The 279,463-nt window shown below is 40.7% G+C and overlaps 3 protein-coding genes and 1 long non-coding RNA gene across 8 annotated transcripts; 2 read left to right on the top strand and 2 right to left on the bottom strand.

Moving 5' to 3' along the window:
• Positions 1-49,075: 49,075 nt before the first annotated feature.
• Positions 49,076-213,336, top strand: SLC35F3 (solute carrier family 35 member F3). 2 transcript variants are annotated; one of them, XM_054629624.2, is made up of 8 exons: positions 49,076-49,210; positions 49,472-49,701; positions 167,301-167,625; positions 200,530-200,749; positions 206,365-206,490; positions 208,837-209,029; positions 210,534-210,623; positions 211,669-213,336. In XM_054629624.2, exons 1-8 carry the CDS (start codon positions 49,158-49,160, stop codon positions 211,911-211,913), a joined length of 1,482 nt encoding a protein of 493 aa, XP_054485599.1. In that variant the 5' UTR covers positions 49,076-49,157; the 3' UTR covers positions 211,914-213,336. The 2 variants fall into 2 exon arrangements, with proteins under 2 accessions (XP_054485599.1, XP_077031708.1); XM_077175593.1 differs by lacking the exons at positions 49,076-49,210; positions 49,472-49,701 and adding an exon at positions 151,642-152,172.
• Positions 213,337-223,920: 10,584 nt separating this feature from the next.
• COA6 (cytochrome c oxidase assembly factor 6) lies at positions 223,921-225,762 on the top strand. The gene is made up of 2 exons (XM_054630042.2): positions 223,921-224,207; positions 225,243-225,762. Exons 1-2 carry the CDS (start codon positions 224,064-224,066, stop codon positions 225,336-225,338), a joined length of 240 nt encoding a protein of 79 aa, XP_054486017.1. The 5' UTR covers positions 223,921-224,063; the 3' UTR covers positions 225,339-225,762.
• A 554-nt stretch (positions 225,763-226,316) lies between these two features.
• Positions 226,317-258,309, bottom strand: TARBP1 (tRNA guanosine 2 -O-methyltransferase TARBP1). Of its 4 annotated transcripts, XM_077175590.1 has the most exons (31): positions 257,444-258,308; positions 257,256-257,353; positions 256,361-256,430; positions 255,390-255,538; positions 254,589-254,641; positions 254,075-254,176; positions 253,550-253,647; positions 252,422-252,557; positions 251,308-251,404; positions 250,370-250,459; positions 249,532-249,670; positions 247,913-248,009; positions 247,446-247,621; positions 244,297-244,394; positions 243,468-243,629; positions 241,658-241,851; positions 240,738-240,993; positions 240,461-240,649; positions 237,016-237,215; positions 236,794-236,865; positions 235,799-235,919; positions 234,868-234,978; positions 234,151-234,300; positions 232,923-233,009; positions 232,163-232,359; positions 231,574-231,655; positions 230,067-230,238; positions 229,633-229,824; positions 228,541-228,665; positions 227,922-228,058; positions 226,317-226,693 (listed from the first exon to the last, which is right to left on the bottom strand). In XM_077175590.1, exons 1-31 carry the CDS (start codon positions 258,282-258,284, stop codon positions 226,528-226,530), a joined length of 4,857 nt encoding a protein of 1,618 aa, XP_077031705.1. In that variant the 5' UTR covers positions 258,285-258,308; the 3' UTR covers positions 226,317-226,527. The 4 variants fall into 4 exon arrangements, with proteins under 4 accessions (XP_077031705.1, XP_077031706.1, XP_054485345.2 ...); XM_077175591.1 differs by lacking the exon at positions 255,390-255,538 and having other exon boundaries at positions 252,422-252,553; positions 257,444-258,309; XM_054629370.2 differs by lacking the exon at positions 254,075-254,176.
• Positions 258,310-260,770: 2,461 nt separating this feature from the next.
• LOC129119037 (uncharacterized) lies at positions 260,771-278,816 on the bottom strand. Its single transcript, XR_008534052.2, has 3 exons — positions 278,681-278,816; positions 276,716-276,800; positions 260,771-261,921 (listed from the first exon to the last, which is right to left on the bottom strand). It is a non-coding gene; the product is annotated as an uncharacterized LOC129119037 (long non-coding RNA).
• Between the last annotated feature and the right edge of the window lie 647 nt (positions 278,817-279,463).

Genomic DNA, 279,463 nt, shown 5'->3' with positions numbered 1-279,463 from the left:
TGGAAAGCACACAGCCCTGGTTCAGCAAGACCCCCAGTAAGATAATTTCATTGAATTCCAAGATACAAGATGATGTGTTTGCACCAAACTAATCTAGCAGACAGCTAAGAGAACAATTTGCTTCTGCTGTATTTCTGCCTTTATGTCACTGTCACTCTTTGCACCATCCTGTAATCCAGAAAGTGTCACCCTTCTTGAATGCAATACAGGCTTGGTTTAAAATGTTTTCAGGGATGTTACATCAGCAGCACCACAGTGTGCTAATGCTGTCATGTTGGCAGCTCCATGAGGCATTCCCTGAGGTCATGTGGTGAGTCTGGCAATTTTAATTGCATCTCATCATTTAACCTCACCTCTTGTTAGATGTGAGATATAAAATCAGTGGAAAAACTATGTGTCAAGTATTGCAAGGAATTACCATTCCAATTTCAGCCTGTATTTTTGCACCTCTCTCGGAAAGAACCCGGTTTATCTTGTTTAATGATTTTATACACCCTTCTGCTTGGTAGACCATGGCTCTATCACACTTTAAAAATGCAACCAGATTTTGGCAATGCAACAAATACAACCTTTGTATTTGTGCTGCTATTTTACCAGAGATTAAAGCTTTGACACGTTTATCCAAGAATCAGAAGCATGTATGAGACCTGGAGCTTCTCCCTCAATCTCAAGAGTCCAAATTCGTCTCTGTATTGACAAAATGGTCTCTAAAGGACTATGAGGAAGCAAGAACAGACAGTGAGATCAGAGCTGATTTTCAGTTCCTGTCTTGCTTGGATTCAATTCATATCCTTGCCCTGATGCAGCAGCCACAGTGCACATTCCCATGGAATTTAGCAAACTTTACATAAATTTGGCCTATTTTGCATCCAAACTTCAAGGCTGTGCACAAATCAGAACATTAACTTCTATTCTTCTGTGTGGTATTGTTTAGCCTCAAACCCAGCTAAGTGGATTACAGGAAGTTAATTGTGACAATTCAATTTGAGGGACAAATTCAAAACAAACAGAGAGTTGGGCTTCATACCAGCTGCAGGTATGCATTTAAGCTATGGCAGAAAATATGTTTTTAACAGGTTTAAGTCTTACTCAGTTATCAGTCCTCTGAAAGATGCTGCTGTCAAATGGTTTAGGCTAAGCACATCCAGCATGTTTAATGGCTGCCAAGACTGGTTCTGAAGGAGATTTTCACTAAATAGTGCTCCTGCTGAGGAAAGAAGATTTCATGCTTATTTAGATTATAGACTAGCAGCTGGGAAATATTCCTGGGTTAAAAATGTGCACTTTAAATACCAGCTCTGTTGGTTATGTGTAAATGGGTTGTACCTTTTCAGGTGTTTATATGCAACATTTTCAATTTGTTGTCACTTAATAGAATTTGGTTCTCTTGTTCTAATAAAACAAGAAAACCTGGATGAGTGTTCATCTTGGGAAGGGTACAGACTGAAAGCTGTACTTTACAAATAGTCATGGTTTCTGTAGGCAAACTTTCCCCAAAATGAGAGGATCTCTCCCAGCCCAGGTCTACTGATGTGCAGAAATCTTTGCAGGACTGGGCTCTCTTCAGATCAGAGGGAAAAGCCCCTCAGTTGCAAAGACGTCTCAATTGCAAATGGCAGTGCCTTTTTTCATCATATTCTGTTTCAGTTTCATGCTCTGCCAGCTGCCAGACATGAAAGCCTTCCCCCATTTTATCTAATGCCACTTAAAATTTCATGGAAAAGAGCAGGCAAAATTGCTTGCTGCACTGCTTTGAGGCCAGTGGGAATGCAAATTGGTGCACTGCTGAAAAGTTGTCCCTGTGCCACTGAGGCATCCACACACCTGGACCAACATCCTGGTGCTGGCTGAAAAAGCTGTAGTACCCTAAAGAAAGTTCAAACAAACCCAAAGCAAACAGAATCAAGCACAGAAGAGAAAATTTGTCCTGGCACCAGGGGATAACCAGGAACCTGGCCTAGGATGAGATTCAGCAGCCAAATCTTGTGTCACAAACACATGGGACTAAGTCTCCTTCAAAGGGAATTCTGAATTCAAATGGAATTCTAAAGCAATTGAAACCCCATCTATTACACCATCATTTCTAAACCCAAGAACCATCCCAGTGTTCACACAATCTCTTCTGTAAATTAATCCAAGGTTATCTTGTAACAGTCAAATACCTTCTCACAGCATCCCTGTTCAAAGGCTGCTCTGGCACTTTATTTCTGAAAGTTAAATATCTCCTTCTTTCTAAGCCAAATTCTTTCAGGGTCAGTGTACAGCTGCTTAATCTTGTAGCAGCTTTTATCTAAATGGAAATAATTCCTCTCTTCCTGTATTTATTGTTCAAATGTAATCCAACCTTCTCTCAGTCTTCTGTTACACAAGACAGGCTATTTGATCTACCCTTCAGAAACAGAGGGACTCAACTCGTGAGCGCCCTTTTCCCATTTGTCTGTTTAAAATCCTCTTTTTGAAAGGCAGCTGATGAGAAGTGCACACTGACAGCTCAATGAGGCTGTTGTGGTGACTTAGCCAGTGCCAGGACCTTCCATGACACCGTGGACAGCTTCCCACGTGACCCTTCCTGGATCCACTATCACATCTTTCCTGGCTGGGGCACTTAGCCTAAGCAGCAGTGTAGGGTTTTGCAGTGTAACCAGATCCTCCTCCTCTTCAGCATCCCTTGAAAACATCTCAGCACAAGGCAACACACCTTGTTCTTTGATCCCAGCTGAATTATGCCACACTTTTTTCCCATCACATTCCATACTTTTACTAGCTCCAGGAGTACCTAGTTCTTCCTATGACAGAATCCAGTCATCCATTATAAATACATGCATTGTCTTGCACCATAGGTATGAAGGGAGATGGGCTAATTTGTGATTTGAGACACCTCTGTGCCTGGTAATTGATCTTTTTATACTGTCCTGTTTGCCCAAGTCCTTAGGTTGTTTGTAATTCTTGAAGTACATCCCAACTTTGCAAACAAACTCTTGTGAGTCACAGTACTAAACTCTCCTGTAGAGACAAGGCCAACCAATCTGTGTTTTCTTCACAGCCCTTCCCATCTGTCTGTATTTGTATGTAACAGCCAGATATTTCTATGATCAGGTATTCTTTTCAGCGAGCATGATGGGTTTTGCTATCTCCCAGCTTTACCCCTGCTCATTGATAAAATGTCACAAAGGAGATGAAAAATACTTGCCATGTGTGCTTGAAAGAAAAAAGGAAGTGCCTTGTGTCTTGATGGATACCAAAATATACTGGCTGGACATGTGAAATACAAGACGTGAAAAGGTTTAATCCATTGGGTGTTTCTGCTGGCTATCCTTCCCTTTGCCCCAGGAAGAGGTGGTCACAGAGAGCCCAGATCTGCCTCTGCTCAAGTGAGCAGTGCCTTTTGTTTGTGCAATTTCCAACAGGTCCCCAGGTGCTCAAGAGTTAAATGAGATTCCCTGCACATGAGAAGTGGGGAGAAGCCCCTGTCTCACCTTCCCTTGCCTGTGAGGAGGAATGCTGGCCAGGGCCTGGGCTGGCTGATGCCTTCCTCTTGCTTGGCAGGCGGGATCGCAGATGGTCCGGAAATCAAGCCTCCTTCCAGGCCACTCTTCTCCCTGCCATGGTCATTAGTGAAGGTGCTTATGCCACTTTTCTCAGAAAGGTCAAACATATGCTGGCTAGCAGTTCTCACCAATCCATTTTTCCCCAGTAATGCAGAGTTGCCATTTGTGGCCTTTCCCAGTCTGCAGGCTCTCTGCAGAATTTGCTTCCCACAGAAGACGGCTGCAGCTCCACGTTCATGCTGCTTTAATAATTTCCTCCTTGGGGTGAGGGCTTGTTTGTTTGTTTGTTTGTTTGTTTAATCATCTCCTGCTCTGTTGTGCTGAGCTCTTTCTCAGTGCCTCACACTCCCCCACTCTGTTGCAGTGCCTGCTGTTATTCTTGGCACAGGAATCAATGCTAACTGGTATATAATCAGCCTGTGTTTCACCGACCAACATTTGTTCCACTGTCAGCTTTCATTTCAGCTTCTGCTCTCATGCCAGTTACTGTTTTCTGCTCTCTGGTGTGGAGCTCTGATTGCTCTGTGGGGTGCTCTACACCACTCTTTCGGCCTCTTCTCATCAAGTTCTTGTCAGTACCAGGGAAGCTTGTAGCCAAGTGTCCCACTCTCACTTCTTCCTCGTCTGTATACTTGGTCCACTTCTACTCTAGCTCCATGTCCCATCCTCTTGTATTTGCAGGTTCATGTGATCCTGTGCAATTCTGCACAGAATATTTCTTAATTTTAAGCCTAATATGGTAAAATATTAAATAAATGGCTCTTGAGAGGCACATGTAGATTATAAGATGACTCTTTGGGTGTCGTGGTATAGAACTACTTTATTACATTCTGTCTGTGGTAATGAAAATGCTAAAAACCTATTTTACTTGACCCCCACTTTCCCAAATTTGTGTTCTGTTGATCACTGGATGCATGTGTTGTGCTGAATCAATAGAAATGTAGCTACCTAGACATTTATCTATATATATGTGTATACATATATATATATATATATTTATCTATATATTGCCCATCCTGTGTGGATTAGATTGTGTAAATCAGTCTTTGATTTTTGTGAGTAAGAGGCTGCAATAAAAATAAAGGAAATTGGTGTATACAGGAAAGGGCCATGGTGTTTGGGCTGGTGAGAAAGGGCATAGGGACCAGGACATTAGATCTGTGGTTGATGAAGCAGGAGAAATGGAATAATGCAGACAGAACAGCTGGGCTTGTGCATCACCTGTTCTAGACTCCAGGAGTCTTTCTTCTCCAGCATCACTGAGCTGATAAGTTCCAGGCAAACTGGAAGGAGAACACAGCATTTGATCATCCAGAATGTGAGAAAGGTCTGCTGGGAAGAGCTGAGCAGCCAGGAAGGGCACTCACACTAGAGAGCCAGAATATAAAAGGAAGCTGAATATATATTTTTTTAAAGTTTCCTCAATTTAAGAAGCAATGAAGCAAAACACCAATAATCAAGTAAAATGAATTACAATTCTTTGCTTTTATGAATAAGGAAGAGATAGAAGAGTGACCAGGGGATAAAATATTCTGATAAAGATGTGGCAGTTCATTTTAAAATAATTAAAGATGACAGCCTGGATCCCAAGATAAGGAAAACGATGATACAAAAAGGAATCATCAGCTCAGTAAGAGCCTGGCAGCTCTTTTGTGTGGCCTGATGTGTTTTCAAAACTAGACAATACTGTCTGTTGGGCAAATACCAACAGAGGGTAAACAAAGCTGTATTTTTTTTTCAATAGATAAAGCAGATATTACCTCAAAGGGTGAGTTAATATTCCTCAGTAGACCAAATCCTGCCCCCAAATCATACTCAATGCTATCTTTAAGACGTTATCATTTTCTTTTAGCTGAACATATTTGCTAACTTTGCTGCATTAACATGAGTGTACAGGCACAGAGTGATCTGTGGAGCTCCTTAAAGAAAAAAAGTGTCCTCTGGGGTTCAGGCAGCTCCACCTGTAAGTGGCCTCAATGAAGCCAGGCAGCTGATGTAGGTGATGGCAATCAGTGGCTGGGTGGGGAGAGGCTGGTTTGAAGGGCAAGAGTTTCTCCTCTGTGGAGAGATTAAAAGGAATATCATGAAAATGTAAGGAAAAAAAATCCAGCTGGTAAAACAAATCCTGACAGCCTTAGCTGTGGAGTGAGGGCTTGCAGCAGAGAGTGATGGTGGCTCTTGTCAGTGCTGGCAGGGGCAGGGGGTGTGAGCAGCTTTGCAGGCAGACTATCCAGGTCAGTGCATCCATGGATGTTCAACGGCTCTGGCCTCACTCCTGGAAAAAGGTAAGACCCAAATGTGCATCTCTTGCTCACTTGTACCTTTCTCCAGTCCAGGGTCAGAGCTGAGGAGCATCCTGGCCTGATCCAGGGGTGCCAGGGCTGGTTGCAACTGGTGCCTGGGGTGGGTGCAGCTGTGAAGGACTGAGGGTGATGCTGGGGAGTGAGGACAGAGACTAGAAAGGAATCAGAGGACTGTGCTGGAGCAAGTGTAAGGTAGAAGATCAATTTTCTTTTTAGATTCTCACAAGTACTGTTTGGAGACCTAGACAAAAAGGCTAAACTGCCCTGGGACTAAAGGATGAGTTTCCTATCTGAGGGAAATAGCAAGGCAAGGATAAAGCCCTTGTTTTGAGAATAGCCAAATATATTCTTTTGATCTAGCTGGGTTTAAACCTCATTCATATGTTTATTAGCTCCCTCTTATCTGAGCCACATGCCTTCTTGCAGCTGCATTTCCCTTATCACACAGTAGTGGAAAAGACTCAAAATGCCTAAAAACCATGTCTCTCTTTCAAATGCTTCATAAAATCCCAGCTGTCACCCATATCACTGTCATAAGTGATCCCTCATCAATGTCTGTAACTGCCTTAAGTCCTCCTTGCTTTCCCCTTGACTGCCCATTCCTTTCTTCTCCCAGTCTTCCCTTCACCCCTGTCACCATTCTCCTCTGACCACCTCCTGCTGAACCGTCCTGTTCTGGGGAGCCCTGGGGCTCTTCTTTCCTCTGTCACTGCCCAATTCACAAAAAAAAAAACCAAAAACCCAAAAAAAACCAAAAAAAAACCCCAAACAAAAACCAACCAAACAAACAAACAAAAAATCCAAAACAAAAAAACCAAACCAAAAAAAAACCCCAAAAAACAACAAAAAAAACCACCCAAAAAACCAAAAACCAACCAAAAAACCACTATTTAAAACCTATTGGGATGCAAAAGTGCCTCCATGGTGAGTCTCTGGTACTGTTACAAGCCCAGCTGCTCCGGACACTTCCCAGGAGAAAAAATGTCTCCATTGTGATGCCAAGTGAATACCAAAGAGCTGACTGCCATGGGGTGTCAGGCATTAGGGTTAAATGCTCATGAAGTTCCAAAAAATGAAACAACCTTCAGCAAAATGTAAGCTGTCAGAGACTGGAAATCTGATGTGTCTCTACTATGTGTATTTGTGAGAGATTTTTGCATGGGGCATCCCCTTGTGGGAAGGTGGCAGTATATATTTCCCTAAAGCACACCTGTGATGCTATGACCTCTGCCCAATCTCCTCCTAAGGCCAGCACTTGGCTGTGTTTAGGTTGAGTGAAATTTCCCACAGAAAATGTCTTTCCCACATGCACCAGCTCAGGTGCATTTCCTGCTTGGTGCTAACCTGTAGGATATGGGACAGCAGGATACTTGTGCTGAGCCTGTGAGAAGAAGATGATCCCCTAGGGCTGAGGCACAGCAGTGTACACAGGAGCTGGACAGCCAGGTTGAGGCTGGGCTGGTATGAAAACCTCACCCACACTGTGGCTTGTGGAGCATATGGACATGTCCTGAGGCTCTGCTTGACCCCACAGCAGAGGAGGCAGGACCTATAGCTGTGGAGGGGACACAGCACCTGAGCACCCCAGGAAGCAGGAGCTGAGGACAGGACCCCCCTCTTCTTTCCTGCATAAATTGCATGTCTCTTGGCCCAAGGTGCTTGTCACTACCTTCAGACTGAGGGTGTCCTCTCAAGACAAAGCACCAAGCCCAGACCCTGGTGCTGCTCCTGGAGGACCAACACAGGGCACTATGAAAAAGCCCACGTGGAATGGGGGTTTGAGCCTTTTTGAAGGTACCCTGCAGGGAAGTAATTTGAGCTCCTGCAGCTGCAATCACAGGCCTCCATGTGCCTGTATCCCTTCTCCTTGGTTTGTTTTCCTTAAGGGAGGTTCATGCTCTGCCTGCATCTCACACAGCCCCAGCTGAGGGAGCTGTGGCCTGCAGGAAGCCGTGATGTTGGCAGGGCTCTTCTCTGCCCACAAGGCCAGGATGTCCCAGTGGCATCCCACACCAAACAACATGGCAGAGGAGGCAGGGGGTTTCAGTTTTGTTTTGTTTGGCTTTTTTTATTGTTGTGCCAAGCTTTACTGATGGAATTGCCTGAGATGTGCAGAATTACAGCTTTTGTATGACTAGATTGTGAAAAACCACCCTGCATGGCTGCAGCCTGCCAGAGCTCTTGCTTCTGAGTTTATCTTTAGCTGACTGTCAGCTACAAACACATCTATTTTATCGGGGGTTTTTCCCACTAAAGGATTTTTTTCTCTCCCTAACTTTCTTTGTGGGATAATTAGCAAAGTCAGCCACTGGCTCAAAAGAGACTGCACCCCCAGGATTTTTCTGTGCTGCTAAAGTTTCATTTCTGCTCTGCTGACCAGGGAAGATACCTGACAGGGAATGAAGGAGGAAGAGGACAAGGGGACACATACAAGACAGACTGACACAAGCTCCCATGTACTTCTTTACTGAGGCAGCTCCAGAAACTGCCCAGCTTTGCTGAGCAGTGTATTAATAAAGGAAAACAAGTGTGACAGGGTAAAGGCAGAGCACCAAGGTATGGTTGGAGCACAGACATCATTCTCATAGCCATGCTAAGCCAAGGGCTGCTATAAAGAACAGTGTGGCAGGAGAGTGTACACAGGCTTGGAGCAGTGTTCTGCCTCAACAGAGCTACTTCTAAACACTTCTTGTGCCAAATCTTCATTAAAACAAAAGTAAGTAACAAAGTTGGGTTGGTTAGGAAGATTGCTTAGGACCCTTGATGTTAAGGGGGTGTTTTTTCCATCCTCCAAACCCATCCAGCCTGACATCTGAGTTCACCCTCTTGCCCCCTCTGACAGGGGAAGGAAGCCAGATGCACAGAGCATGGTTACAACAGCAGGTTTATTATCCTGCTCCAGGCTGTGTTGAGATGTTGCTGCATGGATGTTTGATAAGTAATCCACAGAGCCCACTCACATGGGTTGTTTCACCTAGCAATCCCTTTTAACACCTTCCCTTTCCCAAATAACCAACCTGCCTCTATTTAATTTTCACCTACAGGGCTCGGTTTTGTTGATTTGACCTCAGTGACAGCGTCTCCCTATCTCTTGGGGTTTCACCTAAAGGGAGTTTCTAATGCTCCTGTTTCACTTGCTGAAATGCCTGCTAGTTTTTTCCAGTTCTTGTTGGATTACTGAGTCCCAGGTGTGGCTGACCAGTTGTTTTCTCTCTTCTCTTCTGGCAATATTTGGTGCTTTTCTACACTGTTCTCCTGTTAGTTCAGCCTAAGGTCTGGTCACCTGTGCACAAACCTTAACAGCTGATGCTTCCTTCTAAAGACTGCAGAGTATAACGCCTTTTTGGCTGTATTTAAGTTTGTTTCTTTCAAAAAATGATGGTTTCAATTCTCTATTCTACCAAAACACTAAGGCTGAGTGAAAGGAAAAAAGGAAAAATACTGAATCCTGTGAACCCTGTGTGTGGAATGCCAGTGTCTCCCAAGCTGTTCAGCTGGCATTAACAGTACACCCAGATTCAAGGTTTCACACATTTGCAAATTATTTTAGTTAAAAAATACTGCCTTCAAACCCAGACCAGACTTCATAATAAATATCTGGTGTTCACTGGAAGAAGTAATGCTTTTTCAGACACTGTCAGCTCTAAGCTTTCATCAACTCAGCAGCTGGGCAATTTGCTTTTTATACTCTCTGTGGCCTCACTTGCTCTCTGTGCTCTGTGTTTGCTGTGGGACCAACTGAACATCATTTGACAGAGAGATGGCCAGGGCTCTTGGGCAGAAGAATCCATTGCTCTGGTTGTTGGTCTTGAAGACAGCAAAAGAGAAACCACTCTCTTTGGACTTTCTGCCCATGTCTGTAGCAGCCTGGAATGCTGATTTACTTTCTGACATGTTTGGGAAAAAGCACTGCACCAAGATTTGGCAGAGCTGGGTGAGGTCCTGTGGGAGCAGATGGTGGAGCAGGAGTTTTGAAAGCTGAGCTTACAAGCTGAGGGAAGCAGGAGAGGAGAAGTGCAACACAGGATGGGACCCCAAGGGAAGGAAGAAAGACCAGAAATAGGGACCATGCTAAAAGGGACCACAAAGAAGCAAGACACAGAGAGAAGGGGCAATAATTTGAACTTTTGTAGAGCACATGGACAGAAAGACTTTAATTCTCTACAATTTACTTTTGCCAGTGACAGCTTCTGGAAGAAAAGTGCATTGTTGGTTTTCTTCATAGGAAGATGCAGTTTTGAGGGTCAAACCTTGCAAAACCCGTGTTCTAAGCCTCTATGAGAGGGAGTTCTCTGGCAATTAAATGCTGACATCAGGCAAAACTGCCTTCAGGCACTGAGCTCCCACCTGAATCACTGCTTAGACACTGTGACAGCTCTTGGGAACAGACAAAGAGTGGCCTCATTTTAGAATTACCTTGTATAACCACCTAGGAAGTGTGGTGCATTTGCTTCTAAAAGCCACCAACAGAACAAGAAATAAAAAGTTTTGCCTGAGTACATGGGCCATGAGCAGCAAACATGCACCACCACCTGGGTCCTTCCCTGTGTGACACAGCCTGCTTGAGTCTCCTTCTCCCACAGCATGAGCTGCACTCAGCTGTTTGTGCGGAAGCCAAAACACCTCATTTTGCTGTGCGGACAAATCCTGTAATTTATTCCCCCTATTTTCTGATTTAAGACTTCCAAAGGCACTCAACACCCCAACATACCACTACTAAGTAGCCAGGAACTGGGCTTCAGGGCTGGAGGTGGTGCCTAGGTGAGGTGGCACCGGGCTATGAGCGGGCTGGTGCTCCCAATGCAGATCCTGCAATCCTTTGCTGCTCTCACTGCTGGTTCACCTACAATGCCTGAACTAGTCCAAGTGTCACCATGCCCACAGCACATCTGCTGTTACAGAACTCTCTCATTATCATGTGTTACAAGTTTGTATAATGTTAGTGCTCTGTAAGGAGAAATCTCACCCATCTGATGCTGACCATGCCATGAATGGATGCTCTGACATTTCAAATTTTCTTTATTCTCCACCTAGAAAGGAGGAGAAAGCAAAATTCCCTTGACACCAGATTTCTGTGGCAGTAAATGTACACCCAGCCATTAGTGTGAGTGTGCAGAAAAACACAAAAGAAGCAACAGATTTCCTTTCTTTAAAAAAAAATATCAGAAATAGTGTGGTCAGACAAAACAATGAAGGTGAGATAAAATACTGAATAGCTGTATCAAGCAAGTTCCTACTTTGTTCAGTGTACAAATGGGTCCCACAGGAAAAGCAAAACAAAAGCAAGTGGAAACCTGTAATTCAATACACTGTTTGAAAAAATGACCTCAGCTGTAGTGTTTCCTAGCATCCAGATAGTTCAACCAATATTACAAGACCATTAATGTCACAGGCTGTGTTTTATTTTACTCATAATCCAAGAAAAGGAAAGGAGAGAAGAGATTTGTTGCAGGTGTGTTGAGTAGAAATTCTCTACGAAGGTAAATGGCTGATATGCCAGGAGATGGTCAGACTTTAATTTATAACGCTCCCCCTAGAGCTGTAGGGCTGGATAATGCCTGCACTGCCAATGCCATGCAGTTTGCTGCACATTTGGCACAATGGGTAAAAGAAAGAAAGATTGTATGTAGAAGTGATGCAGCTGAAGCAACAGCTAAACAGCATTTTGGAAACTACTTTCAGTGTGGGAAATCACAGGGTTTGAGTGACAGGACTGGGTCAGCAGAAGGGCTAGGGGAAGAGGCATGGAGAGGTTCCATGTGGGTCTGGTTTGTCTGTTCATGCCTTGCCTGCTCTGTACAGTCAGCATCACACAAGGCAGTCTCTCACACAGCAGATTATTCTCTGCTGCCTACCCTTGGGGTGGTATTGCTAATGGAATGGAGTTCTTTCTCCTGGTTTGGTGACTGAGCAGAAAAGAAAAGAAAGAAGTACTTTAATCTGAAAGGAAAAGTTCAGCTTTGTGAGTTTTTGACAAGACAGTTTGGTATGAAAAGTAATTCTGTTGGGAGGGAAAACTTTTAATCACCTCTTTCTTTATTAAATATTAACAACAGATTAGTACAACTATCAATTGGATATTTTAAAATTAATTAAAGGAATTTGAAAGTATACACAATTCAAAGAAACCGTTTCTGATTAAACCGTTTCTGATTTAAAAAATGATATTTCAGTGTGTTCAAAACTAACCACCTAATTTGACCAAAACTCATTGATGAAGTTCTCCTGAGGCATCTTTGAACACTGGAAGGGCTATGTGAGGTATCAAATAGCAGTGGCCACCTTCATTCCTGGCCCACCTGACTAAAAAAATGAGTATGAGTGCCTCTTCTCTGGATACAAATACTTCTTTTTCCTTCTTTTTGCAGTAAGACCAAGGAAGGACATTAACTGAGCATGGCCACACTTGTGAGGGAGGGTGTTGTCACCAGTCTCATGTCTTCTGCCACCTTTCCATTGCACCAGTGTTAGCAGGTATTACCCAAGTCTTACCTGATCTGTTTCAAGACTTTGCTGTTCCCTGCCCTTGTCCTCAAAAGGTGACACCTGCAGAGGATGGAGGTTTGGTTCTGCATCTTACCTGAGTGCTTTCATCCTCCAGCAGGTCCTCAGTTCCAGTCTGGGACCAGGGCCTTCACACCCTGACTTCTCTCAATTAGTTGAGCATAAATGACGCCACAACTTGCTTTCCAGGTAGATGGTTTTACTTACTTATGAAAAAAATAGTTGTGCTGTCCTCATCACTTTGGAGGGAAGGTGTGCATTCACCTTCACTAAGCCCAAGTGTTGTACACATTTTCTTATATAAATGGGTTTTTATCTTCAAGTAATTGATAGGCTGAAGTTTTCAGGTTCTCTTATCCTATTGACCTTCCCCAGACACATAAGTTACCTTTTAGTTTGAATATTGGAAGGATGATTCTTGTCAAAATGTTGCTGGACTGCTCATTGACCGCTCAAGCCAGCACTATCCTGGTTTCACTTTCAGAGGCCCTCTGTCCCTCCAATGCTTGGGTCATGTACCTCAGTGCTCTTCTTCAATCTTAGCATGGATTTTTGCATTCTGTTTGACCTGCCAGCAGGTGTTTCCATCCTTTAATAGCAGCTAAGACACTCTTCTTCTCAGGCTCACACACAAGCCCCAGTTCCCACACCTGTTTCTCACAGGCAGACTGAGCAGCCACCTTAATTTTCTGTTTCCAGAAGAGCATGGCTCAAAGTCTATGGGATATGCAAGTAACCTGGAGATCAGTGGAAGTCATATATTATCTCTACTTGTTTTCTGTGTTACTTAATATTCATAGATGATTTGCATCTACCTAATAATCATGAAGAAGTTCTGCTGGGGTAAAAAAGGAGATCAAAGCATGCAGCTGATGTAGAAGTCTGGAAATAAATAGTCAGAAACTGGGCTTATGTGTTTATGGTGTATAAAAGTGGCATGTGAAAATAGGATTTATAAATCCCATTAGCTCTTGAGAAGTAGACCTTCTGGGATTGCACTTTCCATTGCAAATTTCATTTTTTTATGTCTACATATCACAAAAAGATATTTTCAAGTGCCTCAAGTGAGAAAGCAGCCTTGGGTTCAGAAGCTGCAGACCACTTGTGGTTTTTCAGAAGTCTAAATTATCTGTTTTGTGTCTAATGAAGATTTGGAATAAAAAACTCTGACAATTTGATCTATGTAATATGTGGAAACTCTTTCACAAACGCCCTTTCCACTGATATTAAAAAAAAAAAAAGTCATAACACGCTGGGATATCATTTTTAGTTTGCCATAAATCTGGATCTCTTCATGTGTTGAGATTTCTTTTTTTTTTTTTCTTTAATTGACACTCTTGAAATTAAAAGGAAAAAGGTGGGCCTTGACTGAGCCACCAGCTGGTGAAAGGCAGACCAGATCAGCACTTTGCACAGGTGTGATGTTATCTGCTGTAATTACTGACAAACAGAAGGGGGAGGATGGTGTGTGCCTGGTTCAGTGATGGGACTTCCTGCAGGGTGTCTGCAATCCTGCCCAAATCAAGGGAAGGATGGAGATAAGCAGCTCCTTTGTGTACAGAAAGGATCTGCATTGTCACAGGGAATTTCAGGTCACATACCATAGGGCTGTCCCTGCCTACGGCAAAACTCCTGTCAAATCTCTAAATATTACTTTTCCAAACAAGGTGTTGCCACTGGCTCAGGATTATTCTGTGTCTGCTAGACAGAATTATCTCTAAAAACATGTTTCTGCTTTAAAAATTAATTTCTACAGGTGCCTAGGAGCAAAGCATGATCACACTATGGTTTTGTGGAGGAGGAGAATGTGATTCTGGAAAAGAACAAAAAGAGCACAGGGGTAACACTCAAAAGGCAAATGTGCTACAGGAAACTGAGTGAGGGGGGATTATGTCACAAAACCCCCTGTATTCATAAGTATTTTTAAAATAATTCCTTTGACATTTAAATACGTGTTTTAGAATGGTTATGCCTACAAATACTTATTTAACATATTGATATCCCTATTAACACACATATATTACATATATGTATAAATATATATGTCATTGTTATTTTTTACTTTCTATTTTTAGTACACTTTACTTATTTAGAATCTAAAGACATTTGCATAATAGAAGTATGAACAGAGTATTTAGTCAAGATACTAAACTGGCTGTTACAGTTATGGACCTGTTTCATATTCTGTAAATAATATTTAATTTTTAAAAAACGAGAACAACAGTCCATGATCAATGAATATTAAAGACAAAGAGAGACATCTGATTCATTAATGAATTTGTATTTTTTCTCCTGAGGGAAGAGGAATAACACAGTACTTTGCTCTGATGTGCATTATAGCATTCTTCAAATACCTGTTTGTGACAGTAAAGAAACCGCCTAGTCCTGGACCAAAGGATCTATAAGCAGAGAAATATCACATGAGCAGAAAGGACATGCTCTTTCTGTACATAATAATACCACCACTGGTATAATAAAACAACCTGCTCTAGAGCTAATCCTCTTTTGTACCATGCTTTGCTCAAAATAGTTTAAGAAAAAAAATTAAATGGTGGGAAAAAGATATAAAATTTAATCTATTTACTTATTGCAGTTGAAGGTTGAGAGGTAACTTGATCATGGTCCACAGGTATGTGAAAAAGAAAGGGATTTGAATACTTAGGGAGAAAAGCTCACACAAAAAAAAGAGAAATCTTTGGTGGTTTAGTGATAAACTATCACATCTCTATTTCCTTACAAACTGGAAGTCAGAGAACTTGTGCAACTTAGCCTGTAATCTACTAATATAGATGTGAAGCAATTCTGAAATTCTCTTCTTATCTCATGATTGTTCAAAGAAATATTAAGTTGTTAAACTAATGACACCAGGTATAATGTAAACAGGAGCATCCAAGTATAAAAATCATTTATCTCTCCAGCTTAAAGCAGAGTCTCCAAAGACAGTCCTTTAATTCTTGCTCTTGTTCAACCATAAATCAGGGTAATTTCTGGACTAAGCTAAGCTGTCATTCTTCTGGCTGAGGTGTTTCCCTATACTTCCAAAACCTGCATTTCAGGGATTCATGAGAAGCACTGGAGGCCAGGAGAAATCTTAGTATAGAAAGGCACAAGAACATTTGTGAGCTTCATCAAGTAGCATTTTCAGAAATCTGTTTGGGTCATAAAGAGCTCTTGTTCACAGTCTCTTTTGGAGCTGTGTACTCAAACAAACAACATACAGATGAAAATCTGAGTTTATTTATTCTCCTGCAGGCTGGTGGCTGAGGAGAAGTCCCTAGATGCTAGTAGATTCCTTCTATGCTAGTAGATTCTGTAACAACTGGATAAAGAAGAAATGTGTGTTCCCTAACTGGTGTCTCATTTGTATGGAAATGGGATTACTTATATACATTTAACTCTCCCTGGCACCAGCATCTTTCCCATGATCAACCCATCACTGTCTTTTCTCTCTTCTTGGCACAAGAAGCCAAGCAGCTTTAAAACCTATAGCTGTTAATACAGCTCTACAAAATTGTTCCCCAAATGTACTAGTAAAGATCTGAAACATGACATGTCTTCATCTTAGTCAGATGGGTGGGAAATAAATCCAAGCAACTCAAAAACATACTGTAGGTTGTTTTCATCAAATGTAAATTGCACATGGGCAAGGTCTGGCAGAAAGATTTTTTCCTATCATATACAAACTACAGCCTCACTGAATGTGTACTTTAAGATGTTTTATGCCCAAAGTCATCCTCTATGCAGGTTTGCAGCAGTCAGTTTGTAATTATTTGTGGCCAGGATGATTTCTCTACATATTTTCTGAAAGTACAGATTATCAGCCTAGTCTTCTGTAGAAGTGCTACCTATGCATGACACATTTTCAGTCAGATACATACGATCTGAGGCTAATTAAACACCTGCTATCTGTACTTCTGTTAAAAGTGACTCCCTGATGTTTCTTGCTGCCTTTCACTTGCAATCATGTGAACTCAAAAGGAATTGGCTTTTTCTCTTTCTTTGATATCATACAATTTATATTCGAATCTTGCAGAACGATTATCTGCAGAATTGACATGATTGCTCTGAAAATTGCACCTAACTCATGAAAGCTGCAATTGATTTTAAAATGGTGACTATTCTCACTGTGATCTCTGATCAGGCTTGAATACACTGAATTTTGTCTAAATTTTCTGGGCATCTCTGTAAAAGTGTTTCACCAATGGGAAGCTACAGTTACCATTTCCAAATTTTAATGAGCCCATGACCTCCCATGATACCACTTTGGATCACCTCTGGAAACTAATGGGAATTGCTTTGAGAGAATGAGATACTTCCTAAGAGTCTCTGCAGAGACTTTCATGCAGCTTGTTAAGATGGCTCTGAGTTGTATTAACACCCACAGTGCACAAATAAATACTGTTCAGATAGAGTGTTTCTGCACAAATTGGCTATAATCTCCACCAGAGGCAGTCATTGCCTGCTGTATTTCAGATCTTCAGCCTCCTTTGTCCTACTCTTGCCTCTAGCATCAGCAGCTACATACACCTGTGAGAGAGCAAAATGTATTAATCTAAGCCCACCTGAATCTTGAGTCTTGAACAATCTTGAAGAGTTTTTCAGAAGAGCTGAAGCCAACAGAAACCAGTTCAACATAACTGTGTGATGTCTTGCAGAGAACCTAACCAGCAGAGTGAAGTCTGCCTGCCTGGAAGCCCTGTGAAATCTTCTTATTTTGTTATCTTGTGCTTCAGGACCCTGAACTGCGGGTGAGGGAGCAATTAAAAAGGGCCTTACTACTTACTGGCCTTACTACTCAGCACAGGCTTGACCAAAACCTCCTGGCAAGCCTGGCTTCCCTATCAGTGTGTGGCAAATGACTCCTCAGTGCTTTAGCTTTGCCTCAGGCCTAGGGTTCCTCTGGTGAATGTTATGCTGCAGTTGTTGTGAGCTGAAAATGCAGTGAGTGCTCTGGCTGGTATGGCTGGCATCTCTACTCCAGTGAGTTGCAGTGATATTTCACAGTGCAAATGTGCAGTGTTATGTTGGTTGTTGCCTTCTTGCTGGTTGTATGTTTTCTGGGTTGTTCTGGGTTTTTCTTTTGGCCAGCACCTCCACATAAGTCACCATAGCTTTTCTCACACTCCTTTCAGAGCTTGCCATGGCTTTGTGGCAGTAGCCATCCATGTGAATACTCTCTTTGCAGTGACTGTGATCCTATTGCTAGCCCTAAACTGCTACAAACTGTTGGCTATGGGCATTCTGTGTTTGGCACAATCAAATCCCGGGTGTGCTTGTAATGGAATGGATGCATCTGGAAAATTCTCTCTCCTTTAGTGATAATTCGAGTTGCGGTGTCGACTCTTGTGCATAAATTTGCTGCAGTAGGGCCCAAACATTATAATGTTACCTTCTCTTGCAATGTAGGTAACATGGGAGGTCACCCTCCAGAAATGTGGGGTAATCCAGAGAGGCTGGTGATACCTGGACACTCAGAGATGTAAAACTATTGCTGCAGTGAGAACTTTGGTTGTTCTGCAGATCTTTTCTCTTAAGGTTATCAAACATACAGTGAATGGACAACCAAGGTACTGCATGGACTTGAAATAAAAAACAAAAAAACAACCACAACTTATATAATACATTAATTACCAGGAACACTAATTGTTAGCAACACAAAGGAACTGTTTGCCTGGTGAATTTGCACCTTCCAAAACAAAAAAATATTGACATTTAGCCAAAGTCTGTAAAGATTTCTGCTAATATTATACATTAAATATTCTTCAAGAATCATTTAGCTATAGGAGAAACAATATTTTTAAAGTGTTTATTGAATTACAGTGTTTGAATTTAAAACTTACTTTAAAATTGTAACATAATTCCTAGCTTTTATGAACAGACTGAAGTGAAACCAATACTGTATCTCAGATTTCTGCTCTTCCCATTAATGAATATTACTGATAAGCATTTCACAAGTGGTAGACTGCAATGTGTGGGTTTTAGAGCTCTGTCCCTTTGCTAGAGCATTCTTCAGCAGCACAGACTTTGGACAGTTAACTTAGTTTCATCAGCAGTAAACTAATTAAGTGAGTCTTGCCTGAAATTGTTCAGTGATTTGAAACAGAGGACAAAAATATTCCATAAATCTATTGTGATTATTACAAAAGTAATGTAGTCAGTATCATAATATTGGACTCAATATTTTTGTGTTTACAGTTTTGGGGTTTTTTTTGTTTAAATGAACATTGTTTTCTGAATTAAAGCAGAATGAGAATGCTCACATCAGATACTTAGGTCCAAAGAGATAAGTAAGGAACTGTGGACTCCATTTGCTTAACCAGGTTTTTAGACAGCTTTTATATCTTCCTCTCTTTACTTGTCTTTAAAATAAGATCATTGCCTCCCATTGTCTTAAAAGGCCTGTTGGTCTTGGAAATGTGAAGGATTGCATTCAGGAGAGCTGGAGAATGTGCAGTCTCAAAAAGACTTAGGAGAGAGCAGTACTAGAAATAGAGGCATAATCTTTCTTTGGTATTCAGGTTAAAGCTGGCCAAAAAGCTGCAAATGCAGTTTATTTTTACCCAGATGCCAGTTTGATTTACAGTTTATACAAACATACCTTACCCACTGAAGGCAGTGGAGATTGGCACGGAGCTTTGTGTGGATCAGGGGATCATGGAATAAAAGTTCTTATCTGACATGAGTTTGCCAGGTGAGCACTAAAGATCTTCTAGCCTGCAAAATCTGTATGCAATTTGTTGTTGTACAGTCTTTCTATTTCCAGCCAAAGTCCCATTTAAATGAAGGCTATGTTAAGGCATCCATAGACAACACAATATTGCAATTTCATGGTCTGTCACAGTGTCCAGGCTTCCTATATGATGGTGTTTGGTTTGCAAAAGTAATACTGTCTGAATGCATTTTTTTTAGCAGCACAGAGGCTACTGATGCTGCAAAACATCATTATTAGGGTGGTTTTCATTCTACTGCTGGCTCCAGGCTAGATTAGAGTTTGGAGTGTTTTGGGGCAAAGCAAAATGGTTAGCAACTCTTGCAGCTCCTCCATACTGCACACACCAGTGCCTCCAAAGTGGAAATTCATATTTCTGTGGCATTAGAGAGCTCTAAACCATTAAGTTTTTCATGTTCACAGTATTAGCCAGATGAACCATGTGGGAGGGCAATCCTGAATACAGAGGACCTGTGCTCACTGTTACCTGCTGTCCACTGTTCCAGTGGGAAGGAGCAGCTGGGTCACAAGGACTAGCCTGGGTTTTTGAGAGCAGTCATTTCTGTGTGTGCAAACACCCACTGCTTGGACAAATCCAACCCTGGATCTCATCAAATGCAGCTTATTAGTGCATTACAGTAGGTGACTTGCAGCATTTGACAGTCATCTGAGACTGAGGCAGTGACAGGAAAACTGTGTCCTCTGCAGCGTTAATCTGCTTGAGCCATGAGCTCATCCTTTCTGACTCATCTGTTGAGTACTTTCCAGTTCCTACAACAGGCACAGGAGTTGGTTTAGCAACTTGCACAGCCTTGGCTCACTCTGCAAGCAGGTTCATCCCATGATCTGAAGGAGGAAGGTCCTGAGCAGAGCGCAGCCTATAAGCACCCACGAGAGAGTGTGCAGTAAGCACAGCATGGTAAAGCTGCAAGAGGAATAATAGCTCTCTCCCTTCTTGATTTCCAAACACTTTTCTTTCCAACCCCCTATTGTACTCTGGTATATAATAATTTTAAGTGCAACATCTCCCCTCACCATACTGAACAGCCACTGCTACACAAGTAACCCAAAAGTTAATTAAATTGTGCTTAATCAAAAAGTAAAACCTCACTGTCGAAGATAAACCAGTCATCTGCTCCATCTATTCCATTTATTGCTTGGAAGACTGCAGTGTCTCCAAATTCCTGCTCCAGAGTACCATGAAGAAAGGCAATAAAATTCATCCAGGTATCATATTCTGTGCTATAGGCAGATGATTACCATTATACTTTTAAATATCTTTTTGTCTTTATACAGAACACATTAAACCCAAAATTAAGCATTATTTTTATATGATGAAAATCAATAAAAACATGGTGAAAATATGGGCTTATACTGGCATGAAATAACTGAATGAGTCACACAAGACTCCTTTTGATAATACAAGTTTTTAAATTCTTTACTTCACTCCATCACAGCTCTTTAACTTCATCCTCCCTCAGATAATGCTATTTGAGTAAAGGGCTGTTTTCATGAAAGATCTTGTGACAAGGAAGAGTTGTATTAAAATGACACCACTGACAGAAAGGCAGCATAGTCCTTTCTTTTGCATGGGATGTTTGCAGTTCAAAACCTATGAGCTGGTTATATACTTTGGAACTGGTTTCTTTCATGGCTTAAAAATCACAGTGTTTTGCTTTCTAATACCTTATAATAGTCAGAATATTAGACAGAATAATAGAATATTTAGCTTAATGATCCCTCAGAGGCTGATGAGTATTCAGTTAGACTCAAAGCTATATCCCAACAAATTTTAGGGGAAAGTGGGCTGGCATGTTCACTATTCAGAGAGAAGCTGGCATACCCTTCCAAGGAATTTGCATGACCCAACACTCAACTGGGATAGCCTTGAGGAAAAAAACCCTTTCTTGAAGTTGCAAATAGACCTGTAGAAGAGAAGTGCTGAAAAGCAGGACTCTCCTGAAAAAAGTAACCAGGATTCAGTCTAGGCAGAAGGGGGAACACTGCATAAAAAGATGCTTACTGCACCCATCAATTCTGATTCATCCCACAGAAATGTGGAGAGACATTTTAACAGGTATTATTAGGATTTGTCTTGGTTTGCAGACCTAACCACAGTCCAACCACTAGGAGGGCACTGGTTTTATTTCAGGCAGTAAGGAGAACTTGACAGGTATGATAGAGATCATGTATATTGAAAAATATTTTCATGAATCCTAGTATGAGCAAGTAAGAGTCATCAAATGAAAATAAGCTATTTTCTCAGAAATAAATCTTATCTCTATTTCCCAGGATTTCTATGCATATCAGTGTGAACATCATATTATGAATGGTCATTGAGAACCTATCCATCCATTTTATTATTGTAAGTGAATTACAAGTATAGTGATGTTTCTTATATACAGCAAACATACACACCTTCTGCAGTGTCTTTTTTTTTTAGGAGATGAAAAATTTTCACATGTATTCCAGTTTAAAAAATTCCAAGAAAATATAATTCTTTAGCTTATTTTATGGAGTCCAACACAAAAGATGTTGAAGCTGGAAAATCTAAAGTCTTAGGACATAGAAAACTGTGTGAAAAAACAAATGGACACTGTAGGCTTCAGTCTTCATACCAGTTTTCCACTGGTTTCAGTTTTCATGGGTTTTTATGTTGTTATGTACCTGGGTTCAAATACCAAAAAGGAGCATTGGAATAGACTAAAACCTTGCACATTGCCAGCTTAGAAACAAGTAGCATGCGGGGGATTTGGCATATTTGGAAGTAATAAGCAAAATCATGACAGAAATTATAGTTTCTGTGAGGTGATGTAAATGTGATTGTCAGTTTCTGAGCATTATCTTGAAAACTCTGAGGAGAAAAATACCTAAAGCAAGGACAAATAGTTACAAATTATCTTAAAGTTATTCCCAATACTTTAGGGCTGCAAAATCACCTCTCTCTGCAGAGCTATTTGGCTCCATGTGTAGGAGCCATGACATAGACATCTGTCATATCCACAGGTGTTCCTCCCATGAATAGAACTACTTTTTTTGTTTTGCTTCCCAGTTTACTAAACACTGATTATGACACGTTTTGCTTGCCCAGATTAATAGTACTGTCAGAGCACAAGTGAAAGTATTATTTACAGAATACAAACCACAAAAAATCATGGAGTACATTGTACTTGTAACTGCTTCTTTGCCACAGTTCAGGTTCTCTCTGTGTTCAAGGATTATAAGTTTAAAACAAGGGATTAGCAATAGTGAAAGGGTTAATATTCCATTACTAATGCTTATTCACAGGTTTTATGCAACGTTTTTCAAGTTGGTAAAAATCTGTAAGTTTATCTATGTGTGTATCTGTTCAGATAAGTCAACCAACAACTATGGATACTGAAAACTTGAGCCTAACAGAAGCTTATCAGTGTTTGAGGAGGAGATGGGATATCAGAGGATTCTGTATCCTATTGACAGATCTCCTAAACCCTCCTGATAAGCCACATCAGCTTTTGCTCTCTCTGTTTCAGATCCCTGTTGGAGCAGAAAGAGGCACAACAGCCCTGGGGCCACTGGAGTGCAGCCATGAGGTCCCACAGCAGCACAGAGCACATCTGCCAGAGCTCTGCTGCTCACTTTGCAGCCTGCTGGGTGTTTGTTACCTCTTCCCAGGTAATGAGGAGCGTTGTGTTTTCCCTAGTGACTTCTGCACATCCTGTGTAATATCTCTGTGTGTCTCTTCTTGCCTCCCACTCTCTGACAAGCTTCTGTCCCTGTGGCCAGCACTGCATAAAATGAGCATGTCTAAAAAGAACCCTTGGCCTGGTCTTACAGCTTTGAGATGCATGGGAATACTTCTGCAGAAAGTTACAGGCAAGGCAAAACATAACCCCCTCCAGTCACAGGATGGTTGAGGTTGGAAGGCGTGGATGAAACAGCCTGGTCAGAGAGCAAGAAAACGGGCTTTGTTTTCTCACAGTCAAACTTGTGAGACTTTTTAGGGAGTTGTAGAGAAATTATGATAACTTGTTAGTATAAACAACCTGCAGGTGGTGTTTTCCTACTCTGTTTTTCTGTTTTTCTCAAGGACTGTTTGTGAGAATGATGTTTTTGTTAATCAGCCAATCAAGTAGAATGTGTCGAATCTGTCTATAAAAGAGAGGATGTTCGTATTAAAATCTCCTTCTCCTGCAAACCAGCCTTTGAGTGAATTTGTGTCATTTCTGGTTCAATGGTGACAGGAAGGCACCTCTGGGGATTATCCAGTCTAGTTGAACCTCCAGCTCAACAAGGCTTTCGCTAGAGCAGGTTGCCCAGGACCATGTCCAGATTTGGGACAGTTTTTAAAATAAACAAATAAAGGCCAGAATAGTAGTCTCCACCACCTTTTAGAATGGAAGGGACAGTCTACAGAACCCTAAGAGTGTACCAGAACATGCTCTGCAAGGACACAGAGTGTCACATAAATCAAACTCCTATATTCTGGGTAGTTAACCTGTACTGACCTATAAACTCACCTGAAAATAAGACGGTCCAGTATGGATTCTGCCCTAAAGATCTCTTTAGACGTGGAGAAAAAACATGGAGCTCATATTTAGAAAAAATAATGGGAAGAATTAAAGACTCTGTTCTCAACAAGCTAATTTCAGCACAATGCAAAGAGATACTGAAACACACTGATCCTTCTGAAAGTGTAGAGGACCCCTTGCAAAGAGCCAGCATGAAGGAATTGCATTGTGTCATTTTTCTGTTGTCAGGCAAATACAAAACAAAAAGTCCAAGCGTTTCTGGAAATTCAAACAGTTTTTCTATCACATTGTCATAAAAATACATGTTCCGAAGTGTTTGTACAAAGACACCTGCAAAAAAGACAAGTGTGTCTCAAAACCTGCATCCTATGAAAAGATACTGCATGGTATTCTGGAGTGCATAGGATGGTTTAATTTTGAACTGAAAGGATTGTGTTTTAGAAAAAAACACCTTTACCTTCTTTCTCGTCATGAGACGTTGCCCTGCTCTACAAAATGAAAAGACCACTTCATTCATCCTTTTCAGCATATTTCACAGATATTCCTCCCATGCTTAGTTATTTTGGGGTGGGGAAGGGCTGGTTTGGGGTGTTTGTTTGCATTATAAAATTGTAAAAATATCCTATTTTAGTAATATTAAATGTCAGTCAGTGTGTTCTTTAATTTTGGTTGTTCTTTATAAATGAAGAAACAATCTGCTTTCTGTGGAGAAGATGCTTTAAATTCCAAACATTGTAAAGCTCCAAAGAATTATTACCAGGAGATAAACCAACAAATTCTTCTGAGGACATTATTGTTACTATAGAAACATGCCTACATCCAGAACTTCACTGTGAGGTAAGAAGGGAGAATTTGCTTCATTAATCAATTTTACTCTCCTGTCACAGCTTGGTTGATGGGGACGATGGTAACCACAGGGCAGAGAAGCACAGAGGTAAAAGCATTTCCCGCCCTGTTCAGTAAAAACAGACTGAGCAAGATGCAAGTTTTTGTTCAGAGCTGGCACTGAGGGGTCTTTTCCTTCAGCCACTCGGTTGTGTGTTACAGAACCCGACGCCAAAACTGTCTCAGTCATCCCCTGCTAAAAGACATCTACAGTTGTGTAGTTATAGCTTCAAGACCAAAAGTGTCATCCTGTAGCCCTTGTGAACCTGCAGTGTTCACAAGACCTGTCATGTCTCTGCCTTCTGGCATCCTCATTCCAAAAATATTTTTTTAGAATTTGATGTTTCTTTAAGCAGACTTTCATTAGCTGGTGGGTTGTGCTGCTGCAGGAAGCCACTGGGACAAGTACTGCAGCATGAATTTTTGAAGCGAATGGACAACATTATTACTGAAGTTTTATCTAATATAGGAACACAAAGATGTAACAAAATCCCAGGCTTCAGAGAGTATGGATGTTTTCCTCTGGCATCCCACCACTGTTCTCTTTTAGGTTTTAATAACATTGCACATATGCTTCCACCTTCCCTGTTGTAATTTTCTCAAGAGCCATTGAAGGCCACCCTCTACGTAGGCAAACAGCCCCCATGAGCCAGAGCTGGGCTGTTATTTCCCTTAGCTACCAGTTCAGTGATTTAGTTCCAAAACAACAGGTTATGAGGCAGGTTGTTGGCCAAACAGAACACAGAAAGGCAGGACGTGCCTGGGGTGGCATGGAGACTTCAGTGGTTTTACTTCTGTCTCTCTATGGCAGTTCCCAGAAGCACACCATGCCAACGTGAATATCGATGGAGTTGGTACCCATGGCATTCCTTCCTGGGAGAAAAGCTGTCTTGCTGAGATGACAGTCATGCTCTCTGGCCACAACATCCATAGATTGTTGGATTTAGAAGTCAGGGAGAAGCTAAACACCCAAAAACCTGCTAGTTGAACTTTCCATTAAGTTTCTCATGCTCCCTGCAAAGTACCACAGAAAATCTCACAGGAAGGTAGGGAAGGACCTTTATGTACAGATCCTTCAGGCTAAGTAAGAAAGGAGAGGGCACTTGCAGTAGCCATTTCTGACCCAGGGCTCTCCCAGAAGTAGCCAGGCCACATCCATACACTCATGACTTCATTCCAAAGACAGACACACAGCAGCAGTGCTGTGGAAGAGATGTGCACTGCGCTCCATCCAGCGTGTCCCCAGCCTGGCGGGGCAGGAGGCCAGTATGGTAACATTCAGGGCTCACCAAATGTGATGGTGCTCACAGGGGTCCCAGAATGAGGGAAGAGATGAGAATCTTGAGTCCATGTTTCAGAAGGCTGATTTGTTATTTTATGATATATTATATTAAAAGAAAATTATCTATTAAAACTATACTAAAGGAATAGAAAAAAGGATTTCATCAGAAGGCTAGCAAGGAATAGAAAGGAATGGAATGATAATAAAATCTTGTGACTGACCAGAGAGTCCAAGACAGCTGGACTGTGATTGGCCATCAATTAAAAACAACCACATGAGACCAATTCAGATGCATCCCTGGACATCTGTTGCATTCCACAGCAGCAGATAATTATTGTTTACATTTTGTTTCTGAGGCCTCAGCTTCTCAGGAGAAAAATCCTACCAAAAGGATTTTTCATAAAATATGTCTGTGACAGGCCAGGGTTCCCCTTGGACCTGCTCAGCCAAGGCACATCTCCAGCCCAGTGTCACCTCTACCACCAAGGGCAGCACAATGCTCCAGAGGGAGGCAAGCTAAGCTGCTGGCTCTTCTCCACACATCATGAAGAAGGTAAAATTATATAAAATTATTCAAAAGCTAACACAATTTCAACCACAGTTAAACTTTCTTGGAAGGCTCTTTACAGGGTTTAATAAAGATTAAAGCAGAAGATTGCTTGAAAAACTATTGTCACAACTACAGAAGTTAATACAGAATACGTTCTCTACTGAGATATTTCAAGAACATCAATTTAAAATGCAATTGGAAGGATGATTTAAGTTCCCTGTGGATATTCAGGAAACTTTCTGAGGAGATCTGCTACGGAGAAAACCCATTAACTTTTATATCAGACTCTCTAGGAATCTCCCATAAATTGATTAATATCCAAACCAGAAAGTACATGACTTTGCCTCTATTTCCTCTGAGGAGTTTATTTCTAGCCCTCCCCTGCCTCTCAGTCCTAAAATGCCTTTAGAAACTTATGATCCTTCCAAAAAAAGATACTGAAAGTTGGGTTTCTGCCAAAGTCATAATTAATAGTCAAGCAACCAGACTCACGTACTTGCCTCATTTTTTCTGTGTTAAATAAATATATATTCTAATCTGGATAACAATTTTTATTGATGACACAGAGGTATAATGGTTTTTAAATTATAAAGAAAAAAAAAGTAATACCAAATTATAACCTCTGAAAAAAATGAAGATAAAAAACAAAAAGAGGAATACATTCATTTGCTCCATGGGTGGCTTCCTGAAAGTTAAATTGCATGCAAAGCTAAAACATGGGCTTTCTCATTTGAAATTTTTTATAGTTTTGGATTACATAGATAATTACTACAGGGGTTTGTTTCCTTTTTCTATGCAGACAGCTGTGTACTGTAGGCAAAACTCTTAGGCTCACTGTTGAAAAAATAAATGAACTACATTTTAAAATCTTTCCCTGTGAGGAATTTGCTTCAGCCCTTTAATCACTTCACAACAATTCTTTGCACTCATTTGATTTTGTAACAGCCTTAAAAAAATGGAGTAGGTAAGCACAATGCTTTACTGCAATATCAGCCTCACCAGCCCACAAAGGGTTCCCCTGGCTTCTGCACCTTTACCCCTGGACATCAGATCCTCCCACTTTCCAATACAATTACTTTAACACCCACGTGGAGGTACAAGCACCCATTTCTTTCCACTGTTCTTTCCAGCAGCCTGGAAAGAGTTAAAAGAAGCCTGCTTCTTCCTCTTGCCCAAATTGCCTATTAGGCAGGATTACTCTAGAAGGAAGCTCCTCAAGACAGTCCTGGAAAGGGTGAAAAACGAGAAAGGTTTATAAGAGATCTACATGTAGGAAATGAATAAGAGAACCCTTTGCAGGATCACATGGGAAGGGTGAGGGATCTTATATGAAACAAAACTCCCCATGTCCCTTGTACCAACAAAAATGAGGTTCAGAGTCCATCTGCTGGTATGAAATCCCCCCCCACTATCGCTGTAGGATCAATGGTGCTAATTTGTGGTCTCTTATTTGGGGCTAGGTGGGGTAAGTGTCTGTGCCCCAGGCACCGTGGGTCAGAGGGAGCCCTCAAAAGCCCTTACCTGGGGCTTCTGCAGGTGGCTGTGGGAAGAGGGAGATGCTTGTGCTGGGTAGCCCAGCAGGTGAAGGCTACTGGAGGAGGTGCAGTGTGACCTCAGCTGGGAGATGTCAGCTCAAAGTCCCTCTTCAGAATCAGTGTAATTGGCACAACTGTGCTTCAGGGAGCTGCCAGCTGCTGACAACTGGTGAGCATGGAATGAACAATTACTGGTGTGGGTCCTTCAGCCTGCCCCTGCATGCAATCTCTTCCTCTGGTTTGGTCTAGTAGCCCAGAACAGCTCCCTGCTTCCTCTCCTCCCAAAACTTGGTCGTTGGCACTTTGCGGTTTAGCGTGTGGGGGACTGTGACTGACTTTTCCCCTGTATATAATATATAATATAAACTTTGCTTCTTGGGGTTTTGGATATCAGGAACACACTGGTGGAAGGTTGGATGGGAAAAGAAATGACTCACAGCAATTGTCAGTTGAAACTTATACTTCATTATGAATCCCTGTTTCCTACACAATCTTATTATTGCAAAGTTCCTACAATAATTGGAATCACAACTTGAAAGCAGCAAATTTTAAAATAATCAGAATAAACAATTTCTCAAGCTGTCTTTTAAATAAATATTACATTACTTGTTTAATAGATTTTTTTTTTCAATAATGAGGTTTAGGTTTTTTTAAAATACCATTAAGTGCAATCTTGCTTTCACCAGGGAGACTGTGTTTTGTCAGAAAGACAATTGTTCTTCTGGAAGTGTTACGCTGTGAAATTTGTAGAAAGTGTTTGCATGGATCCTTGAGATCTAAACTCATCACACAGAACTTATACTACATAAAGCATTAGGGTTTGCTTTTTTGTTTTGTCCTTCATAAAGCTCTAAAATGGTCCATGTTACAAATAATGGCACAGATCTAGGAAAAAAGACAAAATTGATTTTTATGACAAAGAGATAATTGTATTAAGCTAACTGATATCTTTCTTACTTTCCTACACTTTCCACCTAATATTTTATGGGCATTGTGTGAATAGATTTATGCAAAGTATGTTCCCATAGGCTTACTTTAAGACTGCCAACTGCTCATGCTAAGTTTGTTTGGACTCTTATCATTTTATGTCATTCATAGCAGAAATAAAAAGGAGATGTGTTTGCTACTGAAGAACACACCTATAAATTCACACAAGGAAACAAGGAAAAAACTGTGAAGGAACAGGAAAGGGAAGAACTAGATTTTACCTGACTGGACTGTATAAGACAGCAGGTCAGGCCCCTCTCATAGTAGTTACTCCTCCATTGCACAGCAGGAAGCAATGAAGTGGGATTTTGAAATAGTGTGAATAAAAGAATTGCTCTCACAAGGTTTGAGTGAGGCAACTTCAGATATTTGGGCATCAAGGAATAAATATTCTTGCCTGAGTATATGTTTTGCTTCTGTTAAATTGTTTTGCTAATTTATTTTTTTTAACAGCCTGACAGACCACAGGCAGCACATTTGTCTTTTGAAATTAGTCTAGAGGTGGCTAGTCTTTCTTGGCCTTATGTTGCACAGTCCATAGACCCAGAATGCCTGCAGATGAAGGTTTGGGCGCACAGAATACATTGGTCAGTGTCTGCTCTTCTGGGCAAAATGAAGACAAAGCCATCCTTGGAACTACACCCAAGTGACACCATGGAGAAAGGGTTTTTTTCTGCCTCCCCAGCCACCCGCTCCACCTGCCACACATTTAATGAGGTGCATGCAAAACATTATTTATCAGGTGCACAACTCTGTTAGAAGCTGTTGTTAGTATAGGTAAATTGGTACATGCTCCCTCTCCTACCCAAAGAGGCAATAAGGAGCTGCAAAATAGGGTACATAGTAGATATTTGTATTATAATTTGCCTTTGATGTTTGTGTCAAATATTTCAGCATTGGTTTTAAGCTTGATTTAATTCCCTAAATGTGTTAACAGCTAACAACCATCAAGTTTTTTTCTAATGCAACTTTGTAAATGCAGAGTATAAAATACAGTGAGGATTGAATTACACGGGTATGTGATTATGCTCACAAAAATGAGCAATGAGCTTTTCCATTTATAGGCAGGAAATGAAGCTCTGTAATTATATGACAACATAACATCAGAGCAGTGAAACTGGAATCTAGTTCTTTCTATTTCTTGGTCTACTGTCAGCAGATCCATGAGCTTGATCCATTCTCCCTTCCATGTGGCTCAAAAGAGATTCCTGGTGAGAATCCAGTGCAAAACTGGTAATTTAGATACTTGAGAAGTGAGACATTGCCCAAAGCATGCAGGGGTATCTTGCTCCAGTGCTGGTAAGCAACAGGGCAATGCCCCACAGTCCCTCAGCTCCCTCACTCAAACGTAAGGTCTTTTAGAATTTAACACATATTTTAATCACAATGAAGTACCCCTCAACACAGAACAATTAAAACTGGTTTTGGAATATGCTCTGTTCTGAGGTTCAATCGTGCCATAAGATATACTTGTTTGAGGGAAAAGGAGAACCTCCACAACCCTCCCTCTCCCACAGAGAACAAGACTTCACATTTAAGTCACAGAGGATGAACATGTTGAACCTCTGATGCTGCTTAATTGTGAAAATATGATTTACAAAATACAGTACTGATACCAAGATGACATGATAATGCCAGTTCATATAATGCTTTGTATAAAATATTTGACAGAAAGGCTACAAGAAAACCAAATTGATACTTTCTGAGTAAGGGATTCATTCTTATTTTGGAAAAAACATATTGAATAAGTATTGCACACACAGTATAATGAGCTCTTCATAACAGTGATACTTTCTGAAGTAAACTTGAAATTAAATAATTACAATTAGCCCTATGTTTCCACAAATACAGTGTGGACGTGGACCTACTGCATCTGTATGAATGCTTACTACTGAAGTGTATGACCCTCAACATAGGAAGAGCTGTGTCTGAATACTCTCATTAGGAATTCTGCTTCAGCTGAAGTAATCTGTGGTTACTTTTGTGATCATCTAACTGCAGAGACTGGAAGACAGAAGGAAACAAATGGAATAAGGTCTTTGCTGGTAAGGGTTGAGACAGGCTGGAGCTTCAGCCTGAAAAGGGCTGCTGAAGGACAGGCTGAGCTGCCAGAGGAGCTATTCCTTGAAAAACTTGCTTCTGGGCAATGGCTGGGCATTTTATGCCAAAGATCAGGTAGGCATGTGCTGAGAAATAGGGATAATGAATCTAGGACTGGGATTTCTCAAGGAAAGAAGAGAAACATTTGTTAATTGCTAGGAAATCCACAACACTCAGGTCTTCATTTTAAAGTAGCTCTCCTTAAAGTACTTCTAGTGACCTCCCCCCTCAGAAGCTGATGCACTTCAGGCACACTTCCATCTCTACAGATGATGTTTTATGTGATCACTGAATATTAATTGACTTTTTTACAGAACTGCAGAACTTAAACATAATGTAGATCAATGCTGATTCCTACTTTCAGTTACATAGTTCTTATATGAAATTTCTTTGTACTTGTATAATTGTTTTCAGTACTGTGAGAATAGAGAGTATTTGTGATCTAAGCAGTTAATCTTGATTAAGCTGGAAGGGGAAGCCACTTATTGCATACATAATGCATTAACTGTGTTAGAAAAGCTTTTGAATTAGTGATCTCTAGTAGGTACATTCTGTGTTAGGCTGCTGCTATGGTATGCTGCTGTGTTATGGTTTACTTGACTTAATTGGAGGAATATGTTATAACAATTTTTTAACAATCTTAACAAGAAATATAAATACTCTACCTGTTTTTTCTCTTCATGATCATAGGACCTATCACAAGTTGCTAGTGGAATACAAATATTCATTGTGTTAACAAGAAGTAAGATATGTATCTTTGTAATACAGAATACTGAACATTGAAGTATAGATTTTTTTTTTTAGTGTGGGAAAATAGATATTGCATAATCTGTGTTAGTAAAGACAAACTTCCCAGGTGTTTCACACTGTATTGCATAGGAGAGTACAGTACAGGTCTCTTGCTTACTCTAATGTCTTTGTTTCCTCTTTGCTTGAGAGGATTGATATTCATGGAGGAAAAGTGGGACTGAGGAAGTGATGTATATCTCACTAACACCATCAGGTGATTGTCTGAGTTTTTACTCCTATCCAGAGTGAAAGGGAAGACTAACATAAAGCTGGCATTAATGCCTGCTCTGGCACGCGATCTATGTGCTCAGCAGGTTTCTATTATCACTGTTGAAGGACCCATTTAAACCCGTCCTCACTCTGTTTCAAAGTGTCTGTTTGGGTAAGCTGGGTTTGATCTTCAGTTTGGTTGGAAAATAAATATTATTGCTGCATCTTACAGACTGAAGTATAAAGTCAACAAGATTCTGCAATAGTTAATGCTGATCTGATGGAACTGCAAAATTAAGATATTGGTCTTGTGGAGCTATGAAAACCATAATTAAAGCTCAGTAAAGGGAACCTCTATAAACATCTTCATGTATTTTGCTGTGCACACTGGTTTTTCAGATTGCCCTCTCTTCCCATGCTTCAAGAAAAGCAGGAAGTGAAATTTCCCATCTCCTTGATATTGATTTAATAGTTCTTTTTTTTCTTGCTCCTAAAGACAGATAATCTATAAGAAATTATCCTGAAAACCCTCTGAATCCTGTTGAATGAGTTGGAGCTGAATTATCTTCTCAATGATCTCAGAGAAGATGCCTGACTTCACATCACAGTAATGGTATCTGGCACTGAGGATGCTTACAGGGGGTGGTGACACCCTCAATCAGCTTGGGACTTCAGATAGCATTAAAAACATGATGATGAAGTACTGAGCTCTTCCCTACATGCCTTCCCTACCTGCCTCCTGAAACTATTGTATTCAGACTACTGCTGAATACAATAGTTCATCTTCTAAGGTAGTCCTAAATAGGCAGTAGTAGAGGTACACACAAAAAGGACTTCCCTGACTTTATGCTTTCTGAATATCCTGTCTTGGGAAAAGGTGTATTAGATATCTACAAATACGTAATTTCTAAAAGATTTGGGTGAACACCCCATGTTCTAAATGATCAAACTTTTCCAAAAACTAAAGACCTAAACAAACTCAACTATTAATATTTGCATAACCACAGCACCTGCCCAAATTCTTCTCCAGATTTTTAGATCTCCTATTTCATATGAAGAGTAGACAAACACTTTAATACTAGAACAGAGTTTGATTCTACTGTACTCTAAAAGGGCTCTTTGATTAAAAATAACAATTGAGCTGTTAAGATAAAACAAAGGTTTGTTGGTTTGGGGTTTTCTAATAAAAAAAACCCAATGAGGTGGGAAAAGACCTCTGAGATCATTGAGTCCAACTTATGACCAAACACCACTTGCAAACTAGACCATGGCACTATCACGTCCAGGCTTTCATTAAACACCTGCAGGGATGCTGGCTCCACCACTGCCCTGGGCAGCCCATTCCAATATTTAATTACCCTTTCTGTGAGGAATTTTTTTTTATGTCCAACCTAAACCTCCCCTAGCACAACTTAAGACTGAGTCCTCTCATCCTATCACTGGTTGCCTGGGAGAGCAGCCCCCACCTGGGTAAAACCTTCTTTCAAGAAGTTGTGCCCCTGAGCTCCTTTTCTCCAGGCTAAACATCTCTCCCTCAGCTGCTCCTCACAGGAGTTATGCTCCAGACCCTTTACAAGCTCCATTGCCCTTCTCTGGACACACTCCAGCACCTCAATGTCCTTCCTGAACAGAGGAGCTCAGAACAGGACACTGTTAACTTGTTAGGCTAATATGCTTTAAAAATCAAAACCTGGATGCAATCTTTCTACCTGCAGATTAATGATATTTAAATTTCCAATTCAGGCCAGGCCAGTGAAAAGTTATGTGGTCCTGTTAGGAAAAAGAATTCTCTACAGGTTGAGTTTTGAAAATTAGAACAATTTTTCTACTTAATATCTCTGACATTTACTGATATTACTAAATGCCAACTGAAAAAAGTTTACATGGAGAAAGATGATGTTCTGGACTGCTTGAATGGTCAAGCAAATGTTTTCAGAGGTGTTAATTGCAACATTCATCTCAATAGGATTCTGGTGCTAAGGCCGAATAGTGACAGCCTTTTTAATTTCCTCACAACTGATCAAAGCAGGCAAGAGGAGAAAAATGCTGTTAAATTTTTTTTATAAGATCTTGATAAAAGCTTATCTAGTCGAGGCAAATGGATGGTATTTTGGAAAGTATTGCAAAGTCTGATCTGCTTTCCCTTCTGTTCAAATGCATTTTCTCCCTGTAAATGAAGAGTATGCATGTGTCAGTGTCAGCCTTGACATTCTAGCAAGCAAAACAGTTCTTAAAATTCAAGTAGCTCAATAGTTTTCAGTAACAAAACTCTTTTGTGTTGATAGCTAAGTAGAGAAATGTGGTGGGTTGGTACTGGCAGGACACCAGGTGCCCACCACCACAGCTGCTCTGTCACTCGCCTCACAGCTGGGAAGGGGGAGAAGAAGCATAATGAAAGGCTCCTGGGTTGCAATCAGGACAGGGAGGAATCACTCAACAATTACTGCAAGAGGCAAAGTAGACTTGATTTGGGGAAATCAGTTTTCATTTACTACAGCCCCCATCAGAGTACAATCCTGAGAAAAAAACCTTCAGTCTTAAGACACCTTCCCCTCACCCCTCCCTTCTTCCTGGGCTTAATTTTTACCTAATTTTCTCTACCTCCTTCCTCATGAGCAGCACCAAGGGACAGGGAATGGGGGCTGTGGAAGACTTCATCATGTTTTCTCTGCTGCACTTTCCTCAGGGGAAGGAGTCCTCACACTCTTCTCCTGATCCAGCATGGGTTGCCTCCCATGGAGGAAAGTTCTCTGTGAATTTCTTTAGTGGGAGTCTTTCCAATGGGCTGCATCTTTTTACACACTTCTCCAGCACGAGTCCCTGTTGGGGACTGCCAACAAACCTGCTCAATGAAAAGCACCTCCTCCCCTTCCTTCTCTGACCTTGGTGTCTGCAGGGCTGTTATTCCCACATATTCTCATACCTCTCTCCAGCTGTAATTGCTCCTGCACAGCAACTTTCCCCTTTTTAACTAATTATGTTATCCCAGAGGTGTTAACATGACAGAGTTTTCATATGTCTGCCCATAGCAATCCTCAAGGGAAACTGGTGCATCTTCACTGGCCACAGAAAATAGATTTTCTCTGACTTTGACTTTAGCTCTATAATCTGACCAAGGGTCAGTTCTGAAGCTCTTATTGAATTTCTGTGATGGATAAAGATCATGATTAAAGTCTTGAATATGCACGAAAAAGAGACACTGAAGTATTCTAGAAGCTGCCATTATTAAGCTGGTGAGTGTTCCTTTGGTCAGAAATCTCAGCTGTATGACTCAGAACCTCCTTGGAATCCAGAAGAAATACTGGTCTTCTAAACAAGGCCAATAGTAACATTTTAAGAACTTTGCCAGCAGACTTTAGTCCCTCTAGAAAATACAAATCTGGCCACTGACTTAAAAATGTCAGGATGGAGATGATGCCAGTATAAAACCAGTGCAAGTTGAAGACTTATTTCCACATCAAATGAGTGCTGGAGGATGTTCAATTTCACTTTTTTCCCCAGGTCAGTGCTATAGCCATGTCTCAGATATTTAGGAAGACCAAAGCTCATTCAATCAAGAGGTCATTATTAGGTTTTTTATTCAGGCAGGGTCAGTGAGCCATTAAGGGAGAGAAGTGAAAGGAGAAGAACACGTAATCCTGAAGTTCTACACTGTCTCATTAGTGATTAGGCTAATCACATATAAATGATTTCATTAGGATTTCTTCAGGAAACAGGACAGGTGGACACGCACCTGTGTCCTGTTCTTGTTAAGAGAAAAATGTTGAAAGAGTCCTGGTAAAAGCTGCAGACAGGATCATCAGAAAAGTGGCTGGATATAAGTGACCGAGATAATAAATAAATGTGAAGTGTTGATGAAAGGCACATTCATTCATGTTTTAAAAGCATTGTCTTCATGTCAGAATGAAGGCGTGAGGTATTCTGCTGTTTTATGGTGTTTTTGTTGTTCCTAGTGTGGAGTGTTAACATAAAACTTCAGTATTTCCACAAGTGCTCAAGAGCTCAAGAAGCCAATCTAATTTTTTACACCATCATGTCAGTAAAAAAGCTCTGGTGGCCTTCTATCTAGCAGTGCTGGAGGTACTAGATGAACACCACCACCAGCATGGAAAAAGACATGTGACAGTCCAGCCAGCCTGGGAATCCTAGGATTTAATTCATCTTCCGCAATCTTTGTCTTCCTTTCTTAGAGCTTTTTTTAATCCATAATTTTTGGTTTCGTTTTTTAGTTTTCTGTTTAGAATTTACCTTTGCCTGTCCTCTTTGAACTGTTTTGCTCTAAGATATTGCAGCCTATAATGAACTCTGCAATTAATAATCAATATGCACTGCATTCAACTTTCATGCTCACCAAATCAAAGGCCAGCAAGCACTATTATTTTCTATCAAATATTTCCAAAATGTGTGGTAGAATGTTATTTTAAAAAAGCTCCAATGAAAGCAGATGATGTCCATGTGATTAAAGTTACAAACAGCTGTCCTATTTAGGGGCAGTAGTGCTTATGCTACTGCACTTTGTAAGCCACTGGGCCAAAGCATTGGCTGTTTTAGGAGATTACTCAGATAAAATGTTGGGTACTGAGATGCACAAGTACACTGTTTTTTGGTTCTGCTCCAAAGTTCTTGCTCTTTGATTCCTGCAAGTTTTCATAGTACTAGAGGTAAAAATTGCTCAATTAGTAAGCTCAGAGTTTGCTTTGGCATAAGCATGGAATGCTGGCTTTTAGAATTGTTGGAGTTATTTGATCTGTATCTTCATAGACTCTGTCATGTTTCTAATTTACTCTAAAAAGAAGGCTGAGTTTCTTTTACCTTGAAGTATAGAGATCAGTGCCCACAAGCAGCTCCCTTGACACATCAGCTAGGTTATTAGTATGCAGGGCTTTTCCACGGCAGAGCTATATTGTAGTTTTGTATGTGTAGACATGAGAAAATCAATACACTCATTGTAATCTTCAAGGCAGTGGAAAACTACAAATGCATGAACAATGGAAAACAAAGCTACTGTTATTCTAACAAGCATGCACCTGGTGGAATGAAGAGGTTTGTGTTAGTGCGGTCTTGTTGATTTTCACTCTAACGCTGAACGTTGTAGATATGTTTTATTAAGCTAATATTATCACATCTTAAACAAATTAATACATTACATTGCATGGACAAGAAGTGCTAGTAATAGAGTGTGGCAAAATTTGGCAGCAGCAGAACTTTCTGCATGGAGCTTTGCACTGAATTCACCCATTTGAAGCCTTGCTTTTGCACCACCTGGAGGCTGTAGGCTTCTCTGAAATTAACCTCTCCAAACTCAAAAGAAATCCCATTTTTCACTTATGTCTACTGAGACAGCTTTGTGTCTTGATGCTATGTAGCACCAAAACTTATTCCACTGGGAATTCCCTTATGGTGCTTGTGCCTGTTGTCACCACAAATAATGCTTTACAGAAACTCACCATAAATTTGCCGATACTATACCTAAAATAAGGCTCTTGTCTATTTTCCCCCACCCCATTCTTCCTGACAGCAAACTCTTGTGCTCTTGTTTGACATTTAAGAATGTCAAACTATTCTTATCTCCAAGGTGAACTCACCTGACTTGACTGTTACTTATGGATTTTTGGGTGGGTTTTTTCCGTTGGGAAAAGTCATGCCAGGTGACTCTATAGTGAAGTGTATTACAGGGTTTCTGTCAGCTCCTGTAAAAAGTGTATGCTTGAAGCTTCATTATCATTTACTGGGTGTTGTGGGTTAGATGATAGAACTAGGAACTGGGTTTTCATTTCCATGTCAACCATAAGGTTTTGGTGATACTAACTAAATCTCTGTCTTAAGCTCTACTGTCATAATTGAAAAGAAAGTTGAAGCCACCTACAGCGCTGAAAATGCTATTTTGATAGAAGTGATTCTTGGCTAGACACTGCTGTAGAAGAACTGGTGACAAGCAGGTTGAGGTCAATTCCACCACCTTCTGCCATTAACAATCCAGTGTTGCACCTCAGGGATCTCTTTATCTCCAAGTGGGATAGAAATTTAAGAATCACTTCAGTTCAACTTGAAATACATATTGCTAAAAATTGTTTTTCAGTTTTAACCAGGTCCTTGATTACCCATTTGTATTGCTTGACAGTCTAGAACCAAGCAATCAATATGAAGGATTATTGCACGTCACAGTCATGGAGCTGTCACTGGAAAGGATTTATGACTTTGAGTGCCACAAGTTGTTATCTTGTTGCAGATAAGCTGAGACTATTAATTCATCTTGATAATGTTTATAATTGCCTAGAAATTATTAAACACAGTTGAAACATCTAGGAGAAATAGAAAACTTTTCTTATATGACTCCTCAACCACCACTTTCCACCAATAATATGTTTAGAAAAGGAAGATCTAACTTAAGTGCTTATGCATAAATGACTCTCAAATTTTGAACCAAGCTCATTACAGTTGCATCTAATCATGGTCCATAGAGTTGGGGTGGCAGAGGGAAGAGAGGAAAGAAGACAATCATTTACAGAAGCTTTTCTAGCTTGACAATTAGAGCAGAAGATGCAGACTAGCCAGAACTAGAAGCTGCACAATTAATTACCAAAGCCTGCAAAACTTCATCTCTTCCCAGGAGACAAGCAGAGCTGAAAGTGTCCAGTTGTTCTGTCAAGCACAGAGTGCCCTCACTTGTTTGGTCCTTTTCCATGTTCCTGGCTCACTGCTGCAGAGAACAGCCTCCAAACAAAGGCTGTGTCACCTGCCCACCACTCTGCAGCACTTGTCAGTCTCATTTTAAGTGATGGTACAGCTTAGCATCCCTACTTAATGTTGTTATGGTGACTGTGGGAACCTAACGCTGAGCGCTGCATCTGTCTGCTTCTCTACTGCTAATGATCCTGCTGTGTACAACTTCAAAAGGAACAGAACCAATGGGTTGTTTTTTTAAAGCCTCAATGATCAAAGAGGCCAGCGACTACAAAACTGCTCTTCTATTAAAAAATTTATGCTTGAGTTGGATCCCAGGTAGAGGAAGGGAGGGTAGATAAATCTCTTGGTACACCTCTACAGCTAGATCCTTTGTTCATTTAGGGCCTGACCATGCTCCTGCAGAAGATGGCAAAAATGCCCCATGTGAGCTGCATCCAGTGGGGCCCACAACTGGTACAGCAGCTTGGAGAATGAGCTGGTCAATGCCGTGGTCTGGAGCTAAGTGTGTGTCTGTGTGTGTGTGTGTGTGTGTGTGTGTGCAGACTTTATTGGGAAGGCACTAACAGAGGATAAAAACATGTTTATGCTGGCACATATGTGGCAGTTTCATATTACAGATTTGCACAGTTCTCAGGGGATATTTTCCTGTCATCCCCTCAGCTCTTTGTTAAGCCTTTTGCTTAACATTGGCAATTGAATCCATGTAGGTACATAACTTAAAACCAAATAAAATCAACAGGTGCTCAGGAAAAGTATAGAAATGAAGTGTGGGTTTTAAAAAGTTTTTAAACTCAAGTAAAAAATACAATTGATCAGTGAACAGCATAATGGTTACCTTTTTATCCTCAGCCACAGCCATATGAGAGGTCTTACTAACCTCCTTTATATCCCAGGAACTTTCTGTAAATCAGATTAGATTGCCTCTCCCTGACCTTCCCACTACATATTTGCTTGTCTTGTTGGTCTGTGTCAAGAAATACCACAACACAGACAGCAAAAGGTGCAAACTCCTGCAGTAAGATGGACCTCAGGTGATAAGCAGGTGCTCCACAGCCTTCCTGTCTATTCTAGAACAAGGTAAGAAAAGGTATTCTGAACTTCAGAAGAAAATGGCATGCTGATAATTGTTATCACTGGTGGACAACTATGGGCCCTCTTGTATGATGCTCAGCTATTTAGATTCCATCTTAATGAGTTCTCAAGGATGTTCACAATTTTTTCATCCCTAAATTTCCTTTTTCTGCTTCTGAGTAGTGGGAAGAGATTCTGGGTTTTTTTCCTTGGTGCCGTTTACTCTTCCCTTGTGATTTGGCTGTTTCTGTTTTGTCATTTTGGTGACTGCCCCACTCATGTGCCTGCCTGAGTTCAAGAAGCATTGGGACAACACTCTCAGGCAAATGGTGTGATTCCTGAGGATGGTGCTGTGTAGGGCCAGGAGTGAGACTTTGATGATCCTTGTGGGTCCCTTCCAACTCCATTTATTCTATGATTCCATGTGGTGAAATTGGAACCATGGAAGCAGGCAAGCAGTGCTCCTCCTAACACCCCTCTGCATGGCAGGCTGCATGGAAATCTCTTTTTTGCTTCATTTTTATCTTTACAAAATGTGACCAAAGAACCTTTCTGAAAGTTAGTGCTACAAACTGCATTTCTGAAAGGTATGACACAGATAACACTCTGCAGCTCTGAGCTGGCTCATAGGCCAGAGAGCTGATGAGTATTCATGAGTAAAGCATAAGAATCAAGAATAATTAAATTTCATCAGATAAAATGATAACTCTGGAGGGGGGTGAAAAAAGCCTTCATACTTCACCAGAGAATGGGCATTCAGAAATGGGAAAACAAGTCATTACACAAGCCCCAGGATTTATTTCCTTTCAATCTTGTTTGACAACTAAAATGTAATAAAATGGAAAAAACAAGGAGGCTGCAAATAAAGAGGTAGCTATTGACTAATGCAATACAAAACATTAAATGGTATAATAGCAGCAGCAGCAGCAACACTTCCCTCAAAATCTAATATTGAGTCTGTGTTTTTACTGGTGTGATTTTTGCCTGGCACATGAAATAGCTGCTGCCAGTGAGCAATGGAGATTGATGTCTCTGCTGAGGAGATGGACAAGACTGAATCCATGCTCTGACGTGTGTGTCCTGCTACTTCCGTAATGCTCATGGAGGCTGCAGCAAACACGCTTAAGCAAAGCGCTTTATTGTTTTGGGATGGAAAACTGCTGTTGCTAAAGCGCATGTGTGTTGTATATCTCTTCAAAGTCATGAGCAGAGCTGCACATTACTGCTGAGTTTTTGTAAAATTTGGCTGTTAAAATTAGGCTTTAAAAATGGCTTCTGAATACTGCAGTATCTCTGTTTGTGTATGATATTGGAGAATATCACACCAGGTTGAGCAAAGAGCATCCACAGCTACTGGAGGAGGGAGGGAAGGGAGCATGACTTGGCTTTGCAAGGACCAGGTTGTTTTTTATGGACTAATGCAGCCTAAGTGAATTAGAGGCATAGAACAGCCACCTTTGTAATTGCATTGTGTGGGTGGGCTTTTGTCTTGAATGGTATCATAGTAACTCACAATTCAGCAGGTGGGAGGAGAAGCCACAAAAAAGGGCTCTTTTATTTATGACAACAAAAGGAATAAATAAAATTTTCTCCCTAAGAGATGTCAAAAGCCAGGCTAAAATATGTTGTGATGAGAATTTGTTTTGGTTTAGTAGAGAAATACATTTGAGGTTACAAGACAATAATTTTAGTAGTAGCTGAGGGTTAAAACCCTTGTCACAAATGTGTATCAGTACTGAAAGGATTGCAAAACACTAGCTCAGTGTTCAGGAAGTAACAGTGGTTGTGTTTTATTTGGGCTCCTTTATTTCTTTTTTAATGTTTATGAAAGTGCATCCAAGGCAATAGTAAAATCCCATGTGAGATACAGAAGGTGCAAATTACATCTTCATTGCACTGTAAAGCATAAAAAGTTGCTGGTTTTCAACGTTTAATGTGTGAAATCTCAACTGCAGGAGAACAATAAAAGAAAAATCATTTATTCTATTTATTTCTCTTTTTAGCTATTTGATACGACTAAAATTTTTATTTCTGACAGGCAATAAAAAATCCAGTTAGGGAGGTTTGGAATATCCTTGTTTTCTCTATTTATTACAGATTCTAAATTCAAGGCTAACATTTTTACTTATTTCTAAAGCCAAATACTCAATTAAAAAAAACCAAAAAAACCAAAAACTCAAAGTGACCTGAAGAAGTCTGTGGGGGAGATACATTCTTACAGATCCTCTGTTTCACACAGCACTGTCATTTCCTGAAGTGCATGGAGTTCTTTGTCTTAGGAATTGTAATTTTTGTCTTTGGATTACTCTTTCAAGGACAATATTTGTATTGCAAGACAGATAAGGGGAGTGTCCCTTTTCTAATGAAGATACGTAAGTATAATGTCATCTCTTCCTTACCTACATGTATGGTTTTAGTTTGCCTTCCTCATATTTATCATGTTGTTAATAGGGTTTCATTTTTCTTTTAATTTTCTCACATTTCTCATTTTTACTTTAACAGGAATTTTGCAAGGGCCAGAAAAGGAAAACCTTTATACAAGGAAAACCTTTAGCTCAAAACCAATAAAGGTAGCCTAGAAAAAGGAATATAAAAATGCACTTTAGAAGAAACATTACCGAGAGAGGAGCACAAGGTTCTATGAACTTTTAAGACACTCTTATGTGTTTAGCTTAAGCAAAAATAGAAGTTAAGATATTTGCAATAAAATTTTCTTGTGGTCACATTTCTTTTGAAAATACATTAAAGTGATTGATCACAAAAATCACGTCACCCTTCACAATGAGAGTCTACCTGTTGGTTCAAAGACTAGACATTGGAAGCAACTCTACTAAGTTTGACGTTTCACTGGTATGAAGTAGGTTAATTAAGCTTAGAGAATAACTTTGCCATAAATTTTAATGTCTTGAAACTAGTGTGCTAGTGTTGAGAAATGCAGTTGCTTGTGTCTATATAGAAAAAAACTATTTCCACCTAGGTGACCAAATATAAAGAATGTTTTAACTACCTGGGACATTCACTTTACATATTTAAGTAAATAATCTAAACACTGTTTCAAAACAGAAAGTTGAGATCTGTTTTATAAGCTGTTGTGTATTAGGATTATAATGCAATCTACTTGACAATAAATTTTTCTATAGTTATTGTGCCACAGATGAATGATTTTAAACAACAGTGATGTCAGTAATCTTGATCTTTGTGATGTTTTGATAGGCATGATTATGTACCCATGCTTTTCATCCCCTTTGTCCATGTCTTTCTGAGCTCTATTTGCTTATACAGATTGTGAGGCAATAGTTACAGTGGTGTGGTACATCTGTATCAATTCTTGTAAATTAAAATGTACCTTTAGACCATCAAGTGATGCTAACATAATTCCAGCTACCAAAAAAGAGAAATAGAACAGCTAAAACACAAACACCCTGCTAGAGGACATTGGCATATGTGGCTTTTTCAAAACTAAGCTTTTGTATCTAGTTTTCCAATCAGCGTGCACAGCAAAATAAAGTCTGATGCATTGAATTGCATATGGAGAAAGCATACTATTTAACATATTGTTCTGTGCAGTAAGCAGCTCTAGCATGAATGGGCAGAAGGGAAGTCTGCACAGTTAGGACTACAGCTTTTGCAAGGTCATCTTCTCCTGACTCAACCTTTAAGAATATGATTTAAAAGCTTTTTGACTTTCTTCAGCAAATGGCCTTTGGCAGGATTAAGCTGTGCTGCTGCCAATCCAGCTCAATACCAAGCATGTTAATGAGGTGTCTTGGCCTTTTTATTAATTCTACAAGCAGGGTAGTCCATTCAGCAGTGACTGAGAAAGTTTAATCAAATAATCTCATTGTTCCAAATTTATCACCACAATAAAAGAATCTACTAAGGAAATACAAGATGAAAGAACTCATTTTTAATGCTATATCATTTTCCACTAAGAAGCAGTGCAGCCTTGAAGCTCACAGCAGTGCTAATGTCTGCCTCTGTGGATATGCACTGTATAGGGGTGTAGGAACCTGCAGGAACGACCTGCATAGCAAACTCTGCCCCTGGTTCTTACTGTTGCTCTCAGTAAAAAATTATACTCTTAAGAGATTTACTTTTTCCAATGAAGTCTTTTGATTTCAAAGAACATACAGGAAAAAGTGTAGTGAGATACAGTCTTTATTCATGACAGGATGAAATCTATCCATTGTAGGAGACAAAAGGTGAAGAAAGGACACTTTTTTGTATATTGAGGGGAGAAGTGAGGTCTGAGTTGGTGCAACAGAATAGTTACAGTAGCTTGCAAAATTAATTCCAAGTCTGGAAAAATAAGTATGGTTAACTTACAAATAGGACTTAAAATGCATACATAGAAGTAAGCAGCTTTGCCCCACACTTTGGAACCATTTGGCAAAAGGGTAATGCTTTTTTGATCTTCTATGCTTCCAGATCAAAAATTTAGCTGTGGGTTTTTTAATGTTTCAGACACATGTGCAGCTTCAAACAGCTACCATTAATTTTATACAGTAAAAATTGCCTGTCAAATCAGTTTCCAAGTGTTTCTTTCTCTTCAGAAATCTCTCCTGCTGAGAAATCTGTGCAGTCCAAGGCTAGTGGTGCATTTTTTTGCATTAAAAAAATCCAACTTTAAAAACACCTTCAAAACTAGAAAACAGCCCATAAGTTTATCTGAAGGGTGTGAATTATTAGGTTTTTCTTGGGGCTAGCACAACTTCCAGATAAGCAACTTTAAACATAACATGAATATTGTGCTCTAGTTTGCTAAACCAACTTCCTTCCCTGAGCACAAATCCAATAAAAGTTTTCTTTCATGTTCTTTCTGGAGTCCTTAATTCTCTTTCCTATATCTTTCCCCCTCATTCCCTGGTTGTTTGGCTCACCTTTCAGCAAACCTGTGGGACAAGGGGGAACTAGGAGTCATGCACAGCTAAATACAGAAAACTTGCAGTACCAGTATCCAGCCTTTCCTTAACCTGGGTTTTGTAGCCTGCTATTTCTAGCACAAACAAATAATGTGAAATGGCAGAACATGAAGGGATATCAAGGCTACATAGTATATACCAATGGACTTTGAGCTTCACGCTTCTGGCATTTCTCAAGATACGGGATATTGAAGAAGTCTGTTCTGCATTCTCTCATTAACACCTCCTTTTGGGGCTCTTGCTGGAGGAAGGAAATGTTACTATTTTTCTCTCTTTTCAATTCAGTTTTTGATCGGAACTTGGAAGAGAGGCACTGGCAGGGCTCGTACGCCACTAAGACATGATGAGTTGTCCTAATTTTTTTATGCACTTCTCATCTAACAATGGATATCAAAACAAAAAATAGGTCTATTTTCCATCCCAAATATAAAGAACTTCTATTTTCCACTGTGTCTGTCAAAGAAAGAAAGTGAACAGTTTATATTCAACCACTTCAAAGTAGCAGATTAAAATCAGCTTTCTATAAAGCAGCGTACTTCCCAGGAACTGGGACACTAACTGTGTATGGCCCTTCCTAACTATAACAGGCAGCTAGATTGTCATTTCCAGAGCTTTCCAGTTGCTTTCAGCAAGGTGTCATGACAAAAATTCTGATGCTTATTTGGTTTTGCCATGCATTGCATGGGGATCAGAGCAATGCGAGAGCTCATGTGAAAAATTTGCTCTCACTTGTCTTAAATTCATCTGACTGCTCTCTCAAGCACAGTGTTGGTTTCTCTGCTTGAGAGAGCAAGGGTGATTCTGTTGGAGGTGGTCAGGCTGACTTTTGCTTCTCATTCAGTCTTCATTTGGCCATTCTCTGACTGCTGTATCAGTTTTTCTTGGTTCTCTGGGTTTATTTCAACCACTTCAAGATGGTATTAAGTATTTTAAAAACATGAATGTAAGCAAATAACTAGGATGGACTAGACAGTTTCTGCTTTTTTTGTTGTTGTTGCTGATTCAAAATATTTTGTACGTGAAAAGCATTATGCTCAAAGTTGCATTCCTGTTCAATCTGAACATGCTACAATTAGTCCCATGGATAGAGCTGGAGTCATTTGGGTTATGCAGCAGCATTATATTCATGTGGATGTCAAATTTGACCCCAGCTGGAGAAAATGAATAGCTTTGCCATACAGCATTTCCATATATTATATAGGACTTTTATCACATATATTGTATTTCTGTCCAACACCCAAATACCCTGGGACAGGAACAAGTTATTAATAGCTTGGGCTTATACCTTCAGTACTAAATATAAAAATACTAAGAAGCAGGACTATGCATCAAATGCAGAATAATTGGTGAGAAGGGCAATTAAGTCTTTCCTTGCTTAAGAAGGGAACTAATTTGTCTTCTAAAGACTCAGGTTCTAAGGCTGACTTTTATGAACTGGGAAAGAAGGACCACATCAACTTCATGCTGGCTGGTGTTTATACAGTAGTGATTGGTTTGTCGCCTGATGAAATATTGTTGCTATCTTAGTCTAGTATGTCAGAGAATCTTTTAAATGTAAAATTCTTATCTTGGGGTGGGGGTTGGGAGAAATAAAAAAATGCACTTACCTTTCTCATGAAAAGAGTAGTATTTTGATAAATGTAAACTTCCATCCCAGAGAATCTTCTGGCAAGCTAGTATTGATGAGAGGTGAAAATAAATACAGTTTAAGTTATATTTTCCTTTGATATGGCATCACACTGTAGACAACAATGCTAATATATCTTAATGGCTGTGCCTTTTAAGAGCTGAATATCAGTCAAGCATATAATTTCATGTTGTCTGGAAAAACATAAAAAGGAGTATCTAACAGGACAGGATAAGGCACCACACTCTAGAATAATTAGATATTGTTCCCTTGCTATAGCATTCTTCCTTTTAGAAAAATACAGTTTCCTAACCCTTCTGTGTTTGAATGATTGCAGGTGTTTTACTAAAGTAATAAACTCTCACCAGTAAGAGGTTCAGAAAGCTGTTCTTAGTGGCTCCAGCTTGGTGCTGCATACCATTTTGCCCACTATTCCTAGAGTAGGTATATTCTGCTTAGCTAATTTTTTTCCTTACACTTTGTGGAATTGCTAGAATACCACAAGATTTTCTTCTCCTTTTATTAAAAATCTTAAACAGCTCCATAAATCTACAAATTCCAAGTCATGGGGAATCCAATACTTTATGCTTTATTGTCCAATGCCATATAGCCATAGTTTTAGCTACAATGCTTGAACATAATTAAAATAATATACATAAGAATTTTTACTTGCATGTCTCCAGCAGCTGCTATTTTTAAAAAAGAAACATCCCTTACAGCAAGGTTTGGTAAGATCCTAAGAGGTAGCTGTTGGTAGATGTTGCTGTTGCAACTTATAAAATTTTGAAATGTCATCTTTATTAAATGTTTTAGTGAACTTTAAGATGTTCACTCCCATGCATTTTTTCCTCTCTTGCAAGAGGCATGCTCACTTCAAGTTTGTCAGTGCTGCCACCCAAGCTGTTCAAAGTCACTTGTGTGTGTGCGAAGAAACCCATCCGTCATTTCATTTGCACCCTGGAATGACAGCAGCTGGGGAGGAACAAAACAGCTGAAAAAATTTTACTGGACAGAACAACAAGATGGTTCTGGCATATCAAAGTGCATATGTGTGTAATAGGGTCTCTGACTTCCACAACTACTCTCTGGTGCTATAGAAGATGAGCAGCTAAACACATCAGTGATGAAGGCACAATTTCTAGCAGGGCTGAAGCAGCCTGTGCTAGTTTGCAGCAGCCTATGCCAAGAGGCAGGTGAGTGCTCAGCAGGTGTCAGTCACTATTGGCTGGTCAACAATGTTTGGCTTCCTTCGGTATTGGAGCCTTTGCTGGCTCTGAGACTATGTTTTATTTCGGGACGTATAATCATAGAGGAATTTTACACTAGATACATGCAGTATTATGGGAAATTCTCAGAATAAATCCTATCCTTGTCCACGACATAGAGCCAGAGAGAGCATGGACTGTGCATACCGAGTGATGATGGTCCAGTGACGGCCTTGGGAGGCCTGACTGAAATGATTAATCCTGTTCATGCCTTTCATCACCATTCCTGCCCTAAATGCCCTAAAGAGACTTAAATCATGACAGTGATCAGTATCCTTAGATTTAGTGAGCATGGTGTTTTTATCCCCTCATCTTAACCAAAATCATCCTTCTGCATTGATTTGTGCACCCTGCAAGAGTTTCTTCTACTGGCAGGCAGCATCAAGCACATGCACAATTACCCTCTGTTTGCACTGTTGGACCACTGCTGTTCATCTGTAGTGGATTTTGGAACCGGCTTCCTCAACAGCAAACATTTTCCCCCTTCACAGGCTCAAAATAAGGGTTGTAGAGGAAATAAAATAAAGTTAGTGCTTTATTCAATACATGTGCATTTAGGATGATAATTAGTTTGATTTTCATTTGCTGGCTATTTTTTATACTTTCCCTTTCTGACAATGGTGCAGTGATGCTGTAATGTTCCCTTCAGTGACAGTGAAAGGTTGCATTTCACTGATCCAGCTCACATCCACATTTGATATCTTGGTGGTTTAATGTTCCAAGTAAACTGAGCTAGTGAAGTGGTGAAAGGTAACAACCTTTTCTCCTTGGACTTGATTTTTACCCGCTTCCAAATATATATGGATACATCTATACAAAACACTCTTTGGCTTCAACTGTCTATACTTCTAGGTGACCAAGTTTTGCCCAAGAATCTATTATCAGATTTTAATCTTATTTGTCTGTGAATTAATGCTTTGTATAAGGTAACATCTATGCTCACATGTTCATTTAAGCTTAACTGCATGCTTTCCACTTAAACTTGGAGGTGTATTTAAAAAAATAATAAAAGTAAAGGTGAGTTGGTAGAAGGCTGCGTGACTCCGGAGCTGGTTCGGCGGCCTTACGGGGGTAGCCAGGTGGGGCCCCTCGTCAGATGGGCTCCTCGGTCACTTCAGAGCCGGCCCTGCCCGGGCTGTCCGGGCGCCCCGCGCCGTTCCGAACTTGTTGCCACCGAGCAGAGGTGGGAATGGCTTGGCTGCTCAGCCAGGCGGGCACACCTAGGGGAGCTGAAGCCGCCCAGGGCTGTCAGGCGGCCCCTGGAGGGCGAGGCCGCCCCGCCCCGCCCCGCCCGAGGGCCGCTAGTGGCGGCGGCGGCGGGCCCGGGGGCTCCCCCTGCCGGCGGCCGGCGGGAGCGCGCGGGGTGGGGGGCGCGGAGCGCGCCCTGCCCTGCCCGGCCCCCGCCGCCGGCGCTCGGCGCTCCGCAGGCGGCAGCGGCTTGCAGGCGGCAGCGCTGGCCCGCCCGTCTCCGTCCCTCCATCCCTGCCCGCCTCTCTCCCTGCCTGCCTCTCCCGCCGGGGCCAGCGCCAGCCCGGGGACCCTCTGCCACGGGGGCGCCGCCTTCCCCCGCTCGCTCCTTTCCTTCCTTTCCGCCTGTTACCCGGCCGGTGAGAGCCGCCGGCTCGCCCCGCCGGGAAGCCTGGGCGCCCCCCAGCCATCGCTGCTGCTCCCCATGGGGATCCGGGAGTTCCCCAACGGCTCCGCGCGGGGCAAAGCCGCCACGCTGTGAGTACCCGCGGGGCCGGGCGGGCGGGCCGGGGGGACGGGGACACCGCACACCTCACCTCACCTTACCTCAGCCTGGCCGGCGGCGCCGCCCGCTCCCGGGGGTCGCTCCGGTGGAGGGCGGCGAGGAAAGTTGTGGGTGCCGCGGGCCCGGGCCGGCTCCCCTGCCGGCGGGGGTCCCGCCGCACGCCGCCAACTTCGCCCGAGGGCGGCGGCGCTGGCGGCGCGGCCCCGGGCTGACGCCCCTCTCCCGACCCGCAGCGGCATGCGGCGCTCCCCCGATGTCAGCCCCCGGCGGCTGTCCGACATCAGCCCGCAGCTGCGGCAGCTCAAGTACCTGGTGGTGGACGAGGCCATTAAAGAGGACTTGAAGTGGTCCCGCTCCGTGGAAGACCTCACCAGCGCGTCCGTGGGGCTCACCTCCATCGAGGAGCGCATCCTCCGCATCACCGGCTACTACGGCTACCAGCCCTGGGCAGCCAGCTACAAACGTGAGTCCCCGGCACGGACGGGCGCGGGGGGTTTGCCAGGACCAGGGAGAGCGGGCGCAGCCTGAAACCGGCAGAGGGATGGGGGTTCGAGGGGCCGAGCGCTTTAGCGCTGGAACAAACCTCGCTCCGTGGAAGGAAGCGCTCTCACTCTCGGCGAAGAATTCTATGCCCGTGTTGCCTTAGTCCTTTGGCAGTGGCTGGTTCACGGGAGCGTGGTGCTAAGAATGATGAATTCTGCTAAGAAAATAGGTCAAATATTTGTCTTCACGTTGCAGGCACACTTAGCGACGGTGATTACCGTGGGTTGACAGCTGTGTAAAAGCCCCTGCACACTCATGCACATACCATTTCCACATGTAGCGCGTTATCAGTGTGTGTTTCTGTTGTTTTAGGAGAAAATTTCTGTCAAATTTTCACAGCACTTGAGCTGAATGATCTGTCTTTTCCTATGTCGAGTGGAGCTGTTTCTTCCGTATGCATACACTTGAGAAAGAAACTTCAAATGATAACGATATGAAGAGAGGTGTAGCTGTATTCTGTCACATACATGATTTACAAAGGAAGCATTACCTCGAGTCGTTGTAATATATCAACTAGTACTTTTTGAGTATTTTTTTGTCCATCTTTCATCATGTTTATGTCAGTTGTATGCATTAAAAATTTACAGAATAGTTTACCAATTAATTGAAGTCATAACATTATTTTGGTTATCTTAAGGTCGTTTGAAATATCACAGGGTTTTTGTTGATAAAAGGATTCTTCTGCAACAGAAATCATTGCTTTGCTGGAAACACTGGCTCTGATAAAGTGGTTGTTTTCATATTGTACTTCCTTACATATTAAGTGCAAATGTTCTGAAATATTTACTACTAGATTATCTGTTTGGCAGTGTGCTTAATAATGGAATAGAATGATACAAGAATGCATGGCATACAGTACAAGTTCAGTTTTTCTTTGAGGGAGAGCTGGTCCTGGTTGCCTGAAAATAGGACTTTACTAATAAATATTCTAATACTCTTCTGTGAGACCCTTTTTTAAATTTTTTCTTTGATTGCAATTATGACAGAAATATCAGATATTTGCTACTTTACTCACTAGGAATGTGTTGTTTCTATAAGAGCAATTCCAGTGCCTGGATTGGGGCTGTTCTTGAGAGTAAAGCTTATTCAGGCCAGTTTTAAGGATCAGATCATATGTGGATGCCAGACTGAGTTGGATGTTAATGGTTCTATCTGACAGAGTGACTAATAGTCTAGCTGAAGTCACACTGAGCTGCTATGGCTGAACCTTCTGAAATAATAAAGGTCATGCTGGCTCCTCAATTATAACCTATTAGTTGAAATTTATAACTCTGTCTGAAAAAGTTAATAGCAAGCCTAAGCCTACTATTCTAGTTACATTTTCTCTCCTAATTCGATCTGAATAACAAAATTACATACTTGAGTTATAATGATGGGCAATAAATATACTAAGTGCCTGAGTTTCATAAATGTGTGTCTAAAAATAATAGGTTATGTGAATGTGTTGCCAATTTAAAATCTGAGTTACTAGGAACGTAGAAGGACACATAGAAGGAAAGATACATCTCTACAGCATGGTTTAAGGAGAGCCATGTTGATCTGCATCAGCTGAATAGCTGACTGAATAGGGTATATCATCTAAAGTGAGAAGACAACTTTGTCACAGCTGCTTTGAAACATCTTTGAATATTCCTTCAAGTTGGGCTGATGTCTAGTTTTGGGATATGGACTTTCCTTGAGACTTTGCAGTTAGAAAATTTATTTGGCTGAAGTACTGCGAACAAATTATTTTCGTTAAGCTTAAATTGCAACCTGGATTTTTGTCATCTTATTTTGCATCCTTGTTGACAATTGAATGCACTGTGATTATAATTATGGAGTGCATTAATAATGGACCTGCTTTGCAGAAAATAAGTCCATATTATGGTATGATCTAGATTTATTTAGTCTATCTCTCTTGGTGACATTATTTTTATTGTAACTAAATTGCCTATAGGGTCAGATCTACCTCTTTTGCACTGCAGTGCATTCCTTTTGTGCTTCATTTAGACCGTTTATATATACATATAGCTGTATGGATGGATGTGTAAAATTGTTTGAGAGATTCAGAAAGCTTTTGCTTATTTCATTGTTTTTGTTTTAGCAAAACTCCATTAGGGAAACTACCACTGATAAACTGAGGTAGTGTTACCATGACCGCAAAACTTGCTTGGAGAACAATTTGAAACATACCGGGATGCCTCAAGGTTATGTAGCAACTCCGGTATTTAATATTCTTATAAATTCATTGGAAACAGAGGAGGAAGAAGTGAAAATGTGCGTAAGGCACAAACTGGATTGGACACCATGAGAAAGGACTTGTAACTTTACCCTAGGGAGACCTGTCCCAGCCAGGTGACTCGCTGAAATGTCAATAAATGTCATTCAGTTATCACAAACAGAAGCCTCACATTTCCTGAAAATGCTACAATTACCTGCCAACTAGCACATTACATTGGCTGGTAATTTTGGGACCATACACAGCTCAGGGAAGACCTCTGCTGTTGGACTGCACTTGCAAACCAGATTTTCGGAGCTGGAATAATTTAATGTAGTTCCTGTGTGTTAGGATGCCTTCAGCAAATTTAGGGTAATTATGGTTATCTGCTCTCAAAAAAATATTACTGGAGGCTCTGAGATGAGCAAGGAGAAAAAGTACAGGCAATCTGTAGAGAGCCTCAAGAGTTTTTGCTGTTTACCTTAAAAAGGTTGAAATAAAAGTGTTGGAAAGTACTGGCACATGTTGCTTAGGCAGGTAGAGAGGTTTTCTTCTTACTGTGGTCATAAGAGAAAAAGGTAGACAGGAAAAGAAACTGAAAGGCCATCAATTAAAGACTGATAGAAAAAGAAATAATATTGAAGAAAACATGTAATTTATTCTTGAGACGAAGATTTTGAGTAATTATAATAGCAGTGATAGGATCTAGAATTGTGATAAAATGGGAAATGCTGGAGATAACATTAAACTTCATTATCCAGAATTTGAATTAGCCCCTCCTTAGGCTGTGAGGAGACTTCTCTTGAGGGTTTCTTGTGCTTCCCTCCATAGCATCTGCCAACCTTTAGAAAGAGGAGTGTTCTAATCTGGTAGTTCTTATTTTTCTGAATTCTTTGATTTCCAGGGTAACTAATTATGTGGTTAACTGCTCTCCAGTCTAAATCAAATATTCATATGTGTCCCATGGGGAATATTTTGCAGAATGTGATTTGATTTTTCAAATAAAAAGGCAGAGGGGAAGAAACAGATAAGATGCAGTCAGATTGCAGAATCATACCCTTATGCAGCTACAGATGTAACAGAGCTCAATATTTGTGAAATTCTCATTATCAGTAAGAGGTGAGTTGACTTTCATTTTTTTTCTTTTAGTTAGAACATAGGGATCAAAGGCTTTAATAAAAAGCCCCCCCAAACAATGCCATGAGGTTTGCAGATCCTACTGACAGTCTTCTTGTTGTAGGGAGATGAAGCTGTTGTTAGAGCTGTATTGGCACTGCTCTTCTCTTCCATGAAGGTTATGTGAATTCTCATGATTGCTGCCTCTGGAAGCCTGGGACTTCAGTTGAAGAGCAGAGGCAAGTTTGGAGGTGAACAGCCATATTTTAAGTTTCCATTTCAGAGCATTGTCAGTTGGATTTAGTTTTCTAAATATTTTTTGGTAGTTCCCTAGGAGCTTTTCTGTACTTGAGAAATACAGGTGTCACAAAACTCTTGGACTGCCCTTCTGGTCAGTATGGAAGACTCATCTATTTTAATGATTGTAGCAATTGGCAGCGTGCTTGTTTCCACAGGAAATGTTCACAACTATCACCTTTGCCAAACATTCATTTTTCTCTAACTAGGTCTATTTTCTGGTGATTCAATATCACAGTGTGTCATTATGTGATTAGTATTTTAAATACATTCACGTGGGCTTGAGCCAGCTATCCCTATTTTGCAATCTTCTTCCTACAGATCACCTGCTTCCACTCCTTCTTTAAGATTAGGGTCTTGCTTTTAAAGCAGGGACTTTCATGTATCCTTAGCATGTGTTCATAAATACAGACTTATTATGGACAAATCAGGATTGCATGGGCCTTGGCCTTCCTCATTTCTTCACGTAAATTTTTTGTGTGCTTACAGACATTTCCATACCTGCAGAAAGAAGAGAATGGTATGTAGTTTTAACTCCTCTTAGTTCTGTTTTTTAGGAATTGACCACTGTCTGTGGATTACTGCTTGTGAAAGTACATTTCTCTGAGACTTCCACCTTGTGGCTAATTCCAGGTTGTCCCAGTGATAACTTGTAAGAGACATGATGTTCAGGTGAAAGGGAAAGATTGTGTCCTCTAAATGAAGTTCTCTGGCTTTGCTTCTCCCTGCTACTTTAAATATTAATTTTCATATTTTTTCATGTTTAGTCATAGTTATTTCAGCAGCAACAAAATAAACCATATAAATTTAATGCACAAAATTTCAATGTAGTACTCATCCAGTGTGTAGCACATTAGGTCTTGACCTGAATGTGGAATTTAAGTGCTGTCACCAATCAGTAACATACTAGAACACATTGGCTGAATAGCCTGAAGATTGCTCAGAAAGCATAATTTTCTGAGTATGTCAACCACAGAATTATACCATAGAATGATTTGGGTAAGAAGGGACCTTAAAAGTCATCTGGTTTCAACCACCCTGCCATGGACACATTCACTGGACCAGCTGGCTCAAATCCTAATCCAGGTTTGCCTTGAATACTTCCAGAGATGGGGTACTCCTAACTCCTCTGGGCAGACTGTTCCCAGTTACAGATTTTGACAGCCTTTCAAGGTAAGAGTTTGGTGTTGGTTTTAGCTAATTAAATGTAGGAGCACTTGTAAATATTAGAGTATCAGTTACACAGCTAAAGACCAGTGTTTCCAGCTGATCCCCAGCATTCCTCCTTGTGATTTTCTTTTCATGCTCCATTGAATGCTGAAATTTCACAGTTGCTAAAAGCAAATCCAGTGAGGATATGAATCAAGAGGAATTTGTGCAAATACCATTTTCATGTATTTGCATCCGAGGGAGAATTTAACTTACTTTTTGAGGTGATATACTCCAGAAGTTCAAAGACATAAGATGAAGATTATAATTTTCTCTGGGGAAAACTATTTTCAGGCCAACTGTAAGCAATTAATTTAAACTGCTTGCTTGCTTTCCAATGCATAAATACTGAATGTAATAAGTTTAAGACTTGGTGGTATCATTCATGTTGCTGTTTCTGAGGTCAAATGATTATGAGAGAATCTTCCTTCTCAGGTGAAAACATGGAGTAACCTCTAGGTGCTGGTAACCTCTTGCTTGTTGCAGCTATCCAAGTTTCTCTTCCCAGGTTCAATCTATAGGTCAACAGCCCTTCTAAGCACCCAGTCTGTAGGTCAGCACTGAAGATTAGAAGATGAATAAAATATGTGCTTTATATATATATATATATATTTAATATAGGCTTGTGGTGTCTGAGGCCTGATTTACTTTTTAATCAATGCTCTTCAACTCTTCATTGTCAGTACTAACATCAGTAATTTTTTTTGTTACCAAGAAAACCAAAGAAAACATGGGAGCACCTACAGGTGAAAGAAAGCAATGGTGCTGAATTGCATTGCAGATTTAAAGGCACTGTAGCATTGTTGTATCTAATGTCAGTTGCAGTTCTCTGCTGCAAGCTAAACCTACCTGGTGATACATGATCCAGGGATATTTCTGACTTGTGTCCACATGACAGCTCACACAAAATCTTCTTAGGCAGTTCCCTCATTATGTAGTAGTCACTGTGACTGAGAAGAGCTGTCCCCAGAAATAGTCTCTTTAAGTATTTCAGAGACCTAATCACATGTCTGTTCGTATCCCAAATACTACAGGATCTGTTTCTCTTTTGAAAGAGAACCTGCTGGGTCTCCTGGGTTTTAGCTCTCTGGGTGGTCTTGCAACTGAGAATGAGCACAATCTGGCCACCTGAGGCAGGCCAGAGCAGTACAGGTGCTGAATACTGAGCAGCTGCAAAGATATCAGGTGAATGATTTTTAAAAAAGCCTTTCAGAATCTTCTTTTTCAGGACAATTCCAATAGAGAAGAAACATGGGGGTTCTTAGGCTTTTGAAAATTGGTAAAACTTTTTTGGCTAGTACTTAATAGAAAACTGGTTCCTGTTACAATATAGAGCTTAATTAATCACAGACTTTAAGTCTTAAATTTCTTGCTGGCAAGCCAAACAAATTCTCATTTAAACTGGTTTGCTAAACATTTTTGATTGTTTAATAAATATTTAGTAAATGATAAATGTTTAGAGAATATTTAGTTACTTGTTTACTTAACAGTTTTAATTGTGTAGTGTTAAGTAGCCACCACTTTTAACTAGGCAGATAAGTAAACATTTTGTGTTTTGTATCTCGTTTTCATAGTGAAAAAACTAAAAAATTACTGCCTGCAGAATGGGCCATCTTCTTTTTGTTTGTTTGTTTGTTTGCTGTTTAAACAAATTAATTCATTGCTTTCAGCTTTTTTTCAGTGCAGCTTTAATTACATGTCATCTTCAGCCATTTATGCAAAACAGTTCATGGGACAGCAATTAAGAATCTGTTGATTTCCAGCATTCATTTTAAACCCTTAATGAATGTTATCATTGAATGCTGCTGGGTTAGAAAACACCACTGAAGTCTCCACCATGAAAACCTAGCTGTACATCTTTGCAATGTCAGGGCCTGTGTTAACAGTTTTGAAGAGTGTTACCTGGCATTTGAGAATCCTTCCACTGGAAAACTGCATTTATTTCTTTTATTTTTTTAATAAAAATGTGAACATATTCACTAATCAATAATAACAGATTGTTGCTAAAAATACATACTACTCTGAATTGATATGGAATAATGAGGGAGCAAGTTAATTTTGAAAAACTAATTTGGAAACTATCAAGAATTATGAATGAATACTTATTTTTGGAACTATTTTTATTGCAGACCCTTCCTCTGGGTAAATTTCTGTAATAGTTCTGGAGTGCACTGTGTGATGGACCTTTGCAACTTTAAATAATTATTTTTTAATAGAGACAATTAATTGCACAAGATAATAGTATTGAAATGAGACTACAAAGCCTGTGTTGTTGATATCCTACTGTGATATCAGACACTGTTGTGTTACTGGAGTGTTACTGAAACACAAAGCCACAAAAGCACAATGACCAGCAATGCTCATTAGCTTAATAGCTAATTTTACTAGATTCTAGCTTATGTCAGGGCTTTCTTCAAGGTGAGTTTTTGTGCCATAATCTCTCTTCTGTATAATGAGGTATTTGTGTTTCATATTCTCTGTGTAAATTGGTGATAATTTCTGCCATTTACTTGAGATAAAATAAGCCTCAAGAGAAAGAGAGAGATGGCAATGAGGTATAGTTGAATCAGGTGATCCTTAAGGTCCTTTCCAACTCGCATTATTCTACGATTCGACAGAAAAGTTATATAAAAGTCACTTTGGCCCTTTGGCAGGCACCATCCTTTGGAAGACAAAGGTGTAGTTCTGTCCCTCTTGCAGTTTTGGAAGCTGAAGCCATAGACTTTCCACTGTTGCTTGTGAATGATGACTACTCTGAGAACAGAGATAAAATGAGCACTTATGTTCATAGAAATTTATCTGCAGATCATGGCTCCTACCTAGGCAATAGCTTGCCTTCATGTGGTACATCTTATTGTAAAAACCACTTCCCTGAGTATTTATGATTCCCTGCTTCTCTTCACTAGGCACATATTCTTTCATCCCTCAGTGTATCCTTGGAAGAAAAAAAGATGCTGTGATTGTGTGGAAGACCACAGAGAAATATTTTCTTTATGAACTACTACTTGAATTAATCCTTAGACAGAAGGGATGCAGCAGAGATATCCCAGATTTCATTTTCTTCAGAATGTGAGAAGCTTGTTCTCCACTCAGTCATCTTCCCTTATAAAAAACTGCATCTGAATGGTTTCAGATGCTTCTATTTTTCTCTGGAACTTGAGGATCTAATAAGGTTAATTTTTTTACCAAATGTTTCCTATCATTTTGTTTCCATGAGTTTATCTGGCCAATATAGGAGTTGGGTTGTTTTTCTGAGAAAAGCTCTTCCAGCAGTGTTGGAATTTACGTAGCATCACATTTAGGAAAACAACAGTGACATCACACAGCTGATAGGCTCTGTTAACTCAGCAAGCCAATCATCTGAGGCAGGGAAATTTGAATATTTGAGCCTCTCCAGGAAAAGGGAATGTAACTGGCTTCTAGTGAAATTATAAGGTCTTAATCTTGCAATTAAAGTTTCTTTTTGCTTTGCTGTAACTGGCCTCTGTCAGATAATTCATGAAAATTATTTATGCCTCATACGTCTAAAGGAAACAACCAGATTTTCATTTCTGAACACTGGTGCAGAGTCTTATTGATCCCATTGCAATATAAATATTGTGCCAAAGCTGATCCAATAGTGACAACCCAAAGGTTTGGTTTTTTTTCCTTGACTCTTACATTAGAAATCCCACAAATTTGGTGCTTTTCCTCGCTATCTCTTCACACCAGCTAAGGTAAAAAGTAGCGTGGAAATTGACCTGCTTGTCCACTCTCCCAAGTTGAGCAGGCCAAGTCATTGCACCCTTAAGCTCACTGTTGTGCTGTTTGTAGCCCTGTGGCAGCCTGGGGGCTCTGCCTTCTCCAGGACATCTTGCTTTGGCTTTGCCAGATCTGAGCAGTTGTGTGAACAGAGCACAGGTTTGTGCTCAGGTGGGAAGCGAAGCAAGGACCTGCTCCTTCAGAACTGATGAGCTTGTGTGAGGATGCTGATGGTGTATTCATGGTCCTGTCCTGAAAGCCTGGAGTTGTCTTTCCATTTTCAAACAGTAGCTGCTTTCCAGACAGTCTGGTTCCTTGGGTGTTCACTAGAGATTTTCTGCTTGCAAAATTTTGCCCTAGTTGAAATATGCAGTGCCAGGATTAATATCAAATGTGCAGTGTTTGCAATATGAAACAGGAAACAGAACTTCATGGCTTTATGATTATGTTGTCTCTCCTGCTCACTTTATGCAATGTTTTTTGGAAACTTCAAGACTGATTTCATTAACATGCAGCCATTTATTTGAACGAGCGAAGATGGTAATCATGTTTACTTTTTAAGCTTAGATGCTAGCTACTGCTTATGGGTTTGGTTAGCACTTTCCATGGAACAGAAATTACTGACAGAAACCATACTTCCTTGTATTTCTGCTGAAATAATTTTTTGCTGCATAGCATTTAGTGTTCTACTGGCCTGGTAACTTCTCAGTTGTGGGTCTTTCTTCGCGTCAGAAACAAGACATTTATAATGAAAAGAAATGTGTTTAGGCTTGATTACCAGAGGCTAATTAAAGAGAAGAAATTACAAAATAATGTAGAAAAAGGTAGAAAAAGGCAGTCAAGAAACACACCCCTTAAAGTCAGTGGAGGCATGGAAAATGTCTTTAATTAAATTAGGAGATTTGATTACTTTCAAGTTGAGCAAGAGTAGTGAGAAAAGAGCAGAAAGGCTATTTTTTTCCACAGATTTGGCTTCCTGACACTTCTACATCATATGTGGTGACTAGAGGCCTCTGTTTTTCAGGATTTATATTTCAGCTATTTCTTACATACGTTGCAAGTGTATTCCATGGGCCTGAATTTGGGAGCTTGGGTTTCATGCAAGCCAGAGATTATGCCCAGACAAGGTGAATTCTGGTGCATTCAGGAGTTCAAATATTATTTAAGTTTTTTTGATAGACATGAGAATGACAGATAGGTCCTGACTTGGAAATGAGCATAAGCCCACATTCAGTTATTATTGTAGTTATAATGTGAGACTCCTACATACAGCCACGTGAACTCGTGAACTTTCTTCCAATATATGGGAAGTAAAGTCCTCTTTATCACTCTGGGAAATTACATGAGTTGGAATGAAAACTAGGTTAACATGAAGGAATAGAGTACTGTGTGCATGGCTTCAGGGATTTCAGGAGGATACATGGCTCCTGCCTGGTTTTTCCAGTTTGCCAGGTTATCTTGAGAGAATAGATGAAGGAAGCAAAAAACCACCTTAAATGACTGCCTTCCTGTGGTTGTTGGTTTGTAAGACTTAGGAAGATCCTCTTGGAGAGTGCAGCATGGAATTGGATCTCTGGTTCTGTTCATAAAATTACTTTACAGTCTTTGGGAAGTGTTATTTGATAAGCAACTTATTTAATAAACACCTTCTGTATTTGATTTATTTGATTTTCTTGTTCCAATTACAACTTGCTTTCAAACTTTACAGCTTAGTAATGTGTAGTTTAATATCTGTAGGAAATTCCTTGTCTTTTGCAAATAGTGATTTCAAGAGGTAGAGGGCTGTATATGTGTTCTGACTTCACCCAGGGTGAGAAGTGGTTTTGTGTCTTATAATATTTCTTCAAATGGAAACAGAAATGAGAGTAAGTCATAGAAGCACAGATGAGTAATTTCTTTGTAGAGAAATGCACGGACAAGAAACACACCTTGTACCGGGAGCAATACTTTGTGCCTTCTGTGGCTGCTATGTGCATAGTAAAAACTGCATCTCACTGGAAATCTTTCTGGCAAACATTATTAGGCATTCTGTATTTATTTCTACAAAATGAAAAGATTTTTGCATAGCATCTTTATAGGAATCTTTGTGATTAATATTGCTTTAAAATGATACTCATATACCAGGCAGTGTTTTATCTCTGCATGTCAAATTCTTTTGGACCCTACAATAACATTTCTCTAAAGGCACAATATCTCATGTCTATATAATGAAAATACACTGGAAATGGTATTGAAACTAGAATCTTAAGAGTATAAGCCTAAACTATGATTCTCTAGGTAGTTTTTGCTTCATGATAAGCTTACTGAACAAGGGAAACAGGTAAATGCATCTCCAGTACAGCACATTTTAATGTATTGTTTAGTTCTGCACTGATAATAATGAGAGAATTAAAAAAGCTTTTGGGATGAATCCCTGACTCCAGCCAAGTACCAAAAGTACCAGACATGGTACTTTTCTCAGTAACTTCAGTCAAGCCAGGTTTCAGCTACGAGGCTTAAGTCTTTGAGTTTGCCTTTTAAGCAGGGCTTCCTGCTCTGTGTGCTGAACATTTGTTCCTAAGGCAACTGCATCCAATTACACCTACCCATACATGGTCTTTATTATATGTTCCTGAGCACTACTGAGGAGCTCAATTTAAATTACAGAATAATTATTTCTTTTAATAGATGTGCAATTTTAAATTTCTTTAAACTTGGTGTTTAGTTAGTACTTAATAGCTTGTCCCAACATAAGTAGAAATCATCTACAGGAATTAAGAAGAGGCTACTCTTTCTTCCCATTGCCTAGAAAACTGACTACCAGAGCCCAGGTGCTGAAAGGAAAATGAATACATATACAATTGTTTAAAGCTTTAGGTTAGGAGTAAAGGATTGAGGCTTCTAACAGGGTATGCTATAGAAGCAGCAGTATAGGAAAAAAATCCTCAAACAGGTCTGTTACCAGTAGAAAATTTTGTATTGCCCTAAGCTCAAACTTGCATTTTTACTAAATAATAAAACATAGTTCATGTCTTTCCACTTCAGATGTAGACAAACAATCTGCCTGTACTAGAGTGGGTGTCACTGAATGAGTCTGAGGCAGAAGCCTTTTAAAACAGTAAAAGAAAGGCATTCTAGTTCATCATTTGTATAAGCAGCACTTTGGAAGCCAGTTAGTTTTTGACAGCCTTGGCTCAGTCAGGTAAGGAATAAGAACATATACACCCAGAACTCTTTGCAAATGTAAACAAAGGACAGTGTGTGTTGGGATGAAATTGGAGTGTTCTTGGAGAAATCTGAAATGCTAGATATAACAGAATGTTGTACATCCATCTTCAGTTTTTGGTTTTGTTGCTGTTTTTGTTAAATTATCCCACTACAAAGCCATATGTGTGATGGGCAGCATGTGGCTTGGAGAAACTCCCTGGTAAAGTTTAAAATTTATCTAATGAAGCTGTTTGAGTTAGTGCATTAACCTCTTATCTCTTTATTTTCAAAGGCCAGAATTGTTCCATCTTCACGTTGGTAAAACTGATAGAAGCCAAGAGGAATTTTGCCTGACACCAGTAACTAATGGCACAAAGGAATACTGCAGTCCTGAAGGGAATTGAGGGTTCTGGTCTGACCCTATACTAGGTTAGTGAAAACTGTGCAGTTTGGCAAGCTTGGATACTCTTAAACATCCAGAGAGTCCCAGAGCATGCTCACCAAAGTATTTTTACAAATAAAATCTGCTATATCACAAGGCTAGAGTTTCCTCTGCTATTAGAATTTGTTCTGCACTTTTCAAATGGAGGTGCAGAGTGACTGGATCTGGTCCCATCTTCCAGCTGAGAGCATTTGTGTTGCAGCTGTCTATTGATGTAAACACGTATACAAAATTCCCTTCCACCAAGAGCATTCCCCTAGTGAATGTCTAGTGAATTTTTGTTTCCTTCACTTTTTTCCCATGCAGAAGGCAATTAGACAGTTGTTATTTTTGATCCTCCAATTATCTATAACAAAATGATCCTTCTTATTTATGTTAGGTGGGAACAGTATGGGAACAAGTCAAACAAACTGCCTTTCTCTCTGAAGCAGTTCAAAGCAGGAAGAGGTAAAATAATCTCAAATGTTGAGGTAATTAGGATCTTGAAACACTTTTTTGGAGGGAGGTTTGTAGAACCTATGCAAAGTTGTGTGCCCATCTGTAGGAATTGTACCAGAGAAATAAAAGATCAAGAGGCATAAAATACCTAGGATATTAACTGCTCTAGCTAAATTACTTGCATTGTGGAATAATTGGGCAGTACAACAGAATCAGCACCTTGCAAAAAGGCTTCTTCTACTGGAGATGTATAGCTCTCAGTTCAAGGTTAAAATGGTTGCGCTGTAATCTGCTTTGTGTAATGGCAGCTGATTTTACTAAAAGGTAAGTGGTTATATAAATCTCAGCTCAGTGTTGAAGCTGATGAATTTCACTCACATATTTCAATAACCAACCTTGCAAGTCTGATCTTTCTTGAGTATTTTGTTACTGTTGATTTATTTCCCAATAGGCTGAATTATTGTCATCTCATAAAGATGATTTCATTAGATTTTTTTTAGTGTTAAAATTAGAGCAATTCTCAACCATTACATAATACAAATAATATAGCTCAAATAATTTTGCATTTATAAACTTTTGGAACTAACTAATGAATGAAATTTAAACATTAAAGTAGTTATTATATGGTAAAATTTCACGCATGTCAGTGTTGAAGAAGCATTTGGACAAAGCCAGTAATAATATGCATCAACTTTTGGTCAGCCCTGAAGCTGGCAGATGGATGAGATGATCATGGTAGGTCCTGTCCAGCTGAATTTGTTCAATTTTTTCATACTCTTCATCTCTCATAATTTTTAATGCTAATGTTACACCATTAAAATATTAAGGGCCTTATCCAGTAACCAAAATAATAGCTGAAAACACCCATGGGTGTAATTACAGAATCATGCATCTGCTTTACAATTGGAAAATAGGTGTTTAGTGGTTTTATTCAGTGAAATAATGAGGAAGCTGTATTTCATTGGAGTTACTGAGCTGTGAGGAAATGTCACTGCAACTATTTGATACTTAAGTTTCAAGCCTGCAAAATTACATATGAGTAACTTAAACTGTGCAGAAGCTGTGTGGCTAAAATTATTTGTTTGTATATATTAGCTTTGAGAATGTTAATTATTTATATTGCCCTAGGCAGTTGGTTTTAGCCAACAGTGAATGTAAAATTGTTTTAAAAATACTAATTTAATATTCTTCACATCATAAAATATAATTTTTATTTGTCTATGCCAAATATAGCTATCTAGAAGATTGCATCTTTGCTCTCATATATAAATTCTAAGTCAATTTGTGTGTGAATAGACCAAATTTTTTTTTTTGGTGCAAACACAAATAATTCCATGCACTGTCAAAATATTTGAGTTCTCTTAGTCATTTTTTCCTTTTCAATGTAATCACTGATCTATCCTTTAATTTTTTTCAACAGTCTGACCTTGTCATTTTTTCAGAATGTAATATAATCCAAAGTAATTGGCATGTACTGAGCAATTTAGCTTGACACAAAGGTCTGTCTGTATGGAAAAATCCTTGTGACGGGGTATCTTTGTGGTTATTTAATGCAAATTAAAAACTGTATAAATTAGTGTTCTGATGGTTGTTTGACTTATTTCAGAAAAATTTATTTCTTCAGGTAATAAATCTGAGTGAGCAATTAGGCATTGTTGCAACATGTTGAGAACTTGAGTCTTTGATACCTTGTTTGCAAGAAGCACCATTTCCAGAAGCATAAAATCCTCTTCAAACCAAATACATCATTCATTTTATTTAAATTGGTTCTCTGTTGACTTTAATGAAATAAAGCACTAATTAAGCAGTGCAAGCTTGTAGAATACAGCTTAAAATAAGCTTGGAAAAGACAAGTAAAGGCAATTATCAGTTATAGGGTTTGGGGAAAACAACATTCAATTTTCAGATTTCTCTCTGAAATGAAACTACAATTCAAATGCCTTGGATCCCAAATGCAGCCTGTGAGAAGAAACTGTAGCTACCTCTTTCTGGTGTTTTTGTACTGTTTGTTTGTTTGCTTTTTTTATTTGTTTTCTTTTGAGCTTTTTTGTTTGTTTTGGGTTTTCCTATGTGTTCACATTTAACTTGGGTCAGGTTTTTGGAAAGAGATTTTGTTACACACAAGTCTTACAGACTTGTAGACTGTACAAGATTTATAGTCTCTTATGTAGAGCACAACTCTTCTTGTTCCATATAAACATCACTTAAGGGACAGCCATCTTTAAGTAGCCACACTTCATTTGCAAGTGATTAGCTGCAATTTGAACAAAGAGAGTGTGGGGAGAGGAAGAGAAATTAATCTCACCTGCTGGGAGATGGCATGTGAGAAGCCATACTGTTGCTTTCAGTTCTCCAGCCAGGTCACTCTCTTACTCAGAGACCTCAGCTTCTTCCTTTCTGCACTCTTTACCCCATTTACCACTTTATTTGTCTTTCCTCTCAACTACTGATGATTTTTTCCCCTCTCCTGTTTAGGTTTCTTATCTGTCATGGTGAGATCTCCTTCATTTTCTAACAGCCAGCTGCACTTCCAGCTGGAGTACTGGTCATTTATAGATGAACACCAGACCTAAAAGAAAAGGAAATTCAGAAACCCTAACAACATTCTAGACACTGATGTGCAAAAAAAAAAAAAAAACCCTGCTAAAATGTTCTGAATTTTCTGTGGGAAACCCAAAGAGAGAAGGTGTCCAGTGCTAGAAAGGCAACTCTCAAAGCAGTTGGGGAAAAATGACAAAGGGGGAGGCTGGTTATACCAGTTAATTTTAACATTTAAAATGAGTGAACTTAGGTTTCTAAATAGACATGGTGTTTCAAGTTGCTTTGTGATAGGATCTGTACAACTCCTGGGAACCAGTACAAATATTATGAATGCAAAGTAGTATCTGTCCTGCAGAGGAATATACTTGCCAATCTGTTTGTGTGTAGCCAGTCATCTCTAAGAATGAAATGTTAGTCAATTGTATTGAAGCTCTCTGCCTCCTTTAAACCAGTGTTTTCTGAAGAGCTGGACAAACTGTCTGACCTTCTCTCATAGCTCCTGCAGGCAAAATGAGAAATGTCAGTTCAGCAAATGTCACATAACTCACCTGAGTTCTGGTTTTGATAGTCATGATGTGCTGGACTATCCATATTCATATATATGGCAGTTAACAAAAATGATTTTGGCAGTAACAGAGCAACAGGGATAAAATATGGAAATCTGAGGAAAACACTGAATCAATTCACTAAGTAAAAAATTAAAAGCAAAATAAAACACAAAGTGGAAGAGATTTTTATGGAAGTGTAAAAGTATGTGGGTGAGATGCCATATGGAACATTGGGTTGTGGGCAGCCAAATTTGCATCTTATGTGAGCTCTATGAAAACTTGTAAGGAAATAAATAGGATAAGAAAAAACGTTGAAGAATAGCAAAGGCATAGCAGAGGTCATGAAAGTTTCAAACAGGTCTGAAGAGCTAGAACTGGGAAGAAAACTAGGCTTCTCTTCTGTTGAAAATCTCAGAAGTGTCAAGGTTTCTGGTATCTTCATAAATTCGTTATACTCTTATTTAAATGCATAATGAGCTCGAACATTAACACATGAACTGATTGCACTCTGAACAAGTTTTCTTAGAAGGTGAGTACTAGCAGGGCTATTTTGCAATTGTAGTCTTTTATTTTGTATTTAGGCCAAAAGAAAAGAGCAACTTTATCTGAAATAACCAAATGAAAAAACCCACACAGTCTAGTATCAGTCCAAAATTACCTTTGCATATAGCTGGATAAATACTTAAAGAAAATGTTAAGAAGATTCCTTCAGTTTAAACATTTCCTTCTCTCTGTACTAGATCCTAAGCATCCATAATAAACAAAAATAGTGGCCAGATCTTGGTTATGCTTTTTCTCACCTAGTATTCTTTCCTGACTTAGAAATTTGTTAGCCAGCAAACTCAACTGTTCCTGATAAGGGACAGAAAAGAGAGACATCTTCCACGGAACATAGACTTTGGGGGCAATGAGGTACAATTGGGTGATCTCAGAACAAGCAGCAGGGTCTACCTGTTATTTTCTACAGACATTGTTTAGACTTGTATCAGTCCAGGATAACAGGGATGCAGGGAATGGAGTAATATATTGAAGTGGTCTGTGCTCTAGAAGTGGTTTGTACTGGGAAGTTGTCTGAGAAAGGTACCCTTCCTCCCCAGATAAATTGGTTTTGGCAAAGTAACACTGGAATCCACAGTTCTCTCTCCCTCCTTTGCTTGGTGGCTGAGTCTGTCCATATGCAGCATTCCAGACATCCAAATGAAGATTTTAATCCTGATGTTACAGTGCTCTGTGCTTTCCATTGATTTAAATATTAATATGATTTTCACACATGCAAACCAAATGCATGTATGTGCAGTGTTAGCAGCCACTGCTGTTGGGTTTTTAGTTACCTTGGTGAAATGTGTCCCTGAACAGAAACAGCTAAGTTTTATCAGAACAAGTGCCACAAGAGAACATCATGTAGTGATCCCCACTGACATGTTTGGATGGTTTCTTTATGTTGACTGATTGTTCTTACAATTAATTTTCCCCCTCCGTTTCTAATAGTTTAATTTGTTCACTTGGATAAAGCCCATTAGTTTCGCACTGAATTTATTGTCTCTATCCCAGCTATGGATTTGTTCATCTAAGGCATTTTGCAAAAGTCCTAATTTAGCCTTTTCTACTGTTGCAGCAATGAATATTGTAGTTTGACAACCAGTTATTTCAACCTGCATAGAGCACTCCTTGAGTGGTGTTCATGGAGAAATGGAAAAGTTAGTAAGGGAGTTTGGAAAAAACTCTATGTACTATGCTTTTTTCCTGGCCAGGAGAAACAATCAAACCTCTTTAAGGAAAAACAGAGGGAAGACATTAGGAAATAAATTTGTGCCATTTTCCTATGACTAAGCTGTTCTTCTAAGTCTGTAAGTACCCACAGTGTACTAAGATCCTTGTTTTGGGTGCTCAGTGGAATTCAGAGGCAGAATTACATGTTTGAATTTTTTTTTTTTACTTAGAAATTGAAATGAGCATTGCAAATTTATTTCAGAATACTGGAAGTTTCTGTGTTGTCCATGGTACATAATGTTGAGCAGGTGATGGATAAAAGTATAATTTGAAATAATATGACAATACAGTTATAATGAGAAAGTTTGAATTTTTTTAGTGGCTTCTTATTCAGTAAGGTTTAGGATCCACAGACAGGGTAGTGTAACCAGAAAACACCACAATTACGTTGCCAAGCCCCAAATCAGATGTGTTTATTTGGGGCTGGTACAGTCCTTTTAATTTAGACTTTCTTACACCTAGATATAGCCCATTAGCTCTTTTAACACTTCCTTCCAATAACTCCTGTTACTTGAGGATAGAAATACTGGAATTGCCATGGTTGCTCTGAGTTAAGTTCCATCTAATTGTTATTTAGCTTTCAAGAGAAAGCAACCCTGAGAAGGTATTATGAGAGAACCTGTCCAGAAAGTTGCTGTTAGTTTGTTTGGTGTGGTTTTGTTGGGGATTTTTTTGGTTTTTCTTCCCTGATCCCTTTCAGTTAGCTGGTAAAAATAGGAGTTCACATATTTAAATTCAGGTTTTGAATGTTTTGGCAGGTGGTATCTTACAGGTTCAGATAGCATCTTAAAATAATTTAACAGCTTCCCTATGTATATTTAAACTGCAAAATAGGATATATTGTGCTAGTTATGATAAATGGTATGGAATAATTATCTTTGGCCATGCAAATAGTGGTGGATTTATTGATTTGATTGTCACTGATTTACTGCATAATTCTCAAATACCTGACAAGGTGGAACAGGATTGAAAGATAACAGCAAGCTGATCATGAAATCATGCTTTGCTAAGCAGTATAAAAAGCCTAGCTACCAAAGTAACAGTGAAAAAATATCAGAACATTATGTCATCCCCCCTTATGCCATGTGTCTTAGGAAACAAACTTGTCTGAAATGGGAACACAAGCAGGTGAACCAGATAAAGGAGTATAACCTAAAATATTTCTGTGTCTTAAAAGTATAAAAAGTAGCTGCACTGATGTCTAGACATTCCATACAGTTTTAGTAAAGAAGAGGAAGATGAAAAAAGTAAATTTTAATTTTCAAAAGTATCATCAGAAGATAGACTTATTTTCTTCTTGGTCTGTTTCTCAAATTAAACTATGTGTATTTTTTTCTGAAACCAGGAGGCATTTACAGAAGTGTAAGTACAGTTCAATTACAGGGGCATTCATCCCTGTTAAGTAAAAAGCAAGTTGATCACGTACTTAAACTGCTGAAAAATGCAAAAGATCTTTAAATGTAAAGTGTAAGTACAAATTCACTTATTTTGTTTCACAATATCACTCTTGTGAAAATTTACCTTGTTCTTTAATGGAGTTCATATTTTCTGTTACTGTTATGTTTTCCAATGTATTTAGCATGTTATACATAAACCCTGTCTCTCATGCTAGGTTTTTTCACATTCTGGAACTACCTTTTGAAAGTTTCTCCCACATGGTATCCAAAAAGACCTGTAACCTGGTAACAGGTATTACTTTTGAATATTGCTCCAGCTTGTCCAGGCATGAGGTGTATTTTGTGATTTTTGCCACTGTGTTTCCTCCCATGACCAGTTTTGTTTGTCCTCTTTTACACTCTCATTGATCCTCTTTATTCTGTAGTACTGGGAGGAAAGTGCTCTATATAATAATTCTGTTACTGATACTGATGGTCCCAGTTTAGCTGGATTCTGAATGTCACCATAATATAAATATTTGTAAGTTATGCCCACTGATTGTACTGCCAAGGTTTGGTGAGTTTCTTGTCTGACATGGGGAGGCTGCAGCCCTGCAAGCGTGTCAAATGGCGTATGTTCTGACACAGCTGGGAAGGAGGGATTGTGTGTGGTTTATTATTCAATGGGAACTAGCTCATGGAGTCAGACAAAGCATTTGGGTTCTCCAGGTTTTGCTGGAAAAAAGACATCTGTATCAGTTGCATAAATGTTTTTCTTTTCTTTAATAGAAAAAGGTAATTGAGAGAACTTTCCTGTTTATAACATCTATAAATATGAGATGGGGTGTTTGGATTTGCTGCAGAAGTTTGTTAGAAAATGACTCGAAGAGGAATACTATTCTCTTTTCACATGTGTCCTGCAGGATAGTTTTGGACCCTTACATGTCTTCTTAGGTGACTGTAATAATCACTCTGGGAGGTGAGTGACCTCAGACTGAGGGCAGCCTCAATCTTTCGGATGTGTGCTGCTCCACAACTTGAATCTTTTACAGATTTTAAAAAATGTCTTTTTCACCAATTCCAAGGTGACTAATGCATTCAGAAAGATTACATCATGTTAATTACCAAGAAGTATTTGACAAGTTATGTTCTTTCCCAGGGTGGAAGTGTGAAGTGCAGGAACATAAATCAAGCCTTGTGCAGAACAGGCTGAGATAGGAAGTGACTAGAGATGGGATAGACAATAGTCTTATTTTGTTCTAAGCAAACTGGAGTCATCTCTGCATGTAGCTTCAGGAGGAACAGAATGACATTCAGCACTATTCTTGGCAGGGACTTTTCTCAACACCTGGTGAGTTGACCTGTCAACAGTTATGTGAAGGAAACAGTGACAACCCAATGAGGGAAGTGAACAGCATGAGTGATGCCCTCTTCCCTCTCTGGTTACTGTGGCTGATAGCTCCCTCTTGGATGGTTTTCCCCAATATTTAATTCTTTTTATGCATTGCACAGGAAAAGGAGCATAAAATTATTTTATGCACTGCACCAGGAATGAACCTCTGAGAAAATTGCTGGTTTTGATGTTGATGCTTCTGCAATGTGATGGCATCCGCAAGGAAAGTGTTCTCCCTTGTTCTGCCAGGCTTAATTATCCTCTCTGTGATACAGTTGAAAAAGATATTTTTCACTTCATGGTGGTCTTTTTTTGGGGAGGGATATGTTTGGTGAAGCAGTTTATAAAGTGATGAAATTATGTTTCAATTGAGAAGTATTTTGATGTAACAACAGAAGGTAGGAGAGTCCAGTGATCTGGACAAAGTGAGCAGACTTGTTTGATTAGAAGGCTAGCATTTCCTATTTTTTTTTTTGAGGCTGTGTATTAGGCATCTCACTTGTGCCTTTGAAAGTTTACTAAATTGCCTCACATTCTTAAATGAAATCAAACCATTCCTCAACTCTGGCAGAGTGGGCTTTTGTTTCACTCTTAGATTTGTTAGTGATGGACATGGTAAACTGCAGTATATTTTCTTTATTCTATATAGATAAATAAATATATAACATTATTTAAAGGGCTACAAAAAAGTGTCATAAGTAAAACCTAATTTTAAAAATTTAGGGGACCTTATGCCTAAGTAAATACATTATAATCTATTCAGATAATTTGAAATCAGTGTCTAAAAGTGATTGGTGTAACAGCTTTGTTTGCTGCTAAAGTGTTAAGAAATGTCAAAAGTGAAAGAGGTAGCAGTCCCTCCCTGATTGTTTAACCAGGACTGCATTTTTTGAATGGCTGAGCCCACTTTTGGTATTTGTAATCTATTCTGGAGGAGTGGAAACAATTTCCTTTTGATCGAATAAATCAAATGAGTAAGCTTGGAAGCTGAAGTACATATTACAATAAGAAGCTTCTTTTCTGCTCTGTGAATGAGGATGCAGTACGTGATTTTGATTTTGTTGGTATTTTTTATTTTTAAAGGATATACTAGCTCTCTAGATTCCTCTTGAGCCTCCTTTTCTTCAGTCTAAAGAATCCCAGTTCCCTCATCCTCTTCTTATAAGGCTTGTTTGCTAGATCCTTCACCAGCTGAGAATCTTCTGAAGTACTACAAGAATTTTTTCACAGTGTGAGCTTATTCCATCCATTTTCATGAGTTCAGATTGAACAAGTTTAAGGAGAAATGAGAAATAAATAAAGAATTTAAAATAACCTGACTTGGCATCCTTTCTCTTTACTGAGAACACCCCAAGTCAGAAGACACTGTGCTTTATTCTGTCATGATTCCACATGTTCATTATTTTTCAGTTATCCATCAAAACCTGAGGAATCTACAGTTACTTAACATGAGGAGGAGCAATCTTCATATCTTTTATTTAACATTTCCTTCTAAGCATCCTTCATTCTTTGTACAGAGAGAAAAAAAGATACCAGGTTTTTTTTTTATTTGTTTGCTTTTTGCCGTGTTAGTCATCTTTTTAGGTTCTTGTCACTATCTGAAAATGTTTTCCTTTCATTCCAACTTGTGCAGGTGATTTCTTTTTTATTGGTAATATTTTTATTTTTCGTTCCTTTGGTAAGAGTAGTTCTGTAGGTAAGTGTGGATAGAATTCAATGCTGTTTTTCAGGTCAAATACCTTATTTCATTCTGGCTTTGTCTGGAATTTTGAGACCCTACTAATTTTCTTAGTTGGCTAAAGCAGCAAACTCAGAAATTGCCCTTATTTGGACACATCACTGGAATGCTTTGTGGACAGTTAGACAAGTTTGGATTCTGTTGAAAGGAATGGTTCAGTTTGGATGAAGTTATCAATATTTCAGGTGATTGCTTAAGTATATTTAACCGTGTGGCTTGTCTTCAGTTTTTCTCTACTGCTTAGGTATAAATTATTACATTATTGTATTTATTGGAAAAGAAAAAATGTCACAGAACAGTTGTATCTAGTTAACTTCTAGAGTTTGTCATTAAATTATTTGTTGTTTGTTGCCTTGCTTGCTATGATAAATTAACTGTAAGTAGGCTTATCTGAAGTATTTTTTTTCTTTTTTCCTTTTTTAATATTTCTGCTCTGTTGATATATTTGGTATTTTTCCTAGCACCTCGTCTTTGACTGCCTCTGCATGTTTCCATCTTACATAAAGTATCTGTAATTTCATTTTCATTAGACCTAGGATACAAGGTCTCTTTTTAATTAACAGGGGAAGACATAATCATCTCTAATTCTGACAGAATTTTTAGGTGACCTTTTAATCACTGAAACGAAAATAGACTTTCATTTAGACTTTTACCTAGAAGTTCCATCTATTGCTTTTTCTTGCTTTTCTCTTAGAATAACCTCAGTTAGTTCTTCCTTACGTTTTTCCTTTAATGCTTAAAACTTACTAGATAGTTGTGTTGACGTTGTTGTTTTGGGGGGGTTTTATTCCACAGCCAATGTTATATGCATAAAGCAATTTTCTTGTGGAAGCTGTTAGGTATGTCCCTAAATTAGTGCTCTTGATCTAGTGGATCTTATGCATTATGTCCACTCTTCTTTTGCAGTCTTCTTGCTTGTCTTTCCTTCAGAACCTGCATCTGGCTTGGGAGTGTTGTAACCTGTAGTCACAGTACATCTCTGCTGTTAATGCAGCCAGAAAGTCTGACCAGCATGTCAAGTGCTGGATTCTAAATGACATTTGCTGCATAGCAGTGCTGGTACTGCTGTGCTTTCCCAGCACTGCTATTCCTCACAAGTGATTTCGGGTTTTAATAACATTGCTTAATTGAATATTTATCAGATGCCCACGCAAACTATTGTGTAGAACTTCTGTAATTAAGTTTTAGAACTGATTAAATCATCTGCTTCAAATAGTGTAAAGGAATTGTTTATTTTTTCATAACTTAACGTGCTTTTAATATGAATAGGCCAAAGAAATGTGGAGGATATAGTTCTGTGGCACAGCCAGGTTACATTATTGACAAATTGGGTCTTGCTGGATTTTTTTATGGTTTTTTGTTTATTCAGCATTTTGTTGGTTTTTTGTGTTTTTTATCATTATTCCATTTTAATCTTATTACAGTCATTGGTACCTGTGAAGATGATATTCTAATTAGCTAACAAAATACAATTCATGCTGTAACAGCCGTGTTTTGAAAGAGCAAAAGTGTTAGCTGTTATCTGGTTGACATGTTACTAAAAGATAGGAAATTCTCTCTTAAAAATGAATGGTATCTTTTAATTAATCTGAAAATTACCTCAGAATCTCTGCTTAAATGGGGAGAAGAATTATTGGAGGAAGTAATATACTACTAATGCAGCTACACTTTTAACACTAAATCTACAGAATATTGGTAGAAACAGTAAGTAATGTAAAAATACCAAAACATTTTAAAAATATGGACAGGTGCAAAAGCTGTATTTTAAAAATTGCTAAGTCACATCCACACTTGTGAGACTTTTTCTTTGTGCAGTTTAAAAAAAAAAATTCAACGTAAATATTTGTTAGAAAGAGAAAATGCCTGCAACGCAGCAGCACTGAGGGCTGTCTGACAGATGGAAAAATACCACAGACATGAATTTATGATGGGATATATATGGAGGAAAAGTGTGGCTTTTCATGCATCATCATCCCATCCTGGCAAAAAGGCAATTGAAGCAATGAGGGAATTGAACTGCATATATACTTAGTTTGGTTCTGAGCACCACCTCCTTGGTATATTGTCAAAACTTGAGTGAACCCAAAAGAAATAATGTATTTTGTATTAGATGGCTGGAGGGGGCCATGTTGTAAGAGAAGAATTGTAGAAATTAATACAATATTTAGCTTGCTTAAGAAATAAAAGGGACAGAAACACAACACATGCCGAATTTAGCATTCGGGTCTCTGAAATTAGTAAATGGACAATGATTCTGCTGTTTTTTACATAGATTATTGGAATAAGTATTGCCTGAGACAAACACACTCAGGAGTGGATTTGAAGTGCTTTTCTGGCTGTGAAGCATCAAACCTTCTGGAAGAAATTGCTTGAGGAGGTCCTACTGGAGTTGTACGTCTTTGGTTTGTTAGCAGTCACCACATTAGTTGTAATGCATCTACTGAACCTTCATTGGGCAGGAAACTACCTTAAGGAGTTCATGGGTACTACCAATGGCGTGTTTGAAAAATAGGTCCTGCTCTGTTTGCAGGCACATAAATAAGTTGTACCTTTTTGCAGGATCTTTTAAGTTATTAAAAGGTACTGTAAGGAGTAGAAGCTGGAAGAGATTTATATCCAGGTGTCATGGGCTGAGACAAAGTAAATGGATCAAGGACATTGAAAGCCTGAGCAACTCAAGAAATGAGTGAGTCTCCCTACACACTTGCTGCAAATAGCTAAGCTTACTTTGTTTTCCAGGTAATTTAGGTTAATTAATAATGAATTTTTACCCATAATAATGACTAATGGCATATCTCTTTGTCCTGAGGTTGACACGAGATATTATTTCCACTGCAACACTGCAGAGAATCCCAATCACTTTAGCTCACTGCCTAATAGAATAATATTGCTGTTTTTTAACTGGACCAGGGAGTCCAGTTACTCTTAAGATATTCAAGTATTCTGTCAAAGATGTCATAATCTCTAATCTTGTGAGTTGCATCAGAAATCATTGCTTAGAAAAATTAAGGACATAGTCAAAAACATTCATGAGGGGTTTTTTCTGAGGTAGTCTCTGTGTCTAGCAGACTTACTCCTTTATTAAGAAGAATTTTTAAAATAAAATGCTTAGTTTTTAGCTAAAACATATTTCTTATCAATGCGTGTAGTTTCTAATGTAATATCAAAGCTGAACTTTTAGTTATGTTTTAAAATGTCAGCTTTGCTTTAAAAGAGAATCTGTTGTGCATGATTATAATTAGAATGAAATACAATATTGGAGAATTCTAAGGTCAATCAAGTGAGATCACATAGAACTCACTTTTTCATGCAGTCATTTCATATGCCTATTTTTTATCTTGCTATTCAATTAGATTTTCTACTTTTAAAATTATTTGGAAATAATTTTAAGAAATATTTTGCTTGAATCTTACTCCATTTGTTTCTGTTTCTCTTAAGGTCAACCTATCTTCCTATGGTAAGGTTTTGGTGTACTGATGTTTCATGTAGGTCAATGAGGTCACATCCTTTTTTTTCTCTTATTCCCTATATGAGATGTTTTTGAAACATTTGCTTTGTCATTATCTTTTGTGGATTGTCTGAATATGACTTATTGTGCACTACAGTGGGCTTGTAGGAAGAAGACCTGTCATATACTACACAACATGGCAGGGAAAATGTCCAGAAGCTTTTGTGTCCTGTATCATCTTGAAAAACTTAACAGGGAAGATGATGGTTCTTACAGTTTCTTACTTTGATCTACTTTTGTTCCCATAAGTGTCAGTGGTAGAATTCTCCTGATTTCAGAGCAGCCAACACCAACTATGAATGTGCAGAAAGAATGTTTATTTTTTTATTCAAAAAAATAAACACAATTTGATTAGCTAAGTCCACAGTAGCCCTGAGGGAAGCAACAAAACCTGTACTTCCTTACCTTCTACTCACTTCTTCAAACCAGTGAAGTTGTAACATTGCTGAGCAGCTGTGAGAGGCATATTATGTGCACAAGATTTAGGTGCTGTCACCCATAGCCTCGTACCCTGTGGCAGGAGTTGCTAGTATGAAAGCCCCTCAGCACAGTCCCATTTGCAGTGCACCTTCTTTGCTCAAACCCAGTGTCACCTCAGCTTTCAGCTGTTTCAGCTCAGATACTTAAAACCAAAGCTTTGCATGGGAACCAGTGAGCCATAGGTGCCAATTCTCTTCTGCTGCTGTGTAGCAGGTAGCGCAGGCAGCACAGTGGAAAAAAGAGCTGGAAATAGTGACCTCATGCACTCCCACAGCCAGATTGCCACAAAACTTCTGTTAGTACTTTGACAGGTTGTGGAGGAGCTGGATCATTTACTGTATTTTTGGTGAGATTATTGATAGTGTGTAACACTGCGACTGATAATGGAGGCCATGTAGTGGTAGAAGTATCCATCCACATGGTTATTAATTGGGCTTGTCTGTTTTTTTCAAGAGAGGCTGGGAGATACTAAACATGATGAAAATTATGCATGCCCTACGGTGCCAATAATTTTAATAATAACTGTTACATCAGTAAGATACCCTTTATGTTTATTAATCTCTTGTACACATTTTCCCAATAGAAAGAGAATAACTTAAGCATGCAGAAGAATTCCATGTATTTATCTAAGAATTCCCATTCTGGGAAGTGCCATTGTGATACAGGCTTGATCCATATGAGGATGAAGAATGAACAGCATGTCAGTTCCCTTTCAAATGATGCCCAACATGTGGTTTTTTTCCTACTGTTGTTTCATCTACTGTAATTTCAACCTTACTACCAACTCCAGAGACATACACTACAGTTCAAAGCTTAATTATAGCCATCTGAAGAAAAGTGACGATGAATCAGCTCTTCACCAGGCTGAATATTAAAATGACTCAAAATAAGATATTTGCAGCATTTACAGATGTAAAAGATTCTGTGGTTGCTGAGCAACCAGGGAAGAAAAAGCAAACAGAGAACACTTTTCTTCAGTAGTGATGGGGAGCACTGACACTTCCTTGTCACTGGCAGTAGTCTGAAATGGAAGGCCACCTCCTACTAATGTAGGTTTCTGCTCAGATGAACACCTCCACCTCCTTCTAGACTTCTTGACCTTCACAGAAGGTCATTAGTTAGAAGATCAATCAGCTGTGGAAGCACTTGCACAAATTGTTGGTTGTGTAGCCAGCCTTGCTAAGGAAAGTGTGCAAAGGGGAGTCACCTCTGTAGGAATTTAATTGGACTTTGAGTCAATGCCTCTAAACATTAACTCAGCTATGCCTGTGCTTGCTGTTGTGTCATTAGACACCTGTCAGGGTGATGAATAGTTCATCACAAACATCAAACCTGGATTCATCTGGCTGTGACTGAAGCTCACTTTTTATTCTTCCCTCCATGGATTGCAGACCATTATTCCCTTCCCCCTTACAGCACCTTTTCATGTTTTGTTAGGGTGTTAATATCCTTGTCTCCTCTGTGTATTTTGCATGCCTTTGACTCCTGTTTGTAGGTCATTGTTGCCTGACTTCTGATGGTCTGATTGTGTCCAGGTGCCTGCATTGTGGTTGGCAGCTCCTCCAGCTGTGGCCTTACCTGTGCTCAGTGTTTGGAGCTCCCTTCCCAGGTGCTGCTCAGGCTGCAGAACTGCATGCCCATGTGGCACTTCAAGCAGCAGTGATGTGCCTGCTGGTTGCTGTGCTTAGCTCACACCTCATGTGGGGGTCCAGGTGCTGGAGGAGGCTGCAGGGGGGTCCCTCCCTGTGCCTGGGGCACTCTCCTGGCCATAGCCTCACCATAAGGGAAATCACTTAGAGTGCATCATACCAGTGAGTGTCCAGGCTTCTCCTCTTCAGGCATCCCAGACAGCAGTGTGGCCTCAGTAACTTCTGTTCAACTGATGATCCACAGCAGCCTGCATTTCTACAGAAATACTACTTACTCCATAATAGCACTACTGGGTTTTCCCACCAGCACTCAGGACCTTGCAGTTATGCTTGTTGAACAGCGTCCAGCCTTCCCATCAAGGGGTTGGCGAGACAGCACAAACTCAGGGGGTGTTTGGGCAGCTGGTTCTGCTTTCCCTAGTGTAGCAAATAATGTATTAGATGCCAAGTGAATCAGGAAAGAAAAGTACATAATCACATAGGGAAATTATGGCAATGCATAGGGCTGGATTGAGAGTGAACTTTAGCAGATGCCCAGTGATTCACAGGAGTAATGCCAGATTCCTCTGCTTTGGATTTAATCCCAAGGAGAAATCTGAGTGATGAGATGGTGAAAAAATAATGGAAATTCATGAAATTATTCTCTCACAAAGAAAATGGAAATGATAGTTTCTTAATGTAGGAAAATTCAATATTGAAAATACATTTTGCTGTAGTTCTCTAGTGTGTGGAGAAAAGCTTTGGTGGAGTTGCTATTTGATGCTACCATCAACCACTCCTTCTTCCCTTTTGAAAATATATTAAGATTGGTTTTACTTTTCTTTGTGGCAGAGTAAGACAAAAATCATACCATTGTTTTTTTTTTTTTTTCCTTTGTGAGAGTTCTGCTGGTAAGAAGAACTATACAGGGCAGTGTAATTTACCTCATATTCTGGCTGGTGCTTAACAACCATCTTCTCAAATGGGTACTTATCCCTGGCCCCACAAAACAGTAATTTCCATAAGTCTGTGCTTCATAACTGGCCTTTGTATTTTCCCAGTGAATTCCTTCCACACACTTTTGCAGTCTGGATAAAACTGTGATTAAAAAATGAGAATCTTGCAGGTTCATTATTTTCTGTATTTTGTAAACTGAAATGTGTAATGTCTATAAATTAACTTTTCTAATTGTGAAAGCCTCAGATTGTATAGGTTTTTCTAAAGTTTCAGATTGTCAGAATATTTTTTCTTACTAATGTTAGGTTTTAAATGCTTGTCTCAGCCACAAAATGCAGTTCCAGGGCTTCACAAGTATCAGTGCACATTATAGGCAAAGCTGGGAAGTAAAAAGTGTGGGTGATATTTTTAACCACTATTGCTATGTAGTGTCCTGCACTTTTGCATGTCTGGGTGAGGGTTCTGGGGCTTGTGCTTCCATGTCACTTGTGCTTCTGTGTCACTTAAATGCTTTTGGAAATTTTCCTCGATGTGTTTGAGCATGAATTCAGCAGTCACTCAAAGGTTCTTAAATCTGTCTGTATTTCAGAAGTTCACCATAACTGTGCTGAAAATCTAAAAATCAAAATTACTCTCCTTTCTTAAGGCTGTACTGTTTTGTTGTGATGGAACTAAATCTTGTGAAATTAAAAAATAAAAAGCTTAGCTCCTGATTCTGCAGTAATTATACACATGTTAAATTTCAAGTACAAAAACATTTTGTGAAAGATTTTAGGAATAACAATGTGCAGTGTGTGTTTTGCCCACAGAGATTGGGGGTTTTATTGTAAATTGGAAAGCCATTTTCATTTTCCTTTATTTCAACTGGAGGAGCCTTTTCAATTTCCTTTATTGTAGAAGTTTATCTAGAATTGGAACAGTACAATTGTTCATATAATTTAAGACTATGAAAAAAAAATTGATAAATTATTTTTTAAAACAAAAGTCATTTCAAAAGGCAGGTGCAATCATTGCTCTTTGGGGTTTTTTTCAGCCATTTCACTCCTCTCTTTTGTTTTCTTTGCTGCTCAGCTACCTCCAGGGCATCTTTTTCTTCATCCACCCATTCCTTGTTGCTGTATTCTTTCCTATCTTTGTTTTACTGTTCTGTTGCTGTGTGATGCAGCATTTCCAGCTCCTTTGATTTTCTTAAACTGCACTGCAAAAACAGTACCTATGTGCTGCAGATTTGATTTGAAGTCTGAGACCTCTCTGAGACCCCATTGTCCTTCAGCATCAAGAACAGCAAATATTTTAAGGACATGCTGCTCAGCAGCTGTAGCATTTTCTCTCTTATGACTGGTCAGCAGGATTTTCCCTCTAGACTTGAGTCTGTAGGCTCAAAAATTGTTTTATAAAGTGCCTGGCATCTGCTCGCAGGAAGGTGATTCAGGGATAAGCAAAACTGGTGTTGCTAAATGAGATTATTCATAGGTGGGTTTAATAAATGACCTTGTATGTCGAACAGCAGATGTAATTAATTGTGCTTTTCCTAACAGTGGAAATATTTCAGCAGCAGAAATAATCTGTTCACATCCACACGAGTGCAGACATACTCGGGGTGCTGCTGCTAATTTTCAATCAGAGCAGTTTCCCTGGTAATTTTAATAACATTGCCATAGAGCTCATGGGAGATTCAAGGTGAACAAGCAGATCTGCACATGCAGAAGCTGCAGCATATCCCAGCACAGCTCCTTGCCTTGGCTCTGGAAGCAAGCAGGGGACACAGGCCAGAGTAATCTATTACCTGTCAGAGACCAGATGTTGCCCAGGACCTGCTGCTGCCAGACAGGCCAGAGGGGGTTTGTGCATGTGTGAGGAAGAGGAAGGCTGAGCAAAGCAGTGGAGCTGGGCACCTCAGGTCCAAGAGCCCCAGGATCTGTGTGAAGTGCCCTTCTGTGGTGTGAGACGAGGTGTCATGCTTACTGTGCTTCTGCCAAAAGTTTGAAGGGCCTCTTCCAGGAGATGATCCATCAGGAGGGACTGTGGGATGAAGTGAAAACATTTTTCTAGCATCCTGTAGATACTTATTCTGGTTACCTCCCTCTTGCTGTGCCTTTGCTTTCAGATTTAGTATTAACAATGGCAGTAATATTGGACTTGTCTGGCAGTGGGGAATGCACACAGTCCCAGTGTCTTAAAGCAATTTGATTCAACAAAATTGGGCAGGCTGTGCCATTGGCAAGCTGAATCGAGTGGGATTGACATCCAGTTTGTCTGCAGCCATTGTGGCTTGATGGTTCCTGCAGACCTGACCTTTGCTGCAGGAAATACTGAACAATGGCCATTTGTCCAGAGGGAATTAGGCTTTGCAGAGGTGGCCACCTTGCAAAACCTAATACAAGGAAGTTTTAGCAATTCTTTGGATGACACAGAGAAGCAGTACTGGTTTATATATTTGCATATGAAGATAACTTTGGACTAATCTGTGTATAAAAGCAGCAGTCATGCAAAATGCAGAATGTAGCTTGAATTAAGCTTAAAAGCCACCAAATCCAGCAAGCAAGGAGAAAAAGAAATGGTGGGGATTTTATGGTCAAAAAGCCAATTAAAGCTTTACAGAGCTTATAGAAGAGATTTAAGCTTAAAGCCTCCATAAAAGCTTGCAGAACATATGCCAAAGCAGAAAATTAGCAACAGCTTGCAATAGGTAATTCTTTTATCTAGAGTGAGCTCTGTCATCTTAAATTGTTAGTGTTTTTAATCTGAATTGACCATACTTGTTTGAAAGGAAAAGCCAAGGTGGGGTAGATAATGGAGAAATACAAAAATACCTGCATGTGACCGAGTAGCCATAATGAGTAATCCAGTTTTATTCCTCTTTATGCACAGCAAAAGCCCATTTAATATTAATAGCAGTAACAGTATGTGGCAAATAGCATTTAGTAACCAAGTCTATTGGAAAAGAAAGTGTTTCAGGAACCTTGCACTGTATCTATGATACACTGTAAATTTTTCTAATATTTGAATTCTGAATATTCTTAGTTATGAAGCTGGAACAACACAGGGACAACAGTTCATGTGGATTCTGACAAATACAGGTTTATATGTATCTGGGTCAAATTGATCTCCTGCTGGATTTGTTAGGATGGATCAGTAATACAGACTCTGTGTTGAAACTGGCATTGATCTACAGGAGTTGGGGAAAGTTTTTCTGAAATGCTTTCCATTTGCTCCTAATACCTTTTCTTATCATCATTACAAAACCTCAGATGATAAGGCCAGAATTATCTCAGTACTGTCTTATTCCATTTTATCTGATTCTGCCATTCACTTTTATCTTTTTATTACTAAAATACTTGACTATTCTCAGGAGCTAAATGTTTAAAATTGGATGTACTTTTAAATGTTTGTTTCTATTTGCCGGCTGAATTTAACTTTTAAGTAATCCATTAAAAAAAATCCCTTAATTCATACTAGTTCTATTGACTTTGGTGGGAGATAGACTTACAAGCTTACTTTCTAATTATTTCAGTTATTGCTTTTAGAAGGAAAAGGAAAGACTAGGATTCAGAAAATGATTTAACAGAACTGTGACTGAGATAGCACAGCCAAGAATGAATCTGGTATCTAGAGACAGTTATGAATGGCCTAGACTATGGAAGGTCAGACATCAAGGCTCTTCTTGAGGAAAAAACAAAACAAACAACCCAGCAGAAAAGTCTGGTTCTGCTAAAATATTCTCCCTTTTAGAGCTGAAAATGTGGTCCACGATTCCTGAATCTCAGTATTCCTTAAAGTTAACAAACAACTATGAAAACCTGTGTTTCATGCTTATTAGACTATGCTAACCACATCTGGTGTCGATTATTCCCCTAGTTCAAGTAACAGAAAGATAGTGCACCTGGAAATATTTCACTTGGTGTGAGTAAAGTTTCATGGATGTTGTGAGATTATTTTTTTCTCCTTGGTTTCACTTTAGAAGTAGCAAAATCTAGAGAAATTCTCATTTAAAATAAAATTACAAAGATAGAAAAGTGGAGTAATTTGCAAATGCTAGAATTTAAGTTGCTGTAGAACCTGAATGTGACCCAGTTTGTGTAGGTGGAGCCATCAGAGTTTCTGAATCCAGGCCACTGCAGCCTCTGTGGCCAGTCAGTAGCTGGTTAGGTCGATCTTCTCCATGTGCTTTTACTCACCACTGGCATAAAAAAACTTTTGATCCTGTATTGACCCTCAAAAAAAATTGAAAAGGATGCTGCTCATGTTTTAGGTTCTGCAGTTGCTAAAAATTTGTTAGCTACATCTTCCCTAAACTCTTGGGGTCTCTAGCTGGTCAGAGTGACCCTGAGAAATGTTAAAAAGTCTCTTCTCCCTGCCTGGCGGTCGAAGAAGGAGTCAGAGCTCTTCATTTCTCAGTCTCAAGGTTGTTTATTGTATCTTATCTATAAAATTCTTTCTCCTGGCCTGGTGAGGTCTGCTCAGCAAGACATCAGAGGCACTCTGGCTGCCCCCAGGGCGGTGTTATGTCTTTATACTAAAAACTACGTGTACAATGTTTACAATTACCTTCCAATACCTATCATTTATGTTAGACAGTGAGCTTCTACTCTAAACCAATCTAAAAATGCCATCATCACAGCAGAAGATTAGGGCCAAGAAGAAGAAGGAGAAAGGCTGACATGCCCAGATTCCTCCATCTTGCCCCCTGAACCTCCATTCTACAATCCCCAAAATCTACTTTTTCACCCCGTGATAAATTCACTATCCTTCTACTTAAACTTTCGTGGCTTGTAATCCTTCATATAAAGGTTGGTAATTATTTTTTCCAAGGGCTAAATCAAAGGCACAGGGGTCTTGGGCTCTGTGCCAAGGTCTCCAAGCCCCCTGACAGGGTCCCAAGCCCTCCAGGGCAGTCAGAGGAATTTTCTGGGTTCCCACACTAAACCATACCACAGAGGGACAAAACTGTGTTGTTATTCTGGACACAGAGTGTGGCATGTCAGAAGACACATCACTCAGCCAAGTGAGAGATTCAAGGGTTGCTGGGAATGCCCATGCTCCACCCAGCTATATAGAAGGTTTGGTCTATAACCATTCTCAAAGGAAATGGGAGTGAACCCTGTTAGGCTTGCCAGGAGGAGAACAATCAGCTAAACTAGGAGAGACTTGGAGCAGAGCTCTGCTAGCACCCACCACACAGCCCTTTGTTAACCTCTGCCTGTTGCTCCAGGACAGGAATAAACTGCAGCCACCATTGCAAATGCTCCAGGAAGGAGGTTTAACAGTGTCATTGTACCTACTGAAGAGGTGCCTGACTTTCTCACCACCCACTTGGCCACCTGCAGGATGGAGAGCTGAGCAGCTCTGTGGGGCCTGCAGGCCTGCTTTCAGAAGAAGGTGACTCATGGCATTTATACAGGAATGGATATAAATTTGTATCTCTATCCCAAGGTGCCGCTACAGCTGTGAGCTCTGGGAGGAGCTGACACTGCAGCAGACTTCCAGCAGCATCCTTATCCCTTCTGCTTTATATTCCTCTGTGGTTATCTGGTACTGATAGAGCTGTTGCTGCAGGGTCACTGTAACAAAATGGAGTTTCTCTTATGTGGCGCTGCTTGAAGATTGCTTACATCTCTGTACTGACTGCTGCATTGTTATATTATTTTTATCCACAATTACATGATTTTTTTACAAATAGACATAAGAACATGCTTTCTTATTTATGTATCTTTGTGTGTAGAGCCAGTTTTCAGACTTACAATTAATCTTCAACCTAATGTGTTCATAGTAATACTGTTACCTTGCATGTGAACCAAATGTTGATAATTCAGATTTTTACTTCCCCTTTGGCAGGCAATTTTAGAACTTTCCATGTCGCTTTGTTGTCTTTTCCAAAGTCAAGCTAGGGGTTTTCTAAGTCTAACTAGGTTTTATACAAGTTGTAGGGAGTGATTTTGTGGCTAGAGATGATTTTAAATGCAACTTGTTCGTTTAAGACCACAGCTGGAATTCAAAAATCCTTCTGATACTCCATGTGACCCTTTTAGGAAAAGGAATGTATTGTGTAGAAGTCAAGCAATATATATGAACTGTCATAAACTCAAACTTGAAGGTGCAGTTCCTCAGAAGATTTTTTAAACTGAGGCTTCTTCCTGCCTTATGGTTGTCAAAGTAGGAATTGTTCTATAAGTGTAATAGTTGAGTAATACTTGGAACAATTTTACATTTCTGAAGTTTGAGATTGTCACTAAAGAAGTAACTGAATACACAATGGTGTGGTTTTGTATTTAAAGAAGAGAATCTATGAACTTCTTTTCTCATGCTGAATAATTACTTTTTCATGTGTATATATGGGTAGAAAGGAGAAAAAAAAAACCTCTGAAAAACATATCCCTCTCTTGCAACTTATTAATTTCACTTTGCAGACAAATTTCTTAGGTTTTCTTGTCACAGAAGAAATTTCAAACAAAGATAATACAGAAATCGAGGGCTTTTTAAAGAGGTAAAACTTTATTATCTTGCTGAATAAGAGGAGGGTGAGTACTGTGTCTGTGAACTTATAGATGATGTAGGGTTATGAATTATTATGAGGAGAGAGAAATGGATAGGAGTGAAAAAAACAAAATCCTCTTTGCAAAATGCAGGGCAATACAATGAGGAGTTTAAAGATGAATGAGGTAGAAGCTGTAATTTATCAGACGAGATTAAGGTGTTTACTCATGGGCACATCTGTGAATATGTTGCATTAGTCAGAACATGCCTGAAGCTTTTATGGCCTCTTAAGACAAGAAAAGTATTATGAATATTTTTCTAGATTACAGGTATTTTGATGTTTTATGAGGAAATTATTACCACCATGTTTTCTTAAATGCGTGTGAATGATAATATGAGTACAGACACACTGGTAAATAGCAGAGTTTATGCTCCAGATTATCTCAGTTTTCCTTGCTTGGGATTCAGTCTGGAATAAATCACAACTGGAGAGAGTCTAGGGCTCTCATATTAGCATTCCTTAAACCACTGCATGTGTTGCAAAAGCAATATAGACTGCAATATGTTTATGCTGTGTTTGCAGCCCTCATCTGGAAAGCTCCAGGAACAAAAACCAGACTTTAGATCCACTGTTTGCCCATTCCAGACAGTGTTGTGAAGAAGCTGGGGGTAATGGCTCCAGTATGAAACCTCTGTTTATGCAGCACCCCACCCACACTGGGTCTGACTCTTCTCTTGTACTAGTGTTCATAAACATCCCTACTTACAAGATTCTCCAACAAAATATTTTAAAGAGTAGCAGACTTATATTGTGCATCTCATCTCAACCTCCAGTGAAACTTCCATTTAGTGTAAACATCAGCCAAGTATGACAGCCTTCTTCCTGTGAAGATGATGATAAATTCTGACTTCAGGGGCAAATACAACTCAGTTACAGTCAATGGCAAAACTCCAACTGACTTGAGCGGAACTACTATTTGGCCCTTGGTGTTCATCACATTTTTAGTTAGCTAAGGACAGAGTAAAGCCTGGAAATCCATGTGTTTATACTTTGCAGTTGTTCCTCAGATAATTTTCTTTCAGCTCCTTAAAGGTCTCTGTGGTTTTTTCAGCTCAGGAACTTGAATTGCTGCCACATTCATGCTTGGAAAATCTCAAGACTTTCAGTGTAGTCCTACCTACATTGAAAAATGAGTATGTGGCTCAGACTGGTACAGCCATGGGTGTTTATTTTAGAAGTTAAAGCATGTTCTTCATTTTTCTTGCTCCTACTTGCCTTGCAGAGTGTATTCACAATAGAGGAGGTATGCATCCTTCCCCCTGTTGCTGTCATCAATATCTTTCCTTTTCCTCTTCTGTAAAACCTCACACAGAACTTCAGTTGATGGATCACAAGCACCTTTAAACTGCATGAGGTAATGACAAGGACATTGTACTATGTCACTGTGGCTCAGGCTTTGCCAGCAGAACCTTGGAAGGGAGACAGACACATGGGATGCTCCCCGCCACCACTGTCTTCACTTCAGGACTGCAAAAGCAGGTCTGTCTGAGCTAGGACTCGAGGAGGTCGTGTGCGAACTTTGGAACTCCTGTTCTCGCACTCTGCATCTGCACGTGGCTCAGAGCAAACCACGCCATGCATGGAATCAGGGGGCTGGAAACAGACTTTGAGAGGAGAACTGGAGACTTCACTTTTACCATGGGAGTTCAGAAACTAGGGCACTAAGCATACCGAGTGAAATGAGAGACACAATTCCTTTGTTTCAGGTTGAGTTTTGGATGCTAGCAGCTGGAAATTGTTTTTCATTAGCAAGCCAGGTAGCCTCCATTGCATCTGTACAGAATGCAGCTTGTTACCTTTCACTTTTAGAAATTACCTTAAACATTATTGCTAAATGATTTTCATAAAAAGATTTTAATAGCAACCTATACAGGAATGTGACTGACAAGACTGTCATCTTTAAATGCCATTAGAGATGCTTGCAAAGAACCCATTTTATTCTGACTACTTGGATGTAGGTAGGAAGAAATTAAGAATTTGTTTCCTTCAGAGAGTGTATTTTTTTGAAGATCGTAAATAAATTAAGAAATTCCCATTTAATCCTGGTTGGCTTCAATGATGTAGGTCTCCTGATTTGCAAACTGAGAAAGCCACATTTTGTTTATCAATGTTTTTCTCAAATTACCATCCCTAATTTGGAAGCACAACTTGATAAAAAAACAAACTAACAAAATCCCTCCATGCAACAAGCAAACCCCAAACATAAACAAAACCCACACAAAACAAGCAAACAAAATCCCAAATTTTTGTCCTATCTTTGTGTGGTCCATTTGCCTCTGACTTGCATTTATAACTTGATTTTTCCAGAAATTGGAGTGTATAAGGAAGGACCATTTAAATAGTGGATATCATTATGACCTCTGCTAGAAAGTCTGAAGAGACCAAATATCAATTAAGGGAGGAATAATACGGCAGCAAATGCTTAGGATTTTGAAGTATTGCAATAGCTGAAAGAATCCTGTTTTTCTAAACTGACTCTGGGGAAAAAAAAGAAGAAAAGCTTGAAAGAAAGAGGCCTAAAGACACCTTTTGACATAAGTTTACCCTTATTTGAAATACTTTCTGCCTTGGGTATATTATTTCCAAATCTTCCCATCTTCTCCTCTTTCAAACCAGTCCACTGGACTACCAGCCATGCTGAGTCTTACTGTCAAATTTCTGAAAAGTGTACACAGTGGATTTCCATAAATGTTGGCTGTGCTTGTTACAGGATGAACTTGTGGGATGGTAAAAAGAATTGAGTGAAAGCGTAAGCAGGGAGAGGGTTTCAATAGGTGAAAGTATGTATGAATGGAAATTTTTGGTTGGAAGTGAACACTAAAGGGAAGTGAGAGGATAAGAACTAGATAGATGCATAGCAGTACAACAGGAAAACTGTTGAGGTGAAAATGCAGTAAAGGGGTCTTGATTACTGAAATTCTTGTTGGATAGCAGTGAAGCTGAGAATGAAAAAAAATTCCTCCAATTTATGGAAGAAAATATTCTGGTTTCTACCCCCATGTTGTCTCCTCTTGCTCTCAGTCTCTGTGACACCACCAGTGTCTGTAAGACACTGTAAAAGCAGGGCAGGAGCTGGGCCCAGAAAATGTATTGGAAATGCAGCTCCCACCCTGACATTTAGGTATAATTTCTAGAGAGCTTTGAGATTAAGAAAACTGAAAGTGTTCAGTTCAGTGGAAGCTGTCGAATCAGTGGAGGAATTAATTGGAAATTAAGAGAGAGGTAGATGAGAAAAGTTATTTGTAGGCAAGTCATGCATTAATCTAGCCATGCTTCAGTTTTGGATGATAGTTTGAAATCTGTGAGGAAACAGCAGGAAGAGAATCTTCCAAGTAAGTGTTTGACTTAGCACCAGTAATGAAGAAGCTTTGTAAATTGTTAGCCCAAAGATGGGGCATTTGCAGATTAAAGGCTGAATTACAGATTTTGGGGAAGTTCACAGGGAGAGGAGACACATCAAAGTTTACTCATGATTAGATCAGTGATTTTAAGCATTATAGTTCGGTCAGCTGTCATTGGCAGACATCAGGTGGGTTTATGACTCTTCATTTGATGGGCACTCCAGTGGTAAGCACCACTAGGACAGGTTTACTATCTCTCTTTATCCACATGTTCTCATACAGAGGAGCTACGTAAGCATCATTTTTGTATGCTAATTCATTTTAAAATTTTGCTAAAATCTTAAGGTGCCAGAATGTAAAATACTATTTGTTTGAATAACTGAAGATTTTGAACATAGAATTATGGATTACTTCAGTCTTTTTGCATAATACTGTTTATATTTGTTCCATTTCTGGATAAGTCTTACTAAATGAGTTTCTTTCAAGACCTGACAGTGATAGATATATCATATATGTGAACATAGACAGATGATAAATGTATTAAGAACAAACTATTTTTCAGTAGGGATCTGTCTTCCTGAGAGTATTTCTCATGTACCTGTCTATCCAAGATTTTCAATTCTCCTTAACCTTTTTAAAATAATCTTGTTTATATGGTGTCCTTTTCCTTTGAGTGCTTTATTTCTCCTTCTCCTTTCTTTTTTTTTTTTTTTTTTTAACTGATGTCTTTGAATGCTTTGGCAATCTCTGCAATCTTTGTTCATCTGTTGGTCTGTTTGCCATAACTCTAAAGTTGTATTGCTGTAGCAATACAGAGGGAGAGAGATATTGTAGGTTGTGTAAACCTGTCAACTTTTTTCTGACTCACTGTAAGACCATAGGTCAATCTAATTCTAACGTGTTATTTCTTGGAGTGGTTATTATCAGATATTTTGAGAACAAGGTAAGAACAGGACACATAAAATAGGAGTTTCCTGGTAAGGAATTACTTCCCTGTTCTTGGAATTAATTTGCTTAGGGTCTTAGGATTTCACAGTGAAGAAGAAGAGTACACCAGTATCCCACCTACATAATATAGACTGTATTTTTTATTATCTCACTCATTGTGGGATTTTTGTTAATTTTGTCAGGCTTTTTTTCTCTCTACTTGAAATAGAGAGACTCCTTGGAGACTTCCAAGTGGCATTCTTCTTCCTGTCACATTTCTCTTGCCGTTGATTTGTTCTCTTGCTTCCAGTAGAGGCAAAATTTCAACCAATTTTGTAGTTCTTTCCTTCCATATAATAACTGATGCAGCAAACAATGTTCACACAGCTCTGAGAGTATGTTTTAAGTTGCATGACTGCAAAGATTTTCAGAAATGGAAGTTCGTGTACTGTAGCTATAATTTAAACACTGTTTTCTTCAGATTTTATTTTTCTGTTTCCTGGCAACAGACTGGGTTTTTGCCTTCATCTCTCGTTAGAAGGTACTAAGTTTTGGGAATACATTTCCAATCATTAAACAGGAGAAAGTTAGTGCAAAAAATGCCTATACATTCTTTTTCAAACATTATATTCTTAAATTAATTTGTTCTCTTTCTTGTGTAACTTTGCATCTATCGTACTTCTTTTGTGATGTAGCTTCCGTATCTTTAGCCAAAGGCAAAAGCCTTACTGATGTCTTGAGAATAAATAATTGCTGCTCTCTGGATTAACTACATCTCACCAGGAAATTGGCTCAAATACTGGTAGATAATAAATATAAATGCTCCTGGATAATAAATGTATATAAAGGAATAAACCAAAGTAACTCAGAATTTAGCTTCTGGGAAAAACATTAAAACATTCATTTTATTATATAGGATATGTCTGAATGTGTTTGATGTCTTGCTTCTTTAAATGTTGACTTGGGCTTTCTCTTCTTTTTTTTTTTTTTTTTTTTATGTTCAGTAGTTCTGTGTTAGCCCAGATTTGAGGGAGTGAAAGCATATGCATGCAATGCAGAGTATAATGATCCTTGAGGAAGTGTGTTGAGTACAAGAAGAGCTACATGAGGTCATATCAAAGGCCCAGGTGCTTCAGCACCTTCACTTCATCAGTGCCTGTGAACTGTTTTCTAAGGAGGACTAAGATCAGGACAAGCCCATCCTGACACCTGTTTCTAATACTGCATCCAATAGCTGCAGCTCAGTGACTTCCTCAGCAAGATGTTGCTCCACTCAGCATAATGAAGGTTTAAAATAAACATAGATGTAATTTGAAGCCCTTTTTATTTAACCAGTATTGTTTAAAATGCTTTTAATATAAGGGATAATCAGCATCCTTATTTTGAACATAAATATTTTTATTTTATCTGTGGCTGAAAAACAAAAAGCATAAACTATAATTGTGTTATTAAGCACAATCTGAGGCCATTTCAAAATGAAGACTGCATTACCATAAAAGAAGTACTGCTATTCCTTTGTCTAGAGTATACTCTTTTGTTGGATGTATCATTGGAAGTTGGGCAAACTGAACATAAAAATCTTCTTCCCCTTAGAATATATTTCAGCACAGACTATTTCACATTCCCACTCTTTGTTTTGCTGTATCTGTACAAGTGTGAATTACTGTGAAGTAGCTGACCACATCTGTGAGTAGTTTTCAAGATTTGAACTCTCCCAGACCTCTTCATGTATTAGTTGCATTCAGATTTGCCATACTGATTTTATTTTTGTATGCTGGTGCACAACATCTTTAAAAAACCCCAAACAAATCCTTAATGTTCTTTGATGAACGGCTGGGTTGTCTTTTGTTATGAAGTTTGCCTTGAAAGAAAAGGATGAAAAACATGTATTAACCTTTCCTGATGAAAAGCAACAGAGACCATACAGTATTTCCCCTCTTATGCCCAAGTAGCTAGGCACATCAATATGACCTTGCATCCTCCTTGCTTTCATAGGTCTAAACATCAAAGTAAAGCTACTCACCTCTGCTTCCAGGACTGCTTGTTTTTTAGTATTAAACACCTCAGTGTAGGTTGGAACATTTTGTATGTTTGGGAAGAAGAAGAAAAAAGTGAATTTCATTAATCTCTGGAATCCTGGTATCTGTCCTCCTGCATGAGTGAACTGGCTTCTCTAGCCATCTTTCTTCTGCATTTCAAGGATACACAGCTCTGTTTCCCACAAGATGTTCCCTTTTTACAAGTAGGAATGGCAAATCCACACCTCAACTCCAGATCTGTCCGTAAGTCAAGGTCAGGGCACTCCACTGGGCTGTGTCCCAGGGAGCCATCTCACCCTGGCAGTGCTAAGTGCAGTAACAGGAGCCACTGGGAGCCAGTGCCAGCTCCTGATGTGTCCTCTACTCCCTTGCAGTTGCTGAGCTGCCTAATTTCAGGGCCTGTGCTAACCTCTGTGCCCCATTCTGTTTCTCCTCTGCCTCTCTATGGACAGGGGCTGGATTCTGCACTGAAAGCCCAGCATCATCCTATCTAGCATCTTTTTGTGAAGCAAGCCCTAACTTTCTTTATCAACTCTATTTCAGCTCTTAAAGCAGAGAAATGCAAGTTAAAGACATTTTAAAGCCTCTTTACAATGTCAAACGTGTTGCTGTGATTAAGTGAACTATTTGTGCCAACGTATGGTATCTCATGAATCATTCAAATAGCTGATAATGGACAATCTGTATTCTGTAGTTTGATCACAGATTTATTTTTTAGCAACTCTTAGGGATGAAATGTGAACTCTACTGGTACAGACTGTGTCTCATCCTTGTCGATAATAAAGGAGCTAAAAAAACTTCAGACATCTCATTAATTTAAATTTCCAGGAATCAAAAATAAGGTGAAGCCTTTTCATTATGCATGAAGAAAACTTTGTAGGTATCCATCTCTCATCCAGTTGACTTGTCTTTTTCTGCTGAACTGATTTTGTGGTTGCACACCAGGAATCCACCAAAACCACTCTATTACTACCCCTCCTGAGCTGGACAAGGAAGAGTGTTACTAAGTTGTTGTACACATCCTAGGCAGCCAAAATTTAAAAAAAAAAAAAAAAAAAAAAAAAAAAAAGGCAAATTACATCTGGACAGTATTTTTTTGTTGTTGGTTGGAGAGTTTAGTCAAAACAGGAGGCACGAGGAACTGTGCTGTGTGCAGTTACAGACCCCTTTCTAGTGCCCACCCCAGCCACAAAATTCCCTCCCAAGAAGTTACTGCTTTGGTTTCTATACAAAATCCTTTTTACTGTCATTTCCACACAAAATGCACAATTATTTCAGAATAAAACAGTAAGAAGCTGTTCCATGTATAACTTTATATATATCAAGTAACTGTGCTCCTTCCCAGCTGGATACAGTTGAGTTCCTGTTAAGCCCAGGTTTGTTGCTTCCTCCATTTATGTCCACAGAGCAGTCTGGCTTGCACCTCCCTGGGCGGTCGTGTTCAGGGAAAGAGGGCAGAGAATCATGATTCACTTTGACAGTGCCATAAAACTGAAACAATTGTTCTGTACACACAGAGGATACCTGATTTACTTCATGCTTTTAGGTTCATAACTCAGGAATCTTTAAAATTTGCTTCCGAATGTTATACATAGACCAATTTACTTTGTTGAACAATTTGTATTTTGTGAAAGTACAGCCAAGACTGTACAATGCCTGCATAATCCTCTTAATCTGGAATGCCACTATGAATTCAGAGGTTTAATATTCAATAGCATCATTTAGCTACACTCAAAGCTATGTAATCATATATTACTCTAAGTTTCATTTTACTATGGGAAACTGTTTCTACAGACAGCTGAATTTTAATAACTAAAAATAGTAATAAAAAATATATACCTTTAGTTAGACTTGTCTGGATAATTATGATTTATACCAAAGAGGTATAAATCACAATTATGGGGTATCTCATTAAGCGCAGAAGTTAAATCATGGTGTACATTTTACTCCAGTGGGCTAATTCCCGTTTTTAAAGCAAGTCACTCATGGCAGTATAATTCAGAAGATCCTACTGTGCTGTTTATAAGACTATTCCTAAGCATGTTCCTAATAGTTAATTCCTAATTGTTCAGATCATTTTCACAGAGAAACTTCTGCACTGGATTTTCATCTGTGTTTTCCCTGCAATGCTGTAGAGAAGCACAAAAATCATCTCATGGGTTTCCTCTTGAGTATGATCTTCTTTCAAATTGCAGCAGTTGCAACATGTATGTAAGAGTTGGTGTAAGCTCTGTATATTCTCTCAATATTGACCTTCGTGCAATTGCTGGAATTTTTAGTAAATTTTAAAAATAATATGGGGATAAAAAGCATGACAAACCCCAAGCTAGAAGTTTCTGGAGTCCACCTCTTAGTGACATCCATCTTGAGTTATCATACTTCCTTACTAGGGACTAGGAATGTGTCTTCGTGTTTCTGCTGCTGTTCCAGTTGCCAGTGATAGCATAGTCCATTGACCTTCCTCTTTTTTTCTCAGCCCTTTAGATCAGAGTGAAATATGACTGGAAATTACGAAAGTTTAAAAAAAGCCTTGATCTTTCTTTTCTCTCCATGTTTCTATTGTATAAGGTCTTGTCTAAGATAATTTCCTTTCCTCCTCTGTGAACTACCTTTGTGTCTCTGAGGATACACTAATATTAATACTCACTTGTTTCTTAGTGAGCAAGAAGGCCCAAGTTTGTAATTCTTTGCTAATCTAAGTGCCAGTTCTTAGTTTTATTTTATCTTCTATTATTATTGTAAATGCATTAGAGTAATTTTTTTTGATCTTTGTCCTGTATTGGCATTTTAAATGTTGATGTAAAGATACTGAGAGGGGAAACCTCTGACGCTTGGTGAACTGACTTCACAGCAAAATTCTTAACAAAAAAAAAATCTGCACACTCCTTTCTTACCCTGGGAAGAAATCAGTATTTTTTATTTGTGCAGGAGAAGTGACCAAGTGTCCTCAGCACAAGAGTTAAGCACCCTTTAATCTACTCAGGAGTGCATTCTTGAGGTCAAGAGAAGTTTGCTTCAGCTATTGTTGACTAAATTTCATCTTTGAGGGCATAGAAAAAGAAGATCTTTACTGGAGTGGTTGGGATCATGAGATTTATCCTGTATCAATTGTGTACCTGAAAAATTATGTGGGAAGTTTCTTGCTACAGTTAATTTGGTCCAAGAATTTAATTTCCAGCCAGATGGCCAAAGTTATTCCACCCGTTAGTGTGATAACCATGAAGTAACACTTCTCTACCCATTCTGCATGATGGCTCTTTTATCACCAATCTTCTGAAACTTGAATTACTTATTCTTCAAATCTATGATTGTATGTATAAGCTTGCTTAATATCTTGCTTGATGCATGGTTTACCTGTGCCTCCCAAGTTAGGAGAATCCTTATGAGCTCCACTGGGATACCCCAACAACATTAACAGCTGAAGGTCATAGTGCAGAAATGAAGCTCAGAGTGGAAAAAATAACGACCCTGTCCCCACTTCACTCTTTTCCTCAATACTTCTGTGACAATTAAGGGTCTACTTAATTAACTTCTGTGTCAAACAGACTCCAAACCCCTTATTTCATAACATACTGAAGTAGCAGAGAGCTGTCTCTTGATTTATATTGTTATTCAACACATATTCACTTTCAGATTACATTAAAGTGAATTTATTAGTGAAATTAGTGTTCTGAAATGTGAGTCCAGGAGGTACAACCTTCAAGTGGGTTGGCTTGATACCAAGCAAAGTAATTTCTTTAAGCTGTAAAAGTATTTAAGCTGTCAGCTTCCGAACCAATGTACGCAGTTATCCACTTTGAGCTGTGGGAAAGGTGTGGGTACAGAAGTCATCTCTCTTAGAAGAAGCAGTTGTGTAACTGGATTTTTAATTTTTACTGGAAAATGAAAACACCAGTTCTTGTAGGAAATGCCCTTCGTTTTGATAATTTGGGTTTTTCTTGGGCCATCAGAAAGTTATTCTGTGTCACAATGTAGTATCAGAACCTTCAGCTGCTCAAAGCTGTAAGAAAATGCTCAATACTTCACAGTATTTTCAAACTTTTCTTAAAATATTTTCTTTTTGCATACACACTTCATTGTCTCAATACAAAATATTTGAAAAGCAGCTTAAAAATACTAAATTGTTTTACTGGGGCTTGTTGAATTGTTGATAATAGTTGCTAAAATCGTGATTGGTAATTTTACTTGGAGAGTAATGTCATTATTCCAATTTACTTAACAAGACAACTTTGTAATGGTGAAAGTTAATTTTTGATCCTGGTTTATCTTAGACTACTGCCTGATATTTAGAAAATAACTGTCATGGTTTGACACTGGCACAATGCCAGTGCCCCCATGAGAATACCCTCTCCCTGGTTTCTGCTGTGAGATGTGACCAGGAATAAGCAAAGCAGGCTCCCACTTAGGAAAAAAAAAATAACTAAACTGCAAGGGAAAGGAAAAAAGAAAAAAAAAAGAAACACACAAGGAAAATGAAAACTTCACAAATATATCTCCTCGTTCTCCCCACCAAATTCCCAATACAATCCATCCCCCAAATCATTGACTCTTGGTCCGGCACCACCCTTCAGAATACTCAATCCTCAGTTCATCAAGAGGAGAAGGAGTCCTTCTTGTGCCAATGGTGACCTCTTCCTTTCATGTCCAGCGCTCTCACCACTGAACACGGACCAGAGCTGCTTCTAGGGTCGACTTTTAAGGATGCTTTGTCCCACTCCAAAAAGGCACAATCTCTCCTTTGGGACACCTGTCCCCCCCATATTTCACCCCCTGGGGCCGAGGGGTATCCACACTGAACCCTCTTGGTCCTGAGGCATTGCCTCCCCCTAGAATGCAGTCTCTGTATCACAAGGAACATGGTTCTGTCCATGGCTACACAAAAAGAGTCCAGCAAAAGCCACTCCATCATCTCTTCCCACTAAGATTCTCTATTCTTCCAACATCTCTCACTTGCCCAGACCTCTCTCACACTTGCCCATTTCCTTCTTCATCTTCCACTCTGTCTCTCTTCTACGAGAGGTCAATGATCTGTAAAGTTCTCATTCTCCGAAAAGGGGTTAAAAGCTCCTACAAGCGGCCGGCTGAACCCCCCTTCATCTCCGTCCCAGCCGTGCTGCCGGCACAGGCCCATGTTTATCAAGTTCCAAGGGTACAGTCCCAGGCAGCGGCGCTCTCTCTCTCTCTCCTGGGCCAGGGGAGAGACCCGAACTCTTTCCCTGACCGGAACCCAAGAGAACCTCCCAGGGGAGAGCCCTGCTTTAACCCCGTGTTCTCAGAGGCAGATCCAATGTCCCAATGGCCACATTAGGTGCCAATATTAAAATCTGAGCATCCATTGGCCTGACCACAGCATCCCAGAAAACATATTTCCTGTCAAACCACCACAATAACCCATTGAAATGTCTGAAGGTTTTCTCCTTAGCTATATAATATATGTTTATTTCTTTCAAGTGACTGAATTAAAGAAAAAAGTAACTTAAGTGAATTTTTTAGAATATCTGTGTACTTTTTAAGCTCTTCTATGAATTTGGCTTGTTCTAGATAAAATTAAAAAAACAGAAGTAAAAAAACCCCACTTCTCTTGATAATTTTACTTTCATCTGGCTCTACTTTGGATAAATTATATTAGCTTAAAAGCTGTATTTCTTTGCAAAAAAATACAAATTTTCCTACAAGTAGGGATTTCCTAAATACTTTTAATCTTAGAAGTAGATGATATGCAACTTTGCAGTCTGTCATGTTTTTCTCAATTTGCTAATGTCACAAGTTCTAACTAACAATGAAGGTCACTTGAAATCAAAGGTAATGAAGGAGAAAATTTACTTCTCTTTTATTCAGAATATGCCTTCTTTTATATATGGTTTACAAGAAGATTACTATGCACATTCAATCTTTTCCATTATGATTTATGGTATATTTTTACAAAATAAATGGGGAAGAGGGAGAAAAAGATAAAATAAATAGTATAACTATAGATACTACCCAGAGGAATTAGACTTATATTGTAGCTAGAGGGGTTTTTTTGTGTTTCTCTTTCTTTCTAGAAATATCAGTAAGATTTCAAAATCCCCTTTCCTTTAAAACGAGTCTATATTTCAACATTTTTACCTGTTCTTCCAAAAGATTTTTCTTCTTGTTCATTTTTTATTTCAAAAGCTTGCCAGAATGTGTTCATGTATTTTGTAATGGTTGTACATTCTGCAGGATGAGCAAGTTGAGTGTGTGATGAACCTGGATACATGTTCCTATGGATGTCCCAACCTTTATCCAGTTAATAATGGATCAGAGGAAGATATCTTTCCAGTGCATAGCACAAGTACATGTTGCTTAACTATGCAGGTTTGGGTAGTTTTTCAACCAGAGTTTTGTTGAGGAGGAGCTGGCTACATCCTACCCTGAAAGCTACTGAGGGGCTACTTCTAGGCCATACAAAAATCAGTAGAAATTGTGCTGTACCTTTTGAATGAAAAACTGAAGTAATACTTTTTTCTCAGGCTGATGATTTAGGCAGTTTCTAATCTCTATGAGCTCATAAATATGATTTCTCTAGGTGCCATGTGGCGCAGGAGCATCTGGTCTTTGCAGTGTTCGTGGTGTACGAGTCTGTGGCTGTTGTTTAAATTTCAGCTGTACCCTTTGCCTTGGAGGTGGGGTTGTGTGTATGTGTGCAGGTGCAGTTTTGAAGTTGGGACAGAGAAGGGGAGAGCTCAGTTAATCTTTTTGACTCTCCTGCTGTGGATGGCATGTTGCTGACACCTTGGTGGTTCAGCTTACCTAGGCAGTAGCCTTATAAACTCCTAGGGAGCTTTCTGAAAAGTTTTTCAGAAAACGGAAAAGTAAAAAAACCTGAAAAGTAGGACTAAAGCAGAAACCCCATTTCTGCTTTTTTCTACCTGTTTTTGGTTTCTAACTGGCCATCCACTGCATCAAACTGGTTCAATGGTCTGAAGCTAGAAAGGAAATTTTAGTGTGCTACCTTTTCCAAAATTTGCAATGCTAAAGCCAAACAGAGCTGAAGAGGAATATTTTTCTGACTTAAAATGCCTTTTGAAAAATGCCTGCTTTGAAGTGTTAGAACAAGTCCTTGTCACAATGGATTAGTGAGCATGGAATATATCAAGCTGTCACCAGGGTGTTAGGACTCAAGAATGGCTGTGACAGTCCAGCCCAGTGATCTGTCCAGCATGGTTTCTTATCTCAAACAGTGCCAGCAGCAGGCTTTGAGGGCAGAGTCACAGACAGGGCAGGAATGCAGCTGTAGCTCCCCAGAGTATTCTCCCCAGCACCTATGGTTTGTGGCTCAGGGATTTTTTGAGTATCAATGTCATTGGTTGCCTCTGGTAGGCACTGTAAATGTGTCATTAAGTGCTCCCTGGGCATCTGCCCTACAAGGAGGCTTGCAAGTGTATCAGGATGCAGCTGGTTACTCAGCCTGGTGTGCCCTGCAGGGAAACATGCATATGTACATAGGTTTGGAGGCAGCAGGTCACTGAGCCTAGCCAACCACTGTGGGGTCTGCATGCCCTGGCACTACTGGCTTTGCTGACACTGGTGTGATGATTCATGCTCATTTGCTGAATTTTTAAGAAAAACTATAGGTTAAAAAAAAAAAAAAAAAAAAGAAAATCGTATGTATCTATGTCACAGCTTTGTTTCCTGGACTTGAATCCTGGACCTTACATACTTTTTTGGATTCTGGTTGCTTGAACTTTGAGTGCCTCCAGAACGGCTCACTGTCTGCAGATCACAGTATCGCACCCAGCAGTGGGACAAAACACTGTGGGATGCTTGGCCCCATAACTTGCTGCAAACCTAGTGAAAAGGAAAGCCCTGTGGAAGCTGAGCCATAGCAGGGTGAGAGGCAGCTGGCTGACTGGAAATGCCTGTATTGCTGAATTCACATTAGCTGCTGCATGTGCACTGCTTGCAGGGACAGCCCGCATGGGTAGACAAGTTCACAGCTGGCTTTCTCCTTCCCTAGCAGGGAGGCTGTGCAAGGGGGAGGATTTGCTTTAGGCTTTTCAATGTAAACAACAACAACTACAACAACAACAATATTTTATTGATATTTATTATTTTTATCTCTGAGATACTTGGGAACCACTGATCTTGCTTTCCTTTTTGTCAACTGCATGTCTGAATTCCATTTTGTGTTCTCTGAATTGGTGGGAAACATATTTTGAGTCTAATAGGCAATGTGAATAGGAAGATTCTGCCCTGGTATTCTTCTAGTTGTACCTTCTCTCTTAAACATAAAGGAATTTACCATCTTTATATGCTATGTGCACACAGAAAGAAACTTGACCTTAGATACTTTACGTATCTGTGCAAAAAGTGTGCTCAGAACATGACATAAATGTTACATTCAGTTTTCAGGATGGGTATAAACTGTTTTCAGTGATAAAGCACAAAGGTATCAAAAATCAGAACTTAAAAATATGAAAAACTAAACAAGAAACAATTAACCAAGTCTACATGTAGGTACAGGTGCTTCCATGTTGAAAGTCTTCCTCTCAGAAGTAATGATGGAGCCAGAAACATCTTTAAAAACCAGAAAGTCTTCTCTAAATGTAGTCATGCTGCATTCACTTAATGTATGTGACATTTCTTTCTTTTCAGGGCTCACTTGAATCCTAACTCTTACACTGTACATTCATTTCTTGCTAATCAGGGTCTGACAAATCACTGGTTTTTACCATTTCACATTATTTTGGTCGAAAGGTCATGCATGCTGTGACTTATTGCTCAACCAAATCATGCTCACGATGTCTCACCTATGCAGTACACAATTTTATTGATTTCCACCCCCCCCCCAGCAGCATAACAGCTTAATAGATTGACAGGAAACCTTCAAGGCAGGGTTTCTTACAGGGTCATTCCAGCAGTAATTTAAAAAGAAAATAAAGCAGCTTTTCTGTCATGATAAAGAGCATTCAGGAGGAGGAACAGAAGGAGGGAAAGAAACAGGAAAGCAGTTGTTGCTTACATGAGGAAACAAAAGGAGTGGTTGATGAGAGAGCTAGCACAAGTAGTAATTACTCACAGAGCTATGGGATTTTTCATACAGGCTTCAATGATTAAAATCTAAGATGTGAAATAGGAGTGGGGAGTGAATTTTGAAGAACAGAGTCCAAAGTCATACATTTGAAAATACTAGGTTTGGGCGGTTGGTTGGTTTGGCTTGGTTTTTAAAGAAAAGGCATAGTGATAGCTTGTTTCCTTCCTGACAATACCCTGATTTGTGAGTTTCTCTCTTTTTATAACTATATGTCATTTATTTCTTTTCAACTGGTCATCTGTCTGCAGATGACTGATAAATGTCTTTATTTCTTTTCAACTGGTTTTAGATGACTGTCTAAAAGAATGAGGATAAATGTTGCATAATTGCAATACATTTTATCACAAACACACACACACATATATATATAAAATTCTGGGTGTGAGCAAGAAGTAAACTTTTTGGCATTACAAAGCCCTTTGAGGCTTTGAGAGTTGCATGGCTAAAGCAGAATTGAAGGTTGCATATCTCTTGATCAGACAATAGAGATCTGACCACTAACCCTAGGACAGTGACACCTCCACAAAAGTGTTTCATATGAGCTCTGCTGGGTTTTTAAAACATGTAGCTTGCTAAAACTGTTTGCCAGATAAAAGGATCCTGACCATTTCTGTCACATAATGCCAAAACCATTTTTCAGCTAACCATATATATTTTCAACTGTATATTTTATAATTTCAACATTTTGTGAAAGTTTGGCTGTATGTTCAGCACCTGAAAAGGTGCTGAAACAAATTTAAGGCCACAGAGGCACCAGTGGGATTTGAAAACAGTTAAGGAAAGAAAGCACCACCTCTGTTTGAAGTCAAGTCCTTTTGTAAATTTCCCTGCATTTATCTTTGCTCTTTTTCATGTGCCAGTTCCTTCTGCAGATCTCATCTTACACTGCCCTCAAAAGACCATGAATCAGTAAATCACAGTCCTTTACAAGGCCTGTGCTCTCTGAGAGTTTGAGTCTACTATGGGAGTAGTAAAAACAGCAGGTTGCCTCACTTGCAGGCCCCTGTTTGAAAAATGGCATTGTTACACAGTGGGCAGAACTATCAATCTTCATCTGGAGCTTTCAATGTGAGTAACTTATGAAACAGAAAAATTGGTCTTGCTGTTTGAGCCACAGGGTGCTCAAGCAGTCAAAAAATTTTATGAATAATTGGGCAATATACTACTAATGTGATCTGCATTTAATGAATATCCTGATGTATGTAGTTCATGCTTGCTTAGCTGAAGAACCTGAGTGTGCTTTTGCACTTGGGCACACTTACCTTTTGCATATTCCATCACAGGTACCAATTTTCCCAGAAAAAAGGGACTAAAAAGTACAGAAGGAGTGGTCAATTAAAGCTAAAAAATTTCACACACTTCAGATTGGTGAAACCACTGTATGTGAGACAGAATCATAGAAGGGCCCAGGCTGGAAAGGACCTCAAAAGATCATCTGGGATTACCTAGCACCCTGTTCCATTGCATGTTGAACACCTCCAGTGATGGAGACTCCTCTCACCACATCCTTGGGGAGGATTTTTTTTGATATGTGAATGACATATCAAAATGTCATTCTTAGTACCAGGATATGAATAGCCTGGAGAGGAAGCATTCAAGAAGAAATGCTAAAAATTGCCTTAATGGGGAAGTAAGAGTGATTTTTCCTTGTTCATTTTATGTGTTAGAAGCACCTAAGTGGACCAGATATGAGTTGTCTTGTTACCTTTTAAGTACAGAAAGAATATTTTTAAATCATAAGCTAGACTTCACATCAGGCAGTCAATGGGGTAACAAAAGCTGATAAAGTACCATCACATCACAACAGAGCAGGAGTCAAATGGCTGCAGGTAACTTCAAGGAGGTTATGAACTTCAAGGCTGCATTATACATGTTTATTTTTTAATGCAATAACTTACAGTGAAAAGAGGAAACTAATTGTACGTGGTCTTGATTTTAGCAGGATTCCACTGAGAAAACATCCTGCTGTAGACATCAAATTAGGCTGGTTTGACTTGCTAGAATCTGTCTTTTCAGATTACATGGAGATGCTTCTGAGAGACAAGAAGTGTTGCTAAGGCAAAATGCATTAAGAATTACATTCAGTGCTTCAGAGCACTGAATAGACTTTTTTTACCCTTAGAATTTACTTGCTTGTCTGCACTTTTCACAAATTGCACTCAACTCCCAGGTAGAGCTGGTGGTGGAGAAAATAGCCAGATTCATGTAAATTCTTCAAGTAAAGAGTTGATCTTTCTGAAACATGGAAATTAGTTTATCATCATTAGAAAGGAAACTCTGTGCTGAATCTGATATGAAAAGTCTATTGTGAAAATAAATTTGTATCTTCTATTCATAGTCTTAGTTTGGTCATAATAGCTACAAGTTCATCAGCTAGATTTCAGAACAGCTCCTCTGAAGATGAAGTCATGGACAGTTTTTTCCTAGAAACCACATTTCAGATTATGTCAATTAGTGAAGAAAAACCTGCAGCAGGGCTTAGGAACCTCCTTGATGACTCTGTGGTGCTGAAGCTCACCCAAGAGGAGAAGGCTTAAAAAGATTTATTATCTCTCAAGCTTAGCAGATTTCAAGGGTCTCTAGGAGGTGAAGGGCCTCTCTAGACAGAGAACTTCTCTGTCTGGAATGTATTACTTCTTATGCCTTGAAGGGCTCAATTGTGACATTTGAGATCTAATTTTGCACTGAAACTCAGCTGCTTCTTGTGTTGGATTGGGCTTCTTTTAAGAAAATGAATTGCCTTAGGCTGTCTTCCTTAAAATATGACTCTTCCAGATGCCAGTTTTTCTTAAAGGAAAAAAAGCCTGGTACTGGCTATGTTTAGCAAATGCCTCTCCCAAGAATTTCTGCAAAAGCACTTACTGCAGATCTGACCAGTTTTGTCCCGAGGCTTGTGGGAGATTTGCTTAGCACTTGTCTGGAGATTTGAGCTATTTATTAGCTCAGCATTGCTTTCTATTGTGAAAATATAAAGCCCACAGTGTTAATGAATGTAAGTAAAAATACAGATGTATTTAGTGTAATATCCAGAGTCAAAATGTGGATAGCATGGCTCTCTTGATAATGAGGCATCTCTATAACGTTTTGTATTAGGTGAGAACAGTAATATTGATGAAACAGAATCTCATGTGCTTCTTGGTATTTAGTGGCTATTTCTACCCCAAGTCAGCTGCAGATGCCAGCCATCCACCCACTGCTTACATTGTTCAGACAAGCACATTTTTCTTCCCATGCTCTAGAGGTGCAGATCCACTTGCTGAACAAGTGGAGATTCTGCTCAACTTTTGGATTCTGTGAACTCTTTTTGGGCTGACTTCAGAAGAGATTCCCAGTAATGTTTGTGGTTGTTCTCGTGAGGAGCAGAGGATACATTCACATTCCTAGTATGATTCCTCAATTTTCAGTGTTTCTTTAAACAGTTCTAACAAAAAATGTCTCTCTGTTTATGTTGCAGAGGGATTATGTATGAATAAGCCTTGTTGCCATTATCAGCCTTGAGACAAATAGGTTGTGTCCAATGCATGGATCAGCAAGCTTTGAAAAAAATAAATGCCTAACGTGAAACCTCCTGCAATTCTTCTTCCCTTGAGCATTTCAGCTACTTTGGCTTCTCTTATGAATATCTTGAGTCTCCATCCTTTGAGAAAAGCTGTAAATTGCTCCACTGAGAGCAGTATTCATGTGGTTTGAATGTTTCCTGGTCTTCAGGCCCTCTCTGTAGACTAAGGGCTGTAGAGCTGTGTTCTGTAACAGTGACAGCTCACAAGCAGAACCGCCAGCTTCTACAAGAAAAGCAGTAACACCATTAGAAAAAATGTAAATTTTTGCAAGTGACATCTTCCTCCTGTGATGGTGATACATACTGTTATCAAGAAGATATTTTTCACTCCTTAGAAATCAGACAAGATTTTTCCTATCTCTGCTTTACTGAAGAACCAGTGGAAGTTTCCCAAACCCCTTTAGGTGATTTCTTATGGACTTTTACTTTTGTAACATGAACAGGTAAAAATACATTTCTCTGTCTTTAGAAATCTCACATGCATTCAATGGATAAAAATGCTTCTTCTGGGACCTTTTACCATCTAGTCAGAAAGAACAGCAGGAAAACTTCTTCCTAACAGAGCAAAGACTTAGGGATTTCTTTGCTGCCTTGCTTTGGGTGGCAAGAATCTCTTTGTGGTGGTGTATACCCTGAGGTCTCTGGTTTTGCACAAGCCATTAGGGGCCCTCTCAAATACTTTCTTAAGAATCATCCCCTAACACACTGAAAAAACCCTGATTTTAACTTGTGACTTTAGACAAATGTGTTGACCATCAAGGTCTTCCATATCCAACTTCTTAACATTTCTAAAGAATACCTAGCATGGAGGAAATTCAGAGTTCTCTGCTATATAAACATGCAACCATGGAAAGATTTTTGTACAATTCTCTGCTTCTTTCAGAGGATCCCTTGAGAGCCCAACTCAGAGAAGCCCATCAAGGAGTTCTGGATGGTTTCAAATTGCCTCAGATGTCATCATTGTTAGAGGCTTCTTCTGGCAAGCCTGAGCTATTGCCTCTATCAATTGCAAGTAAAAGGGGATTTTTCATCTTATCAACCAATTTTGCTAACAAGTGTGGCTTGACAGCTCCATTCAGGGTGCTGATAACTTTTATTCCAGGCTTCAGAATACAGTGCCCAAGGGAACACTCAGTGAGCTACAGCAATTACAACTTTTAGCTGGGCTTTCTTCACTGCTTATTTTCAAGCAGAGGGATTATCTGATGTAAGTTTAACCCTGTCATCAGCTGACATATTTGTTTCCCAGGGTCTCAGGGAACTGCTGTTGGCACACTGGTGCACACGTCAGATTTCGTGGTATACGTGAGTCAGACTATATCTTTGTGGCTTAAACCAAATTATGTATAAGCACTGCAGTTCATTGCAGGCTCTCACAGACCTCAGACAGCAATGTTTTCAGAGTGCTCCATCAAGGCTAGTTTACCCTGTCTCTCAGACAGGCTGCTAGGCTTAGATGCCATAAGAAATGCCATTAAAGCCAATGCAATGCCCAGGACCCAGTTTAACTAATTAAGAATTAGTTTTTATGCCTTCACGAAACTCCATCATGCAAAGTAGAAATGAACATGACTCCTGTATGGGTTTTGTGAGACAGAATTGCTTATTTTGTATTGCTTATTAAAATGATTATAGGAATGTTCCTTTCTGCAATGCTTGATATGGGCATGCATCTGCAAGCCAATGGGAACTTCTTAACTGAAAGTTTTCTCTCATCATGAATTGTCACAAGTTGCTAAGTAATATGTTTTGTTCATATTTTTCCTTTCATTCAAGAGTATTGGATAATTTTGACTTTTCTGTTCTTTTCTGACAGTGAATGGATTTAGTAATGGCACTTGCATGAGAAGGAAGTTGTTCAGATTTGTTAGAAATTGCTGCTTTTTGAGGCCAGTGGGTTTTGTATTAAGTTTAGCTACCATTGTTCCTGCCTGGCTGGAGATTTCAATTACAGACACACAGCAGGGTAAGTGATCATGAAGTATTTGCCCACTGTGGAGTCCTGCATTCACATTTCAAGCACAAGTCCATAGCCATAACATATAGGAGGTAATACACATGGGTTGGATCTGAAAGGAAATAATGTTCTCTCACAAGGAGGCACTTTTATCTGGAGATGAATATTCTGTACTTCCAGATTACTCCTGAGAAACATTGTCACTATCCAAATTAATAGTAGAGACTTTCCTACTAAATGCAAGTGTTCTGCAGGTGAAAAGCATTACTTTCTCTCTTAGCAGTTCTATTAATGACATTGCTCTGGGGTTTTCACACTGTATTAAGTCTCTCAAACCTTCCTTTTGATGTCAGCTAAATAGTAACCATTTTTCAACTATAACCTAATTCTGAATTTCTTTCCCTGCTGCCTTCAGAGAATTCTCTGACACTGGGAGTTTTCCTAGAAGTCTGGTTTTAATTTTAGTCCCTTTTTCTTTTGCTGTTTGATGCTTACCAAGGTGACGTGGCCTGGTCGTAAATTTGGGAATACTACATTCAATCTGCAAATAAACCAACTTTAATATATCTTAATCTTGATAACATACAGCAAGGGAGAAAATGGTTAAAAGTTTGTGAAGGTGTGCTCCATACCCTGGAGCACACAGGGAAGGTCATACAGGGCAATCCAGTTCTATGTGGAAGAACACACAGTTGCCCTGAATGAGCCTGCTCTAGAGTCAGGAGCTCTGAAATTTCAGCAGTGCTAGGCTCAGCCTGTGTGATACCATCAGGGAATGGATCTGATAATCAGCCTCATGACACAGCAGTCTTTGGTGTCACCAGACACCAATCTGTGCAGAAGGCCCTGCCATTTGTGTAGTTAGCAGCCCACATGGACATTCCCAAAGCAGTGCTCACCAAGCTGTTGAGATATACCCACAGAGAGCTTTCAGGTTAGTCCTTTGCTACCTACACAGCAAAGCAGTGCATGACTTTGTGGTCTCTTACATATGTGATGAAAGTTAAGCATTAAGTTCACCAAAGTCCCTCCTTTGGTTTTCCATGCAGTGTTTGCAGGGAAGTAGCACACACAGTCTACTTGCAGATGACTCGTGAAGTGAGTACAGGGCTGCAATACTTTAAAGACTATGCTGATTTGTCTCATATCTCTTTGATCTTTACTTTCCTTTTACTGTGTAATTTCACAGTAGTGCGTTCAAAATGAGTGGTGACAGGGGCATGAAAAATCAGAATGAGGAACTAAGCGTATTGGGTACTACCAAAAGGCACATATAACTTATTTTAGGCAGCCTGAGTGTTGTTCTCATTTGCATTGAAACCTCTTTCTATAATTCTAATGATGTGAAGAAGTATTAGAAGGTATATTTACTTGTAGTTTATACCCAGAGAAATATAAAGGGGTGAAGGCAGCTGTCATGAATATAATTAAGACTTTCAGTGAAGGAATGTTTTAACATCTAATGAGAGGAAGGCTTCATAGACCAATGTAGAGCACTGGTACCAACTTACTAAATTCTCTCACCATAAAGACAAGTTGGGAGCTCAAGCTGTCTCCCCCAGAGGGGTGATAGCAGCAGTGTTAAGAAAAATCTTCCTTCTGTTTTCAAGCCTTCTATTTTCATGTTTCCTGTCAGGATTTTGAAAGCAATAAGGCAGCTGCCAGGGCTGGAAGAAGGCCACTGCTGCAGGCCAGTGTGTCAGACTGCTTGGGCAAAGCTGTGTGAGGTGATGGCAGGAAGGATGGAGAAGGAGCAGCAGTAAGGAGGTGTCCCAGTTTAGGGCAAGTTTGGGAGAAAAAATGTCACCCTAGGACAGGACGAGATAAGTAGGAGAAGCCAATGAGAAGAGACTTGAAGACTCTGGTTAAGAGGAATTAAGAATACATTTTTAGCATATTGCTGTTGCTCAATATTGAGCTTGTTGCTTTAATATTGAAAGGTGGATAAATACAAGATTCAGTAGTCCCAGGAAAAGTAGTTTGATATAGCCCATTGAGATTTATACCGAGATGACTTCATAGCATCCTTATGGTTTCAGAAGCTCCTTAAAATTGATGAGACATCACTCTTGTTAATCATTATACTTTTTTACCTTACCAGAGCACTGGGAGAAGAGCTCAGTGTGACTCAGGAGCAAGTATGTTTCTCCATATCCAGAGCTGGCAGCCAAATGGGTCATGTGTAAGCTGGCACTGACTGTGCAGGTTCTTGTTTCTATTCCTGGGCACCAGCTGGGGAAGAAGCAGACTTTTCTCTCTTCTGAGGACAGCAGCACTGAATACTGGCAAATGTTACTGTGCAAATCAGGATCAAAATATTATCAAAACTTTCAAAGCTCAAATCCTTTCTTTCATTCTGAAAAAAACCTGGCTTTGAGTGCTGTTTCATGACAAGATGCTCACCATGTCCCCAACAATCCTTGCAATGGAATTGTTGCATGGTTTCTGTTAATAATCACCTTCCCAGTCAAAGTATGTGAAAAGAGGGGCTAGTGCATGTACTATAAGACTTACACACCTGGTGATGCCTAATTTGCTATTATTTTCCAACCAGCTCATAGCTGTACAACCGAGTGAGGTAAGAGATGAAATATTAATGGGGGACTGAGAAGAAGTGGGATTTGTTAGTGTTGCTGAGAAGACTGAGACCGAGTGAGAACCTTGCTCTTATCCTGCTGTTGGCTTTTCTTGGAACTTACCAGCTTGAATGCTGGGAATGCCACTAATGAGGGAGTCTGTGCAACTGCCTGGAGGGTCCATGTTTCATTTCATTTTCTGACTAACTAGTTCTCTGAGGAACTTGAAGCTCCCACATCTTTTGATTTGCGATGAAACAGGACATGTAAATTTTTGTTTTCTTTACTCATTCTCTCTGTTGGAAGGCAGAAGCCCTTCTAGTCACTTGTTGGTTCAATCCCAGATTTTTGTGATTGTATACCCAGGCCTTCTTTTCACTTTATACTGCACTAGTAAATTCAGTAGCTGCATCTGCTGGGTTTTGGGATGTTCAGTATTTTAATCACTAAGCTTTCCAGAAATGCACAAGGGAAGGTTTGAAAAGCAGCGATGTAGTAGTAGTAGTAGTAGTAGTAGTAGTAGTAGTAGTAGTAGTAGTAATAATAATAATAATAATAATAATAATAACAATGTAGTAACATTTTATTGCTCTTACCTATTTGTTTTTGTCACCTTGTGACTGAATCCCAGAGTGCATGTGCATCACGTTTTTGACCATACTTCCCTAGCCAACAAGAACTAGGAATATTTTTAAAGGTATTTCAGATTCTCACAGGGACACATCCACAGTCGTGGTAGATGCAGAATAGCAGGTGTCTTGAGAATCTTCATGAAATTGGGAGAATTGACAATGCTATAGATTTCCATCAAAGTCTGACCTTAATGAAACTGATATGATTCTTTGCACAAATATTTCATTGTGTTTATTGCTGCACTGGGACTTTTTGCAGCCAAAAGCATATGCTTCTTTTTAGTAGTGTCACAATACCCATAGATACAGGGATACTTTCCTCTCCCCTGTAAACTAGCTGGGGGGTAGTTGTTTCCTTTTTGTCTTAAAAATCTGCAATTTCAAAAGGTACACCTCACAGACCCCCACATACTGTAAGCAAGATCATTCCCATAGGATGCTTTTCTTGCTCTGCTGTACCCTGCATGTCTCCTTTCTTACCCAACATGACAATTGAACGCCTTCTCGTCCCTGACACAATGTGGTTTTGAGCTTATGACAACAGAGTGGGAGTCAAGCCTTCCAGATTGCAGAAGACCAAAGAAATTCAAGCAGCTGTGAAGTTGCTCTGCCTGGGGTCAGAAGGCAGCAAATGGGAGATGGCTCAGTTTGTAAACTGTGACCACCTTCAGCTGAGGCACAGGGGTCTGCACCCAGCCCTGAGCTTAAAGCCCCAAGTTTGTCCTGCCAGCCCTGTCACTGATGCAGTCTGGCCAAGATCCCTGCAGTGTCTTTGGTGTTGTATTGTCCCCACCTGCTAAAGAGAGATTTCCTTCCTTCTTTGTAAAGGGATAGAAATGTTCACTCTCATTTTAGATGTGGTAAAACACACATATGCATGCATGCATACCTATAGATGCAATACATGTATATACATGTATTTACATGTAAATTCTCTAGTGAACCAGAATTTGTTTTCATCGAGGATTGAAAGTCATAACTTCAGGTCGGGGAATTTTTTTTTGTATTTCTGAAGTAACCATATGTGGGATCTCAGCACATTGTTCCCGATGTCCAGAGATGCCAGGAGAACCCTTGGGGGTCTCGAAAATCCTGGAATGTTGCCAAGAGTGTTTGGTGGCTTGATTTTGATCCATCCACAGAAGTAACAAGAGTCTGAGGACAAGAGAATCACTTTAGAGTACAAGGTGTAAAAGAGACACATTTAGAGGGTGAGATATAGACTTTAAGGTTTTTGGTACAGGGGGGTTATGGAGACAAGATGGAGGGATCAGGGCGTGTCTTGTCCTTCTTTCTTCTTCTTGTCCTCCATCTCCTGTGATGATGTTGGCACTTGGGGATTGGTTTCTGGTGAAGGTGCACTTGCTAACATGGGCGAAAAGCATTGGGAAATAAAGGTAAATATTGTATACGTAGGTTTTAGTATAAAAAGACATGACCGCCCCGTGGGTGGTCAGAGAGTGCCTGTGACTGCTTGCAGATCAGACCTCTGTTGGGCAGACAGAAAAATTTTGTAGATAAGAAATAATAAACAACCTGAAGACCGAAAGCTGAAGAGTCCAGACTCGTCCTTTGCATCGCGTGCCACCCAAGAACCACTCTACCCGTGTCGGGGCACAGACAGACAGCCGGACCCGACAACCATAAATCCTGCCTGATTTTGAACTCTTATTTTTCAGGCCTTAAATCACCATCCATTTATCTTCAGATTTCATGCATTCTGTGATGAGGAGTGTTCTGAATTTCCAAACAGCTTCCATAAATTATTTAGAACTGAAAATGCCATGTTAAAAAAAAAAAGTAGAAGTAAATAAACTGAGCATCTTTGCTGATGATGGAGCCCTGTGAATAAAAGCAGAGGGACTTGTGCTCCCTCTTTTGACCATGGCCTGGTCTGAACATCCTGAATCTTGGGACAGCAAGATCTTTGGTATGACAGAATGTGAAGAGAACACAAATGGCAAGAGATTTTTCCTACTTCAGGAATGAAGCTGATTTTGCAGCTGCAGTCTGAAGTTAGGGAGAGAGAAGGAGGCAGCTATCTTGCAAAGAGTTTGGGAGCCTTTGGATTGCTCTGCCTAAGGAGCAGTCACTGTGTACAAATGTTTAGTTCAACAAATCCAGATAAGCACATATTAATGGAATTCTACCATTTGCAATGGGAGTCTGCAAAACACAGGCTCAAATTAGCTGAAATGTCAAAGTCTTTTGTCTTACATCTGCTCTGTTTCTCATCTTGCTTTTTGAACTGTGTTTTATTGAAACTCACAGTTCTTTAATGTCATGGTATTTGGTGAAAGAAAGGCTCACACATTCACACTTCCAATATTTAAAGTCCTCTCAAAACTCAAAAAGTAAGTTGCTCTCTAGAGTGGAGGGCAGCTGGGACTGTCAAGAATTGTCTCAGCTGCTTGGTCTGGGAATGCTCCCTCCACTCTGGCAGAGGTGGTAAAGGTCCTAGAGAACCACAGTGGGGCTTTATGGTGAACACTGACACAAGTTGCCTAGAGAGGTTGTGGAGCCTCCATCCCTGGAGATATTCAAGATATATGGATATGGTCCTAGGAAACTGGCTCTGGCTGACCCTGCTTGAGCAGGGGTTGAACTAGATGACTTCTAGAGCTCCCATCCTCCCTCAGCCCGTCAGTCTTTATTGAAAGTGGCTTTTCATATCTTGGAATTAATGATTGAAATCTTGCTGGCATGAAATGGCACTGGACAGACTTGTCACTGAAGTGAGGACAGTGTGTGGGCCCAGAGGTGCTGACACACAGCAGCAGCTCAGCACTCAGCAGCGTCCAGCAGCATTGTTCCTGTGCCTGGTTACAGTCCAAAGGTGTCTGGTGCTGGTGCTGCTCACGGTCCTGCGTTGTGCTGCCATCTCCTGGGACAGCCCCTCCATAGCTCCTCCTGCCTCCAGCTACATGGAACCTCCTGGTGTCTCTGCTGTCCCTCCTGGTTCTCACTAAACCGCAGCGTGCCTCGGTGGGATCAGCAGTGTCACAGAGGATGCTGCCAGGCTGTGGGAGGTGTTTCAGGGTTTGCTCTTTCGGAAGGTCAGTGGCAGGGAAGGTGCTTGTGAGTTGGGTAAAATATGAGGTTTAGAAGTCTCATCTGCATCATGTTCCATGATTCATTCCCCAGGACAATGACTGCATGGCTTCAGCACCCTGGAAGGGATTACTCTTGCTGGCTCCCTTCTCTGGAGCAGCCTCCCAAAGCTGTGCAGGAGCGAGCTCTGCCTCCCAGCGCTCTGTAGGAAGAGTGCAGCAGTGCAGGTTACTGAACCAGCTCAGCTTTTCTGATCCTAGGCTAGCACCAAGTGGTGCTGCATGTTTGATATTCACACCACAAGTGTGTGTGAGCCACATGTCCAGCTAAACTCCTGTGTGCACCCTAAATTCCTCAAATCTGCACAGTAGGTGCAGATGTATCTCCTATTCATAAATTCTGGTTTACATGCCCCATTGGTGTCTCTGCTGTATCTGGAAACCTTATATAACCAGGAAATCCTTGAACTGGAGTCATTAAACTTCTTTAATAGTATGTCTAGATGTAAAAAACATACATTCATAAACAAATAAATCTGCTGCTTTGGGGGTTTGAGTACAGCATCTAGTTTCTTGTGATGTTGTTGAAATGACCATAATATGCTGAACTTCAGCAGAATTCCTTCACCTGTGCTACTAGTTTTGGGAGAAATTTCAGGGGGTTTTGATAATTATTATGTACACTTTCCTCACTGTGCTACCCTGGAATTCTGCAAGTTTTCTCTTACAGAATAGAAGTGACCAACTTTAGTGATATACTGCACGTAGAATGACTGCTTGTGTTTTTTCACCAGTTTTTTGCTGTTAGAAGTGAGTTGCTGGTAAATAAAAAAAAAAACTCCTCTGTGTGGAGAGAGATGAAATCTGGACCTATACTTGTACATAGATCTTTGTGGCCTGTTGTAGTCAGGTTAATGCTATTTGCTTGAATTTTTTTTTGCAAAAACTTTTGCTTGAAAGTTCCAAAATGCAGCAATTTCATTCATTCTCCAGGGAGTTTTCCTGTTTCCCAGTTTGTCAGGGAAAGCCCTAACTGCCAGGTACTGCAGGGGCTTCGGGAATATCCCAGCTCTAGAAGAATCTGGGTTTTGAACTGAGGTCTCTGGAAGGAGTTTAATGATAAAACATGTGAAAAACATGTTCTCCAGTGTCCAGGGAGATGTTAAACTAGTCTTGGGGTGAATCAGTTCCCAGGGCTGGAAGGCTTCATTGGCACAAATAAATGGTTGAGGTGTTGAAAAGATTAGAAAATGTATCTGAACACAAGGTGGCACTGTCGGAATTAATTTTACAATGTTTAATTCATTTTCTGAGTTAATGGGTTTTTTTTGTGGTGCTCTTAATAGGCCCACAGAGAATATTCTTGTTTCCACATCTATGTTTTCAGGAATTTGTAAGGGCATCTTTACTGTAAAATTAATAGGAATCAACCTCAGCAGTGTGGCTTAGCTGATCACAGGCTCTGCAATTTTTGCTCTGAAAAAACTGAACAAACACAATGCAAATACTAAACCCTTCCCCACCCTGTTCACAAAAATGTGCAAATTGAGAGCCTGAGGAGCATCCCTGGTGTTGACTAACTTACTCACTTGCTGAGATGGGCTTGATGTGTATCATCCATCTCCTGTTCCTCTCTTGGTTGCTTTGCCCTGTGTGTAAAGTGTATGATCATTGGGCCAGTGGCATTACTTTCATTCTACTTTGCATGTTGCCTCACAGGGCTATCCAGTATGTAATCAAATTTCTAGCATCTATTAAAATATACATCAGTTTCAAGTTAAAAGCCATGCTTTTAGCTATTGCCAGTCTCAAGAAGTTTATCTCAAGGACTCTTTATCTCAATATCTTCAAGTTGTGATAGACACTTAAAAAATCTGTAAGTTGAAGTCAAACTTACTTTATTGCTGACTTGGGTCTGGTGATTTCACATCTCATTGGTTACAAATGTAGTGGAACAAGATGTTCTATTGAATTTACAGAAGATTTTCTGAAGTGTTTCTCATTCTTTCATTGCTCTTTCATTTTCATAGGCCTGAAAACGTTTATAAAAGCACAACTGGTCACTGTTTGCCTTGGATGTCATAAAATACACCGTGCACATACAGCATTTGGTCTGAGGAGGTGTCCAGTATTTTTTTTTAAATGTGTTCAGAAATACTTCTCCAATTATTAGAACTTGGAATCCTATCATCAGCCACAAACACTCAAAAGATGTGAATTGCTCTTCACAGCCAAGGCATTATTTCACAAAACACAATATGCTTGTTTCTTCTTATGGTCCCAAACATAAATGTTGTCACTGTGTTTTTCAAGCTTGTTTATAAGGACACAAAATTGTACTTAGATGGTTGGTTCAGATCTTCTTTTGACAGTGTCATGATCTATAAGCATTTTTATTGAAAAACCTTAAAATGTGATCCATTATCCAAAGCTGGAACTTTAGCAGAAGAAAATATGTGATAAAACAATAACTGCTGCAAACACATTCAAAATTTTTTCACACAACTGCTATGGCACTAAAGTGTGGAGCTGTGAGTTTCTCTGTATCTTTTTAACAAGATTATTTAGCTATGAATTATTGCCTTCATACAATTAGAAGGTATTTTCTTTTTCTGTAGTTTTTTAGCCCCAGAACTTCCTGCACTGCCTGCCATGGTATCACACAATGCTGATATGACAATGGTTAAAAGCAACACCCCTTGTCATGTGGTGCCTGCCAGGGAATAACACCTCCAACTTACTGCTGGGAAAGATCAGGGTCCAGCTACTAACCTAAACTAAAAATTTTGGTCTTACTTTTATTTGTGGTTCCATTATGTGTCAATGAGTCCATGTCAGATAATTTTATCAGTCACGTTTTATATGAGTTTCAAATAAAAGCTTGCATATAAATGCTGTATGGTAGCCCCAAGGAAGTTTGAAGGCTGACCACTGATGCAGAAGGCTTGGAGTCATCTGGTATTCACTGCTTTTCCTTTAAAACATCTCTAGTTTGCACAATACTTCATAATCTAGAAAGAGAGAAATTATATTTGAAAAAGAGAAGTTATATAAGGAGCTGCTGAAACCTCCCAGCTCAGTGCTAGTGCATTGCTTAACCAATTTTCTGTGTCCACCAGCACTCTGAGATTGTCTCATAGCTGGAAAGAAGTGGAGAGACTTGTGTCAAAAAATAATCTTGGGTCCTGGGGAGATGTAAAGTTTAGCCCACGTTGGATCTCTGAGCAGTTAATTTGCTCTCAGGTGACACTGGTCCTGAGGATGCCTTGTGCTCAGCTCAAGGTCTGGGGACAGCAGTTTTGGTACCACTGCCACCTTTTTGAAAGTGGTGTATAAGCACCTTCTGTGTTCCTTTTAGTTTTATGATCCAGGTCTCAGTTCCTAGGAAAACATTTGTCCTGCAGATGTCAGCTGGGTGACACATGCTGGAAGGTTTGGCTTAGGTCTACTTTATGAGGAGAATATGGGTTTGGCAGTGATTCATAACTGAATAGTTGCAAGCCTTTATTTTCAAACTGCTTTGAAATGTGACAACAGCAGAACTAAAAATAAAGAAAAGCCTTTATATCTATTTTTCAATTTTTCAAAAAATTTCATTTTACTATTTCTTAATATGTGAAAATTAAGCCTGGGTGAATATATGTGTATTTATTAAAACTTAACTAGGAAATTCCTGGTGAAATGAATAATCTTGTCTCTGGGCAGGGGGGATTGTATAACTAGGTAATCTTGAAGGTCCCTTTTAACTGAAACCATTCTATGATTCTGTAGTATCAATAGCTGAAAGTGTCTTTGACAGTATCATGTTGAGTATAGAACATATTCACAAGTTGTTTTTCTTATTTACTTAACAAATTAAGGAAGTATTCCAATTATTTACTCTTTATCCTGTTAATTCCTGTCTAATTTTACTGTTGGTTGTAGTAACCACCCAGTTAAATTAATATGTTGTGTATGCTAATCACATCAATGATCAGTGTAAGACATTTTTGGTGATATTATATTTACTCTTTGATACTACCTAGAGCAGGTACAAATTTCACATGGCATTCATTTCAATCTGCAGCCTCTGCTCTACAAGAAGACACCTGGTTATTAAATAATAAAACTCAAAAATTAGTAATGGTAGGCTTAATTTTCAGATTTTTTTTAATCCTAAATAAAACGTCAGCAATCAGAACTTCTCAAAAAGTGAGAGTACCAGAATGGAAAACAACAGAAAAAATTGTCACTGCAAAGGGCTGAATTCCCATTTTTCCCTGGTTTGGGCTAGCAGGTGTGGTAGGGGATGGGCAACAAGAGAAGCATATTATTGTGGCTTAACAAATCAGTGCCAATGAGCCAAGCTGCACTGAGCACCATGGGCACAGCTGCTCAGTACAGCAGCTGGACAGAGGTCCAAGCATTTGGCATTTTGTCAGCCTTTTGGAGTGGGTGAGCACCCAGAAGGTGCAGTGCTGTGACTGTGTGCTGGGGAGGCACAGCTGGTGAGCCTTGGGAGCAAATATCCCTCACACTCAGGTGGTACCCAGGCCTTGTACCTGTGATTGCACTGGAGGCACTCTGGCCTGGAGCATTCCTAGTTACCAGGACCAGGAAAAGGTAATGAAAATGAGGAGTTTGTTGATGATAATTTGGTGGATCTCAGCTTTTTCTAAATACAAGTAAAGACCAGCAGTGTAAATGGCATAGATTCATTTCACAGGAACAAAGGCTTTTAAAAATAAATATTTACAGTTACTTCTTGAAAGCTTGTATTACGTATCTGAAGGAGAAGGATCAGCCTGATTTTTTTTTTTTTTTGTAGACAGAATAAAGTCTACCAATGCCTCTGTTGACATACACAAGTAGATACTGTCAGCTCTTATCTGAAATGCTCAGTGATATAAAGATTTCTTTGTGTTAGTCTACAATGTTAGAGGAAAATGATCAAATGTAAGCCCAAGCCTCATTCCTCAATGATAGATTTCCTCCTCTTTGTTCATAGCAAATTAAAAAGACATTTGAAAGCAGTAAGGTTTGAGATTTGATTTGGAAGAAGTAGAACTCTAGCCTATAAATAATAATTTCAATTGATCTATAATAGTTATCTGTTCATGGAACATTGCTTCAAAAGAAGACAACAGAAGTGTAGGTTAGAAAAATCTCAATGTTGCAATAAATAAGCCAGTCACTTTTTGATGAGACAAAATTTCTCTTTTAGTCAGGAACTTCTGCAGATGTCCTAAATGACCTTGGTGAGACATCCCTCTGTAACCTGTTGCACTGCCACTATACAGAACCTGGGCTCCTTTCTGGGAGGTAGGTACTGGCTCAAATGTCAGCTACTGTGGAGTGCTCCTCACCAAAGGACCTTGGAGCTGGACCCCAGGGTGCTGACTTCCCCCAAGTCCTCCCTTAAGCCTGAACCTTTGTGTCTGTACTGTGTTTAAGTAAAGCAGGTGATGCTTTTCAGGATCTTGACATCAGTATTTAAATTGAAGTATAGCAGTTCCATCCCTGTGCTTCAAGGAGACTGTTTCCTGCTCTCTTTCTTTTAGGCATTTCTGCCTTGGCTTCTCTGCCACAGGTTTCTGTATCCTAGGAGGATGGAGCAAGGTTTGCTTTTCATTTGGGCATGCTGCAGCTTAGAAAAAAATAAAAAAATAAATCCAAAAAACAAACCAAAGGGAAATCAGGGAAAAGAACTATGAAATTTAGCGATTTCTTAAAACAATAAGAAGCTTTCTTCAGGAAGACTGAGAAGTTCACATTCAGTGTAACGTGGTCATGGTTGATGCCAAACATTTCCATTAGAAAGTCCTTATTGTAGCAAGTATAGAAGTCAAAATACCTATCTTGTATCACATACTTACATAATTTTAAAAAAGCTCTATCATCTAAAAATGCTGTTGTTCATATTTTTTTAGTTTTAAGTACTCCTGCAAGGAGCAGAGTGTTGGAATCTATGATCCTTATGGGTCACTTCCAACTCCAGATATTCCATGATTCTATATGTAACAGGAAACCTAATGAATTTACAGCTGGAAAGGAACTGCTAAGCAAAGAGAGGAAGGTAGCTTCTCTTTCACAAAGCTCTCTGGCTGCAAGCTGCTGGAAGGCATAAGGATACAACCAGAGATACCTCTGTATATTCCCTCTCTCCTTTACTCCTCCAAGCTCCTGCGCAGTGTGCCCCCAAACACACCCACACATGGGGACACTCATAGACACTGAACAGTTTCATTAGGGTTCTTGTTTCTGTTTTTCACGTGTCTAACACAGCCACAGACACCCATTTCCCTACAAGCTCCTCTGCCTGACAGCAATGGCAATGTTTTAATTGTACAAATAGTAATAATATGTAAGGTTTTGCAAAGAGGCTTCCTAAACTCATGGCACATTCATATTCTAAATTCTAAGAGGAAAGCCATGAAACGGTATCTAAAATGAAAATGAATGAGATTCCTACTTTAAATAGTTAAATTATTGCAAAATTTCCTGAAGAGATTTTATTTCAGTTATGATCAAAAAAACCCAAATGTTTCTCAGTAATTGCACTGCATTTGTGATTTCTCATTAGCACTGTGCCTGTGGTGAGTGATGCAGGGTGATGCTGTTTCTCTTCTAATGGGAGACCCAAGGTCTTAATACTTTGTATTTCTCAGTAAAGAAAATACTATGGGTTGGTTTTCCTTTTGAAAGAATTTCTATTCACTGGAATGACACAAAGGATCACAACCTGTTAATGTATTCCCACCATTTATTGAACATCTCATTAGTGAAAGTCTCTGGGTATTTGCAATCTTACTTTACTGTAAGAAAAGAGATGGAGCTATCAAGATATTTCATAAAAGTCTCATAGGAGATAATCTTCCAGGAAGCTAATACAGGGCCATTTTGTGAGCAATTTGCCACTGGAAGAACTTGCAACCCTGAAAAACTGATTCACAGTAGTAGAAGCTGGTTTTGATTATCTTCACTGGCACTATTGGCTTTTATCATCCCTTGCAAACCAGAGAAAGCAAATAGGAATTTACAAAGATGAGAGTCTAGACACTCCAAACCTTTCGTGACATCAGCCTTATCTGGGCATCATGTGCATGCATTGGGACACAGGAGATAGAGGAGAAGATCATTCTAAGGTCCTGAACTTACCCTTTTTCAGGTGAGTTCTGCCAGAGACTTTGAAAGTTTTAGATTAATAAAGTGTACAAGTATTTTTAACAGCACCAGTTTCAAGCAATGAGGCCAGCTCCAAGGCAATACCATTTGCAGCAACTATACCACCCGCATCAAAATGAAACAAAATGTTTCCAACTTTGTTGGCCATAGCTGGCATCTTAGAGCTATATTATAGAATCACAGAACACCTAGGACACAGGATAGAAATGGTAATAGAATTATGAAGCAAGGTTCAGTAGCAACTCACATTATTCATATCTGATCAAAACCAAAACCATGGTTTTAAACACATTATGTTTGCAAAGAGAAAATGCTTGCCTTATAATTAAAATGGCAGCTAAAATATCTATGTATCTACTGTCTATCTAGCAAAACCTACAAACGGCAACATCTTATCATAGGATCACAAATGGGTGTGGTGTATGAGCAAGGGTGAACCAGAGCAAGGCAAAGTTCTGTTATAAACATTTATTTTTGTTTAATAACTATGGTAAAGGTTCCTTTGTAAAGGTCTGACAGCTACTTGCTGTTGGTGGCAATGTCATCCTTTTTTCTAGTTGAAAGGAAGCTCTGTGGATACAGTCAGAAACCTTTTCAATTTCTTGATGTTGGTGGTCCCAATGTAATAGTTTAACATGCAAAATCTTTCATTATTAGGGAGTTAGATTTTGCAAATTTAGAACATTCTAGCATGCCTGTGTTGTAAGATTATATTGTAATCATCAAACTCTCTTTTGTTCCCAAGACATTGACATCCTACTTTATTTTCAATTTAAAGTGTAAATGTTTTTCCACCACTCCCACTGGCACAAGCACACAGATTGATGTATTTGTATACTAGCTGTTTAGGCCCAATGCAATTGTAATGAAAGAAGAGCAGGTACATGGATCTGAATATTCCATCTCAGTTGGCAGGGAAGAAGAGTCATGATTGTCATGTAAGTCCATTCAGATTTTCCAAAGTACATAGAGAGCAGTATCTTTTCTGTTTTTGACATGGAGATAAAGATTTGATTAGAGAAACTGGCCCATAGCAGGCAACTGAGAAGGGAAAATAGCACGGGAAAGTGAGAAAAGAAAAAATTAGAGAGTGGCCCAAAACTCTACAGCTTCAGGAGCTAGTGTGCAATATTTACTTTTGCTTGATCATTTTAAAGGACAAGTTGGCACTTGTTCCAGTATATTTGCTTTAATCTTCAAAGTACTGAGTTGAGAAGGAGGTGTGGCAGGATTAAAGAATTTGAATTAGAAACTCTTGAGAAGCCTGTTAGAGAGGTTTACAAGATGTATTTGAATTTCTCTGCTCTAGAACTCTCTTTGAGTGTCTTGCTTTCTTTTCTCTCACAGTCGGCCTTAGAAGCTATTCTGTTAATTAGGTAAAATGTTAACCTTTTTAATGCTGTGCTGCTCTTGTTCTTATAGGTCATTACTCTTTCCATATCACCTAATTTACACTATTTAAATTTCTTTTTAATATTGATTCTTGCAAATATGTAATAGTCCTTTCCCCACATAACATCAATTTTAGAAGGCTCATCTTAGCTCCAACTGTTCTCATTATTCTTATACATCTGACTCCAGTGGAGTTGTCTCTCACTTCTAAGGAGCTCATTCTCCAGGGATCAGGTTTTCTGAAGGACAAGCCACCTGGATGTATTCACAAAACCAACTCAGTAGGTAAACACCAGTAGCCAAACATTTCCCCCCTGAGAGCTGGCATCTTGTGCACCTCCGCTGTTCCGCCCACAGCTGGGTGTGTTTGTGTGTTTGCAGGGTTTATGTCCTGTTGCAGCCTTGGTGATGAGTTTGTGATGTTGGCAGCCAAAAAGTCAAAAGGAGATACAGGAGTGGAGGGCTTCCGAAGCATCTCAAAAAACAAAACAACATCTGAGCTCTTTTCTGCACTCGCCAGGCAGGTGAAGGGCTGGCAGATGTGCAGGAATTGTTAGGCAGCTGTGGAAGCTTCCACATCAAGGGCTGTCCTTGAAAAGCACAATTGGGGTGGAGGGTTTCACTCAAACTACAGGATGTCTGATTTAAAAATAAAATTACATACAAATGTAGAGTAATTTGAAATCTCTTTGAAATCTCTTTGAAAATCTCTTTGAAATTCAGATTGTGATTACTTACTTCCATAAATCTAATTGCTTTATAGAAAGCCCTTACCTTGTAGTTTAAGTTTTGAAAGTTTACCAACAATAGGAGATAATTTCAGTGACACAATTTATGCCATATTTAAATGTTTCATCTGTTTTTATGAGAGATAATAAGCAAATACTTTGTGTTTGAATACTGTACCTTGGAAAAGTCACTGACAAAATTAGTAAGTTTATTAATATGTTTTTCAGAAAGGACAGCAGGAATTAATTTATTTTCCAGAATGCACATTAATTTCTGATGAGTAATGCTTCATATGGAGTGATTAGTCCTATTTTTATATCCCCCACAATTTATCATTATTAAAATCACCACTGCATGCCATATGTATTCATATTACAGCAGCTTTTGTTTGAGAGATCTGTCCACAAAGCACTGTATACCTTTGATTGACTCTAATCTACTAATGAGATTTTCATATAATTCTTTCCATTGCTTTGGAAGACGTTTCAGCATTCCATTGCTTCACTTTATTCGAAATCTTAAGGAACTTTTTAACAATATAAGACACAGATAACAATGCTACCATTTAGGAGTTCTTCTAAAGTTGTACAGACCTTCTTTGTGTGGCCCCATAAGAATGAATTCAGAGCAAGTGTTTAGCATAGCATCTACAAGAAATGGGAATGTGTAGGAAGTGCAGCCTCCTGTGATTTGTGGGGTGTGGTAGAACAGTGCTGTGAGGAGCCTTTGCAGAACAAGGATTAGCTGGGATGCAGCAGGGTTCTGGACAGCACTCTGGATATCTGCTACCATCCTAATGGCAGCTGGTCAGCTGAGAACATCTGATAAAATCACTTCTTGTCACAAAACCAAAACATTTTATGGGATGTATATAGAACTGAATGTATGTACTTCCAGAATATACATACTTCTATCTAGAATAAAAATATTGCTTTATTAATAGGGAAGTGTTTCCTTTGATTTTGATTTTGCTCTTAAATTTAGTGTCTTTTTTACTACAGTTATTGTCTTGGGCGATGAAACTGTTTAATCCAAATTTGTATCATTAAATTACTTCCCAATGTGAGTTCAATACTGTTGGTTTGGAATTGTTTCATTCTCTTTCTCCGAGCTTCAGAGTGTATGATCCTTCATTCATTTGGGCATTCATACTTCTTGACCTCCTTTCACTGTCTGTAGTTGCAGGATGAAGTTGCTTCATTACTTGTCTTGTGCTGACCCAAATACAGTCTGAGTTACAGACTCCAAAACTTTTCATATCAGGCTGTTTATCAGGTTGACAGCAATACACAGTAATTTTCCTTACCTACTTAAATTTTTAATATTTAATAAATCATATTGAAATGCTAAAAATAGTTCAGAATCTTAATGGCCATTTGAAGACAGAAAGAACACTGGGAGAGACATTTCACTTAAGGCCATCTGACTTTCATAAAATGTTAATCATATGGGGTAGGACCCAGCTTGCATCTACATACTGCAACTCTGCATCTGACTGTCTGTCTAGCTTGGATCTGAATTTTAGATGTCTAGTGGAGAAAGCCTCCTAAAATAAGCACCTGCCTTCCGTGTCAAATGAATGGAAATCTCTAAAGTGCTCCAGAGACCTGTCTGCTTGAATTCAAGCATCTAAGTAGGTATTTATCTCTCAGTTCAGTGGTGAAATTGAAAAGGTAAATTTTGCTTCAGTAACTCAATAGATAATCTCTCACCAGGTGCAAAAATGAAATGGGCAAGTAAAGATCTGCTTATGCAACAGTCTCACAACTGGCATGTGTAGAAAAGAAGGTATGATTTAATCTGCTCATAATTCTACCTAGAAACATTACCAAGGGCATTTTATCTGTGCCTTTTTTGTCATAGTTCAAAAATGGTTATTTGTGAAAACTTGCTTTAGCTGGAAACTAGATAAACCAGGGTAATTTCTTCTTAGAAAACATATTTGCCTCACTTCAAAGGTACCTTTAAAGGATATATTTTTAAAGTATTACTTTTAACAATTAAACTATGGGCTAGTTTATCAGCAATGCCTGTGCATGTGATTTTCACCTTAAAGATGTGGAGTTTTTTTGTAATGGTCCAAATGCAACACTGTCAGCAATCAGTTTCTTGTTTTTGTTATAACCTTGTAATTTAAAAGTAACCTTTCTGCAATATTTTCCAATAAGAGATATGAGAGTCCATCATCAACAAGTAACAAGGAAAAACTTAGGTAAACTTTAAAAATAAAAAGGTGAATTTTAGTAGAATTTCACATTGTGGTGGTATGAGGCAAATCTGTGTTTCCAAAGGGAGTGGACAACATAGCTTCCTAAGACAGTTATTTGAATAGGTTTCAGTTTGACATGGGCTAGCATTACTGATTTCAATATGAAGTGGAAAAGGTTGAGTCCAAAGAACAAATTTGAGTTTTAAAATAAATAAAAGGAGAATAGCCATGATCAGAATTTGACTGATGTGTTCCTGTTGCTTTGAACAGGTTTTGATATACAATTTTGCTGGAGTAGTTCTCAATTCTAAAGAAGGCTGTCATTATATACAAGTCCAGAGCAAAGCAGAAGATGAAAGGTTCTAAGATGTGACCAGTGCTACAGCAGCAAAGCCCTGTGGGAAGGACAGACACCCTCCCTGGCCATGGCCAGCTGGCTGCTTGGCACTGTAGGCTTTGTGAACTACTTTGGTTGTTTCCTGGGGAGAGGGCAAGGGTTGATTGGTTCAGCACTGGGAGCTTGCTTCTGTCTCTTCCTTAATGCCTTCAGACTGAAAGGAGAAAGTATTTGACTGAGTTGCAGATATCAGCAGGGGCTGATACAGGCCAGAAATGTGCTGCTGTCTGTCCAGAAGCCTCACAGTTGAGAGAGGAGGGGGCAGAAACATCCCCTCCCAGCCCAGTGCATCCCTTTCCCTGCTTGCCTCTTCCCCACACGGGCAGAGGTATCTGTGCTGGTCAGCAGTGTTGAGGCTGGAAAGTGCATGGACATATGGACCACAGTATTATCAAAATAATCTAAAGAATTTATGTTGTTTTTACTATTCCCGCTGTGCTCATGAATGTTGTCCGTATCGCAATTTCATGTTGCTTTCATGTAAAAAGTAACAAATTTTAATCTATTTACAAGATGAAATCAGCATTTCTTTTACTTCATTAATTCTATATTTCTTTTAAAATGTCTGTGTTTGGAACTTTTTTCATGAGTAAAATACAATTTTGCAAGAAGCATATTAGGTCTATGGAAATGTGCATCAGATCTATAGTCAGTTAAGATGATACATATAAAGCTTAAAACTATTGATTTAAAATGTTTATTGGGAAAGAAGCTATGTGGATGTTTATAAATTATGGATGTTTTCCATAGCTAAATATTGCCAGCAAGCTTAATGTTTCCTCTTTTACATTTATTTCAGTTTTTTTATCTGTTGTAACACGTCCTAGGATTTAAATAACCTGAGTAATTTCTAAACAGGGTGTCACTGGTGTACTCAGTTCTGAGCTAAATGTCAATTCAAGTGCAGAAAGCAGCAGCTGTTAAAGGGGATTACAAAAGTCAATATTTAGACTGTTACCAGTGTCTAATAAAGCTGATTATTGAACACATTCACTGGGTATATGAAGTGTATAGAAGGAAGGGCCTATTTGTCTTCAAAACACTGGAAAAAATAATATTACTGGCAAACATTGTTGGAATAAATAGCCTTATGGCAGTACCTTCTGCTTGAGGAGTGTGTGTGTTTAATCAAATCATGTTGATCTTTCCCATTTTAATAGTTTTAAAACCAATTCTAATAATTCTTCAATAAGCACCTGCCTATTCCTTATGTACCCTTGAAAACCTTGCCCTTCAGTTATTGTAACTATAAAAGAATCTTTGGCTCCTGAATTAGTCAAGGAATATTTCACAATGTGTTTCTTTGTAATTTTTGAATTATTTTTGTAAGATTTTTTTAAAAGCTTTTGTATGTCTCTCACATGTGGTAGTAACAGCTGAAAGATGGATTTTTGGTCTGGCATTTAAAGTTAGTGAAGCACCTGAAGCTGCAGAGAGACACCTATTGTTACAGATGGCATTTTAGGGACCTAAGCCTCTTTGATTTCCATTAATTTCAGTGGAAATTTGACATATTATCAGCTTCTGAACTTCCTCATGTATACATACCAGTACCTTCAGGCTTCTGACCTTTACATATGTGACCCTCAAGGTACACCATCTTCAGTAAACTCACCCTTGTAATTTTCTCCTTGAACTTAGGCACCCTAAATTCTTTTTTGGGAAGATCAGCATTATGGTTGCAATCACTTGATCTTACATTTCCCAATGGGAAGATAAAATATGAAGTAAGACAACAATACTGGGATTTTCTCCTGCATGTCCCTCTTGGTCCCATGTGGTACAGTGCTGACTTAGGTCCCACAAGGATGCTGTGCCCTGAACAAAGCAGTCTGGGGTATGAAGGGTTTGCAGGAGCAGAGGTTCAGCAAGCACAGTGAGCAGCTCCTGCCCTTGGGAAGCAGCCTGCACCTCTGGGGGAGGGAGGGGTGAGTGAGTGGGGATCACAGGCTACAGCCCCAGAAGTGAGAGGACAAGATGACAGCCCGAGGGGTGTAGAAATTAATAAAAATGGGTGAAATATACTTTCTGCCTAAGGGGCATTTGCATTCTACACAGAGCACATAGTGGCATGCCTCAGCCCACTGCTACCACCAGTGGCAATTTCAACAGCCTTCCATCTCTTCTTCACTGCAGCTGCAGAGCATCCCTGTGGCATACCCATGTGCTGAGAAGGAAAATGTACTTTTTATGTTTTCTACTGTAAAACAGAATTTCATTCAGTCACTTCTTTCTGTTGAATTGTCCCCCAAAATTGTCCCGCTTTCACTTTGGAAGCCGAATTTAGAGATGTCTTGGTTTGGCCTTCCATCTGTAGGCTGGGGATTTGGCCTTTTCCTATTACTAACTAAACAGCAAGCCACTTTCAGTAGTTCATAGAGCAGAGCCCAAGTCGTATGTGGTCTCCCCCAGCTCCAAAAAAAAAACTGAAAAGAGAAGAAAAGAGAAGAAAAGAAAAAAGGTATTTGATTTATTACTTTCACACAAATCTGTGAAATCAGAAAAAGTAACTTGGCACAAGAACAATTTTAAATAATAAATTTCCAGGCTCAAAATAGTCTTCTCATAACATCTAGGAAGTGCTGCTGCAGCTCAGTTCTTGAGTGTCTGTAAAATTCCAGTGAATTTAAAATCAGTAAGGGGAGGGAGAAATGTTCCTTTAGCAAACTGGGTTAAAGGGAGGATCTCATTTAAAAAATCAGGATACTTTGGCAGTTGCCTTTTAAGATTAAAACCAAAACTAGTTAAGTTAATAGGATTCTGCCAACTCAGAAATTACAATAAATAGTAATGGCTAAACTATTTGTGGCAATAAAATGATCCTAAAACAACATATTTTAAGTCTCATGGAGAGCACTGGAATTCACTCTATAGACTTTAGGATCTTTGCAGATACATTGCACCTCAGGTGTTAATCATGGAGCAGATTTTTGTCTAAAAGTGACTTGATAAAGCATCAGACACAAAGAGTGTGTGTGTCACCACCAGTAGATCACAGTGGTAGTGCTGAGTTTGAAGTATCTGGTTATGGATTGCTGTCAGGAACTTCAGAAAGAAATGTAACCAGTAGGTTCAGGCTGTGCAACTTCTCAGCACATTTGCAGAGAGGAAGGAGCACACTGTTGTGGTTTAAGCACAGGCCTGGGAGCCAGGAGGTCTGGATCTATTCGTGGCCATGTGCTGTGACCTTGGATAAGTCAGGTTATCCTTTCTGGGCTCCTGCACATCCGGTATTATATCTGTGCTTAGGTAAACACATTGCAAAGTGTTTCTATTGTGGTCACTACACTTCTCTTCTGAGGGCATCTTGGCCTTCAAGGCAATGGGAATGGTAGGGGAGGAGCAGGAGAAAGTTTGGGGTTTTTTCCAGGTTGAGTCAGTAACTTCTCCAAGTTCACGTGTGATTAATTTCATTGTTACATGTGTCCTTCCTCCAAGAGCTGTGTCACCCTGTATGCCCCAGTCAACTTTGGTGGGACTTTGGTGGGACTTGGCTGTTCTCCCCATGCAGTGAAACAGATGGGAATAAGTAGTGCATGTCTCATATTTAATAATCTGAACTCCTTGCATGCTCTTCAGCAGCATGTAAGGCTGTAAACTTCCCTGCCAAAAGGAATGCCAAGACAAAGCAGTAGCAAGAATCCCTCTGATTTGTGGACACTAGAGGGCATTAGAGGAATATTTTACTAATACATATATGTTAAAAAAAAAAATAGAGGGCAAAATAGTTCCCTAAATTTCAATAGTACCACTAGTAACACTTGCAGCTGTAGGAGCTGACATTTTTAGGTGCTTACCTGAATTGTTAGCAATCCATCCATTACTATTCATACAACATTGCTAATCAAACATAACATATCTCAGGTGTTAGCTACAAAGGACATTCTAGGTTCCAAGATATATGACTAAGTAACATAATTGTGGCTGAACAAGGGAAAAAAAGGGGATCACGAATTTGGTTGTTCATATTGTGGCTGATCATATTCCCAATCACTTCTGCACTGTGCTTCCACATCAGGTGGTGGAGGAGAATTTGCAGAGGTGACTGCATCTTTCCCTTCTAGTCACAGAGCACGTAGAAGTTGATGTTTTGCTTTGTCTCTAGCCATGCACTGGATACTAATAGTGCTGTAGAAAACAAACAAATAACCAAAAACCCAAAACAAACAAAAAAAATCAAACAAAATAAGTCAGAAAAGCTGGATCACTAAAGCCACTGGAAGAAGAAAGTGTTCTGTGTGCAGCTCTGGGGGGTGGCTTTTGTGCAGAGGGTGGTGGGTGGTTCAGATTTTGTGCTACCCTGTGACAATGGGAAAATAATAGTTGGAATGTGAAAAATAAGAGCTGTTTTCTTTACTGTCTGAGACAGGGAGCTGTGAAACTGTGTCAGTAATAATATCTCAAAAGGTAGAGCAATATTTTCATTAGTCTGTTCTGCTAGTTTTTCTTTCCTACAGCAGTTCTGACAGATAGAGCAGCAGCAGGAGAGAGTAAAATAAAAGGAATTAGTCTGAATTTTTACTGCAGGCTTTTCATCACAGAACACGAGTGGGAGGCAAAAATAATAGGAGCGTACTGCCATCAGGTAGAAAATTAATAATGTAGAAAACTGCATAAGAACACACAGGTTTGATGTCAGATGCTGTGTAATGGGGTTTGGCTCTCACTGGTGCTCATGGTTTTCAAAGAACAGCTGAGAAGAGTCCCTAATGCCCGAGCTTGTTGCAAACACTGATTACTGAACCTGAAGCAAGTTCTGGAATTGCTGTATGAGTCACAAATTTTGAGTACATTTAGCTTATGAATGCATGAAACACCTGTGCTGAGACACAGAAAGCACTTCACCTCAGAAAGCTTCTGTCTGGTTGTCTTGACATCGCCATCAATATATTTGTCTCCACGTCACTGTCATGACAGACTGATCTTAGCTGGAGTTCTCAGCTGTTGCTATAATCCAGAGACTAAATCCTGCCTCCCAGCAACCATGCCTGCTACTGTTTCTGTTTCAGGAGATTTAAAACTTGGGCAGTTCACAAGTCTGTGACCAGTGGGCTGGATGGACTTATTTTACTTGGAATTTAAAAGCAGGTCTTGATCATTCTTTGTTGTGACAGTGTTGACAAACTCATCCTTTGCCTCTACAAAAGGAGGTTTGACCTTCTTTAGATGGTGTGCTGATGTGGCTGCACAGCAGAGTACAACCCTCCTAAATTTACTCTTTACCAGGAGTGATTTTTTGCCTGTGCAGGTTAATCCAGAACGAGATTGGGTAGGTCAGCAGAAGTGTTTCCTGCCAGCATGGCAGCCACACTGGGCCATTTTCTGGGAAAATTGCATCCTTTATGGACTAGATATTGCTTGGCTGTGTGGACTGGTGCAATCACTCTGGTGAAGCCTCTGGTGTTTAGGTGGGGTCTCACTGATGCCAGGGGCTGTACTGAGTGGTAGCAGATATCCTCACTTGACTGGGGCCTGGAAAGGAGAGACAGCTGGTTCCTGGCATTCCTTTTGGAAGTCAGGGGAAGGAACAAGTTCCACATTTTTCAGATACCAGAGCCCATGCTTAATAAACAGGGGGACATGTCTATGCATAAAACAAAAGTGTGATACTAACTCCTTTTCACCAGCTTTCTCCAGCTAGTTCTGAGGACACAGATTTTAGCAAACAACCTGCCTACCTAACCCCAGAGGCTCCTGCTCCCATCTTTAGCTCGTGCAGAAGCACTCACTGCTGCCATCCCTCCCCTGTCATGGTTCCCCCAGTTAGCATGGCTGACCTGGCCCTGGCACTGACCAGGCCTGCCCTTGCTCTGAGGTGCCAGCAAGCCCTCAGTATCCTGCACAGAGGTGGCTCCCCCTGTGCAGTGCTGTGACTTTTAACTTCTGGGTCTGTGCGTTTGAAAGATTTGAGAACTCACACTGTGCCCCTGGATAGCTTTTCCTTACATTACCTTGCATTTCATTGTAGCCAGGCAGTGTTGTTTGAGTTCTCTTTCTTTCTCATACAGAAGGCCAAATGGTGATAAGCTCCCTCTCCCCTGCCTTGCCATCAAAGTCTGCTAGATATTTACCTACCCCTCAAATTGTAGTTCAAGTGGGTTTTTTTCATCCTTAGGTTGTTAATAAGTTCCAAGCTGAAGCCTTTTCTCAGATGGCATTGCAAATGTTATTTCAATCACACACTATTGCATTCGTGGCACTTCCAGTGGGACGAGATTGCCTGCCCCAGAAATAAAGTGTGATTTACAGTAAAGACACTTAATGGATGCTGGCATATGTGTCTTTGTAATGTCATATCTGCATGAGTGACAGAATGCCAAAGAGAGCAGCAAAGGTTTCTTTCCTACCTTGGACTCTCCCACTGTTTGGCAGAGGACAGCAGACAGCCTAGCTCTCAGAAATACTATTTTTGTATTGCACAGAAACAAGGGAATGAGACTTTCAGCTGGCATGTGCACTTGATGCCCATTTTTTATCTACTTGAACATGTGCAGGAAGAAAAACCATGGTAACAGAAACTAGCTATGGATGAAACATTCTGGTGAGTATTTTTTGAAAACAGTATTCTGAACTGTCTGAGTAATTTCAGTTCCTCCTCTCTGTGGTGCTTTCATCAGGTCATGTTCTGCAGTGTGGTTTTGCCACTGTGCATTACTGATTTAATTCCTATCACAAAAGAGGTGCCAATTCATTTCCAAAGATGCACAGAGACTGGCAGTAATTTAGACAGGAAAACTGAGGTGACAAACCCAAACTAAGCAATGCAGTCACCAATAGATTAAAAAATCAATGGTGACATGGCAAATCTTGTCCAGACATGAATATTTTGAGAGCTTCAACTGCATGAAGTTTATTCAGGTCACTATTTCGAATTAATTTTCCTCTAAACAATTAGAGTGGGAACAGGATGTTACCTACAGTAATATTGAGAGTTTTGTACAGTGGATCATCGTAAAAGACCTAAAGTTGGAATTCATATTGAAAGCAATTGGAATTGAAAGTAATTGGAAGTAAAACAGTAGAGTAGTGGGCCATATGGAAGCAGTTGTGAGTGTTATGAACAACTGATAGGATACAAATGTCTAATTTTGTCTCTTCCTCCAGTAAACACTTACAGAAGGAATCCAGCTTCAGATTGTACACTTGCTTTGTGTTAGCAATAAACAGCCATTTGTTAACAATGATCTGTTTTGATAACTCTGTTCTTTGACATTTCAGGATTTCTATCTTTGAAAATGTTCGTCTGTCCTACCCAAACTGCAGTTAACCCTTCTCAAGTCACTTACAGAAGAGCTAGAAGCTCATCTCCTCAAATTCACTCATGCTGCTTCATAACCAGAATATTTAATAATCTAAGTTTTAACATCTGCTACCCCAGGGTGGTTCCCAGCACACTCAGAAGTGGCTCTGTATGGCTCAGGTATAAGGAAATGGGGCTTCTCAGCCCTTTAAAACCTCAGAAGGACTGGAGGAAGAGAGGGTCAAGCTGCAAAAGCATTGATGTGAAATTAAAGGAGAGAAATGTGGTAGAAGAACGGGACAGGAATGAAGGGCATTCATGTTTGTTCATTTGGCCCAGCAAGCACATAACACAGACCATGATTTGCAGGGAACAAAAGAAACTTTCCAAGGAAAGGCAAGCAGGAGCCTGCTTGACTTGTTGACTGGGTCAAAAATCAGGGATGAAGGCCAGAAAGGGCAGACAAAAGACAGGATATAGGGAACTGTAATGCATAAATCCACCAGTGTGACACAGTTATGTGTTAGGGGCAGTGAGGCAGATGCTTCCTTGTCTCTCTCATGGCTCATTCCCTGGAAGGCAAAGCCTGCTGCTGACTGTAACTGAAGGCAGCAGCTAATGCCAGAAGATGGTTCAGGACTTACAGCCTCCAGTGTTTAGTACTTGTGTAGCAATATTCCAGAGAAAATACAGAGATGCATTTTAGAATTTTTTGGCACCTTCCTCATACTTGTAAGGTGACCAGAGATAGATAGCAGGGCCACCTCAAGCATTCTGTGTTTTCATACTGGAAGTTACCCCACTGTTGTAACTTTTAACAATGCTTTGCACTTGCATGAACACTCACCTGATTCAAAGTTCCACAAAATAGTTAAGGAATCAGGGATTTATATTTATTTCTGGTTGAAGGGCGAAATCATGAACAGAACAACAGTTACTTCCTCTGTTTAAATTTCAGTTGCTTTGTTTGAAACTGAAGCTCAAGGCAGAAGGCTTTGAAGCTTACCTTTGGCTAGTTATTTTAAGCAACTTGTGGGCTGCAGCAGAGTAGGAGGGTATCACTGGCAAATAAGCTTTGTATTTTTGACAGGGAGACTTCTGGCATTTCAGTAAGTTGGATCCTTTTGCAGAAGACTGATATGTGTGGCAGCATTTCTGATGTGTGAGGTTTTTCATCTGGAAAAGAAACCCCTTCCCTTTGTAGTAAGGCATCTTTTGCATCATTCTTGCAGAATGAGAGGGAGACTTAATGGTTCAGCTCCTGTGCAGGCTGACATCAGATAGCACGTCCAACAAAACATTCCATAGGTTCTGCCTAATGATTTGTTGGCAATGTTTAAAAATGTAGGTTGGTGTAAGTTAATTGTTGAAGGAGACTTTAAAATAAAAACAGGCTTGACACTGCTGGGCAAAGCTTTAACCTAACATAACTGGGTTTTAGGGTATCCATGAACTTCAGCATGTCAGGACAAATTATTCATTTGCACAATTGAAGTGTCCTCTTCCCCCTCCTCTCCAAAGTACAGCAAGTCTAAAAGGGAGCCAACTTCCATTAGTCTGTCCATGTGTCTTCCCCACAAGGTCTGCAGAGGTTTCAGCTCAAAACACACATGGAGGGTGTATGAATACTCAGTAAATTTACAGGAAAAACATGTCATTGTTTACTTCCTGAAATATAAAGTCACTTGGGACCTTAGGCAGGAAAGATTTTAACACAATTACATGTAATACAATTATTCATACAAAAGATTTTAAAGTGGAAATTACCTGGAAAAGTTTGTTGATGATGTGCAAGGCAGAAGACTCAATCTCAAATGTCTGCCCTTAAAACTGTGCCAGCTCTGTAGAGCTAAGACAAATAAAAATTTAGATTGTGGTTTTCACCTGAAATGGGCACAAATAAGTATTTTAATAATCACTTTGCTATGACTCAGTAGCACTGGATAAGGAAAGTTAGAGATGCACTTGAATTCCAGACTTGGCAGTGTACCATGGCCTGGAGATGTGGAACAAGATGAAGGACACTTAGAAAACACTGAGGGTTTGACATAGTTGCACTCAAGTGCCACAGAAATTAAGAGTCAAGGGCACTCACTCCTAAAAACAGAACTTGGTTTAGGAACATATGCATTTTGGGGAATGTAAGATTAAGAAAATGATGACAGAAAAGGATACCATAGTGTATTTAAAATATCACAAATGTAACCCAGGGCAGTATTTGATAGCCTTTATCCTACAAACTTCATAGCCCAGTTGAAACACTTTCTTCTTGAAATCTTTCTTACTTGCTTAGGCATTGAATGATATGAGGCAAAATATATTATTAGCTGGTCATTAGGCAGTTTGGGGGCTTTACTCCTATCCCACACAGATATTTTTTCATGTTAAATGTTCTTTCTACCTTATCAAAGCTGACAAACTTATGAATGGGGCTACTAAAATTACTTTTACTTCATGCTTCTACAAATGCTTTATTTTTAAATATAGAAAGATGGATGAGTAGTCCTTATTTTAAGGAGTGGAAGGAGAGGCTGCACATTTCAGACTGTTTTCTCACTGACTTAGCATAACCATACTGCAGGTGTGCACATCCTGTCACTCCTAAGAAATGTCCTTATTTACAAGATGTTAAGGTAAAACTCCTGATATGTCTGAGAGAAAACAAGGAGGAATGCATGGGGAACAGAAAGGAGATGTGTTGCTCTTGTCTGAAGTGCTCACTGGGTGTAACCCTTTCATTGGATGAAATCCTCCCCCCACAACTAAAGCATTTCATCTTCACTTCAGTGCAGACACAAATTTTACCCAGGAGCTTTTTACACTGATGCTAATTACCTTTGGATCATTCTCTCTGCATGAAAATATTGTCTGGGGAGTCAGTAGCAAGGTAATTTCCACTGCTAACAGCTCTTCAGAACAACTAAAACTCAAATCCCAATTTACAGTGTTGGTCTTTTGATGTTTTTAATATTGTCAGCAATGGAAGTGCTTCTACACTTTGCTGCCACGTACCCTACTTTCAAACTAATTGATGTACCCTGTACAGTTCAGAATAACTAAACTCTGCTTCTCTTTCCTCTTGTAGGGAGAGATTACTCATTTATCTTCCAGCCTTACAAGTTTCTCCCCTTTTTCAGGTTTCTGGAATATATGTATCTTTCCATACTTTTGTTAACCTGAGGGTCACCCAAGGTGCTAAATGAACAATTCCTTACATACCTTTAACTGTGAGGAGAAATCAGGGCTGATTTCTCCCTAACACTTGGTCATAAGAACCTCCAGGGCTTTTGGGTCTCCTCATAGATACCAAGCTGCAGACACAGTGGGGTTCTGCACTCTGCTTTTGGTCTGGATTCTTGCCTACCCAGGAAGTAGGAAAACCCAGGGGCATTAGGTTGTCTCAAATCTTTTTCAATATTAACCTAAAATGCAAACCCCCCAAGTTTATTCTGGTGAAGAGTGGTGCTCCAATAATGTAAAACAAAACCAAAATGAGAAGTGGAAAACAGCAGCCTGCACTGTCAGAGTACCCATCTGCATGGCAGCCAGGGCTCTGAGTGTGGACTTGGCAGTGGTAACCAAGTGTCCTTTTGGCAGCAATCTCCTGCCCATGGAGTGGGTCTCCAAATCTACCTAGCACAATGGGCAACTTAGTTTGCCACGTTGATTTGCTTTGGGAGTTCTCCTACTTTTTTGAATCTACCCTGTTCCTCTTTTTAGGATGGATTCCCATCTTCTGTCATCTCAGTCTTGCCACCCACCATCAGGTAGATTTTGTGCTTATAAGCAAATGACTGTGATGAAGCAGCCTTTTACCTTCCTATCTGGCACCAAGCTCTGAAATAAAATGATGCTAATATAGCAAGTGGGGCCTTTCTCTCCACTGTGTTGCCTAATTAGCACATTCTTTCAAGTTTGAATGGTCGCTGCATCTTGTGAAATAATAACTGTGCTAGTTACTCGTGGTAACTACATTTCCAGGACTGTATCATATTTATAAATCATGTATCTAAAATATTCCCTTTGCTTGTACTAACAGACTCTCAGCTTTCTGTTTGCTTTGAGTTATGCAAAGAGAGCACACACAATGTGCAGCAGTACAGATGATGCTCTTACCAGTACTCTCTCCATGCACCATCCTCCCCCCACTTTCCATGGGGGTTTGTTCCCATCACAGTCACTGCTTATGTGGCTCCACACTAACAACAGCCACACACAACTGCAGCAAATAGCAAATACACCTGGTAATACTGCAAGCAGAATGTCTTGTGTCAGCTCTAAAACACATAACAAAGCCAAATCAGAACAATCTCAAGGTGATTGTAACAACCAGCCAAAATGGCTGAGTGAGGAGGAAAAGCCGTATCACTCTGTGTGAAAGTCTAAATCATTTTGGTGACTTAGAGTTCAATTGTAGTGCTTTTAAAAAGATGTTTTATAAAAAGCAAAGCAGCAGTTTCTGCTGCCTTTATAGGGAGGCTCAAACTGAAGAGAAGTATTTGACGTAAGACAATCTTAATTGCAAAATAAGTCACTATACAGTGTACTGTGGGTATAAAATATAAAATTTTCAAGATTTTTTCTCTCTTGCCTTCTAGGTCAAGTGAGTTTTCTATAAATAGTGTGTCTACATGAAGATTATTTTACAATGCACTTTAAGATGACATATGTACAGGTTATAAACATGATGTTCTGAATACCTACACAATTTTTCTATACTTCTCATAATGTTCTTTCATCTGGAAACCTGATGTCTGATAGCCGTTCACAGATGAGGTGTGCCTGGTGTAAATCCTTTGCTGTGTTTCTTTCAATCTCCACTGAAAACCTTCTACACTTTCCAGCACCCCCAATGGTCCAGTTTACTGCTGGAAAAGTAGTGATTCACTGAATGCTTCCTTCTTTGGGACTTCTTTTCTTCTACAGTTCCATGGACTTCAGCAGAACAGGCCAACTGTGCACTTGGTGAGTTCCCAGAGTTGCCCAGGAATAAGTTTTCCAGAGATAGCAGCAGCAGCTTTTCCGTTGACTCCTGTGGAATTTGGATCTTATCTTCAAGACCAGGCTGCAGATACCTTTCTCCTGGAGGGTCAATAGACATGGTTCACACAGTCAGCTTGTACAGATAGGCTCAGGAAAGTCAGGACATCTCCTCATACAAATAGCAAGCTAGCTCCTGAAAGGGAGCACAGAGCCTTTCTGCTTTACTAAAGCTCTTTGAACACATCTTTATCCTTATATGATCTGAAGAGAAACCAGAATATACATCCACAGAAGTAGTAGAGAGGGAAGTACTGTGACAAATTTTGCCTAAAATCACTGTCAAATGCTGCAGGAGCTTTGAGGTCTTCACCCAGGATGGCTGGGGAAGACCTTGTAGTTGCAGAGCTCCTGGGTGTCTGGGTGCTGTCATCTGCTCTCCCCAAATGCCTTGCAAGAGGCTGTGCCTGTGCAGAACACTTGTGCTTGGCCTGGGGGGCTGGGGGCACCTGGCTCTGTCACAAATGGGTTTCCACATGCAGCACTTCATCCACAGCAGTGCACACTGCCCTCAGCTGCTGCTGCTTGGAAGTCCAAGGTGTGACTTCCTCTGCTGGCATCCACAGCCTGACTGTAGCACTGCTTCATTTCATCCTTTTGCTTCTGAAGAAGTAATTTATCTGTCTCAGGAGATTTAAATGATGGGCAGGCATAAAGTGAATGAAAATAAGTCTTGTCTAGCAAAGCAATAGGCTCCATTCTTGATCATAAATATGAAAACATAGTTATAAATAAGAATGTTGAAAAAGGAAGATTAGATAAAATCATATATATATATACATATATGTGAAACTTAGAAAAAGTTTAGACATCATTTAGCTGCTACAGCTGAGGGCTAATCAAGAGATCAGCATGCTGCATTGTAGAGTGTAATAAATCGTGGGCTCTCCTTGCACAGTCTCTGCTTGGATTTTCTCTAATACTTAACAGTTGTCAGGATTACAATGTGTATAAATGATATGTCAGAGCAATTCTAGGACCTCTGCTTTCCTATTAATCCACTTAAGGAAATGTATTGTATTTGCAGCCTGGGTTGGCTGCAAATGTGCTTGAGACATTATAATGGATATAATGAATGTTCTTGTACTATTGTTCAAGCCTGTCTAGGTTGGACTGTGCAAAGCCTCTCTTCATAGGAGAGGTGACCTTTTACAACAGACATATCTTCCTGCTAATTACATTGCAGTCTCTTTCTGTCCCAGGCAGAATGACTGTAATGTAAACATTCCTCCTTTCTGTAGGTAAATGCAGGTAAATGATTTACATGTTATGGAAGGCAATACCTGTGCAGCATTTCGGTCTCACAAATTCACTTACAGGAAAGACAGACATGTAGCCAGTTCTCTTTCTCCCTTAACATTCAAAACATTAAAATGTGACTTTGTATTTTCAGTTCCTTCTTTTCTTCCTCTGACTTCTGTCAAAGTTGTTGGCAGGATTAATCCCATTAAATCAGACCACTAAATTTAAAGAAACACAAGCCTTCCAGTCTTTCTGGTTGCACACTGAAGTAGCATAATTCCCCATAAGTATAAATTCCTTATTTATTACATTAAATTTATCTGTTGTCCTCAGTTTTGACCAACTGTTCATGGACCAGCTTCAGCAGGAATAGGAGAAAACATGAGAAGGGGAAAAGACCAGAATCACAGAGAAGGTCCAGAATGAAGAGACGATAGAAAGACAGAGTTATTTCATTTAGAGAAGGGTTAAATAGGAGAGAGCAAAGTGAGTGCAGACAAAATAAAAAAATGGTCGAGGAATCATGTTTCAGTCCTCTCCTGTTTGAATTTTCTCATAAAACAAGAAAAAAAGAATTGTTTTGGATTACTTAGCCAGTAAAACAGATAGGCAGCAGCTGTGAAACTGAGCAATGTTTTTCACATGGGGCAAAACTGACCTGTAGGACTCCTGCAGTGAAAAATATACTGAGACTGTGAGTTCAGCAGGACTCTGGAGAGGGTGGGGCTTTTTGGGTGGAGTTCAATGTAGTCCCAGCAACATCAAATGAAAGTGTTGAGGGTTAAATATATGACATGGAGGGAAGGAGGTGAATCAGCATCAGTAAAGCACTGATGCACATTTTTAGCTTTAAATATCTACTTAAAGCCACTCAGCAAATCACTTTGTAAGCAGCTACAGAGCTCTGAAGATCTGCTCAAGTTGGTTAAGTTGAAGCTTCATTATTTGGTGTTTTGATTATATGCCTGGGCACTTTTCCATAGTATGGAGCTTGAAATTTAAATGTGCTGAGGGGTAATGTCAACAGCAAGCATAATAAGCATGAAATCATGAACCGTGCAGTACAGCAGAAAAACACAAACTGCAAATGTATCAAAGGGTGTAATATTTGGAAGCAGTCCTCCTATTGCCATTGCTCTGGCTTCAGCTGAGATGTAGAGCCTGCTTAATATATATGGCTTTTGTCAGGAATCATGGCATGTTACTGACGTGACAGATAAAAGTGTATGACTTACAATATGCTATTTTATATGATTATAATAGAAATTATTTTGTTCTGTGCTCACTTTCCTTTGTTCTTGTGAATCTGAGACTCAATTCAAGTCATTATTGGGATCCATGGCAAATTCCTAAGGCTCCTTCACATTAAAATATGTACTGAGTAAGGAAGGTCTGAAAAGAAAAATGAGAACAAATTAAAATAAGCTCTTGGTTGAGATTTATATTAAACCATTCTGACACACTCTTTTCTCTCATGTATTATCCACAGTTGCTTTCCCTTTCTCCTCCAGACATATTAGCCTACTCCTTCTTATTCAGCTTCTTCCTTACTTAGGCTTTGGATTCTCATAATCATCCTCAGTGCTGAACAGCAAAAAAATTTCCTGTGAGCCTGGAGGACCTTCTCTGTTCCCTTTCATCCATCTGTATTATCTGCAACAGAAGTAGCAGTGATTCTAATTATGGAATTTCTGTAATCACTAACATTTTATAAATAATCTGTTTCTTCTTGAGATGGTCCTATTCCAGCAGCAGATATTCTGCTCATATTCTCCTCTGTTACTGGCAAATTGTTGAGGATTTGGCATTCTTCAACCTGCAAATAAGCTCCCTTCCCCCATTTGCTACATTCATGGGTACCATTTTCTGTTAATCTCTTTTTAAAATGAAGTTTGCTAATACTCATGTGCAGCATATAAGCAGGCAGGAGAATATCAGAATGTTAGTAGATATGTGGCAAGGGAAGCATTAATGATTTCTGTTTGCTCTTCAATACGTTTCACCTCAAAGTCATGCAACTATTAAAAAAAAAAACCCAACCAAACAAGACCAAAGCCAAAAACAAAACAAAACAAAGAACACTCCCCCTCCCCAAAAAAAAAACAACCCAACAAACAAACCCCCCAAACAATACCAGAATACCTGAAGGCCATCACTCTCAGCACTGATCAGGCAATCATTGGCAGTCCCTTTGGGTAGCAATTTCATCACACCAAATAGAATACATTGTACTTGTTTCGAGTTGGAAATAAAAAAGAAAACATAATTTCTCTAGGTGATACACAGAAAAAAATAGAGCAGATTAAAGAACTTTCCCAAAGCTCCTGCTGATGGGGTTAAAGGAATAAAAGGGAGGTATGAAAGGCAGAACATAATGGCCCTGGTTGTTGCCAGTATATAATGACATCACACTACCTTTTATAGCAAGGTTTTCAGTGAGTTTCAGTGACTACCCTTGAAGCAGATAAAGCAATTTTGAAACTACAAGCTGTCTGGAAGTGAGACCTATCTGGCTGAACTTGTTATACATCTCTGCACACTGAAATGTAGTCATTTTACTGGTAATACAATAGGATGTGGTGTCTCTTCAGTTAAAGACTTTTTCTGTTAAAAAAAAATCAGCAAACCAAAAAAAAAATCCAATTAATAGTAGGAGGAGTAGAAATCACTGTGAAGTAAAATGTACAAGGGTTTTTTGCTTGTTTTTTTTTTTTTTTTTTCCACTGCAGTGACCCAGGAAATAAATGCTAGGAAGAAAGAGGATATCCACACCAGAGATAAAAGACTTTTCCAATGAATGTAAGATGCTCTTCACTATTTCTGGTGGTATTCAATGATTACAGCACATGATAAACAGATGATTCTACCATTAAGGGTGAATTGTTTAGGATTAGCAATTACATATGACAAAGTTATGTTTGATAAGATAGTGGGGAGGTAGGGATATAGCAAGATAAAAACAAATAGCTTGGCTCAATACTAAAGTACTTAAAATGATCAGATAGAGTGCAATATCTAGGTGTTGGCTGCATTGAAAAATACCCTCTGTTGAAGCAGCTGTATTGTTATATACAAGATAGAGAAGACTTTAAGTAAAAGGACTTAAACCAATCCTGCTCCTTAGGGATTTAGACAGTTTGCAGTCAGGCATGAACTGGCAGTTAAATTGGGTGAAGCTTGATGTGGGTGGTATGGATTGACTAAAATGTAAACACCTTATTTTCTTTTCTTTGTCTACATTATACACTGACAGGGGAGGAAGAGCAGGCTCAAAACTCTTCGAGTAGCATTAACCTAGATTAAGCATTATTATTATTATTATTATTACTGTATGACACAGACTGAAGCATAGAAATTAAGGGCCAGTTTTCATCTAAATGTATTTGCCTAAAAGCTAGACCTTATTTTACACAGTGATTATAAGAGTAGCTCTTAAATATAAGAATTAAAAAACTGTTCTGAGATCCTGATTAACAAGCCCAAGAGTATTTTCTGCTGTTTGATGGACAAGAAGTTATCTCAAGCTTAGTCATGCAATGGTCTTAACTCCTTGTGGATTTAAAGCTGTGTTTTTACTCTTTCATCTATCTCACACAAGCCTTCCAGGCATAGTTCTTCAATCTCTCTTGTTCATCCAAACAATCAGGAACAGAGCACAAGATAAGCTTTTCTGATGGGCAAAAAGAAACCAAGAAAATGTTGGTTTCCCATATAAAAATCTTATGTCAAGGGAGTACATATGCTTTTTTGATTAGGGTTTCTAAGTTCCTTTAAATGCACCAGTTATGTCCTATACAGTGATTAAGGGCTTCAGCAAATAGGGCCTGAGAGGCCTTATAACCTTCCATATATATGCATTTGCTTCCTTCCTATAAATGCATTTGCTTACTGGTTTTCTCTTCTCTATGTGTCTGTTGTCGTTGTCATTTTAATCTGCTCTAGAAGGTCAGTCCTAGAGAAATGCCATTAGTGGGGGAAAGACTGAGCTAACAGCAAGTCTTATGCTTATTTCTGGTGAAGTGCTGCCTTGTTCCTAGTGGTGTCTGAAAGAGCCAGAGAGCCTGGGCTGGGTCTAAAGCTTTATTTTTTTAGATCTCAGTACTGAGCAGTACTCAGTTTGTAATTACATTTTGCATTAGAAATGCCAATATCCAAGCCAGGTGTAAATTGACACTGAAGAGTTATTTCTTTCCAGTGAGTTACTACATGAAATAAGTATAAGTTATTTGCAAGGTGTTTTGTACTTAGTTAATCAGGAATACATTGCTTGGCTTTTGTGCTATTTATTTCCATCAGGTGGTATGGGATCTTGATTTATGTTTTGAAGCATTGAGGGACTGTGTATTGTGTTGGTGAAGGCTTTAGACTGTTGTGTGAAAGAAAAGCAGTTGAAAAAATACATGCTGCTGCCTGAATTATTACACATATCTAAATAATAAAGCCTCAGCCATGTTTGCCTCCTGTCTGTAACTGCAACAAAAAGTACTTGTGATTTTAATTACTTAGAGCAAAATTCAAGTGGTTTATTAATACCAACATAACCCTAGGACAGAATTATAGTAATATTTTATATACACTTGGGGGGATGCTGTTGGAAATAACATGCAAGGTATAAATCTGCTCTCCTGCTGCTTCTCAGTGGAAATTTAACCTGAGATCCAGACCTTCATCTGCTGGGAGTAGGAGAGGGAAGAAGAGCATTAACAGTCAACTCAGGGGGAGTTTCCTTGTTCCAGATCTCAGGAGAACGTTTCTGCCAAGGGTGCAGAGGCTGGAGCCTGTCTGATGGAGGTTCAGTGCAATTGAGAGGGAGATGGATAGGCTGTCTCTGGCCCTCAGGTCCCTTGTGCTATGACCATCCAGGCATCTGTCCAGCTCCTAGCAAAGATCAGAGCACGCCTCATCCTACTCTAAGTGTGACCAGAAGCTGATGCTGCCCCAGGGTTATGCTAAGACCATTGGGTGCCAGCCAAGGGAGCCTCTGATGGAGGGCAGCTGTCTCCCCATTACTCCTACTTCATATCTATGTGCCACACAGTGGATACTCCTGTGGAAATATCTGACAAGGCTGCTTTGCATGACAGGAAGGACACAAGTCAGCTGCATTCTCCAAAGGATTTGTCCTGGTGACCACAGTGAAGGGATCAAACTGCAGCTGAAGAATGAGTCTGGAGTCTCTTTGCTCAAGGACACATTAACCCCTAACAACACATTATAGGACAAGAAGCCTTCTTTTAATAGAAAACTGCATTTTTAGTAGTATATTTTTTACTCTACTTGAAAGGAATGGGATCTGATGAGTTCTACTGCTCTATTCAAAGCACACAGGGACTTTTCTCACATTAGGCAGTTCCTTCTGTTTTTCTGGATTAACCTAACAGTCTTATTATTTCTTATTCCAATTATGTTTTGTGTTTGTGTTCTGATGTTTTTCTTTGGCCTGTCCTATCTGGCAGTCCTCACTTTCCTTCTTTATCTTGGATTTTTCTACCTGATGTTTTGCCCTCTTTTAGTTTTGCTGTGGATTCCTAGTTTAACATGACCCTCCCTCCAACTACTCTAGAAGCTAATATTTTTTGTTTGTCTGCATTCTAAATCTGTTTTCCTTTTAGCTGTTTTATTATTACAGTTTTATCAGCATTGACAGTTCCAACACAGAGTGCATTGAATGCAATAACAAAGTTCTCATTAGTTCAAAGGAAAATCAACTGAGTCATGGGAACGTAAAACCATGTGTGTAATCTTATTACAGATATCCCTGGTACTGTTAATTAATCATCCAGATTCATTCCCCAAAAGCATTAACCAAATCCAAGTCTAGAAGTTGGGGGATTAAGGATAAGCAGTAAGAAGGCTTTCTAGAGAGTTGTCCTGTTATTGTGTGAAAGTCAGGGCTTATAGCTTAGAGTGCCACATCTTTGGTGCTCACAGCCATTGTCACACAAGCATGGAACTTGGAGTTTCTACTCCAGCATGCTTAAAAATTGCTATGACTATTTTAACAAGATCTGTAAAGATTTTGCAGTTTCTGCTTGCAAGAGACAGCATGAACCCGCTATAACTTCTTTCATATCTTACTGAAGAAAAAAAGACAAGATCCACCAAAGGATAATCACATCCCAAGGAAGGTTGTAGAAACTGTTGCTTTTTTGAAACACTATGTAAATTGCAAACTCCTAAATTCTGGCAGGGATCAAGCTGACAAAGGATAAAAGCATAGCTTTAAAAGCATACAGAACCTCCACAAACAGCACATATATATTGTGCCCAGGTGGGTGGGGAAAAAATAAGGTAGTAAATGTATTTAATTACTGTAGTAAATTTATGTGCCATAGTACAGTACCAGCTGAAAATAGGGAGGAGTATGAGAGTGACTAAGAGAAACCATACTTTTCTTCCTGTTTCTTTCCTGACCTCCTTCACAGATCCTAAGGCTGTGGTTCCTCTATATCTGCTGAAACCTAAGGCAGTGTGTAAAACCTTCTCTCCAATATCTGACCAGTATGTACAAAATATTTTAGAGCTAAGCTGAATTTCCTATCTGAAGAATTAAACATGCAAAGTTTTTGCTTATTTTAGATTAAATTCATCAAATAAAAAATATAATGTTACAATCCTGCCTTGTTATCCAAAGTAAACTGCTGGAAAAAAGCCTCCTGTTTTCCTTAGCCTCGGCCCTCTCTTGAAGGCTTCAATTAACACAATGTTACAGTCTAAGCAAAAGATTGAATTTAATCAAAAATATTTGGGCTAGATGATACTCTTTGCTGCCCATGCATTCATCTGATATGGCTACACTCAAATCTGTGGGATTATTCTAATTTTGCATTTTTATGAATCTCCTGACTATATCCATGGTCCTTCATATAAAGTACCTTCTTTCTGAAGGGACAGAGCAGCCCTCCTAACTTTCCAGCCACAACCTCAAGCTAGTTTCCTGTCTTTAAGCCTGCTCTTTTAATCAAAACTCCCATGGCCTTGAACCAGCACAAAGGACTTATTCTTTATCTGTGGTGTTGGCCTTGAATATCAGTCACTATACCTTTTCTGTAGGCATTCATCTGACATTGCATTGTTCAGCAATGCACTTGTGAGGTTAAAATAATTCACTTTGTAAAGATATATAAGATTGTGAATCAATTTATGAAGATCTAGAGTATTAAGAGAGATACTTCTTAGTCTACAAAGCACTGTTTCACTGTCATTTCAAAAATTCATATTTTACATGTGACCAAAAGATTTTAATTATTCTTGCACTAGTGATAAACAGCAGTAATAATGTACTCATCCTCTGCACTAATAATAAAAGGCATCCTCTTCATTAAGAAAGGGTAATAGATTACAAATATTAAGCCTGTTAGATAAACTCTGAGTGTTGAATAACAATAATGCTTGAATGTTCTCAGGGCTTTTCAGCATAGGATCTCAAATGCACATGGAGAAAGTAGCCAAGTTTTATCCCAAGGTACTTGTGAGTACCTGGTGGCAGCAGCTTCACTTAGGCCTGGTGCCACAATGATGGCAGAGCCTGACAAGGAGTGGGAGGGTTGCACTGCCACTGCTCACTGCACACACTAGTGTGCTTTTAGATTTTACAATAGGCGTTTCCACCCCAGCATTTTCTCCCTTTTCCTTTTCCCAGTGTCTGAAGGCAGATACTCATCTAGAAAACAGGCTTATATTGCTGTCTCATAATAAGATAGCTGGGACCCAACTATGTTAATATGTGCCCTAATGGCAGCTGAAAGAAGTAAAAGGAAAAGCTCCTCCCAAAAAAGAGAAATAGCCAGTGGGCTCAAGAAAAACAATTGGCCTCAGTGAGAGTGGGAGACTGGAGTGATTAGGATAGCAGGATAGGGAGGATATAATTACAAAGCACGTGGTGCCAAAAGGCTCATCCTATATAATTTCTTTTAAATAATATCTGTGCTTGAAGGGGGAACTCATTGTGCCAAACTGATTGGTCTCTTTGAGGGCAATCAGCACAGCCACTTGCTTTAAGCATTTCAGCAAGAGTTCCCAGGAAAATTAACTGTTTGCTTCCAGAGATCTGACTTGCTGCTTCCTGAGATAAACCCAGAAGCCCAGTCTGCTGAACCTCACTTGGCAGGGCAAACTTGGAAAATCTGGGGAGATGTTGTGCCTAGGACATTATTTTTAATCCTCATCTTGAATTCTTCTGGACATAGCACCATTATTGTGCAGTCAGAAATTAAGTCATAGAGCAAAGGGTCTGAGAGCTTGAGAGGTGCAGAGCTTCTGGACAGCTACAGCAAATTTACTTTGAAGCCATAAATCGTGAGGTCTAGGACACTTCCAAAAGTCCCAGCACTAACTATGAAGGGTTGTGATGGACATGAACAGTTAAAAAAGAAGGCACAATTGAATGGATTTTTCTGTTTGTCTGTGTAACTTTATAAGTGGATGTGGCGTCCAGTTCATTCTGCAAGCTCTTTAGTATTGGCACTGGGAGGAATTTGATAAAGGAAAGACATGAAAGAGAAAAGACAATGCAAAGGAAAAAAAGAACCAAGGAAATACTGACAACAGAAAATAAGAAGAAAGACAGAGTGCAGAGTATACACAGGGAACAGGAAAGAATGTAGTTATTTAAAGTGTTTAAAATCAGTCTTCCTGGTAAAAGGGGAACACAGGAATCAGTCTGGATCTTCTTGCTCTTACACATCCTTGTATTTTAAATAGGCAGCAATTTTCTTCCTGGCAAATATCTGGCGAGTTATTTATGTAGGTTGAAACCCTCTCCATTTCACAGGCCATTGGGAGTGCTTAAATCCTACCTAATCTTTGGTTCAAGCAGCTGGCAGCAAAACTTAAATTGGAAAGATTTTGTGATTTTCATCCTAGAACACTTCTGTAAAACCAGTGACTTGAAATACAGAATATGTGTCCTCAGAAGTATCTCTACTGTTACTTTCTGAAAGATCTTTGGATGCCCCTTTTTCATCTCATCTCTTGTTCCTGTCCTGCCTAATACAAATTGGGAGGGCAGTGCATAGTTCTGTAAATATTCAGGTGAGAAGATGAAAAGAAATGTGATTTTGTCTTCAGTTCCTGCGGTCTGTTTTTGGATGTTTGAGGCCAGGAGCATGTGCTTATTTGCTCAGACAGTTCTGAAAGAACTTTTTTTTTGAGGACAAAAGATCCCCTCACAGACTGAATGAATTTCTTTTCTTTCTGAGTCACAGTTTGAACAACAGATTTTTTTTTTAATCGTGTTTTTCAGTTTTAGATATTTTCATTCTGTATTCATATATTCCAACTTTAGATGTTTTTCACCTACTAATCCTTCAGTGCTCAAAGTGTGGTCTTGTGGCCTTTGTGTCTTTGTTAGAAGTCCTCCTGAACTGGGGTGTTTCAGGAGTAGAGGTTTCACTCAGATTATACAATGTTTATGAGGGCAGAAAATGTGCACAACTACATTGAAATGCATTTCACATCCGTGCTTTACAAAAACAACTGGCCAGGAGAGGGCTGGTGGTGAAGAATGTAGAGGTGATGCTCAGTTATTTTTAATACTGTAGGGGTTAAGAAGTTATTGTTGCTGCACTGTTGAAGTCAATGGTGTAACCATGTATTTTTTTGTGATTTGAGGAGATGTAGGTCTTGTAGTCAGACAGTGTCCCATATACAAATCCGCAAGGAAAAGCTATTGCCAGATAAACCCAGGAGGGTGTTCAAACTCTGAGATTAAATCTAGCTTTTTTCTTACATTTTGCAGAATTCACTAGTCTTATTTGAAATGCAGCTGATCTGTATGCACAAAACCAGGAGAGCTTCTCATAAAATATTGGAAATAGTTAATATTTTATGAGACTTGGAAATAAAATCCAGCAGTGCCTTCTCCTCCAGTAATGCTTACAGCAGTTATAAACAGAAGGTAAAAAAAAAAGAGAGGAAGATATTCTCACCAGGACTTTGCATCTATGTCTAGGAACTGTTGGATATATATTGTCATGTAGACAGTGTGCAGCCCTTATGGGCACCTCACATGTCACTGTTATCTGCAGCACTCTCTCTCCTGATCACGTTGGAAGAGAAGGCATTCAGGTATAGATAGCAGTGACTCTACAGCAGAGTCTGTGTGGTGCAGTCTACTGAGCACCTTTGGCCAGGGAGGTTTGAATCCCTCCTCTTCTTTTCTCCTTCCTTTCACAGCCTTGTTCTGTGAATTCAAGCATGATGCTAAAAGTAACTGAACTATTTTGGAAGAGGGAAAATTGGAAAGACATTGTCTTTACAGCTAGGTTAATATTGCAGAGAAAAACTGTATGTAAATTTGATGAAAATGTGAATTTGTTCTGAGTGGAGGTTGTGAATGTAGGAGGCTGCAAACAGAATAGTGGTGGATGGTCACCAGAGAGAGCATCTCAATGCAGATTTCAGAATGATTGCAGGACAGAAACCATTACTTCCAAAATAGCTAATATTTTTGTTGGAAATGTGCTTTTGACATCTGTGGTTTTGGAGCTTCGAAAGAGAAACAGATTATAAAGTTATTAGCTATTGTAGCCAAGCAAAAGTAACACAGCAGTCAAGTAAAACAAGCTCCTCATAAAGAGACTGATAATTATTTGTGGACAATATTCACAAATTACTTCAAATATACTAGAGGAAAAGATAGTTTTTTCCTGGAAGGTTGTGGCCAGTGTTGGTATTATGCATGTGTTTGACTCCTAGCACATGAATTCATTCTGGTATGAGATGGAGCCTATTAGGAAATTGGCTACATGAGTAAAAGTCCACACTCCATTTCCTTTAAGGTTGCTAAGCACAACAATTATTGCCCTCAGTGGTAAGGCAAGCACATAAATTAATAAATGTCCTATTAATGAGTACACTAAACATGAAAATGTCTGAACTGGGAAAATACCAACTGTGCCTGTTAGGAACAGGGCATTGTGCTTCATGTTAGTTAAACAAACTAGCTAACAGGATAAATCAAAGGCTGTAGCACACATAACTGAGAATTTAGTTTTGTCTTGAATCTACCTTCCTGTGTAAATAAAGAATCTTTAAGGAAAGGGGTTATGATCCATAGGTTTAAAAGCAGTGGGATGCTGAGTGTTAGCACACTTGCATAAAGGTTTATATGTACAAAACCAACCCAATTACTATGATTTTTTAATCCAAAATGACAAAGGGTAGCCAACTCTAACAAAACTAGTTCCATCAAGCTACAATGTCTACAAATTCTTCAACCTGGGCAAATTCTGACTGCCTTATCCTGAATTTTTAATCTGACATTCCCTTTTTCACATCCTTGCTCTTGATTTGTAATGAAAATCTGCCTTCTCCAGTTTGCAAGGTTTGAGAGCTTCTCTCCACATTTGTAAGCTGTCCACAGCCCAGACATCCACCAGTTTTTAGCCTCCTGAATACAGGAGTGGTGTTTTAAAGGTTAAAAAGCCATAAATTTGACTTGAAAATTTACCTCATGTGAATCAATTTTGCATTGCTTATACTGTAAGATGCTTATGGTAAATGAATTAAATGTAATCCAGCAGTAAATGTGTTAAACCTTGGGGAGGTGGGGATGCTGCAGCTACAGAAGTAACAAGCCTGCTGCCAAATGCAGCTTTCACAGAAGAGTCCCTGGAACACAGTCCTCAGACACCCTAGTCTTCATTAAATAAACTCAACATTTTTTTTATTGTGATATGTGGCTGGTATTTTTATGCACAGTGTAAGACAGGAGCCTAGTGTGGATCTCTGGTGTAAGTGTGTATGCCTGTAAGGGCAGCAAGAGAAACCAGAGACTGTTAAAATGCTCAGGGGTTGGAGCTGAGCAGAGCTGTATGTGAATCAGCTGTACCTCACACATACATTGGGCAAAAGGGTTCCAAGAGCCCACAAGTGGTTGGATGTCCTCTCCCATGGTTGAAATCAGCCTTAGCTGGATACTGAATGTCCTCAATGGCTTTGAAACCTTCTCAGGGTGACTAAACTGAACACTGAGGAGCAGAAGCTTGAGTGCTGTGGCTGTGCAAGGCATCAGCAGAGGAGGAAGGAGAACAAGATGCATCTTAGCTCTCCTCAGCACCAGCTGCAGAGGGGCCAGGCAGCCCCAGGAGAGGCTGGCTGCCATACACGTCTTTGACGTTTGGAGTTCCGGGCTTAAATAAAACACTGGGAGCCTGAAATGTGTTACACTGGGAGCCTGAAATGTGTTAACAACTCTGCAAACCCTGAAATATTACACGTGGTTAAAGTAACATGTCATCCAAAACCCCGTTTTTACTCTGTGACATTCTATGTGAGCAGCACCACCCTCCAAGTAAAAGAATGTACTCACTGTGTCTTTCCTTTAACAAAGAAGACAGTATAAGCCTATTAGAAGGAAAGAATATAAGTGCTCAGCAACAAAGACTTTTTAATGAATATACTTTTAATTCTTATGACCATCCCATTGATTATAAGTACAACCAGAAGAGAAGTCTGATTATCCTTAGGCAGCCATTTACTTCTGGGAAAAACTGATGGCATTTGGATGTCAAGTGCTGATTTAGTGTTTTCCTCCATATATAGCAGAGGCTGAGATGATCCTGGAAGACTGGCTCAGAGCAGAAGCCAGACAGAGTTTTCCAGGTTCTGGTGTTACTTGTCACCTTAATCTAAGGGAGTCTCTTAAATGATGTGGCTGTATTTTAACCACCAGTGAGCCTGAAGTTTCTTCCCAAAGGCAGTGTAAAATAAGTTAATATTTTATAATGTGCTTTGAAATCCTCAGATAACAGGCACTGCAACATTGCAAAATATTTCATGGACAGAACCATCTGAGGTGAAATTTGCCTCTCTTTATGTAACTTCTTTCAATAAGCAGAAACCAATTGGACTCTGTGACTAAATAGTGCAACGAAACAAGATGGACCCATGGTTGTCAAATGCTTATGATTTGTAACATCCCAGGAAGCTGAATTGGTCAGACAATTCTACTAAAAAGTCTTGTAAATAACCATGAAAATCAGTAACCATCATTTGACCAAGCTGATATTGTGTAGTCTTAGCAGTAAGTACGTGCTTTTTTTTTTTTCTAGAAGAAACACTTCAAAAGTAGCCTAATGATTTTTGTATAAGGTTCATCCCAAAGGTTGCAGAGAAGAGGCATAGGAAGTGCAAAACACCCTTCATCAGACTGCAGATCAACTGATGAGACCTATGCAAACTAATAGTGTGGCTCTGACCCCTTGAGAAAGCTCACCTCTTAAATATGAAGAACATTCTAGTCAGCAGAAGTAAGGTGGTGTTTTCCCACGGTTTCCTGAAAAGTCTGTCAGGACTGATTTTCAATAGCTACTATTTATATAATTAAAGAATACTTTGGAATGTTTGTGGAGTATTGATGGCTGCCCAGTCTTGTTTGCAAAGTACACTCATTTTAATTTGACCAGATCTTAAGAAATGTTGAGTATTTGCGCCCTGTCTGCTGACGCATCTCAGTTTGGAACCTGGTAAATCTGCAGAGTATTTTCATATCCACAGAAAAAATCACAAGGAGCAAAGGGTGCTAAGGTCACTGTGCTCAGCATCTTGTGAATTCTGGTGCTCTGCTTACAGCGATATAAATCTGTTTTACATCTTTCATATTCATTATGATTTCTCTCCTGAATCCACTTGCATTGTCTCATTAATTAATGCCAGTTAGATTTTTGTGCTCTGACAGAGGGGTAGCTCTAATCACATGTTGTTGATATGTCATGATTGGGGATCTTAAAATTACTGCTGAAAAAACCAAAAACACCATAAAAAGGTTGCTACATACCAGCAGCATCCAGATGTGACATATGACATTTTGTTTAACGTGTGCGGGTATGGACATACTTAGTTTTGTGCCTTTTTGTGCCAAAATGAAGTTGTTGGATTATGTTAAGAAAGCTGTAGAGTATGTGACTGCAGGTGTTGGAGTATTATTGGTAAATTCATGGATTATTTCATCTTGGCTGCTGGGTCCAGTTTTGGTCTCCCTCCAAAAGGATACAGCAGGAACAGAAAGGCTGTGTCTAGGATGGCAGAAATTACTAAAGGCACGGATGAAAATTGACTCAGAATAGTGTCTGGACTTGAAGGAAAACAAAGGAGGGATAATACTGAGTAAATAATGAATTGCTTGGGAGAGTGTAAATTCTCCTTTTCCCTAGACAGCGCGAAGAGAGCTGGGCAGAGCGCGATGAGCCAGGAGCCCTTCCCGTGCGGTGCAGGAGCCCAGCGCCAGCAGCCGCGGCCGGGGCCGGGATCGCGGCCGGCTCCGGGATCCCTGGCGCACCGGCGGGAGCGGGAGCGGTGTCCGCAGCCGCATTACGGTCCGGGTCCCTGCGACCTCCGCCGAGCCGGACCGCGGGGCCGGCGCCGTCCGGGGGCTCCGCAGCGCCTCTGGCCGCGGCGTCCGGCGCCGCCCCCGCCCCGACCCGGGGGGCGGCCCCGGGAGCCCTGGGGGCGGGCGGGGGGGGCCGTGCCGGTGACGTCGGGTTTGCAGCAGCTCCGAGCGGCAGCGGGCGGGCGGGCGAGCCCCAGCCCCCGCCGCCCGGTGCTGCGGCAGAGGGCGGCGGGCCGGGAGCCGAAGCGGGGAGCGCCGCCGAAGAGGGCTCCGGCGGCGCCAGGATGTAGGCGCGGGGCGGCGGGGAGCTGCCGCCGGCGACGGGCTCGCCATGAAGAAGCATTCGGCCAGGGTGGCCCCGCTCAGCGCCTGCAACAGCCCCGTCCTCACCCTCACCAAAGTGGAAGGTAAACGACGTCGCGGCGAGCGGGACGAGGGTATCCCGGGGAGACCGGGTACCGCGACCGGGGATGCTCCGGGGCGACCGAGCGCGGTGCTGGGGCGATGCCGGCGGCGGGGACTGCGCGACTCCTGAGCGGGCGGTGCGAACCCACGGGGCGCGCAGCTCCCCCGCCGCCCGGCATCGCCGGCGCTTACCCCTGCCCAGTGCCCTGCTCAGCCCCGGGGCTTTCCTCGCCCTTACTCCAGAGGCAGAGCATCTCTCCGGACCTCCCCTCGGGACGCGGGAGCAGCCCCCAAACCCGTGGGCAAGTATCTGCCATGCAGGACCCTTGGCAGGAGGGAAGGAAGATGCTCGGCAGATTTGTTCTCCCGATGTGAGGAACGCAGCCCCGTGTTCCAACCATCTGTCCTCACCTCTGTTTGCTAATCCAGCTGCGTGGTAGCCGTGGAGTTGAAGTCTTATGGCCAGGAGGGATATAAAAGCCAAGGAGCAGTGGGGGCTGGCAGACCTTTAGGGGCCACTGGGACCTTTGAAGACTTTCAGGGATTATGGCCGGGGCCTTGAAAAGGACACTGATGTGCTCAGAAGGGTTCCCTGGAGAAATCTGAGGGTGAGGAGCTGTTTTCTTGGGTAGAGACCTGTAAGCCTTGTCCTGGAGATGGAGGGGTGATGCAAAGGCAGGGTGCAGGTCAGGGAGAGGAGCCTGTTTGAAGGATGGATACAGAGCTCTGTTCCTGAAGGAAGAGCAAAGGGAAAGCTGCTGGTTTGGGGGATACCACTGGGGTATGTTGTTGGTTGAGAAAATGGTGTTGGTGAAAGGAGAAGGTTGGCCAGGGGGAATGGAAGGAGGAGAGGCAGAAAAGGGATAAGACGAGTGAGGCAAAGAGGAAGAAAAGCTAAAAAGAGGGAATGATTGAATGGCAAGACATAAAATGTGAATGTGAGACTCCAGAGAAAGCTCATGAAAAAGAAAAAACTAATACTGAAAAGCTGAGAAATTAATAAAGGAAAAGAAAAAATGGTAGCAAAAGCTCTGTGGAGCAGAAAGTGAGAAAATGCAGAAATGTACAAGAGGAGGAAAGGAGCTAAAAGCAGCAAGAGTGGAAAGTAAGGCGTACCTGAAGGTTCTTATTTCAGTTCACAGAATATTCAGCTGTTGCATTCCCATAACATAAAAAACACCTACTGCAGAGATAGGAAAAGAGATCCCAGTTTTCTGATGGAAAGAGCAGGCCTGATCTTCATTACACTACAATCAGAATTTTAAAAAGCCCTTGGAGTTGACCCCATGCACAGTAGAGTGTTTCTCTCGAGGTTTGCATTGGAGGCTCCTCTGGGCTAGGAGCTCGCCTCCCTTTCTTTTGGTGCACTGCACAAGCTTTATGAATCATAAATAATAATAACCTACCAGGTTCCAGCTTTGAAATGTGGGTCATCTCATTCCTCTTTTACCAGTTCAAATACAGTTTATTACCTACCTTATATAGAAACAGAAAGAGAGACAATCTTTCACTGTGCCATAAAATTGAATCCTTTCAAGCATTTCCATGTCTGCTCTGCATACCAGCTCTCAGATACCCTATTGCTGCCCACCAGGGACTTTGTTGACCTAGTTGGACTTTCCCTTCTTTACTTCAGATTCCTTTTTCCTTTACCATCAGTGGCAAAAATCTAAATTGCCTTGATGGTGCCTGGAGTTTGTTTCCTTCTCTTTAACAAAATAGACTGGCTCCGTTTGAGAGCTTCCTTTTCCAAACCAATTGACAGCACTTCCTTTCAGGCTAACATTGACTAATTTTGCCAGCTGGTGTTAAAGCCATATAAAAAAAATTTGTAGTTATGGGCAAAAATAAAGTGAGACAGCTGGCACACTGTGGACTGCTGACTTCCCTTGGCCTGGCTGCCGTACCTCTGGCAAAGATTTGCCTTCCTCTGGTAGTCCAAGTCCATTGCAAAGGCATAGACAATGCTAAGAGCAAGACAACAAAAACTTTAATCTGCTTCACAGTTAGGATTATTTTCTCCCCTATCAACCACCATCAAAGCATTTCAAGGATCTTTGGCAGAACCACTAGGAATATGTTTCATTCTGGGATGGTTAGCCAAGAGGAGCCTTTCATTGATACGCGTTGCTGTAAAGCCCTCTAGCATTCCTTGTATTTTCCTGACGGTGCAGCGACTTCTTTGCTTTAAAAGGAAGATAAGGACTTTGTGCCTTCAGAAGCGTGACTGCCATTTCGAATTATTTCGGAGATTGAATCATCAGTATGCTTGGAGCCTGCTGTACCAGCACTTTTAAAGACAACTGTGTCTACATGCATTGCTCAGGCAGGCAGTAACCATACCATGTGTTTTCTGTGCCTGGTACCATTGTACACCCTCCATATTTTGAGAAATGTATGCTTGGTGCCTGATTCGTGCTTGTTCTTCCTTCTGTTGTTGTTTTTCTCACCAATTTCTGCCCACACTGCAGTGGCCGTTCCTCTCAGACCAGCCAATTGACTGGTTTCACCCTATTTGTACATGAAAGCACAGTGTGCTTTGAGGACTGACTTCTCTTCCTCAGGAAGGTAAATATCTCCATTCTTGCTCTACATCTTAAGATCTTCCAGAGACAGGTAGCATCAGCTTTGACAAAGAACTGCAGAACAATCATCACACCAGAGAAAACACATCCTCCACTTAATTAGCCCCTACTAGGAGCTGCTTATTCTCAGGCTTTCAGTACCAAGGAAATGCTATTGCAGCCTCCCCTGTAGCACATTTCCTCTGCACTGTTCTGTCAGGAATGAGTGACTGGTGATATTCCAAACTGAGTTGCCGTGGAACCAGATGAACCACATGTTCAGCTGGAGTAACCCTGCCCGCGTTGCTGGAGTTGCAGGGAACTTGTATAAGTATGAATGAGAAATAAATTTGGCCTTTAGTACCTTTGCATGCCTGCAGGGAATTCATCACAAGCATATCAACACTATAATTGCTTTAATAATAAATCTTTTTCACTTCTTTAGCAAGCACAAACCAAAGATCCCAAGCATAGCAAAAACTTCCATGAGAAGCAGTCAGCTTCTTTAAGAGAGGAGATTCTTATTATCCTCATTTTGCAGATGGAGCAGCTGAGAAACTGCAGAATGAAGCAACTTGCCTAAAAACAAGCAGCACATCTTTTGACAGAACAGGCAAGAAAAGACCTGCAGCAGATAGGAATGGACCCCCAAACTTTCCACACATATCTTTGTGGCCATGAGAGGGCTATGAATGGATGCAACTGGGGACAGAGAAGCCTTAGTTTATTGAAATCAGTGACTAAAGCTTTCTTTTTGGGAAATAAGCTCAAATGCTGCATAAATACATTTCTGAATAAATACTGTGTAACTATTAGCAGCATTCTGCTGGTGGCATCCAAAGGTTTTGGTAGACAGGCAATGCTTGTACGACTGAGCACCAAGGCAGGCTGTGTAAACATCTCACCCAGGACTTCACAACTGTAGAAGCAAGGTTTGGTGGCCATTGGTCTTTTTCTCATGAAAGCCATACATGACAGACTATGCAGTGCTCATGCATCCTAGAAAACAGAAGCAATGGTGAACAAGAGAGGCTGGTGTGGCTCAGCCAGGGCCGTGGGTTTGGTGGCTCAGCCAGGGCTGTGGGTTTGGGTGTGCTTCCCCACTGAAGCAGCCTTGGCAAGGAATTTGTGTTGGCTTCTGCATGGAGGACTTAACTTTGAAAGTGTTCACTTATGTTCAGTGTGAGCAGTCAGGGCACCTTAACCCACCCAGTTCTTGCTCCTTAGCTATGGTAGCAGTTTTCTCCTTCTCCTGACCAGAACTGGTGAAGGTGATGGTGACAAATTCACATGGATAGGAGTTTTAGGTTTGCTGTGTGTCTGCTTGTCCCTTGGACCTACCAGCATGCGCCCCATTACCGCAGGATAATGTCACTTACTCAGCTGACAGAAAAGCAGTGCCTTCTTCCGTGGGTACTGAGTGTTAAGTACACATGGACAGTAATTACACTCTGGCTTTGGCCCAAGGCAGCTTTTGCTCAATTTTTGTATTCCTTGCAGTATTTTCAGTTAGTACAACAGCATATTTGAGCAGATAGCCAAGATCTTGTTCCAAAGGCGTGAGGAGTTTCTTGTTGCATAACACCTGGCTCACTTCCCAAATGGCACCATGCTTTCTTAGGCTTTAAGCAGCTTCAAAATGAGCTGCTCTTAGCTGTGCTAGCTTACTCACTGGGGAGTCCCTCTAGCTGATCATGTCCCCCTGGATATTTTGTCTACTATCTCACCTGTGCAAACTCATGAGTTATAGGTTTGGAGGCGACTCATTACTTCTGCACTGTTCCCCTCCTCAAATGATACAAAAATAAAATAAGACCATTTTGATATTACTAAACTAATGCCAGAGCAGGAGTTTTAATGCATCACAAAGCAGAAAGAGAAGTTATTAAAGATTTATGTAAGCTTCCTTACTTTAGTGGCTGAAATGAGACAGTATGTACACACAATGGACAAACTGTAGTTTCACTTACAATGATGGAACTTAAGAATGACAGCATCCATTGGATCATCGTCTCAGTCCTTCCATAGATCACAGACCATTACATTTCACCCACTTATCCCTAAATGAAGTAAGGTGCCTTTTGTAGTCATCTTGAATCAATTTAGGCATTTGCTTTCAAAAAATAAGCAGATTACTAATCCACCTATTTAATTATAGGCTTCTCCCATGAGAAGTTGGAACAAGAACCAGTAAAAAATAAATATGAAGTCACCAGAATGCGTTATTCACTGTTTCCTGTATTTTAATTTTTTAAATCTTGTAAAAGGAATTTTGTCCTTCTTTCCTGATGGCTGACAATCATAAACAGTAGGATTTGTAGCTCAGTGTAAGAGCCAGAGTTCCAAAAAGACTCCTAGTTCAACATAAAAGTCTAAGTTAGCTCAACATGTATTCCCCAGCAATTTCCCAGCTGCAAGGCTCATGTATAGGATTATTTATGTTGTTGCTTTCCTAGCACATTATACTCAGTACAGCACATTCACTTATGTAGTAAGCAGCTCTCTCCGCTTGGCTGGAGCACCACTGCCAACCTTTAGTCCACAGCCTAGTTAATCTTTGTTAATTATAAACTGTGAGATGTCACTGCAGACCTGGATAGCATCCTGCAGAAGCAGGAATTTGGCCAATGAAAGAGTAGGTTCACTTTGTAGTCTTCACTGAGCTTTGCTGACAGCCACTGCGGCATAAGATCAAAGGCAACAGGAAACAAGGTGTTTTCAGCAGTGCAGAGCTGGCTTGCCTCTAGGCAGAGTTGCCCACCATCTATTGGAGAAATCAGGTATCTGATCTCCCTTGGAACTGCCTGGTTCCAAACAAATGGATCTCCTCTATCTGGACATAATGCAGGGGTACCCAGCCTGGGAATTTTGTGAGCTCTACTCAGGGCATGAATTTTGACATGAGATCAAGCACCCTTTGGTTATACAAAAGTTGTACGTTGGCTCTTCTGGAAGTATTAGGTATACATTTAGTTCAGTTTCACTACTTCTGACCCTAAGCCTCCTCAAACTCAAACAAGTGTGAACCCTGTAAATCTTGTCATTCAGTCATGAAAAGTACAGAAGTGAGGAGGTAAGAGCTCGAAATGCCTTTTCCACAATCACCTCAAATTCCCTAGCACAACTCTCAGTAAGGGTAATATTTAATTTGTGACTGAAAAAGGCATAAGTCTGTCTTCTGTAGCTGACTGAAACAAGTGAGGAATGGTGGGTTGCAAAAGCCTTTCTCACTGCAAAGAGGATGAGGCAAGTATCAGAGAGAAAATAGAAACTAGAATTTTTGTGTGCAATGTATTTTTGCATGGAGTTACACTGAGTACCTCAGTGCCCACAGGGGCCTAGCCAAACCTGTCTTTTTTTAAAGGAGACTCAGCTTTTGATGAATGTGCTGCTGAGAGGTGAGGAGGCATCTCTTCTTCCTTCCAGGGGATCACTGAGTATCATGTGGGGTCTTCTGTGGATATATATGCATTACTCCAACCACTATGAGCACGCTCAAGTCCATGTCAAGTCCCCACTAGTATCTAGTTATTGGTTGACAGAGAACAGACTATCTCTGACTGCTCCAACTATCTTGATCTGAACTTAGGACCTAACAAATGCATTGTGTTTGATGTTCAATAGCAGGTTAAACCATTAGCTTCTAGGGGAGAAATCAGGTGGAGTTGGAATTTACTATGGAGGAAACCAATGGGCTACAGGAAAGTCTTCTGTCTAAAACTGTGCTTACTTGAAAGCCAGGCAGCTCCGAGTTTTTGAAAGCTCCTCAAGAGTAAAAGAACATTGGCTTGTTTTTGATAAAGTGCAGTCAGCAGTGCCTCCACAGTTAGCATGAATTCATTTATCTCCTGTATATATGCACTGATATAAATGTGCTCTTTATATTAGTATGTAAGTAATTGAATTCCCTTGGAGATAAAACTATTACTCAAGAAAGATATGTAGCACTCAAATGCCTGGATAATTATTGCAGTAGCTTCCTACAGAGAATCCAGACTGGTTTTTTACCATCTCTCAACCCTTTGTTCAGTCTGAAATTGGAACAGACTGATCAAAATTTGCCCAGAATACAGTTTTGCTCATATCTGATTTTTTGTTCTAATAGCAGTTCTGCTTCCATAACCCCTCAAAGTAAGTGATGAAACTCCCAGTGACCTCGCCAGGTGACTCACTGTAAGATTCAATCCAATTTTTATTCAAGAATGGAATGCAGAATAATATCAAGAAAACGTAACTTATAATCAGGGTTACTCCTTGCACATGGTTATTTTCCAGTCCCACAATGCTGCTACTGTAAAAAGCACCCAGTATCTTCCATTTTCACTCTGGATTCTGGTCATGAATTCTGATTAATAATAAGAAGAACAGTATTTAGGGGAACTCCTCACCTCATAAAATTCAATGTAGAATATCATAATCAGGCCCATTTGAATGCAGCACTTCTACTGGAATTTCAAGGCAGTTGCCTCTGAAGATGAATTAAATGGATTAAAGTCCAAATTGCTGCAGTATGAAGTTGATAACTTTTTGGTCCTCTTTATATATCACTAACAGGAATTAGAATATATTGCAGAAAGCCTTGCTGGCACATTTGACAGAGGCAGAAGGGCATATGTATGCTAGGGAGGAGAATTTGGCATGTCTTCAAAAATATGTGGAGATTATTTAATTCCAGCTCTTAGTAGGTTTAGATATAATATCTAGCACAGGATAAAACAGGAATTAATATATATTAACCATCAGTGATAATGCCCACTCTATCTGTGAATTATACTTCAGGATATGAGAATACCTGCTACAAGAAATTTAGGCTTATTTGATACAAATCAAGCTATATGGATGATCTGGTGATAACAGTAATATGGGACAGATTTCCACAGATGAGAATCAGCTTGATTGTCAATGAACCAAAAGTCCTATTTTCTACCCTGCTGGAATTAAAGAAAGAGGATCGGACAAGTTCGAGTAGCCTGCACAGATTATTGTAACACTTTAATAATTAGTTAATTTATACTAAGAATTTCAATACCAGAAGAGGGTCTGAACTCAGAATGCTTTTTTCTTGGTTTGAGTTTTTGTTCATGCAATTTTCCCTATTTTCATATACCTATATCCCTTATTCTGCAGCCTCAAGCAAATTCAAACCTTCTGACCCAATAGGTTAATATCCTAGGTTTGTTCTTTAAAATAGTTCTATTGTGGACTTTAAAACTATTTTCTGTATTAATTTATTCTAAATTTAGTAATTCTATTTAATGATCAAATTAAGTAAAATTATTTTTATCTCATACTATAAGAGTGAATTATTTAAAGAAAGCACTTTAAGCTTTTCTCAAATAGCATCTGAAAATCCATTCCTGCAATGCTTTGTTGACCAAATATTCTAATTTAAAAAATGATTTAATAAGGTTTGATGGAGTTTTGTCATTTCTCCATTGTGATGCATTAATTGGTATTCAATAAAAAACAGAGTACTGATCTTCTAGACCTTCAGCCCCAACCATGGTTGGAAAACTGGGGAACTGTGAGCAAACCCAAAGTCATTCTAGTGCTGTGTTACAGTCCCACACACCAGCCACCCACAGGGACTCACAGCTTTCCTGTAGGAATCCAGGAGCAGCTTCCTCAAAACTCCCACGCAGCTGCCATATGGGCCTGACCAAAAGTGCATCGGGTCCTGCCTCCAGCTTGGTGGAATTGAACAAGAACATGTATTTTCTAGCCATTCATCTCTCACAGTGTGGGTGTGCTGAGAGCTGCAGCTTGCCCAGATGTAGAAAAACATTTTTTCTGCTTTGTTGCTAGCAATTTTTGGCAGTTATTTTGTTTTTTTCACTACTCTTGAGCACTGAGTTGCCCTTTTCTACGGAGCATCCAGTGAAGGGCTCACAATCCCTGGTGACCAGAGCCCATCACCGAGGTGCAGCATGTGGGTTTGTTTACTCCCACCTGCACCTCTTTATCAGCACACTTCTCCATCTGCCCATGTGTGACCCAGTCACATTGTCCCTCATCCCTGCAGCTGGCCACTGCCCTTGCTGACCTGCCTGGCTTCACATCATTAGGAGACTTGGTCACCTTTGTCACCTGGCTCACTCCCGTGGAGAGGTAGCTGTGGTTAGTGGTGAAGAGTGCAGCTCCCACCACAAACTTCTGCAGAGTTTTGGCCGCCTCCCCCACTGCTGTGTATACTCCTCACTGGTTTCCTATCCTGTACTGAGCCTTTTATCAATTCCAGAACTTTCCCTGTCAGCGTATTTTCTGTAAGGCTCTTTGGAGTAGAATTTTTTTCAGGATCCTCTTCAAAACCTGGAAAGGGTTTTGAAGGAGCTGTCTCTCCTTTACCCATGTGCCTGTTGACCACTGTCAGAGAGCACTGGTGAGGCTGCAGGATGAATCATCCAGTCTGCCCAGCACATAATGCTGTCCTTTATGCTGTCTAAGATGTCCATCCTAACTATTGCTCACTCTCTTAAGCACTTACCACTCTGTTTCAAAGCTGAGTTGGCAGGTAAGTGGCTGAAACCTTTCCTTCAAAAACTGGAGGTGGAGTGTGTGCCCCTCTTCAGTAGCTCAGTGCATAAAGCAGCCTTCCACCCCTCTGCTAGGAGCAGGAAATTCATCTGCCAGAGTGTCCACAGGCCCTCCAAGGCTGGGGGAACCCAGCTAGCAGCAAAAAACTGGTTGACTCAGAATAGAAAACATCCTTACTTATTAGGAAAGCATAAATTCAGGAGGTTATTTGCCCAGAGGAGAAAAAGTGAGGCCCTAGCCTTGTTCCAGTGGCTACTTCAAATACAGAAGGGAGATATTTCCTGGAGATGACTCCTAAGATGAGAGATGGGACCTCTCAAATGTGTCTTTGAATCCTGACAGAGTCTGGGTTTAAGAGGGGCACATGGGTGTTAGGAGTCATGGTCCTTTGGCGTGCCCATGAACAGATTCTTTGGCATCTGATGAGCTCTAGTGGGATTGTGAGGAGGTTACAGCTGCTACAAGCAGCTTTGGCAAAGCTAGAGCTAATTTGGAAAATGAGGGAATGTCCCTTGATGCAGAAGTTGGTCTGTGCGTGCCCTCATTACAACTGTGCAGGAAGGTTGATACATGGAGATGACTGGCTTCAGAAATAAAATATTAACAGTTTCTCAAAACCAGACACCAGGATGACCTGTGAAAGGAGAGGCCATCACTGACAAGGGCACAAGAAAAGGTGCACTAGGTACTGGGTGGTCTGCCAGTCCCTGAGACCTCATTCTTTCACCTGACTGACTGCGAAGAAAATGCCTGGGAAACAGATCTGAACAAATATCAACATTTCAGGTTTAGACAGCTACAGTGGTAATTAGAGATGTAAATCACTTAATGAATTTGGTATTTCATCTTTTCTTCACAGGATGATGCCTCAGCTGGTTTTTAACAACTTGGTTCAAAAATCTTGAACACCTAAATAATACATGGTTAGTGTGGTAGGAACAGGGTAGAAACTGTGGTAGACAGGAAGGGGATAAAAACAAAATTTGAGGAGTTTGTGAGTCTGCTATTGAGGCAAATAATATTGGGTATCCAGGAGACCACCATCAGGAGCCATCATGTGTGTTCTCTTGTGATGTTGGCACTAATTGTCTCCCACTGATCCTTCCATGTAGTAAATACTGGGTGAAGAAGTTGCACAGCATTCAAGGCTGTGAGAATATGCTTTGGGAGTATCTGGCCCTGATCCCTCTGCATGTCACAGATTTCTAGAGCTCTAACCATGCTGAGGATCAGGCACTGTCTCACAGGACTTCCCTCAGCTCCTTCTCCCCTCTTTATGATAAGCATATATTTTTGCAAGCTTTACAAACTTGTTCTGCGCAATGCTCAAGCAGTTATAAAACATTTGACAGGCTGGCAAAATGGAAATACCTTCAGCATGTCTCATTTATAATTGCCAGCAAGACCTGTGAGGGTTGTTTTTTTTTATCAGAACTTTTTTCCAGAAGCCTGATTTAAAGAACTGTTTAAGAATATGCTTACTTTACATTCCTGGCCTGGGAAACCTGGAAGAGTTGAGCATTATCATTAGGTCCATGTTTTGGTCCCTAGTAGGCAGGACCTTAGTCTGTAAGGGTCACTTTCTCACTCTGAAGGGTTGGGAAGGGCACCCAGTACTTGTGTAATGCTTCCTTGCCTGATTTGCTGACTAGCTGACAGCTGCTAAAGCAGGTCATTGATGACAGCTGAGTATGTTCCTGTGCACTGCACAGCTCTGAGTCCACCAGCGCTGTCTGTGGTGGCTTTACCCTCTGTTCCTGACAGCAGTGGTGGAGAGGTGGGACTCATCTCACCCAGCTTCAGACACCCACACCAGAGACACCTACTTCCAGCTTGTCTCCCCAGACTGTTTGGAGCTGGTGGAGAGAAATAAGCACTCAGAGGGAGTGATTCATCTGGCTCGTTTTAATCATCCACTTTAGGAGGAGATAAATCGTGCTATGGAAATGTCTTTTTTCTGTCTACTAACTATGCAGAAAGTGTAAATCACTGTCTCAGATACACAGGTCGGCATGGCAGATGTCTCAAACTAAGAAGATGAATGCCACCCTTAGTTTTTATCAGTATTGTATTTTTAATACACACATTTAGGCACAGTGTGGTCCTACAGTAAGACCGTAGCTGTCTACCTGTGCACAGGAGTCTTATGACTCTTGTACAGACTTTAGAAGAGGCCTGGACAGCCTATTTAAAGGTGTTACTTTTAATGGTTTAAATGCAGTGCTTTTCCATGCCTCCTTTACTTCATGGCCTTTGGCTGGGTCTTTGGAGTAAATAGCTTGGGTGTAGATGGCCCTTGCTACAGGTATCCAAAGCCACCTGAGGGGGGTCTTAGCCATAATAGAAGAAACAGAAGGACATCTGTTTATCTGTTTTCTGAGGCTGATGGCATTGGCAGAAGCTTTGGACATTATTTCCTTCCTTTGTTTCTGAATGCCATGGAACAGAGGTTGGACTGAAGGGGAGGGAGGAGGAATGGTTCCATTTGAGATTTATGAGAAAGGAAAATGCATAAGCAAGAGGGACATGAAAAACCAAAATGAATTAAGCGAAGATAGGCATTTTTCCTCTGCCTCAGTATCTTAATTTGTTCTTTTGGGGGATACAGTAGCATACAGAGCAGTTTGCTGCAGGAGGCAATGGAAAAAACCCATTAAAAGTCTGCAGAACTAAAATTCTTCAATGTCCTGCCTCATTGATTCTAAAACATTTTACCATCTTTAAATTCATGTGCACTCTGCTGCCAGCTGACTCTTGTGCAGTGTTAGAGAGAGAGAAAAGCTTTTCAGCCACGTGTGGATTTAGTGTCACCCCATCTGTGCACCTGTGGTTTGGGTGAAGAAAATGTCCCCAGGAGAGACACAGGGACTTGACAAGGCAAACTACAGCTCTGGATTTTGTGTTTGCTAGCTGGCAGGCAAGAGCCCTCCACAGTAAATGAGAGGATGAGGCCACATGATTGTATATCATCTGTAGGGTCCACCCTCTCCAAAGAAAATCTGGTTTTGGGGGCCAGATTATGTCACAGATATCCTTCAGGTCAGTGGTGCATCCATTGGAAAAGTCTGTGCCCAATTGGCATCTAACTCTCCAGCAGCACAAGCAATCATGAGGAGACAATAAAGTTTCACTTACAGATACTACAGATACTGACAGATATTGCAAATCTCATCTTGCAGCTGTTAATCATCAGACAGTGATTTTTACCCCTATCATCATGAAATCCATCGTGCCTGGGATAAGTTCTTAGTACCTCCAGTCTGTAAATGCATCAAAAGAATGAGCATCCCTAGAAAGTTGACCTTTCAAGTACAAGTTCATTTTAGAAGTTATACATGCAGTATTGTCTATTGCTGAAAGCAAATGTTTCTGTTGGTATGTTTAACACAAAATTAAAGATACTTGGACAAGTAATTTTGCCTGTGTAGCAGAGAAAACATCAGTAACTTCAGCTTTAGGGATCAATTGCTGTGGAACAAAGTGGAAGGCAGTGATATTCCTGCAAGCTGTCCAGATGAACTGCTGACTCTTGTGTACGTGCACAGCACAGTGGGGACCTGGGCAGGTGGCTTCAGCCCTTCATGGGGGAAAGATCTTCACCCCAGTGTCTGTACTGGGCTGTCTGTCAGCACTGTGTTACCAGATGTTGAGTGGCTGGCGCATCAGACACTTGTGTTTGATTCTGATTTTAGAAAAAAATAACACAGCTCCAGTGTTGTGATTCAGAGCACCTACTCATCTTAAAATCTCATATATCCTTGTGGCTTTAGGCACATTCCCTAATGTTAAATATCTTCAGCAGGAGTGGTTTAAATCCTGGTTTCCCCAGGGAGTAACTGCAGAAAGATGTGAACTGCAGATGCCCTACTGGCTGTCTCAAGAAGGAGGACCATTTTTGCCTACCTCTCTGTAAAAAAACATAACCTCTGGGTGAAGCTGAGTTGACACAAAGGCACAAACTCCTCTTAAGCTCTCATTTGGCATGCTGGCTTCCTGAATTTGTTTTTTCTGTGTGCAGAAACCCAGTGATCAAAGGGAAGAAGGATGCTAGAGTTTGTTAGGGTGTCTGAAGTGTTTGGTGTTGCAGTGACAATGCCCAGAAGAAAATCTTGAGTGGAAAGGAAAAAATTGGTGATCATTCTAGGACCTGTGTGGTGGACAGCAAAGAGGTGTTGGCAAATGCCCATTACATGGTGAAGTTAAAAGAAATGAGTGTACCCTTGTTTGATATAAACTGAACCCTGACACTGGTCTGTGCAGCAAGTGAGGCAAGAAGCATTAGTTACAAACAATGTATTACTAAGAAAATGTTTTAGAATTATTTTGAATGAGCTGAGCATTCACAGGCAGTCTGTTTTTCAATTCAAACTTTTGGCAGGTGGCTTGTAACCTTTCCATTATGTGTTTAATACAAGGTCATATTAACTTTGGGCAATTCACTGGCTTGCTGGTGCATTTCTTGTTATGTGGGAGGCTGCCCACACAATCTTCTATTGAAAAGTGAAATAACTGGAGAGATCAGATCTCTGGAAGCCACACAAAAAGCCTAGAAGTTTATATCTTTGCTGCTGTACATTCTTGTTAGATATCAGGCCATCAAACAGAGGCCACAGTCCTTCTTATTATAAAACACAGCTTTACCAGGCAACCTAATGATACTTTTAGCTCTGATCATGCATTTCTTATCTGTAGGGAAATAACTAAATAGTTGTTTCCATAGAAAGAAACATTTTCTTTCATAATGTATTAGGTCATATAAATACAAATTTAGGTTAGCTTGAAATAAGAGATTTTCCATTCCACATATGAATTCACACCAGGATAAGGAAGGATTTTTAATTATTTTTTTTTAATGTGGACCTCTCTTAGTCTGCCTTGAATATTTATAAATGTTTAGAAATGATACAGTCTTTCATTTTCCTGGCTTTACTTACGTTTTCACCTTTCAATGCTCACAGTAAATTCTGGACAGTTTTGAAGTTGTAAATTCCAGAATTTCAATATGAACTACTGTTACTTCCTGCTTTAGGTAAATGGATCAACTAAACTGCAGTCAGCCTCTTAGAGAAACCACTGCTGAGTGTTGTGTGTGGGTGACTGACAACTCCAGCAGATGTTGAATGGGGTAAATTCAAGAAAGGCAGGTAGAAAGCCCTGAAGGCAATGGCCTGCTGCTGAGGTCTGCCAGCATGTTTTGATCTCTCTGGAACTCAACCAGCTAACCCTTCCTTATTCCCTCACAAGCTGGATACATTATCGACTGACAGCTGTTGGATGGCAGGGCTATAACAATTCATGTTTGAGGGTTGAAGGGGTAAGGTTTTTAGGTGAAAAATTTCCAGCAGCTTGCTAGGCTTAGTTATAATGGGACAAAGCTCCAGTCCAGTCTTTGTGCACGACTCAAAAAAAGTTAGGCTTGCCTGGTCAGAGATGGACTTCAGGACAGCATGTGGTTTGATCTAGTTTTTGCTATTTGGCTACAGCCACAGGAGACCTGTTTTTCCAGGGATCACTGAAGTGCCTGGTGATCCAATTCAGTATTAATCATGCTATTTATGTTGCAATGATTTTGCTTAACTTCAAGATTAAATATGTTGCCCTCCTTCTCTTCTAAGAAACACCATATTCCATAAACTGGCCATTTCTGCATTTTCCAAGACAATAACAATTTCAAGTGTTGTTATAATTCCCTTTGCTGCTTTATCAAACTCAATACCACATTTTTCATTCATTTACACATCCTAACAGCACGAGTTTAAGTGGTGTGTTAAGCCTTTCTATGTACATCAAAGCAACATGTAATTTTCACTTCCATTTTACCCAAGGCTTCTAAATCTAGAGGCGATAATTGTTATTTGCCTTCTAATTATGCCTCAGTTCAACCAGAGGCTTTGCAATGATCTAAAAACAAAGGGCATTTTGTGGCAAGATCCGGTGGATTCCTTTGCACCTGGCTTCAGAGGGGCCTGAGATTTGAAAACTAAAATGCAGGATGGATTTCCTTAGTAAGGCATGTGTTTTCTTCTCCTCAGGGGATGAGCGCTCCCGGGAGTCCCCAGCCCCAGCCGAAGCACAGATGCAAGCTGGGGCGGAAGGCAGTGGAAGGGTGAGCCGCTGCTGCTGGAAATGTTCCGTGACGCAACTCAAGAAGATTTTCTGGGGTGTGGCCGTGGTCCTGGGTGTCTGCTCCTCTTGGTCGGGCTCAACCCAGCTAGCAAAACTGACCTTTAAGAAATTCGATGCACCCTTCACTCTAACGTGGTTTGCAACAAACTGGAACTTTTTATTCTTTCCTTTGTATTATCTTGGACATGTTTTTAAGTCAGCTGAAAAGCAGTCTCCAAAGCAAAGATACAGGTATGGGAGCTTTTGTTTTAATCCCGTGGCTCTTGCATGCTGCTCTGCGTTTCACAGACATTTTGTTCAAATCAAACTTGTGTTTGCTTTCCTCTCAAGGTTTGTTAAAGGATGGTCTGAGTTCATTGTGTGTCCAGTGTTAGGCACTGTTATTATTCCTAATATAATTTCCAACATATGCAAGTCCTGTAATGAAAGTCTGCATTTTCTGCAATTACTTATCAAGACATTTCTGCAAACATATTTTTTTTTTCTTGATATCTCTCTCCCCTACCCATGGCTGACTTCTGTGTCAGTCTCTGAGTAAGCTAAGTAAGCTTTTCTTTTCCAAGCTGAGGACTAGAGCAGAGCCTTGAATAGCTGAGTAAAAAGTCCTGCAGTATTTTCCTGGCACTACGCCCTTGACATCAAAGGCCAAGCTCTGATCCCAGTTAAACTTGAGCTGTTCTGTTTATTTCCGGGAGGAAGCGCAGTCATAACCAAAGGCAGCACTTTGTCTTCAGCACACCTTGTCTTCATAGCGAGCCAAACCCGCAGAGCCTGAGCCCTGAGTGCCCTGAGTGCCTCCAGGAGAGGCTGAGGATGCTCGGGCTGCTTGAAGGACTGCCTCTCCCTGAGCACTCCCTCAGCTCTGCTCTGCTCTGCTCATTTTGGCCTGAGAGGTGGCTGGGACAGATGGGATGACTCAGCCATCAAGATGTCCCATGTCAGAGAGCTTCCCTGATATGTGGAAGGATGTGAACAACCTTTTCCCCTTCTGTTACACAGTGGGGCTCATAGACTTTTAATGAAGTAGCTCAGAAAAGTAAACAGTAAGAAGTACACATTTCTCAGCTCCCAGCTGCGCAGCAGCAAGGTGGAAACTTACTACAAGAAAAATCTAAGAAACCAGGTTACTCAGGAAATGCTCTACCTCCAATGACTAGGGTTGAGATATTTTACTGCTTAGCCATCATTACAGTGTCTTCATCTTTTAAATAATGTGGGGGCTGCAAATAATGGATATGACCATTCACTGCAGGTTCTAGAGCAGGATCCAGAAGTTCTAAAGGCATTTTCATAAGTGTCATGTTTCCTGAGCTTCAGTCTTCAGGTTGTATTTGTTCACAGCAAATACAGAGATAAGAGGAATATGGAGGTTACAGAAAGCTGCAGCTCAATCTAAAACCAGCAACAAATCCTAGCCTAAAAGCAAGTACCTTTTCATTTCATTGGTTTTAAGTATTTTTCTTCCCAGCTGCTCTCAGATAACGTTTTAAATACCACTGAATTCTGGGGTGAGCTGTTGTGGTTTGCCAAATCCCTGGGGTTAAAAACTCAGAGCACTGTACTCATTGCTGCAGTAAATTGATACAGTTGGTAGTTTCATGTCTTTTATTAATTAAATGATGGCTGAGTTGAAGAGCAGGTGCCAGCCCTGCAGCCTGTTTAGGATGCAGGGGGACATCATTAGCAGTAGGCTTGCCCAGGCTTCATAAAGTGTGTGTGTTTGTGTGTCTGACAAGCAGACTGAACAGGGTTAAATAAGTGAGGTTTTTCTGGGTGTCAGAAAAGATGTGTTCCTTTCGAGATGCAGCTGTGGCTCCCACAGCTTTGCTGCAGATTTGTTCTGTGGTTTGGAGCAAGTCACTGCAGCCCTCTGATTTCCTTGTCCTCCCTATTGTTTTGGAGGAGCCAGTCCTTCAGGGAGGGGGGAGGACTCCTCCTTGCCATGTGTTCACAGTGTCTGCCTCAGCATGTCCCCTATCTCCACTGAGGCCTTTTGGTGCTGCTGCCCCAAGAGTTACTGTGAAATTATTTACTGTTCACCATTACACCATTATTTACTGTTCACCATTATTTACTGTTGCTCCATTACAGCTGAGGTGTCACATGTGTGTACGTCAGTAAACCCGAGCATTACAGTCCAGCCTCCCCTCCTAATTATTCCTTTTTTTCCATGTTATATATGTGTGCAGATATATAAAGAGATGCACAGGGACTTTGCAGCTCCATATGAGGCATCACCATCCTCAGGAAAGCTTGCAGTCCAGGCATGTTTGGACACATTAGGGAGATATTTCACAGATTTCTGGGTAGTTAAAAGAAGACAATTCTGACCTAGAACTGTAAAGAAATTGGCATAATCACTTTCTACTTCTTTTATCCTTTACTTTCATCTATATTTTACATCTTATCTGAGCTCTCTGGCAAGAATTTGGAACAAGATAAATTAAAAGGCAATAGTGGGAAAAGGTGGAAATATGATATCTAAGTCACCTTAGCAGTGAAGTAGAAAAGGAAGGGGTTCTCAGATCTTGCCTACACAGGCTGCTAAAATCCACAGGTGCCTAATGCTTTTTGGCAGCAAACCTCCCCCAGGACACCTGCCCATCCACCTCAGTAGGACTGGGCTGCTCAGCCTCCCCTCCCCCTGGCACAGGCACTGCTTTCACACTGCCCCTTCCTGAGGGCACCAGAGGCAGCATGTGTGCTTTGGGTACCTCCCTGCACAGTCAGAGGGCATGTAAAAACAGCAACCACCAGGAAAAATACACAAAAGGGGGATCGTAAAATGTAGTAACAGTGAATAGATGTATAGTCCCTTCTGCACAGATTATATGGTTTATTACAGTTTTTTAATTCATGTTGAATTATACCAGTATGTATGCTATGCTGTAAATACATGAATTTTTATGTTTTGTAGTCTCACAAGAAGAACATACCTGTCATGGACAGAAACCAGTTTTTAGCTGGTTTATGACAGAAAACCAGATTTTTTTTCCTTTTTTATAGCATGTATAATAGTAGTGAATTTGCCACCAAAATTTTGTAGTGAGAATTGAATGTTAGAGCAGGTTTATTCAGTTTCTGTATCAGATTTTGAGTATTAAGCCACAATGTGAAGTATTAAGGACTTATGATTGAAACATATTGCATGATAAGGAACTTGTGGTTTTAGCTGAAGTAGACTATCAGTGTGTCCATACTGTGGGGAGAGAGTCACTCTTCCCAGCAAACCAGAACTCATGCATTCACTTCCAGCTGCTCTACACTCCCTAATCAGCTCCATCAAATGCTGCCAGGGTTGTGCCCAGGTGTAGACTGCTCTGGGAGAACTTCTCCCATGGCTGCCACCAAGGACGTCATGGCGCAGAACTGCATGCATGGAAGTGATACAGAGAGCTCTGGAAGGGCACAGAAGAGCATGCCAGCATCACTCTCCTACTTCTTGTGCAAGTGCTCAGTAGCTTAAAATAAAATTACTGTAACTAAATGATTATTCATTTCAACCATTGTCCAGTCCAGAAATAACACATGCAATGATTTGTGCACCTAATGCATCATTTAAGAGTACTTCATACTTCTTGCTTCCAAACTCCTTTATAAAATGACACATTTAATCTGATGAGCTATCCTCCATCATACCTACATTATTAATTTATGACGTAACATAAATTAAAAGCACTAGGGCTTAAAACTCCCTGGCTACATGAAAGATTAAATTAAAATCTCTGCAAGATATTGCTTAGCTTTGTGTATCTCTAGGCAGAAAATATGCCTTTTATAAAGATTTGCCCTCTGTGTTCCAGCTGGGAGCAATAATAGAGGGGTTTGTTCACATTTTAGAAAAATACCTCATTAACCTTGTTTATTTGGATGGTATAGTCCCATCTAATGACTTTTTTGAGAGGGAAAGAAAGGAATTTGCAAGAATGATTTACTGGATTATTTATTTATTTATAATTTAGATCTTGATTTTTTTTTATTTCATAAAGATTTAGGACTAAAGAAAACACCAGAAGCTTGAACTAAAACTCTTCTGAAACCTTGAATGCACCTGATGTGTTGGGTGAATGAAAGAACCATCACAGTGCAGCCCCTGCACTGATCTGCAACCATATTTGAACATGGTTTAGAATGTTCTTTTTCACTGATTCAGAGTTTTGTCTCTATATTGCCCCCAAATTATCTGCCACTAATCCTTCAGAATTTGAAGATTTTTTTTTTTTGAAAATACAGAAAAGGTTACAGGTAACACTGAAGTATTGTTGTGTCTTTGAAAATGAATCAAAATGCTGGTGCAACAACGGTAGAAGACGAGCGTAGTAGATCTCACTTACTCTTATATACCAACATATTGAGTTCACAAAAGTCACTTTTGGTCTATATGCCCACGGGCTCAGAATTGAGATTTGGTTCTGCAGGGGCCACAAAGTTTCAGTGCCATAGCTTCACTTGAGGTTCAGAAGAATGTGGGCCAGTTTCTAGATGTGTTTCACAGGTATTTCTGCTGTGATGGAAAAGATGAGACTCCAGCCATCACCCCCAGCAGTACAAGGAGCTGAGTCCATTAGTGTGATCCTGACTCATATGAAGTGCAATTCACTGCACCATGGGTACTGCCCTCCTTTTCTGCAGCAGGCACAGAACCCCACTGCTAACCAAACCCCTGGCCATGAGGAAGCTCAAAGGGGAAAGAAGGTCAGAGCCATTTGGCATGACTGGATGCTGTTTTACTATCGATTTTTCAGTGGTTTGTGTTCGTGAGTCTCTCTTACCCAGCAACATTAAAATGTTGCAGTGTGGTTAACTTTTGGCATCCTGCTGATTTATATTACTACTTAGATGGGAGCTTCGCCACCAGAGCAGACAGCATTAAGAGAGTCATAAATAAGCTGTGGAGGCATCAAGACATGACAAATGCAAGTGTTTTTAGCAAATGTCATCCAATGAAGCATGTTTTCTTTCAAAAAACTTCAGTTTATAAACGCTATTTGTCTAATTCAGAACATTATCCTTAAAATAATACCTATTTACTTTGTGCTCCTGAAAATAAAATTACTTCACATTTCAAGTTCACATTAGCTTCTTGGGGAAAATAAAAATAATAATAAAAAACCAATGAAGTAACAAAATAAACCATTGAAATTAAAAGATAAAGCATCTGATTCTTACCCGAGTTTGACAGAGACCAGTTAGGAGTAACTTCAGATTAAATCAGTTTGATGTCTACAGCAAGAGCTCAGCTTGATGTCTACAGTCATCGGTCACCTTTGTGCTTGGTATCAAAACAATTAATTAAAAGAAGATGTGGATATTGTACAAGAGGTTTATGATACTTGTAGTCATCTTTATCTCTGCTACAGATATCTGAGAGGTGCTGGAGGTGTTGTGTTATTGATGGATCACTGTATCACTTCTCAGACTGTTTCCAGTGAATATGCACTTTTCTGCCAGAGGTCCTGGCTGAAGAAAAGGCCAAATTCTACAAAGAGCAAGCAGCAGTAGTAGTGAAGCCTTCTGCTGGAGCAGCATGGCGTTTGTGGTAGTGGTGATGCTGGTGGATGTGTGTCCAGTGTCCAACCTGCTGTCCATCTGGCATCTAGCTGTCCACAATCTGTCCATCGTGGAGCATCCATTTGGGCTTAGCTCAGCTGAAGCCCAAGCCACAGAGCTCAGGGTGATGCTGTTGTTAACTTCTGTTTCTCAAGTCAAGTAGCTACCACTTCCTGATGAAACCTACAGAAGCTGCTTTTCTTGCCTTTTGAAGAGGAAAGTGTGTCCCCATGGGAGGTGGGATTGGTGTGCTCTCACCCCACAGGGATTCTGGAGGTGGCTTCTTGCTGCTGCCTTGACATAATACAGCTGTGCTGTACTATGGCCAGGTGATTGCATGAGTCGTGGTTTCAGCTGCTTTGGGCAGACTTGTGCTCTTAGGTGATTGAAATTAATGTCATGGTCTCTTGGTCTCTATGCTCCCTGAAAAATTTTCTCAGCCAGCTCTCAAAAATATGCTCTACAGGCTGCCTGTTCCTGAGAAAATAACAGCTCCAGAGTTTTTCTAGAGGAGCCTCCCATTCACATCAGTGTCTTCTGAAGACAGTACCAAGGGTTGGATTAGGGAGGAAATGTGACACAGCTGGCTTCTCAGTGTCACTCTGCATATTCCAGCACTGCCAGCTTGGAGCTGAATATCTGGTTTTTCCTACAGAACTCAGAGGGAGAGCAAAACCTACAGCAGAAACACAAATGTGAGGTGTGTAAGGTAAACAGCAGGAAAGGGTGAGGAGAAAGAGAAAAGGCTGTGGTCAAACTGGCAGCTAGTGGGAGCCCTCCACCATCGCAGATTTAGGTACCTAACTAGAATTGAGATACTACTCCTCTCAATGTCTTCCATTGAAAAGCTTAAAATCTGCTCCTGGACCATGGTGAAGGTGATAGTTTTTCTCTCCCTCAAATGCATGGTGTGGAGCTTGGTACATGCATCAGACTCTTGATGTGAGTGGCTGGCAGAAAGCCACAAAAATAATGGCCCAATCCTATCTTCTCTGGAGGTAGTTTCGCTATGGTAAGCCTGCATGGTGAGCCCAGGAACATAAGGTGGCATTTATATGCTTACTTTCCTTTCTAAACCTCCTGGAAATACCTTTTGAGAGATTTCTTTTAAAATTCTGTTTGACTAATTTGGTAATTCCTTCTATTCAGGTAGCTAACACTGTCTCTGAGAACTCATGTTTTAGCTTTTGTGAGAAAATGATCATGACTCCTTCCTTAGGACACCAGTCTTTTCTAATTTAACCTCACAGATTCTACTTGAAGTTCATTTGTTTTTCAGACCGTGATGTTCTGAAAAGAGCTAAACATTTGTGTCCTGTGAAAAGCTTTCCCTTAATCTGAAGAGCCTTCATCTCTTCAGAATCACCTCTTCTGGGCTTTTGGACTTCAGTGAAGTGCTAAGTGAGAATAAAAATTGGCTACTGCCTGATTAGGACAGACCCACATTCTTTAATCTTGAGCCTGGTTTGCAAAATCATTCCAAGGATGATTGAATTAACTAATGTCCTGTAATTTTGTCTTGTTGTTCCATTACTTTTGTCTCCTCTGCTGTGGCTTGAACAGATGCTTCAAAATAATTATATTATCTGCCTCCTATGAGGTAACAGTGCTTGAGGCAAGGACTAGAAGGAGAAATAATTGTTCTTGTTACCTGCAGACAGGGCATGTGCTATGAAGAAATATATTTGTGTAATGGCTTTTGCTTGGAAAAAAATGTTGTGTCTTGCAGCACCAAATGCTCTCTCTGGTCAGTAGTTAAACTGCATTTCATTATCACTGCCTCTGGTTAGTTAAGCAAGCTGCTAAGCTCCCACACCACTAGGGCTTTTCTCAGGAGACCTCAAGAGCAAATCTGCCTCTGCTGGTCCCACCCAAGATGATCTGACCTCTGCACTCACTGAGACCTTGGCACAAAAGCAAGACAGGCTGAAGGGACCTCAGGTCACCTCCTCCCTTTCCTGCCTCCAGGTATGACCTGCACACACAGACAGAAAAGTAGGTGTATTTTATGGCTGACAAAGCAAAAAAAAAAGGACTGGGACAAGAGCATGATACCATGTTTACTGCATAGAGGAAGGAGCAGAAAACTGAGGTGAGCATGGATTTGCTGTTTTTCCAATCATCATACATGGGAGAAGGTTTCACAGGTGGCCTTTTTGCAGAATGTTGTTTACCTTAGTTACCAGACCAAGTATCCTGACCCCCAGTGCACAAACTCATTAAATAGGGACTGTCCTAGATAGATTCTCCACAATGTTTACAGCAGCAACAAAAATAACTACAAAAACCAAAAAAGAATGATAAGGAATTCTGCTTTTATTTTTTCCAGCCCAGATTTGTGTCAAAATACCTTGAAGGCATCTACCTTTAAAGCTGCTTTAAAAAAGGAAAGTGCATGTATGGCAACACTTTGTAGCTATAATTAACAGCTCTCAATAAAGACGGATGGTACAGTGAGAAGTGTTGGAGGCTGACAGTACTACAGAAGTGGAAAAAACCTATTTGTCCAGCTGCCTAGTGGTTATGGACTGTGTCCAGATTTCCCAGGATTGTTTGTGTTTGTATGAAAAGGCAGCCTCATAGAAATGCACACGTACCTGACTGAGGATCCTGTTCAGTCCAGGTCTCCAGAAGCTGGCCACCCTTTCTTGCTAGACAAAGCTATAAATGGTAAAAAAGAACAAATAGCCAAAGGTGGAGGCTGACAGCAACAGAGATATATGAACAGGGCATCATAAACTGAAAAACCCTGCAGCTACACAATGTTGTCTGTGAACATCATAAGGGCTTTTGGAGGGAAATAATGTTAAGGTATGAGCTGATGGGCAGACAGGTTCATATATGGTGTTCACACACTCATACACAACCATTTTTGGTTTTCCAGTGCTAAAATAGCTTTCCAAATAGTAACTTTTTTCCAGAGAATCTGGTTCAGAAATGGGGAAGGCAAACAACATATGGTTTTGTTACCTTGTTCACCTGCCTTGGATGACAGTGAAGACTGCTTCTCTTCATCCTGGCTGTAGAAAAGGAAAAAACCCTCCTGTTGGTTTGTTTGCCAGTCCTTGGGGTCAGGGCTACAACTCAGTGAGTTTAAAGAAAAGAGCCTCATTCACTTTATGGCTTCATGGTCACTGCCGTATCATTTGGGTCTCTAGGCTAAGCAAGCCTACACGAAGTCTCCTGTGGCAGCCTCATCTCTTCTCTGTTCTTCATATCTCTGACTGAGATATGAGCTGACTGAGCTCTTCCTCACCTAGAGCTGGTGTTGGTTGCTTTTGGTTTGTTATTTTATAAATTGTGTCCCTTCTCTTTGGAGCTGGGAGCTGTTTACTCATTTACTGAAGCTTTTCATTTCACAAGCAGTTAGAGACTGCTGCAATGTTCGCTTCATATCTTCAAAAACTTCCACTGCCTGAGTGAAACATTCAGATTCCCACTGGGGGAGTGGGCCTCTGGAAGTCTTGTGTGGAGGATGGCATCCCCCATCTCTTTCAGCATCCTCAGCTGTTAAGCCTCAGGGATCTCAAGTCCCTTCAAGCACCTGAGTGCCCCTTCAGGGACAGAGTATTAGTAACCTTCATGTAGTACATTGCTAAGATGAGGCACCTTGGATGGTATGAATCCAAGTCCATTTGCTAGAGGAGGACTCTATGTACAGAAAGATAAGTCTTCCAATATGAAAACCTCCTATTCAATAGGACACTAGAAAATAGCAGGAATCTCACCTCTACTTTCAGTACCTCTGAAGAGTGACTGGAATAAAAATGAAGCCACAGCTCTGTAACATTGTCTGTAATGATATTTTTTCCATCTAACAAGTGGTGGTCTTGTTAGACCATCTCACTGTGATCCCTGAACATCAGGTCATAGAATCATGGTGTAATTCTAGCTGCTAGGGACCTGGGGAGGCAGCTCTAGGCCAACCTGCCTAGATGTGCAGAGCCACATCAGATCCACCTTTTAATTTTGTCAGTGGTTAGTGGTCTGTAGACACTGAAAGAGGCATAAATGTTATTAAATTTAGGTGTGCTTCATTGCATCTTTTATTGTGCTGTCCCTAGGATATCCCAAAGTTACACATACCAGAACATATTGCTGTGAATGTACCCGTTCTGCTTCTGCTTGCCCCTTTTTGCCAGAGGCTTCTTAAATGTTTTACTGTCCTCAGGCAAAGAGATGTTGATTCAAACAAGGAGCATTTGATTTATTTTTTATTAACCTTGAAATTTAAAAAGAAATTGTATTAATCCACTAAAAGAGAACTTAGCTTATTTTTAATAATCAAATTTTCATCTAGCATTTTCAGTTTTAATGAAGTTCTCTATATTAAATGTGATGGGTGCAGGCAGCACTTGACCCTATCTAGAACAATTCCACTGAGTCCCATAACAGAATGCTAATTTTGTCACAGAATGGCAGAGATCTTAAAGATCATCTAGTTCCAACTCCCCCACCATGGGCAGGGACACCTCCTACTAGACCAGATTGCTCAAATCCCCATCCAGCCTGACCTTAAACACTTCCAGGGAAGTGGCATCACAGCTTCTCTGGACACCCTGTTCTAGTGCCTCACCACCCTCACAGTAACTAATTTCTTCCTAATTTCTATCAGAAAGTGCCTGGCTGAGTGAATATTAAAAATATCAAGTTAATGATATTTAGATGTATTTTGACTTGCAGAGGGGAACTCAGGTTTTGACCAGCCTGAAATTCACCCTGAAATTCATCTCCACATTACTTTTTTTTAAGTGTCTTTTGATTCTGGAGAAGTGAAATAGAAAAACTTAGTGTTTAAAAATAGTGTGCCAGAAGAGGACATAGTGACATACAGACACATGATCAGCTGCTTTCTCTTAATATGTATGCAGTCCTGCCCTTGCTCATGAAATTTTTAACAATTAAGGCCAACCATCTGAAAGTCTTACAGCATTTAACAAAGAGCTCTATTGATTTCACAGGTTTTCCAGAGAATTTACAAAATCATGCTCTTCTGTAGTTCCAGATAGATCCTGCCATAATTTTCTGCTTTACCAAGTTCCACGTGTATTTTTTTAGCAGAGTTGTACTCTTGATCATGCAAGACAGATAACTGTATGGGAATATGATAAAGATCAGCTAAACCATGGATTGAGGAAGGTGAGGAAAGAGCTCAGTGACATCAAGCAGAATAAGGGGGGTAATTGAAACAAGGAAGGTGGTTTCTCTCAGTGTGCTAGTGGGCTGTCAGCAGTCTGAAAAGCAACAAGAACCTCAAAGAGTGGTTAGTGCATGCTTGGGAATCAGAGATGGTGGGCCAAATGTTGTGTGTTGTGGAAGCAGAGTGCATGAGCTCTGCTGAAATGTAACATTTACATGAGTGATAGTACTTACAGCTGCTCTATGATTACATGAGTGACAGTACTTACAGCTGCTCTGTGAGCTAAGAGGGCTCAATAAATCCTGTGGGATTTCAGTCTGCTTCTCATAGCATTGCTCATGTATAGGGTGCTGTGGCTGGCTGCTGGCTCTTAGCATGGGATATACCAGGTTTGGCTTGGTTTGGCTCATCAGCCATCCAAGTTACAGAGGTCCAAATAAGTCACTCAGAACCACCTAGGGGAAGATATAATCATACCACCAAGAGTTATTTCATGTGTTAATGGATTTGTTTCTCAACAAGAATGAATGTGCAACTAAAATGTGCCAAACTGCTAAAGATATCTTCTTGCAGTCTTTTCAAAAGTAAGCAGTGAATTGGCTTTATTTTCAGGTGAACAGGAGTCATAATTAAGAAATTGCTCTTGAAAATTTTGCCAGTTATATGTATAGTTAATTGTGAACTTTACTTTTGGCTGGCAAGTTGCAAACTAACTTGTTTGCTGCTTTATATTTCTTGAGCTTTGCTTTGTTTTAAGGATTAAAACAAAACAAAACAAAAAACAGCTGGCTTCCCGGATGTGTTTGCTGCAAGAAACCAGACACAAGTGGTTTCGAGAAACTGGAGACAAGTGTGTTTCCTCCATAGCAATTGTGCTAAAAACAAACTGTTCTCTTTGTCAGTGTGGCCTCAGACACTTTCCACTATTATGCTGCTGGTATCTGGAGTCTCAAAAAGCTTTTTTCTAGCTCAGAACAGTAAATAACCACAGGTTTTGGGGACATGTAGAAACATCTCATTAGGGATATCTGAGAGATGACAAAATCTTGTTATCAATCTCATGTCGTGATCTGAGTGTGCAACAACAAATTATCCTTCCTCAAGCAACTCAGCTACCAAAGGCTACAAATGCGTTTGTCTTCAAAAAAAGCTCAGCTGTTACAAGCCTTTGGGCTAACAGCCATGACCGTGCAGTTCTTCCACATGAAGCATGCTGATGGCATCTACTAGATGTTGTGCAGCTGACAGGAAAAAGATGCAATAGTTCATTAGTTTTTTCATTCCCTTTAATTCAGACATTTTCAAAAGAAATGGCACTGAAAGCTTTGTAGTACTGAAGGTGCATAATAATTGCATCAAAATTGCCCATCTGCGGCTAAAGCAAGATAATTGCCTAGGCGTGTTCACATTTGCAGAAGAGATTTTGAATAATAAATGTTTATAAAGCCCTTCTGTCATCATGTTATCCAATCCTCACCCATGAGCCAAACTCTCAGTTCATTTATACTCTTTTCAAACCAAAAATATCTCATGTTGGCACAGCTCTGGTGAAGATGAGAATCTGGACTAGTGTAAGTTACCTGAAACTGTCTTCCAGCTCCCCAGCAACATTTAGGAACCAAATAGAAAGAGAATAATCAGCAAACCCTGGTGATTCCCTGCTAGTGTTATTTTCTGTATCTTTAATAATTAATTGGACTAATTACTAAAATTTAGGAGTGCCAGTTCTGATGTTCAGTGATGCTGAATGGCACTCCTTCCTGAGGAGCAAAGCTTGTCAAAGGGTCAGAGGCACAAAAAGGCTAGGATATGTGTCCCATCCTGCAAACAGCCCTAAACATCTATGTGTGGCTTCCAGCAGACATTTCCTCCTCCTCAGGGGCCTCTCTTCTCTGCCAGAGGTAGGGTGTAAGCAGATCCATCCCCACAAGCACAGACAGGCTGAAGATACAGTGGCAGTGGTAGCAGCAGGTGAGATGCAAGCCATCTTAATTTGGCTTCTCATGGCTGATTTAACCTACTCCAGCAGATAAGCTCCTTAGCACACACTCAGCTTACCCAAGCCTTTGAACACAGTCCCTCCATGCTCAACAATGTTCAGACAGCTGAAAGACATGTCCTGGTTTAAGTGCATGCTTACCTGGTCAATCCCTCCTCCACTGGGACTCAGTTTATAGCTGCCTCTTTGTTCTGATGTTCTCCCCTTTTCTGGCAATTAAAGATGTAAATAGCACTGACCAGAGAAGATTTGTTAATGCAGCTTTGTTTCTTCTTCAAGAATGAATTAATTGATTTTTCCATTCGACTTGGTACAAATCACGCTGGTGTGCCCGTAGTCCTTGGTGTGCCTGAGTGATTCCCGATAGCTGTGTCACAGTCTTCACAACACATCTCATGCCTCTCCCTGCTCACACTGAGCTGTTCATTCCAGGCCACCACTACACAACAAACAAGAGAAGGTGATTTGCAGCGAGATGGAAAATGTGTCCCGCTGAATGCCAGGTTCACCTGCTTTCTGCCACTGCATGCCACTGGTCTTTCTGCTTCAACGGGAACTGCCATTCCTGCTATGGGATCCTTTCAGTAAAATATCCACCTGTCTCCCCAGTGATGAGCCAGCTGTGCAGCTCTTCAGCTCATCCTTGGTGTTGTAGTGAGATTTCAGCAGGCTGTACCTCCTTGGTAACCCCCACGTGGCCATGGCAAAGCTGCCCTGCTCTCCAGCACTAGGAAGGTAGCCAGGTACCCTAGGAGATAAACAAGCTGGTGTCCCCAGCTACTTGGAGCCCTGTGCATCTCACAGTGCTTTGCCCACCTGCCATAGTGAGATGCTTTAGAACCCTTCCCTGCAGTAGCAGGGGCCTGCCAGAGGAGCAGCACCTCACTGCTAGGGATCCAGCAGAGATTAGGGTAGCAAAACAAGCATTGCCTCTGCCAGGTTTCTGAACAGATAGCTGAAACCACATTGCTACTTTTGTCACTCTTCCCGGGAAACAATCTGTAAAGAAAGTCAGACTAAAATTAGTAACAATATGAACTATTGTTCAGTACATTTTTCTGTCTCTCAAGGGCTTAAGCTTATTGAGTAACCTCCCTTTCTCTCAGTTTCATCACAGCGCATCAAGTTTTGAGAAGGGCTGAGTTCAAACACTGAAGCTCTTTATTCAAGTTGTGTAGGTGCAGTATTGATAGAGCCAAATTTAGCAGATTCCCTAGTGCACATTTACAGTAAATTGAGCCAGATTTTGTGTTAGGTACCTTGGGGGAAGAGGGGGAAGGGAATGACAGATAAGGATATCACAGGGCACTGTGACTCTGAATGACTCCGTTGCTGAGATTAAGTGAGGTGTCAGGATATTTTGGGTAGCATTTTTTGAGGTTCTGCTGCTGGATTTTCCATTCTTGCTGAAGGTTGTGGTGGAACTGTAAAGATTCAGTTGGAAGGAGTGGTGAACCAGTAGTAAAAGCTGTTGAAAATGTCTCCTTGTGATGTTGTACATATGTGTGTGTTATATATGTGTGTATATAGGCACTGTTTGATATCAGGTACACATTGAGCCCCTTTATCCTGCAAGAACAGGGATTTCCTAGGGAGGTAACAGGCTGGTTTACTTTTGACAGTCTTCATAGAACATCCTGCAGATCAGGAGCTCTCCTGTAAACTGCAAACTGGTGAAAGGAAAGTGAAGCCACAGATTTTGTGCTTTCTAGCTCTAGGATCAATGCGGGGTCATGCTCTTGAATGGGTGGAAAAATTCCCTTGTGCAACAGGTATCTTGCCCTGGGGGTCTGGACAGAAAAGCACAGTTTTCCTCCAGTATCAGGCCCGAGTTTGTTTGCTGAGGGAGCTGGCACCTGCCTTCCCTCAGCAGGAAGAAGGCTGCTCATTTTCAAGCATCTGTCTGCAAAGCACTGCCTGGTGCTGCACCCAAAGCCCCTTCCTCCCTGCCTGCAGGCAGCGCTGAAGCCCCAGAAAGAGGACAAGGCACCCCCAGCACTCACCTGCCTACAATCCTTCCAAAAGAGAAAACTCTCCTTCAGCAAAGTTTTTTGACTCTTTTTTGAAATCCCACCATGGCTGATACCCTGTGTGAGAGACACTGCACTTAACCTTCCTACATCTATTTTAAGATCCAAATTGATCACCCATAATTCCTTTTGAAGTCTATGGGTAGTGACAATCTTCAGCCCACTGGAGAAGTCAGTGCATTAGTACCTGAATATGAATTGATGTTTTTAATTTGGTATGATCCTCCTAGGATTTCAGTGTGAAGGTGGCGTAATCAAGTAATTTCTTGCAGTTTGCTCATTTATGCTGTCTGTGGATTATTTGTCAAATTCTTTTTGTATTTTCTTGATGAGAAATTTGATCAATCTTACCAACACCAAATAATTTGTGTTAAATAATTGGTGTACTTTTTAGGATGATTTATGCATACATTAAGTGTGATTGTGAGCCATTTCCTAACACATGTAAACTTCAATTGTCAAAGATCTCCAGGGATGCTCTAAGTTTCAATATCAGCCTCACATAAAATGCAATTACCCCATTCTGGCAATGAACATGAGTAAAGATGGATATGGGGAGTTACTAAAATAATAGTTTACTTGTTATTTCACAAATCACAATTATTGAAAACTCCCTTCTAAGTTCATTGACCACATACCCTAAACTTGGTATATTCACCCTTGTTACATATGCTATTGATAATGAAGAAAAAAGGCTAAATATATTTTTACTGAGCAAGCATAGCAATAAAATAATGTAATTTTTGAAGATATTATTCCATGTTTTCTTTTTGGACAGTTGACATTGTTTGCTTCCATCTCCTGTATAATCTTGAAGCTGCCTGCTCATCCTCTCTCACATGCTGGGATTATTTTAGTTTATGGCTCAGCCCACCTACCAACTATTTCAGCTCCTGAGATGCAGTGAGCTAATTAATGCATCCGTCATCTTACATGTTCTTCAGATGCCACAAGCAATAAGGAGACTCAGCCTTAATCTTTGATCTCTCACTTTTTCTCCCAGGCTCAGGGCTCTATGGCTTAACTCAAGCCACACACATTTTCGTTGCTGAACAGCTCATTCATGTATTTTTGTTCTCTATTTATTGACTTCTAATTCCCTTCCTCTCCTAGAGACATGCTATATTAAATCTCCATTATCCAAGACCATGTCTGCTTTTCCTAGCTCACACAGTCATGCGAGTATCACTATTGCTTAATATTTGTATGAAATTAGCATCCAGGAAATCCTGATCCGGACCAGCTTGTGCAGGGTGCTTTTTCAGCAGAGAAAAAACCACAGCACTGTGCCACAGAGTTTGCCATCAAGGCTGAGGCACATACCTGCTGAAATCTGCCATTTTTCATTGAACTGTTGGGGGCTGACTTCTTGGCTGCTGCTCAGCAACCTGTGGAGGGCCTTTGGTCCCACAGTACCTGCCAAGGGAAGGCCATGTCCAGGGAAGGGCAACAAAGCTGGGAAAGGGTCTGGAGCACAAGTCTTATAAGGAGCTGGGGTCGTTTAGCCTGGAGAAAAGGAGGTTTGGGGGGGACGTTATCACTCTCTATGAGTACATGAAAGGTTGTAGTGAGGTGATGTCAGTCTCTTCTCCCAGCTAACAAGTGACAGAAGGAAATGAAATGGTCTCAAGTTGTGCCAGAGGAGGTTTAGATCAGTTGTTAGGAAAAATTTCTTCATGGAAAAGGTTGTCAAACATTGGAACAGGATGCCCAGAGAAGTGGTGGAGTCACCATTCCTGGAAATATTCAAAAAATACGTGGCTGTGGCACTTGAGGACATGGCTTATTTGTGAACATGGCAATGGTGCTAAGTTGAGGGTTGGACTTAGTAATCTTAGAGGCCTTTTTTGACCTTAGTGATTCTATGATTCTTTGACTCTAAGGCTGGACAAAAGGATGGGGACATGAGGGAAATGCTTTTCTCATCTCTTCATGGACCTCACAATGAACCTAAGGAATACAACATGTGATGCAGTAGCAGAACCTGGCAGGTGAACAGGAAGGGAAATAATTACAAACATCCTTGTAGATGCAAATAAACCCAGGATTTTCAAAAGCCCAGTTCCTCTTCTGTCTGAGATCTGCTTTCTCTCAACATAATGCCTCAATCTCCCCCAGTTCATGTCAGAATGTGACATAAGGTGTCCAGATCTTACTAATGACAGTGACAGAGGAAGCCCTATGTGAGAAGCAGGCAAATGACGAGTCTCACTGCAAAGCTCCCCCAGAAGGCTTGCAACACTGAGCTCAGCCTGGCTGAGCTTAACCAAAAGTAGTTTATGAAATAAAAGGTTGAAAGAAATCTCAGACTCTTAGAAAGATGTAAACGTGTTTTTCCAGATAAAGCCAACAAGTTATTTGGTTAAATTAATCTATGTCTGAACTTAAACTGAGGTAAGTGCTTACAGGGTTATGTAGGCTGTGATAAATCCCCAGCAGTAATTCTGTTAAATTTTTCAACACCCCCTGCTGTGCATGTGTAAGGATTCACAGGCACACTGAAACAGGCCTATGCTTGTCTCCTCTGCTTTTATCCACTCTCAGAACAGCCCTGTGCCTCCTCCTCTCATGCTTTCTGCTATAAACCCAACCGTTTTCATTTCCCAGGCAATCCAGTGTACATGGCTGCAATTGCACTAGCCATAACTGCAACCAAAGGGTATCTGATCCAAATTATGTAGCACGTTCTGATGTTGGCCTCTGGAGCCACAGATCTGGGAGAGGGCCAGAAAAGCCATTTTACAATTATAGTCTATTACAGACCTTTAAAAATTGTTATTAAAATGAAGACAGAGCAGGCACAGCCACAGGGCAGGCATTAATCGTGGCTAGATAAGGTCCAATTCTCTCCTAGGTGGCAAGCTGCAAGGTTTCAGCAGGAGCTGGCTCCTGCTGCAAGGACACCCTGTGCTTCCTTCCCTCATAGTGCTTTTACCCTTAATAGCAAGGAGCAGATTTTTCACTGCTCTCTGTGCAGCTGCTCTGGAAATAGTGTGAAGCTGGAAGCAAGGATCACAAGGTCATTTTCTAAAATGAAGGAAGGAATAAGCATGTCACGGGAGTAGAAGGTAGAAGACAAATGAGCCCGGTAATTTCGTATCTGGCAAATACTTGGCTCTCCTCACTGCAGCTCAGCTCTCAGAACCAGCAAGCAGGAGGGAGGCCCTTCCAGTCTCACTCAGAAAATCACAGACCCTGTTCTCCTTCTACCTCTGAAATCCAAGAAGATGCCATAAACTGCAGCTGTGTGTCACAAAGCTATTTCATTTTAGCCAAAAGTGAGTGCTATAAGAATGGATATGCTGCATGCTTCACTGATGTAGATTAGAAGGAGCTTTGCTCCTCTAGTTATAAATAGTCAAAGAACAGAAATTACTTTTGTGACTTTAAATCAGGTTGTAGTACATGAGGGTCTTCCCTAATATTCTTACGTTTTATTTTAGAAATCTTCTGTCATAAAATGAAGATGTTCATCTGTGCTACAGTTAATCCCATGGTATCTGAGCATCTAAATCTAAGAAAACTCTTTAACAGGCTCTATTCCAGACATTTTATTAAAGCCATTACCAGAGGCACATCAAAATGTAATAGCACAGAAGCAGATAACAGCCAGAACATTTCCAGCATGAAATGCATGATCTATTCCGATTAAGGGAAATCCATGTTAAAAGTTGTCATTTCCATTTGACACTTTCAAATGTCACAGTCATATTTCTGTGACAAATCCAGATACCATGTTTCTGAGTCACCTCAAGTTTACTTTCATCAGTCAGTCTCTGCCACTTGAAAGCAAGGGCTGTCTTTGCAAATCTTCCAGGAGCTCTTGCTAGACAGTGTACCTGCTGCACCTGGAATAATCTGTATTCTCCCTCTATCTGCTCTGCTAATTCCCAACAGGTAATGATACTGTTTTCTCTCCAGAGATGTAGTCTTAGTGAATCCCAATCGCCCTGCACCATCACAACATGCAGTATGGATGGTTTCTTGTCACAGGAAATCCCAAATTTGTCAGACCAAGCACATGCAGTGTATTCTAGAGGGTGGCAAAGTCCTGGCTGATCTGTGCAGATAATCAGGAGCTTACAACAGTGACTCATAAAGGCAATAGAGAAGTACTTTGGCTTTGTACTTACACCTGAGTGGTTCAGACTGCTTTAACTAATGAAACTTTAATTCATTTTTAGCTCCTGAACTGCTGGGAGCTACACTTGTGTTACAGGCTGAGTGAAGGTACATGGCTAATGCATCCAAGGTGGATTAAGCAGGAGAGCAGGAAGAGAAAGACAAGAAAGTGGCAGCTTGTCCTGGGGGACAGGTTTCTCCACATGTGCCATGTCCCTGGTGCCTCTGTCATCAGCAGCTCTACACAGGCTGGTAATTCTTGTGGGGTCCAGGTCCAGGACAGGGTTTGGCTGACACAGGCTGGTAATTCTTGTGGGGTCCAGGTCCATCTTTTCCAAGGCACCTCTGAGTGAATGCCTCACTGACACAGATTGGGCAGAGAAGGGAGGGACAGTTGATGCTGTATTAGTCTTTCAGTAATTTTGTTCCCAAAAAGACAAGTATGGCATTTGGACCAGCAGATGGGTCTTCCAGTTTATTACCTCAGGAGTTCTGCATCGTATGCCAAAAAATTCCTATGTTATTACCATTACAAATAAGATAATAACAAATTTCTGGTTTTCAGTCTTTCACGAAGTAAATGGGTATGTTCAGCAATGACAGGGTTGAAATCCTTGTTTGTGGGTTCACAGCCAAGAGCAGGATGGTGCTAGCCATCATATGCTAGCAAGGCACGAGCTCACTCCTCCTCAGGGCAGTTTGCAAAGTGCTTCTCTAAACAGAACTGTTCTCTTTGCACTGAGGTTCACACAAAGCAGAGCCAAAAGAAACCATTTAGTATGCAATAAAAAATATAAAATAAAAAAAAACCAAGTACATAAAAAATGTCCCTAGGAAGGAGAGCAGTGTGTGCTGTAACAGCCTTATCCAAACCACACTGACATTCCCTCCACACATGCAGGGCAATGACAAGATGCAACTGCTTTGTATTTCCTTACTTCTGTGGAACCAGACTCTGGCCAAAAACTTTTGGTGCTTCACAACCTCTTATCATGTAAGAGGAAAACCTTAAATATATAAAATATTTCATATAAATAATATAACATTTTAAAACACACAGATGAGTACTCTGAAGCATTGTATCTGTGGAAGGCTTCAGACTCTAAACAAATTTCTGCATGGCCTCTGAAGAACAGCTGTGTATTCCATCCAAACACATAAATAATAATGGTTAGCATCCTATTCAGAGGGACTTTCCTAGCTTCCAGCAATTTTTAGTCACAAGCACCATTTAACTCCGCCATCTCAAATTCAAGTCTTTTTTTTCTAAATATCACAAATCTGAATCTACCTTAAGTATCCCCCACCACGGTTCTCATTTCTGTTTTTTTTCAGGGACTTCAAATAGATCTCATTTTCTTAGAACCTCTAAGCAGTGTAATCACCTCAGTGCCATAATCCTTTTGCTTACTTGTAGAATGAATTAATTTCTATCTGATCTCTCTCTTTTCTTATATTTCTTCTCTGTTCTTTTTAATATCACCCTTGCTGTACTCCATTCTGAATGAAGCAATTGAAGGCTAATAACCCCATTAGGTATTTATGTTACTATTTTTGGTCTAAGGAGGATGTTGATTGTAAAGTCCAGAGTGGGACATTGACAGCAGCTGGAAGAAAAGTCAGCACCAAAGGTGGCTGCTCTAATATCCAGCAGTGGAGGCACAAGGGTTACCCACACATGTACCACTCCACACTTCCAGTAGGAACCAGGGAGGTAAATAAAGCTACACCACTCAGGAATTCCAGGGAGCTTGAGACTAAATAGCCATGGCAGCTGACATCTGCTTTAACTGGTCCTGATCCAGCTGGTGCGACGATACGCGCAACAGGGGCATCGCAGCTCTTTGGATCTGTGGTATGTGTTTACTGTTTCTCCTGGTGCTGGACCCCAGGTTCACACCAGCATCATCAGGCAAGGCTCTGATGCAGTTTGTCCTTCCTGACACTGCTGGAGGACATCTGCATCTGCCACAGTCTATGGAGTGCTTTGTAGCTCTCCTGTGTCAGTGGCCACGTGCAGAGAGGATGCAGATGGGAATGTGGCTGCTTATGGCAGACCTTGGGGGATTCCTTTTCTACCCTGTGCTTTCCCAGCCCACAGGAAGCCCTTTCTCCCATGTAGATGATACATCTCTCAAGGAGAGAACCAGTTGTAGTTTCTTTGGAATTGGAGGCTGCTGGCTTGAGCAGAGCAGGAAAGGCAAGGGTTACCACTTCCACAGCTCTGAAACGCCAAGGGCTTTTCACCTGGGGTGTCTGGGGAGTTTCAAGGAGCTGATGGAAGGAGCTGGAAATTTTCTGAGCTGCAAAAGTAGGCAAAAATCATGTTCAAAGAACTGTTCTGCAGTAGCTCAGCTTCCTCTCTGGAGGGAGAATCTATCACAAAACTCAGCACCCAGCTCACTTCTTTGGAGTGTACAAAGGAGAAAAGTTCACGGCCTGCAGATTTATGGATCAGGAAACTGATTCAGCTTCTGCACCATGTAAGAATGAGTGGCCCATCAATCCATATGCATAAAAAGAGCTTGAGAGAATTATGAAGACGCCAACACCTCAGAGTGCAAGAAGATTGAAAGACAACTGTATCTTGTATTTATCCTGTAGACCTGCCTCTCATGCTCAGAAACAAAATGAAGCTGATGCTCTGTACGCTTGTGTCCTGAGAAGAGCCTTTAGAGAATATTTGTTTTTTATATAGGATCCTCATAATACTGCATGTAATTTTACAGATTCCTTTACAACTCTGAAAAGTAGGGAGGAGAAAATTCCTTGGAGTCAAAGGAACTTCTGAACTGGCATATGCATGATCAGGTTTATTACTTCTTTTTAATATTTCCTCTGCAGGTCTTATTATGAAGATAACTATAAGGCTATGGAGGCTAAAATTGCCCTCCCTCTCTTCTTGTCTGTGAAGCTTGGGTCAGCAGTGCCTTTTATGCAGTCACAGAGAAGAGTTAAGGGATAATATAAAGGGTCATTATAGACTTTGCTTTCTAGGATGCATTCTGAAATTTTAAAAGAAATCTTGTTCTAAATGGATGACAGGCAAAATCCAAGAGCATGCAGAGGTGAGAAATGAGAATAAAACCACCTTTCAAGTACAATACAATCTGGGCTATTTTTTGTTATCATTTTCTGCTGATTTTGTGCACTTCCATTATTTTCCACTATAGACTTAGTTGATATTTATTAGGAATTAAAAAACCAAATTACACTTAAATTGTTCAAATCAAAAAATTTCCAAACTTATTTTAGAATTTTTGTATGTTTTTTTGTTAACCTGTACCCTTCTTCAGAAGCTTCTGATTCAGCGAATGGGCATTTTATTTCACTGACAATGGAATGAAAATAAACATGTACAACTTTTCAACCAACACTTGTAGAACAATATTGTAGAGGAGATGTTACCCTCAAAAATCCAAACCGCACAACTTCCTGCAGCTCTTCACTGGAGTTATCGCTGCCTAATCCTTCATGAGTACATTCTCTTGGCATTTCAGCTACTGTGGCTCCATTTCTGTGCTATCTGGTCCTTTAAAAACACAGTCAGTTTCAGTATTTTTTAATTTGCATGTTTGCTTTCAAGCAACAAAATGCTTATACGGGGAGTGGAAAATTTCATGTTTCCCTTGGACAGCAGGAAATTGATTTCAAGCCATTCTCAGTTATTGTATGCCACTTGAGAGACCTTAATGTTCCAGTAGCAGAGATGAAAGCCATTCAATTTCTGTTACATATTGCTCTGGTTTTGCCTCTTATACTAAGGACTTACACAAATTTAATGCAACTAGCAACATCAATGTTTTTAAGGATCAGCCTATGGGGAGAAAGGTCAAAACAAGTAAAGCTGCTTAAAAATCTCAATCTCAGAAGCAATGGACATCATATTTTCTGACACCCCTCCCTTTTGGCTCCAAACTCATTAGCTGTACTCGTTCACCTCACGTGACTGCTCAGTCTTTCAGAGGCCGCTTGTCAAAGATTGCTGTGCTCTGAAAGGTGCTGTTCAATCAGGCTCTGGGATGAGGGTAGATATCATCAAAGAGTCTTGAAATCTCCTCACTCCACTTCCATGGTCCCCTCCTTGCTCTGCTTCCGTGGGCAAGATAGGGATGACTCTGCTGAAGAACAGAAAGTAAGGGAGTACAGGGCAGAGAGTGCTCTGGTTTTGTGTTAAATGAACATCAGCAGTGCAACTAAAAAGGCAAACAAACTTCAAACAGAAAAGAGTCACCTGTTCTTGAGAGGAGGTACTCTAAAAATGACCACAAATACAAGTATTTAGGAAAGATTATTTCCTTTCTATGTCCCGTTTACTTAATGCATCTAGGGGCAAGTTGTGCATCATATCAGCTTCTCTGTTATGTCAGCAAACTCTCAGCTTTCTTCTTTGTATAACTTTCTTTCTTTTCACAGACTAGCTGCCAAGTTAATGGTGAGTCTTTTGGTATCTCCTGACTCATGTGCCTTCCTGTCTCCCGAGTATCCTGTCGTGGTGCTGAACAATTACTGCTTAGGCTATGAAGTTGATTAGTTTGTGCCCTTGGCCCAAGGCTGTGTGCCAGCAGCAAGGGCTGACAGGGCTTTGCCCAGCTGGAGTCAAATCTCCACACTAAGTCTCTCTGACAATCCACAGGCATAAAGGTGTAAATTACCTATGTGTGTGAGGGTATATATATGTGTTTCAGTAACAGCTGTCTCAGGGTGTTTGCACAGCCAGTTTCATCACTGAGATATTTCTCTCCTCTCTGTTTTGCCTCTTGTCTTGTTCCTTCTCCCAAGACACAGCAGCACTGCTCCCTCTTCTATTGGCACCGTACTTCTACATCAGCAGAGCACAGAAGCCAAGACAGCAACTATTAGAAAAACATTTTATTCTTGCATGCTTTTTTGGTCTGCCTATGCCAACCACTACAAAAATCTAATTTGCAGAAGGCCAGCTGGCCAGTTTCTCCTCAAAGTTTCATTCTGACCCTTCCAAAAAGTACTAAGTGGTTCAGGTCACAGCTAAAGAGGACAAGCTGGATTTAAATCACATCAGGCCATGCTTAAGATATCCACAAGCAATTGCTGCACAGTTTCAGAGTCTGCAGGCCTTTCACACCCAGAACATCCACTGACGTCAATGGAAATTTTGGATGGTGATGGAGAGCAGTGATGCTGTTGACTCCGGCAGTCAAAGCCTTGAGAGTCGAATGTTTGGGTTTTCTCTGCCTCAGTTTGTATTTGCTGTCCCTCAGCACACGCTGAATGCAGCACAAATGCTTGGCTGCATTTACCTCAGCACAGCCCTGGGAAATAACAGCGGGCCTGTACCCTCACACCCCACTGCCAAGGGGGGACAGGCTGCCTGGGGGACTTGTCCAAGCTCTCGCTGAAAATTTGTGAGAAACCATCACTATGGACCTCAAATTCAGCCTCATGGTGCCCTTTCCAAGTGCTTTCCATGGAAGGCTTTCCATGCTTTTAATCTTTTCAGTAAATGAAGCACTGAAGCATTGCATAAAGTGCCTCTCCAAACTGCTGGGACCTGCAGGGAATTGCCTAATCCACTTGGCTTACATTAAAAATAATGTGGGTTTGTGGTTCAGGTTTCCTTCCGAAAACCAGTTTGATTAACTAATCTTTTAAAGGCCAACATTAGCAAATCCATTCATACTGGGCCATGCAGGACACAGTTTAGTTGTGACTTTGGTGCCAGTGCATCTTCCAAGCCACCCAAAACACAGCCTCTGCTCTTTAATGCAACACACACCTGCAGTGGGCAAGGAAAAAAAGACTCTGAAGCAGATCTGACAGCTGGGATGCCCTTCCCCAGAGCTGGGGTGTGCTACCCCAGCTGGGCCCAGGAGGAGGGTGATGCTGAGGAGCTGTGGTGATGCTGAGGAGGCTGGTGATGCTCCCTGTCCAGGAGAAGCTGCACCTGCAGGGGTGAGAGTTCTTCCCTTCAGGCAGGCAGAGCCCCAGGGGTTTTGCTAGTTGCAGCTGCAGAGGATAAAAGTGAGGAGCAAGAGACTTTAGGGGAATGGTCTCTCTGGAGACCCAGCAGCCCCAGGCCACTGCCATGTGACTGGTGCAGCGGGAGATCCTCAGGAAGGTCTGAATTCATCAGCACTAAGTTGCTGCCACTGTCAGCATCCTGGTTTGGAGAATGGCAGCAGTCATTAGTTGCATGGTACAAGCAGGAGCATTCCTGCTGGGCTTAGGCATTAAGGACATCTGCTCACCAGCCAATCTCCTGGGATGAAAATACCTGCAAGTGCCTGCAACACCTGGCTGTACCAGCATGCTCCTTGAACCGGGCATCCCCTGTCCTTGTTGCTCCTTGATGAAGCCAGGAGGATGAAGAGGTGCACAGTTTAACTAGCAATCAATGGTTATCTTCAAATTTTATGGCCAGCCATAGTCACTGCACAAATTTGATTTAAAGAATCAATGTGACATTTGCTTTGGGCAAGAAAACTGTTTTAAAGGAATTACAGAGCCCTGTTATGAATTCCCTATTTCATTCTTGGGCTTTTTTGAACTCTTGAGTAAATGCTGTCTGATGATGTGGTGCTGCTCATTTTCTCAGCTTGCTCTGTAGCTCCCTAAGGATTGTCATTAGCTTCCATACATATCATTAACTGCTCCTCACACCCTGCCCTGCCTGCCTGTGCCTGTGCCTGTGCCTGTGCCTGTGCCTGTGCCTGGCTGTCCGTGGTGCTGCTGGAGCTGGCAGTCCAGCCTGTACTCCTTTTGGGCATGGTTCTGGGTCCCAGCATACTCTTCATCACAGCCCACTGTGCAAATGGGTCAGTTGCCTCCAGCTCATCTTCAGCCCTGGCTCAAACACCAGCAGGAGCTGTCCCTCTGCTTGCACTGTGGGCATGCCAGTAACCCCCAGGAACCTTGGAGGCTTTCATTCCCCTCCTGCCCCTTTCAGCTTCAGGCCCTGCTGCTGTGGAGGGGAATGTGCAGTGGGAGCACCTCCTGGCCTATGCTCTGGTGGCCTCTAACAAAGATTTGAGGCCAATCCTGAGTGCTTCACCGGATCAAGTCAAGGGCTGCATTTCTCATGGGCTCAGAAAAGAAAAGGTGCTTCACAAAGCAATCTTTGAGTGTAACTAAAAAGCTCATTTCTGTGTTCAAGTGTGATGCCTGCCTGGTCTGTGGGTGTTTGGAGCTTGCACATAGCAACAGTCTTACATTTTATTTGTATAATGCTGGTTGTCTAGACGAGCATAAAGTACTTCAGGCTCTGGGTACCTCTGGGGTCTAAAGGCAGAAAATGTTGGATAATTCATGATAATTTCAGCTGCCTGACTGCTGAAGGAATCTTGTCACATTAAAAGCTTCTTCTTGCCAGGAATGCTTGCTGCATTTTCTGAAATGTGGTATGGTCTTGTTCTTTTAAAGCTTTTTTATTTAAATGTTAGTTTAAACACTCTCTCATTAAGGTTTCTGAGTCTGTTCTAAGACTTGTCTTGAAAATGTGTAATCAGGTGGTTTGTAAGATTTGTATTATTTGCTTCTTTTGGAGCCATTCTGTCTATTATGTAAATCCATAGCTAAGCATTTCCTGGGACCATTTGTTGTGCAAATGTCTAGTATGGCACGTGTGCAGTGCTGAGCAAAACCAATTGCTTCTGTCTCTCTAGTTCAGAGAAGGTCAGTCTATGGATTTTTTATTTAATTTATTTTTTTTCTTTCATTTAAGAGAAGACAATTTTCTCATTCCATTGCCTATCAGAATGTATTTTCTGCAAATGAGCTGGAAACTCCCAGAACAGACAAAAGTTTAAAGGCAGAACACCAGCCCCAAACCAAGTGTAGAAACAAGTAATCAAGTCAGTCTCAGACACAGACATTTAAAAGTGGCAGCTGGATGCTTGATTGACTTCTGTGGTAATTTCTTGCATTTAATAATGTGCTTACAGAAAAATGTGCATGTGATGATGGGCATTAAAAAGCCATTAGAGTATTTTAGATAAAGCCACCCTTTGTATCCATCTCCAGAAACCAGGGCTGTCACTGGGGCTGATGTTACCTCCGGGGCTGCAGTCCTGCCATTCCCATTAAGAAGGGTATAGGGAGGCTGAAGGGCCAGGGTTTGCAGCCCTAGCTCAGTGTGCAGCCCCAGCACGGACAGACTGGCTAAGTACAGACAGACTGGCTAAGTACAGACACCTCTGAGGAGGCACAGGTCATGGCCATGGGCTGCAGCATTCCTCAGTGGGCACTGCAGGCAGCACGGCAGGCAGGCCACAGCAGCACACTCAGGGCAGCTCTCAGACCTCTGCCACATGGAAGCTGAGCAGAAACTTGTGCCCTCCCAGCATCTAGAGGCAGTTTTCCTGAGGAAAAACAGAGGTACCCAGGTTTTGTGGTAGGAGCCTCAGACCAGCAGGGCAATAAAAGCCATGGCAGGAGTCCCGGGCATCTCTCTGCAAAGTGCTGAGGCCAGCAGGTTTATTCACAGCATTTATGATCTGGGACACTCCACAGGAGCCTCTGTGCAACTGTTCTGCTGGCATGTGAACCTGTGGTGACTCAGGAAAAAGTGCTCAGGGACTGTCTTGATAAGGAACAGGAGCTGGCTCTAAAATGAACATGCAGGAAAAGCAAATCCCCATCTCTCTGATGGTGCAATCAACAGGCAGCCCTCATCCTGCCACTTTAAAGCACCCTGGGACTTTGCTTCTCTGTGCCCCAGCTTGCACATCTGTAAAATGGGTTTCATGAGCTCACTCTTTTCTTGCACTGCTTTGAAATCCACCCATCTGACTGGGGATCCACAGGGCCAGGGCACACCTTATTTTGTCATGGCTACCCTTTGGGTCAGTGCTGGCTCAAAGGGGAAAGAAGCAAAGCTGGAGACATGATCCTTTTTTCTGCAAAACACATCTTTACTTTCCTGGAGAGCATTCTTGAAGAATATATTGAGTTAACTTGCATTTTATCTGTACAGCAGTCATATTCACCTCCACTTGTGAGCTTAATGCATGAGAGATGCTGTGATCCTAACAGGATGAATTACAAAAAACGTCCTTGTGGGGTTTTTTCACTGGGAGAAATTAAATTTGAGTCTAGTTTCCTTCTCTCCTATTACTGTCAACATCTTGTCTGTCTGCTATTCTTTTGCTCCTACAACTGGCTTGCAAGTCCTCCCAGAAGACATGGCATGACATTTTAGTCCATGTCTTTTTTTTTTGTACATTGAACAGAAAATATAAGACTGTTGCACATCTGCAGATTATTTATCCATGCAGGCCTAATTGGTGCAGGGATTAGCAAAACACGTTTTGCCTGCCAATCTCTAGTCAAGAAGAAGGATTCACTGGCACAGTGGTGGCTTTGCTGTGCTCCAGGGAGGTGATGCTCACTCTGCTAAAAATCAGAAGCAATTTAGCCAAATTCAATTTGCAGGTACAGACCTTGCAAGGTCAAAGAAAGAAGCACAGTCTACAAAGAAATAATATTATCCTCTAAGAGCAACAGCAGATCCAAATCCGGTTGGGAGGAAGGGGCTCCAGTATGAGCACTGAGACAATGAAAAAATTCTAGCAAAAGTTAACAGTCTGGAAAGGAGAAATAACTGGCTTGTGCAAAGTATTCCCTTAGGATGTGTATTACTCCCAGAAATTTTCTACTTTACTGCAGATTTTCCAAAGATGTAGTGGCAGTTTCAGTGTCTTACAACCCTTTTTGGCATAGGTTTGTCCTGCAGGGAGTACCAACAGACCAAACCCCTGGCCTGGGGTAGCACACAGTACTTTTTCTCGTTCTTGTCTACCTTTTCTCTTCATAGGTAGGATTTTCAATTTTCAGAATAGGGGGGAAAGCATTCATTCCAGTGTTGGCAAGATTTTATAAATCCATTTGCACAAGGTTCAGAGAAGTGGGGAAGCATCACAACTGCCTTGCAATGGTTAAAGACAAAACAGGCAATGGAAGGTGAATAGTGTTAAATATATAATTGTTAACTCAGTGGGGAAAAAGTGGAGCTTTGCTGTCATATTTCATTTGCAAGTTTTATTTGAATGCAGCACCTGCTTTCAATATAATTAACTCTTACTTAGCACAGGATTTTGGCACTGATGACTTCTGATTTACTTCACTGGGGATGCTTGATTCCAGTGACAGAGTTATTCTGCAAGTATTGTGCTGGAGACTTGCCTAATGGAGTAGAGCTAATTTGCCATTTACTGGGTTAATGAAGATATACACTAAAAAGAGTGTGAAGAACAAGACCTAGTACATGAAAGCTAAAGAAACCAGCAAACAATTTAGAGTTAAGACACAAACAAAAGATTGCTGTGCCTCAGGCTTTTCTGTAGCATCTTTTATGCTACAGAATTCCAGTATCCTGAATACAGAATATCCAATATCCAGAATATCCAATTCCTGTAGCACTGTAGCAGCCTTCAGGTTGTCTGAACATGGATGTGGCACCTGTAGGTGGAAGCAAACTTTTCTGTATTGCTGCTGGGGCAATTAAGCCAGCACATTTCCCTTCCAAGTCTCCTTCCTCTGACATTCCATTCCAGTCTAACACAGACCATAACAAAGACTGTTGCCTTTGTTAATGCCTTCCATTTATATTTTAAACCAATTGCTGTGAATACAATGGAGTGCCAGCTCATGATGGCAGAACTGAGGAAAATAATGCAGGAAGATGTTTTATCTCAAAAATGCAGCATTACACCCTGCAATGCCACAGCTCCCTGCTGTGTGCTGCCACCCTACCTGCACACAGCTCCACACTTGCAGGAATTTACTCCTCACATAGAGGATTACAGGGGAGACCACCTCAGCAGAGGGGCTCTGCAGGGCAGCTTCTCTGCCAAAGAGAAGCCATGCTCAGCATCACCTGGGGATCCACAGGGCCAGGGCACACCTCAGCTTTACATCTACTTTCTCCTGTAGCCTTTCTGGCTGTTGTCCATGCCCAAAGTCCCACTGTTCCATGGGCAAAGCAGGGTGTTCCCAGCAAGCAAAAGTGTATCATCAAGAGAGTACCAAAGCAGCCTTTGGGTTGAGGAGGAAGGGGAGAGCAGCAGGTGCAGGATTTCTGGTGATGTGACCAGGAATAGGTTTGGTCAGTCTAAGATGGCAATTTCTCTTTTAACCCAGTGTGGGGGTTAACACGGCGGATGTGCCTGTGTCTGTGCTGGTCCAGAAATTAGTGGACAGCAGGAACAGCTGTGTTCAAATGTTCTGTCCAAATATTTAAGCAGAAGGTTGCTTTTTCTGGAGTCATCCCTGACTGTTTTGAGCTTACAGTGTAGCTTATACCACAGTCCTGCCTTGCTTCCCATAACTATTTATGTACCATTACTCACTGAAAACTCTCTTCATCAAGCTCTTCCTGGTATGGCTTCACAAGCTGTGCTACAGCACCAAGAAAAAATCAGCTTTCCCAGTAAGCAGTGGCAAACCTGGAGAGACAGTTACTTGTGAGAGGTTTATTGCATGACACATAGTCATTCTGGTGCACAAAATGTGCCACATTCTCCCAGATGCTCCTCATGCTTTGCTGAAGGTGCCAGGTCCAAGGCAGCCATCTAACCCATCTGCTGGAGTGCCCCTGTTTGGAACAACAGGGTGCATGGCTGGCAGCACCCTCCACAGCCCTAGGAGTCCTCTGTGCTGGGTAAGGAAATCTCTGCCCTAGGGAGGTCTCCTTTGAAAGCTGGAGCCAGCCTATGAGAAGTAATTCACACTTGGTGAAACCAGCCAGAACAGCTAAAAGGAAGCTGTACATTATTATTGTATAGGGCAAAGAGAGACTCCCAAAGTGGGCACTGCACTCAGGGGCATGATCCATGTCAGGGCAAGGCTGTCCTTTGGAACACTACACTGGATGCTTCAGGGATCCAGGCTGTGATACCATAGGAATCCAGTGGTATTTACTAAACAAGAATCAGGCCCACAAGGCAGTAAAAGCACATGCTGTATAGGAAATAGTGATAGCCAATTCTATATGTGGGGAACAGATTTTTGGCGGGAGGAATATTTTTTCTCAACATAAATTCCATTTTTGATGAATCCCAACATAAATTCCATTTTTGTCCTTTCATTTGAGTACAGCCTTCCTGTTCCTCTCATACTACTTTTGCTTCATGTCATTTAATTGTAACTGTGCCTGTGTTTCTTTGTTTTCAGAGCATGAGGCTGGCTGCCTATGACACCCTGGCGGTGAAACCCTCCATGGTGTCTTAGGAAGCAGGTTAAAGCCTCTAATGAAGTTTGGGACTGGCTTTTTCAGTGTGCCTCTGCTTCCTTTTGCACTCCCTGTGTCCCTTGAGGCAGGTGTCTGGTACAGTCAGTGCTGTGCAGGACTGAAGGCCAGACCTGAAGTGGGTGTAGTGTTTGTGGAAGGGGAGAATGGATCCTGCTGAGCACAGGCAGCATCTGTCAGGGTCATGAGCATCCCTGAACAGGCCAGCACAGCTCCAGCAGGTGGGAAGTCAGGCTGTGGTTTGCAGTGCAGATGGGCAGCTCTTCTACTGATTCAGAGAGGCAGTTAACAGGTTTGGCAGGGAATAGGCTGCTGCCAGCAGGCAATCTTGCAGAGGACAAGGGACACTGAGGGACACAATGCAGAACCAGCAGCTCAAATGAAAGAGTCCGTGTACAGCAGCCAAAGTACAGGGTCATCACATCCAGAGATGGGCAAGTTCTGCATAGCTATGATTTGATACAAAGGACTGGCAGGCAACAAAAGCCAATAAACACAAAAAATGTGTTTCCTCTACCTTGCAGTCTTGCTGTAGCAGATGTAGACCTGTGGATGCAGAGATATGAACAGGCTCAAAGAATGGATGGGGTTTTTTTAGGTATTCATCTGGTACAGCCCTGTCTTCTGGGAAAGTGGATCAAAACAATGCTTTCATCAGTATCCAAATAATGATCTTTACATGCCCAGTCTCAGGAAACAAACAGCTTGAAATTCATGACAGCAGTGAAAAACTATTTGTCCATCATTGTCAGCAGGAAATTTAATTCTGGTCAGGTTTTGTCAGAACACCCCAATAAAGAACTTCAGAGTCCCGGGGAGGTTGCAGGTTTGAAAGTGAGCAATGGCAGGGCAGGCCAGGACACTGTGCTGGCTGCCCCACACACACCTTGCAGGCTGCTGGCCACAGCCCCAGCCCCCAGGCTGATTCATCCCTTCTTTGTGTTCCTGAATTTCCATGCAGCTGGCAGCTTGCAGCTCTGCTGCCAGGCAGGCACAGGCTGCAGGCAGGTTCTCCCCAGCCCTGCAGCCCCATTCCAGCCCTGCCAGCAGGGCCAAGCTGCACCCCATCACCTCCTGTGTCCTGTTGCTGCATTTGGGACACAGACAAACTGCTGGTGCTTCTGCTCTTTGTGCCAGGGCTGAAGCTGCCCAGGCTGCCTCCTGCTCAGGGATTCACAGCACCCCAGCCTGGACTGCACACGTGAGCTCCTGACTCCCCACTGCTGCTCCAGCGTGTCCCCAGCTGCTGCCATGCCATGTTCTCAGCTCACACAGAATCACACAGAATAATGAGGATGGAAGAGACCTCTAAGATCATTGAGTCCAACCTATGCCCTAACACCTCAACTAAACTGTAGCACCAAGTGCCATGTTTACTTTTTGTAAACACCTCCAGAGATGGTGATTCTACCATCTCCCTGGGAAGAGCATTCCAGTACTTTATTATTCCTTTGATGAAACATTTCTTCCTAATATCCAACCTATACCTTCCCTGACATAGCTTGAGACTGTGTCCTCAGGCAGCTGCCTGCCACCCCTTCCTGCTCCTGCCCTGATGCTGCTGGAGATTTGAGCCAGGTCCCTCCCCTTGGGTGGAAAAACCCCAGACCAGGCTCCTGCAAGGCTTCTTCCAAGCCCCACACAGCAGATCAGGTGGGCACCAGCTTCCCATGGCTTCAGCAGGAGCAGGGAGCTAGGGGCTTTGCTGCCAACCCTGGACCCTCAGCATCCTGATGCCCACAGGGGTGAAAGGAGGAGGATGGCCCCACACTGCTTCAAGATGTTCACTGTGAAGGGGCTGGTGGGAAGAGTGAGATTTCACCTCCTGCTGTCACTTCTCCCTTTGCTCTTTCTTTGCCGCCCCCTCCCTTGTATGCATCCCTGCCTGTTTGTATCCTGTGCAGGTGCTGGCTGTTGCAGCAGAAGCTGAACCTTGGTTTTTTTTCTCCTCTTTAAGGTGTGTGCCTCTCTTTCCCCAAAGGAAAAGAAGAGGAGCAAAAAAAAAGCCATATATTTGCTGCAGACTGTGACTGGCTTATGTAATAACACTGCCTTTCTCTCCTTGTTTTAGGGAGTGCTGCCGATTTTTTGGAGACAATGGCTTGACTTTGAAGGTGTTTTTTACCAAGGCAGCACCCTTTGGTGTTCTTTGGACACTCACAAACTACCTTTACTTACATGCAATAAAGAAAATAAACACTACGGATGTCTCCGTGTTGTTCTGCTGCAACAAAGCTTTTGTGTTCTTGCTTTCATGGATCGTTCTGAGGGACAGGTTCATGGGAGTGAGGGTAAGTGACTCCTTATCTCTGTCTCCCCTCTTCCTCCTCACCCTTGTGTCTTTCCTTTACCCCTTGCCTCCTACCAGCTGAGTCAGGCAGCACCCATGCAGACAGAAGTCCTTGTGGAGCAGGGCTGCATCCTTCCCTGCAGCCTTCCCAGGTGCCTGTGAGCTCCTGGAGCCCCTGGCTTGCCCAGCCCAATGCCTTTGGGCACATTCCTTCAGGAAAGAGGTGACTTGCTCCAGAGTGGGTCACAAAGGATATGTGCTGCCTCCATGCTGCTGTGGATGTGTGTCAGCCCTTGCCAATGCCCTCCAAGTGACCATTCCCAGGTGCCACCAGACCTGGGTGTTTCTAACTGCGCGTTCTCGCAAGCCCTGCCTACACACTTCTGGTCCCATCCTGGGAATTCACCAGGCCCCTCACCTTCCCACGTGTGACAGCAGGCTTGCAGGGTGGGACACTTGTCTTCTGCATCTCCTGTGTCAGGTGCAGCAGCTGCAGGCAGGAGAGGAGAGGAGAGCTGGGCTGCGCTCGCCCACCCGTGGCCCAGAGGTGTCTGCACGTGTCACTGCTGGAAGGTTGGTGTCCACAGGGACTTGCATCTGGCCAGCAGCTGTAGGCTGCTCTTCTGGTGGCACCCCAAATGTTTGCTTGCACCTTTAGTTCTGCACCCCACACGAATGCTTCTGCAGCAGCAGCAGCAGTGCCACGTGCAGAGGGTTTATCCCTGCTGACCCTGCTGCCGTTCCAGCAGCCCTCAGCACGTCCCATCCTTGGGCAGCAGAGTGGGTGGGTGGGTAACCCACCACCCCAGAGCCAAGGAGCTCCTGCCAGGGACAGGAGCAACTGCAAGGAAAAGGCACCAGTGGGTCCCTCTTTCCTTGCTTCACCAATTAATCTTAATTAATAATCAAGATCAACAGCAATAACTGTAATTATTCCTGTCTCCTGCCCACTGCTTGAGGAGCTCCCTGCTCACCCACCTAGGCTGGTGGTACTAAGAAGAGGTTGTTGCATGGAATAGCTGAGAGTTAACTTTTCAAGAAGTATCCCTCTCTGGCAGGAGAATTTGGCAGGAGACCTTGGCCAGCCTTTCAGTGGTGGCAGCCAAGAGGCTGCTCAGGGGATGGTTGCAAAATGTACCTGCCAAAAGCTCAGCATGGCCAGCTGGTGTCTGCCCACCCCTCTGCCCAAGGAGCCCTACCCTAAAAACAAATTAACTGTGATTTTTGAGTGCAGAAGCAAGGCTATCCTGAAATGATCCTGGAGCTAGGGAAGTCTCATTGTTATCAAAGCTGGATGTGCTGATCATATTGATAAATGAAAATAAAAAAAAGGTATTTTTGTGTCTTCATCTCTCTTGTGGCACTCTCAGCTGTAGCACTGGTGGGACACCAGGAGAGGTGGTGTATGGAGGGGTGACCACTGCAGTCTGCACCTGCAGCTTGCTCCTCAGTCTGAATGTGCCACCTCCCACCATGGGATATGGCTGTGGTGTGGAGGGAAAGAAGCCAACCTGTGTGTGCAGGGATACCTACATGGGCACATACATGCTGGAGTACAGGTGCTTCTTGGGCTCTCCTGAGTTTATGGCCATGATGGAAAAGCCAGGATGGTCAGGGACTTTGCAGCAGCTTCTTGGGAAGGTTGTCTTGTGCCACGGCAGGGGACAGGCACTGGGGGATGAATCCTGTTTGTGTGCCTCCCTTCTCAAGGGGGCAGGAGGGGAAGGAGCAGAGAAGCAGACCCAAGTGCTGGTCCAGGCCATGTCCAGCTGTCTTTTGTTTCCTATCTGCACTACTTTGGGAAAGCAGCAGTGAAGCAGAGAAGCAGAACAGGGGCCAGAGCAGTGGTGACTGTGTGATATCCCTGCCTCCCCCTGTGGAACCTGGCATTGGTGAGACTGTGGCAGAGGGACTTCCTGAGAAGGAACCCAGCTGTCTCCTGAATCCAAGAAGGACCTGGGTGCAGGGAGAAGGGGTTTGCAGACAGACTGGGCTATTTGCTCTTAAGCACTTGTGGCATCCTGACCTGTGGCAATAGGAGAGTGAGGAGGCGCTCGTCCTTGGAGATTGGAAGGGCCCATGGCAGCACAGCAGTTCTACCACCCAGCTTCGTGTGGCACAGTGGGAGTGCCAGGGCACTCCTGTCTGCAGAGGACATAGCATGGAGTCTTTGGAGAGAATCATTTTCTTCCCTCTTTCCTCTCTTTTCTGTCCAGCCCATGTGAAAAGCAACAGGCAGAAAGAGTGTCACTGCTGGGGGACAGCTCAGGATGACCCCAATACACTGCCTTCTTCCTGGACTAGCAACCAGCAGGAAAGACAGCTGCTAGGGCTTCTCTGGGGGTGACCTAGGGCTGCAGCCACCACACAGCCCAGCCCCAAAGCACATGCTGCCTCGGGGCCACACTGTGTCAGAGTCAGAGCTGCTCACCCTCTTAGAAGATCCCTTTGAGAGGGTATTTGGCAGACAAGGCTGCAAGGGGGGAGTGCCTTCCCACACTCCTGCTCCATCCCCACACCAGTGCAGCAGGATGGACATGCCACAGCAAAGCTCTGACTGCACATTTGGGTGTCCCTGTTCATGCCCACTGACAGAGGCAAGGTGAGAGAGGCAGCTACTCAGTGGGGTTAAAGCAAGTACAATTATCCTACTCGGCCTTCAGAAGGGCTGCTACTAGCTCTCTAAGCATATAAATCACAATTTAGCTGGAATTTAAAGTAAGAACAATTACAAGTTCCCATCTTTGCCATTCAGGTACTTTTAAGTGCCTTCATCTCCCCTAATGAAGTTGAGCTTTTCCCCCTTGCCCTTCACTGTTCCCAGAGAATGACTGGCTGGGCTGGGTGCTGTCAAAGACACAGAGATAATGAAGCTGTGAGTGCCTGCAGCACTGCCTCTGCAAACCCTGCAGTGCTGAGACATCTGTGGCACTGTGGTGTGAGCAGCCTGTCACCACCACTAACAATGTGCTGGATAGAAAGGCTGAAAGGCTTTCAGAGAAGGTGTCTGTGGCACTGCTGGCAGGTCAACAGGACACTGCAAAGGGAGGCCAAGACCCATCTGACACTTGTGACACACTTGATGGAAGAGGCAAGGACCTCTGCCCCAGCAGAACTGTTTGCAGACTGCATTTATTTGCTTTGATTTTGACTTTGGTGTTTCCCTCCGTGCTACAGTGAATAAAACAGCTCAGGATCCAAGAGAGCCATCACCTGCAAGTGCCTCCTGTGTACATAATATACAGACAGGCACATCTGCCTGTGGGACTTGGAAATGCATCTCCTAGCAAATCTCAAACACAGCCTCTTGGAAGGTGCTCTGAAGCTGATCAGCTCCTGATGTCAAAAGCAAAGCTGGAGACTTTTCATTCTGCAGTTCATGCATGCACCCCCAGGTTTCACAGCTGCCTTAGGGGGATGAGGCAGGCTTCCTCCACCCACACACCTGGAGCTGCCAGCTGGGTGCCACAGCCTGGAATGTGGTTGTGTTTCTCCTCAGCCCTCCAGTGAAGGGTGGACAAGCCCCACACAGCTCACAGGAGAACAGCCACACCTGCAGCAGATGGTACAGGAAATGCTGCATCTTCCACTCTTTGTCAACTCATCTGGAACACAGGTGATGTTGAAGGAAGGCACAGAGTTGCCATCTTTCAGCTAAGCCTGAGCCATGTACCTTGCAGCTCTCCCAAGAGCCACAGTGAGTCAGAGCAAAGGTGCCTCTGCCCCAGAAGCCTGCCTGCACCAGCTACCTGTAGTAGAAAAATCTGTCTAAATAGGAAAAGCCTGTCATGACATTTCCTCATGAGACTTTCCAGCCTCCAACAATTTGAGGCTCAAGGACTTCCTGAGATGGAAGCAGTGTTTCTATAGCTAATAGTCTTTGATGGAATTTTTTTTCTTCCATTTATCCTTGTAAACTTTTATCCTTGTAAACTTTTCACATCCACAGGGTGCAACGGCAAAGCTTTCCTTCACCTAATTATGTGTTGGGTGAAGGCAAATCTCTTTTTCCTTGTTCTCCACCTGCCTCATGCTAGTCTCATGCAATGACCTTTTTTCTTGTGCTTCTGAATTTTTATTTGACAAGCACTAGCACAGTGGTGAGAGAACTACAGCACACTGCTGAAGAGCCATGCAGGGGGGTTCTCTCTTTGCCTTACAAAGGAGCCTGTCCAGGACCATAGGGTTCAGTTACACCACCACAAAACTTCACTTTAGAAATTATGTCCCACAGCTGTGCATGGAGAGACCAGATGCCAACAGGGCTGCAAGCCAAGATGCTGTATCTAAACCTCTCCAAATCTGCAGTGTAGATACCCAGCTTTTTCAGTTGGTGCTGGGCTCCACCCTGGTCAAGCCATAAATCAGTATTCTGTCTTATGCCATCCTGCCATTACACAGCAACCCCTGTGAAGAAATTGATACGGTTTTGTTTGCAAAAAATTGGCCATTTTTGTTAGGGGAAATTGAAGGTGTTGATGTCAGTGTGAGGGAAGGATCTGCTGGGTGATTGTCTGGTGTATGGGTGTCCCCTGGCACCAGCCCCAGCTCAGCCCAGGGAAGAGGCTGCTGGTGCCAGGGGGTTGGGACGTGCAGCTGGCAAAGAGGTACCTCACCACACCTTGCTGCTCAGGCAGCAGCAGAGCTTGGCACACAGACATTCCCCCTGCATCTCCACAGCAGCCCTGGTATCTCTGGTGGGAAGCAGGAAAGATGAGAGGAGGCTTATGGATGTGTAGGCAGCTGCAGCCTGTGGATGGGGCTTAAAACCCCAGTCTGGAACTGCCAGAGGGGACAGCTGACTGGCACTTACCCATCTGGGGATCAAAATAAACTACTGTCTCAGTCATCTTGGAGGCATCACCTTGAGTGTGCAGCCAAAAGGCATGTGCTGTAAGCAGGGCATCCCCCACAGCCCTGCAGAGCTAGGAAGCATGAGCATACAGAAAGCTCTATTCACCCCAGAATTAACACCCTGAGAGGCTGAAGGACAATCCCAGAGAAGCCAGGGCTTTCTTACGGCTTTCTGGCACACCCTGGTAAATCGGGGCAGCGCCTCCCCTGCCTTTGTGAATGTTCCTTCTATTTGGGAGACACCCCTCAGGCATTGCAGTGTGCGTAGCTGCTGGAGAAAACCTCCTTCTACTCCTCAAATTACTCGTCTAGACTGGAAAGCAGTTGTATGAATTTTATTCCCCTGGTTATTTCTATAACCTTTTTGCTCCAAAACTTCAACAGGACTCGAAGCCTTTTCTGCAAGCTGCAGGGAATTATTACTTGTGTATTATTGTCATGCACAGGGACCCACTGATGGGGAAGCTCAGTGACAGAGATTAAATCCCCACTTGGAGGCACTGAGCCCTGCAGTCTGGCCTGTCACACATGCCCAGAGCAGCCTCTCCTTTGCAGCTCTGCCTGCAGCTTCCCTGCAGCCAGGGAAACCACGAGGCCAGGCAGCATCTTCTCCCTGGGTATTGGCCCAGGCTTGCTACTATTTTCTACATAAGCAGATGATGCAGAAGTACTGTGCTCACATGTAAGTCTGCATTGCCTGTTTCTCCACCGTGGGGGTTGTCTAGTAACACTTTCTTGCTTTCTTTCTTTGTCTCCAACCAGATTGTGGCTGCTATATTTGCTATTGCAGGGATAGTTATGATGACGTATGCCGATGGGTTTCACAGCCACTCCGTCATTGGGATAGCCCTGGTGGTGGGCTCTGCCTCAATGTCTGCTCTCTACAAGGTAAGCACACCTGGCTCTTTCCCCTCAGAGATATGCCTGTCACCCTCATCACTCACTTTGGCTGTTCCTGTCATATTTGCAAACCTCTGTGCAGTTCAGTGCCATGTGCCCTTCTTTGAGAGCTCTGCCATAAACACACTGCTCTGCAGCACTGCATTCAGGTGTTCCCTTGCTTTGATGTCTGCTCTCTCTTAGGATAAAAACTCCTATTTCCTTGGAATAGTCTTCTCCAGTGCTCCTCCAGCAGGGGGAGGATTTACAGACGTCCCACCTTCATAAAAAATGAAGCCGCTTTTCCACAGATTCTGGATTCAAGCACTCATTCTGGAAGCACCCTGCAGAGATTTAGCTTCTTTGAGTCACTTGGTTAGTTCCCCTTGCCAGTCCTTCTTCAGTAACATATGTAGCCTGTGTTGGGCTTAAAGCACTGCTTATCATGGAAGCAATTGCATCCTTAACATGCAGAACACGTGCCTATGAATCAAGACCTCATCCTGAGCAGCTGGATAAGCTGCACTATGTGTAAGATGCAGCCTTCTCTGCTGAGCAGAGCCATTTCACTCAGCCTGGGACACTTCTGGGCACTTGACTGTGTGCTGCTCATAGTGCTCAGAGTCACAGTCCACAGTGAGGAATAAGCATTTGTAAGTGTGGTTTGCCCACCCTGGCTCAGATGTGTAGATCAGGAGGAGGTGTAGACAGCTTCATTTGGTCTAATGAATTGCACTGTACCAGTCATCCAACAGGAATTGGCCAGGAGAGCCCTGCAGCCCTAACACCAGCAGTCCAGGGAAACTTGCCAAACTGAGAAGCATCTGTCTGTGCCCCTCAGCACAGTGCTGCAATGCTTTTTGCTCACATTTTTAAGATCAGACCATCTCTTACATTAGGAAAGTCAGGAAGTTTCATACAGCTCATTACTCTAATAGACCCTTTCCTTGCAGGACCAGAGACATGGCCCACCAGACCGGAGAAAATAAAGGCTAGAGCCTAGGTGTGTTCCCTTTCCCATGACACTGCCACTCTTTTTGGGAATGGGAGTCTCAGGGCTGCTCCACCAGAGCCCGTGCACAGAGGGTGGTGGTGGCAGTGCCAGCAGGGTGTTACTCTGCAGTGTGCTCTGCATGCCAGGACAGGTGAAGCTCTGCAGCTTGTTGTGCAGCACATGCTGCTGCCACTGCTGCTGCTGCCACCCTGCTCTTGCTTTCCAGAGTCTGGCTGGGTTCCCATGAGCTGTGTGTGCCAAAGGGGCAGGCAGATCTGCAGGCAGACAGATCTCACCACGTGCAGCAGAGCCCATCTGGGGTAGGAGGATAGGTCGAGGTGGCCCTGCTGGATGCAGCACAACACCTGTCCTCAGGTGGCACATGAGGAGTAAGTGGCTTTTGGGACATTTTGCTCCATAATGCAGAGCAGCAACCCAGCTGCACTAGCCAATGATGGGATGGGGGGAGTGGCAGAGCCCTGCTAGCACGGCAGCCCTGCAGCCCTGCCTGCTCTGTGTAGGCAAAGGAGAGAACTGACACTGGTGAGGGGGACTGCCAGTGCTGCACAAACCACTCAGTCACAGTCCATTGGCTGTCCTGGGCTGCAGCCAGCAGCAGAGGAAAACTGTTCCCAAACCATGGTATCCAAGAGAATCTCTGCAGCTCTGTGGTGAAAACCAGTGCAGACTCCAGACAGGACCTGTCCACAGGCAGTCCCCAGCCACAGATGGGCTGCTCAGAGCCTTCATTTCTACTGGGTGGGTTTTTTTTTTCCTTTTCCCACTAACAAACCAAAGCTTTTAAATCCTTCCCTGCAGTCTCATTGCCCAGGTTGCATCTGCACTCTGGGCTGTGGGACTGCTGCTCTGCTATCTGCCTCCTGGAGATGAGTTCCCAGGAGAAGGTGGAAGGACAGCCAGTCAGCATGGACTGTGCTTGTCCAAAGACCTGGACCAGTGATGTCTCATGCAGGGAGATTCTTCATCTGGACTGCTTCATCTCCTCCCTCTGCCCTGCTCCACAGTCTTCTTAATGTCAAGTTTTCTGGAAGTGAAAGACTGAAGGGTCTAAGCTAGGGCTGAAGGGTCTAAGTTAGGCTTAGTGACCTTTCCTTTCAGGACAGGCACAGACAAAGGTGCTGAATGCCCTTTCTGCATGGGCTCAGTTGGCAGCTGCTCCTGCCTGTGTTCCAGGGGTGCCAGGACTGTGAAGGCTGGGCCACACAAGCTGCTCACCACAGTTCCACGAGCTGCCATCCCAAGTGTCTGGCAAGCATCACTGCATAGGTGCCAGAACAGAACACCAGCCCTCCAGGGATGCTGGTGCAAGAAAGTTAAACCCATGTCTTTTCCTCTTTTAGGTTTTATTCAAACTTCTTTTGGGCAGTGCTAAATTTGGAGAAGCTGCCTTATTCCTGTCTGTGTTAGCTGTCTTCAATGTCCTCTTCGTTACCTGTATTCCTGTCATCCTTTATTTTACCAAAGTGGAGTACTGGAGCTCTTTTGACATCATTCCTTGGGGGAACCTCTGCGGATTTTCAATTCTCTTATTGAGTGAGTAGATGGGGGAGCTCTCACACTGCTGGGGGTGGAGGAGGGTGCCAGAAACTGGCCACTGGTGGAAACTGCAAGCCTCTCCTGTATTGGAGCTGTTTTCCCTTCTCAACTTAATTATTAACTTGAGAAGGCCCATTCCTAGGGCCAAGGTAGACCTTGCTTCTGCTACTATTACCACACCAAAACACAGTGGATCTCTTTAGAAGGGACTGTGGAACTAAACTGTAAAGCTTGTCCTAACTGCTACTCATGAACTCTGTGTGACAGAGACAGGTAACACTTGCCTGGGCTGTGATGGAAGCAGCCCTGCTGGGAGGGCATTATCTGGGGCTCAGCAGCATCCCCACAGCAAGGAGCTTAGGCCAGGCCTGACAAGGCCAGACTCCAATGCCTCTGCTGCCTGGACTAATTGCTACTCCTAAAGAGGAGGAAACTTTTGAAAATGTAGTGTTGCACAGTGGTGGAAATTTTGATAGGTGGCAATCCTCTCTTCTGCTGCCACTGCTGTGTCACCAAAGGAGCCCAGAGGGGAGGGATGCCAATCTAAGTTTTAAAGGTTACCAGAAACATGATGTTGTCCATTGTTAAATTGATGTGTTGACTTGCTGCCACAGTTGGTCCCTACACTGGATGATGGAATCCCCTCTCCTAAAACATTATTTTCCACTGGAAATAGCGCTTCTCTACCCCTGTCTTGAGTCCCAGCTCCTTTTACCCTGAACAATCACAACTCCAGAAATACCTCCAGGTTACTTATCAGTGGACTCAGAGGAAGCTGTAAGAAAGTGGTGCAGAACTTGGCAAGCAATCCCTGGTGTGTGCAATACTTGGGTACTACTGGAAGACAGTCAAAGCTCCAGCTCCCAACAAGCTCAGTATTGGCAAGGCTCTCCTGACTCTGCTAAAGCTGATCACCTTAAAAATTTGATCCAAAGCAATTATTAATTTGTCATGAAACACCCCACAAACTGTGTATGGTATTACAATGGACTGATATTATAATCATTCCGTAGTAATGATAGTATAATTTCATTGTATGAAATTATATTTAGCAAGTTCCTGCCTGGAAGAGGGTTAGATTTACAGCATCTTCCACCTGCATCTTCCAACTGCTTTTCTACAGAAAAGCACCCAGACAGAAGCTCCTGTTCAGCTGAAATCTCCCAGATGAAGAGTGTTAAGTCTTTCAGCAGGGCCAAGGGGATCACTGGATCAGTATGAAGAGTGAGGATTACTGCACATGATGCTGAGAGACAGGCTGTACCCAAAATCCAGCCTGATCCTGCCACTGGACTCCAGAGGGATACAGAGCTCCCCAGAAACAGCAATGTCTCAGGCAGGTGGCCATGCAGCAGACTGAGCTTTGTCCTCTTCAGGATAAACAACAGAAGCTGATGTACCCTTCATTTCAACAACAGAATAATAAAGGATAAGTGTTTCAAGTGACATTCCATCTGCCTAATTTCACTGTACTAAAAGACATTTTTCTTTCCTTCACCAGCATTCAATATTCTACTAAATTTTGGGATTGCTATTACCTACCCCACCTTGATTTCTCTTGGAATTGTACTGAGTGTCCCAGTGAATGCAGGTAAGATTTTCTGTCTTTTGCATCTTAATTAATACATTAAATCTGTGGCCTTTCAAATACACAGCAGGGATGAAAGAAAATAGATTTATTAAACATGTTTTGCAACTTCTCTCAAAGACTTACAGAGATGACACTGATTAAAAATTTATTCTTTATGTGTTAATTATGTGTTGTGTAATATTATATGAATATTCATAATCCGTAAAATTGGTTTTTAAATTACTGTCCGAAGAAGACTGCATACTGAAAAACAAAGTCGATTTGAAGACATTCATCTCTGGGCTGGAATAAAAACCCCTGAATAAAGCAGAAATCAGTTCTTAATGATGTCTTCAAGACAGGCTTAACACTAAATTCAAACAAATATAATTTCTTACATTTTAGAGCAGATAAGTATTAGTAACTCTGCTTGCCTTGGTAAATAACACTGTGGGTGTTTACCAAGAACACTGGACAGTTCAGTGTTGGACATGGCCTGGTACATTTTTCTGACAGTTTTTCTGAAATTTAGTGAAAGCCAAGAGACTGCAGAGTCTGAGAGGGCTGAGCAGGGGATGGCAGACACAATCCCAACCTAAAGCAGCTCCTAAAACCCAGTATGCTCAGCTGGTGCCACGGTGCAGGTGGCAGCTCCCAGCCTCACACTGACTAAGTACACACAGAGCTGGGCACAGCTCCGGTAGATTTGCTACCCAAAGGTGTGATCCCTCCAGAGTATGTGGATGGCTCATCTTGGGCAGGGTCTCTTACTTCACAGGGCACTCAGGGTAACAAGAAAAATTTGCAATCAGGAGCTGCTGTGCAGGGAAGGGAAATGCCCTTTTCTCTGTGTCCCTGCACCTCAGCAGGAGTTCATGTGCTGTCGGTGGACGTACCCTGCTGTGTGCTCAACCAGCAGGAAAGAGTGCCCTTGCCATCACTGCCTCCATGGCCATGCTCTCCTGCCACAGCCAGCCCACAGAGCTGGGGAGGTGAGGGGCAGGGAAGGGGATACTGTCCTAATGCCTTTTCCCATGTAATAACACCCGTTCAATATCCCACACAGTTGTTGATCACTACACCAGTGAAATTGTCTTCAATAGTGTCCGAGTCATCGCCATCATCATTATTGGCCTGGGCTTCCTCCTGCTGCTCTTGCCAGAGGAATGGGATGTCTGGGTAATAAAGCTCCTCACACGTCTTAAAGTCCGGAAGAAGGAAGAAATTCCCGAAGGGAATGGAGACATTGCTTCAGGACTGCCTAATAAAAGCCGGAGAACTCGCCCTTCCATGTCATCCTTTGCTCATTAAATGCTCTTTTTACCAAAACTTTGTGGTTAACGTTATATATGATGATGCAAAGGTCTTTTCTTGGGAAGAAGCACACCTGTCCAACACGGTGTACATATCTGTACAGTTTTGATATGATCACCATCTAAAGCATCAAGTCTTGGCATGTCCAGTTTGCTTGTACTTTTTTCACATCTGACCTTTCACTTAAGTAGTACACTGAAAAAAACTGCAAACCAAGAACCTCTCTTCTCTTTTTAAATGAATGTAATATATAGTCAAAATATATTTGCATAGGTTATTTTAAAGAATGACTTTCATGAAAAGCAGGGCAGACATTTTGAGCATTAGGTACTGAATGATGCATTGCACACTGTGATTTAAAAGAAACAAATGCTATGCTACATCACATGTTTATTTTTGACCAGAGCTGTACTTTGAAAGTTTTCAAGGAGCAAAAAAAAGGGAATTTTTTTGGGGATGGGAAGAGGGGGGGAAGAGCGGAAGGAAGATTTAGAAATCACTCTATGTAGATGAGCACATGTTGCGCTGCAAACAGGGAAAATCCAAGCGCAAAAAATGCTTGCACTAAAGCATAGAGAGAAAGCAGTCTAGAGCCCAAATCTCCTTATTCTGCGAATGACTGTAGTCCACGTTTAAAATCATGCAAGAGAAATCCAGTGCCTTCTACAGAACTCTTGTCTTTATCCACGCAGAACCAGGTCCTGCTGCGAGGCACTTGCAAAGGCAGGGCTCAGGTTTGTGGCCCCGAAGGACCCCAAATTCCCACCGCCACCGGGACGTGCCTCCCACGCACGCCGTGGCTCCTGTGGGAGCGTGGGGCCCAGGGCACTGCAAGGTCGGGCGCAGGAGACCTGGTTCTCTTCTCACTTCACAGGTGTTACCCCTGTGCGGAGCTGCGCTTGATCAAAGCCAATGTGGGGAAGGGGAAATTTCGGTCACGTGTGGGACAACTGACGGAAAATGATCCAAGGGGCTGGCAAGAGCGTGGTTGCTGATGTACAGTCTGAGAGCATGGACTAAGGGGGTGAATCGCCAGTTGCTTTTACTCCATAATTGTGAGTGTTAAGAGTTAAAAATGTAAGATATTTACATCAAATGTAACACTTTTTATGAAACTTGTAAGCACCAGGATGTTTACTTACGCGATTTTGGTTCGCCATTAAATTTCTATCTGTGATAGATCACATGCTATGTAAAAAGGGGGGGAAAGGTTATAGTTTACTATTTTTGAAGTTTACATTGTTGCATACAAAATTAAAAGTGTTCTTTTGAACTGCTGCCATAGCCTAAGGTCCCTGCTGCCACTGAGGTCCTCTTTGTCTCAGGCAGGGGTGGCATCCACTTCAAAACATTTTAGCAAATCAACTTCAGATTCCATTATCTGTTTGGCAAAGCTAAATAATAAAAGATTTTAAACTCAGCCTCAGTCAATGCTATTCTTTTCCTTCTCTTGACTAAACCTTTACTGCAGTTCTCCTGTCGCTGGTATTTGGCCAAAGAGATCAAAAGGGAGAGACACAATCAGCAAAGCAACCGAGGCTGCATCTCATGGCACTGCCAGCCTGTCTGCCCAAGACAGCAAAGTCTGCTCTACACTACCTGGACAAAGCCATCCAGAGGGATGCTGTTAGGCATCAGTCAGGAAACAGACATTCAGCAGAAGTAGACCAAATGAAAAATTGATCTTTGAATGCATCAGTGAGCAGCCATATATCCATATGCTAACAGGTACTTGGGGCAGCGTGTGGGACATGAATTTGTACATTAATATCCAGGCCCTAGTCCAGGCTGTATGCTTGTACCCACCATTTTGCTTGATGACCAGACATTAAAGACTTGCTAGCAGAGATTGCACCCCTGAATTTTTATATTTCTTTGGAAAGAGGAAGGTAAAGGCACAAGACAGGAGCACAGGTACAAATCCAATAACTGCACTGAAGGGCACACATAGAGACTTGACCTCAGAACTCCCAGATTTAGGTGTATTCCATCTTCAGACAAATTATTTTGTCATTCTTGAGGATGTCATCCTCCTCAAGCCTCCTCTCAGAGCAAGGCCTGAGAAGAATATATAAACAGTCCTTCCATTTTCCATAGTTCCAGAAAGTGGCATCTACCGTGATCTCCACACTTCATTTTGTTGTATGTTTGATGCAGTCTGTAAGTATTCAAAAGGGTCCAAATGCCCAAACTGCAACTAATATGTGTTTTTAAACAAAAGGGAAGCAGGTTTTTAGCATTCAGTATGGACTGTGGGGGAATTTATGCACCAGAATGGATAGCAGCAGCATTAGTAAAACTCTGATTTACCAAATGCAACTAAGTCATTGCTTCTGTTGGCTCATCCTTCCTGAGGACAGGCTAAACACATGCAAGGGCTGGGACTTCAAACAGCACTTCATGAACCATCTCTCTTCTGAGTGGGAACTGTGCAAACTGGATTTCCGCATGTGAAGCAATTCTGAGCAAGCCATGTTAACCAGACGGAAGGAGCTACATTTCTTCAGGCAGCACCTTGCCCTAAGCATAAACACCTGACTTGACACTAAGCCACTGGGTAGAAAAACCTTCCAGACAGTGAAGTCCAGGATGTGATTAGGAGAACAAGAATGCAGCATGTCCATATGGTATGTGTGCACATCTCTAAGTGCCAAAGCATCCGCAGGCCTGAAGCTGAGGAATGAAAGAAACTGGAGTTGTTGTCTTTCACCAGAAGGACAAGGCAGAGCAAACCCCTCTGAAAAGGCATTAGATGTAACTGGGCAACCCTTGAGGTGAAGACAAGATTGAGCTCCTGATCACAGACTGTGAAAGGATGCTCAGGACAAATTCAGTGCCTTGGAGAGGAGGGCTGAGCTGTGGCAGACTCTCCTGCTTGCCCTCAGAAGCCAAAGCACTGTGTGCAATCCCTGCAGCAGCCTGTGAGTCAGACTCCACACTGCCCTGCAGGGCTGTACCTGCTCAGCAGCACAGAGCCACACAAAGCCTGGAATTAGTACTTTCAGCCCACCATTGGCCACCTTGAACCTCCTCCTTAGGTAGAAGTGCAGGTCCCTCCAGCATGGGGCTTCTTTAGGTGCCTCTGAAGCTGGTCTCCTGCATCATCATTGTGCATCTGCTGCCCTGACAGAGCACTGCTTGCCACAAGTGTGCACATTTGTTCAAGGACTGACCTGGACTGGCAACTGCCTGCCCCAGCTTAGGGCTCAAAGTGTCCAGTAACAAGTGTCCAGTGGGCTTGTTATAACAGCAATTTGAGAAAACAAATCTCAGAAAAGCAAATAGCATTAGCAGACCTCACTGCAGCTGCTGGCTTTCAGTGCTGCAGAATACAGCAGTGAGAAGGAACAGAAGTCCCCCTCCTGCCTTCTGTGCCTTTGTCCTTGTCCTGTTGTTTCCTGCTGCTAACTTTATAATAACTTTTAATTGCAACTCTCCACAGCAACTGCATGAGCCTTTTATCAGCATATGGGTCAGAGATGGGCTTATTTTAAAAAGCTTTTCCTGATCTTCTCTCTAGAATGGCTGTGCTCATATCAGTAGTCTTCAGAAAAGAGCCACGAAGGGCAGATCCAACCACAGTAAGCAACAGATGAACAAAAGACACTGAAACCAGTATGTAGCTTAACTGTTTTGGGAGCTGAGGCTAGACTAGCAGGACCTGTAGATCACCAAGTTCTGGGGCTTAACTGATGTTTCCTGTAAGCTCAGGAACAAATTTCCCATCAGAACTGTGAGCTCAGGAAAAAATCTCTCACCCCCAGCTCTCCAGAGCGGTATAAAACAAAACCAGTGCAACATTGAGCTGGTCAGAGTTAATAAAGATACTGTATCTTCAACTTACAGAGAGGGCAACATGACCAGGCTGACACCATTCCTGGTCAAAAACTTGCCTGCTACGGTGTCTGCAGGCCCAAAAAGAAACAGAGAAGTGCAGGTTTCCCTGTGCAGCGAGTGAACATGAAAGCCTAGATGGATATGCATAGCTCTGCATCATATTCCAAATAAACTCACAAATAGGCACAAGTGAAACAAATGGAAACACCCTCCCCTTCACTGAAAAGGATGTGGACTCTCCAGCCCTTCAGAAGCCCTAGGAACAGCACCAGCCACCTTGCCTTGGCTGTGTGGGCTCAGGCAGCAGCCTGGGACTGGGAATTTCTTCAAGGAAGGGGGAAAGAAAAGCAGCCAGAAACAATGCAGCTCATGTGAAGCAGAAGCACATGAGAGCTGATGATAGAATCAGAAATAAATGCCTCTTGTGAAACTCCTTCCAGGGCCAGATGCCCACCTGCCCATTGCAATGGACAGTTTGAAGAAATGGAATCTGCACATGCTGTAATGCCATAAATACAGCGAGTTCAGCTCCAGGTCCCCTGCTTGTACTGCAGAAAGGATGGAGCCTTCAAGGCCTCCAAACCTGAGCTATTCTTGGTGAAGGCCAAGGCTGAGAAGCTTCTTTCACAGTCCAGTCCTCATGCAAGCCCTCTGCAGAAACTGCCTGCAGAAATGGATTTTGATGCATGAATTTAATTACCTTATAATTATTAAAAGAGAAGCAATCAGATTCTCTTCTTTAGCTGGCATATTCTAGGGCATTTCCATAATAATCTGAACTTTATGCAGAAGTCCTGAACATTAAAAAGAAAGTAAGAAAAAAAAGAGCATAAAGATCTTATGACCTGTAGCCTAAAAACCTTCTAAGGGGAAATCAAAGTATTAAGGACAGGACCAGTAGCTCAAAGTAGTGTTTCTGAAAATAATAAACCTTATACTTTTCTTTTCTACCTGAAACTCTGTTGGGGGGTCTTCATGTATGCAGAAGATCATTTTAAAGGTGTCAATTAGTATTTATCTGGGTATTTACAGATATACTAGGAAACAAACAACCTCTCAGAAGTGAAGAGTGGAACTTCTAAGCAGAGTTACAATTCTGGAAAAGGCTTAAACAAGGGAGGTTGTGGGGCTCACATTAGCAATGTACTTAGGAACCTGTCATACACAATTTTTCTACAATGACCAAGAGGCAGTTCTTTAATCCTACTGCTGAAGCTGATGATCCCTTCAGAAGAGAATTTTCCAGCACTTTATCCACAGGTTTCCCTCCTCTAGATTCAGTCCCCCTAACTCCTCAAGATAGCCATCAGTGCATTGATTGGGAACAACAGCAATCAAAGAGCTATTTTGCTGTTTGGCTACATGACAGTGACAGATCCCCTCTCAGTCTTAGTCTCTTGAGTCAGTAAAAAAGTATTATCAGTAAAGGGATTTTTGACCAATCATTTGACAAATCAGTGACCAAGAAGACTGACCTCAGCACAGCTCCTTTGGTAATCTCCTTTTGAACAGCAATTTTTTCCTGCTATTTTCTGCCTCACTACTCAGTTATTAAGCCACAAGAAAATGTCCTTTTCTCTACAGTAGCATCATTTCTTTTGTAAGGAGCATCATTAAAAACACTTCAAAAATCTAAGTGTAGTGTTTCCAATTATCTCAAAATTATCTCAAAAAAAAAAAAAAGGGCCAAAATAAGTCTGCAGAAAGTCATCCATTCTTCAGACTCTTTTTGACATGAAAGGACAACATAACTGAGAGACTGAGACTTCAGCAAAATTTTGCCTTTCCTTAAGGGAGGGCTTTCTTGCCTACCTTCCACAGAATACTTACACAAAACCCGCAGCTTCTGCACATACCCACAACTGACCCAGACACTTAGAAGATTCTTGAATTAAGACCTGGATTCCTGTGAGTTCCAAGCAGCAGGATTCGTAAATACTTCAAAAATGTGAACTTGTCTTTCCTGGCTATGAGCATATATTATGGGCCAGTGAATGTGGCTTTCCAGTCTCCCAGCAATAGGTCTCACTGCCCCTTTGGCTTCTGAAGCTGCCAAGTTTTTAATGACTGCAGCCTAGAAGGCAGAGTAAGCTGCATAATGGTCTCCAGGTGATTTTTGGCCAATTATACATTTTAAATACCTCCCTGACTTGTACAACAAGCATCACTCTTTCATTGTGTGATTTTGGATTTGGTCAAAGGCATCTCACTTGCTAACTTGGCTACTAAGAAAATTGATATTGATCTTGGCAGCAAATCCCACGTTTGAGAACGATGCTGCCTTTGTGCACGTGTAAGCAATCCCATCTGGTACAGTACACCTACACTGCAGACAATGTTTATAGTGCACATAAGGTAATTGGTGCAGCTGATGAGTTAATAAATACAATACCTGAATGCAAGAATGCAAATGGGTAGTTTATAAAAAATTTTAGGATGTGCTTCAGTCTTAGAGAGAACTAGGAATCACTTCCTTTCTCTAGTACATAACATGTCACAGAAATTTAAAGACATCCAGTTAAACTCAAAAGATGAGTTTTTCTCTTCTAGCTACATAGCTTTGAAAACTGAAGTCTGCTTGTAGAACAGGCAGATTTCCAGTTTCCCATCTAGCTCTCTTGCAAAAAGCTGAGCATCAACATTGCTGCAAAGCAAACTTGTCTCATCCTTGGCTGGCTTGGAGAATTGCTAAGCAGGAGCCAATAGAAGAGTGAGAATTAGTCAGTCTTCCCACCAGCGCCCGCTTTTCCCAAAATACTTCTTTTTCTGTTCTCTTCCTTTCTAATAACTGAACAAAAATTGAATTCTGGCATTAAAAACAAGTGTCTACAAATAATGTAAATTACTTCATCACCCTAAAGGAATCCAAAACCTGCAGTTTTTTGGCTTTTTCTTCACCATAATCACCACGCCTCAAGGTACTTACTGATTTTCAGACCACACTCCCCAGAGTACTCCACTGATGTCCATGAGAGGCCACGAAGATAAGACAAGCCTTTGCTCAGCAGGCTTCAAATCACCAAACACAGGCCTGGGGAAGGTGAAGAACAGCCATTCTGTCCTTTCTCCTCTGTCTCCATATCAGCCTGCCCAGATGGTTCATCTTTCCCAGCCAAATCCCCTCCAGCACTACCTGATGAATACACACAGCCTGCCCCTGGTACACTCAGAGCTGCACAGAAAGCTGGGGCAGTGTCCCTGCCTCTGTCCCTGCTTCTGTCCCTCCCAGTGTCCCTCCCCTGGTGTCCCAAGCCCCAGTGTGCTGCATGCTCTAGGCTCCCATCACGCTGGCACTCCCTAGTGCAGGGATACCCATCACAACACCCAGAAAAGAGAGTCTTCGGAAGAAATGGAGTCAAGAATCCCAACACACAGTCAGAAAAACAAACCCACATGATAATTTACATCTTCTTAGGGATCTGGAGAACTAATCTGCTAGGATTACCCAACAAAAGCTGCAGTTTTCTTTCTCCTCATACACTCCTCCTTCTTTATTCATACATAAACCTAAATTTTTGCTAACTCATCTGAAGTTTAGGCATGCTATTGTGAAAAAGAAATCACAAAATTAAAACACAGTGTGAAGTCTTTATGAAATAATGAAAAGAAGTGCTTTGCATAAGGCTGTAGAAAGTACAGTATACACTTCTTAAATGTTTCCAATCTAAGATTACTGTATGCAGTTAATGAGGCTTCTTTGCTTAATTTACTCCTTTTAATAATAAAACCAGGTACAATTAATCATTGTAATGACTTTGCTTTTTTATAATTATTTTCTTTCACCAAGCATAGCAAGGAACACTGTATAGCCAAAGAAGTCAGAGTTACATCCTTAATAGACATTTAAGAAGGAAGGTGGGAAGGAGGGAAAGAATCTAAATATATACCATATATCTCATCTATTGAACTACTCATTTTTTAATTTTATAAAAAAATTCTTGTTATTCCATAATAGAAGAAAATGCCCCAGGCTACCTCAAGTAAGGTTTCTTTATCATTTCCAGCAAAATAAATAGTTAAACAAAGGGCTATATTGCTTAAAAAATTAATTTTTAAATTCAGTTCCCTGAAAATCTGTCATGCATAAGGATCATACATCAGAATATTTCAATGAAGGAAAACAAATTAACTGAACTCCTTGTATAAGCACACAGCTACAGTACATCAAGGATTGCTTCTATTACTGGTCATGGGGACACCAATAACGTGCTAATTGCTTCCAAAGTAAAAGGAGAAATCATTATAGTTACAAATGAAGAATCTGCTGGGCAAATTTCAATTAAATCCGGGGTTAGTAAGGCTGCAGGTGAGGAGTGAGCTGTTAGGCATTAACTGGAAGGCAAAACAGACATAATGCCCTATCCCAATTAGCAAGAACAGGCACAAAAGAGCTTGAGAGCTGAACCACTGTATAAACACCACATGATTCACTTTAACACACTGCTGGCAAGAGTTTCAGTGGGAAACTGGCATCTGCTTCTTTAACATCTATCTCACTAACTGCTAAATGGAAATGTAACTCAAAGGCGTCAACTGTGGCAACCAGCACACCTAACAAATCTGGAATTTTTCCTCCCATCTTATAAATACTTAGAATTGGCCAACTAACAACAAAAAACCTCCACTCTCTTATAGACAGCAGTTTAACCAAATGGAAATATTGCCATTAAAATTTTAGTATCTGAATCGGTGTATTTTTTAATGCACTTTCGAAAACCATATCACTAAATTTCCTTAATATCCATTACACAGAGTTATTTACAATTGTCTCCAGTGACTACTTTTTGGGTTACAGGTCATTAAAGAATAAACTATTTATAACAAATATCCCAGATGTGCTATCTGGGCTTTGTGATTAATTATATATAATCACATTATCCCCTCTGTTTCATAAATGCAGTAACTAAACAACTTTACACACATCATAAATTTTGAAATCTAAAACACAACTGGCATTTCCTATTATTACATTCCATTATCACATGTTCCGGTCTCGAGACTTAACATTAATTTTCTTTTCAATATTAATGCTTGTAAAGCCTTGCTTCTCAAAAGCCTGAGTGCAAAAGGGTCCTAAGTGAGCTACAAAACAAATTTACTTCTGCATTCATTCTTTGCAACATAAAAGCAACTGAAATTCTATTTTTGCAGTAACTTTAACTCACCTTAAACTCCTTGTTCTATTATTAGAAACAACTATATGACTGCATTTCTGTCTCTTGCCTATCATAGTGTAGCAAAAAGAAGATATTTAAACAGATAGGCAGGGCAGAGAGCAAGGACAAGTGTTATACACCACACAGTGTACAGCAAAAGTCACATTCACATTACTCCAAAAGAGCATCCCTTCCAGTGAAAAATGCATATTTTATGATTGTTTTTTCACAAATATTAAAATGAATATTATATGTGTTATGTTAGAAAGTTATGCTGTATTAATTTGCTTAAGTAGTGTGTTAAATATAGTTTTAGGTTATGACATAATGTTAAAATAAAAACTATGCTATGTAAGATACTTTTTTTAAAGAAAGAACTCGAACTGAGATAGCAGCCACAGGACACCTGGATCTTCAGAGAAAAAGAGTTTATTGCTCCCTTATCAGAAGAAAAGAAATTCTCCCTGCTTTGCTCAGCTTCCTGACAGTGAAGACACTGTCAGGATTAAGAGGAAGAAGCTGACACTGACCAGACAGAATCCTGTGTTTGAATGGAATTTATGCATCATGTATGGAGTGTATGAATATACAACAGGCTGTTGTTTTTAAGGGTCAATCCTCTGTTAACATGTGTCCTTTTTGGGGCTAATTTTGCCCCAGAAAAAGGTACCCGGACGTCCGTAACTCTTTGTTTTTATTGTCCCATATTGTCCTAATCAAAATTGTCCAAATTATTATTAGTCTAATTATATTGCTATTTTTATAACCATTTTATTATTATTAAACTTTTAACATTTTAAAAACAAGATATTGGCATTTTTCACACTTCCAAAGGAATGGTTTGGGCATTTCAACAAACAAAATCCCCTCCAGATCTGGCTGTTTTACGAGAGGGCTCTGCTGAAGAAGTGCAAATCTTTGTCTCTCTCCTACAACAGCTTTCATGTATCACGATGGGTGAGCCACCTGCAAGGAGAACCAGGAAAGGATGCCCACCTCCCAGCCAGAATCATTACCAGGTGCTGAGGAGAAAAGCCAGCTGAAGGTGGGTTGACAGCTACAGCCACCCCCTGAACAGGCTGCTGGGCGGCCTCACACACCAGACAGAGCATCAGCTACAGCAAACTCCCAGGAAAGCTGCCGGACATTCTGGGAGATGCCAAGGGCTCTTGTTAGAGTTAGGCTCTTCCCAGCTGCCCAAATGTCACCTTTCCCAAAACTGCACTATGTTACTATGGGAATGCGTACCACAGCTTTCAAAACTGCAAAACTGGTCCACGTTTCCAGGTGGAATTGAGGCATAAAAGGAGACCGCCAATTCTTCAGCATGCAGGAAATGCCACCAAGTCCCAAATGAGATAATGAAACAGCGTGTGCCTCTGGATGCTCTATGGCAGTGCTCACCACCTCGCTCACCACCTGGCTGCCCCAGGCTTCTCTTGCTCTTTTACCACCATGGCTAGGGTACATTTTTCTTTCACTTTCAGCTTGACTCCATGACAGAGTCCGTTCCAAGAAACCTTTCTAGAGTGGTTTGTGCACGCTGAATGAAATCAATGGACCAGCTCTCAGGAGGAACCCTGCTGCAAGGAAAACTGTCAAAAATGCATTATATGTATACGCTATCTTTATCAGCCTTCCACCCAGTCACTTACCTTACTGTCATGCTATTTAAAGCACGGCAAATTTCCAGTGCCGTAAGTGCTCTCAGATGTTTTTTCCCCCTAATTAATTAAATTAACAAAGCCTGAAGTAGCTCAGAGCACTTGCCATTGCTCAGCATTACTGGAACTTGCATTCTAACTCCTATGAGTTGGCTTCATGAATACCACATGGAAACCGGTCCGGCCCCAACCATTTTACACCGTGATTTTATCCAGCTGTCTTCCTCATGCGTCAAAAAGGAAAGCAGAGACACTTCGTTTCTCTGAGCAGACAATCCCCTAGGGCACTGCACGGGACTCACGAGAAGTTCAGCTGCTTATCGTGCGCTGCACAACAGAGGGCGACACCGGAAAGAAATGAACTACAGAAAAGCACATCAGGCAACTGATACTGTTTTGCGGAGATAAACAAAACTTTACAACTTTTGTGAAAGTTGGAAAACCGGTATGTTTATTACAGTGCTGGACGCATGTGGGAATTGTTCTCTTAAAATGACATGCGTACTTCTGGGAACTTTAGGTCTTTTTTTCCCTCTCTCTCTCAAATACATCTGCATACAATTTTGCAATAGGTTCATACATATTCATTTTTAGGAATTCTGCGTGACATTTGTCGCTAGTTCTTCTTTATCAGAAAGAATTCCTAGGTCAGGTTGACGTGCTTTCACAGCAGTCTTTTTGTCTTTCATTATTACTGGTGTCACTAACTGGGGCTTTCTTCACTCGAGAGTGATGGATTTAGGCATTCTGCTTCTTGATCTTGATTGCCGTGAAGGTGGTGAGAAGCACCTGGAACGGTCCTTCTTACTGTGGTTTTAGAGTGTTCTCTGTAAGAGACTTAACATATACATAATCTCTAGGCTGTATGTTATGTACTGGCTCATCTAACTTTCTGCTCTGAGTTCCAGCTACGTGGTTTTTCAATTTCTCTGAGCTGTTTGCTTAAAGCCACCATGTAGGTGGCCAGTGTTACTTCTTAAAGTGGGTGGACATTCTCTTTTGTATTCTATATGGTGTTCCATAAAGCATTTCAAAAGGACTCAGCTTTTCTTTAGCTTGAGGTTTAGTTCGAATTCGCACTAGTGCTAGTGGAGAAGAGCTTGGGCCAGAGTAGATTAACTTCTTGCCCGAGTCTTACAATCTGCTGCTCAATCAAATGATTTATTTTCTTCAAATGATTCATTTTCTCCGAGCATCTTCTGCGACCGAGAGGCTACAGCAGCCCTGGCGGGGCCGGGACCGGGGAGAGCCCAGCGGCCGGGATGTCCGTGCCGGCACCGCGGGGCGGGACCGGCGGCGGGGCGGGACACGCCGGGGAAAGGGCGGGGATCGCTTCCGGAGCGCGACCTTGGCGGGCGGGCGGGTGAGTGCGGGGCTGTGCGGAGCTGTCCCGGGCTGTCCCAGCGGCGGCAGCGGCAGCCGGCAGCGCTTTCCCCCGCAGCCGCGGCACGGCGGGCAGCGCTCGGACAGCGGCCTCGGTGTGTCCAGGGATGGCGGCGCCGACGAAGGCGGAGAGGAAGGCGTGCTGGGGGGCCCGGGACGAGTTCTGGCAGTGCCTGGACAGCCACGGGGATGACGCCGCCAAGTGCGAGAAGCTGCGCCGGGCCTTCGAGTCGCGCTGCCCGCAGCAGTGGGTGAGCTCCGGGCAGTGGGATGCTCCGTGGGGACGGCAGCTCCAGCTGCCCGCAGTGCCCAGCCCGGGCAGCCTGGGCTTGCCGTGCTGCCAGGCGGAGCTTGGTTCGCACACTTCTGGCTGGCCGGGAAAGGACGGCTCCTGACTGGCCCGGGAACTAAGAAAAGCAGTGTTAAGGGTATAATACAAAGAGAAAGGAAAATACTGTCTCAAACTTCCAGATAAACACACAGGGTTATTGTTTTAATTAAAAAAAAAAAAGTTTTAGAAGATATTTGAAAGCTTGTAGAAGTATGCAGAAATTCCTGTTTAAAGGCCAGTGCAGAAGGGAGCTGCCACGCAGGCTGTGCAGTGCATGGCATTTTAAGACTGGCATCTGATACCTTGTGCATAAAAATACCTTTTTTTCCTGCAGTGTAATTTCACAGTAAGGCATCTGCCTGCAATGTAATCCATTCATGTTGTGTTTTTTAGTTTCCTGAGCTCAAGCTGTAATTCGTTTTTAATAGGCACTGCCCTTTGGTACCAGTGGTGTTTGAGGGTCTGAACAGTTCCTGTTGCAGGTAGTAGACTGAAGGCAGCTAAAAAGCCTGAGTACCTTCACAGCTGCTGCACTGACACTTTGAACAGTGCATTTCTGGTGTTTGTTATCTCTAGGGATGATGGTCTCATCTGCAGGGCTTTGCACATCAGTGGTTCTAGACACAACTCAGAGGTTATGCAGGCTGTGATACCATAGAAAAGCTGCTCGACTTATCTTTGCATCACAAATAATTTTTGTTCAGAGCAGTGAAAAGAGAAAAGCATGTAAGATCCTTATGAAGTAATGGGTGGTGAACTTAAAAAACCAGAAGTTCGATTTCAAAATGGTAAAGAACTCCCAAAAATAACCACGCCACTCTTTAGTCTTCAACAGAAGAAACTCCTAACTAGTGTATTAAAATCCTCCTTCAGTTCAGTGATCAAAGACTGCTTACACAAAACCCCTTCCTCTTGCTACTTTCTTACAATGAACATTGTTTCTCTTTTTAAACAGGTTAAACACTTTGACAAAAGAAGAGACTTTTTAAAATATAAAAAGAAGCTTGAAACAGAAGGATATAGTCCTCCAGAAGCTGCTGGAAAGTCTTAGGAACTCTGCTCTCAAATCAAGTCAGACTAACTATAGGAGGAAGAAGCCAGAGAAAGCAACAGAAGCTGCTTGAGTGCAAGAACTGCTAATGTAGCAGTCTCCCTGAAATGCAGACTGCTCTTCTTGTTGCCAGGTCTCACATGTCTGCTAAAAAAGGGGTCATGGACAGCTTTTTGATGAGTTTAAGTCAAAGGAATATGGTGCAAGGCTGTTCACAGATTCAAGGGTTTGAATGTATAATTAGTAAAATTGTTTCACAGGAATAAGTGATTATTTAATACTGCTATGTACATATTCTAAAGAGAAAATGAAATTGTTTTTCTGTAAGTGACCCACCCTATTCCTAAATTAAAAAAGTCCATTCCAGCTTGCCTTTTTTGTCGAAAACAGTGGGTTGTATAATAAAATTTGTATTTGTCATTTACCAAGTATTTCAAAGTGTTTTAAAATACAGTTTAAGTCAGATATTAACTTATACAACAGTGGTCATTAGAAGACCTAAAGGATCCTGTGCATATGATATGTAACTCACTGTTTGGAGGATGCTCTTTTTTTTTTAAGCAATAGGAATTTTTACACTGGTGATAGGTTTTCAGTCAGTATCTCTACTAGAAGTATGTCCAGTTATTTATGACAATTCTCACATTATGGCCTTTTGTAGAATTGGATTTACCTTAGTGATGTAGCTTTATTTAAAGGTACAGACTGTTTACAGCAGGATTAATACTTGTGACTGTAGAAGGCATTTAAACAAGGAGCAGGATTGAATGTAATTATGTAAGTGGAGTTACCTTTCAAAAATCATATAACCTAGTATATCTAGGTACTGGAATCATTGAATACTATGCTTAAAGGCACAACTTCAATTTCAAGCACAGTCACCACAACTGAAGTTCCTGCAGTAAAAATCCTGTGTTCTGAATTCGAGATTGTCCACAGTACTGTGCTGACATTCAGCAGAAAAAACACACACACCACTTGCAATATAAATAGTATTTATTTCCAATACAACAATTTAAGGAGGTAAAGTATTAAGGCATTTAAAAATCACTCTGAACAGTGGAGAGAACAGAACATGCAATAAGAATCCTCATTCACCCTGAGTTTGTATCTCATCTATCCAGAACTTCACGTGGTAGCACCGTAGGAAGCCATCCAGCTGTACAGTAAGGCACCAGACTCTGGGCAGTCATTGCTGCTGTTTTTGCTTGATCACTTGTTGTCTTGTGTACTCCCAGATCAGCAGAGCCCCGCTCACATGGACATTGAGGGACCGGATAATGCCCTGCTGAGGAATTTCCACACAGACATCCAGGTGGTGAATCAGGTTGGCTGGGATTCCCTCATGTTCGTTTCTAGGGAAGAAGAAACAGTAACTCATATCTGAGAGAGGGCATGTGTGTTTCAGAAAGCAAAAAATACAAATGTCAAAACAGCATCCAAACACCTCTTGACAAATACCACATCTGCCTACGGGGTAAGGCACAATTTCTTGTCACTTCTGATGACAAGAAATTAATTGTTTAAAAACAGTAATACATTACAAAGAAAACATGGAGAGAGCTGACTTAACTTTTGATGTAGAAAACCTGGTGGAAGACTCAGTTTTCAAGTTCACTGGTCAAGCAATAGCTGAGCACCCAGCATTAAGACTCTCTGCTTTTGTTTTTAAACCATATATAGTGAAATCAACATAGTATGAAGCTGCTGGCACAGCAGGAAAATTCAACTGCCCACTTTACATTCCAGTCTTGGCACAAAGGAACGTCCAAACTGAGCACACCAGAGAATACTGAAGTTTACTGGTAATTAAAACTATTATTTTTAATTAGAATAGAACAAAGTGATTATGAGCACTCCATTCTGAAGACAAGCTACATGTAAAAAAGTTGGAAAAAAATCTTTGTCCTAAGAGGATAGCCAGGCCCTTCTTCCTGGTCTCACTCAGTAGCCCTGCAATGCCAGGAGCTTTCTCACTGCTATGTGCTTTACTGCAGATTTCTTTTGAATAGCCTCCCCGCCTTTGTATCACATCTGAGGCTTGTCTGCTTATACAACCTGAGAACTGCTTTTCTCTGAAGTTGTCCCATGTTCTGCTTGTACTGCAAAAACTTGCTACTTCACCTTGTGCCTCTCATCCTGACCTTTTAAATCACCTCCCAGCCATGCACACTCAGTCTGCTCCAGCCCTCCTCACCGAGCTCAGCAGAACAAACGCAGCCTCCTCCTCCTCACTGAGCTCACAACCCACAGCCCACACAGAGAGGGCCCCACACAACTAAACTGAACAAATGGTGTCTCCAGCACTCCCAGAAAAATACAACCCATGCTGTTGCTACCTTCGCCCCTTATTAAAAGGTGTTACAGTGTATGCATAGGTTATTAAATATGAGAAGGGTCATTCAGTAGATAGCAATACTTGGTGGTCTTTGGCACACAAAGCCAAGGACTGCTCTTTCCATGATCATTTCCCATTCCAGAATCACCTTCACTGGTGTCACTTGGTTTTCATGTGATAAAACTCTGACTAGAGAAAGGGATGGACTGCAAGAGGTGGGTTTACAAAACAGTGTGTGCTCTTACCCCAGCAATAATAGTGATTTCTCTGGGAAGCAATATTCTGTAAGATCAAAACTTTTAGCTGTTTGCTCCACACCAATAATAGTGTAGCCTTCTGTTTTTTTCTGCTGTAAATAATCAACAAGCTGAGATGGTTTCACCTGTGCATTAAAAGTAGAGAGAAATATGAAAATATATAAATATCACCTTTTGTAAACTTCTGAAATTATTGTAAAAAAAAAAAAAACCCAAAACAATTTACTTGGACACTTTTTAAGATAAATGACTTTCATCCCCAAAGACTCTGTCCATATAAATAGCTTAACATTTTAAAAGCTCTTCAGCAGTAGCACAAAAATTTAATGGCAAAAATACCCCCACCAATACAATGAAGAAAGATGTAACAATTACAACTCACACAATCAGTTTACCACAGCAATAAGAAGTTGCAAATATTTTCTAAATTCTTTTTTATAAGTTTGACCCCAAACATGCAAGATTAAGTGTCAGAGATAACAGCAGGAGCTTCCATTAAACAAAAAGATATTTTTTTCAAGATAAAAAATGTAAGGCTCTGAATTATGCATCTGACAAACTGAAGATTCTGAGCACATTTTTTAGCTATTAAAACATTTCCATTCACCTCGACAAGGGGGAGCCACTGCTCTGCAGAAACACTCAGATGCTGAAACTGCTTATCCTGTACATAATGAAGACTGCCAACAACTAGTGCAGATGCCCCAAATATTTCACTTGTACGACATAAACCTACAAAAACAAGAAATAAAGTGATTTTTGTGTAGAAAATGAACACCAAGCCAGAACACTGAGTGAAAATGACAAATGAGAATGAGTGAGAATGCAAATGAGAAATGGCTACTTTAGTCATCTATTTTTAATTAGTTTCAGGTCTTCCAAGCCACATCTTGTTCCATATAAATTACAGGAAAAAAGTGTTTTGTAATTTAGCAGAAAGATAAAAATTAGAAAAGCGCTGTGTCTTGCCAACATGCTTTTACAATACTAATTATACAAAGTAAGGAGTCAAGTGTCCAAGCCTTAGCAAGGATGGATGGTTTGACACATCCACACACCTGTTAAATGACAGAGGATGACACATCACAGCATTACAGTGCAGACAGCAATAGCCTGTGGGCTTTTCATTACTCACTGCAGTTACTGAAACTGCTAACATCAAACACAAATGGCAATAAAGTATTTGCAGGATTTATTATGTCACAGCTGACACATCGTGAAGGCAGTTCTTAATGGGGAAATGGGACCCTGCTGTCCAACAGACATGAGAATCTTGTACATTTACAAGATTTGGCTTAATTGTTACAGAAAAAAATGCAAAAGCAAGTAATTTCTTCTAATTGCATACACAGTTGAAAAACTCAACTGTAGCAAATACAGAATTAGCAAGAAACTGAGCATGTTTGTTTAAAAACAGTAATACATTACAAAGAAAACATGGAGAGAGCTGACTTAACTTAGTAGCAAAATTCTACTTAGTTAATGCATGCTATGTGCAAGTTCTTCTTTTTTTTCCTTAAAATGTAACTGTAGAAGGCCCCTTTCTTTGGCTACCAGTTTCTTTTAGGATAATGATCTATTCTTCTGAGCAGAACTTAAATAATTTTCTAATTATCAACATAAAATGAAATTAACTTCTATTCTCTAAGTGTGCTCCAAGGTCTAAAATAAAAGTTTGACTATGTGCAATCAACCTTACCTCCTAAATTGGTAGGTTTATCAATAAGTGAAGCCACCACAATCAATCTGCTGTTTGATTTGCCAAGTTTAGCAGCACGATCCTGAAATGCCATTTCCAAGTCTAAACTAGGAGTACTGTTCTTCCAGGGTATAATCTTCTTCTGAACATCAGTCCACTCTGTCTGGCTGTCTGCTTCAGCCAAATGTGAGCCTGTAACAACAAACTGTATGTTCATACGGATATGCAAGTGGGAGTGAAACTAGTGCTTCAATAAAGAAGATAATCCAAATGGTAATACTCAAGATTCATGATCTACTGTTATTTTATGGGACATGTTCTGCTCACACAGATGCAAGTTTACTTCAGCTGAAAACCAGAGGTCAGACTGAATACAGATGTGCACAGCTACCCCATACAAATAATTAAATTACTACAGATGGGCTATATGTTACCCATGTCTTGCTGAGCCCAGTCACTTGGTTTCAGCTCACGAAGCTCCGTTCGGGAGTGGCACCACTGAAACGCTGCTGGCAAAGGAATGTCAGTGAATCTGCCAAATCTAGAGAGGGAGATCCATTCATCCTCAGCCAGTTCCGAAAGGCGGGGAATAATGTAAAATATTGTCTGCAATGGAACACAGTGTTATCAGCAGGGAGTCACTAAAGCAAACAAAAATAGATAATTAATGGAACATGTCTACTATCTAGCCTCCTGTGTGTTAATACTTGTTTTTTCTTGGTACTTAATACAGCTTACCAGTATATCTCTCAATATTCATAACCTTACTTATAGTGCTATCCAAAACTTCCATAAATCTAGACTTATTGTCTAACTAAACTTTTCCTGAGGATCTGCACTGATTACTGTACTGAAATTCTAGAATTCCAAAGAATTAACACTATGCTTCTCAGCACAAGGGTCTAGAGAAAATCTTGTATGTGTAACACTGAAGAGTTGCCAAACACTCTTAGAACTTTCTAGTAAAGGATGCGGATTTATTTAATGTCAAAAGAAAAACAGTTGAAAGCATTAAGATCTAATGGTAAAATCCAGCTCAGCACAACCAATACATCTAGCTAACCACGATTTATCAAGGAGGAAAAAGCACATATTCCAAGGGAAAGACTGAGTAAGTCAAAGAATTTAAAACCCAGATTTTGTTTATCCGAATGTGCCCTTCAAGACAAAGGTGAAGATGCACCCTGAATACATTTAAATGCTTCACAATATTAGTCTTGCTTTGTTGGGTTTTTTTCCTCCTGTTAAGGACTTTTACTTTCAACTGTTTAGCATATTTGTGTTCACAAAAATATTTCACAGAACAACAGTTAAAAGAAGAAAAAATTTCTTCTGTCAAAGATGGCACTGTTTCTGCAAAAACATATACCCCATTCATATCCATGAATATCCTGTATTTTGACCTTAGTTCTTCTGTCTCTTCTATTGATCTGCACCCTTATTTTTGCCTTCCTTCCATTTTCAATGATGAAAACGTTTATTCAGCTGTTAGTTATTTGAGCTGTATCAAAAAAGGTGGCTGAAAAAGGTGCTCTGGAAGTGATGTATCTCTATCCCATTTGCATCAAACAATCCAGCTAAGCAACCTCAAGTAACTTCTGGGAACAGATGCCTTAAAAATCTTAATAAACTACCTCAACTAAGTAGATGCTCTTCAGTTACTAGAATGAACCTTTCCAGTCACAAATATAAAACCTGATTAATTCCCACAGATAGGCACATTCATCACCCATATCTCTTCCTAACTGACCTGGGTTTTTAACACAGTATCAAGTAGGAAAACTAAGATGCAATCTCAGTCTAAAGCCCATCACAATCTGGGTGAAGTAATTTTTGGGGGTTTAAATGAATAATAGTTGATTGATAATTTCATCCCACATTAGAAGATACCAAAAAAGATAAAAATACAATTGCAAAACTAGACAAATAGTGTGGTCTTGCCTCTAGACTATAATCCTCAACTGGATGAAATGTTGCAAAGAAGAAGTGATCTTGGATTCGCTGCCAGTTCCTTCTGGCATTCCTGCAAGTGCAGAAAGTAATGTAAGATACATTTAAAAAGCAAGGTAAATTAAATTTAAAAATTCAATCATAAAATTGGCATAAGGGAACCTAATTTATTTACTGTATCCTGTACAGGAAAGAAAATACTTCAACAATTAAGTAAGGGCCCATTTTTAAAAAATTACAGCATTCAGAAAATAAGCTTTACTCATGTTTCAAGAAAGGCCCAAAAGAAAGACACGTCTCCAAATTCTATTATCAAAAGGAGTGAGTTTGGCAAGAAGTATCCCATGGAAATTGGATACTAGCCTATGGTTCAGTGTCAGATTTTAGCTGTTAAAAAAAACCAACTAAGTCAAGACTCTTCCCTTTGCTGCTTTTTTTCCGTATCATCTCTCCCCATACCAACTTCTTTTTAAATAGTAATAAAAACCCCCATAAAAATTATAAAGTGCCAATTTAGAAAATGTAACTTGCTGCAAATGGCTCAGAAGAACAATGTTAAGCCGTAAACAATGTTACTAACCCTGTGCCGTGCATGTTTTCCACTTGTTGAAGGCTAGATTCAATAACTGGTGTCAGAGCTTCAAATTCTTCCACATGCAGCATTCTGCACATAGCCCAGATTTTTTTAAGGGCAATTAATGCATAAAGTCGAACGCTGAAATTATGGCTGAAACACCACTGCAGAACAACTATGAGGGCTTTCTTCAAAGCTGGCTTCTAAAGAAGCAAAGACAAAGAAGCTTCTTTCATGTTAAGTTTTAATGTACAGTTCAGAAGTTATGAGTGGCCCAAGAAAAAGTTCCTCAAAAGATATCCTTTTGGAAATCACAAAGCTTTAAAATTATATTAATTTCCTTCTTTCCAACTCATCAGGACAAAACCTACAGCCTCACTTGTTCTTTGAAAAGGTATTCATTTGCTCTAAAAATCATTATTCTGCCTACAAGGAAACCTCTACTTACTTCTGATTAAAAGAGCAGCAAGAACAATAAACCCAGGTGCATCCACATGTTTATGTAAAACTGGGGTAGCTATTCTAGAAAAGTTCACAGGTAATCAGGCTCTATGTATCCAGAACACCTGCCAAGTTAGCTAATTTTCCAAAGTCCAGTATTTTACAGATGTGACAGGAAGAGTTGGTGTTTTGCATAACAAAGGATACCTTAGTAGGAAGTAGGTATTAAAGAGATACTTAACCATTTTGGCAGCCTATTTTCAGTTCAGAACTCTGTATAAGCACTGGAAGTGAATAAAGAATGAACATTCTTTGAGAAATGTACCTTCTCTGGGGTATTTTGAAGAATGATGTCAAAGTGGGCCAACACTGATAAAAATGTGCAGATGCTTTTTTTAAGCTTGTCTTCATCCTAAAGTAAAAGTATGTAGTACGTAAAAAAGAATGTAACAAGAGATATGCATATATAAAATGGTTTTATACTGTATGCATTTTCACACCATGTTCTGCACATGCAATAATAATGACACTATTAAAAATCTACTTGTTTCCACAGCCAAATTTCTGATGATACAAGGTCAATATTATTAGGATTTAATTCTTCCTACCATGTTATTTGCTTTTTCTTAACACATCAACCAGAATGAAGTATATAGTGGTATAAGTGAGCTAAAATTGAAGCCAAGTTCACTGTATTCCCCCAGGAATGCAAAAGATCAGCACCATTCCACAGCCTCTTGCCTGGGGCTCCCACTACCCAGAGCTCAATCTGCAGCACACACTGCAGTTGCACACAGAGCCACCTGCACTAAATGTATTCCTCAACACCAGGAGAGCCTCTGAAAATGCAATCTGTATTCCTTTCTCATAAATCTCTGTGTTGTCTGCCTGCCCTGATGGTTGGAATGGGCCCACTGTGATAGTACATTTGTTATTATCAGCATGAAATCACTTTGATCCAACAAATTATCATCTGCTAAAAGGACAGCAATTCCAACAGCCCAAGCTTTTGGAAGGAACTCTGAAACAGTCAGCTCTCCTCAGTCAACCCTTTCACAACTTTTGGGTATCATCACTCAAATCCTGCTCCAGTTCTAAAATCTCATTACAGAACTCTACCATGAGGAAAGTCCATATTAGAAGCTGTAAATTGAATATGTGTTATACAAGTCATGTTCTCACTGACAAAGAATATGGGACAAAAAAAGGTGGGCTGTGGAAACCACAAGTAACTCAGACCTCCAGACCCAGGATCTACAGTGTCCATGTGGTCCTGATGGCTCTTATATTGGACTAGTCTTGGCTCACTGTGCCAGCTCCACTCTGCCCAGAATAAAACATCATAAAAGGAAATCTCTCAACAGGAAGAACTGACTTTTCTTTGGCCAATTTTAGGTGTCTCAGATTATTGCTCAGACTCACAAGCTAAACTGCTCAGCAGCCCTCTGCTTTTAAAGGAAGACTGGAACACACAAAAAATAAGGTATGGGGTTACAAACTGTACCCTCTTTGTTCAAATTACTCTCCAAATGAATGCCAAAGGTCTTACTTACATAGCAAAAGCAATCCCAGAATTTATCAAGGAATTGGGGATATTTATGTAGAGTCAAGATAACAATCCATTCTATGAAGTATTTCACAGATGCCTGATTATTACTGAATCCAGCCTGAAAAACTCTGTCAAGAGTTCCACTCAAAAAATTCTGAGAAAACAAAATCAGGCAATCCTTTAGTATATTACTACAGTTATTTCCATGAAGAAAAATAAAATAAATAAAAGAACATTCTCACCTTTATCAAAATATTAGCTAAATTTTTCAAGATGCAAATTAAAACATCTTAAAACCATCTAATTTCTTTATTATACTTTGCAAATATTTTCTTATGAAGCAGCATTTGATGAAAGTAACACTTGCCAATTTCTTGACTGCTCATAAACTAGCAACGTTTTTACTAAATGAAAAGCTTTCAATCAGATAGTCAGCACAAACATTTAGTTAGCTTTAACAGGAACAATCTGGCCTCCTAAAACTCACAAATCTAAGAATCAGTTTGCAATGTCCTCTAGAAATGCATGATAAATCCATGATTTCAGAAAAAGAATTAAACTACACAAAATTTCTACAACACAGAACTTCCACGTCAGCCACAGGTTACATGCCTTTTATACCCTGCTGTAATTTAACATATGCAGCTTGCATGACACCAAATTAGGTCTTGAAAGTAGGTATGTATTTATTTATTTAAAAATTAATTGTAAAGAGCAATACCTGGTTAAGCTTTGGGAGAAGAACGAGGAGTGTCTGCCATACCCGGTTTTTAATTCTATGCTGCAAAGAGTTTGCATAATAGCGTGTTCTAGACCTAGACACCAGCTCATCCTGAAAGAGAATTGAAAGGTTTATTGCCTATTCTTCCTTTAGATTTGAATACATGTAAATACACTTTTCTGTACTAAGAAAGCAGCATCTACTACACAGATAGGATCAGCACTGAACATAAGCTTAGGAAAATATATTTACCTAATTTATTAAGAATTAAATTCTGAAGCTTATAATTAAACAATAAAGTAAGCAAATAGCGACTAAAGCTCACTTTTCCCCGCTTGGTGGGGAACACATCTCACAACACAAATATTAATCATTTCTCTGCAGTACTTAATTGAGAGGAATGAGGGACCCATGCATTCCTAGTTCTTCAGACAAAAGCAGGATTCAACAGTACCAGAACGTATGGGTGATGTTCTAATAGCAGCTGCAGTAATTTTGACTTCAGACTCCTGCCACTGCATAAGTAGCTATGATATAAACAAAAATTGGACTCCAACCTTCTCCATCATTTCTATATATAAAGGTATTCTATGGAGACAGTAGCTCTCTCAATTTAAGAGGTAGTCTGCAATAGTTAAAGTGAAATGCAGTGCTTCAGAATGCAGCCTAAAGGAAGATTCTTAATGGAACACTGGTTACAATTTGGATAATGTTCCAGGAAGCCAAAATATCCACTAAAAAGAGTGAAATAAATGCAAAAGGCAATTTTTATTTGTTCTGGTTGAATTAACTTCTCATAACAAAGAAAAGCATATTACTTGGCAAATCTAGAGTCTACACAAACAACCATAAATGCATCCTGGCAACGGTAAATATTTTGCATTTTACTAGTTGTACTAACAGTGCATTTATATACCAAGAGAAATTTTACCTTATCAAGTAGTTTGATGAAAATGTCTTCCATAAACCTCTTATGCAAGATATTTGTTCCATCCAACAAGCACAGAAATTTAACAGCACAAATGCGAACAAAGTGATCATCTCGATTTGTACTGTAAAATATTAATAAAAATAAAAAACTCTACTTGTTTAGACATAAAGATAATTTCTAAATTATAAAAAAGCACCAAATATCATCTGGAACATACAGCCATCAATTTGTCTACAGTGAGACAACATGAAAATACCCAGAACTGGCATTTTAAAATCTGTTCATCATTGGTGATGAAAAAAATTAGTGAGTTCAAAACCTGACCCCCTGACCCTGACCCTATCTAGAGTTCTTTAGTAACATCTAGGTGTTTAAAAAACTTTTCTATAGAAAAAGCTGCATCAGAAAGTTTTTTAAATTTTGTGCCTGTAAACTGTAATCTTCTAACAACTAATTTATGCTTACAGTTTGGTCAAATATCTAGTCCCAAACAACACTTCATTCCTATTAGCTAAGTACAGGCATCCAGAATAATTCATGGCAAGAGTAAAATTAATGACATTATAGGCTGTGACAGCTGCAGAGCATCACAAGAAAATACATGATTACCAAAAAAGCTCTTGGAGAAAATACAGAGTAGTGAACTTTTGCAGCAGATTATTTTTAGAACTTCAGGTTTTATAAACCACTAACATTTCTGAAAACAAGGTGAAATAACTTTTTCTCTGAATTTCTTCCACTGAATAAAAATGGGAGCGAAACTATAAAAAAGTTTGTATTTGAATTATGAATATAATGTGATATACAACCCTTTTCCCAGTCTTTTAAAAGGTTATGAATATATTCCTTGTGAGTCCCCTTCAACTCATGATATCCTATGACTATATGATAAGCCTGACTTCAAAATCAGCATCTTTACTCTCAGAGCCAAAGACAACCAGGACAAAGACACAGTTCACACCAAATACTGTAAGATGTATCCTCAAAAGCATTACCTTTCTGTAACAACATTTGCTGCACATTTTTCTCCAAGGTTTTCTATGAAGGCATGCACATCCTGAATGTGTCTTCAGAGATGAAAGAAGACATAGCAACAAAATTAGCAGAGTAACATACAAAATCTGTTTTCAGTTTTTCAATAGTCATCTCAAAGTTGAAAAGAAAAAAAAAAACACACAAAATTTTAAAATAGAAATCACAAGTATGTTTTTGTATACCTTTGATCTTTCCTAAATACAGTTCCAAAGACACAAGCCTCAGTGATAAGTTCACTATAATTTCCAGCATTTAAGAAAGCATTTGTCAAGGCACTTCTCTCATCAACAGTGGGAAATATCCAAGACTGACAACAATGACTAAGGACTAAATTGAAGACTCCAGTCTTTGTAGTGGACAGATCTATGAGCTTGAAAATTATCTGAAAATAAGAAATAAAAGATTCAAAATCTAGTTTTCAGAAGTGCCAGATCTATTAGAAAAAAAATTGCAGTGATATTATTTTAATAGGTCTCATGGTCTTTTGCATCCTATCTCTGCTCAGGTAAATGCTGTCTTCAACCTGTTTATAATTCCCTGATATAAGAGCAGGTGAATGGGCAACAATTGGCCCAGTATATACTTATAAACCAGAACTGATCTTTGCTTAAACAGATAAAATGCCAGATGCTTTAATCAAATCTCCTGGTAAGTGGAACAAATGAGCCAGGGCTTACTTCATGAGAACAAACTTAGTGTTTTAATCAATCCTTATACCAATTTACAAAAAAAAAATTAAACATAAAGCAAAATTTCTTATATAAGTTGCCATATCACTAGTTCTGTTTTTTAAGGAGGATTACATTCATGTTCATATTTAAGTTAAAAGTTCATATTTAAGTTAAAGTGCAAAAGTGTCTTTGTACCATTTATTTTTTGTTTTTAAGGAGGGCATATTTATGATATTTGAAACTGCTATCTAAAGCTTTTCCAAAAAAAAAACCAAGAAAAACAAAACAAAACAAGAAAAATGGCCCCAAAACATTTCTTTCCCTTCCTTAGGGTAAGTGCAAGAGTAAATTTCACATACAAAGTAAATTTTGTTTCTAAGAAATTGCAAGCATCTGGGAGAGGGCAGGGAGATAGAGAATGAACAGGTAAGGCTTTCTAAGAATTCCTTTTTAGACATCAGTTAGAGCTGTCCATGAAAATAATTTTTCAGACGGTGTAACAGCTCCTAATAGACAAAGCTGCTTTGCTTCCCTGCACTGAAATGACAGTTTTGATAATGTGAAAATTCTTTGTCAGTAATGCTGATTTCATAGAGAAAGTTGTTCTGAATTGTTAAGCATTAAAGCACCAAGAAGCTCATGAAGAACTTAAAACTGAAATACTGCAATGCAGTCTGGAGGAACACTTGCTGGAAAGAAAGCTCTACCCTAGTAGCATATAGGTTTTTTACCAAGATTTCAAACCTATTTTCCAGTGTAAAGACAGGTATTGTAACTTTCCTAGTAATTCCAAAACTGAGTTATTGTTTCACCTGTAGGGAAGCAGCACAGCATTTACTATGCATTTCTCAATCCTGAAATTTTTTTCAGCTGTTTCACTAATATAGTAGAAGTTCAGGACACACAAAAGAAATTTAAGGTATTTAAGTTCTAGCATAATTAACATAAGAATAATCACAAAGAAAAAAGAAGAGTGCGGCAGAAGAAATTAATCTAAAGATGACAGTGCTCTGGGCACCTTCTGTGGAAGCCCTTCTCAGTATTACCATAGCAATATTCCCTTTTTTGACTGAAAAATACCCCTTTGTTCCACCCCTTCTAACTATTAAAAAGACAGAGTGCACTGTGGTAAAAAAAATTAAAATTGCGCTTCTGTGACAAATCAACATCAGGCAGGTCCATATTTTCTTCTCTTTAGCTACAATTGCACAGTGGGTCAATGGCACAGGGACTGTTGAGGACTGGAATAAGAATATACATAAGTAGGCACTTGCTTGGGAACTTTATCTTCATTTTCTTATGAAGGGGCAGAAGGTGGCTCAGCCAGAAGCCCTTTGTTGAGCATAGGAGACCTTCATTAGCTCCTTGATGCCTGCTGCCATGGTATGTCCCACTGCAGACAATGGGATAGCTGTCACATGGACTCAACACTCTCAACATTGGCAAAACACACCTTACATAATGCTTGAAATACTAATGCTGAAGTTAAGGCAGTAATTGTAAGAATTTAAGCAGGTTTTACGATCAAGAAAAATAAAATACTAACTATAGCTCATTAGTTATTGCAACACTGAGCATACAATTAGCTGTTACAGATATTCATGAAAAGTAAAAGCCAACCAACTTCTACAACAGAAGAGATAATTTATCATCATTACATACATTTCTTATTTTGGCCTGGGTCCACAGGGAGACTACAAATGCAAAGTGTTTAAAATAAAGAATTGTAACATTCATTTCAATCAAGTTTTCAAAAAAAAACCAAAGAAAATAATTGGGGCTACATTTCAAGGTAATGAAGACTAATACAGATATATCACAGCAGTTTTAAACAGCTAGAAAGTGTCAATTTCTGTATTTTATTAAAAGCAATTTTGCTGCGTCTGGGCTGAAAATAAATTTGAGACATTTGCTATTACTTACAGTTATGAGTGTGACACCAGGGCAGGGCTACTTATGGTGGCTTCAAAGGAAAAGTGCAACCCCTCCCAGTGTGATTTTTGTGCCAAGAGCAAAGCAGCACATGTGGTTCTAAATCTAACAGACAAATACACTGGTAGATAGCTCACAATGTATTACTAAAGTCTTGCACTCACTGTGGACTGTTCTGTACAAATATTTAATTAATACTTAGAGGGAAAAAAAAAAAAGAAAAAATCCCCAGGAAAGATTATGTAAAAAGAAACAGCTAACAACTTTGCAGTGTATAAAGCCAATAGGAACCAACATCCCAGTACTGAATATGGTTTTCTGGACTTAATCAAAAAAAGAACACCACGACACATGCAAGAACTCTTGGAGTTCTGGCAGCTGCATAAATCTTAAAAAAGAAGAATAAAGATTGCATTTTTCTCCTTAACTCTGGAAGCAGGTCTCCCATGCAGTATTAAACTGAACTCTAAGGTGACTGTGTGTTTTTTTTTTTCTACACTTGGACTAACAGAGGAAAAGAAACCTTTAAAGAAGCAGTAAAAATGCTTTATTCAAGAGCATCTACAAAATTTTGAACTGTTCTAGCTTTTCATCTAAGACACCATTTTCATAAAGAGTAAACTATTAGAAAAAGGCATCATTTTCCCAGAATATTAATAGTTTATGACAGTTCAGGTGTCATATCCGAAACAAAATAGTCAAGAGGAAGAGGAAGTTTATTTTTAAGTAAAAATAAAATAAATGAAAAAAACTAATTTTACTGCATGCAGAAGATAGGGAACAGTCTAAAAAAATCAATGACACAGTACTTTTCATTTTCTGTGCCACAAGATGAAACAATATCTTTGTTTATCTTCAATCTTATTCTAAGGTCTTTTATCTTAACACTCTCAACCCTGGGCCTTTCCAGAAATGAAAAATTCACAACAATAGCTGAAGGGAAAATAAAGCATAAAATACATTTTTACATCCACACAAAATTTATGTTCCCTTCTCAAAAAAAAAAAGAATTCTTGAAACTGACCTCTTTTATTTTGGTATATGCTTGACCTTTTGCACTTGCAGCAACAGCTAGAACCTCAGTATCAAAGATGAACTGAACAAAAGCTTTTAGATTGGCCCAAAATATTAGCTGTGTGTTGCTCAAAGAGGATATAATTTTCCAAGCCAAATCAAATGCTTCTATGCAGAGAGCCTCTGATGAATCCAGAAGCTGTAAATAAGGAGATAAAAAATTGTTACATTTAACAAATAAAAACCCACCCAAAAACCTATTAAAACTGTGCAGGTTAATATTTTACCTTGGGAACAAGGACTCTCATGCAGTCAAACACAGGTGAAACTTGGTCTGAAGGAAGAATAGACAGGGCTTCCAATGCAGACTGTATAATTTCTTTTGACCTTTCAGCCATGGACAGTGACATTACTGAAGTTTCTTCACACCCTTGAGCCAGAGTTGCAAATGAATTTAAAACAAAACGGAGGCAAATCCACTGGTCGCGAACATAGCGCGCAACAATTTTCCCCCATCCTTGAGATGTCTTTTCTTCACATAAGCTGTGAAAAAAATACTTTTCTTAAATAAATATTGTGTTAAGTTTATCCTGCACATTCCTACTCCACCAGGAAGTGCTTAACTGTACAAACTCACTGCACTACGTCAAGGTGCTAAGATTTATACAGCTCACGTGGACAAGTACATGGAAAAGAAAATCTAAAAATTAAGTGGTTTTTAAAAGAGAAAAATCAATTATGGGCTTGTCTTACCCTGTGAGAGTATTCAGTGGAAACATCACTATGTGCTGGCTGTGGTTTTTTGTTACCCAAGTATTTGGGGTTTGGCTCTCTGGCTTCCTCTGGTTTCCCTTCCCAACAGTAAATAATTTACATTTAAACTTGCTTGTGTACATGTCATGGCTTTCTGCAGTGTACATATATTTAATCTGGCCTAAGGGTAAGCAGTGTTCATAGCTAGCTCTGGCTTCACAAAACTAGAGGACTTAACAAAAGAACCTTTGGTCTAATCAATTATGGCTGCTTTAATGTTCCAAAACCTGGATGTTAAGACAAAAGAGCAACTGAGTGAACAATTTGTGTACAGAATTCTTCCTTTTTATCTTGGCAAGAAGTTGTCAAAGAACAGGAAAAGCCACCATCTTAACCACTGCTTCACATTAATCAAGTTTCTTCTAGAGAATTACTGAAACTTTAGCAGACATACCTATTTTTTTCTTCAATATAAGATGGCTTCTTTAATACTTCATTGAATTGAGAAAAGGAAATGAATTTCTTCAGGGCATCCACAGAAGGCAGAGATTCCAGGTGCACTTGCAGCTCCCCATCCATTATCTCACATACAGCTGCCAGTGAAGCCATGCTAGCTACTTTTCTAATTTGTTCCTTAAGCTTCAGCTCCTAAGTAAAACCAAATCATACATGAAAAAACACATACCAACTTCTCATATGATACAAATAACCTACTAATAACATACTTCTAATGATTCTCCTCTTGGCATCACCACAGACATCATAAGGCAGCAGCTCTGCATCCTTCTACTTCTGTATTTTCTTCCCCTGAGCCTAAGGCAGCCTGGCTTGGGCTGGGGCAGCACAAGCACTCACAAGTTACAAGCACTGACAGAAGCATAAATACTCTAAATTCCAGTCACTTGGACATGAAGTGCAAGCAGTGTGGCTGTGATGGAACACTCCTATCTTGCCAGGTAACAGTTCACACACATTGCTGGAGAGCAATTAGAAAAAAGGATGTGGGTCCAGTTATTCAGAAACCCAACACAACAGCTGAAATTTGGAATACAACACACTAGCTGCTCCAAGCACCTAAAAAATCACAACCATGCCCTGGCTATTTTGTATGATAAACACATATATTCAAAAGAGGGATGAAATTAAAAGTCTCATTTTAAAAAATGCCAAGAAGCATATAATGCCTGTATAGTAAGAAAATTTTGATGTTATTTAAATATCTCCAAGTTACTTTGGCTGTCTAGAGCACAGGAAAGACTTTTTTCATCTGTTATTACTCAGCATTTTCTTCTTCTGAAACTGAAGCAGCTGAAGAAGCCATAACGAAAATATAATTCCCCTAAATTCAAAATAAGTTGGTAAAGGCCCCCAGTGAACACTGAGTTTGAACCAGAAAATGTTTACTTTGAAACTACTGGAAAAAGTATATAATTCACATAAATGAAGGAAAAAAATAAAATTAATTAAGTATTGTTCTTTGTTCCCTTAAAACACAAACCTAGCTAATTAAATACTAACAATCTTTTAACGTTGTTATTACCTGTTCTTGAACAAAACAGTAATACCAATTAATAAGAGCAAAGTTTATATTGACCAACAAACCTTAATTTAAATCTCCTTTTTGTCATGGAAGTCATTAATGTTTCTTTACCCTTTGAAAATTTATCTATTTCAGATACAGTAGCCTAACACATAGAACAATGGGACAATCAACATAACTATATGAAAATGCCAAAGCAATGCTCCGTTCTGGAGTTTCTTTTTCTCTGTATGTTCCAGGTTTGAAGTCAACAAGCACAAATTTTCATTTAACAGTTATTTGATCAGTAAGATTAGTTCATATTTGAGGAAAAAAAATCTTTGAGTACATAGTTCATGATTACAGTACGAATTTTACTTTAGCTATATAGACTTCTAAATAATTCAATATAAAAAAACCAAAGTACTAAAAATCTTAGCTACAAATATTATACATTCATATTATGCTGCCAAATAAAGACGTGTGTTAAGGAATATATATGCACATACACACAATAGTCACACAAACTACTATTTAACTTCACATTAGATATAATGTTATGCATTATAAACATCACAATACAAATAAGCAATTGTATGTTAACTTATGTTTAAAGTATGTCTATATAGTTATTAATACAGAATCCAAATTCTGCATATTAGCAGAATTATTAGAATATGTTTTAATTACTACTTCTTAGCTTGTTTTATATTAATATTTATTGTTGTAAATAATGTTAAATTACCTTCTCAGAACTTCTCTCCTGAAGATTACGAATAGATGCACTTATCAGGGATGAAAGGAAATTCTTGATAGATGACATTTTCTTCAAGTTGACTTTCAAGCACAAATTCATTATCTCTGGAATTAAAGCCAAGTACAGATCACAACGATCCAGGTCGCCAACCTAAATGTGAGGAAACAAATGCAATCCAAATCAGTAAGAGGGGGAAATGAAACTGAAAATCAGAAAGAAAACTACTGACATGACTACTACATGACAAAACTGCTAATGACAGCAGAAGGAAAACTACAACTGTCATTGCAATTGAAAAACTTTTAATTTTGGGGTTTGTTTGGGGGAGGTTATTAACTTCTAAATCTTTAAAACTGACTTTCAGATGCCATTCTCTTGATGCAACTCTAACTTTTGCTTTGCTTAAAAAGTCTTAGGTTTCTTTGGGGTAGAAACTTAGAAAACACCGGGCACAGCAATGAGCAAACAGTGCAAGATAGTCAAGTAATATGTACTAAAAGCCTCCAAACACCTAACAACTTACATACACAGCTAAACTAGTAGATATTAAGCAGTACATGCTACTCAGGATTTCTTACGATATGATTTCTTACGATTTAAGAAGAAATAAGAAATGCAGACTACAGACACTAAACAATACTTGTAAAGAAACTTCTTTTTTCTTTCTTATTGTGTCCATTCAAAAAAGTTAACAGAAGTGTGTCTATGCAAATTGACTTTCTAGGTGTTCAACGATTTTATATGAACTTTAGGAACACTGGTAAATCAAACTAACAAGCAAAACCACACCAAAGTTTGTCTCATAATCATTACTCACAGTGCTTAACTCATTGGTAATAAGCCGCCGGAGAAGAAATTCAAGAATACTCTCCACAGGTGTCACAAGAGATTTCCAGATAAAGAACAGTACTTCATCTGTGTGGAGGGAAAAAAAAGTATATACACAGAAATACAATTCCCTTAAGAATTTTATTCTATCATGCAGATTTGCTTATGTTACAAAGTTATACAGGAACAGTACTCAAATAGCTAAAAACAACTTGAAACACCTCCGTACTCTTTCATAGTGTAAGCCATAAGGCTGAAAGAATCAAACCAGATTACATTATTATTATATTATTTCCTGAGATTCACAATGTTTTAGTGAACCAAAACCCACACAAGACCAGAAGACCACAGTCCAACTTTCCAATTTTTAATGCACACTTTTGTTCTACTCCTAATCCTCTGCACAAACAGCTTATTATTGAACTTAGTCTTAAATAAATACCAAAAGCTTTCATATGCAACAATTAACTTTATGTGAGAAAAATATACTTGTCCATTCCTAATATTTTTTTACTTGAAAACTGGTTTTGGGGGCTTGCTGGTTGTTGGTCTGGTTTTTTTGATGTTTAGGAAAAATTCATCTCTGGAAATGCTGTAACCTTACAAGATTTTAGCTGAGTAGCTTCCAGGCTTAACATTGGAAATGAAAATACAAAATTATGACACAAAATGTGGTATTGTCCACAAGAAAAGGCTAGGCTACCAAGTATACCACATGTACATAGCATTTCACAAACAAAGACACAAGTTTATACACAAGGGAGGTAGGTCACTCTTGTAAAACATATTTAACCACAAACACACTGCAGTCTGTGTTTCAAGGGTAAGGGCTAGCTGAAAGCCAAGGAAATAACATGTCAGTATGAAAACAGAGTAAAATACTCTGCATGGCCACCTTGTTTTAAAAATAGCAGTCATTAGTTTCAGTGTTTAGGAGAATTACCCAGCGGCTACAGCTGCTGTTTCTTTCTGGAGCTGACCCTAAGTACCATTTCAGAATAAGTTGGCTACATGAAGTGTAAGGTCTTCAAAAAGCAAAAATACAGAGGGAAATATTTCCAGAAGTTCCAAATCCATACTGTACTTACTTTCAACATTCCCTACTATAAATGGCTCATTGGACTACATTTCTAATGCTTAAATTGTTTAGTACCAACAGCTCAATTATGTCAGATTATCATCATGTTTCATCATGAAAATATCACATCACTAAAACATCATCTGCACTTATAAAACAAAATCTTCAGTTAAGCATGTTGGACATAAAACCCAATTCCTTACCAGTGGCTCTGTGACACTAGCAGAAGATAATAATTACCAAATCTTACTGTTTAAAATAATGAATCTAACAACAGTTTAGACAGCAAGAACTGCAGAAGAATGCTGATGATTTCAGCATGCATTTCAGGCATGTCTATCCTCATAAAAATATTCTTAAATAAAACACTTCCCACTTGTAATTATTTTTGTTTTACAAGGTTAAATTCCTTTATTACTCCCTACCATTTTACTGTTTTGCATTTGACAAACAAGACTTTTCACCTCCCACTTAATCAACACAGAAACATAACTTTAGTATTGCACAGCATTAATCTTCCCACCCCACACCTCAGTCATTTCACAGCAGCACAAAAAAAATATATTACTCGGTTCTCCTGTGCAGAAGGAAGAAGCACAAAAACACTGTAGAAAATAATTTTAAGAAAAGCAATCATTGCTTAACATAAAACTACAATGCAATTCAGAAAGCCTCTCAAAAGACTGATAATGGGCTGTACTGGAGCACCTCTAGGGACCTTCAAAAGGATGGGGACACTGCAGGGCTCAGCCTTGCCATACCTTTGGAACTCTGTTAGCAGAGCTCAACATGCCATGTCAGGTGTCAAAATTCCCACAGCAGGAGCAATCCATTGCAGGTACATTAGCAAGCACAAGAAAAAAGGCACAAGGAACTTATTTATTATTGATACTAAAAAATTAGCATGGGTTTGTATGTGTTTTGTAGGGTTCTGTTTCAGGCTTGTTCTATCCTTGTGCTGTAGGCTGAACGCACAGTGGTAGCTTAGTGGACACTTCCAGTTTAGTTTATTTCAAGGGATCCACTTCACCAGTCAGAGAGACCATAGTCCAACATGAAATTTAACAGCCTGCATAATCAGTGCTCAGGATTTCACACAAACAGCTAAAATTTAAGGGGGGGGAGGGAGTTGAATGCATACAGCACTTGTTAAAATGAGGGTGGCATTTATTTTGGGACCGCACTTAGACATGTATATGAAACCTGGATATATAACCTAAAACTATTTTTGTTACAAATAAGAGCCTAGATATGGAACCTCCCCACTCCAAAACTACTCTTCTATTCCACATTATAAACACCCTGAAAAAAAATCCCAAAATAATCTGGAAGAGCAGAAATCAAACACCAAGATCCCTCCTATTCCCATTCAGCATCCCAAAATTCAATGAAAATAATACTGCAATTTTTCATTTGCTCTCAGGAAAAACATTCAGGTCTATTCTGGTTACAAACAGACCAAGTCCTCTCAAAAGGAGTAGTAAGGACTCCATAGTTTTTGTTCAAACTCTCCTGAAAGATCTACAAGTTAAAGTGCTCCATCTGTGGGGGGCAACAGTCCCAGACAGATCACCAGGCTCATATTTCAAAGGGCACCCCTTAGCCTACCAGTCAACTCAGAAAATAGGATGTGCAGCAGGATCACTTTATGCACTCAGGGAATACTCTGGCTGAACCTGTGGCATCTGAGCAGGTTAGGCTGGGATTCTATAGTTACTTCTTTCTGAAGTGTCTAAATGATTCATGGAATCCACTCATTTGCCTATAAATATTTGCAATACAGTCACACTTTTCAAATTTTAACTGATAATCTAATCCTAATGGACAACAATTACTTTCTCAGAAGGTTTCCACATTCTCAATTCCCAGTCCTTAGGACACCTGTAAGATTGGACCCACAGCTCAAGTTTTATAACAGACATGCCAGATTGCCAAGTTTTGCATTTACCACTTCTAGGCTAGTATTAGTTTGAGACTATAGCCATGAAACAGTGAAGTAGCTTAGCTGCAGTTAAGACTGTAATGAACAGAAGACACAGTAGACTGAAGATGTCACTAACCATCTTGTGCATTGGAACATTTTAACCAACGGGTCTGCAATAACTTCAAGAGAAGCTGAAGGCTTTTATCTGTTTTCAGTGTTGGTATGTAAGCATTACTGCCAAGTTTCATCAAGACATCCAGAAGAGGGTTCAAGAAAGTCTCTAGTTCAATCCACTCTATGTTGCTTTTTCCACTACACAAAAACAAAAATTAAAAAGAAAGTCTTCTTCCGAGTATCTGCCTTAAGTGCTGAAGTTACTTATGGAAATAAAGAGGACACGTTTCCAAGACACTTAAGTATCTTTAGAATGTTACCCAGTAAGTCTGCAGCAACAGTTGGACAAGGCCTAAGGAATGATCAGGCTGATGGAAAGTCTACAGAGAAAAGAGGACAGCTTCCCAGCTTCATCAGGCTTCAGTGGATCCTTCAGGAGTGAGGGGATTGAAAAAGACAGAAATGTAAAACAAGGTATTTCATACTTACCTGCATTTATTCTTCATCTGCTCCACATCAGCAGCCAACAGAATCATTGTTGAGACAAGCTTAGCTTCAAACCAGTCAGGCATAAAGCAATTTTCTCCTGATTAAAGATATTTTAAGGTTTCCACAGTAACTAAAAAATACCTTTGCATTAACTTCTAAAACTTCGGGGTTTGTAACTTATTTTAATAAATTCACAGTAGAAAAAACAATGCTAACATGAGTATTACTACTAATTTTTGGCATTTTTTATCTAGATCTGAATTTAAATCTATTAGTCTTTATGCTCACATAAATTTTAGGCAATATGTTACATAGCAGTTCACAACAGACTTTTCCATTACTTTAAAAAATACATTAGCATATTCAAATTAATTTAATGAAGAACATAATTCCACTACACTTCATCTGAAACATCAGCTGTGATTCTGACCACAGAGCTAACCACATAAAGAACCAGAACTATTCTGTAAAGAGGAAATTATAAAAAACCTAAGTTTCTCTTTTTATTGATCTTTTATACAGAACTTCATCATCATACTAATAAAATTCTTAAATAGCAGTAGGTAAGTTTGTTTCAGGGTTTTTTTTAACTGGTACGTTTCTGGCCTTGGGAATTTAGAAAACAAAACACACTTGGGAGGTCCAATTCAAGCAGCTGGACATGATTCATTTTTTTTTTCCCCTCTAAAGAGCTTCCTATTAGTTAAGTTTCATATAAAACTGGAATTACAAACATCACTTTTTACAAGTGAAATCCAGATGCTTGCCATGGAATTGCAGGTAATATAGATCAAGGACTAAACAAACATGTCAGGAAGAAGGTCTGCCAAAGTTTTTACCAAAATTTACCCTGAAGCATGAACAGAGAGAATTTGCTTACTACTTCTCTAACAGTAAGACAATCCAGTCAAGTTTCCAGGTCTGCAGGAAGTTTCTGAAGCTATTTATGATCAGCAAATTCTGATCTAGCTTTTTTATCTCCTCTACGTAGAGTATGTAGAAGTGTTCAGTTTTGACTTTTTGACAATATATAAATATGTAAAATTCACTATGACTGTGAATGCCACACAAAAGCTGAAGTATTTTTAAAAAATCAATTTGCCATTCTTTTCAATGTGCCTGAAAGAAGATACTAAGCTGGCATTGTAAATAATTCAAAATGTGGCAGTGAACAAGGAAGGCCCTTTTCCTGCTATAAAAACACCTGGTCATTTTACAAAGCTCTGCTGAGAAAGGTGACAGAACCTGTGTGGGTTCACACTCCCTTGTGCTTTCCTCTGCCCCCTGCAGTCCAGAATTTTCAGACACCATCAAAAGAGTGACAGAATAAATCTAATGGACAAGCATCAGAGCAGCATTAAAACTGAACATTAAGACTTAATGTTCAATTCATACTGCAGGACTTTAATTTATGGAGGAAAGGAAATAAATATAAATTTTATTTATGGAATTAAAAAATAAGGTTCAATCTTAAAAATTGTGAATACACAGGTAGGGTAGAACTTTAACAGGTGCAATTAAAAAAAAAAAGACATTTTTCTAAAATCTAAGGGAATGTTGTACATTTTTTTTAAATTCTCTTTAAAATGGTGGTTTTTATTAATCCCCATTTAACTTACTTTCAGATGCAGGTGCCTTAAGGTACTCTCCCACAAGACTGCGCACATACTGACATAATGATGATGTCTCCTGACATCCAAAATCAGAGGTTACAGACTTCCTGAAGCACCTGTCATTCACTTGCAACCAACTGCAAAGCTGAATGAAGAACAGTATGTTATCCTTGAGCAGGTCTGGCAGCTGTGCACTGACATCACTGATTTAGCAGCAGCACACCAGAGCACTGTTAAACACAAACTCTCACATCAGCAAACCCACACACTGCAAGAGGTGCTCAGTGCACAAGCAACCTCCAGCCTTAGCAGACTATTCCCTTTTAACTACACAGAGAAAAATGTTCTTCCAGAGGGTAGCTCAGAGCACCCCCAAAAAGTCAGTGGTACCAATATAAGAAAAACACCAACTCTTAAAATTAAGCAACACTGGAAAAATTCCCTTATGTCAAAAGAGTTTCTTCCAATCAAATGCTATCTAGTGAGACCAGCTTTTTTTTTTTTTAACTTGTATGCCAAAGATGAAATGTACAGCATACATGACAAGAAGACACTATGCAAAAAACCACTTTATCATTATATGGCTGTACAAGTAACCAAAAGTTATGGCTACATGATCAGCTGGCTCTAGCATATACTACATAAAAAATTATTTCATCTTTGAACTTTCATTCACAGCATTTTACATCTTGCAAAGACATAAAATACATATTCTGTGAAAACTTACAATTTACAATCTCACTCCACATGGTATGCACATTTTTTCCTTTGAGATTATCCTGCCAGTGATATTATTTCTACCAGTGATGGGCTTGATGAACATAAAACCAGCTTCAGTTCTCACCTCTGTCCATAACAAAGTATCTCTCCTTAGGGACTCCTCTGGTCTAAGGGACAGAAGAAAGCTTGAAACTTCTGAGAAGGACACTTTCTCCTGAAGAAATTAATCAAGATACAATAGCTGCCAACAAAATATACAATAAATAATACCTGTATGACAACTCAAGAAGTTTGCCTTTATCTGGCAAGTTTCAGTAAAAGAAATTGATTTTCTTTTTCATGATTCAGACTCATTTCTGCCACTTTGGGACCAACTTATCAGTACCAAGGAACAAAACTTAATTTTCCCAAGTATTAAAGTCTATCTGAAAAGAAATGAATTACTGTAAGAATCGTGCTATTCACCGGTGACACCTTTTAAATTAATGTAGGTAAGAGTCACTCATAAGTACTAGTTCTGCATTTCTCAAGATAAAATCAGACAGGTTTATAGCCACAACACACAACATGGAAGACTACTCATTTACAAAGCCAGCTATAAAACAAACAAAACATGAATACTTTGACCACTGAATAAGTACAGTCCTGCTATTTTGACAGTAATGGTAGTTTTATCATTCTGGTATCACAAATAATTTTATTATTAGGAACTACAGGAAAGTCTATTTAGTTTCTATCTGTTAAAACCTGAGTTTATAGTGGAATAATATCCTGTTAGGATAACTACCACATGAAAACCCTACAATAAAACATCAACTAATAAAAACTAATGGAAAAGAATATTTCTTATGGAAAACCAAAGGTAACAGAAGCATACCACACTTACATAGTACAATTTAGACAGTCACTAAAAAAAATTGCAAATCCAGCAAAATCAGTATAAATACTGTATTTAGCAATTTTTTGAATACTGTTGGTCCTGTAAAAGTGTCACTGTGTTTCTATTACATCAAGGGAAAAGCAAAAACAAAAAATAAAACAAACACAAAGCCCCAAACTGACCACATCTGTCAAATGCATAGTTGTTTGAAGAAGATAGCACTGAGCAGCTCCACGCAATAAAATCTGATGTGTAATCATAGTACACTGGAGGACATCTCTGTAAAGAGGAAAAATACACACTGTATAAATCACACACGTAAAAATGTAAACATTTTCATGTATTTTCTAATTATTAACTATTTAAAACACATTAGATTGCACGTAACAGACATATTCTATTAAGTGTGGCACAAATACTGCCTGATCAGACAAACAATCCAGTACCAACATTACTGTCACATGTACTTTCAAAAAGTGATAATAAAACTTGGATGAGCACAAACCTGAAAAAACAGGGGGAGAAGAAAGAACAAAACAAAAACTAAAGGAACAATCCCCATGATCACATCAGTTCAGACTGGTAATTTAATATTAGCATTTCTATCTGTAACAAGTTACAATGTTTCCCATCAAAATCTCACTCAAGCAAAAAACTGAAACTTTCAGTGCTCTTTTATCAGCAAAGGTATATCTAATATATTTTTCTTTTCTTTGTAAACTGCTTCTATTCAGTATTCCTTCAACCACCAGTAAGATTTTATTTAAATGCTCCAATTTGATTAAACTGGAATGACAAATGATTTTTTGCAGCTCTAGGAAGTGAAAGCAGGCATTTAGGAAATATCAGTGTGATTAAGGTCCATAGTGAGGCCAAGAACTTTTAACTAGACTTTTATTTAGAAATCATTCCATTTCCAGCATTGTGGGCTGTCCCCTGATACAGCCTCAATTGCTATTAAACCAGGCTGTAATGTAACTAGAAAAAAAAGGAAGTGTGATATATATCAACCAGGAATTGTGGAAGACCAGGAAAAAATTATTCTAAAAAAGTAGAAACTATGAAGATCTAAAATGCAAAAACTCTGGTATTTTTAACTTCCTACAGAGATATAAATACACTGGTTCTTGAATTGCTTTCCTCTGCAAATTAGACATAAAAGAGACAGAGCCTTTAATTCCCATGCACAACCATCCCTTCAGAAGTAACAACCATGAATCAAATTCTGGCTCTGCAGACTGTGAGCACATTTCTTTGGAAAAAGGCTGTAAGAACACAATGCAGTATATATTTTACCTTAAAGCATGAAGTCCTTCAGCACCAAGTACTTTACATGCAGGAATAGATGCCAAAGCCATAGAAAGAAACAAAATAGGAACAGCACACCAATGCCTACTTGTCATCTTCTGAATAAATTTTAACAGGAAGCTGCCTTAAAATAAAAGTAAACAAAATAACCCTGAGTGATTTTGTGCTTTCCAATGCTTTTAAATTACATGAACTCACATTCCAAAGAAGTCTGCCAGTAAGGTGATATGAGACAGACAAACAGAGAAAAACAGAAATAAACCTAATTTTGACTCTGGTCATCTGCACTAATGACCACATTCAAGTATGTAATTTTAACTCAATTATTTTGAGTACTAAACAATGCCTTTTTTAAGTTGATATTGAGCTTGTGATATGGCTGTCCATAGTGATTCAACCAGTTAAAGGATGCTGGAAAGAGGAGAGTAATTCTCAACAAGCCACCACATCCACAGTTTGTGGAGGCAGGCTACCCATTTCAGGATTCCTCACCACAGACCCCTGTTTAGTGATAAAATACATGCCTTGGGACAGGGCAGAGAAATAGGATATCTATGGCAGAACAAATACATACCAGGATATACCTGTAGACATGGGGTGCTGCAGAGAGCTGATTCTACCCTGATTTGACCCAATTAGACCAGGTATTAACTTCTGGTCACCTTCATTTTAGCATACCCTAGCATCAAAATTTGGAACAGTCTCAGAAATCTTCCTCCACCCAAGCTCACAATGAAAGAATCCTTACTCTGTTTCAGCCCTTGGACTGGCCCTTTTGGATGTGTCACTACACAAGTCATGACTAAAAAAGTCTGGCAGATGAAGAAAAAAGAATCTCCAAGTACTATTCACTTAAGATCTCAGGAGCTTGTTTGGGCTTTTTATATTTCCATTAATAAGCAAATCTGTTTCATTTTGCCCCTAGAACAATTCTGTAGCTTTGTACTGCAAGGTATCTCAAAGTCTCTGAAGATCTTTTCTCTGGAAACTCCACTGTCAGGGCAACTATTCATTTTTTCTCTCAAGTAAACACTCATATGACATACCAAAAGCAGCTCCATAGTTTTTGTTTGGTTTCTTTATTTAAAAAAAGATAAAGGTGAATCTGAAACGTACCTTTTTCTTCTTCTGGAAGAAGAGTGAGATAAGTAGCCAAAAACTTCTGTAACTTCATTCCCAAAGGAGGACAGGCTCCTATTGATTGACCTGGCATCCTGTTGGGTTTTAAAACATTAGTTACACCACTGGCATGTTAACAGCTTCAGGATTAGACATAACAGGTTTAATCTAAAATCTAATCGATTTTGAATATTTAGAATTGCCTCTAAACAAAAACAAAAGTCATTCAGTGACACTCCATGAGAGAGAGACTGTCACCAAGAGAGACAACCTATGCCTCATGAGAAGTCTCAGGATCCTGGCTGTTAAGGACGAGCATCAGTCAAGAGATTCTACAGCTTTCCCTCAGCTTGATTGAAACTGCAGCAACTTTGTATATTCTTGGTATACTCAAACGTGCACCCTCCTCTACACATGCCAACATGTTGCACCAGAAATACCGAGCTAAGAGAGGAAACTAAGATTATGAAGTATTGATTCAACACAGCTCTAACATACTGAAACACTTGGTATTTGCTTTACCTTCTGAATTCCCATCCATGTATGTCCATGGAAAGATACTGCAGACTGAGAAGAGAAATGCTTAACTGGACGCAGGAGCCTGCAGAGCTCACATTTGTCCTGCTATGTTTAAATAAGACAACCTATTTTGACTACACTTTGTCCATAATCACCTAACCCAAACTATCACCAGTGACAGTCAGTTTTATCCCCCCCAGAATGAACCTATTAATCCACTGAACTCTGTTTCATGGGCTTCCCCCACCAGATCAAGACTGTGACCATCAATTTGACCAAGGACCACTGAAAATTGCAAAAATCAAGTCTTGTCACTATATCCATACTTCATTTGTTCACAGCCACCCATCTTTCCTGAGAAACTCTCCCTGTCAGTAAGTTTAACAGCACCATTTTTTATTAATGTGTTTTGCTTTAGCTAAAATTTTACCAACATACATAAGCCAGTATTATTAGAACACATTTGCAGTAATCAAAAAAATAAATAAATAACTGATTAATTAAACCAGTGGTTTACCTGCTGTACAGGGAACTTTCTGAGAGGGCATCCATTAGTGGTCCAATAACAAACTGAAAAAAGAAACAAGAACAATGGTGAAATGTACAGTTCCAAGGCACTGTTACATAGAAGCTAACTAGACTTATCTCACCAGACTTTACAGGACAGAGCCAGAAATTAGAGAATGCTCCTGTTGGTGGCAAATAGTAGAAACAAAAAGGGGAAGAAACTAAAGAGAAGGGGGACCAGGACAGTAAACAAGAAAAGAGATTTTTCCACTAAATACATTTCACAGAGTATTGCAAAAGATGCAGGCAAGTAAAAAATCATTTTGGGAAACAGAGAAAATAGATTTAAACATGAAACAGAAGAACAACAAAGAGCCAACACAGCTAAAAAGACTTAGGGTGCATAGTAAGGTTGACTATTTCAAGTTACTTATCAAGAGGCTGACTTAATTTGTATAAATCAGGAATGTTAACCTCTGACAGGAATGCTCCTATGAAGCTTAAATAGTATAATGTAGATAATGCCTTACTAAAGTGTAGGCTGGTTGGACAGTCAATACATGTGACAGTAATAAAAAAAACCTTTAAGCTTTAATATTTCTTCCCACTTAGAAAATATTTTAAAGTGTGGGGTTTTTTTGTTTTATGGATACAATAATACACTGATTATGCTACAATCATAGAATTTGTCCAATTCCAACTACTGAAGCAATTAGTTGGAACTGGACAAATTCCAACTAATTGCTTCAGTTAAGATCTGTTACAAATTAGAACATCTGTTTCTTGTGGCAAGTGACAGTAACACCCTTACCTCTGAAAAAACAAATGAATTTGGAAGATGCTTTGTTTCATAAAGCTCCAGAAAATGAAGAATTCCTTCCTTTGTCAGTGTTTTATTCTCACTCTCAAACATTCGTCTGTAAATGCACACATGCCACGATGGGTGAAACAGCCAACAACCTGTTTACAAAACAGAAATTCTTCTGAACTGACACAGAAATGACAGTGACACGCTAACACATAACATAGTGACATTCTGGAGAATGTTATAGTCTATTCACATTTCAAAAAGGTGACTACAGCTGTTAGTTTTATAAAAACACCCTGCTAAATCTAATTTAAAAATTATCAGTTCTCCAAAGTTACTCTTTACTTTATTAGTTACAAATTAAAATTACTAAAAAGTGCCACATCCTTCTTCCTGCAACTCCATTTATACCAATGTATTTACTCACACAAGTTTCACATCAATAGTCTTTCAACTTCACAAATCTCTAACATCTTTCACTACCTAGTTACATGTGCTCGTATGCCCTAGACACACTGCCTCAGCACTCGTTTTATTTATCCTCTCCCCACTTCTAACAAATTAAGTTGGGGTTTTTTTTCCCCTTTTACAAAGTTGTGCAGGTGAATTGTCTCCTACAACCCCAAAAAGCTCTGGCTTTATTTTCACATTAACTTAAGTTAAGCAAAATACAGTGGGAAATGACCATTTACTTGGATTTCCTGACAGAAAAATAGTATTTCAAGACAATATAGTAAGCAATAAATATATGCTAGAATTTCTTCTCAGAGCAGAGTGGCCACTGCCTATGCATGTTTGCCAAACAACCTACATATAGAGCAAACCCACAAAAACTGGAACGGCCACCCAGAAAACACCTAATTTGAGAAACAAAACATTACAGAAAGCTGCTACTGAAACAGAAGGAGAAAACAGAGAAGTGTGACTTAACTGACTAATATTTAAGAGGTTAAGTAGAAAAAGTTCCATCTTACCTTTATCCCCTGATATGGCAAGCTCATATAAACTGTTTAGTTTTGGTAATACTGGCTTTATGACGTGGATCTGAAATGTAAATCAAGTATAAATAGTTTATACCTCAAACCTAGGAGCTGTCAGTTACTCAGACTGGAATTTACTACCAATAGCATTAATATAGCAATCGACAATAAAAATACATTTTAAAAAACCTGCAAAGCCTGTGGTACACAACACTCAGTTGCAGTTTAGCACTGAAAAAAACTTCAATGATACCATATTTTAAGAAAAATACTTACTAATAACCATTCTGTTCCTCAGAATGGTTATTAGTAAGAATTAACAGCACATCTAAACTTAAACATTTAAATTAATAGTATCTCAGTTACAGGACGATCATGTCCAAATAGCATAAAATAACTACAGGGAATTAGGCACACTACTAACAGTTAACATCACAAAATTATACAATTATGGCAGCGTCAACTCAACAGGAATCTTTCTGCTGAGTACACTGGACTCACAAAACGGTTTTAATCCAAGGTACTCCACCATATAGAGTCCCCTCTACCAAAGAGAGGCTATTAAGTGCAATCACCAGATTTCTCACTAGGCTGGTTACCTTGGTCTTGCAATTACCTGCAAGACCAGGTAATTGCAAGACTCCAGGTTTCTGTCACTGCATTAACCAGATGTATCCAGATGACAGAGAAGAGCTCTGAATTTACTCCCAATGAATGACACAAGCTGTGTTTTAAGTATTTAAGAGTTGAAACAAAACTATTCCAGTTAACGCTTAGACATCCTCCATCACCGTAACTGGAAATACTCTGCCCTACACAAACATTCACACATGCCAAAGTGAGGCAGCACGTCTGTCCAGGATGGGCACAGACTTTACAGCGCTCCTACCTGGTTTCCTTCCAAAGTTTCCATTATCAAAATGTAAGTTTCCCAAAACTGTAGGAGTTGCTCGTTCTTCTCAGCAGACCACCAGAACAGACTGGGTTCTAAGGAGAGAAGCCAAAGACAGGGGTTTCTCGCGGCCCCGCCCGCCGGGCCGCGCTGCCCGTTCCCTCCGCCCGCCCGCCGGTCCGTACCGTGTCCGCCGTCCGGGGCGCAGCGCAGCTCGGCGCGCTGCCCGCCACTCAGGTCCAGCGCTCGCTTCAGCAGGTAGCGGGCCCGCTTGCGGCACAGCCCGTCCCGCTCCGTCAGGCCGTCCTGCACCAGCCGCCAGAACCGCGGGCACAGCCGCGCGTCCAGCCCCGGCGCGGCCGGGCCCCGCGGCAGCAGCGCGTCCGCCAGGGCGCTCAGCGCCAGCAGAGCCCGCCCGGCCCGCGCCGCGCCGCCCGAGCCCAGGAGCCCCTCCCAGACGCGCGGCAGCGCCGCCCCGTTCGCGCCCAGCGCCGGCAGCAGCCGCCCGGCCACCAGCGCCGCCGCCGCCTCGCCCTCGCCCTCCTCCCGCACCAGCGCCAGCGCCGCCGCCGCGCACCGCGACAGCAGCTCCGGCTCCTCCAGCCGCGGCGCCGCCGCCACCAGCGCCTCCACCGCCGCCTCCTGCGCGGCCGCCCCGCCGCCCGCCGCCAGCTCGCCCAGCGCGTCGCGGGCCAGGCGCGCCGCCAGCGGCGCCCCGCAGAGCTGCACGCAGTACCGCAGCGCGCCCCGCGCCGCCCGCGCCGCCCGCAGCCGCTCCGCGCTCCCCGCAGCAGCGCCCTCCCCGCCCCGCAGCAGCGGCCGGCACCGCTCCAGCGCCACCTCCCAGGCCGCCCGCCGCAGCGCCTCCGCCTCGCCCGCCGCCGCCGGCCCGCTCGCCGCCAGGCGCTGCAGCAGCAGGCGCAGCGCCTCCGCCCGCTCGGCCGAGAGCGGCGCGCTGAGCGCCCGCAGCAGCGCGGCGCGGTCCCCGCAGCGGGACAGCAGCGTGTCCGCCAGCACCACCTCCATCGCCGGGGGGAGGCGGAGGAGGAGCGGCGGCTGCGCAGGCGGGGGCGGGCGGGGCCCACGAGGGGCGGCGGGAGGCGAAAACACGGTGTGATTGACTGGTTTGGCTGGGGGTGTGTGTGCGTTTCAAATATTCTACATCTTTGGGTCATAATCCGCCGCCGTGAGCGTTCCCAGCCTGGTGGCTGCTCAGCACAACCTGGCCCAGCATGGGAGGCATAGTGGAGATACCCTAGGTGCGAGCCTCTCGCTTGGGAGGGTGAAATTCCATCCTTGTGTGCCATAAAAACACTCTCTATTCTTCATGTGCATTACAACACAACATCAGGCAGCAGTAATACACAAAATGCCCAGTTTTCCCACCCGTCAAATTTGTTCTAACCATTTATGCCAAAAGAAGTTGCTGAACAGTGTTCTCATCAGAGCCTACCAGAGGTTTGCCTGAGTGCCTTGCATCTGCCTCAGGTCAGAGGCATTCCTGGATGCTGGCTCCATGCTGTTGGCATGTCAGAAGGGCCCAAGTCAGCAGCACTGAGGCCAGAGAACAGCTCCTGCGCAGTTCAGTGTACCGGTGCAGCCAAAGCCTAACTCAGAAAATGAACCTGATTTCCAGTAAGTGTAATTCACCACGGGAGATTACAATTCCCATGAAAAATAAACTTAGAGATCTGCACATCAAAAGTGGTGGCAGACTACTCTCCTAGAAGATGTGGTCATAGGAAAAGGCAAACCTGGAACCTTCTGTTCCTGTGAAAGCAATGGGTAGCAAATTCCTGGTACAGCACAACGTGCTTTCTAATGGGTGTGGGCATTACTTTGGCCAAGATGTGGTTGATTATAATCTAATGAACAAGAAATGCTTGCTGCAAGTTTTCCAAGTGAAGTTCCACTTAATCACTCCTCTCCAAATCACATGAGTAGTCTCTCCTTTTCCTGGCTATCCATTTTCTCCAATTTTTTTTAGAATTTTTTTAATCTTTGAGATCCTACTGATTGCAAAGTCACTGAATTTTCTTATTAGAATTGAGCCTGTACTGTGACAATATATGTAATATGTTCTGGAAAAAGAAGGTGGAAATTAATTCTTTTAAACCCTCCAGCTAAAATGGTTTCCATGCACCTTACTACTCTGCATGTGTTCTGTTGCACATAAATTACAGAATCTGGTAAAAGCTCAAGAAAACAGCTCAAATTATACATTTTACTCAAATGTAAAGTAAAACTTGGTACTTTGTTTCAACACACAGAAACATGTTTCATAGGAGGAATTGTTACAATGTGCTTTAGTAATCAGGATGCTTACACTTGAAATCTCTTACATGCCATAATATATTTTGTTTTTCTATTTGTTCTTTAGTAATTTTTCCATTTCCACTTATAGCATGCAGTCTGATTAATTATGGGAGTTCCTTTTACCAGGCTTGAAACAGTGCTAAGCAGGGGATCCCTTCTTACAATAGGTTTACTCTTCCCTTCCTGGTATCTGTAACTAAATGAAGACAGGTTTCTGTCACTGCATTCACAGACAGGTTTCTGTCACACCATTTCTTTAATGGTCTGCACAACCACTTGCAATCAAAACAGAATCAAATATATTATGTGTTGTGCTGTTTCTTCATTATTGTCTGAATTCTGCTCTGCCTTTAGTTCTATCCCAGCAGGGTGCCAAATCTAAAGTCTTATTACACCAATTTAAACAACAACATTTAAATTTGAATTGTCCCTCTGTAGATTTTCTTATCAGACAAAAAGGGACATCGGGCTTGGGGAGCTTCTGAGAGGAACATTATGACAACAAAACAAACAAAAACAAGCCAGAAAGGTGGATATGGAGTTAAGAGAGAGAAAATGAGCAAGCATTTTGTAATTTTCAGCAGAGTTTTGTAATTTTCAGGTGTCAAGAACCACGCCATTCACACCCTCATATCATGGTTGTTAAGTGCCTTGATGGTAGCACCCTAAATTTGTGCTTTTCAACTCTACAATTCCAACACATACCCCTACATCACCCAAGACCATGTCCTATTCTGTTTTCTCCACTTTTCAGGCTTATCCCAACCACTTCTGCCTCGTTCCTAAGCCAGCCCTGCTCAGAGGCTCCCACCCTGCCAGCTGCAGGCACCTGTAGGGTCCCAAAGCCCTTTCAGCCTTGGTTTGCTACACTCAGAATGTCCCACACCTCCCCATCTATCATGTACTCTGCACTCCTATTTATAAGGTATCCTGTATTCCCTGACCTTTCCAGGTGCCCTCCAAACTCAGCATATGGCCTAGATCAAAGGCTGAAATACCTTGATTTTTTTTTTTTTGAGAGGACATCTTGTATGTGCTTTCTTTCTTTCTGTCATACCAGGTATTCTCCCTCAATCAGATGAGTCTATCTTAAAAATGTAAGACTGAGGAATTGCCTGAAACATCAAAGGCAGTCCACCACAATTGCAGACGGCCCTGAAATAAATGGCCAGTCTGAACATGTCCCTTTCATAGGCCACTTCTATCTATAGGTCACAAAATGCTTCTCAGCTCCTTGTAACCCCAGATGTAGAGCTTACTTCACACTCTGCTTCCTTAGCCAGGGTCTCTCTGTGTCATTTAATACTATTACTGAGCCAATGAGAGGCAGGACAATGATGAGAAATGTATTATTGTTGATTTTTATCTGAACTTTGTAACGGTACCTTTGCTGATGGTGTGGGTTTCCAGCACATGATAACAAGTTGACCAAATTTGGGTTGATTTTATAATTTAAAGGCTTTACAGTAGTAGTTTATTGGTTTTCATCAGGGGCCATAATTCTACACTAATTTAGCAATACAAGACGACTGAGGTTCTTTCCTCAGACTTGTAGTTAAAAAATCAGTGCCTTTAGTTACCTGCATATTCTTTTGGACAAATGTATACTTGTTCTTATGTATTTGCTTTCTGCTGTCATCACACAAACAAGCAATTCTGTACTAGGAAAAATTTCTGGATTATCACTCCAGTGGCTGGTTACCTTAGAAAAGGATTATGGACAAAACCACAGTAGAAACTACAGAAAATTACAGGTCCTGGAAATCCCCACTTCCAGTTTTAGAAGGATGTGTTATGCTGTTGCCATAAAGCGACTGCTAAGGTACTGAGGCACCACAGACTATTAGAACCCAGGCCAACTCTATGTCTTTAAAAAGTTTCATTTCAATTATGGTTTTAGATCGCACAACGTCCATTTGTTCTCATGAAAGTCCCATACTACCACCTGCACATTTACAGGTAATTCTGCACAGTGCATAAGGAGGAAGGCTCAGCTCACCCTGCACCATGACTTTTTTTCCTTACAGGAGTCTGTGGGAGTGTGTTTGCACAGTGTAAGGTCTCTAGGGGACCAGGTACGTAACACAGCCTTTTCTTCCCTCTCCCACTGCATGCAGGAGAAGGAAATGGGAAATTTCTGAAAGTTATGCAGAAAATTTCCCACCACATCTCTCCCACACAATAATAACATTAAAAGCCCAGATGTGCTCCATGCAATAAACCTTACCAGTTATTATGGTTACATATATTCTTGTTCTCTTCTAGATTTCTCAGTGCTGTTTTGCAGAAAACCAGCAGCACACATAGCTTTTATACGACTCTCATGCTGACACAGCACTTCCCCTCTCTCCCAGGAGAAAAGAAAAAAGAAATTTACAGGAGGTGAGAAAGGGAAATAAGTAAATTGCCTAATTTTTGACAGTTTTCCCTAAAGTCCTTGAACTCTTTTGCTAAGACAGATAGAGGCAGAAGTGTTCTAACTGAAAGAGGAAATCATTGATATGCAGCAGGAAAGCTGGTCACAACAATTTCCACAAGGTGGTTGTGCTATTATCTCCTCATCCTCCAGTGCTTGTTTCCTTTGCCTCCCCAGCCCCACAAATGATTCTTCCAGCTCTTTCACATCACAGTGCAAACATATATTAATCTTCATAACTTTAAAATGAGATTCAGCTTCTCTCTCCAGCTAGTCCCTTCAGCCATCACCTTCTCTCCCTCCTCCCTTTCATTTCTGAACTTACTACCCACATCCAGTGAGCCTGGAGTTTGTCCTCTGCGGCATCCCAGTCTGATTCATGTATCCCAACCTGACTATCCTGTCTGCTGTTATTACAGTAGATCAGCTGTGATTGCTCACAAGCTACCTGTTGAGTTACTAGCTCCACATTTCTATCCTCAAACTGCTTTATGAAAGATGAATAAACCCTTTATATTGCAATAAGTCTGTATGCAGAATTTCCCCAAAACAGGCACATTCCTATCTACTCACATATTTAAAAATTACTGTCTGATCTGTTGGTGTATCGCATTCACATCCCCTTTCCTGGCTTAACAAAAGCAATCTTACCCTAATTAGATCTTGCTGTTGTGAAGATCTGTTTCTTAACCTGCCATTTTGACCTTGCCACCTCTCCCTTTATGTCCCTCTGCTGCTTCCCTCTTCTGTGCTACATCAAACACATGCTGTTTCTTTTCCCTTTCCATTTCCAGACCCATTAGTCTATCCTTCCTCATCCTCTCATCTAATACCAAGACACTGACTCACACTGACCCACTCATGCTGCCAGTCTGAGTTGTCCATGCATTAGTCTTTCAAGTAAGACTTAATGTTTATCTTGTGCTAACTCCCACCTCATTTTCCTCTATTATACCCCAAACATCCCTTTGTTGTCTCAGTGGCACAAATTTGAGGCAGCACGTGTTCTGTGACCTTCTGTGATCCATGGCCTTCTGTGTGGGCTGATAAGCTGATCCCCTCTCTGTGTGCATCTTGTCACCTATTGGTGCTGCATATTTTCCCTGCTGACAATTAGTACAGTACTATTGGTAGAGAGTAAGGGTAACACTAATTGAGATAAATAAATAAATTAACAAACCCAGAAACCATCAATGTGTCAAGCTGCAGGCAAAAGGAGCCCAATGTTTGCAAATGAACTTTTGTGAGGAGAGGAGTAAAAGGCAAATGTAAAGGTGTCTCACAGAGAGAAGTGCTATGAGAACTCTTTGCTGTCTTTCATGCACACATACTGCCCCACATACATTCAGAGCTGTTCAGACATTGAAACTTGTGAAAAGTTAGTTCAGGTCCAGCAGTAGCTCCAGATTTTTCAATCAGACTCACGTCTGAAGCACTCAGACACAAGAGTGAAGCCATCATGATCTCTGCAGAACAGAAGATGGTGCTGTTGTCACTGACATGTGCCTCTCAGGTTTTTTTCTGGTGAAAAGAAAGCAAGTGATAGCGAAGAAAAGGAGAGGAGAGAAACTAAAAGGAAAGGTACAGGAAGAAAAGTAACTGCCATTTCTTGGATTTTTTTTCCACTGGAGAAATTTAGAAACTCAAAAGGAAGAATGATAAATGCACAGAAAACCGAAAGGACTATCTAAAAGAGCAGCTGGGAGGAGTGGAGAGGGCAGCATAGATCAGTCATATACTGGATACACTCTTCATTTCTCTGAAGATACTGTAAACTACACTCAGGAAGGTGCTGATGCCAGCAGTTCCCCAGTGACTCTGTAAGGAGCTACCATTGATTGCCAGCACCTGGGATCTTCAGGGTCAGCGTGTCTCAAGCCAGTGGTTTGAAAACCAAGACATCAAAAAACAGTGGGAATTTTATAAACTAGCACTAAGTAATGGAGTGGAGAAGAAGAAAGAGCAGGATCAGGCAGGCAGGGAGGAGCTGAGAGTGCAGCACAGACCCTCTCACACTGAATCATGGGCTGCACGCTTCCAGCCTTATCAGGGCTATGCTACATGGCTTCCTTGCTTTATCTGCATGGGGAAAATCAGCACATGAAAGAAACAGCAAGGTGTCTTAAGGACACTGCTCTTAGCGTTGTGTTGTGAGACTGTGCACATCTGTGTAAGAGATTCCAGCGTGAAATTCTTCTTTGACTGAGCAGGACAGCTACATTCACCAGAAACACTACAATATTCCTGGGCTTTTTAGGATGTTTACTTTAAAAATAAAGCCAGAGTTCAACTGTTGTAATGCTGTAAACATCCTGTGTTCAGAAGCAGCATTTAAAGACAGCTGATGAAAAGCAGTAGTGTCCAATTAAACATTCCTAATGATGGGAAGTTACAAATCTACTATGTGGTTTGTCACTGTAAGCTACAGAGGGAAAGTTAAGCTGGTAAATCTCTCCAGTTAGACTGAGTGCAGTGGAATGGTCAGGAAAAGATGAATTAGGAAAAAGAATTAAATATAATCCTTTGCCATCTGTCTTTATTTTGCAAACCTACTTGACAGGATACTACTGAAATCTGCAAACATTTTTTATCTGCTTCATGTAGCTGAAGAGCATTTGTTGTACAGACTGGAATTAAAATGCTTCCCAATAACAGTCAGCCATCCCACTTATTATCCTTGTTTGCTTTCCTTTTTTAAAAAAACAAACACTTAGTATTTTGACTTCAGCTTAAGCTGCACCATTAATTTTTGACCTCTCTCCTTCACTAGGACTCAGAGCTGGGTGTTAAAGGCTAAATAGATTTCACTATTGGTTTTGCAGGGAAGCAAAAGGGCTGTTGAAATGTATGTAGTACATTCTTCTCCAGCTTTCAGTCTGAAGAGCATATGTAGATGTGGAAGCAGTGTGACAATTGAGAGAATGTCCATATGGTATCACAGTTTCTCCATAACAGTTTTTGTCTATAGGTCTTCATCTAGCAAACCATGTCAGTATGAGCTTATCTGTAAGCACATGCCTGAGTATTTTGCTGCCTCTGGATTTTGGTGTACAGGGGATTCTGCTGATAATGAACCAGATAAGAGGATCTACTACAGTGGGGAAAATATGCTGTAGCTTCTGCATGAAAATTTACCAGTGGCAACCCTGGGAGCCTTTAGTCTTTTTTAAGTCCTGGTGTTATTAGTGAGAATAATACTACAGGAAGGGGGATTAAAAAAACCCCAAACATAAACAAAGCACACCACAAGGACCAGTCTGGTTCTTACTTATTTCCTTTAGAATACAGCAAAATGCCACCTCTTTTTTTATTGTTGTTTTTTAGCAGTGAGGGAGGGAGGAAAGGAGGAAGGAAGAGAGGACAGAGGCAGGGAGGAAGCTTTCATTTTATTTCCAACTCCTATGTATTTTTCTCTGCAAATGTGAAGGTTGGCATGTCAGTGTCCTTTCAGAATGCACAATATGAAGAGCTTCATAGCTCCTTGGCTTCAGAAAATAGAGCACTGATGATTAGCTGATTAGCTTTTCACAGATGAGCTAAAGTTAATTTGTCCCTTCTGGAAGGGTAGAGATAGCCTGCTAGGTACAAAGAAGTTATCTTTGGTTTTCAGATCAGTGGAGGAATTCATCAGGCGCTGGTTGAGACCAAGGTTATTTCCTCAGAGGGAATTCAGATTATGAAAGACCCACACCACTGCTGCCTTCCTTCTCTCACAGTCTTTCACATCAATGGGGAGCAAGGGGAAACAGCTTTAAAATATTCTCCTTCATCCTGTACTTTAGATTACACTAGCTTAACTAACCTCACAAGGAAAAAAGCACAAATCTGTTGTGCTAAGATGCAATTTTCACATTTTGACTTGTGCATCTCACTTCAAAGAACTTCTTCCAAGTTTATTTTGAGTTTCCCATGCTAAAAATAAAGACACAGAACAAATCAGTTCAGTTTAGCTGAGAACAGCAGTTTTAGAAGCATTAGGGAAGAAGAAGCTCTAGTGTTTTCAAAACAGCACTAATGCTGTTGTCTTTAATGGGGATGGCTAATCCTCCCTGTTTTCTCATATTCCAAATGATTCTCTCTAAGTGGAAGCCCGCCAGTTATTCTGCAAAACTCCTGACTCATTCCAACCTCATTTAGGGCCTTCCTAATTGATTGCAGGATATCTTCAAAGTCAGAAGAGGGCTCTTGTTTGATGCTGTAAAAGGTTTGCCAAAAGGTTATAATCTCTTCTGTTTCTGTAATGTACTTGAAAGATACTGGAATTGAAGGAAAAACTTCCAGATCAGCAAATTTTTAGAAATATCTCACTTTTACAATTTCGTTATAAAGACAGTGGGTGTTACTTAAAATATTTTTCAATTATTAACTAATTAATTTATCTGGATATTGCAGGTTTACTTTGAGTTCTTTTCCTGCTGCTCATACATGAACAGTAAAAATAAGCACTTGTCATATTGCCACAACTGTTTTTTTTTCTTTCACCCCTTAAATCTCAATCTTGTAAAAAATGATAATAGTTCCCTTTTACACATTTATGACATCTTCCATTAAAGTCTATTTGAAGCATTTTATAGACAATAATGTATGCAACCTCAAAGCACACTGCTGAGGTATTTATTACCAGGTTTTTACACTCAGGAGAATGTACCACAATAATCATGAAATTCCAAGACCACAGTAACTAGTTCTCAAGTTTTGGGCAAAAATAAATACTTCAGTGGAACCCAGTATTCAGAAGCTGAAACATTTTCTAAAAGTGTGGCTCTCCTCTAGTAGCTGCCCAAATATGAAGGCATCCAAAATAACTCTCCATCTTCAAGAATCTCAACATTAAGATGTTTTCTTCGACCTCCGCCTCCTGTCACTGCATCTAATTAGTTCTTTTTTTTAATCGTGTTGCATAATTCTGAAACTTTCCACTGCAGAGGCATAACACTATCTTGTAAAAACTTTGCTTCCTTCAGAAAAAAAAAAAAAAAGAGAAGCCATTTTCCAGAAGCATTTGGCCTTAGCCTAGACCCCCTTCTAGTTTTCACTGAAATGCCTCAATATATATCAATATTGAGCAAAGCCATTTCTTGGGAAGTTCTGTAAATTTTTTCATGGAAAACTGGCTTTATACTACATGCTGATATTGGAGTTACATTTATAAGCTCATTCTAGAGATCTTTGACCATCTGTGCTTTTCAAAAAATGGTGTTTTCAGATCATGGTGCAAAGTTTTTCCTCACACAAGCTCCCAGCTTTTGGTTAGCTCTGCAAGGAAGTTCTCAGACAAACTGTCATAATACCTGTTCTAGATTTAGCCAAAATGTGTATTCCTTCTTTATCCTTTACATGAGATCCTCTCACATACCCAAAAAGGCATATTGTTTTTAACAGTAAATGTATAAATGCTGGCTAGTTCCATATTCTGGACTGTAAGGCATTCTAAAATGTGCTGCAACCGAAAAACCAAGTCTAAAAATAACACGGAGGTGTGTGTCTGTTTGACTTTGTGTGTGGAAGGGGAATACTGCATTTCTCATCTCTTGATAATTCTATGTAAATATACCCAGTTTATATTACAGAAATATTTTCTCCACCTAAATGGTACTGAGGCAGATTCATCCTGGACTCTTAAAAAAAGAAACGTTTGTGTAGATTCTAATTTGTGAATCACTGTTAATAAATAACTTGTTGCAGGAGCTACTTGGTTAGTCATTGCTTATGGTATGAAGTCCAAGCCAAATTCCTGTTCATCCTGTTAAGATCTGTAACACAGAATTCAAGCAGAGTCTGTTCAGTACAGGAAACAACCTACTTTTGTCATCAAGATGTTCTTTCACTTTAGAAATAAAATTAACCCAAAATGGGGTTTGGCTTTTTTTTTTTTTTAATCTTTACTAAATCAGAGGAAACCTTTCTTTTATCTTAAAAAAAGAGCTCATCTGGTCATAAATCTGGTAGATGCATTTCAGTAAGGATTAGCAATACTGCTTCATTCAGGGCCTCATAAGTAACAAAATAAACATGAGAGATGAAGGATAGGGGGAAGGTTAAAATAAGTAATCTTGTTCTTAGAAAAGAACCTGACTTTTAACTCCTGCAGTAGCAAAGGAGGCCCGGCAGATGGTGGAAGGAGACCACAGTGCTAAAGGAAAGCCCTTTGCATTGTGCTTGTTACAGACATTAGTTCTTAAAGGAAGTTACTGATTTATTTTTCATAATGCTATCTAAGTGTTTAAAACAAAAATAGGATCACAATTGTTTTGGATATGCATTTTATGTCCAAAAATCTTGTGATTTTGACCAGCATGGCAAACATATTCTTTTTCACTATGGAGCTGAGGCTTTGTTTTAAAGCCAATGGATATCAATGACAGTAAAAAATCACTTAACCAATAAAAATGCTGCTGGCTGCCTGTATTTTGTGTTGCAGAGGTAATGCATTGTATTTTTTTTGTTGTTGTTATTTTGGGGTGGTTATTTTTGGTTGGTTGTTTGGGGGGGGTTTGGTTTGGTTTTTTTTTTGTTTGTTTTGTTTGTTGTTTTTGTTTGTTTGGGTTTTTTTTGATGGGGGGAGTTTTTATTTTGTCAGCATTTTGATTTATTATTCAGGTGCTGCTGAAGATCATATCTGCATTACCCAAAGCCACAACAAGAAGAAAAAGACATTATGCTTTTCAGACCATATTTGTACTCTGAGTGACAAGACCCTGCAGAGCTCCCTATCTGCAGCAGCTTTCTGTCATGAGTGCCAGTGAAGACCTGGAATCCAGCAATATGTCTGCTCTAATCCTAAGAAACGTACAATTGGAGGCTGACATCTTGTTTTATCTGGTTCATTTGTTAAATATTCTCTCTCTCTCTCTAACTTCTATGTCTGGCTTATGTCATATCAAGATAGACATTAAACACCTGAGAGATGATCCAGATCAAAGGCACCCCGAATTTTCTCTGTAAAGGATCAACACTATTTAAAAAAAACCCATCAGTGTTACTGCAATTTTGGTGACACTTTCAGTAATTAGAATGAGCTTCAGATATGTGAGGACAGAAATGCTAGCAATAGGGAACCCCTTCTGAGGAGTGCTAGTGCAGAAGCACTGGATGACAGGCAGTAGCTCTGTCATCAGTAACAGCATGACACACCTTTCCTAGTCATCATTTTGGCATCTAAATCCCACAAGCACCTCAAGCATTTCTTGGCCTTAGCAGAAGACCCATAAAAATACATTCCCCAAATATTTTTCAAAGAGCCAGGCTTATTTTATTACAGCAGGTAGAAAATAAAACTGTTTAGACCCTTTTTTGATCAGTAGGCATCCTATTGCGTTTTGAGGGGCGCAGGGGAGAGGACATGTATATCTTGCTGAGTGGTGCTAATGGACTCATTTTTTCAGATTCCTTTTTCAGACTTGGTGGCCAGGTGTTCAAGTGCTCAAGCTTGAAAAGGTTGCTGTAGGCACACTGTCTTTTAGGGTCTTCAGAATGAAGAGCAGTTGCTTATTCCTGCCCTCAGTACAGTTCCCTAAAATGATGTGTTTGTAAGGTGCACTGCCAGGGCCAGCAGAAATGTCACTTCTCCTGTGCTCTGCGGCAGGCACAGAAACCTGACTGCCCAGGGCTGTGCTCCCCTAGGGACTCTGCTGCTCCCTGCTCCCCTCTGCCTCCCACCCAGACTGCAGCTGCCTGCTAGCTGCAGCTCAGCTTTCCATGCTGCAGGTTCACCCCTCCCTCTGTGCCTCCTGTGCTTCTCACTCACCCCTGGCTAAGGTGACATTATCCTCTGCCAGAATATCCAAGTCCCAAATGGCCTCTTCAGTTCTGCAGCTTTAGTCACATTTGAGACCACAGCATTAAACATGAACAGCATAACCTGTGAGAACCTTTACATGTACATTCTTAATATGTCTCATTTTATAGCTAATGTACTGGGCAGGGGGGTTTTGCTTGTTTTTTTTTCTCTTCACTTCTTTTGGGAGGAAGTCTATTTTCCTCTGTGTCTGAAGAGGCTGTTCTTTCATGCCAGGGTACTGTACTGCCTTGTGTAAATGCCTGGAAGCAGCCTTCATGTTGGAGTTGGTGTATTGTTCACTTGTGAGCACAGATGACTGCATTCTGCTTGAGCTCTTCAGCAATGTATTTCTGGGGTATCACATCTGCCCCCACAGTTACTGCTCTTTTGCTTTGATCCATGCCCTCTCAGTCAGGTCTGCAGAGTGCATAATTCACTGTTATCTCTGTGTCTTCTGTGCACTTCAGGGAAATGCATATTTTAAAATGCTATATTACATGAAACAAGACTTATGTGTTCAATAAAATCATTTGCATCCCAGAACCTGTTATGTCCAGCAGAAATAATCTGATAAAAATACCTTGTCCTACAGGTAGTTCTGTGAGGTCTTTATTTCATCAGTCATGGGAGGCTTTGGTTTTCACATGTTTTTCTGTACGTGATTGCTTCCATTGCTGTTAGTCACATTAGTGATGCCACAGCTCACGGTACCAGACGAGGGAAGCAGATTGAGCTGGGTTTTCTGTGAGATTGTTTCTCCATTCAAGAACAGAAATGCTATGTGTTCTTTGGCATTAATAAAATTTCAGGCATTTTAAGTGCTAATTTGACTTTGCCATTTGGTGGCAATGCTGTGGTGGTAACAGAAGGGAGTCCATTTGAGGATGGATTGCAAGGAAACAGATGTGCTCCCACTGCATAGGGTATTCTGCCTATTAAAGTACTTCATTGCTTTAAACTCACCCAGTTGACTAGATGTCTGAGTAGCAGCCCAAAGAGCCACATTTGGGACTGGGAAGCAAATCTCTGCTCTCCTACAGATGGTGGAAAGAGCAGTGTGCTTCCACTTCTCATTGCTGTTGCCCTAAACGTGGCACAACAGACCACCAGATGTTGGCTAGCCTCTGTCTTATTTGGCCAGGACAGAGTATTTCTGGCTTCCTCTGCACAGACTGCAGTTCCAGAGGAGAGCTGGAGAATTCCCAAAGAAAATGTCCATTCCCTTCAATCTGGGTATTGTGATTATCCATTTCAGTAGATCCAGTACTCCTGAAAATGTAGTCATTTCCCCCTGCTTTCTGACCTTTCCTGTAGGAAAAAAAAATCTGTTTGGAGCTATCTCCCTGTTCTGCTGGAGATACCAATATTAAGCTGCAGGTTAGCAAGAGGAATATATCCCTTTCTAAGGTGTAGAACTGCTCACTAGCAGTTATGTATGTGCCTCTTTATTAAAAATGAGATAATTAGATGTCTGTTTTTTCACATGGGTAACTGGGTAACTGGTGTATTCTCTGATCATACCAGTTGTCCATATTGCATCTCTGCTCAGAAGCTGTATCAATGACTTGCACATATGTGAAAGCTGTGGGAGAAAAGTAGTCAGATAGGTTGCAAATCCCAACAGACTGGAGGGAGTGTGTGCATCTGGGAGCAGGAGGCTTCAGTATGCTCTGAATTGCAGAGGCTGGTCCCGGCTCTTGGGAGACCAACAGATGTGTCAGACAGGATACTGTAAACAGTCCCCACACCAGGATGGTTTAATTCAGCTCTAGGTCTGTTCCCTGACTCTCTCTAACTGACAGATGAAGGTGGGCTCATGGTGTGTCACAGCTGCTGCCACACGATCTCCGTGTCCATCCCCAGAACACAGCAGCCATTGCACTGATCCCTCAGGGTCCTTTTGATGTGTCCTGCTGACAGCACGGACACTCCACCACTTCACATCTGATCCCAGCACTGCTCACTACCATGTGCATATGCTCTTCTCCTGGATGTGGAGAGGTAGTTTCTTTCTCTCTTTCCCCAAAAGTTTATGTCAATACCCTGTGTACTATTAATGTCTTTGTTCTCACCAAGCTGGATATGCCCTCATTTGTAGGAATTCAGTTGAACAGCCTTTTCCTGCTTGTTGAAGGTGCTTCAGGTTTCAGAAAGGGGTAGGCTGTTTGGAGTCTCAGCATCCATACTGCTTGTGTGACTTGCTGCTTAACATTACTTAAAAATGTCCTTCTTTTCCGTTTCCTCTACTGCTCCAATTATTTTTTCTTTTTATTCTGTAGTCATTCCTGGAGGCACAAATTGAAAAGATAGAAATAGATGAAGGCAATTGTATGCCTGGAAGACATCCTCCCCTTCGAACACTTCTTGATTTGCCTCCCAACAGCTTCATTGCAAGGATGCTAGTGAATATTGCCAGCTCGGCACATGTAATTATTTTTTTTAATTTGTTCTGCCTCCATTGCCTGCATGAATTGTTTGTTTCAAACTTAAAGCCCCTGTGTGGTGACAATTTACTGTCTGCAGCCAGAAGTAGAGGATTTGTTGTTGCCAGCATCACTGATTCAACCTGCAATTTACTTTGCCTAATGGCATGGGGTCATTCCATTGCTTTAATTCAGCTTTGCATGGTTACAATTCCTTTCCCTCCTTGGCATAGCTGCAAGGAAGCCCTTGCATCCTAACACATTTAGTAATGTCCCACTGTCTCTGTGGCATTCATTTTTCTAACTATGTGCTGCTGCTCTTTCTTGGCACATAGCTCAGAGTTTTGTTTTTGCTCTTTTGCACCATATTAATGTCATTGCTGTGCATTCTATCATGTGCACATTTTTCTCACAGCACTAAAGGTCTTCCCTGATGTCTTCTGCTTCATATTCATGCATTTGCTTTTGATATTATTTTATGCTTTTCAGTTCTACCTTCTGAACTATCCATGTCTTCCCCACCTACACTCTGCTTTGCAGCAGCTTTAAACACTGCTATAGTATACTATCAGTGAGGACAGCTTTTCTTTCAGCAGTCTCATTGCACTTTTTTCCCACTTATGAATCTAACACTAATTATTTCAGGTTTAAGATTGCGTACTTGCATGAGTCAGCCATTTTCTGCACAGTTTGGCTGCATACCAATGTATTGTTTCTCCAGCTTCTTGATTACACAACTGTGGGGAAGATACCTTCCCTATGTGCCATTTTTCTGAGGACTGGAAATGCTTCTGAGACATTTCTAGGATTTTGCATGGAGTTCTTCCAGTTTGCAGTTGGTATGCATCCAGATACTGCAGAAACACATGGGAGTTATAGCCCAGTACAGCTAAGAGCAGGAATGGGCTTCTTTTGGCTTCCTGTTTACCCAGCCCCACAGCAATGGGTTACAAACCCCATGTCACTCTAAGAAAGGGCTAGCAGAGCTAATGCCAATACTTCCTCCTTTATTTTCTGCAGCTTTGGGGCAAGACCCTGCTATGAACCCATGATGTCTTCTCTGTACTTCTGAGTTTTGGGGAAGTGTAGTCTTGCCTCTTTTTTCCAAGTCTTCACAACTGTCTGTGACACATGGCTGCCTAATCTCTTTTGCCACAATATCCAAAGTCCACTCTGGCACTGAATATGAGGGAGAGCCAGGGAGCCAGTGCTGGTCGATGGTTCTTCTCCCCTTTACCTCCTGCTCTGGGAGTGCTTTGATGGCAAGGAGCTCCCCTGCTTTCCAGCAGAGCTACTTTCTCTTCTGGAGCTCACACAGCCTGTCCCAAAAGGAAATTGCTGGGTCTTCCTTTGTTGTGCCAGGACAGACTTAAGTAGTCAACTAGGGAAGGACTGCTGTAATGGAGACTGTGGATTTTGTACAGGAGTCAAAGCAAGAGACAGCTGTGCAGCCTGAAAGATGATCAGAAGATAAAATGACAAAGGCTGAATTTCTAAAGACATTATACTGCCAATTAAAAGTCTGAAATCTTCCTGGCTTGCTCTGCCCCAGAAATTCAGATCAAATCATTCACTGAGCTGTTCCTACAAAAGGAACTGGAAATTCAATAGGTCACATTGTCAGCTAGAATAAGTCCACTGACTCCAGGGGAACTACTCCACTTTCTGTCATCAGAGAACCTGGCCCCATGACCACGAGCTTCAGATTTTCCACATGGCTGTTTCCTTGGGACTTACATCATCACCCTGAACAACAAGAAGAGTTCAAGGTCACAGTGAAGAAAGATTTTTAAAGAAGCAAAACAAGAGACCCAAAAAAAGCTCAAGTTCATGCTGTGCCTCATAATACCACATGGTTTAGTGGACCTGTGGATCAGTATCTTCCTCAGGTTCCATGTGATTGGTGCCATATGTTAGTGCTGAGTCCTTCAACTCAGGACCATAAATGGTGGAGGTCAAGGACCCACAGGGCAGCTGTGCTATGACTTTGCTTCTTGCCAGTCCCATCCCATCTACAATACAGTACTTGTGGCATCATGGTACAGATAAGGAAGGCCTTCAAAGTGTTAGTTTCCTTTACTGTTCTCTCCTAATCTGCTGTTCACCGACATAGAAAGGAATATCTTTTATCTCAGTTTTACAGTAAGAACCCAAATCATAAAATAACACGTAGGATTTCCAGGATGAGCAATGCCAATGAAAACAAGCTTTAAAAATTCTGCCTGAAATTTCCAAAGCATGACATTCTCCCCAAGGCAGAAAGCCTGCAGACAGTTCTGTGTATCAATTAAGAGGTGCTAAGTCACTTCTTCAGCCTCACATGGGCTGCTCCATCAGTTAGATTCAGCTAAAAATCAGTTAGGAAGAAGAACTCAGTGCTGCTATGAAGAAGAATGATCATTACCTAACACATCTTTCCTTGCAAAGGCATGAGTTCAGTAATTTACAGGTTCTTTCCTATTTCTGACTACTGTGATCTTATATGCTGTATATCATCTTAACAAAATAAGAGCTTTGGTGTTATCCCTTCCTGTCCTCTGCTGTCACCCCAAACCTTTTATGTGAGGACTGAAAATCTAAACTGTTTGTTTCAAAATTGTCAGAACAGCAGGGGTAAAAACTCTCTAAAACGAGATACTAATTATTAATGTGTATGCTTTTCACATCCATCTCCTACTCAATGGAATGATTCAGTTGAACATTGCTCAGTGAGAAGATCCATTTCTCATACTTCTTTAATTTTTTATCCATTCGTAAAGTTTCCCAAGACCTAGACAGCAATAAGACAGCAAAGAAATTGCCCAAGGCATCCTCTTAAAGAAGCAGTATGGGCTGGGTTCTGTTCTGCCACAGATTAGTCTAAATTGGTAGTTATTCCATTATGTCAGTGAAACTGAACTGCTGAAATGCAGAGGCGAATCTGGCCCCATGATCTAATTCCATGATGAAATTGCTAGTGTAAATAAATGACTGCTGCTGTTCAGTGCTTCCCCCTTCACTCCCCAAAGTGCCCTAATGAATAATGAGTTTTATGAATAAGCTTTAATGAATGACTGAACACATTTTAACTGTAAGTTAGAACACTTTCCTTCGCACTTTCCTCCGCTGCTTTCCTTTGCTTCCTTGAACCAGAGAATTGCCCTCTTAAACTACCTGTCAATCACACATACAATTACCATGTCTCAAAAGGTGTTACCAAACAGCAAAAGTGTCCAGTTTTTAATTCCAAGAAAAACATTCCATATTTGTTTTAAACATCTAACTCAGGTTTCAAAATGCAAGTGCTGAAACAGAAGAAACCTCTAAGCATTTATTCCTTCCTTCCCTCCGCCCCCCAAGATTAAAATCCATTCATTTCAATCAAGTCATTCAGAGGAAGGCTGTAAAATGAATGACATAATTAGCCACTTAATATACTGCATATGGAATTTTAATTTCAGATGAAAATCAGAGAGGCTTTTCTAAAGCTCTTCACTGAGAGAAAAAAATAGTGGTATGTGAAGACAGCTAACGCTTTACAGTTTAGTGCTAATTTTTTGTCTGAGTTCCCTAATACTCTCGGCATTACTTAATAAATTTACTGAATTTACTGAAATTTACTCAGGTTTACTGAATAAACCTTCTTGAGTTCCATCAGAAGGGGCAAATATACCTTTACAGAGTGAAGAAGTCAGGAAGGCGGTGAGACTAAGGACCTACTTTTGCCAGGTTACAATGCAATCACAAAGAATGAAGTGACTGCTTCCTCTGACTGAATCCTGTGGGAACCAGTTTGGGGACAATTTTCTGTAATGTCTTCCAAGAGGCTGAAGCACAAAAGTCAAAAATTAAGGCACATCCAAATAGGTCTGTACTTCTGAAAACACTCATTCTCATGACTCCCAAAGTCATATGAGTAATATGTATCTGATCCAGAAACAGTTTTAACCAAACTCCTGCTGACCAACACTGTGGGATTTTATAGCTACAGCCTAAATATTTATCAAAATTAAATCAATATTAATCAAAATTAAAGAAAAAAAAAACAAAAACAACAAAACAAAAAAACAAAACAACCACCCCACAAGAGAGCTAGAAGGCAATTGGACAGTTCACTATCTGATGAACTTCACTGTCTCTGTAACCAGTCCATCCTGTTCAATCCTGCTGGCCACTCATTTCTGTCCTGCTTGTATTGACATATTCTGCAGGCTTTTAACCACATTACTGAGTCAGGCAACACCAGAAGATGACCCATTAGCCTATTAGATTAAACAAGATATACTAAACAGGAGATAATAGTCAAAGGGGAGGGAATGGGAACAAGTCAACATTACTCAAGGGTTAGAAAGATGTTCCAAAATGTAATCTGTGCTCATTACCTTGAGTAAATATACAGTCAACCTCCATTTGCACAAGCCTTCATCACATGAAGTGATAATTTCAGGGAGAAAAAAACACATTCCAGCAGTGTGGAATTTGTGCAATGAAATACTCTTCCCCCCATGTGCTCCTCCCAGACTTTGGGAGCAATTTCATTTACCTGCATTACTTTCACTGCTCGCTGATGACTTTCAGATCCATCTGCCCATACCACAGGGAATGCAGCAAGAAGTACAATGCTTCTTCTGTGGAAAAAAAAAAAAGTCCCAAGAAAACTTTGGAGACAGAAGGAAAGGTTAAAAAACTTGTGATTAAAGTATTGAAATCCTTTGGCATTGATCTACATCCCAGATTACCTCAATTGTACTACCCTCTTTCTTTTTTTGTTTTGTTCTTTTTGTAAAAGTCAAAACAACTGTATTAAAATATGCTTATCAGTATAAGTCCATAATATTTCTGTTCTTTTATTTGGATTTTTTTTTTCAATGATTAAAATAAACTTTCTAAACCTCATTTGCTCTTTGCATGTGAGATTTTTTCTTATTTTGGTCTGAGAGAGAGTTTAAGGAGGAACCTCCTGATCCTAATGGAAACCTTTCAGGGTTCCCTCATACCACATCATGCCAATCCCATGCGCTTTTCTAGATGCATAATTCAAGTCACTGTGACATTATTCTCAGCTAGGCTAGCAAATGTCACTGATGGTGAAAAAATCAAAAGTGAACCTGCCGAAGGAAGCAGAAGAAAACCATTATGGAAATTTGCAGCATCGAAACACTAAAAGGTTGTGGGACTGTTTTCCTGAAGAATTGTTCTTGTTGAACAGGAGGAGCATGAAGTCTTGTACCACAACTGGCACACACGAGATGAAGATGTGCACCAAAACCTTGGGTCTTTCTCCCATGTCCCACTGGCCATCAGAAACAACGGGGTTGTCAGCTCTTTGGGGAAAAGGTAAGGGCCCTGCAAGACCACTGAAAGCTCCTTCCCAGAACACTTGTCAAGGAGCTTAGGCCAGCAGCTTAGAGTCACATGCCATTCTTTCACTTTGATTGCCACAGAGGATTGATTGGGAAAGAGAAGGGATCTGTCCGGTTTTTCCAGTATTCCAGCTCTCAGCCTCTTGGGGACCTGATGCTGAGGCAAAAGCCATTGCTCTGATCCTTTGTGTAACCAGGCTGCTGGCCTTGGACCCTGGCACCCTGTTAAACTCTGGAGCCCCACCACCTCTCCCCTGGCTGCTCTGCATACAGCCCTCAGATGTTAACCACCAGACCTCACACGGAAATGCAAATGTTTCACTTTTAGATGTTTATGAAGGTCCCCTCACCACACCTCTGGCTTCATATAATGCACAACAAAACACAATGGCAAAGGCCTGCAGATAGTTAAGTCATCTCACTGCAGAGCTAAGTTGTATAAGACCTCTAAAATCATCTTTTCCAGCCTGAGCCAACGCAGAGCCTGGCATTGCACTCCAACAGCCAGCATATTTGGAAGCAAATGAAGGACCCACCACTGATGCCTGGCAATTTTGGAAGTGTAATATTACAAAAACTTATTAAAATCCATCTCAGAGTGTCTTGTTTCCACACACCACTTTTTTCCTCCTTTAATTATTTGATGTTCTCAGCTTCAGGAAACACCCCCCTGCCCTTGGAACTGGAGCAACTGTGTCACAGAGATCACAGTCCCTTTAAAGTTCATGTGGTTACAACATTGCTGTCCCACTTCTATCACAAACAGTGTCACTGCACATCTGGTCTGGCTGTGCCTGTTTTCTGCATGCCCTTTCCTGCCTAGGGATCACCTTGAGCAGATGTCGCTCTCCATCCAGCGGCTGGTGAGCAGCCATGGTGGCAGCGATCCAACAGAGGAAACTGATGAGCCATCATGTTTCCCCATCCAATGCCAGCAGGGTCCTGGCTTGATTGCCCTCTTTAAAATGCTGCTTCCAGATGGAAATTCCCACTTGGAGAAAACTCTCTAAAATGCACGTACCCATAGGACATTACTGGGCAAAAACAAGAAGAGGAGTCTGTTTATGTCTCTAAAGCCTACATCCGCACTAATCGGACTCCAGACCTTGTTATTCCTGTTGTGCTCCCTGCAATAGCTTACTTACACTGTCAACAGGAGGATGTATCAGGCCAGCCAAGCACTGACTGACTCAGCACAGTCAGAGCTTAAGAATTCCCTGAGGATGGATGGACAGAAGTCAGCATGGAGGACAGAGTCACCAGTGTTCAGCTCAAAATGGCTTCAGGGGGAAGATCTCCTACAAAATACAACAGCAGCAAGCTAATTTAAACCCCTTTTCCCAGCTACAACCTTTCTCTCCTTCTAGACAAAGATTAGAGGCTGTTTCAGTCTGACTAGTGTTTAGTATTCCCTGGCCCACGGTGGGAGATGCAAGAGACATGCACCATGGCAACATGAAGGTTCAACATGCTGCTTTTCCACAGCACCGAGTCTTGAACTACAGACCACGCTTTCCACATTTGCACCACATTTTCTGCGTAGTTCAGACACACAGACCTTCTCTGCTCCCCTCCACACTACAGACCTGCAACAATGCCCCAGTGCTCCTGCTGGAGAAGTCAATAAATGAAAAAACTTGTGGTGTATGCTTTACGATAGACACACTTCTCATAATGGCAGATGTGGAGAAAAGATGGAGAGAAGGTGGATGAAGTTCTTTGAACACTGCTTAGCTGCGAGGACATTATTTCTGCATATTTTCTTGAGCTGTCATTTCAAAGATGATGCTTTGAGTGGGATTTGTCTCACTCTGTTTTAGCTATCTACATCTGAGCAAGTCACCTTTCATATTCAATGCAGAGAAATAGGCATGTCTGGGGTGTGAATCATCTGATTTACTTTATGCATCTCCTTTAGACTAAGATGA

This window comes from Agelaius phoeniceus, chromosome 3, assembly GCF_051311805.1.
Source record: "Agelaius phoeniceus isolate bAgePho1 chromosome 3, bAgePho1.hap1, whole genome shotgun sequence".
Classification (NCBI taxonomy): domain Eukaryota; kingdom Metazoa; phylum Chordata; class Aves; order Passeriformes; family Icteridae; genus Agelaius; species Agelaius phoeniceus.
This window is presented reverse-complemented; position numbering and strand designations above follow the sequence as displayed.

Coding starts and splice junctions, on each gene's coding strand:
- TARBP1 (XM_077175590.1), bottom strand. CDS start 258,284: ATGGAGGTGGTGCTGGCGGACACGCTGCTGTCCCGCTGCGGGGACCGC. Junction 232,360..232,922: donor TTCAAAATACCCCAGAGAAG/GTACATTTCTCA, acceptor TTGCTTCTTTAG/AAGCCAGCTTTGAAGAAAGC. Junction 229,825..230,066: donor CTGGGCTCAGCAAGACATGG/GTAACATATAGC, acceptor TTGTTGTTACAG/GCTCACATTTGGCTGAAGCA.
- COA6 (XM_054630042.2), top strand. CDS start 224,064: ATGGCGGCGCCGACGAAGGCGGAGAGGAAGGCGTGCTGGGGGGCCCGG. Junction 224,208..225,242: donor CGCGCTGCCCGCAGCAGTGG/GTGAGCTCCGGG, acceptor CTTTTTAAACAG/GTTAAACACTTTGACAAAAG.
- SLC35F3 (XM_054629624.2), top strand. CDS start 49,158: ATGGGGATCCGGGAGTTCCCCAACGGCTCCGCGCGGGGCAAAGCCGCC. Junction 167,626..200,529: donor TCTCCAAAGCAAAGATACAG/GTATGGGAGCTT, acceptor TCCTTGTTTTAG/GGAGTGCTGCCGATTTTTTG. Junction 206,491..208,836: donor CAATGTCTGCTCTCTACAAG/GTAAGCACACCT, acceptor TTCCTCTTTTAG/GTTTTATTCAAACTTCTTTT.